Here is a 288,358-nt window from a genome sequence, read left to right on the forward strand (position 1 = left end):
AGCAAAATAAAACTATCAAATATACCGCAACAGTCACTGACGTGTACAGGCTGTCTGTGTTCAGTGCTGCAAAATTTGAAATATTTACAACGTATCCATGGCGTCATTCAACTGATAAGTTTTCCGGGGTTGTATCTGTTATATTAAATAGCGGAAACAAAGAAATATTTATTCTGGAAGCAGCTGATAAGAAATTAACCGCAACATCTTACTGGTGGTGTCTAGAATTTGTAGCTGAAACACCTCAATTGGTTACTGCATAAAATATAATGAGTACCTCAATCGACGTTCAAAATGATGTTGCATCGCAACATTATAGGTACAATCAAGCACATGAATGGCAGGCATCGTTGAAGGATCGAGTCGAACAATACACAGTAAAAGTAAAGAAATATCTACGACAACTAGTTATCGTCGACGTAATCGTTTATTTAGCATCCGCTGTTGTTCCTGGAACCGGTGTGATAACAATGACAATGATGGCACCAGTAGCTGTAACTATTTGTATTTCAGCCACAACAACGATTGCAGGTGTGCTCAATATCATTGCAAAAAAAATATGTTCTTGCATGAATGAAAAATTATCAGATTACATAAGATTACATACAGCGACGGTCGCATACTCGAAGTTATCTTCGTTGTTATCAGCGAGTCTCAATGATGGAATTATATCTGATTTTGAGTTTTCAGAAATGACTAAAATATATAACAGCACTGTTAAAGGTATGAGTATTAATAATGACATCACTGACAACGTCAGAAGAGCTACTCCAGCAGATTGTGACGAACACAACCCCGCTCAAGACCACGATGATCTCGGTAAGCTCGATTAATCCTGAATTTAGCATCAATTTTCCAACTGCAATTCCAGCAAAAGAAATTACACTAGTGCAATTACGAGTATACCATAGTTGGCCAAATATCAGATCGAGATCATTTAATGGTACACCAGCAAATAATACGCTTGTATTTGCTAATAAGAATAAACCCGATGGAACACCTGACTGGGTTGTTGTTGGAATACCAACTGGTAGTTATGAGATCGAACAAATCAATGATGAATTTGTGCATAGAATAAAATCAATAACCGGAAAAGAAGCAAAAATATGGATTAATGTTCATGAACCAACACTGTCTTCTGCAATCGAAATAAACTCCCCTGATTACGTCGTTGATATTTATCAGTCCACGATAAGATTTGTACTAGGATGGCCTGATATTGCGCCAGAATATCATGGACCACCAGAACCGAAGTTAAATGATTTTATCACAGATGAAACAAAGTTTATAATAACTCCAGAATATCAAAGCAAATACCCATGGGCTCTAACAAATTACTATATAGGTGGTGTTAGAGCTGTATTTACTGCACCTGATGGCACACAACTTCCTATGATGGTAGGAAGTAGTATGTACCATGTTAGTAATGAAAAAGCGTTTGTCAATGAAGGATTTATTGGCTTATTTTCCAGTACAATTAAGTCCGAGTATGAACGTGTATTCGGTAATTTACGAAATTTATTTTTTGATATAACACATCTTTATTCAGAAAATACAAGACAACAGATTATTGAAACAATACAACATTTAAACCATGTGTAATATCAGATGCTAATTATATTAATAAAATTATTACTCTATCACTTACTATCAATACTCCAAGACAGTCTGCGTTTACTGGTGGTAGTGTTATTTATAATGCTGAACCTCATATAACAGTTAAAAAATTATTTACTGATCATTATAAGATAACTGACGTGGATATACCAACGTTCATATTGCCAGGATTTTCCACAGGCGAATTAAAAAAATCTATCAACGATATTATCGCGAAAAACTTTCCTGAAATACTCGATGCGTGGAGAAAAATAGCCCCACCAGCAACTGTTCTTAGATATAATAATGATCTACACGGCAGCGGTAGACATGTATCTCCGGGAATTGTTAATATAACATCGACAATCGCAGTTAATCTTGTTTGTGACATAATCGATGGCAGCTATCAAATAGATCTCAGAAAATCAAATCAGGCTCAACAAGGATATATCTTATACACGTTCACACCACAAGTTCCCCCTGGGGATTTGATTGTGCAAGAACCAACTAATCCTGTTTATCTGCGGTGTCATAATACTATATTAACACGAATAAATTTTAAACTAACTGACCACCTTGGACACTTAATTGACCTGTGGGGAGAGGAGTTGATTGTGAATCTGTATGTGAAATCGTAGACTTTTATCTTAGATTTTTCAGAAATATTTTATTTTATCAGAAATATTGTATTTTATCGGAAATATTTTATTATTGATATGGTGGTTGGTATTCAAAATCGCGTAAATCGATCAGTTTGTTAATCCTGATATGTATTTAGGTAGTCAAAATCGTGTAAATCGATCAGTTTTGCAAAAAATGTCTTATTATTATTCTGAAATATTTTTTATTATTCTGAAATTGATATGGTGATTGGTACTCAAAAATTAACAAAATCAATCAGATTGTTTGTTTTAGTATGGTAATTGGTACTCAAAATTAACAAAATCAATCAGTTTTGCAAAAAATACTACAAAAAAATATCTTATTATTATTCTGAAATATTTTTATTTTATCAGAAATATCTTAAATTGATATGGTGGTTGGTACTCAAAATCATGCAAATCAATCAGTTTGTTAATTTTGACTAGTAAATGGGTACTCAAAATCGTGTAAATCAATTAATTTTGCAAGTAATCTGAAATAATTATTATAATCTGAAATAATTATTATAATCTAAAATATTTTGTTTATTCAGAAACTGACTAGTAAATTGGTACTCAAAATCAGGTAAATCAATCACTTTGTTAATTTTGACTAGTAAATGGGTACTCAAAATCGTGTAAATCGATCAGTTTGTTAATTTTGACTAGTAAATGGGTATTCAAAATCGTGTAAATCAATCAATTTTGCAAGTAATCTGAAATAATTATTATAATCTGAAATAATTATTATAATCTGAAATATTTTGTTTATTCAGAAACTGACTAGTAAATTGGTACTCAAAATCAGGTAAATCAATCAGTTTGTTAATTTGGCTAGTAAATGGGTACTCAGAATCGTGTAAATCGATCAGTTTGTTAATTCTGATATGTAGTTAGGTACTCAAAATTAACAAAATCGATCAGTTTTGCAAAAAATACTACAAAAAAAATTATTTTATTATTATTCAGAAATATTTTATTTTATCAGAAATATTTATTTTATTTTCATCAGAAATATTTTATTTTTTTCTGAAATATTTTATTTTTTCAGAAATATTCCAACATTTTTAGTCAAATTTGTTATTTTTTTCAGCTATTTTAGTCGATTTGTCAAGGAAAATTCGTCAAATTAGTTTTTCGTCAGGTCAAACCTCAAGCGGTTCTCGAATTGATTTATCGATAAATCGTTAAAAATCCTCATTTTTTCCGAAAATTACCAGAAAATTTAACAAAAATCGCATGAAAAATCTCCTTTTTTGAGCTAATTTTACTGATTTTTGGCAATTTATCGATAAATCAATTAGAGAACCGCTTGAGGTTTGACCCGAATCATATTGGAAAATTCATCAATTTTTCTTGACAAATCGACTAAAATAGCTGAAAAAAATGAAATAATTCAGAAAAAAAATAAAATGTTTCTGAAAAAATAAAATAAATATTTCTGATAAAATAAAATAAAAATGTTTCTGAATAAAATATTTCTGATAAAATAAAATAAATATTTCTGATAAAATATTACACGTGTTCGGTCGTTTCACCAACGAAGTTACTTTGGATCGTTTCATCGGTAACGAAGTTACTCGCTGACATAATTTTTCTTAATTGTCTTATACGAGTACTAATCGTTTTCTTTGCCTCGTATTCGTGGGATAACTCTGATCTAATTTTTTCTACTGCAGCTGAGAGAGGAACGAATTCCTTGACCTGATCATCTTTTACTGCAGCTAGTGACCGGAACATCGCCGCCTGAATTCGTTTTATGAACTTGTATTCAGACGACAGTGTAAAACCGCCATCATTTTTACGTTCTTCTAAGATTTCAAAATCAGAAATAATCTTTTCAGGATTCAGTTCATCAGATATATTAATACTGTCTTTTTCTAATATTTTAATAGCAACAATTACATCATTGATATTTTCATGGTTCATTATTTAGTATATATATATATATATATCCTCATGTAAACCCCTAGTCGAGTGTTCTAACGAGTTCAGGAGGATGTTTCAAGGACAGCACAACATATAGTATTTACATATTTACAAGGACAGTACAATCCAGAACTCGTAGCTTGCCACCGCATTCTACCAAGTTCAACGGGCACACATATACAATGAATGAATGACATGAAATGTATACAGTGAATGAAATCTTAATTAAGGACGGCACAAACATATATAGGGCCATTTTCTACGCTCAGCAGAACACTCCCACCCAATAATCAGCCCGTGGGTGATACAAAACATGTATCATTATAAAAATTACTAATAAGCGTAAATCACCGACAGTTGTCAGTCATGGGATTCGATCCTGGGACCTCAAGTATCACGCTTCGATACGTTATCAACTGAGCTATCGAATCATCTAACAATGTACGTTTCAGAAGTTATTATGTAGCTACGGTTTTTGAATAGATTGTAAATTATACATATTTCTGCATTAAAACAACGGTTTCTGAATATATTGTAAATATTTCTGTATTAAAACAGCGGTTTCTGAATATATTGTAAATATCTGCACTAACAGCGTGTTCTGCCTAGATTTCTCGTAACAGATTGTAAGTATCTGCACTAACAGCGTGTTCTGCCTTGATAAAATCGAGTCTTAAAAAATATATATACATCTCCTACCACTGCACCATCAAACGTTTTATCACCTACAGATCGGTTTAAATATTTATGCATTATAACAGCGGTTTCTAAACAGATTGTAAATATCTGCACTAACAGCGTGTTCTGCCTCGATTTCTCATAACAGATCTAAAAATAACTCCGCTATATTGTACGATGTAAAATACGTTTATTCTTCTATTTTGTAAGCTAAAAAACATAAATATCTTTCTTTAGTATAATTATTGATATTAATTACGACGTAGATGGTTAATTAACTAATTACGACCATAAAAATCAGAAATCTACGGAGAAATATATATTACAGAAGTAATCTCCCTTTCGCATAAGTCAAAAAATAAGTAGTATACGATCGTACAATACTGGGTCCCCCAAAAACTATATGGTTAATATATACAATTTAAGGTAATTACTTGATAGTGATGATAGTTTATCTCATTAACAATATTGGAAAATAATTTTCTGTTTATATTTACTGGAAAGAGTAGAGTTGGTTATATTTTCTGCGACGTATTTTACCACACGCGAGTTAATATCAAAGTATTTCGCAGCCGCGTTCATTGAGTGAAATATAATTTCTTCGCCCGTCTCTATGTTTGTAGATTTTACCGCCCTCTTTCCAGTTGTTTTACATCTCCCAGTATTACCCCGTGCAGAATTATCACTCTGCATAACAGCTTGAAGATTGGATAAACTATTGTCGGTTTTCACACCGTTAATGTGATCGATCACAAGACCATCTTTGATCAACCCCTTGTGACACTCGTATATGAAGCGATGACAGAGATAATTTTTCTTCCCAGCAGTAAACAATAGATAGCCAGTATTAGTAACAAAACCAACTGGTCTCTTCAACCTGCAATTTCTGATCATACCATCAATATTTGATTTGTAGTTTGTTATTATAGGATGTGGAATAAATTTATTTTGCTCCATTATATAATAATATTATTTGTTTAAATCATAATTTGTCTGAAAACTTAGCTAGATAATCCTCCACGGATTTTATAGCGTTGTTACTGTTATTATTTCTTTTATCATAGTATCTTTTAACCTCGCGAAATTTTTTACCACCACAACACGCACATAACTCTCTTTTACTTCGTACTCCAACACCATATCGCAGACATGATATTGGTCCTAAGCTTCCACGGTGAACGCACTGCATGTGTTGTCCGCAGAATTCCTTCCTGCAGGATTTATTGCATGGAGTTAATGATCCGATCATCAGCCATTTGCATCGAGACATTGTATATGTGATATTTTAATTTAAATATTTGTTTGAAATATAATATGAACGACTTTGATAGATTATCCCGAATAAAACCCCTGAGCACAGATAAATTTAATCTTGACAGAATATCTCCTGACCTACCGATGCAAGATCTGGTTGATCCGAAAAATAAAAGTTTGATTAATAAAATTCACGACGCCAAGAAAGAATTTTACGCAGATGGTGCATCTCATGTCTGGTCAACGTTCAAGATTATACGCAACAAAGATATCATCGACGCTACGATGAATGACAAACGAGCGACAACTATCATTAAATACCTTGATAATCGAAAGTATCTTTTCAGAATAAAATTTGTCATACTTGCAGAAACAGATGATTGGATTATCCGTGACAAATATGATCCTGTCCACGGTAATAAAAAAAAAACTGTCGTACTAAGTAAAGATTCCAAACCAGGTCTACTGACAGGTATTGACAAACCGTATTATGAACGAGCATATCCTGTAACAGCAGTTATTTATGGAATCTATGTGATAAATGAAAAACCCAATGTTGATAAACTGGCGCCGATGAAATTTTCAAAAATAAACTGTGTAGCTGAACGAGTAACAGAACATTTTAGCGTTTCGACTCGTGGAAACGGTCTAACGGATAAAAGACGTAAAATAATAAACACGTGGGTAAGAAATGGTTAAAGATGCCCTGCGTCTATCAAAGATGTCGCTGAGTTAGGAAGAAAATTAAAATTTCCAATAACCGTAGCGACGATAACAGGAGAGATTTTGTATGAATCAAAATATAAATCAAAAGGAGCTTCGATTGAAATTATTGATTATAACGCACACGCGTGGACTAACGCAGTAACAATATTTCCACGAGATCGAACTGTTAAATACTATCGCGGAGATATGTTTGATTTTATTAACGAAATAAGTAAAAACGATCCTGTGTCAGTATGGTTATTTCAGAGTTCTAACGACGAATCAGATATGGAAGAAAAAAAATAAATTTGATCAATTTGTAAGACCAAATGGCGTTATTTATCGAACAGATCTTCTTCACGAGAAAATGAAAAATCTTGCACTGCAATATACTGATGATACTGACGAACTATTGAGCAACTGTTTTACTGTTCCGTCAGTTGCGGCTCATTTTGCTAGAAACAAAAATTCGTGGAAACCAACTAGGTTTGATTTTCTTGATGACATTGTATCCAGTTGTGTCGAATATGGACACGGCGGATTGTGGAATACTAAATACGATCATAAAGATGTTATTTCAGTTGATATGGTCGCGTGTTATCCCAGAAGTTTTCTCGGGATGGGAGATTGTTCTGTATACTTTAAAAGATACGGTCATCCGACGCACGAAATGACGAGAGTATCGATAAATAGACCATTACCGGATTTTGACCTGACTGGATTCGCTTGTATCGAGTCATTTGAAATGTCTAATGGACTTCATCCAATTTGTTATGTTTGGTTTGGAAAACATTTTTCAGAAAAAATGTGGGCACCAATAGTACTATTACGGTATATGCTTGATTGTGCAATATTAATATCGCTGACGATCAGCGAAGCAATTATATCATATCGAAAACAAACCGAAGTTTGGTTACCACAACAAAAGGAGTATTCGGATGAAAACCCGGATAAAACTGATTATGAAAATAAGATCACAAAAGATCTTGGTAGAAAAATAATTGGCAAGTTCACCCAAGGGGGATCATATGATCATAAACGACATTATACAAGATTGATCATGGACGATGCTGAGTTAGATTTCATAATCGCTGATACAACGAATAAGAACACGTTTATAAGTCGAGAAATAGCTTTCTTGCCAAAGGAAATAAACTAGGTACAATTGTGAGCTACATGGACGGTAAGTCACCGCAGTTTACTCATTTAAGATCTTCAATGTTAGCGTACGTTTCGATAAATTTATTATCGATGATAAATAAGGTTTCTAAGTTTGCTGTCAGAGTTGCTACGGATTCGTTTTATATAAGTAAAAAATATTCACTACTGTTAGAAAAATTAAGCATAGACACTTGTGCATCGTGGGGTTCGTGGAGAATAAAAAAGGAAAATATACTTAATTATTCCGAATCCGCTGATGTTGTGGTTAAAGATATTTACTGTAAAAAATATCAAAAATCAAAACTATCGTCGACAACTTCGTTGTTACCATCGGTATACGATCCAATAACTAGATACAAAACAGTTTATCTAAACGGACCTGGCAGTTCTGGTAAAACCACTCGAGCTATCGAACTATTTCAGAATTCAGATATGATTGTGCTAACACCCACACACAGACTCGCGCGAGAAATGAAACAACGAGGAGTACAGTCATGTACTTATCACAGCTTCTTCAGATGGAAGGGTGAAACATGGACATCTTTAAGGATGGGAGAAAAATATATTCCAAGGATCATAATATGGGATGAAATATGCACTGTACCGCTAGAAACATTAAAAATGTTTCTTGATTGGTTATTAACAAGAAATACTGCTGTGATAATGTGCGGCGATCACGGTCAACCACCACCCGTAGTTGGACCATCTCCACATGATTGGCTGAAAAATTTCGTTGATTACTATGAAGAAATAACTGATGATCATAGAGCACTTGATGCAGAATTAAAGGAATTTAAAAAATTAATCAGACTACAACCGAATAAAATTCAGTGTGAGGTAATGCGCGAGATAATTTCAGAAACACCTCTGAAAGACTTTTTGCGCGCGTGGAGACCAAACGATTTGATAGTTGCAGGTAGAAAGATACTTCGTGATACACTTCAATGGGAGTTGTTTCAGTTACAACGAGAAAAGTTTCCAACGTTGCCAGTTCCGTTATGTTATCGACCAGCAGATACGCGACGGCAAAATATTGACTTTGATATACCAGGACACTTGACAGAGTCAAGGAAACAGAATCTTGTGTTGAATGATATTGTTGCAGTTGATGTTGATGTTGTTGAAGATGCTCTACGTGCTGATAAATCCCCGTGGACGCTTGGATACGCGATGACGATTCATTCATCTCAGGGATTAACTATTACTGATACAGTTGTTTGGATCGTTGATGATCGTATCGACGGTTCGAACTTAGTTTATCTTGCAGTGTCTCGAGTTAGAAAAATATCTCAATTGAGACGAATCGTCATGGACTCGTCAGTGATCAATGATGATATTGACAATGATATAATAAGAAAAAAATTATCTGGCTATAAACAAAGTGACAAAAAAAACAAACGCGATTTTGATCTTGATGTTGACTTTATTAATGCGCTGAAACAACAACAGAATAATCATTGTGCAAGTTGTAATTGTATAATGTTATGGTGGTATCTGAAAAATGATCCAAGACAATTTACCGTAGATAGAAAAAATAACAATCTTGGTCATACACGAGAAAATATGTTGACCTGTCTTGAATGTAACCGACGTCGCGGCGCTGGCACCAGTGCTAGTTAAGTGATTTGGGTGGTAATTGTGTGTCATCGGGAATTACTTGTAATTGTTCACGTACAAATCCACGTTGAGGAACAGTTGAATCCAGTCTGTAGATTGCTGGTCTACCTGAGGATCTTGTCACGGTGGATATCTTGTGTGTGGTAATACTCCAAATAGGATCAGTCGCTCTTTTTTTACCACCTTCGAGTTCACCGGGCTCATATAAATACCTTACAGTGACATTGCCTAATACTGGCTGTGCTGAAAGATCACGTTGTTGTGTAGGTATATTTTTTTTTTTTGTAATTGCATTAATCGGTTTCATGTTTGTCGTTCGAGTTGTTTCATTATTTAATGCAGTTATCACACTTGGTAATCTTGCAACCCATTCACGAGATCTCGTATCCTGAATAAATTCCTTCGCGTATTGATATCCAAATAACCGCTCAGCAGCTGTTCGATTAAATCGTTCAACAATTGCCTGATCACGATGAATTGCAGTATGTCCTCGTCGTATTTTGACATTATGTTGCTTCATCAACGATGATACTGGACCAAGAAATTCCTTGCCAGGATCAACCTGTAGCAGCTGTGGCCATCGTAGACCACCTCGTTAATAAATTCGTTCAAACGCATCGGCTACTTCAGATGCTGTTTTCGTTGATAGCGGTTCTGCATCTTTATATTTACTTGCAACATCAACAACAGTTAGCGCGTACTTGTATGTTATTTGACGTCGACCAATTTTAACAGTATCATGAGGTAAAAACAGAATATCAGTTTGATGAACTTCATTAGGAACACTGACACTGAAATGTGCAAAGTGAATTTGCTCAGGTGGCGGTAGGTAAATTTGCCATATTGCCTGTTTGGATAACCACGTTTTAGCAGTAGAATGTTTAACCGCTGCTGCATCAGCAAGTTTACTAATTGTTGCTTTACCTTTCCAGTATCCAGTTGGGGAATAATAAATCGATTCCATTTTATATATTACCAGCCCCTAACGCTAATTTACCTTTCATCGCGGATCTTACTAACCAATTAGCTAATTTTTTCTTTGATATTTTTTATTTTTTTATAGAATTTAGCGCATGAATTAATTTCACATCTGCAATATGCCTATGTTGTAGATCATTGCTTTTATACGCAACATCACGAGCATGACATGCTTTATCAATAGCGTTTATTGGTTCCTCGCCTGGTTTTGGTTGATCCTGATTATCAAGCCTGATATCGAGTCGAGTACCAGGACCGCAATAATTATATCCTGGTAGGTGTTTTTCTCCTGGGTATTTAGGCCACGGAGTCCCGGGTAATTTTGTTAATTTTGCTGCAATATCACCTCCTCGTTGCTTTTCTTTTTAACGCTGACTTTGTTCCTGATTTATCACCGGGAATAAATTTAAATTTCTTTGTACCACACCGCGTACACTTACCCGTAACCGCTGATCTGTTATTTTTTGTGGTAATAGTTGTTAGTGTATCCGTCGGGGTACGCGTCCTGCACTTCACACAATATAAATCCTTGGATATTTTATACAGCATGGATGTAATTGATTTTTCAGCGACAAGAAAACGAGAACCTGTCAAGCACCATCCTGCGTTACCAAATTCCATCAGAATGATAGTAATAGGATCATCTGGAAGTGGAAAGACACAGTTGTTACTTAATCTTATAATGAGATGATTAAAGTGGGATAAATTGTATTTGGTAGCCCCGTCAGTTGATGATCAACGATGTTATGATGTGCTCAAGGATTTTAATGAAAACGCGCAAATAGATAAAGATAACGATGTTATCAAGTTTATAACCGATATTGATGAAGTACCATCAGTAGATTCCATAGACGGATTTATTAATAATTTAGCTGTATACGATGATGTGATGCTGGACAAACAATCAAATCCAGCTAGGATTTTTTCTCGAGGTAGACATAAAAACACCGATGTCATTTATGTTACTCAACGATACACACAAATACCAAAAGTGATCAGAGATAACTGTAATATTTTAGTTGTGTTTAATGGAGTTGATACACACACAATGAGAAATATTCATCAAACTTGGTGCAGCGGTGACATTGATATAATTAAATTCAGAAATTTCTTTTCACGAGCGCAAGCTACTCCACATGGATTTATAACAATATATTTGCACGATCCTAGAACAAGACATCGAATCGGACTTGATAAAATATTTGGATAAATTAATAGCAGCAGAGGGGGCGGGACCTCAAGTTGGTTCGTTTTTTTTTTTGCAATATACTCGCCATTAACAAGTTTTTAGTTGGAGAAATAACGTGGACTAACCTGGGGACTCTAGGGACTCTTTGAGGATCTCGGAGAGAGTCCTCAGTTAGTTAATTTGATTTTTAAACTTATTAATCCCTTTTTTTAGGAAGTCTTCTTTCGGTTTTTGGACGCTTCCAAAAGTTGGTCTGTTCGCCCCCTCTGCTGCTGTCATAATGAGAATATGTTCACTGAGACATGTTTCATTTTTAGAATGGGGGTGGGGGGGGGCTGTGACTTTCTAACTGGAGAAGAAATGAAACTTTACATTGCGAAGTTATGATCCTTACCTTAAGATCAAGGTGACAGCAAGGTGGCAGCTATTGTCTTGTCCAGGCTATAGCATTTGAACTACACAAGATACTTTCATGAAATTTTCCCGAAACTATATATCAATATTAGAAAATATTTTGCATGCCAATCATAGTCCCCTCACTTCAGTTAGATCTGTGTCATGAAATAAAAAGTAAGACAGTGACCTGTTTTCTTGGCAGGGTTGTAAGTCTTGAAACAAAGAAGCTATTTTCACTTTATTAAAATATACGTCAGCGCTAGCGAGTGTTTCACATAACAGTCATGCCTCTTCACCTCAGTGGTCAAGGTGATAGCAGGTGAAATTGTAACTGTGACCTGTTTGCTCATCTTGTCTGTTACTCTTATATATCATGATAGATCTTTACAGAACTTTCCCGACCGCTCCGGTGGCCTAGTGGTTAGAGCATCCGCCTCGGATGCGGCAGGTCGTGGGTTCGCACCCCCCGCCGAGTCATACCAAAGACTTAGAAAAATCATACTAACAGCTGCCTCGCTTGGCGCTCAGCGTTAAGAGGTTAGTGTTAGGACTGGTTGGCCTGGTGTCAGGATAATGTGACTGAATCCATAAAAGAAAGTAATTTTTTGTTCTTCGGCAATCGTTGGAGTCATTACCGGCTTCCACAACGGAAGTTTTGTTAGTAATACTTTACCAGCATTAAAGCCAACACCTTCACGCCAAATAGCATCATCGTCAGTAGCCTTTCTTACAAGTACAACTCTATGCTTGGCCCCAAAAATAACCGTTTCTACAGAATCCAACGATGTGAGACAGTGGAATCGCGCATGAAAATCTTCTATTACCTCTTAACATCGATCGACGTGTTGTAAAACCTACGCAGAGGCGTGCATTAACGCTAATCATTATAGGTTGTGAATCAACATCACCGGTGTTGGCAGCGTTTCCTGGTTGTCCTATAACAGTGCTGTCCAACCCGTGCCTGATTTTAAATGGCCCGCCAGAGCTCGAGCAGCTATATAGTCGTTGCTTTTCAGTTTTATGCTGCGGCCCTCGGCTTCAAGATAAATATCTGTCAGTGGCCCATGGTGTCAAAAAGGTTGGACAGCACTGTCCTATAATATACTGTCTCTTGTCATGAAATTCAGAAGTGTCTTTAGCAAACATAATTGACGCGACAGCTGATCTTGTATAATCATCAGAATATCTTGCTAGACCTATTATTGTTGTAGCAACATCGACGTCTTTTTGAATATTTTCAATACTTTTCCACCAATAATGTAGGCCCTATCACCAATCATGTAGCACTGTCACTGATAATCTCGTATGGATTCAACATTGAGAATTGGTGCGTCCATATCGAACGCTGGATCATATATAGGTTTGAACATTTTATTATAATTGTTATCGTCTAACACGAAGACCACTTCCTGCTATTAAACTTGCCGTTATATGTTTTCTTTATCTGACGGGGGTATATCAGCCAACTCTGCTAGTTTTTCATTTGCAGCTTGATTTATTATTTTACTAATTTTGTAGACATAACTTCAGTACTGGATAATTTTACTGGTTATGGTTTTCCTTGTACTTATTAAGCTAATCTTTCTTTGATCAATGAAAATGTTCTGCCGGCAACATTACCAATAGCACTAATACCTTTATCACAAACAGCCTCCATAGCCTTCATCCCTAATTGCTTTGCAATCGGTATTGCTTTTGGAACCAGCCTTCTGAATAAACCCATAACAACATCACGAGTCCATCTCGTAAATCGCTTTTTAAGTTGGCAATCGTGAATTTACTACCCTAACTAGTACAGGCCCACGCTGAGCAGTGTGTATAATCATTTTTAAATTACATGCTGATTAATTAATTGTTTCAGTCGCTGTGATAATCATCAGTGATTTCATTAATAAGAGAGGGATACATGTTACGATCCATAACACCGCCTGTAAATAATCTTCGACAAATATCAAATATTTCATTCATAATTTCTGGAGAATTATTTCCTGCGCGTTTTCCTCCGATCAGAATTTATAATCTATCTACGTCAGAAAGAATATTGTTAGGATAAGCAATAAAACCACTTCATTGAGTAGAAAACCACTTCTGGTTGCTCCTTCTTCCTTTACATATTGTTTCATCCACTTTTTCTTCCATAATCTTAGTGGTGATCTTTCTACTTTTGCTTTTTTAAGTTGCTGCTTAATTTCCTTTTCCTTTTGTCTTCTATCTTGTTTTTTTTTCCTTGCTTTAATATACTCATCTTCTTTATTTTCTAAGAGCAACAAATTACAAAGATCTTCCTTAGATTGGATTCGCGGAGTATTAGTGGCGACACGATATACGTCTGTTCTCCAATCAGCAGCTGTTAGAGTATGAATATACTCGGGTTTTACATACTTATCTCTTTCATAATATCCAAACTCGACAATATCAAATAATTTGTCTGGGTTATTGATATCGGCAGTAGCTTCAGGTGTGAATTTATCCATAATTTTAGTTCAAACTCTTGGCAAAGGCTTAGGTTGAACTTCAAGTTGTGGTTGCTGAGGTGGTGGTTAAGCTGCTTGAAGATGGCCAGCAATGTCAACAGGCAATGTTTCAAGAGCCTTTTGCGTTGCCTCAGTTGCTGTAACAATTTTCCTGGTTGGTTCGACAATTGGTTTAAATAATTATTCTGTACCTTTTGTAAATTCAACTTGAGATTCTTAACGTTATTGAAGTTTTTGTCTAAGAGAATCACGAACAGGTAAAAACGTTTTGATAGCTTCTAATCTTTCTCTAGCTAATCCAGCAATATAAGACTCCATAGCTGGTGCCATTATTGATATAATAATGATTTATTATAGCAGTAGAGAGGGTGCGAACTCAGTGAAATGTCCCGTGGTAAACTAAAACACACATACACACTTAGAAACACAATAACGGCAGAAATAAAGTAACAAAAAAAAACTAACCCAATTAGAGAAACTCTCGTAAAGTTAGAGGCTTTCGTTTAGCGTTATTACGCTTATATTTTTTAAATATTTTTTTCGTATGAGGTTTTATTTTTCAAAATGACGTTTCAGCAAAAGGTCTGTTCACCTTCTTTGATGCTAGCATTGTTAATACACATATTTCACTGTATATTAAATACATTTCAAACTCGTTTTAATTTTTTTAATATTAAGTTCTTCATGTCTATCCAAATTTAAAGAGCAGTTGAGCTTTTCTCTGCTCTATTTTCATAGTTTACTACAAATTCATTATTCACAGAGTATTTTTGTTTATGCAGTCAGTGAATTAATAGAAATGGCAATAGGAAAGGAAAATAGAATTCTTAGTTAACACCAAACTCGGTGAAGATCAAGCAATAAAATTAATTTCTAGAGCCATTGAAAATTAACTGACAGGATCAGAGATTTCAGATTTCTTCATTGAGTTTTGTTCTCAGGACAAATTTATAGATAATTTCATATTGTGCAAAAATTGTCCACTACACTACTGACCTAATTGTTACATTTTATACGATATATTTTAGTGTAAAGCTTTTTCTTGGGAAAAGTTTATAGATAATTTCGTATTGTGCGAAAATTGTCCGCTACGCTGTTGACCGAATTGTTCAATTTTATCCGGATCACAGTTTAGTGTGAAGCTCTTCTTGGAAAAAGACCAAAGTTTCTCGACTAAAATAGTCGACCTCGACACCGTTCACAAGATGGCCAATTTACGACGAGTTTTCTGTGTCTTTCAGAGCGCATATCGTCAAGTTCACTTGACAAGGACTTTTGCCGCTCGAGGAAATATATGTACAAGCGTATTTTCAATAAGATCACAGACAATCACAAAACGAATCAGACTGTCATCAGTGCAGTGCGGTGATGCAACTAAGTTCCACAGTCCGAGAATAATAGGTGCTCAGTGTTTGGCGACGCATGTTTCGGTTTCCTTAACATTAAGTTTGCTTTCTTTTGTTCACATTCTAGGTGTTTGTGCCATTCCTAAAGACACCGTCAAACTTAAATATGCATTGCATAAAAATAAAAACGTCGAGATTATATTTCAATCGAACAGAAGGTATTGATATGTTTCGTTTCGAATCCTTGGTCGTTTTGTATCAGTATCAACTAGGTCGTTTCGTCTGGGGTATTTCGACCTTTTAGCATGCGTCCTTTAAGTAGGGATAACGGGCCAAATTTCAGATTTTATCTCAGGTTCATAAATACAGTATTTTTGTGCAGGTCAAAGCATCAGAAATCACATATTAGCACGGGCTTTGCTTAGTCCTACAACGTAAGACACACCACCCGCTATTTTTGTTGGTGTGTGTGTGTGATGGGTCTTACTGCCTAACGAACTGTGCTCCATAGCGTGTTTTCTTGTCTACTAACATCGTAATGTAAGTCAAACTTTCAGGAATATCACACACAACTGGCAGCCAATAACGACGCTTTCTACAAAGTAAAGTTATAATGTTTTTGCCAGACTTTACTTACCCTGATGTCTTTTCTCTAATAAATTAAAATTCTCACAGTATAAATGGGCCTGTTTTCAAGTTTTGTTGTCTACATTTTCAGTTGGCTGGAAAGCAATGGAGCCAGGAATGCCAAAATTGGGTTAAGTTGAAATATTAATCTTAAATGAAACAAATAAAAATATATTCTGTCTATTGGAAATGTAAGCAATGTTTCATTTCATTCAGGAAACATAACCCCAATGTGAACCTACTTAAACATACTGCGGCATACCTCGACTACTGTTGCATTGCAACAAATTGAAATGTATGTCAGTGGAACATGAAAATGAGTCCATTTTGCTAGTGTCATATTTTAATTCCGCCAGGATAAACACAGCACAGTAAGTATATTAATTAATATGCTGCATTTAGCACAATGAACATGAATTCCAGTGATGGTTGTATTCATTTTAACATTTAATTTGCTGCATTTAAGACAATGAACATGAATTCCAGTGATGGTATATTCATTGTCACATTTAATATGCTGCATTTAGCACAATGAACGCGAATTCCAATGATGGTGTATTCATTTTCACATTTAATATGCTGCATGTAAGACAATGAACATGAATTTCAGAAATGGTATTTTCATTGTCACATTTAATATGCTGCATTTAGCACAATGAACGTGAATTCCAGTGATGGTGTATTCATTTTCACATTTAATATGCTGCATTTAGCACAATGAACGTTAATTCCAGTGATGGTGTATTCATTGTCACATTTAATATGCTGCAGTTAGCACAATGAACGTGAATTCCAGTGATGGTATATTCATTTTCACATTTAATATGCTGCATTTAAGACAATGAACATGAATTCCAGTTGTGGTGTATTCATTGTCACATTTAATATGCTGCATTTAGCACAATGAACATGAATTCCAGTTGTGGTGTATTCATTGTCACATTTAATATGCTGCATTTAGCACAATGAACGTGAATAACAGCGATGGTGTATTCATTGTCACATTTAATATGCTGCATTTAAGACAATGAACATGAATTCCAGTGATGGTGTATTCATTGTCACATTTGATATGCTGCATTTAGCACAATGAACATGAATTCCAGTGATGGTGTATTCATTGTCACATTTAATATGCTGCATTTAGCACAAAACATTCTTGCCACCATAGCAGATCACCTTTACAGGACTGACAGAATGCATATTCATATCCACTAAACTTCCTGTTGCCATCAATCAGTGAATTTCTTCTGATATTTCAGATGCTTGGATTGTGGTGTTCTTGCATTATGTGATAATGTACACTTAGACATCTCAGTAAACTTTAAATACTGAAGCCTGTTGTATGCAGAATGAGCTTTTTAGTAATCCAGAATCAAAGGGGTGTTCATTGTTTTATCTTGCGCTGCTTTAAGTCATGTGATCACATTATTACCGTAAATGTACTACAATGGAAGCAAGGTGTGAGAAATAAATGGAAAATTTAATATTTTCTCAAATATGTTCCCAAATCACTTTAACGTTAGGAATATGAGCCCTAATACCTCCTGAATCCAGCCCTCCCAAAAGACATAAATTAGTCTGTCCTATCTTGAACTCTGAAAAGAACTCATGTCCATTGCCTCCCCTTTCTGTTGCCAGGTGGCACTGGTTTTATGCTTTCTTTGTGTTCTGACAATCTGTTGTTCACATCGCCTCCCAAAATCAATGGAAGTTCGTGCTAATTTCATCCATCAATTGAGGATTTTGTTTTTTGTCTCAGATATTTTAAGGATTATTCTTCATGTGGAATATATTATTTTTTTTTTTTATAACCATAAATGTGAATTTTTTCACTTACATGGACTTGGTTTCTGCTCTCTCTGATCACATGGTTCTATATGACAGCATTGTAATAAAATGTATTGCAGTTAATTTTATGTGCACAGTGCCTGTTTATTTTTCACTAATTCTGTAATGGGTTTCTGGCATTTCTTAATGCAGTCAAATATCTATTGATTCTTCCATTTTCTTTGTCATTTCAGAATAATTATGATGAAACTATGTGTTAAATGCAAGAAGTTTAAATCCAGTGAGAACTCTCATAACTTGTGTTTCTCTTTGGCAAAATATCTCAGCATATGCACTAGTTACTTGGAGAATACAGGGTCTACAGTACTGTGAAAAAGTATAAAAAAATCCATAGACCTGAAAAATCAAAGACACAAAATACTTCTGTTCAGAGTTTTTATCCTGATATGATATCTATAGCAGCTTGGTGGGCAATGCCATTGGACCCCCCCTGCCTTAGATTACCAAAAAAATTAACTACAAATACGCTTGGGGAAATGGAGCAAACTGTGACATCTCATCAGGTTTTAGATCCATACCGTTCAGTCACTACATAGTTTCTGTGGCATATTGTCCCATAAATAGTCAAATAGAATGTTAACATTGCCAGGATCCTAGTGATAGATCTGTCTGTCTGCCTGACATTAGCAGTACTCTGGCAGTACAGCCTTCTGTACTGCTATCCATACACCCGATACTCACACTGACTGATTTTGATAATCCATCTGTACAGATTTGATGACCACATCCTATGGATACTGCTAGCCATCTACTCATGGCTCCTGGGATGTAATGTGACAGTTTTAGGGATGATGGTCATGTCTTGTCTATGCCTATTATCTGGACATTAATTTTGATTGGATCAGGATGACCCACACACTGAGTGTGGGGATAAACCTGATTACACTGGACAACAAATTTTTACAAAAGTCATGTTACTGAAATAAAATTAGTCAATTCTTATAAATTTTTATGTGCTGAACACGAATATGACAGTCAAATTGCAAAATTGGCTCTAGTTTTTTTGTAATCTGCAAGAAATTAATGTTTACATAACGAAATGCATTCCAATAGTAAAAGGTCAACTGTAATAGCCTACCTATAAAAAATCAAGTCATTGACTACATCTTAGATTTCTTCGCCTGTCTCTTGTACAGCTGTTCGGGAGCATCTCTGAGGAGTGTCCAGCAGTAGTCAGCCAGCATTGTAGTGGACCATTTTCCCTGGTATCTTTGTTCCATTGTTGCGATATCTTGATGAAAACGTTCGCCGTGTTCATCACTAACAATACCACAGTTGCTAGGAAAGAAATCCAAATGGGAATGAAGGAAGTGAATCTTTAGAGACATATTGCAGCCAAGTTTCTTATACTTCATCAACATGTCTTCTACTAGTTCCTTATAGTTTTCTGCCCTAACATTTCCGAGGAAGTTTGTAGAAACTAGGCGAAAAGCATTCCATGCTTGTTTCACGTCACCTTCCAGCAAGTTGTTGAACCGGTCATCTTTGAAAAGCTCTCGAATCTGAGGACCCACAAAAACTCCCTCTTTAATCTTTGCTTCGCTGAGTCGAGGGAATTTTTCATGCAGGTATCGGAATGCTGGCAAAGTCCGGTCAATGGCTTTCACGAAGTTCTTCATCAAACCTAGTTTGATGTGAAGGGGTGGTAGCAAGATTTTCTGAGCCTCAACCAGAGCTGGGTGTTGGATATTCTTCTCTCCAATGGCTACATTCTGCCTGTGAGTCCATTCCTTCCTCATGTAGTGCATTTCCCTTGCTCGGCTATCCCACTCGCATAAGAAACACATGTATTTTGTATATCCTTGCTGCAGTCCCATTAAAAGGGCAACTACCTTCAAATCACCACAGAGGTGCCAGCTGTACTTGTTATACTCAATGGAATTCAGTAGCTGCCTTAAGTTATCGTATGTCTCTTTCATGTGGACAGCATACGCTACTGGAATAGATGGAAGAATGTTTCCATTGTGCAAAAGCACAGCCTTGAGACTCAGTTTCGAAGAGTCCACAAATAGTCTCCATTCTTGTGGGTCATGAGTGATTTTTAAAGCATTCATGAGGCCCTCAATATCGGAACAGAATATCAGATTACTTTCCTTTCTGAAGAAAGGCTCCAATTGCTGGTGGCGCTTTCGATATGCAGTAATTGTGACATCTTCTTCTAGAAGATTCCATTGTTGGAGTCTTGATCCTAGCAATTCTGCCTTGTTCTTTGATAAGTCCAAATCACGAATCAGGTCATTTAGTTCTTCCTGTGTTATTCTGTGTGGGGTTGATGATGCACCACAGTGAAAATCTGGATCACTGCATGCTGATGGACCAGGAGAAGAACAGGTCGACTCACCTTTGTCTTCGTCAGATGAATCAAGAGAATATTCTGCTGGAGGTTCTGGAATAGGAAGTCCCTCACCATGTGGAACTGGTCTCAATGCAGACGGAATGTTTGGGTAGACTATTCTCGACTTCTTTCGCTTCGTTATTCCGCCGGAAAGAGGAGGAACCAAGCAGAAGTAACAGTCATTTAGGTGGTTGCTTGGCTCTCTCCACACCACTGGGACTGCAAACGGCATTGATGACCTTTTGCAATTCAACCACTGTGAAAGCTGTGTTGTACATGTAGCACAGCATATATGCGGAGCCCAAGGCTTGTCTTGGTCACCAACCTTGCATCCGAAGTAAAGATGATATGCCTTCTTCACTTGAGAATTGATACTTTTCTTCTGGTTGGCAAATGTCACTTCCCCACAAATATAGCAAAAATTGTCCGCGGTATTAACACACTTTCGAGGCATTACTGTTCTTTATTGTACGTAAATGGATAAAATAATAAGTTTTATGTAACAGTAGCTTGAACTGTCTCGCAGAACGTCTAAAATATTTTAAATGCTGAACCTATCTGATTGGGCTTTATATAGTACACTGCTTACGTCAGCTTCAGCAGCCGCCTGGCATTAGTATAATAGGCCTACACATGTATAGTACACTGCTGACGTCAACTTACTTCAGCAGCCGCATGGCATTAGTATTGCATTGCATCAGAAAATGATGCAATCAACTGTGGATGATGTGAGCATGATGGTATTATGCAATGTTACATCATTATTCCGGATGTTGCTGCAGTCCTACTGGAGAAATTTACACAGTGAAACATAGAAAATGAGGTATATGAATATCTTCAAAACGAGAGCCAATACAAATTTTTCACGGTTATATTCGTGTTCGGCACACCAAAATACTACAGATTAGGGCCTTTTCAAGTCAGTAATGATTTCACTGTTGACCAGTGTTATGTTTCATACTCAGATCCCACAATAGAGAGGGCTGAATATAGCTATAAGGCTGCAGTTGAGGAAGTATATCTGGTGCTTCAAGCTCAGAATGTCCAACGGCTCCTTCTTCTATGCTAGCTTACAGAGTCAAGGCCTCGGTTAATCCTGACAATGTAGATGTTAGTCTTTCCTTCCATCTTTTCCCAGACTGGAAAAATCAAGGAAATTGCAAAGTGATGATCTGCCAAGATCAGTGACCCATCTCATTAAGTAGGTAACCGTGTACATTTATAAAGATCCGTAAGAATTATAAGTGTAGAAGGATGCCATTTACTTTATTGCTTTATTTGTTCCATTTCAGTTCGTTGCTATGGAAGCCATTATGACAAAAGGACGGACTTGTCATATGAGGATCTTGTAGCATTGATAAATGATGCTGATGTACAGCTGATAGACGTTCGAGATGAAAAGGACATCAAAGAGCAGGGAGCTTTTCCCAAGGCTGTTAATATATCATGTGAGTTCGTGTTTATTGATAGTTTCCCTGCTTTTAAGATTACCTAGATACCATAGTTACCTTTAAGTGGCTATGTTTTTACGATCATATATATTCAGTGTTGTTCATAATAAACATTCATTAAACTGCATCCTGTCTTAAGAGGCCACTCCTTTTTAAAAGATGGCTGTTTAAGACAGGTTTGAACATAGTTTTGAGTTTTCATCTACTACAGTGGGAATAGATTGGCAGTGAGATTATTATTGGTATCTTTTACTGTGGTAAAATAGAGAATTTATGCCTCACAGTATCAATGATAAGAAAGTGACAAACTACCTTCCAGTTGTATTTCAGTATGATGTAGCTCCAGGGATTTGATTAATATTTTTTTAAAACATGTAAGCTTCATTGACAGAAATGAAAAGTATAAACTTCATTGAAAGAATAAAAAGCTGCTTCATTGACAAAATGAAAAGTCTAAGCTTCATTGACAAAATGAAAAGTCTAAGCTTCATTGACAAAATGAAAAGTCTAAGCTTCATTGACAGGATGAAAAATTGTTTCATTGACAAATCGAAAGTCAAAGCTTCATTGATAAATTGAAGTGTAAGCTTCATTGATAAAATCAAAAGTCTAAGCTTCATTGAGGAAGAATACTATTATGAGAATACTATTACATTGAAGAAGAATACTATTAGTACTATTAGTTGAAATTTCATCAGCTACTTCCAAAAGAATTTGTCTACAATACTAGTATTTTGGACAAATTCATTAACCATGCTGATTGTTCAGTACAAACATTCATTTACCATATACTGGTACTTAGTGTCCTTTTGTTCGACATCCCAAAAGTAACTGTCTCTATCTTGGAACCTTCTGAATTTGCTAGTTTTACATCCAGCCACTTATAATAACATCTTGTTTAAAGTTTGAAAATATCACATTTTAAATGAAAATGTTTTTTTTGTCATACATTATCATTAAAGAATAGAGAACACTGATTTATCTCACAACTCCTTAATATGTTCCAGTGTACAGTGTATACTTGTTTATAAGTTAAGACCAGCTGTAAACTGCACAGACCCTGATCTGCTGTTGTGTGATGCACCACTAGATCTGGGTCTATGAAGTCTTCTGGGATAAATCAAAATAATAAACACCATAGACCCTGATTTGCTTGTGCACTACACAACAGCAGATCTGGGTTCATGCTGTTTGCATTTGGACTCTGCTTCAAAATAAGTTTATTTGGTATGTAATAATTTGCTTGCTATTTTCATGGTGAAAAAAGAGACCAATCCTAAAACTTCCAGCTTATTTCCTATTACAAAAAAATGTATATTTTGGTTTTACTTAAATAATACATTTTCATTCTTTCAGTGTGTGACCTGAAGGAAGCCTTGAAAATGGACAATGAAAAGTTCAGAGAGAAGTACCACATTCCAAAACCGCAGCCAACGGACACCAATATTGTGTTTGTTGGTTACAAGTCAGTGAAGAGCAGTGCTGCATTAGAAATTGCCCACAAACTGGGATACACAAAGTAAGTTATTACGGACATGTTGACAATATCGGGATTGTTATATGCTGCTGTATTTCTTTGCCATATTTTCCATAGCAATCCTTGAATTCCATGGCATCCTGGAGAACCTTGAAAAAGGCTTAAATTTTAATATAATACTGGAATTCTTTCAGAAACCCGTGAAAATGAAAACTAATGACAAAAAATGATAGCGTGATCTCAAATGAGACCTTTTTGATTTTTGAGAACCATTGGTTTTGCACCCAGATGCAATGATGGCGAGCAAGACAATTCTAAGCACCAAGGCTCAAAAATTGATAATATAAAAAATGGCTGCAGAAAGATGCAGATATTTATTTGGATCATTTGCAAATTAAGACATTTAATGTGATGTCTGTTGGTGAAAGTGCTTTGAAATTGCATGCAAAAGGTGCTAAACATCAAGTGGCAGTTAAAAGCACGTGACTGGAAGCAGTGGATTTTGCATCATTTTTTTCCTGTCTCATGTCCCAAAGCCAACTTGGATTCTCAAAAGCCTAACTATATAACAAGCTCAGAATTTTGACAAACGTATGAACAGACTTCCTGCCAGATAGTGTCATCGTTTGTATTTAAAGAAGACACTTTGCAGGCCAAAGTTATCTGGACTCTGCACACAGTTTTGAAGCATAACAGTTATTCATCTAACATGGGAATAAACAAAGTCTTTCTCATCTAGCAATGTTGCTAAAATGTTTCACGTACAGGTAGAATTTGTTGTATCTCACAAGTATCAGACGAGCACCATATTTCTTTTATTAAAGAAAAAATTGGAATATTGACAAAAGCATGAATAAGTGCTTACAAAACAAAGAAGTGGATTTGTCAGGTTTTGGGAGGGTCAAGAAGTCAAGTTACTTCCTGTCTGAATTTCTGGGTCATGTTTCTGCAATGATCTCTGGCAAGTGTTTGAATATTTTTTGTATAGTATCATGCTATTCAATATTTTAACCTTGAAAAGTCATGAAAATCCTTGAAAAAAGGCAAGAATTTGGTGAAATGATTCTGTTATGGACCCTGCTGCAAGGATAAATGTATTCTGTTTTTATATTCTGTGGAGAGGACATGTAGTAAAATTAACCCAAGTTTATCTGTCACTGTGTGTCTTGTTTTATGTTAAAAATTTGGGACCTAGATGAGTTTTGATTTTCGGCTGCTTCTGGCAGTATTTCATTAAGGCATAGTCTGTGTCTATCAGTATTAGTCTAAATTAAAGCCCAAATTTGACTTTCCACTTAAAATCAAACAAAACTTTCTTAAGTTGCGAGATATTGATTGGGGGCATCTAGTTTTGTCCTTAGGAGTTTCTAGAATTATACTTATTGATGCCTCCACCATACATATGGCATTAGGTTTGTCTTCTGTTGTGTAATGCCCCATGGGGTGTAAAATGTATATACTGTATTTGCAGCCTGTAAGTTGATGCAGAGTAATGTCGAATTAGCAAATTTGGCAAATATTCCATCGTTTATCTATATGTAAGTCAATGCTGAGTATAAAACAAGGCCAGATTAGTAATTCTGCTTCATCTTTTCACTTTATTCCACAGAGAATCACAAATTTTATCCTGCATGTAACTCAGTAACTTTTCAGGATCAATAAATGTAACTGAAAGTACCTAATTTGAATCACACGAAGTATTTAAAAAAAAAATGAATAAATAAATAAATGTATTATTTACTTTTAGCTACATATAGAGATGATGAAAATGTATTGAGTTAAAGATAGGATACAATTAGTGATGTTGTGTGGAATTAAACTGTAGTTGGTCCTAAATGAAAATGGTGCTGCTGTGAAAACTTTACAAATGAAAATAAATTCACAGTAATTCTCTACTATTTGGTACTTCTAAGAAGTTTTAACTAAAAGCTTTAATGCACTGAGGTGGACTCATTCCATCTTGTTTGGTGTTTTATTGTTTTAATACTTTTCTTTGTATAGTGAAAAGATTTTTATGAGGTAACATTTACCTTTCTTTTAGCATCATGACATGGCCCCCCCCCAAAAAAAAAAAATTCACACAGATGTAACACTTAGCAACATAGCAGTGGCATAGAGTACTGTAAAATCCTTAATGCCATATGATCAATCGAATATCAGAGCTGCAGGTGAGGAAATATATAGGCTGTTGCCAACTTCGGCATGCCCTTCATCTTGTACCACTACTTAAGAGTATAAAGTTAAAGCAAGGAGGAAGAGATGCCATCCTTTTGTCACCTTCCCCAATCAGCTATAATTAGGGAAATCAGCGACTGGCTGTTGGGTAGAATTATAGACCCAGCGAATTCTAAGGCTTCATTTCAGAAAACCAAGTATAGTTGATGTTCTGATCTCACTGGTACAAAACTCAGATGCCTTCAGTACTGATCTCCTGGCCCTTGTAAAAGTTCTAGCAGCAGTTAATATGTCCACTACACTGTTTTATAAAGTGGAAAAAAATGTGTTACAGCTACATCAAAGCTATTCTGGAACATGGTCGCTACATCTACTGTGTTAGATTTGGCCTCATTGGCAATTTTCTTTCTCCTGGAGAAGTCCGGCAATGACCACACTTGGAAGGTCACAGCCAGGATTGCTTGTCATTAACCGGGCGACTCACCATTCCATGGATAATGCAGTGATTGCTTTGACCAACTTAGACCTGATGCACCATAATGCATGTTTGATCAAGCCTGATCATATTGTGGCTTTACTGTTGACCAGTGTTACTCTTTGTAGGAAAAAATTGAAGTATGTGACAGGCCGCTCAGGAACTTCTCCAACTTGTCACTCAATCCACATAGGCATTTCAAAACAATCAGCCCCCACCACTGTGATGGGATGATAAGTGGACTTGGGACAGGAATCTTTTCAGTTAATGGATTAAATATAGATCTCAGCCCAATTCCAGGAGACAACAGTCTAATCAAGCTAGGAGGTAACCATATAGAGGTGGTGAGAAACAAAGTTTCTCTGACTTCTAGCTTCCTAACTCTAGACATTGACCTACCCTCCCCATCACAACCAGACAGTCTACTGTGGGCAGCTGCCACCTGCAATTTCAGGCTCAGTGGATTGACCTGTTCCTTCAAAATCATTGGGTGATCCAGGTCTTTTGGAAGGGCTTCAGATTTCATTTATCCAACAACCCTCCCCTTTTCTCCTCTCTACTCCTCATAGATGTTCAGTTGTCAGATTGGGGGAAAGGTGCCTTTCTACAATAGGAGATACAATCTTTCATAGAAAAACAGGCAATATTGTTTGTACAGTAACAACAATCTTGGGGTTTTTATTCCAGGGTGTTTCTTATTCAAAAAGGCGAATTGCAGGTTGAGGCCGATCATTGACTTGAGTCGACTCAACCAATACATTTTGCCACCAAAATTCAAGATGCAGATGGGGAAATCAATCCATCTCTCCATTCTGTGACCTCAGACCTGATCTGACATGTGCATTTTCACATTCCTATCCACCTCTCATCATGGGACTTTATCCATTTTGCTAACCTTGACACGGTTTATTAGTTTAAAGTCCTATCTTTTGGCATCAACATCAGCTATTGGGGTTTTACCAAGGTTATGGATAGTGTCGTCACCCTGTTCTGATCAACTTCATCTACAATGAAAGCAGCTTACCTGCATGACATCCTCCAGAAATATGATAAGTTCTATTCCACTCCAAGGCAGAAACGATCTTTGCTCCTTTTTAGATCACCTAGGCATTCTAGTGAACTGGGAAAAGTCCAACCTCTGTCCATCTGGGTATGGAGTTTTTCACCAGTCTGAATCTGGTACTGCTTCTTTGTGTTCACATAATCAAGATCATTGAACTCATCAAGTCCATTTACAACAGTGCTTGGATTTTAGCAAAAGAGTTCTTGCAACTCTTTGGATTGCTGTAGTGGCAAACTTGATCCCGCTCTGCTGTCTTTTTATGCGCCCCCTAGAAATGATGTTGCCAGTACAATGGCACCCCTTTTCAAGTCCCCTCATGCAGACAGTCATGATCACACCTGAAATTCAATAATTCCTGCAACTGACCATGAGGATCCTGCTAGATAAGCCCTATGTAGAAATAACGGTATGTACCGGCACTGTGTGATTGGGGAACCCACCTGTTGCTGGACTTCATTACCGTCAGTGGCACATGGGAGCCAGGGAGTGTCCTGTCCATATCATCTCGAAATGTAGGCTGTCATCAATGCCTTTCACTTATGGAATGATTGACTCTCAGGCAGCAGGGTCTTCATTATGTCCAACGACTCCATAGTGATGACCAAACTCCTAAAATCATCGGATGTGTGTTCTGGTTTGGCAATTTGTACATTGGTGTGACAACCTCCATATCAAAGGTACAAATCAAACACATTCCTAACAGACTCTTTGTCTTGGCAGACACTCTATCCAGTAATGGTCAAGTCATTCACATGAATGGTCTCACCATCAATTGCTCTTTATTTGGATCTGCTCATTTTGGGGGGCATCTGGTGATCAATCATTTTTGTTGCAAGGTGCAATCACATATTGTCCACCTCTCTCCAGATCCACGCCCAGAGGCTTGGGCCATAGATGCTCTGTTTGGAGAGGTTGTGGGCATTTGCCTACCCACCTACAGTCTTGGTACCAAATATAATCAAGAAGTTTCGGTGTCAGAAATGCAAGATAATTCTGATAGTGCCTCTCAGATGAGACAAGTCCTGGGTTATTGATCTACTCAGTCTAGCAATAGATCTGCCAAGGAAGATTATGGCCAACCTGAATCTTCTCTAGCAACAAGGGTCACATGTGTTCATTCCCTGCCTGGACTGTCTTCTTCATGCTTGGCTCACATCTTGACAGCCTTGCTATTGGAGTGATCTCTGCAAGTCTTACATTTGAATGTAACATTTAGATTAAGGATATAGTAGAAGCTGTTAGCTGGCATGCAGAGTCAACATTCTCTCAAGTTTTCATGTCAAAGATTTAGCTTAGCAGAGAAAACATTGAAGCTGGTAGGTCTGGTGGTGGCAGCCCAGATGACCACCAGACCCAATTATAAGCAACTCAAACAGCCTATTAGATTCGCTGGATTTCACCAGTGAAATTTTGTAGGTAAGAAGACTTTTCAATCAGTATCTTCTTAACCATGTATAGTGGTCACAGATTAAGTGACCCATTAGCTATGTTGTCTATGTAATTAGGAGAAGTGATTATTGTTGGCATGGGGAATTCAGCCATCATTCCCTAGAAGAATACCTGAATTAGATGTCAGATGCTCAGCACTTCCCCATCCTGTTACCTATTCTCCTAACGTTAATGTGATTGGGGATCATATTTGAAGGATACAGCAAGTTTCTGAGTAAATTATGTTTCCTTGAGAATACTTACCCAATTACATAATTAAAAACTTGACAAATCACATTACCTAAAAAACCTCCCAAATATCCTGCCATGCAAGCATCCTCGTTAGTATATCACTCAGCTTAAAAACTAGCAACAGCTGGTGGTGGCAGTGGGAGTTATTGCCCTTACAGTCAATTTCAGAATTCATGAGGTAGCAGGATTATGTTAATGTGATTAGGTAAGTATTCTTGGAGAAACACAATTTGTTTAAAAATGCCCTATCTTTCTGGTTCATCAGTTGGTTATATGGATAGCACATTACTTAAATCTTGATATTAAAGCTACCCCAATAAAGAAGTTGGTTTCTCAAGTACAGTTGATCACAGTCATCCTACATGGTATGTGAATACATCTTGATTCTTACAAATACACTTTACACAAAGTAGGTCAGTCTGACCTATATTTCATGCTTCATTGCCTCCTTTAATTTTTTCTTGAACACAGTTTCTTTAGTACTAGTGGTTAAGGAGTCCTGTAACATTTTGTGTGCATCTTGGGTAAGAAATTTTTTATTTTGTATTTTAAATGTTTTTTTTTTCATGTGATAAATTTCTTCATATGAGATATGTGAAATTCACTGTGGCTTGCAAAGAATAGAAATAATTCAGTTTGTGTTATAAATTTGTTATGACATGGGCTTTTATGTGAGATCCTTTATCTCATTTCAGATCTAGGCATTATCCAGGAGGATTCGAAGATTGGAAGACAAAGCAGAATCCATCATGATGATTTTGTATTAATTTTTCCTTCTCTTTACAAAAACCTTGACATTAATTTGTTCATCTTTATCCATCTTTTATCTAATTATGAACTTCTTACTGATTTTGTTACAATGAATCAAAAAAGAAAGAAAAAAGAACCAGAAATGTACCATTCAAATCAGGAAGGAAAGGGTCTGTTGTCTCACCCTTACAAGATTTATTTCACTACCTGATAAATGAATACAATGTATATCCCGGTAACCACATAGTTATAGGTTGTAGCCATATTGATGTATCATGTTACTGAAAATAAAATCATGTTTTTAAAACACATACACACACACATGGGTTGCTATGTAGTGTTACCCTTGCTTGTTCCATCCACTTGTCCATTTAACTAATTTTGTTTTGCAATTACATCACTTCTAGTTTTGGTGTTTGTGTTTCATAATCTCATATTAGTTACATAGGGCTTTGGAAACTGATTTTTTTTCTTTCTGAAAGGCTTTAATGTTTTGAAATCTTAGTTTAAATGCTTATAATATGTATACATGGAGATGACTAAATCATGATTGTTACAGAGAAAATTAATTGGCAGCTTTGCAAGTAAAATGTTTTGATTGTGAGACTGTTGGTTTCTGCATTTAGCCATATCTTTGCTTTTCACTAGTTTGGTTCCTGGGTTGTAAACGACCGGTCAAATACATGGCCTATACATTAACCCTCAGCAAATGGAACCAATCCAGATAAATACCGACTTGGAGATGAATATGGAAAATTAAGTCTGCCATAAAAATGATTGTAAAATGAAGGACAAAAAAGAATATAGATCAATTTTATTGATATAAATGAACGAAAATGAAGGTTAAGGCGCATGCAACGTAAATCCAAGTAATCAGTCATTGTATTTATGGCTGGGCAGTGTGTACAGAGATTGTTCAGATAGCCTCAGTAAATTCTTATGGATGATCTGTATTTGAAAACGTGTAATAAATGTTGACAGTTAGACGAGACAAATCTAGGTTTAGATTTTAAAATTACCTTGTACATTGGTTAACAATTCTTCTTTAATTTACTTGAACAAAATACCTTTTTTCATCTTCCATTTTATTCCCACTCATTTGATTTCTGCTGTGATGGTGAAGTGACCAAATTGTAAGAGCTTGGGAAACAAAAGTTTGAAATTGCCACTGCAGTTTTAAAGTAGATCGAATATGGGATGCTAAAGGATGGTAGTTATTGTACTTTAATGATGGATTTATTTTCTCACATGGAAACAGTTGGAGAGGAAGATGGTGTATCAACAGATTAGATACAACTTTAGAAATACTGTAACCAGATTAATGTCAGTACAAAGGACATAAAATGTTTCATTTATACCTACTTATTGGTTGTAAACAACGGTTACTCTTTTCAGTGTCAATTTGTGTACTCGTATGAAATGTCTGCTATCACGTGTGCCATTCTTACATGGATAGAGAGCGATGAAAAATTGTTCTTTTGTCTGAACTATTTTACAAATAGTTGGGCCTGAATATTTACCTGCATTGTCAGTGTGGTGGCAGCAACAGCTGCATTGTCATGTTTGTGTTATTTGTGATATAGTTTTAGATTATCCATTTAGTAAGATTAAAGATTAAGTGGCAGAATTTTGTAGCTTATTTTATGCAATCTTTCAAGAATCTGAATGGTCAGATTTATGATGGTCAGATTTAAGAATTTGCAAACATTTTTGGTCTTAAAGAAGAGGATAATGTACCAGGAATATTGAAGCCATTATTTCTGTTTAATGCTTATGGCTGTTCCTTTTATATGCCTCAGCAACATGTATTGTTTGTACATACTATAGTTTACTTCTCTTCAGTGCCACAGACACTAATTTGAGTACTAAGACTAATTGGAGTACCATAACACTAATTTTAAAACCCATGTTAAAATGTTAAATTTAAGTTGCGTCTTCCTTTGAGTGTTGTGTATGTGTGTATATGTATATTTCATTTTATTTCTTTGAGGTTCTGACTTTTTTCCAATCCAAACTGACTTGATCTGTTGTACATGTGATGAGGTTGGAGTGAAATTAATAAATGCTACTGTATCATATCTTTTTGTTGTCATCCAACAGCATTTGTTCATCATCAGTATCTGCCTTATGGAGGGTTAAAATGATTAATTTCTGAATATGTTGTAGACTTTTGAACTTCAAAAATTCACTTTCATGTGCATGTGAAACTATATGCATAAAGGAGTAAAAACTTATATGGAATACTTAGTTGTCTGCCCTTTTCTTAATTGTACATTGTTTAATTCAGATTGTGGTTTCTTCCTGCCATCATTTGTCCAGCTTCAGCAATGCAAGTTACATGTGATATTCATGTGTGTGTGTGTGTGAAATGATAAACCTCATCATGTTGATCTTCATGTAAATCATCTAGAATGCTGTGATGTTAATACAGATATTCCAGCTAAAGAGAATACAAAATTTTCCCCTCATCTGTAGTGCAGCTGAAGCATAATAAGTTTTTACAAGTATCATAGAAATTAAAATTTACATGATACTTTTCCCATCAAAATAACTACAGTTGCACCTCTCCATGTCACAGTTTACTTACCAAATGGCTTCCAATCAAAATTGAACCTGAGAAGATGAAACCTTCAAAAATGCACTTCACCATAGAGACAGCTTACCTACCAAATGGCATCCAATCATCAGCAAGAGTTGTAACTGACTAGAAGTGTGAATTTATGGACAGACAGAAACATTGACTACAAGAGAGCTGGAAAATCTTGATGCAGAGCCCAAATTGTTATTGGGGAAACAAGCAAATTTCAGAAAATGATGTCCCTTACTTTTCACTGGAATTTGGAAAATGTTTTTTTTTTTAGAGGAAAGGGATTGGTGATATAGAAAATGAGTTATGGTACATTTCTAAAGGACCCCTCCCACTTATGATTGAGAATACTTGTAATCCAACCAATATAAAGCCGAATTGAAAATATGGATCCATTATTCAGCATCTGTGCTACACAATTTGATATTAGAAGCTGATAGTCAGTTTCTGCTAAAATATATCTGTATAGAGCTGCAAATGACATTTTCTTTAAATCCAGTTATAATTAGGAGAACAAAAGAGATGGGTCTGAAAATCAAGGACCACAACTCTGCTAAATCTGAAATGCAGACAAATCAAACTAAGCCAAGATATCAGCATAAAGTTGCATACCAAAGAGTTACTGCACAGAAAGTTGGCAAGTCTGATCATCAGGGGCCATAACTCTGCTTAAAGATTTTTACATGGTAACCATATGCCAAAGTAACACAGACATTTAAGCTGACAAATGAATCGTTTTCAAAATTGTAAGAGAGATACTTGTGTGCAAAATAAAGGGATGGTACTGAAACTCTGTAACCTAGAATACTGACGATGATGACCAAGGTCTTATTAATATTGTGCAGCATACCAACTTTGGTATAAATCCCATTATAATCAAGGGAATTATTTTAGAGAAAAGAAAGTAGTCGACTCCAAGAATCAAGGGCTGTAACTCTGTTAAACAGTGATGTACAAGGGTGACAACTGAAGTTGGCCAATATCTCAGTAGCATGCAACATTCTGAATTTGGATGAGATATAATTATTAATAGAGTTATTGTGTGTAAGAAGACACTCAGAGGCTGTTACAATGCTCAACAATAACTTGGAATAATCACTTAGGAAGCTGACAATCGAGGCAGCAAAGGTTTCATGAAAATCTGGTTGCATACCAGATTGGGTTGAAATCCAATAGTTATTGTGTGTAATGAAAAGATAACTGGATGTATGGATGGACAGGCACCCAAATACCCCTACCCCCTTTTCTGTGAAAAGTAGAGAAAATAAGTAGTGTTTTGCTATGGTTTTAGTCTCAGCAAATTGTTAGATCAATTTTCTTGGCATTACAAGTTCTAATATGGAATTATTGCTGGGCCTTATTAAACCTCAACATTATCAACTTCAGAATTAAAATCTCTATCTGCATACAAAATGTCACATATTGGAGTCTAATTTCACTGGAGAGTTTCATAATAAATCTTCTGAAACTTTTTAATTTTGTCCTTTCATCTTTGTAGAGAAGCTTGTTTGCATAATTGCACACAGAAAACCAAAAGCAATGAAATTAACAGGTAGGTTGTACGAGGATGTAGATGAACTTTTAAGCCACTGCAGTAAATTTTCAGTTTTCATGCATTTGAAAACAAATTGACTTTTTATGATAGTTTCATCTCTGTTAATAAATTAACTTCCCAATGGAGTCAAATGAAATTTGGCAGATGTATTTGTATGCATTTTACGTGATACTATTATAGTGTTAAATGATCATGTTTGGGTATTTATCGATGTGTAAATTTTACCTAATCACTCGCAAAGTAAATAAAGTCTGAAGGACTTTATGTTAACTTTGTGAGTGATTAGGTAAAATTCACACATCGATAAATACCCAACCATGATCATTTAATCTTTTGAATTTCAATTTCGTCCTTTGTCAAATCAACTTATTTCATCAACAGTGCATTCCAATTTAAGATGCGCATACTTTCCTTTCATTCGTTGCTTCACATCGCCCCATAATACATAATCTGTACAGAATCACACAAACATATTGACTACTGTCACAGTTACGTTTATTCAGAAACTTAATACTTTACATCTTAGGCAATGGCTACCGATGGTTTCAACACATTTAGTTCATTTACAGTATTCTTGTTCAGTTTTAGTCAGTCCCATCTGTTACATCAGGTGACCATGACCTTGTATAATAACAGCTGATACGGAATGAACAAGTGTGTTAGATTAATTTTCCAATCAAACCTTAAGTCATAATGGATTTTATCATTGAACAACATGGAAATATGAACAAGATGAAGCTATCCCTTACTAACATATAGGTAACAATTAATTAAAATGTATACAGAAATAACAGCAGTGTTAATACTTGTGAAGACCCGTTCAGTAATCTAATGTCAAATGAATTGTAACTACTGTCACAGTTCCGTTCATTTGGTAACTTCATACTCTACTTCTTAGGCAATGGCTACCCGTGGTGTCAGCACATTTCTTTTCATATAAAAAAATAACATTCTTTTTATTATCATAGTATGTCCTATACAGGAATAACATTTTATATCTTTTTCATTAGCGTTAATACTTAACTAGACACTTTCAGTTATCTAATCTGAAATTAAATGTGCAGTTGTTAAACGTAGAGTTGCTCGCAAAATCGGCCATATATTTTGTTTCATTGCATAGTTGAGTGCTGGGAGGAATAAAGGATCAGACATCCAAATTAATTTAAATTAGCAAAACAATCACCTTTATGGATTATTATATACATTTTTCAATGGTGTTAAGTCACAGTGATGCAGATGGTAGTTTTACCTTGTAAAAACTCTATTCAGTCTTTGAATAATGGTCTCATAAATGTTTTTATTTTAGTGTCAAGTGGTCATATTCACCAAACCAACAACATCCACACACATTTCACGTTTTTTAAATAAGCAAACAAAATTAAAATAAAGTAAAAAAAATTACCAATGAAAATGTCAATACCCCATTTTTTTTTACGTTTAGTAGCCTCTGAGTATTGATTTATTTCAATAGCTTTTAAGTCCTCCTCAGATAATTTCTTGAATCTTGGTTTATATCCCTCATCAGCCTCAAAATTGACTGGCACAATTTCCATGCTATTATTGTTGTTATGTATGGCTAGAGTGACTGATGTCATGGGGTGCCGTATGAGGGAATTTATCAATCTCTGTTGTTCTGTTTCATTTTCAGCGTTTGTAACAACCAACACATTATAGTCAAATCCATATTCATCTGCTTCAATTGCTGCTATTATTTCTTTTAACTCCTTGTCATCTGATTGTTCAAAAAACTAGCAGTGAAAAATCACCGTAATCGGCCATTTTGTGCAACTATGTAGCAGACAAACGCCAAATTGTAAACTATGCATTTCAACAAAAGAATATTTGAAAAAGTATAAAAAGGGTGTAATTTATATTTATTTGCTGAATAAAAAATTTAAAAGATGAAACAGTTGTTTCACAGTGACGTGCCCCAATGTTTATTTATATTGCAAACAGTATAAAAAACGAAAGTAGTCCCAGAATTTATCGATGTGTACAGAATTCCAGATCAGTATCATGTGACTTGTTTACAGCCAATCGTATTGCGGAAGATCTGTTTCATTTATAAAAATTGGAATTATTATATTTTTCAGACAATTAAAAGTTTTTTTCACAATTTTTATATGAATGCATTTTAAATGATTGGGTTTTCAGGCCATTACAACAACTTGCAGTTTTTTTTTATGCTTTTGGATTTTATAATTGTTGGCTGAAAACCTTGTATAGTATACTTAAGTGTGTTAAAAAATATGTAGATCTGAGTATATTTTAATGCCATGTATAACATTTTCTCAGATTTGTACTGTCTTTACTCAGTTTTTTGTCTTAATTGGGGGCATATGTTATTCAGACAAAAAGAAATAATTGAGAAATGTCCCTCACCATTTGTAAAGAATGCCAGAAAAATGCAATAGTTGCTTCTTCAGTCTACCCTAAAAGGGATCTATTTCTTTCATAATATATCCAATAGGTTTGGATATGTAGTTGAAAATGCAAAAATTTTGAGCATGTGATATGTCAGTATCATTAATACAATACCTGTAACTACTGCCTTGCTTACATCTTTCAGAATGCAAGTTCCCTTTCCCAAGCTCACAATTCCTGCCTCCTGTTGGTAGGAAAGTTCTTAACACCTATAACCGAAAGAACACTGACCCAGTCTTAATTCCCAGGTTATAGGCCCATTCACACCTACAACAAAAAGAACACTGACCCAGTCTTCACAGGCCCATTCAGATTATGTTTCCACTTTTCCTTGGATGTTATTCATGGCAAATATACAAAAATTTGTTTATGGAGATTTGCATTAGTTTTGTGTTCTTAAGATGCATTCTGGCATTTTAATCTAAACATCCAAATTGATCAAATAATAATCCCCTCTTTACTAAATTTGAATGTTATTTTTGCTCTCTTAAGTTAATTACACCATGCTAAGTGGTGCTCAATAAAAATTGTCCTTCTCCTTGTCCGATGATAGGTAAGTATTGGCTTGTTTTAGTTCCAGAATTTTATTGTACAGGTCCTCTTTGCAGTGTAATTTGTTGCATAGGGTAAGCAATGCTGTCCTTTGTGTATTGCCATCAATTACAATAAAATATTCTATTAGTATCTGCATGGCGTTACAATTTATTGTTGTGTTGTAATATTATTTATAAGTGCTTGTTTCAGCAGTACTTATTCTAAATTGGAATATTTTCATAATATTTTTCATTTCAGTTTGTCTGTTTCTTCTAATGAGAGCCCTACCATCAGATCATTGTCACCTGGCAGCCTTTGACTGATAACCAGTCATCCAGCTATGGACACTGGTCAGTGGATTCCTGTCATTAGCCAGGGGTGTTGGATTGAAATTGCCCCTTTCCTATGTTCTGTTACAGTCCATATGGGTTGTGAGAAAGCAATTTATCCTTCCTCTTCTTGGTGCTATGGATGCTTATTCCTTGACCGCAAAGCAAATTGGATGTTGCAGGTCATTGACCTGATTGGTATGCTTAAGTGGAGGCAAGCAAATAAGGAGGGAGGGGGCCATTTCTCTCCCTCTAGAAATTCTGGGAAGCATGAGAGGTGTGTTTGTCATCCTGAAAGTTCTGATAGTAAAGGCCATCTCAGAACTTTCTTGGTGTGGTTGATGAAACTACCCTTATTCCAAGACTCATTTATCATACAGATGTCTAGATCGAAAGTCTTTTATCCCTTTAAGAGTGAGTGCAGGATGAAAATGTCCTTTCAGTTTTGGTGGAGTGATGAGAAACCAGTTGAAAAGAACCCTCCTCCTTTCAGGTCACCTGCCTCCTACTGCCTGTGAGCTGATGCATTGGAGGAAGAAAAAACCAGGCAATAAAACTGCCTTCTCTCAGCAGACTTTTATCTTTTTGGGCTAGAAAATCCTCTCCAGTTTGAGATTCTCTGGGTCAGTCAGCAGCATAAGAGGTGCTCTGTCCCCACCTCCATGCTGTGAGTTCACACTCATGCAGGGTCCCTTAAGGCGCCCCCGTTTTTTAGATGTGGGGGCATCGCAAGTGGACGTGGGATGTAAAGACAGTGGAGGCTCGGAAGTTGCATTCTTGTTACCATAACCTAGGATGTTTATCTTTTTCAGCATCTTTGACAATAGCATGGATAAACATTTGTATCCAGCATCACTTCTGCAGCCTGTAGCCAGAACAGAGAAGCCTGCCTTGTCTATGTCCATGACGATATCAGTGTTATTCCATCTCCACAGGGATGATGCACTGGGGACTTCAGAGGTATGCTGGATCACAGTAAGAACCTTCAAAAGGCTGTTTCTCTGAAGGCAACCTTTTAAGAGGCATAATTGTCTCAGTAGCATCTAAAGATTAGTGTGTACAGCAACATCAATCTCGTGTAGCTGCTCATGGTCCCTGGAAGCAAACAAGTGTGCTCATCCAGTCCTTCATTTGGATCCTCCCAATTTTTTCAAAAGAATGCAGCCCCAGAAGCAACACCTAAAAGTTTATCTCATCCTTCACTTGCTAGATAAGTTGCTAGAGAAGCAAAGGGAGAAAGTCTGCAGTCTCCTCCCACTTTCTTACAGGGGGAGGTACATGTCAGGAACTTGAGCCTTCTTGCCATTTAGTTCTCTTTCTGGCATCCCTTTTGGTGTCTGGCTAGCCCTCTTTTCTGAGATCTGGTTGGGAATTTACAGAAGACCTGTGGTTAATGGCTTATTCAAAACCATGATAAACATACATTGGGATGAACTTCCTCACCAGCCTGGGTGAGTTTTGTTTTACTGGATAGGATAGACATATGCCTGTCACTTTTTTTAGGCTCCAAGCCAAGGTATCATTGTCAGCTCGTCTATGCCTTTTACTACTAGGTACCTTGAACTCTGTGGTGGACTGGGTTCCCCAAAGAATATTTCACTTTCACTCTCCATATAATTGCTCCTTCTGGCAAACTGGAGACTGCACAAGGATCTCCTCCTATAAACCTGGAGGTCTGCTTTTCATCACCACCTGAGTTGATGTGGACCAATTTTTTCATGCCCCTCTCCTGTCTGTACATTGATGTGTTTGAATTGACTTATAGTGCTCACCTGGAACCATATAGGTAATCCTTCAGCGATTGTGATCTTGGTTAGAAACAAACCTCCACATACACGACTTGGAAATACATGTGGTAATTGTAGCCTTACAGGAGTGTGTCAGTCAATTACAGGGTCATTGTGTGAGGGATTCCAATGACAATATGGTCTGCTCTGGTGGATTAAATGGTTAGAGCATCTGCCTTGGATGCAGGAGGTCATGGGTCCAAATCCCGTTTCTCATGAGAAATAAAATCGATTAACTCAATAACCCCTGGCGCTTTGTTTAATCGTCGGTAGCCTACTTCCGAGCTCTGTAGCATCAAGGTTGTTTAAGATAAACTCAGGAGGGTGGTATTATAGAAAGGTAGACTGATGATATTTAATAATCTGGACTTTCAAGTTGAACTACAAAATACAGAGGGAAAAACTTGTTTTGGACCAGATTATTTTCTACCAAAGCTTCACCCATGGTTGGAATCTGATTTTGAGTCTGGATTTTAGTTTTTTTTTGCCTCAGTTTAGATACAACACAACTAGGCATTAGGTTAACCAGAAATATCTTGGAAGTAAATGTATTAGGATGTGTTCAGAAATAGCCCCCAAAATGTGTTTCCTTTTCAGGCAAAAATGACAAATTCCTCCAAAGTTATTGAGTTTAGTTAGGGCTATTGCCACTTACTGGGCATATTCTATTCATGTTAAATCTTTGCATGTTCTCATTAGGTCATGTAATGATAGCTCAGAAAGTGGCCCAGACCTGTGCCAGATCACATCAGTGTACACCAGTTTCCTTCCTCCCATCCAAAGTGTAGGCTCGATCTAAATCAATGAGGAAGAACAATCTGAATTAGCCAATGAAATAAGAGTCAGGCCAGGTGTGTTCTTTCTGTTCTAGGTGTTATAAAACTTCCCTCATAACAGAAGGAAGAAATTATGAATACAGATGAGGGGACTTCCATCCTACAAGAGGTCAGCAAGACATTGGTGACTGAAAAGTACTACATAATAAAAATGTACCCCCCCCACTAGTTTGACCTTACTTGTAGCATTATTCATTTAATTTCTTAAATAGGATCACTGTTCATTTCATAATCTATTCCAAATTCCCCACAATATAATCACTTCATTAGCAAATCCATTGCTCTAGAGACAACTGCTGCATATGTATCGGGGCAGTTAAAACCTGTTAATACTTTGTGTGAGGGCTACTTTTAAATGTAATTACTTTAATTTTTAGTAACAACGAATATGGAGCATCACTGTAAAACATACGACATTGACCCCAAGGACATAAGGTTGAGCACGCATACTGGAGAATGAATTTTTTAAGTTTAATATTTCATCCAAAGATTGAAATTCCACTAGAGTTTAGAAAATGTCAGCGAAAGAAGAAAAAATCGACCAATACTTTCTAACAAATTTACTATCACCATGACCTTGTGGAATTGTCTTTGCTTTATAATTATTTATGCCAAGTATAATGAGAATCTATTAATAGGTTTGTGAAATGTGTGCAAATGAACAACTTAACCAAAACTGTAGTCATCTCTTTGTCTTGCTTCCCACTGTCATGGCCTTGATAGATTTCCTACTTTTATTGTGTCTTGGAATATTTGGCAAACTAATCTACCAAGAACTGCAGCATACAAAAACAAAGAAAAAAGATATGTATAAGAGCAGCCATTTATTTATTGAAAAATTGTTATAATACTGATGAAGACCTTAAAGAACTACCATGGATACAAAACTAACAATTTGATTTTAATACATTTGTTGTTGTGGTCAGTTACATTTTAAATCGTGGTTAGAAATATAATAATGGCACTGACCCAGTTAGCAGTATTTAAACAAAAAGTAAAATAACAAACAATGTATTCACACCTGTAATGGCCATATGCTATGGCATTATGCAAGTCCACATGTTTAACATAAAGATGAGTATGTGTTCATTAGTGAACAGTTCTTGAATTTATTGTCATATACTTGATAGGGCATGTTTTTACCTAACACATCTGTCTACCAACTTGAGAAGGCAGCAGCTTGAAATTCCAAATTTAATACAACCTGTAATGTGAAGCCACTTATCTAAAGCAAATGTCATGAGCAATCAAATTATGTCAATCAATCTAATTTCTTGACATAGTTCCAGTCAAACTTGAAGAAACAATGTATACAGTAGGCATTGGTATAATGTTACTATTACACAGGATACCTATGGTTAAGCAACATGTGGGGGGGGGGCTTGTAACCATGGCAACTATTATCTCCATCCATGAAGGAAATAAATGGCCACTAGTCCATACATTATAAAGGCAATGGGATCAGATTCATGATGTTTGTGAATTAGGTCTGTGACACTTATGCCTACTCAGTACATGGGTAGATACAATTTTTGATTGTATTCTGTGAGCATTGAATTAATCGACTTGTGTGACCCTAGTCTTTTTTTTAGTATGAAATTGAAACATAAGCTGAAATTTTCAAAAATCTGACATTCTGTAAGTTATAACAATGGAATTTTCAGGATCTTGTTAAATTTCGTTACTCTTACATGGATTTTCTCTGAATATTGTATGCACAGTATCTTGTATTAGATTTTGTCATTGGAATTTAATACTGTGATCCATGTGTAGAAAAAAAATAAAAACAACCTGGCCCATTGTTTTGAAACTTCTTGAGCACAACAAAGGTACCATGCAATCTGGTGTCTCACCAGTCATTGCCAATATGACAAGGCAAATATTTGCTTCTCCAAGCTGAACAAAAGAAATATTGGCATACTGGGTACAAACTTTTGACAGTAATATTATACCAAAATGTTTAAGTTGAATGTAGCTGAATATAGCACATTAACATTTGTTAAATCTCCACCATCAGAAAATCAAGCCTGTCTTGCCAATTACTGTGGAGACAAAAATTTAACTTGTACTCAAATCTGAAATGGTTTGATTGCTTAAAACTTACCTCCCAACTAAAAAAAGGTCACCAAAATTTCGAAGTTTACTTTCCACAGTTAACACAAATTTATGCTCATCTAAAGACCATTTTAATTTGTATGCTCTGATAGTTTCATGACTATGGACCTGAAGATGTTAACTCCTGTACTGAATTACTTCGCAGATTGTTAGGCATAAAATAAAACTAGAGTTCATTAGCCACCGGAATGCTTGAAATTAAATATACAAGTGAAAGAATCCGGAAGTCCAGAATATCCCATAAATTCCAAGATCCTAATTTTAAGCAAATTTAAAAAAAAAATCTCAAATCTCAGATTGGGTCTTGAGAATTTTTAAACCCACTACAGGGCAATAATAGACAGGCCATCCCATTACCTTCCATTTGTACAATCATATTATGTATATAGTATATCATACTATATCAAGATTATGGTCTTGAATATACTTAATCTTAACGGTCTTTACGAAGACCACGCTTAGAGTAAACTTTTAAAAATAAACGTCTTCATTAGTCAATTAGTTATGGTACATAACAATTACAAGTAAGTTATCTTAATATACTATAATAAATCTGTACATCAGTCAACTGTTAATAAAATAAAAATCTTCTCTATTTCTACATGTTCATGCTGTACATGCAATCTCACACAACGCCATCATCACATGGCAAAAGTAAAACAGAACCACCCATACGAACATTAACGATAATAACAAATCAACTCATTAATGTTGAAATGACAGTTACTCAGTGCTTAGTTTTCATAACCAGTGACTAATGGACTTGGTAATGTCCACATGAAAATCTGCAACCATATGTGACACATCAGACAGGTTACAACTTTACTGTCTGTATGTTATTATTATTCAAACACCATCAATTCATAACAACATCATAGTTCTCTTCTCATTTGTTAAACAATGAATTTTGTATACACAAGACTTTGCACGTACTGGAGTTGATATTTTTACCTAAAATATCTGCATACTTAATAAAAGTATACCAAAACAAATTGCTGACAACAAAAAAAATTCCAAATTAGTACTCACTAGCTTGTGATGAAAGCTGCATTCTAGATGAAGTTTGTCATTTTTTTTTAAAAAACCTACATAATCTGAAGCTATAAAATTGAACTGGTTTATGCCAGTCCTTAAACTTTATAGATGACTTCCAGTAAAATATACATGGGACCCAGGGAAGGTATACTGAATGTGGAGTAATCACCCATATATGCAACTGAGACTTATATATAATTTTTATATGAACTTTTCAAGTAATCATAGTACCCTGGCATTCATTTATACAAAACTTGCCCTCCCTGGGTACCATGTATGTTCAAATGGAAAAGCCTTGAGGTGGAATGTTTGTAGTCACAAATATTCAAGCATTGGGTCCTCATAGTAAAATACTTCCTGTAGGAGGCACAGTATAAAATTATGAAATATAATTTTTGCATGCAAGTTGACAAGACTGATCTTGAGTTAGGTAAAGAATTAGTTCAAGAAAAATTCCAATGTGGTGGCCAACATTTCTTGCTGCAGAGTTTAATAGTTGTAAATCTTGTGACAAAACAAATGTAATCTGATGCCATTGAAAAAAAATGTACAGTTGATATAGATTACATGTAAAGATTATGGAAGGCGTACTCTAAATTTTAACTCCTTTCTACATTAGTTTCACACTTCAAACTGTTCTTTTTTTTCCCCTAATTTTACATCGTCTTTAAATGAAGTAATAATTAAGCACCACCTACCTGCCATAGATGTTAATAATAAATTATTCAAAAATCCAATGGACTGCTAACCAGTCCCAAGCTGAGGTATAACTGAATCATTATGTAATCAAACCTGGCCCCATATTCTTGAAGCATTCTGAGCATGAGGTTGGTTGACTGGTTTTAACAAGCACTTTTTACATATCACTGGCTATATCATGCTAAGGAAATGGGATCTAAATGCCTTTCTCAAGGACATACCATGGCAACTGTCCTTGGTGGGTATCCAACTTTTCTCCCTTGGACTAATATTTTAATGGTCTATCAATGCTCACTTACTGAGCATGAAACTCAAACTTATGCTCCAAGTCAGAAAACTTCTTTAAGTTTAATAACAAGGACAATAAATCACAAAATTTCCAATCCTTTTAATGAATGTTACTCTACTAATATGATTTAATGTATGATTTCAAATACAAAAACTTACACTCGTTATCATTTTTCATATGAAGGTTTTGAACCTGTGCTCAAATTTCATGCTCAAAAAGTTTAGAGAAAATTGATCCTGAAGTGCCAGGTTCGCACGACTTGAATATAGTGTATTTCAATGATCATTAAAAACCTGCATGACACCGACTTATCCGTTTTTTTTGACAACATAATTTTTTTGTGAAATTTTCATATTTCATTAATAAGTTTTTTCAACAAAGTTAGTAAAATGTCACAAATTAAAAAGGATTTTTTAAAATTTAAATAGAAAATGATGTGCTTAACTTGGCTCAGGTGACTTGTCAGTTATGCAATTGACTATCCCAAAACAAAATGGAAGCATCACATGATAGTATTAACAATCCATTCTACTTGAAAGGACAAAAATAAAAAACAACCTGATAACAAGGTTTTATCCAAAAGTCAATTGTTACGCATAATTATACAGAGTCATTTAAAATAGACAATGAAGACCAACTTAAGTGATGGAATGATTCAGGAATAATTTGAATGTATAACTATCCTTTCGGACTACACAGAAATAATGAGGTAACACTAAATGTACATCAAAAACTTTGTTCAGAAATTAGGTAAGATATAGATGCATAACACAAACACCCATATTCAAAAGATTATTTTAATTTCTGTCCCAAACTTGGTATTAAGAATGTACTTGGAGATGTCCTTTCCTGCTTGCCATATTGTTCATCTATTCCCCGCCAAGAGAATAATATCCCTGACTTCCCATTACATAAAGTGCCATTAGATCAGGGAATCTGCTGTTTGTAGTTGGATATTATACATTTGGTGGTGGGGGGGGAAATGTACACTGGACCAAATTTTATATTATTGTGGCCTTGGGAGATCACAGTGACCTATTTTATACCTTGTTTAGTAATTAGTCCATTCTGCAATGGAGTCAAAAGTTGAATGCAATTAAAAATAATACTACCCCTACCATTCACAATAATGATGATGTTAAAATAATAAAAGCATTACCTTGCCTATTCTAATCTTCATTTTTTGGGGTTCTGATCTCCCTGCTTAAATAATATTTGAAAAAGAAATGAGGACAGGATGGATCATACTAAGCTCAAGTACCTTCCAAAAACCCGTTCTAATCTGTGTAAAATTTATATCTAACTATATGTAGAATAAGCATCAACAGCAGTGTAGACTGCGATCACACACTGGGATAGGGTCTATCGATTAATTTTTCTGAAATTACAAAATCTGACTAAGCTTTTTTAACAAACATTTAGGAACAAAAGTTGTTCATAACACTAAAAAGGAACTGCTTATGTATTTATGCCCTGTTCTTCTGTACTTGAACAAGGTTTGAAAATAAGGGTTACAATATTTAATTTGTTACTCAAGAGTCAATATTATTTTATATCTGCAAATATTAGTATTGATCTTGATATTGTACATGATACACAAAGTTATGAAGCTTAAAAATAGATTACACACTTAAGAATCAATTATACACTGCCCTTTATTTTCACTAAAGCCTTTCATGAAGTTCAATTTTAAAATTCTTTCTACCAAAAAGAATAGATTCTGATGCATTATGGGTAATTTGGGTCTACACCATTTACACTTACCGTATGTACTTACTTTTAAGTTGAGTTCAATTAAAACTGCACCAACAATGTGTTAGTGTCTATGCAGCTTCTTTTGAGTGATTAACAGAATAAGCAAAAGACACTTATCTGCTGGGGTGTTATGCAATGGTAGATCAGAGTTTACACATGGACTCCACTTATAAGTGAGTATATATGATATATGTGTATAGTTCAACCAGACTTATAATTTAACCAGACTTGTACGATACATACGTATCATACACTTGATAAGGTAATATAGAGACTTGTCAGTAACATTCAATCACAGTTAATATAAGTTTAGATCAGGTATGCCTTTCATTTCCATCTAAATTACTAACAACGATTCAAACACTAGTGTATTACACTCTTATACAAAACCCAGTCACTCATAAAAATGAATCAACAGAAAAGGATCAACAATTCACAAAATATATTAAACTGAGCTTGTTTTCCTAAGTAACAAGCTAACTCATTCATTTGTTCTTCAAATACAATTTTCTGAGTATCAAAAAGGCAAACTATACAATTTTCGCCTGAAGCAGACAGGAAAATATTTTTTTGAAAAAAAGAAATTGCTATGCTAGATGCTGACTTTGAAAACATAGTTAGACCTTGTTGGTTCACTCAGCATGTATAGGAGCTGCATCCAATCCATAGATAAGAATAATGGTATGTCATCTGCATGTCTTGGTATGTCTTTGGGAAAAGCACTTGGCTCCAATTTTCTAGACATTACTTAGCCATTAATGTGTTTAAAGCACCGTTAAAACCAACAAAAGAAAGAAAGAAAGAAGAAAAAAAAGACCTCTATCCCCTTTCATTATACCAGATACATAGCATGTCTATACCCAATTGGAAAAACTCCTTTAACTATAGCAATGACCCAAATCCTTTAAAAAATGTTAGTGACAAAAAATTCAACATCCAATACTTTTGTTTACTTCACTACAAATATATAAATTTTATCCAAGTAAAAAGTCCAATTTAAAGTCCTGGAGTAGAGTTTCATGCTTAAAATAATCATGAATAAGCCATTAATATACTGCTGAAGTTTGCCATAGAATGCACTGGTTATGAAACCCTTTTGTGCGCATAATCTTAACAATACAAATTAAAAACTGTTGAAATTACATATCTTAATTCAAATTAAAATCTGAAGCATGGAAACTTGAGCAGTACTTTGTGTTTTTGGTTTACACACAAACTTTAAATGATGTTGCAAGACTATAACTGTTACTAGTAGTTTTTAATTTTGCATAGAACTAGTTTTGTAAAAGTAAAGACTGCCTTTTACAAGCATTATATTATTTACTCATAAAAGTAGCAAGCACACAACCACTGACTGCACAGAGCCAATTCTGTCATCAGGTAATCCAAGGATAATTCACAATCTACACCGTTTATTCTGATTACTATTTCAAGCAAACTGCATAGTCCCTGATCACACTTTCACAAAATTTCTCAACACAAGTATAAACACAGAATGTTGCCCCTCAGTAAATGTTTAGAAAGGCAAAGTTAAGTGTAGTATCTCAATAATATCTTAATTAGTAAATTTCACATTTAAGTGACTTTTTAAATCAATGTTGAGACATTTTATAAAAACAGGACCAGAGCTTTGTGTGCAATGGGTCTATGATTTTCCGTTAGATATTGATAATGCACATTTAGACAGAACACGTCTAGACAATGATAAGTCAACAATGAAATAACATTAAAAAAAGATCTAGTATGTTTGCACCAGTTAGATTTTCATATTATTTAGTATTTCAAATCAAAGCTGTATATGACTGTAAATGTGTGAATATATTGGTTACATATTCCAAGAAAACTGATCCAGGAACAAGGTTACCCATCTTATGAGGTTATGGGATGACATCTTGGAAGTGATGATTTATATGGATAAGTTATACAGTTTCTCCTGGAGATATGGAACTGAGTTCGAAGTTGCATTCATCACCATGGAAGATCAATGGCATATGCCATTTCACAGCAAATACATTCTTCATTCCTGGTTCTAGACTGGTATGCATAAGAAACAAATCATTCTATCAGAAAACAGACTCCCATAATGTACACAGTCACATTCTGGACTGGTGTATGTTTATGTAAAAAACCATGCACCCATCTATCAGAAAACAGATTTCCATCTTCTTCACAGTCTGGAATAGAGATGGCTGCTTCGTATCTAGTCCAGTATGAATATTTAAAGACCAAAAACATGTCACTCATGTATTTTTCTCCTGGGAATGTGAAGTGAAGTCCATAAGATATGAATTGCTTTAGTCATGAGAATTACTGAAATGGCAAACAATTTCCGTCTTCTCTGGTAGACTAACTAATGTTCATGGAAGGCCTGAAAGAGAGAGAAACCAAATATCAGGCAACATGATTTACATTTATGTAGCCATTACCAGATAAAGGCAAAAACAAAATTTCGTTAACATTAAATTTCCTTACAGATTATGAACATCAAAAGCCCCATGAAGTAACTGACAATGTACCAGTCAAAAAATAATTTATAGAATTCAAGTTAAGACCAACTCTTGATTAACTGCTTAGTGTAAAAACCATCTCTTTTATATGTTCTTCAGCGATACGATTTTCAAATTAGCTGCTGTGGTGGACATGTTCGATGTCAAACTGGCACCAGTTTTGTTAAGGGCAAAGTAGGCATCATTGGAAGTCTATTGGTAAAAAAATTATGTCATAATGATCAACTATCCAGACTGGCACCATTTTCATTTAGAACCAACCAGGCACTATAAAAATTCCTTTTGTGAAAACCCCATGATCATATGATCAGTTATGAAGGAGGAGTAGTAGTAATAACAAGAATTTCAAGATGGCCATATTGGATGTCAGATTGGCACCATTTTCACTTAAGGTTTTTGGGTCTTGTATGGTTTAAATTAATTTTTCATCACACAATATGCTATGCATAGTGACCAGTAGGACTCTGGGATGAACCCAAGGGAAGCAATGGGTAAGCTTAGGACCAACTAGACATCAAAGAAGTCTTTAATTGAAAACCTTATGTTGAGTTGACCATCCATATGGAGTTTTCAGTATGGCCACTATGGTGATATATTAGATGTAAGTTAGGCACCATTTTCATTTGGGATAATCTAGACATCATCATAAGTCTTTTAGTGAAAACCTCATGCTGATATGAACATCCAGTCAGTAGGTGAGCATCAAAAATATTTTCAAGATGTTGGGTGTTGGAGCAGCACAATTTTCATTTTGGACCAACTAGACCATGGGATGAATGTATGATATGTAAAGTTTCATGGCAATCTTCCAAGTTTTAAGAAGAGTAGCAATAACAAACCTGTGCTAATGAATGGACAACAGGCCAGGTATATTACAACTTGAACTCAAAATAGCCTTGTTTCCATTGGACCATAATTACTACCTGCTGACCATATAAAAAAGTTCCCAATAAGAAAAAACAAGAATGCAACAACAAACAAAGAAAACAAACTCTGGATTTTCTGAATGTTGCCACCTGTCTGGATTTCATTCATTTTGTAGACAGTATTAGACATCATCATGCTCAACAGTTTTAGTGACTACCAGACATAGACTGGAAACCCAATTCAATGACGACTACCTTTGTATGGTCCCTTTCAAATTTATAGCAAGTTATATCTGAATAAAACAAATTATTCAAGAAATTATATAACACACATGAAACTTGTATAAAATTGTGTTCTCGAGTAATGAGGCCATGCAAACTTGGTGCAATTTCGGTAAACAGAGGAAACAAAAACAGACAAAAAAAAGAGTAAAAAACATTTTATTCCAACTGTTAAACCCATTTTGTTGATTTTGTTTGTGTGTGCATGGAACCAAATCAATACATTACTTTAGGCCTAACCAATCAAATTTCCTCAAGTAAGGTAATTCATGAGGGCACGCTTGGTTCACCTGATACCTTGTCTAGAAAGCACAGTTGAACCCCACTATAATGTGATAATTGGGTCCACAAAATTGGATCGCGTTAATATCGGGGTCGCGTTTATGCGGGGTTTTAAAGTATTTTACTTTTTTCAGAGAACAACTCACTGTGTTCATGCCTAATGTATATGATGAATAGGGTATAAATACCGTTTACTATCGTGCCATCATGGCATTCATTTCATCTATAATGCATGTAATTCCATTGAAAAATGGCACACAGACGTACAATATTTAATACTTTTTCCCAGATCATTGTGTCTGAATTCAACGTTTAATATATAGCATGAACAGAGTATTAACACCATTTACTTGCCGTCTGATATTGTACCGTCGGGACTTGAAATTAATCCATAAAATATGTAATTCCATTGTAAAAACTGCATACATATGTAAACTATTCAATAAATTTTTCACACATCATTATGTGTCTGAATTCAATGGGAAAAATTAACAGCAAAATTTAGTTAAGAAAGACGAAGCACATGTACAGTTCCAGGGTCTATGAATGGTGTCAGTACAAATTTCATACTGCTAATGTTTTCTCAGATGCGTTTCCGTGTACATTTATCCATGCAAATTTCCAACAATTAACGCTTGTACGCCTATTCGTCTGAACAACTACAACAAGAATAATTACCAGACAACACATGCTTTCAGCGTGCATAAACTTTTACTTCAGATTTTGTGAATATAGAAAGAAATATGTGAAAACTACTATACTAATCATTGCGCAAAGTGCAGAGAACGACTTGTTTGTGAACTAGCTTTCCCATAATGGTAAAATATTTAAAAAAAACAATAAAAAAGGAAATTAATAATGAGTTCATAAACAAACACCATACCCATGTAAAACTCGAGAACTAAGTGCAGTAGGCCTGCAATGGCCACGAGTCACTTTTAAATTATTTTTTTTTAAAGCTGAATGCACGTATAATTTCATACCCTTTCAATTTCCAGCTATGGATCAATGGATCAGCAACAAGCAACATTTCTGATAATGTTTATTTTGGCATAACACTTCAAGAACCTGGTGAAATTGTTAAATTTCAGAAGCCAAGCCACGATCATATTCTATTTGAATTCATACTCGAACTCTTCTCAAAATGATAATAAACATGTAAAACACTATTTCTCATGCCTTAAAAAAAAGTATTTTCCCTGGTACGAGAAAAATACACGTACATTATTTAAAATTTCAGGAACCACACCACGATCGTATTCTATATCGTATTATACTCAAATTCATACACAATCTCTTCCCCGAAATGATAATAATTTGTTTGTTGCGCAAAGTGAGAAGAATGAATTGCATTTGTGAACTTGCACTTCCATAACGGTAAAATATTTTTTAAATAAAAAAATAGGAAATTAATAACGAGTTCATAAGTAAACCCCGTACACATATAAAACCCAATAACTAAGTGCAGTAGGCCTGCAATGACCACGAGTCACTTTTATAAAAAAAAATTTTTTAAAGCTGAATGCATGTACAATTTCATACCCTTTCAATTTCCAGCTAATAAAGCGGGCATTTTTTACAGGTCAACTGATTGCATCTGAAAAAAATCGCCAAGCCCAGCAAACATGTTGGCGGCTTTCATTTCTTTAATGTTTATTAAATTGTGAGAATCTTTTATCAACCACCGCATTATATATGATGCTTGGTTTTGTATGCAGTTAAAGAAGAAATACATGCTGGCTATTGTTTGAGCAACGATTGTATACAGAATTAATTCAAGACAATCACAAGAACAACTTACTGACTTTACTCATGGACCAATAATAAGTAACATGTACTTGTAAGAAAAGCAGCATTTCCGAAAATGTTTATTTTGGCAGAACACTTCAGGAACCTGGTGATATTGTTACAAATTTCAGAAGCTACGCCACAATTGTATTATAATAAAATTCATATGCGAACTCTATTCCCAGAATGATAATAAACGTTTTACACACTATTCCTCGTACTTAAAAAAAATAAAAAAATTCCCGGACGAGAAACATACACATGTATTTAAAAGTTCAGAAACCACGCCACAATCATAATAAATTAGAATTCATAAGTGATCTCTTCCTCATAATGATAATACATTTTTTAATACACTGTTTCATGTACTTAGGAAAAAAATGTTTTTTCATGTGCGAATGAATATAAGAAATTTCGGGAGACACGCCACGACCGTGTTATATCCGAATTCGCGTTTTAGCGGGGTTGCACTGTATCAATGTGTCACCAACACAATTATGAAATTTCATTTTAAATTAGTCACAGGACATTTTCCAATAAGTCAATGACAGATCTCAGAATATCAGAAAATGCATGCGACCAGTGTCATTATTTCAATCAAATGGTAAGGTGAAGAATGTCTTCGTGCAGCTTGAGGCATAAAAGCAAGGTGTGACCAGAGTATCCATAATATCATAAACTTCTTAGTTTCTGATACAAAACAACAAAAAACAAATTCAGTTTGCATCACTCATATTTGATGCAAATTAATTTATTCCATAAGCTCTCCCTATAAAAACAATGTTAACTGCATTTGTACAACTCTGGAAAATACTGACATAAATGTTCAAGCTGCAAGTTGGGTTAAAGAAAAAGATGTGTACTGGTAATTTCTGATACATATGCTGTACCTAAATAACTCTTGGAGGGGAAAAAGGGTATATCTAGCACAGATTTCTTTACTTGCCAAAAAGACTTCAACAACATATTATGTGTGAATGTCATCCCTCTCCCCCTTCTTACTTTCTTCTGAAATAGTTGGGTCTTAACTTAAAACATGGTTTTGCAAATCATATAACAATGTTTGCTGTCAGCTACATTACCTATTCATTTGGTACTGAGGGACTCTTCTAACCTAGGCAATATACCTCCCCCAATGCAAATAACATGTGCATGAATTATCATAACCTGGCTAATATTAAGTAATACTACAGAATTATTAAAAAGTGCTTCAAAAAACACGTTATCACCTGCATCCACATGTTAATGTATCACTTGTGCACTCCACTGCAGAAACTTTAACATCAGCACTAAATAAAACTTTCAAGATTGCTGATAAAAATGTTGATGCCACCAGAAATGTGACACCTGTGTCTTAACATGTTAATGCAAGTCCTACAAAAAATGTACAAGATAATGCTAACATTTTTATCCAGATTCTAAAATCTTAAAGGTTCATTTAAAATCTAGGTGGCATACCTTTTTAATTTATCAACTGCTTTCCATACATCCGATTCTTTCATGGAATAAGTGCCCAGCTTCCCAAGGACTCCAGTGACAAAATCATCTCCAATTCCCGGACATGACCTTTCTGCCAAATCAAAAGCATTTCGGAGCTCTTCAATTGCATCAGTTCTGCTGACAGGACGGCCATTTCTTTGATACTCATCTCTGTACTCATTTTTCAGCTACAAAAATGATAACATTAAAATGTGTATTTGTGGAGGTTTTGCCATGTAATATCTACCATATATACCTGTTTATAAGTAAAATCCAACTGCAAACTGCACAGGCCCAGATCTGCCATCATATAACGTATTAGTTATGAGTTTGTGCAGTTCGCAAGGTGTAACCAGTAGAACAAACAACACAGACCTTGATATGCCTGCACATTATGCTATGACAGATCAGGGACTAGGTCATTTGCAGCTGGACTCTTTTAACTGAGTATATACAGTTGTTGTATAAGATATAGATGCATGTATAATAAAATGATCAATGCAAAATTAGAGCGGTCTCTAAATTACTTGTAAAACTTGTAAAGAACCTGAATCATGCAAGATGCTGTATTTCTCAGAACACAGCACACACTGTCTTTTTTTTATTTAACACCTATTTGTATGTGTGTGTGATTTGGATTTTTAATGTAGCTTTGCAATATTTTAGTCGTATCGCTACCATTTATGCAGTGTGGCAGTTTACAGCGGCATCTAGCACTGGGGCATAATGCTGCAGACATGTAGCAACATGTACCACCTGATCATTTTTTTCCATTGTTTCTTTTACTAGGAAAAAGAATATGTCAGACGATAGTATGTCAACATTTTATTTCTAGATATATGTACTAGGTTTTGGAAACAATAATGATAACTTGTAGGTCTCAAGGATTAATTTAACCTATGTTAGCAACAGACAATAAGATGTGTAAATTAAAGGAATATTTTACAATTACAGACTTGTTACACGATACAATTATCAGAAATTTGTTTACCGTAATGGAGTTAATTGAACAAGTCAAAATCATAGCACTGAAAATATGGATTACTTGGATGGTTCAAGTGATATTAATTTAAGTGAAAGATTGTAAAAACAGAACAAACTATTAAGGGTCTTTTCTTCTACTGTACACATATGGGTCCAAGTAATCTAGTATTTTCTAAATTTCCTTCACTTTATATGACACCAGAGAATTTATTTTGACATCTGAAACATTACTGAAAGAATTAATGAGGTAGTTTCCTTTTTAAATGCATTTTCTGTTATTTAAATGTTCAATATTGGAGGAAGCAATATCTAAGGGAAGTAAATACTATGCGGTCTACTCACCTAAATTTTAGTTGCCTTTCATGAGAAATAAAACTGATATGAAAGGCTAGTTCATACATACTTTGTTATTACTTTTGAAAGACCATACAGTTTGTTATTACTATGAGAAATACAAACTATATTTCATAACAGAGAAAGCATAATATGCTGTAAGGCACAGAGAACTTGAAATTCCACCCTTCAAGCCAGAAGATAACAAGAGTATACCATAAATGGCACATAATATGCCTATCCCATGTCTGATAGTACTCCATGTAGAAAATTAAACATATCTTCAAAAAACATTTTTCTTCTTTCAGCCAGGAACCTTTACCTCTGATCATCTGACCCCAAAATTGATAAGGATTATGGCTTGTTTCAGAAATGTGGTGAAGAAATAAAGTTATTGTGCAGAAAACATTTCTTTTTTCAGTCACAGTGGCCTTGACTTTTCATTTTCTGAACACAAAAATCAATAGGCTTCTTCCTCCTTACCCCATGTGCTGTATTCTGTCAGATACAGTGACTTAGACTTTTGATCTACTGACTCCAAAATTAATATGGTTCTTCCCAGCACCAAGCAGAAGCCGTCTACAAACTTTGGTAAATACAGAGAACTTGAGTTATTGTGCTGAAACCATTTTCCTTCTTTCAGAGTGATCTTTACCTCTGACCTTCTGCAACTGATATCAATAAGGTTTTCCCTTACACCATATACAAGCTATTCACAAAGTTTGATAACTGTCAATGGTGTTGAAACCAAGTTATCGTACAGAAACCATTTGACTTCTTTTGCTCAGTGGCCTTGATCTTTGACCTTTTGACCCTGAAATCATTTCGATTTTTTCTTACACCAACAGCAAACTATTCACTAAGTCTAGTAAATAAATTGTGGAGAACATGAGATACTTTGCAGAAACATTTTGTTTTGTTACATCAACAATGGCCTTGACCTTTGAGTTCATAATCCAGAAAAAAAGAAAGAATGTTCCTTGTCCCAAATGCTGGTCTGTTGACTGTGTATGGTGGACAGTTCAAACTACTGTGCAGAAACCAAACTGGTTAACAGCTCCAGAGAAATATGAACACTATTCTAACACAAGCCACTCCTTCTTTATGGGAGGCATTTAAAAAAAGCCATAATAATCCACTCTGTCATACAGCAGGCATATAAAACAATGCCATCATAATCCACTTCATTTTATGGCAGGCATATGAAAATAGCTATCATGATTCAGGTTGATAAGACATGGTGTCAAAATAATAGTCTGAATACCTGAAAAAACAAAAATCCTTTGATGAGCAGCTTTAACAAGCAATTATGCATTTGAAGATGGCATCAATGACTATTTACATGTAATCTCACAGCTATATATTACAAACACTGGTATGGATTGCAAATGAATTTCTAGATACAACCATTGCTAGATATCATGTACAACTGTTGCATTCTGTAATTTCTCCAATCAAGCACTGCTTTAAAGCTGGCAACTTCCTGTTTAAATGCCCCCAGTGTGCCTGAAAAGCCACTGAAATGTGAAACTTTACCAAACACAGAGATAAAAATGGGTGTAACAGTGCATTATAATAATTATGGTGACACATACAAATCCATGCTGGTTTGGTCTGGAATCTAAACTATAACGTCTAGTTACTTGATTGTGAGTTAGACAATGCTTCAAAGCTTACACATGAAATTTCCAGTAAGAAACCACTTTAAATTAAAATCAAAACCCCAAAAGAAGTGCAATAATACAATGTTCTTGTAGAACTGCATATATACAGGCTGAAATATCATCTGTACCACAGGGCCGGCTTTAGCAAAATTGGGGCCCAATTTGGATCATTTTTGCAGAGACCCTGGATTTACTTATAATTTATTATGACATACATTTCAAAAAACTGTTAAAAAAGTATTATATGATACTGAACTTAAAATTTTGTTCTATCATTTTAAAATTACATTCTCTCATTAGATACATTTTTAAAAATTACAAATGCACATGGCCCCCATGAGCATGGGGCCAGATTTGGGCAAATCAGTTCAACTGTCCTAAGGCCGGCCGTGTTTAACCATATTTCTGAAATGATAAATGTGTGCTTGATGATAAAAGTTAATTCCTAATTTTATACAATTTATGTAAATCTGTAGCCAAGAAAGCTTTTGTAGTAAACCCATTCACACCATTCAATAAATCTGCATAATGAGAACAATAGATTTCTACTTATATGTAAACAATTTAAGCTAAATACAGTAATACTGACCTGCGTAAGAAGAGGAATTAGTGTATTGACAAGGCTTGGGGACAGATGTGGATCTTCCCCCATGGAAGTAGGGCGTGGTGGCTTGGGAGCAGTAGGTCTAGGAGGGTTCTGAAAGGACAAAAATGTCTGAATGTAAGTTAACTGCTAAGATTATTATAGAAAGAAACCCCAATATACCACTGTTAACATTACAGCTTTACGTTTCAATAAATTTAAGTATGAAAGAACATGTATTACTTCCACTGCAATTGATTAGTTTCTATTTTTATATTTCCATGAATGCATATTTTTTAAAACTTATTACATTCCCTTTTTTTTTAAATGCCAAAAACATGGCATTTTCCTTTGCAATGGTATGCTTAATTAAAGGAATCTGCATTCAAGGCTTTGATTTTTAAATTAGAGGTATATTCCTTAAAAATATCAGCTTAGCATAAGACATCCTTATGAAATTATTGACTTTGTACAATGTACAGTAACCCCTTACCATACAGCACCTCAGTATAAAGTGGCCCTTTTAACAGATATGTACAGTAATGGTCTTATGTCATTATTTAACAGCACCTCTTTATAAAGTGGTCTTTTAACAGACAGGTACAGTCATGGTCTGATGTCATTATTTAACATCACCTCAGTATAAAGTGGCCCTTTTAACTGACAGGGACAGTCATGGTCTGATGTCATTATTTAACAGCACCTCATTATAAAGTGGTCTTTTAACAGACAGGTGCAGTCATGGTCTGACGTCATTATTTAACGTCACCTCAGTATAAAGTGGCCCTTTTAATAGACATGTACAGTCATGGTCTGATGTCATTATTTAACATCACCTCAGTATCAAGTGGTCTTTTAACAGACAGGTACAGTCATGGTCTGATGTCATTATTTAACAGCACCTCATTATAGTCTTTAAACAAACAGGTTCAGTCATGGTCTGATGTCATTATTTAAAACCATCCCATATAAAGTAGTCTTTAAACAAACAGGTTCAGTCATGGTCTGATGTCATTATTTAAAATCATCCCAGTATAAAGTAGTCTTTAAACAAGCAGGTTCAGTCATGGTCTGATGTCATTATTTAAAACCATCCCAGTATAAAGTAGTCTTTAAACAGACGGGTACAGTCATGGTCTGATGTCATTATTTAACATCCCCTCAATATAAAGTGGCCCTTTTAACTGATAGGTACAGTCATTTTAACAGACAGGGACAGTCATGGTCCGATGTCATTATTTAACAGCACAGCAATATTATAGGAAGCATAACCTGTCTTGAAAAACCATTCCTTCTGACAAAAACATAATTGTCCCTCTAATCTTGAAAAACCATTCCTTCTGACAAAAACATAATTGTCCCTCCAATCTTGAAAAACCATCCCTTCTGAAAAAAACATAATTGTCCCTCCAATCTTGAAAAACCATCCCTTCTGACAAATACATAATTGTCCCTCCAATCTTGAAAAACCATTCCTTCTGACAAAAACATAATTGTCCCTCCAATCTTGAAAAACCATTCCTTCTGACAAAAAATAATGGTCCCTCCAATCTTGAAAAACCATTCCTTCTGACAAAAAATAATGGTCCCTCAAGACAGGTCATATCACTATTTAATCAATAAATCTATGCACTAAGAATTTGGTATCTCAAGACAGGTGGTCTCTCAAGACAGGTGGCAATGTATAAAGTACCTCAATCCTGATGATCCCTGTCAATTCCCTTGAGCAATCATAACTGAGCTTCAAATTTTCTATCTCACACATTAATTGTCCATTTGTCTGAAAAAACTCTACATTTTTGAAAATGTCTGCAGTATTCCTGCACTATATGGCACCTGACTGTAAGACACATCATCACAAGGCAGTGACTTTCATTAGGAGTGTATGGTAATGGCTCCAATTTTTTTTATTTAATAGTAATATTAAAAACAAAACACCTACATATATTCTGTGACCTACTAAGTCAGTTTTAACAAACATTATAACAGTGAGGAAGTACTAAAGCTTAAGAAACCTTTTTCCCAGACAGATGTTGTTTAACAAAATTAAGTAACAGTGTCAGTGATTTATTTGGAATATAGATGCATCACAATTTATCATTGAAAAATGTCTTGTTAGACAAGAGAATAAAATGTGCGAACAAGCATTTACTTTTATTTTTAAAAGCTGAAAAAAAGACTGACATTTGAAAACTAAAGTTACTTATGATAGATACAAATTTTATACGTCTGCGTTAGATAATTGAAAAGCATTACTGGACGACATTAGAGAAATGCATAATGTGTCTTTCACTGAAGCCACATGATTCCATCTGATCTGAAAGAAAAATGTGCGCTAGACTGAAACATGCACACACCACTCCCTCATTCTAGCATATGATATTAACTTGTGAACCTGTTTGTAACATACAGGATCCCATCTTTTTTTGGTACAGAAATGGCAAAAAATGGAATCAGATTTGCTAACATTTAACAATCATGAACAAAACTGGAAAAGGAAATCTTGATCTATTGGGTTTTTTATCACTCAGGCAACTAATGCAATTTGATATGGAATCCAAAGCATGAAGTTGTAATAACAAACCGTATATTCTGAAACAGTCTCTAACAAAAATACTTTCTTCATAAATAAAATATATCATGAAATATCAATCAATGAAAATGTTGGGAAATGCCTATTGGTAGCAACAATGAAAAACAGTTAAAGAAATTTTGTCACAGAATTTATTTTTTTTTTTTTGTATACATGTAATTCACTTTCAATCAGCTCGTTCAAAAGACATTCCAGAAACACATTAAAAATAATCTTTGAAGTTCAAACAAACATAATTTTGTCTTTCCTTTTCTTTTTGGCCAATTTTTTCTTGTTGATCCAGATGCAATGTCCCTGTAGCATGTATCTGCAATGTGCCAACTGTTTTTATTTTGTACAAAATATTGGACTATACTAGTTCACTGTCATGCACCATTAACAATGTGAAATTTAGAATCACTATCTTCAGGAATCAACCACAACAAATATATTGATGATTATGTTTACAAAAAATACACATGTCAAAATTTTAAAAGTGAAGAAACCAATTTTACCAATACATGAAAGTATAAGTACTACATGCCATTTTAATCTGTAATAAAAGTTACATTAACTTAATTTCAACTTAAATTTGTTTCTTCTGATATCCATAAATATTAAATCAATTGTGTGAATATTTTGTGCAGTATAAAGGAGATTGTAAATCTCTTGTATCAACAACAATTACTAGTCACCCCTCCCCACCTCCAATTACCCCAAGTTCAAAAAATATTAGTTACCGTGAAGCATCACCTATGCCCCAGTTGATGTTTACTGATACTCAGCTCAAAAGTAATGGAGGGAGAGGTGTATTAACTTTTCCCCATCAAATATAGGTAAAAAAATCCAAGAACATATACACTGTACCATTCATACTTGCTTAGAAGTCAAGTCTAACAGAAAATAAAATAAACCCTGATTTACCATCACATAATGTGCTGAACAATTAAGGTCTATTTGTCTGCTCTTGTGATTACTCAAACAAGCTAAACAGACCCAGATTTGCTGACGCATTATGCAATGGCAGATCTGGGCCTTTTGGTGTTTGCATCTGCATTTGGCTTTTAAGCAAGTATTGATAGCATATATTTTTTTACTTTCATTTTTTTATATATGCACCAGTTATGCACAAGAACAACTTTTGTTGCAAGAAAAATAAAGAAGAACCAACCTTGTTATACATGAAAGCCATGCACATGTACACATGTATAATGCATTTGATTATTACTGTATTAGCACACACACTACACAGTACAACTTTTCATATATATATATAACAGAGTACAGAAAGTCCACAATACAAACAGTGGATATCATAAGCAGGAGATATCATGCATAGTGCTCTCACCCCCAGAAATCATATGAACACGCATAAAACTTAAACAAGAATTATCATAAATACTTCCTTTTAAGTTAGATCCAATCTGAAACTACATGGACAGATCTGGGTCTATGCAGTTTGTAACAGCAGATCTAGGTCTATGATGTATGAAGCTGGTCTTGAAGTGTAAATGAGTTCTGGTAGAGACATTATTAATGTATATGAAACAAATAAATTCAAAGCCTCGCATTTTCTTGTGACATAACTAATTACAGCAAGTACTTTGAATCTGTACAATTTATGGAATTGTAATAATTTATGTTTTCATTAAGTGGGATGAATGCTGGATGAACTTGTTTAATTGGAAAAGAAACAAAATTTGAGGAGTTTGGTTAAGATATCTGAAATGTGGTCTGACTGCACTATACAAAATGGTAATATCTGGCTAAACTTACATTAATGCACGTTTAAAAGAGTCTCTTACAACGAACAAGGCTTCTAATATGAAATGCTTTCAAATGATTGATGTCATAACATTACATTATGCAACTGGCTCTTCACATTGTAACATAACACCAAACAATGCCAATCAACAACACCACTGATTACTGCAAAGTAGTCGTGGCTGTGTAATACATACAACCTCAAATGTGTTTACTCAACTTATTTAATATAATTCAAATAAAACCAATAACAACAGACCAGTTCATGGGCCAATTTAGCTGCTGGCTTGCTGGTCTGTGGCTTTTCAGGCAGGAGTTGTAATATCGACAGCCACAGCACACATCATCTAATACATTTGCTTAAGTTATAATCTATATATCACTGGGAGTGACAGTTTATTTTCAGCAGTGCCAGCTGATATCTACATTAGCTGGCCCTGCTGGCCAGTGGAAAAATCTGTGTTATATCAACCCCTGTGAGGTCCTATATGCTGTCAAATTCAACGGTGAAAAACAACTGACAAATATTCAGTGAAGTAACAATACACAATCTGTAAAAATCCTACCTGGCATCATTAGCTGCTTTATTTTTTTATTCGTTCTCATTCCACTCTTTCTCACAATACCATGAATTCACTTCTATTCAAGGGGTGCCAATATTCACACATTTCATGGTTGTGATATACCACTAACTTATTAATGACCAATTTGTAAAGACACAGGTTCTCTCTCCTCATTATATTTACAAATAAATACCAATAATAGACTTTTTTTGTGTGCAAAGTGACAAAATATGATGCCTATAAGGAAATATTAATTCACAGTAAATGGCTTAACAGATAATGTTTCCTATTTTGTTTTCTTGAACGACATCTGCCAAGGTTGTGTCTTCAATTCTGCTCAACACAATACTGTCATAAACCATCAGCAGTGATCAATTAACTCATATCTCATAGCATCTTCACAGTACATAAAGTTGGGGTACCTGAAAAGTTGCATGACTATTGCTCACATCATTACATTGGATATGCATCAAGAAAGATGAGCATGATTTTCATTATGCTGTTGGACTGAAGGCATGGACAATATACTATGGGCAAACAAAACTATGCTGACAACATTTAACAATGGTTGGGGTGGGGATGAGGTTAGTACAAAAATATGGGGGGGGTACTTCAATTAGATTTCAGAGGTTAAGTATTAATTAAGGTTTCGATTGCGGTGGGTACATTCAGAAAAATGGTCTTACTGACTATGGGACCGTAACCTTTCCAAACAATCTGTTCCATTTATTATCGATCAATAACTGATATTAATAACAATATTATGTAAAGACAGTATCTTGGCACCCTAGCAGATGTTTTCCCAGTTCAAAATTTTAGCAACACGACTTTCTGACTTAATGATTATTAAACTGAAAGAAAGATCCTTTCATAATTTAAGGATATGAATGCTTTATTGGACATTAATGTACAATGGATATAAATATTACAGTAGTCAATCTAGTGTTTCATTTTCTTAATTTATGAGAATTCATAGGATGCTACCTCCTTCAAGATCCCTTGGATACCATATATAGCCATGTATAAGACTGACACAATTTTAATCAGCATAGACCTGGATGTGCTGTCACTGGCCGACCTAGGTATGTGCAGTTTTAGACTAATCATTACACAGATATTGAGATGGCAAATCTGAATATATGAAATTTTTTAGAACTCATCAGTACAACAAACAACAAGTACTGTGCCAGCAGATCTGGGTTTACGTAGCTTGTGTGGACTAACATGTGGGACAAATAAAACATACACCATAATCTGCCAGCATATTATGCAACGAGATCTATATGGTCTGTAGTTGTGTCTGATTTATGTGTGGGTATATTTAACAAATATTGTTTCTAAAAGTACAGGTGGGCATCATCAGGCATAACTTATCAATGAACATATACAGTAACTGAAAACTTATGTTACATCTTAAATACGAGACTGAGAAATCCCAGGTGTTAAAACCAAAGGGATTTTAATGTTTATAATTTACATTTTCTTACCTACCTTCTCCACTTGTAAATTCGCTAAATTTATTCTTTAATGTGGTTTGAAATAGTAGTGTTAAGAGTGAAGGACAGCAGTACTTTTGAATAATGTTGTAAGGAAAATTGTTAGACAGGTCAAGTTGTGATCACAATGTATGGGAAAACAACACATTTTTTTGTAAGAAGCCTAAACCATGCAAGGGTTGGGTTATATATAATAAATAATACCATACAAAGAAAACATCATGCAGTGTTATGATACATGTACACAAGTTCAAAATTGGGATGCAACAATTTACTTACATACAGCCTGTATGGGGACTCAGCCCCTTGTCTAGGCTGGTTAGCCTGTGCAAAGTTGGCCTGATTGGGCAAATCGTACTGGGACTTAGGTCGAGAAAAGCCAGGCTACAGAAAACAAGGGGAGCTGATGAGCAAAAATTAAGAAAAAAAGAGAAGAAAAAAATATGCAAAAATACTCCACAATCAGACACATAAAGGAGACAATGGGTCTGTTATTTTACACAAATTAACATATTCTTTGTATGAAGTACCTCTGACACACTGGCACCTGCACTTCATATTGGCACCTGCTTATAGAGTGAAACATTGATGAATCTCACAATGTCATATTAAGAGTCTATATACAACAGCATATCTCCACAAAGAATGCATTTTTAAAATCTCCTTGACTGTGCTTTATGGACAAGTTTCAGTGTTGATAAAACCTGTCTGTAGCAAACTTCAATTCGGTCTTTGAATATCAAGTAAATCTGTTAAAAATAAACTCAATCTTACAGTCCCTATTGTATTATTATATAGTTATTTTTATTACAGTATGCTCTGTAGGGTTTTGAACAGAGAACTTTTGTTGGGAAACAAAGTTGGGAGAAGATGGGCATTCATGGGCCATAACCTCTCTAAGTGATGATTTGGAATGCTTAAAAAACCCAGCTCCTTCAAGGTCTCATCAATGCAAGCAAAATCCCATGCAAATGTTAACACAGAAAGTTGATCAATTAATACATCAACATAACTGATCAAATCATGTAGATGACATTGAAACAATGCTTGCATCATACTGCAAAATATGCTGAATGGTTTTTGAGTAATGATGATCACAAGCAGCAGCCAATGTAAAGATATGAAGTTCAACAACAAGGAGCACAACTCTGTGCAAAATGGTGTGGCAAGACAAAACCCATAAGATGCACATCAAGGTGTAAGAGACAATGTTCTTGCCAAACTATCTGAATTTGTGGAATAGTTCTCAATAGCTATGCTGACTGCAGGCAACATTCCAAGTTCCCAAATAAAGACAAGAATATGCCCAACAAGGGCATAACTCTGTCAAAAATTGATTAGACATTATTAAACCCACTAATGTAACATGCATGTGTATATGTGATTTGGATTTTTACATAGCCGTAACAATTTTCCAGTCATATTGATACGTCTGCAGTGTCACCGTTTATAGTGATGTCTAGCACTGGTGCATCACGCCATAGATGTGTAGCATGATGTCCCACCCAGTCACATTATCCTGACACCTGGCCAACCAGTCCTAATACTAAGCTATTAATGCTGAGCATCAAGCAAGGCAGCTGCCAGTACCTTTTTTGTAAATCTTAGGTATGATTCAGCGGGGGTGGGGGGGTGAACCCACATCCAAAGCAGACCAAATTTAATATGCAAGTCTAACCAAAGTTCATACCAAACTGCAAGAAAAATCTGCTGTTAAGTTCTTTAGCTATGCAGGAAACAATCAAATCCTATATGAAGACATCAAGTTAACTGTCAATTGTCAGAACTCTATCCATAATAAGGTAGATGAGACAAAAGATAATCTTGATACAGTAAAACCTGTCTTGAAAGACCACTGCTATGTGAGACCACCTGTCTTGAGAAACCACATTCTCAATGCACAAATTTATTGATTATATAGCATTGTGACCTGTTATGAGAGACCACCTGTCTTGAGAGACCAAAGTTGTTTGGTAAAAGAGGTGGTCTTTCAAGACAGGTTCTACTGTATATGAGACAATGTTAATGCCAAAATGTATCAGAATATCCTGAATGATTCTTGAGCTATGCCAGGTGCAAGGATAATGTATTCTAAATGAATTTTTCTTCTCCCTTGGCAGTAAAAAAAAGCTTTAAGCTTACTGTTAAGTAGCTCTTGATTTCAATTAGAACCAGACCTTGTCTGTTAGTGCATTATGAAATAGCAGGTCTTAGTCAAACTGTTCACAATTAGGCATATGTATATATGTTACACATGGAATTTATTGCAGCAGTAATATTATTGTGAGTCAAATGTTGCATGATTCTGAGACCCTTTTATCATACCATCACAACAATATCATGTTTATAATATGAGGGAGGGATCCAGGTGGATTAGTGATCACTTACATCTCACCTCTGTCCACATCGGTTCGAGACTCAGTTCAACTGATGTGGGTATGTGAGAAAGCTTGCCAGTTGTTTCATGTGGGTTGGTGGTTTTTCCAAGGGTTTTCCTGTGTTCCTCCTCCACCTGGCTGTCATATAAAGCCTATCGTGTGCTGAAAAAATGGTGTTAAAATCTACAACTATACTAAAAGTCATTCTCTATAAAGTGTTCTAAACACATGTGACAGGGTCATGTGTTAAGATCAAGATTACAGCTGATAACACTTTAAATCATGCTGAATCCCATAGTCAGTGCTTTGCTTCCAAACTTTAAAAATTATTTCACAATTTACAGAACTACCTTCATTCCCATTCACACAAGAACTATTTCTGAAAGTCCAACAAGATAGTTCACTTGCTCTAAAAACGAAGAATTTTACATCTGTAACATTATTAATGGCTTGTTGTAGTTCTACAAGGATTTCAAATGACCAAATAAGCATCTCCTGAGTTGCTATTATTCATCATGCACATGCATCTGCTAAGTAAAACAGTTCTCCTTCCCAAATGATCCTTCTAACATCTTGCAGATTCCAGTTTTTTTCTTGATATTGTAGTTTTGAGAATACATATCCAGAAATTTTCACTTCTGGAAGAAATTTAAATCATTCCATTCTGCAATTCAAAAGTAAAAAAATATGTTATTTCCTACATCTATAATTAGTGAAACTTCTCTAAGCCACTCAATTTTTAAACTAGTGGTCTTTCTAAACATGCCATGTAGTCTAGTTCCGTTAAAACCATTCTAATACTAGTCATACATTTTTCTACTGGTCACTGGTATAAATCATTGGAATTGTCTGGATTAGGGAAGTTTCACTGGACTTACAAACAGTCCAACATGTAATATATATGGTGATAGATTATTAGAATCCTTTGTTATTCATTGATGTAGGACAGGAAAATTCCACCCTAGGATCAGTATGTTGCTTAAGAAATAATAATAATAATAATGACCTTATTTAAAGAGGGTAACACAATTAGCCAAAAACTAATCTACTTTGAGGCACTGAACAAATCTACCTTGAGGACATGAGACTGTGTCCGATACAAATCCTGAATGTGAGGGTGGAATTTTTCCTCCTGAACATGGAATGAAAGAGGAGAGTTGCAGTCAAAATGGTGCTAAATACTGATAAAACTTTTGAAAATTTCTTCACTTGATGGTACAGCACATAAAATGTACACTCAGTTCAGTAAAAAAATTTAAATCACATTTAAACATCATTCAGCTTTAAAAACAAAACTGAAGTCAAGATGATCCTGGTAATAGTTGTACAGTTCTCCCTTGTTTTAACTCGGTAGTCAGTGTACACAATCGCTGATCACATTATGTTCCGAATTACATTATAGTGAGATTCGAGATATGTACAAAACTGCAAAATAACGAGAGTAGCATAATATACCAAATGGTGGTATAGTATACAGGTACAGTTTACATTATCAAATTTATTAAAATAATGGTGTTTTTAAACGAAATGAAGATGTGATTAAATCTAAGTTAAATTTCACCTTGTTTTCTTTCAACTCATTGCTATAAACTGGTGTGACTTTCATCATGGGGGCAATAGTAGTATTGTGTTAATCTGGAATCACATTACGCAATGCACTGTAATTGGGAGAGCTATACATATCAACAGCGTTGTATATTGAGGATATCTTGAGCAAGAGAAACAAATGTTCAGAAACAAAAATTAAAACCCATCTCTTATCCCTAAGATTAAAGAGATAAAGAAAAAAATAATGGTGTAGTCAAAGTCGACAACCAATTTTCTTTCATATTTATAAAATAAGATTAATATAAAAAAATATACAAGAATATCATCCATAGCATTTTTGGAAACCAACAAAAATGGACAAAGAATATATATAAATATTCACATTACTGTTTTACATTGGAAAACGTGTAGGACTAAGAAATAAGGCACCTCTTAAAGGCAAGCATCAAACATCTTATGAGAATAATGTAGATAAGCAGAGAGCATGAAATGGCAACATACAAACTCATGTAAATGTGCCATTACTTATCAAATACAGCCCCAAGGCATAAGAAATTTGTATAATGGTAATCCTAATCAAATACAGCCCAAACGCTGGAAATTTTTTACTATGGTAATCCTTATCAAATACAGCCCATGGCTGGACAATTCTATTATATTAACCTTTATCAAATACAGCCCCATGGCTGGGCAATTTTTATTATGGTAACCTTTATCAAAAATAGCACAATGGCTGGGCAATTTTTATTATGGTAACCTTTATCAAAAACAGCACCATGGCTGAACAATTTTTATTATGGTAATCTTTTACTATTACAGCCCCATGGCCGGACAGTTCTTATTATGGTAACCTTTATCAAATACAGCCCCATGGTTGGGCAATTTTTATTATGGTAACCTTTATCAAAAACAGCACCATGGCTGAATAATTTTTATTATGGTAATCTTAATCTATTACAGCCCCATGGCTGGACAGTTTTTATTATGGTAATCTTAATCTATTACAGCTGGACAGTTTTTATTGTGGTAATCTTAATCTATTACAGCTGGACAGTTTTTATTGCGGTAATCCTTGTCAAATACATCTCCATGGCTGGACAAATTTATTATGGTAATAATTATTGGATAGAATATTTTGTCCCAGAAATAGTAAAAATATTACAAGTCAAATAAGTCAGTTAAGAAAACATTTTAGAATATGAAGAACTAGCAATGATATTTGTTCACAAATGCCAGATCACAGTGACTGAAATAAAAATTGATTATATTTGTAAACAGATGCACTGAATGATGGACCAGTGCAACACTGCATGCTTTTGCCACATTTCCATGTATCAAATTTTAAGACTAAAACATGATTTTGCCTCCTCTCCTATCTCTACTGCTGAAAACAACTGTGATACTGTCTTAAGTACTATAAAGCATGATAATGTAAAATTTCATTTTGAGAAGAATCTTTTGCAATTTTATTGAAAACAGGGTCTGGCTCTGTGTTCTCAAAATTGAAAAGTACAAGAACTGCAATTCAGGCCAAGAACTCCTAAATCTGAAATAATACATGTAGTCCAAGTGACTCTAGGAAATCAGACAAGCTGTAACAGGAAACCAATTTGACAAAAATCACAGAAATTGTGACAGTCTTTGTTCCGAGTACAGAATCCCAACATTTCATTTCTTAACTTTGTTTGAGCTTGAAACTAACAGTACATATTTCAAAGAGAATACATGTTCATTATATGGATGTAGGTGGGTATAATATTCAACTCTGCCACCAATAAAGCAATTTTATTAATAAGTCATTCACATAAACATTGTCAGAATTGTGCAAAACTACAATGGAATACATGGAAGAAGGTATAAATGTATCCATAACCTTGCTACAGCGAGAAAAACTAAACTTATAAAGCCCAAGACCACTGTTAACAAGCAGATGCAAGTCTATTCAGCCTGGTACTAGATGTACCGTATTTCATGTATTTTTTGTATCCTTTAATTTTTCATACACAATCCTGTTATCAAACTAACAATTATTTAAATGATTGTATCACTCTGTATTTTTTAAAAAAATCCTTAAAGTTATTGGACATAACATTTCTACTAAGAAGATTTGCATTTGCCAAAGAGATCAAAGATACCGTATAGCCATTTTGTTTTTACAAAAATTGATAATGAATTGTTGCTGAGAAAATACAATGATTGATGCATAAGCTCTCTTATGGTCACTACAATATCCACTGGTGTTTATTAACAACTGGACAAAAGCCTTCACAGAACATAATCCGGGGCCCCGAGTGGTCTAAAGCGCTCTCTGTTACCGATCACTGCCATCATCTCACCTCTGTCTGCGTGGGTTCGAGTCTCAGGCTCGGCTAATGTGGGTATGTGAGAAAGCTTGCCAGTGGCTTCTCATAGGTCGGTGGTTCTTTCTAGGGTTTTCCCTGAGTTCTTCCTCCACCATTAATACCGGCCGCCATGTATAGCCTATCATGTGTTGAACAATGGCCTTAAACCCCATTACAACAACAGAACATAATCCTCAATTATCGTTAATTAGTTCTCCTTATTAAGTCTGTCACCGAAGCAAAACACCATGTGCATTTTAAAATGAGTCTGGAAGCTCTGTGGTGTTAACTTATCCAACAAAAATTATATGAGTACATGTTCAAATGAAGACCACAGACCAATAAAGAACTAGTGTTATTGTTTCAATGTAGTCATACAAAAATAAATTATTAAAAAAAATGTCATTTTCTACTGTCAATTTGAAGTTATGGACTCCATTAAATCGATTCATACATATACAATCTTAAGTGCTTGTACTCTTATGACTTGGATATAATTAACATTTTATAATGAATCTATTCTACGATATACCCCTCTATTGTTATCTGTTTTGGCGCATTCGAATAACAAGTAATGTGTATGATCTCTGGTCTTTACAACATCTGTTGTACGGACAATGGCCTCAATAGCACATTGACAGATTTTCATTTTCCTAAAGATAGCTTCATTTCCCAACTGGCAGCCTTGCTGATTTGACCTCTTCTGTCAAATCTTGCCCTCTTATCTGGTTTCAACTGGAATAACCAAAGCTCTAAACCTATTTAATTAGCATGTAAATAACAAGGCATAGCTATGTGGTTATTGTAACAATGTATATTATAATTAAAACAAGAACAAATTGTTGATTTAGAGGTGTTTGTTGATAATGGAATATAGTTGTGTCCTAATACATGAGGATTATGACAATTGTCAGGTAACTGGAAAATATCTTTTTTCTTCTTTGCAAAAGCTACAAAAAAAAACTGCCCTGAATAAATATAGTCTTGTACACTGACAAAATTTTGTTATCTCTCTCTCTCTCTTTCTCACAACACACACACACAGACATAATCACGTGCATTAACTAAAACGTGTTTTTAAGTTTTTTATATTTTTTATTGCAATTTGATAATGAGGTCATTGCTGCTGTAAGAATACAAGTTGCAAATTGTTTCTTGCCAACATAGACTCATATCATTGCGTACAATTTACCAATAAATAATACCCATACATGTTCAGGCCATCATAATCATTTTGCCAACATTACACAACTTAACAGCTATAAAGAAATACACTCCAAATGCAGATGAGCTTGCACACTAAGACATTATGCTCTCTCTATCTCTCTCTCACTAAAAACAAAACAAAAATCTTTTTGCGTACATTTAGTTTCATTGCAATTGGATTCTTGAGTTGAGCAGAATGAGACTGAAAATACATTTTGTATGTTTGTAGTGTTAAGTTGTTGAGTAGCATTTGTTCCATAGAACTTGTTCGGGTATGATGCCTTTATTTTTCGTATATGGTTAGTACCACAAAATGATAATTATTTATTTTGCATGTAATTTGTTGCACACTGAAATTAAAAAAAAAATTTGTGTACAAAAAATTACATGAAATACGGTAAGAAGGGGCGGTTCTGTGAATGTAGTCTGAGCCTGAAAAGAGAGTCTAATATTAACCCTTGCTCAGGAGCAGTTAATACATGTTAAAGATGCCCATACTTTCATTAGAATTACTTTAATGGAGGCGGTTGATTGTATTACAATTACGTAAAGCTCGTTGTATTAATGGCCATGCACTGCAGTATATGTTTACTGTTGACACATGAAAGACTTACAGCTCTATCTGATGGCAGCCTTGTGAGGCCGACATTATAGACTGGTGTAACTGGTTGTACAATGTCAGAACGACTACGAACATGAATTGGATTCTGAAATGTCACATCAAACAAACAACACTTGTAAGAAAAATGCAAAAACATTATTAAAGATCAAGAAAATCAAGATATAAACATCAGATATAATCATGAGAAGCAAGCCTCTCAAAGGGACGGAGGCCTACTGGAAAACTGAACTGATAATACCATTCCTTTCTTTAAACTAGACTACTGCAGGAAGATATGCAGTGAAAACCCCAAGCTGATATGATTTTACATTTAGGAGAAACTAAGTTGACAAGTGCAAGAATATGATCAAAACAATCAACATTTAGAAAAATGATCAAAACAATCAACACAGAAAAATGACAATCCTGAATGCAAAATGAGAAAATAGCCCCCACCCATCCCTGCTGTATTATTTATAGAACGATTACAAAGTAGCCTCAATGAAATAAATAGCCTCACACTTAAGTAGAACTAAGGGCTTAAGATCCCTCATATATCCATATTTCACAAAAACATGGCATTTTAATGTAAATGTATGCACTGTACTGTATGTATGTATTAATATTTAACAGCATGCCAGCATAATAAAAAGGCTATACATTGCCAATTAAAAGTAAAGTTCTAATAATATAAATAGCACTGTACTGTATGTATTAATATTTAACAGTATTCCAGCATAACAAAATGGATTTATATTGCCAATTAAAAGTTCTAACAAAATGTAAATAGCACCGTACTGTATGTATTAATTAATATTTAACAGTATTCCAGCATAATAATATGGCTTTATATTGCCAATTAAAAGTAAAGTTCTAAAAAATTAAATAGCACTGTATTGAGCTAATGATTGTACACCTTAACTGCATTCAACCAAGTCATAAGAAGCATTGATCTAATATGGTTCAGTGCATATCGTAACTGGCTGAATATCAAAAGAGCATACCATCATCGGCTGAATGTTACATAGCATATACCACCATCAGTGTGTGTTATTAGGAATTTTAACGTAGCTTTAGCAATTTTTTAGTCATATCGCTACGATGTCTGCAGTGTGGCAGTTTACAGTGATGTCTAGTACTGGGTCATCATGTTGCAGACATGTAGCATGATGTCCCACCCAGACACGTTATTCTGACACCAAGCAGACCAGTCCTAACACTAACATCTTAATGCTAAGCACCTAGCGAGGCAGCTGTTAGTACCATTTTTGTAAGTCTTTGGTATGACACGGCCGGGGTTCAAACCCATGACCTCCCGCTTCTGAGGCAGACGCTCTAACTGCTAGGCCACTGGAGCGGTTGCCCACCATCAGTTAATGTTATATAGCATATATCACCATCAGTTAATGTTATATAGCATGTACCATAGTCAGTTAATGTTATATAGCATGTACTACCAGAGTTAATGTTATATAGCATGAACCATCAGTTAATGTTATATAGCACGTATTACCAGTGTTAATGTTATATAGCATGTAACATAGTCAGTTAATGTTATATAGCATGTACCATAGTCAGTTAATGTTACATAGCATGTACTACCAGATGTTATTGTTATATATCATGTACTACCATCAGTCAATGTTATACAGCATGTGCCACCATCAGTTAATGGTCCAAGGTTGACATTGCCAGGGTGTGAGTGGGAGATAAGTGCCACACCCCTCCAGAAATGCCCCATATGGCTTGTGTCTCTGATCACCTCTGTCAACTAAAATCCAGCTCCTGGCCTTCGCGAGTGGCTTAGCTTCGAAGTCTGGAGGTCCATGTTTCCACTAACAGAAGAAGGGGTGAAGGCAGGCCCCTGGCACCATAAAACCAGTTGCTTCAGATAGATGGGATTCGTAAACTTTGTTTAGTAGTTCATCTACGAATAGGAAGACTTTGATTCCAAACCTCTGCTGCCTTGCAGCTATACCCACTCACGGGAAAGGCTAAGGGAGTAAACTCCGACAGAAAATCCCGAGACCCTAAGGCAGTGAGACATTTACTTCAACATCATTCCGGCAACTCCTGTGACACCGTTGGTGCCAAGCTGTATTGGCATTAGTTGTTCTCTTGGGTCTACCAGCTGCGTGGAAAGGGGGGATCTGCTGCATGGGCAACAGCTGATTCACCATACCACCCTGCCCAGGCTTCGTAGTTCAACTTGAGAGGACAACATGGGAAGTAGCAGATTACCAGTTCTAAGTCAAAGCTCAATTGGCGTAGAGATTGGGGCCAGGGGTTACTTCTGACGGTGGGAGAGATCATCATGTCTCACTGGACAGCTATCACCCGCCTCAAGCTGGGCAGCCCCCAGTCATTAAGGTGTTGCCTGCCATGGCCTGCCTGCTTCATTATGTGTGTGGAGCTTAGAGAACCATCTCGACAAGTGGGCTACATACTCCACACCAGGAAAGATTCAAAGAAGAAATAAGAAGACTCCAGCTCTTTGTCTTGCAAGCTAGAACATCAGTACCATGTGTCCTAGATTGACTGCTGACCTACAGCAGATCGACAATGCATGGAGGACTGATGTCATTTACAGAGAACTGCAACAGCAGCACCATCAGGGAAGCCAACTACACCTTCTTTTGGCAAGGGAAGCCCTCAGATGAACCTAGGCAGCACGGTGTAGGCTTTGCTGGAAAGAACAAGCTAGTCACCTTCATTGAACCTCCATCATCAGGTACTGAGAGAATCCTTGTCAACAGCCTCAGGCCCAGTCAACATCTTCAGCATGTACGCCCCAACCCTCTGCTCCACCCACGAGGAGAAAGACAAGTTCTGTAAGGCTCTGGATCAGGCAATATCCAGTATCACCAACAATGAAGGTCTCTACTTACTAGGAGACTTCAGTGTTAAAGTGGGAGCTGACCATGAGGCCTGGTCAACATGTCTCGGCTCTCACAGAAGGGGCAAGATCAATGAGAATGGTCAGCAGCTGCTGAAGATGTGCTGCTCCTACAGCCTATGTGTGACCAACACTTTCTTCAAATCCAAGGAGATCCACCAGGTGTCATGGAGACACCTATGTTCACGCCACTGGCACCAGCTAGACCTCATCATCACCAGGCATGCAGAACTAGCCAGTGTCCTCCTCACCAGCAGTACCACAGTGCCAACTTCAACATGGACCATTCCCTTGTGGCCAGCAAGGTGCGAATAATGCCCAAGAAGCTGCACCACGCCAAGAAGAAGGGTCGCATACGCATCAACACCTGCTGTGCAAAGCAACCCAGAGAAAACTGCAGAAAGTTCTCACCAAAGCGATACCTGATGACGCCATTGACTCCAAGTGGTTCTACCTCTGTGATTCTGTGTACAACTCAGCCATCACTACTTACGGGAAGAAGGAGTGCAAAAATGCTGACTGGTATGAGACCACCTGGGAGAAGATAGAGCCCATGACTGAGACAGAGAAAAGCCCTCCTGGCATACAAGATTGTACCTAGCCCCAGTACACTACAAGCCGTCAGGACTGCCAGGAACAATGCCCAGCAGACCACCCACCACTGTGCCAACACCTACTGGCTGAACCTCTGCACCAGTATACAGACAGCTGCCGACACCAGGAATGCAAGAGGAATGTATGAGGGTATCAAGAAGGTGACAGGCCTCCACACCTCCAAGACCACCCTCATCAAGTCCATGATGGGTGAAGTCATCACAGACCAGTGTAAACAACTGCAGCGATGGGTCGATCAGTATCTTGAGCTATATGCAACCCAAAACATCATCACTGATATTCGCCCTGGAAGCCATCCTAGACCTGCCAGTCAAGGAGGAACTAGACACACCGCCTACCCTGGAAGAGCTCAGAAAAGCCATTGATGGCCTTTCCTGTGGGAAGACTCCTGGAAGCAATAGCATTCCACCTAAGTCCTCACCTAAGTCCTCAAGAGCGGGAAATCAGCACTGCTCCAGCCCTCTGCTTCTGCTGGGAACAGGGACATATCCCCAGGACATGCGTGATGCCAACATCGCCACTTTGTACAAGAACAAAGGAGACCATAGTGACTGCAACAACTACTGGGGCATCTCCCTCCTCAGCATCATCGGAAACGCTTTCACCCGTGTTGCCTTGGTGCGCTTGCCTCCCACATCTATCCAGAGTCCCGGTGTGGCTTGAAGAAAAGTTTTTTGTTTTTACTGAAGATTGTAGTCAGCTTTCTTTGATGAAAGGTGCATGCAATATTGAAGTCACTGCTAAAGGCCAGCTTTGGAGAACCAAAGAAATGCTTGTTTATTATTGTGGCAACAACATCAAATAATTATACTGCATGACTGTGACTCTTTTTTCCCATTTGCTTAGTATATTTTCATAACAGTTCGTGCTTCAAAGGTAAGTTTTTCTCTGAAATTTCAGCAAATTATTTTATTTGGATACATTTCTATAAAAGGAATTGGCTGTCATTTGGTCAATTGTATATATAGTTCCTCCATGCCTACTGAATAGACCAACAAGTTTTTTTAATTATTTCACAACATACAGTACTCATGCTCAATGTCAACACAAGTGGATTATGATACAATGCACTGTTAAGAAGGCTTGTCAATATGGACAAAGAATTTGTTTATGTAACAATAGATAAATTTCAGTGCATTTTATATCAAGTCTAGAGCTTCCTTTCATGGGGCCTCTAAATTCCTCCACTTTAAACCAATGGTTTTATATACAAGGTCGGCAATAAAAAAATTGCCAGATGGTATATTTTGATGCCAAATAGGGAAAATAAAATCGCAGTTTGCAACATTGGCGAGGCCCTACGCGATGCAAGAATAAACTTTTCAAACTTTATTTTTTGTACTTTTAATTTTTGTGTATGAGAAAAATTAATATAAATTTTCAGGAGCCATGCCAAATCCTCTTGTATTATTCATGCGTGATCTCTTCCCCAAAATGATAGTAAACTTTTTATTTTTTTTGTGTGTGCGAGAAATATGCATGTATATAAAATTTCAGGAGCCACGCCTCGACCGTGTTATATCCGAATTTGTGTTATAATGGAACATGCTATAGCGGGTCACACTGTATCACCATCAGTTAATGTTAATATAGCATGTACCATAGTCAGTTAATATATACACTGTAGTATGTAACATGTTATACAGTATTTACTATAGTGAGTTAATGTTATGTGGTATACACTATAGTCAGTTGATGTTATATAATGTGTAACATAGTTAATGTTATATATCATTTATTATAGTCAGTTAATGTTACATAATATGACGTATGGTCAGTTAATGTGTTAAATTGCATGTGCCATTTGTAGTGAAACTGGTCTTGAGACAGCACACCCCATCTATCAAAATGGCCTTCCAAAACATTGGTATTTCAAATTAGTTCTTACTGTACCATATTGTTAAAAAGAAAAGATGCAAATTGGTATTTATTCTATGACATCATGGGCTTTATATCTCACATCATTTTTGATATGATCAGTATTAAAGCATTACCAAATGATAGATTCTTTACAACCTTGGGCAATTAATTTACATGGTGTGAAAAAGAATAAGAGTTATTACCGTATATACTCAATTATAATCAAGTTTAACTGCAAACACATAAAAATGATGATATATTAATTTATGTTACAAAATTCTTTAATCTCTAAATACAGAGGATCTACAATGGATGATGATTTAATAATGAATTGATGAAACTAGCTAAAACACTTTCCAGTTTCTGCACGTCTTGGTGAGCAAAAGCTTGAATAATCATTAATTTAATATTTAATCATGACACATTTAAGATTCTGTTTACGACATGGTTTTCATTTTAATATTAAAAGTTCGGATAAATAGAACATACAACTTATGTATGCATGTACGTATGTATGTACGTACGTACGTAACATAGTTAATATATGTATGTATGTATGTATGTGTGTGTGTATATATATATATATATATATATATATATATATATATATATATATATATATATATATATATATATATATATATATATAACTTCATTGTAACATTAAGAACATGCAGTAGGCTATTCAGTTACCAGTGTTACTACACTTTATAAAGAATGTTAGTAAATAATGTATTCACTAAGCTTTCCTTGATGCATAATTAAGTGGTTATCAAACACCCAGCAAACAACTGCAGGAAATGAATATGAAGCAAGCAGTTCCTAATGTGAAGCATATTTTGACAACAAAATTCATATAGTCTCGGTGCTCGACTAATGTGGGTAAGTGAGAAAGCTTGCCAATATCTTCTCGTAGGTTGTTGGTTCTTTCTGGGGATTTCCCCGGGTTCTTCCTCCACCATTTATACTGTCTGCCATGTATAGCCTATGTTGTGCTAAAAAAATGGTGTTAAACCCTACAACAACAACAACATGTGTGTGTGTGTGTGTGTGTGTGTGTGTGTGGCATGTTTCCACATTGGTTAATTTTGGAAATGTTATTAGTTTACAAAATCTTTCTCATTTTCACCGTACATTTTTTTTTTAGTTTTGTGGTCAGTTTGCAAAAATGTCTTCAATTTAACCGTATGCAATTTTCCCATATATCAAATACCATGTTCATGGTTTGGAAAAAAATAGCATGTTGATTTGTACATAAATTTCTGGAGAACAGAGAATTAACAGTAATATATATAAAACTGGAAATATTAAACAAAACAAAATTCTAGTTTTAAAGGAACAAGTACGCTAATAAATAGGTCCTACATCCTCCATTTTCCAAGAACTTCATCTTTCTGAGCAAAGCTAATCAGCCAGCACCCGAGTCAATGATGTAAATTGCATATCAAAAGAAACTGAACAAGCTCTGATTAATGAAATCTGTTGAAACAAGAGTGGAATGTGTTCTTAAAGTCTATAGGTACTTAGAGATAGCCCCATATTCTACTTAGAGATAGCCCCTTATACTACTTAGAGACAGCCCCATATACTACTTAGAGATAGCCCCAAATACTACTTAGAGATAGCCCCATATTCTACTTAGAGATAGCCCCTTATACTACTTAGAGACAGCCCCATATACTACTTAGAGGTAACCCCAAATACTACTTATAGACAGCCCCATATTCTACTTAGAGATAGCCCCTTATACTACTTAGAGACAGCCCCATATACTACTTAGAGATAACCCCAAATACTACTTAGAGATAGCCCTGTATTCTAGAAACTTAGAGATAGCCCCATATTCTATTTAGAGATTGCCCAATATACTACTTAAAGATAGCCCCGTATTCTACTTAGAGATAGCCCCATATTCTACTTAGTGATAGCCCCATATTCTCCTTGGCACTTGATCTCATTTAGAGTTGTTTTTCTTTTCAGATTGAAAAGATTGTATCAAGATAAATATTCATATAAATTTTAGTTAAAATCCCAAGATGAGTCCCTCGAAGGGATTGATGCTCTTCTCCAGGAATTAAAGATAAAACCATTTTTTCCTTTTAACTGCTGAGTGTCAGAAGTATTGTTAATATTCTATAGTAATAACAAGGTTTACAAAGTAACTACTGTGGCAGATATAATGGATATTAGATTGGCATGATTTTCATTTAGGACCAAGTACACATCATTAGGAGGCATCATTTTTGTTTAGGACCAATCAGACAGCACAAGACCTCTTATTATGAAAACCCTCATTTTCACTTAAGAGTAATGATAAGATTTGTCAGGATGGCCACCATGGTGAACATATTGGATATCAGATCAGTACCTGATTAATTCTGGACCAAGAAGACATCTTACCATTTCGATGTACATGTAACAATAACAAGATTTTCTAGCTGACTGCCATGGTGACCATATTGGATTTCAGATCAGTACCTGATTAATTTTGGACCAAGAAGACATCTTACCATTTCGAAGCAACAATAACAAGATTTTCTAGCTGACTGCCATGGTGACCATATTGGATATCTGATTGGCACCATTTCCATTTAGGACCAATAAGTCATCATAATAAGTCTTTTGGTGAAAACAGAATGTTGATACGACAGTGATCTAGGAGAAGTAGTGTAGCAAGATTTTCAAGATAGCCACTGCAGTGACCATATTAACAAGGATTTTGGAGAATTTTTTTTACAAATTTTCAAGGAATGGCTAAATTTGTAATTTATGTGCAATGTTGATGCACAAGTAATTAAATATGCAAGGAATATTCAAATTTGGTGACATCATCAAAATGCACCCATTAACTGCTGGAGGTTTTTGTCGTTTTTGCCTGAAATGCGAGTGGGAAACACATTTTGTCGGCTACTTCTGCATACATCCTAATACATTGACTTCCAAGTGATTTCCCATTTACCTAATGCCTAGTTGTGTTAGAAACTTCATTTTTCATTGGCCCATCATTTTTGTATTGAGACCACTCCTTATTCCAAATGCCCATCTTATCCTACTTTTTGCAATGGTTCATCTGTCTGTGTGCAGTTCAGACTGGTCTGAATTAGATCTGAGGCCAAAAAGTCTAAAATCCTGACACAAAATCAGATTCTGACCATGGGCGAATTTTGGGTTGAAAAAAAAAAAATCAGGTCCAAAATATTAAGTTTTTCTTTCTGTATTTTGTGGTGCAACTAGAACTTCCAGATTATTTGTTATCATTGTAGAGCTACATCTGTCTACCTTTCTATAATACCACCCACTTTAGTGTATCATACATGACCTTGACACTACAGAGCTTGGCAGTAGGCTACTACCTCCTGCCACGTAAACGCAGCGCCAGGGGTTAATGAGTTAAAGGTCAGACTGGCACCATTCTCAATTACAACCAACTAGACATTGCAAGAAGTCACATGTTCATATGACCATTCATTCAGCAGAAGTAATTACAAGATCTTTAAGATGGCCACTGTGGATGCCATAGTGGATGTCTAAGTGGCATCATTTCATATAGGATAAACTGGACAACATAGCCCCCCCCCTTTTTAATATACCCTTCCATTTAAGATAAGTAGTAATAACAAAATATTCAAGATTGCCAGTGTGAGTTTAAAAGGTGAACCTGCATTCAGCTGTCACCTATAGACACAGACAAAATCTGACCCTTTCCCAAGCTTAACTGTTACTAACAGATTGAAAGATTTGACAACTTACAATGGGCAATAGAACAGTCACAGAAAACAGCCTTTCACATGACTATATTTTTGTTATTAAAATCATCAACCTTTCACAAGAATGTATTTCGGTTGTTAACATGGACAATGTTTCATATAACTGAATTCTGATTGGTAAAATCATTAATTTTTCAATTGTTAAGCTTTCATTTGACTATTTCTCCTGTTAAAATTGTCAAGCTTTCACATGACTGTATTTTTTCTGCTAAAATTGTCAATCTTTCACAAGACTGATTTTCTATTGTTAAAATCAACCACCTTTTACATGATTATACTCCAACTGACAATTTTGTCAGTCTTCATATTTTACAATAGCTGATTGATTAAGAGTTTGTTCAACACCTGCATTAGCACACTACTGGCTCCTTTGAACAGTGTTACAGTGCGAGAAAATAAAATCTGATAAATGTTAAATGGATACATGAAACATGACTTAAATAAGGCCATGTTGTGCAGTAGAAACATATATATACTGCTGCCACAGTTTCTGCTGCTGCTGTTGTTAAAACTAAATTGCAGTTAACATATACAGAATAATTATGACTCTTGTTAATGAATAGAAAGGGATAATGAACTTACAAGGTCCTTTCTATAGTCACTAATGACCGGTGCTGAATCGTAACGGCTATGTATAGGCAGCTGGTGATACTGGTTAGGAAACAGAATAGAATTTTACAGACTAATCAATATACAGTTTATCACAGTAATTGTTACTGTCATTTCTAACAGTGAATTGTTTCAGTGTATAATAAGACTCCTGTAAAAAAAAGTATAATAACAATATACATAAATGAAATGGAAAATGCAAGGCAATAATAAAAATGTGCACAGTAAAATTCTTTGAATCATACTGCTTGTGATACTGACCTGAACAGGTGCACTCCAATAATGACATTATTTTCTATATTGACCAAATACAATAAACATCAAGTTTTCTTTACAAGACTAGCTTGTCTTCTCATTTAGAAATGTAAGTGAAGCAACAATAACTACAGTTTTCTGAAACTTGGGGGAAAATGTAAAACTCACATTTATCTGGAAAGGACAACCAAAGGCGGCATATTACATATATTTACATCACTGCATGTTTGTATTAGATTTGAAAAAAAAACGGACAGAAAAATGATATAAGATCGATGATGTGTGATACACACCAGGCACAGGGCCGTTTCTAAGTGAGCTCTGCATACAATAAGGCAGGTTCAACTGCAAACTACAAAGACCCAGATCAGCTGTGATATAATGAGCCAAAAGATCTGGGTCTTTGCAGTTTGTCCAGAGTAATCAGCAGAACAAACAACAGACCATGATCTGCCAGCACAATGGAAGTTAAAGGTCTATGTTATTGGCAGTTGGACCTGGATTAAACGTAAGCATATACAGTAATAAGTAACATACAAAGAATAAGAGACTGCTAGAAAATTATACAGCAGTACCATATATACTCACTTTAAAGTTGGGTCCAACTGGAAGCAAAACAAGCCCTGATCTGCCATTACAGAATACACCATCATATCAGGATATATGTTGTCAAAGACCCATATCTGCTAGTGCTTTACATAATAGCAGATCAGGGTCAATGCTGCTTCCAGATGGACCAGACTTGTAAGCAAGCATATACAGCACCCTTCTGCTGCAACTGTTCACAGTTTAAATCTTCTGTGTGTGAGTGTGATTTGGAAACTTAACGTAGCTTTAACAATTTTTCAGTCATATCACTACAATGTCTGCAGTGTGACATGTAGCATGATGTCCCACCCAGTCACATTATTCTGACACCAAGCCGACCAGTTCTAACACTAACCTCTTAATGCTGAGCACCAAGCGAGGCAGCTGTTAGTACCATTTTCCTAAGTCTTTGGTATGACTCGGCCAGGGATTGAACCCATGACCTCCTGCGTCCGAGGTGGACGCTATAACCACTAGGCCATCAGAGCAGTCTTAAATCTTCTCTTCATGTTATGTTTATGTTGTGATAAAATAGTAAACTATCAACTCTACCAATGCAAGCATTCTACCAACTAAAACATCTACTAAAAGTTAGAAGAAAGGAGTTCTGCACTTACTGGAGGCTGGACAGTTGGTCGTTCTTGCTGAGGTGGCCATTCAGGGGGTCTCATATCTTGTATGCTTTCAGCTTTAATAGCACCAGTCTGGGGATGCTGCAAGGGTTATGAAGATATCATGCAAAATGAACAGAAGAAGCTGCATAGTATGCCTGACTGAATGGGTGAGTACATTTTATTGCCCAATGCATAACTGACTGAATGGGTTAGTACATTTAATTGCCTAATGCATGCCTGACTGAATGGGTTAGTATGTTTTATTGCCAAATGCATGCCTGACTGAATGGGTTAGAACACTGTATTGCCCAATGCATGCCTGACTGAATGGGTTAGTACATTTTATTGCCAAATGCATGCCTGACTGAATGGGTTAGTACATTTTTATTGCCAAATGCATGTCTGAATGTGTTAGTACATTTTATTGCCAAATGCATGCCTGACTGAATGGGTTAGTACATTTAATTGCCAAATGCATGCCTGACTGAATGGGTTAGTACATTTATTTGCCAAATGCATGTCTGACTGAATGGGTTAGTACATTTTATTGCCAAATGCATGCGAATTCTCCCTGTATGCATGAACATGACTCTAGCATAATCCATTATCTTAACCATAACTTCTAATTGAGGACCCTGACATTTTATTTTTGGAGAGAATGCTAAAGCCTGAAGCTATTTTTTTTAAATAAAATACTCTAAAATCATTAGAGGCTTGAAAAAGGAATGTACATTTGTGACTAGAACCTGTATTCAGTCAATCTTAACCTAAATCTGTCTGTTGGCTTTGGAAGATAGCCACAAACATGCATGCATAAAATGCGTGTTCAAGTAACAAATGAGATTCAAATCAAATCATGATAAAAATTATTCACACAAAATTTCAAATCTGCCGAACTGGATGAATTTTGTAAACAAGACCTAAGTGTCCCCCGAGATCCCTCATCTGGAGGAAACTGCCCAATAAACAAATGCAAACACTCTTGGCCAAGAAATCCAAGTCAGTGGGATCCTTTCAGCTGAGATTTCTTCCAATGATGTTGAGTACATTTCTTATGAAAACAAATGTTTCTAGCTTTCTCTCAGTTTTGTATCTTTATTGATATCTGATGGCACATCTGCATCACTTTGTCTGATACTTAAAGTCCTTTAAGACAGGACTGAATTTTTGAAAGTCAGTCAAATTCCATACAGTGGGTTTTGATATTAAGTTGTATCAACATTTTTCATTTATTAGTAATTCTGTCAAATATTTTTGTGTGGCTTTTTTAAAAGAAGTTATTAAAGTTTTCCGGCAAAAGCAGCCATATTTAATGGCAGATTGGCATCATCTGTGAGATGTTAAAAGTGCTTCATATGTAGATGCTTTCTGTCAAGGTGGGTTAAATTCTGTTAGTACATTTGAGAAATGACTAAAAGGTTTTACTACTTTTAAGTTATAGCAGCCATATGTGATGATGGATTGGCATTTTTTTTATTGAAGTAATCTGTGCCATGCTATCAACTTGGTAAATTCTGCTGAGTGCTTTCTGATGTCTTCTAATGGTTTTTCAAGTTTTTGTAAGGGTGGTCATATCAGAGGGCTGATTGGTACAATTTGAACACATCTGAAAGACCTTTATGCCATGATGCTTTCTGTCAAATTTGGTCAGGATGTTTTCTGTCAAATATAGCCTAATTCTGTTCAGCAGTTTTTGTTTAAATGTTCCATTTTTGGTGGTGTTTTCCTGAAATAAAGACTAACAGACTCTTGATTTATTATTTTCTGATGTAATCATTTTTCTCCGGACAAGCATGTATACCATACACTCTGAAGGTCTCTAAATGTGTAGGAATATACTACTACATCCAAAATGTCATGTTGCAATCACTAAATTAATTCCCTTCGTCCTTTTTTGTGTGCATTTAACACACCGTAGCAGATTTACATTTTGCTTACTCTTCCAGTCAGTGTATCTGCTTACTCTTTAAGTCAATGTATACAATAATATAATTCTGGCACCAGCTAAACTAATTTGGAAATTAAGTGAAGAATTTAAATTTGATAAAATAAAGACATTTATGTACCAAGTTTACCATACAAAATGTTATGATGCTTAAATATAGCTTGCATGATATAATTAGTTTAATTGAATAATTAGGTATCTACAAAATATCTGGTTGATCAAAACATGAACATATACTAGCTAACCATCTGGTCCAATGACAAACAAAACAGACCCTGATATGCTGTTGCATAATATGCCAGCAGATTTGGGTCTATGAAGCTTGCAGTTCAACTCAACTGACAAGCGATTATATATGGTAGGAAAAATAAGTATCCTTAGGATCACTGCTGTTTTTTGCCCATTCACAATGAATATACACAAATGCCTTAAATGTACTGTATGTACTTACTTATCAGTCAGATCCACCTGCAAATTGCACAGCCTCAGATGTGCTGCTGCAAAATGTGCCAGCAGAACTGGGTCTAATTACTTTGTTAGGACTAATAACATAATAAATAACATAGACCCTGATGTATCAGTGCATTATGTGACAGCAGATCAAGGTCTATGCCATTTGCAGCTGGGCATTACTTACAAGAAAGCACACACAGTACTGTTGAATTTTTGCTATTTGCCATTCTAAATTTATATATTTTACTTGTCAGGTTCACAATTTAAGAAAATGGCAAAGAAGATTGCATGAAAATGTCAAGAGAGCATCATTTCACAATCTTATAAGACTATTAACTTACAATCCAGCATATCACTACCTAAGGACCCTAGCAAATAACAAGCCCTTTACCACTGAATTAATCTAGTTATAAATCACCAGCCTGCATTTATGCCAAAAAGCCAAACTATGGACAACTCAAACGCCTTTGTTAAAAAACAGAATTCCATCAACATGGGAGAGAAACTGTTTACATCTGAAACGCTTTTCCACTTACCATGTGTTACCTACTGTGACTGAAGCTGTACCTGAGACAATGTTTTCTTTAAAATCTTTATATATATATATATATATATATATATATATATATATATATATATATATATATATATATATATATATATATATATATATATATACTGGACCAAGAAAATGGGAACATGAAAGAATGTAACTAATAGAGTGCACTAAAAGGACTGATGCCCTACTGGCAGAAAATAATTTCTGGGAATCAACGCTAAGATGATTTCTTCGTTTTAACTGCTGAGTACTGAAACCATCTTTGATATTTATTGAAAGCCCAAAGCATCAAATTTGGCAACAAAAATATTTTATTACATGCCAAAGCTTACAGGTTCACAAGACAACTGATAAGGGCAGTACAAAATTCTTTGTCATGACTATTGACCATTGAACCAGTCATCATGGGTAGAAAATGTGTACGTGTGTGTGATTTGGATTTTTTATGCAGCTCGAAAAAGAATTCAGTCATATCGCTACGATGTCTGCATTGTGACAGTTAATAGTGATGTTTAGCACAGGGGCATCATGCCACAGACATGTAGCAACATGTCCCACCCCGTCACATTATCCTGACACCAGGCAGACCAGTCCTAACATTAACCTCTTAATGCTGAGTGCCATGTGAAGCAGCTGCTAGCACTATTTTTATAAGTCTTTGGTATGACTTGGTCGGGGTTCGAACCTACAACCTTCTGCATCTGAGGCGGACACTCTAACCACTAGGCCAATAGAGCGGTCGGGAAGAAAATCATCCAACTTTTCTCAATGTCAAAATATATCTATGTATCCAGTCGTGATAAATCTATTATTAAATAATTTTTTGGGGAAACAGAAGTTATTTAAGTGGCACAATTCAATGTATTCATTAGATATGTCCACAAACTGGATTTGATGAAATTCCATCCCAACTAGTTTTATTATGCACTCAAGCCAGAACAGCAAAAACCCATAGTCAAAACAAAGGATCTTAAAATTAATGTTAGTGTTAACATAGACTTGTTCACTGGAATGCACATAAAGTCTGCACTGTGCTCATAAGCTAGATCAAAGTATTTAAAAAATGCAAGCAATTACCTCCAACCTTACTCCAAGGTCAGTTAGGTCTGGTTTCAAAATTCTGTCATAAAAGTTTAAGTATGTTGGTGGTTGATAATTTTTATCCACAACCAATACCACAAATTAAAACCAGTGAATCTTTTGGTGAAACCCATGCTAATATTACCACTGATAAGTAAAATATTTAGAGATCTGATGAAGATGAGGTTTTTGGAGGAATACAACCAGAAAACCAGTAACACAACTATCCACTTAATCTATTCCTCTCACATCTGTAGAAATGGATAGGATAGTTTCCTATTTGTGAAAAAGAATTTCTGGAAGAAAAGCTGAATGTGAAAAAGATGCTCTGATGAATCAAAGTACTGAAAAAACTGAAGACTGAAGGGTTCAACTGACACTAATTTACCTAAGATCAGTTTTCATTTCATTTTTTGTTGCTGTAACAACATTTTTTTAAACCAAATTACAGCATGACCCAGCTATAGCATGGTAGTTAGGAGCCATATAGGCCGAACCATGTTATAAACAACCAAGTCAGTTAGCCTAAGAAAATGTTGCATGTACAGGTAATAAATGTGGGCGCATAAATATGTGCTTCATTGGCACAGTTACCATCTTATATTGATGCATATTAAATGAGAAATACACCTGAAGTGAAAACAGAGAAGGCATATATATTTGACTTTATTAAGATAACCATGCATTGGTGCATACACGTGTATTTCTATCTATCTATCTATCTATCTATCTATCTATCTATCTATCTATCTATATATATATATATATATATATATATATATATATATATATATATATATATATATATATATATATATATATATATATATATATATATATATATATATATATAGACATAGACATACATACATATATATACACACACACACACATACATGTCAAATGTATAGTATAAATAGAGTATCAACACCGTGTACTCACCTGCAAATCTCATCACATACATTAAATCAACAATACAAGTAATTCCATCAAAAAAAAGCACACATACAGATTTAAAATATTCAATAATTTTGTCACAGGTCATATGGGTCTGAATTCAGTGGGGAAAAAAATAGCACAGTCAGGTAACAAATGATGAAGCACATTTACAAATCAGTACGTTCCAAGTCGGCATGTTTTAAGCTGCTGTTGGTAGTTTATGGAAGTATAAACTTTTTTCCAGCAAAAAGGAAACTTTCATGGTACAGAAAATGTGTTCCAGTCATGTTGGAAAATGAAACATTTCATCAGATTCCATTGTTTTTATTTAAGTTTGGAACTGACTTCCTCTGAAGAAATGTTCTTTGTTTTTATTGAAGACTGGTGTTGGCTTTCTTTCATGAAGGGTGCATGTACTATTGAAGTCACCGCTAAAGAACAGCTTTGGAGAACCAAACAAATGCCCATTTCTTATTGTGGCAGCAACATCAGATAATTGTATTGTAAGAGTGAGACTGATTTTTTTTTTCATTTGCTTAGTATGTTTTCAAAACAATCGGTGCTTCAAAGGTAATTTGATTTCTTTGAAATTTCAGCAAACTATTTTATCTGGGTACATTTTTAAAAAAGGAATTGCCCATCGTTTGGTTGATTGTATTTACTGTTCCTCCCAGCCTACTGAATAGACCAACAAACAAGATCTAGTTTTCTTTTTATTTTATTTTTTTACATTTGTGGTAGCGGAGTGATGCTGCCTTCCACTCATGCATCAGGAATTTAAAAAAGGGTAAACGGATGATAGACGCAGATGTTCTGGTCTGAAGACAAGGATTACTATAAAAAATTTGAGTTCTGAAGGATTTAATTCTGAGTGAAAAGAAGAGGAATTTAACTTATCATCCACATACAAATGTCAGTCTATGTAAATATATTAATTACTAGCGAGCGACCAAAAATCCGATGAAAGATTGATTATGAGATAATGCCTCGTCCGGTTGATCTCCGCAAACCAGAAATGTCTAAAAAAAAAGGCGGATTATCTCACAACATTCAGTACTCGTGCTAGATGTCAAAATAAGCAGATTATGATGTAACAGTGCACTGTTAAGATGGTTTGTCAATATGGACAAAGAATTTGTTTATATAAAAATAGATAAATTTTAGTGCATTTTATATCAAGTTTGCAGCTTCCTTTCATGGGACCTCTGAATTTCTCAACTCCAAACCAATGGTTGTATATACAAGTTTAAACAGCCAACAATGTTGCCAATAAGAAAGAAAAAATCGCCAGATGGTAGATTTTGCTGCCAATTAGGACAAATAATCGCAATTTGTGATATTGGTGAAGCCCCGCGTGATCCCTGAATAAACTTTTTGCATGTTATTTTTCGCACTTTTAAGAAGAAAAAACTTTTTTTTCGTGTACGAGAAAAATACATAAACAATTTCAGGAGTCACGCCATGATCGTCTTGTGTTCTTCATACACAATCTCTTCCCCAAAATGATAATATCTTTTCACATTTTTTACTTACTTTTAAGAAAGATTTTTTTTTTGTGTACAAGAAAAATACAAATATATGAAATTTCGAGAGCAACACCAATAGTATGTTATATCCGAATTTGTGTTATAATGGAGCGCGCTATCGCAGGATCATACTGTATTTATTATATCCTTTAAAGGAAAAGTGGATTTATTACTGTTACTAATTTTTGTGTTATTAGTATCAGCAATATTAACTATAATTGGCAAAAGAGAATGAAAATTATGCCACTGCCATGAAGGCATTGAAATCCATCTAACTATATCATGCTTAAAGTATCACCAACAAATTATACATCATCCCCAAATTTGACAAACAGAATAAACAGGTAAGGATACAAGAATACGAGTAACCAACAGTATCATCTGAGTGACTTACTATGTTATTATTGACATTTGGAACAGGAACTGGTGGAGCTCGTGCTTTATTAGGAGGCAGTCTGACTGCTCTATTGATTTCTATATCCCCTCCTCCTCCGTCACCCTGCCTTGGAAGGGGATAACTGGATATCACATTTGTTTTCAGGTTCTAAAACATGCACAGAAAGGGAGAAAAGTAACACAAGCAAACAACAGCATGCAGGAAGACATGTGGATTAATTTTTTCTCAAGGGTTTTCTATGGTTTTATGAATTTGGCAAAACGGGGGAAGCCTGGCATATCAGGGTAATAACCTTTGGTACATACTGTTAGTCATCCAACTTTTCGGATATTAAGAGATAATTACTCTTCTTGCTATTCAGGTAACTGGTGTGCAAATGAAAATTCTAATTTATCCAGAATATCTTGTCTGAAAATTAAAATCTTTATTGTGTTCTCATAATCTAGTATGTTCAATCATCAAAGCAGAAGTGTGCTAGGTAAAACTAGGCTGCATTACATTCTCTTTTTAGCAAATAAAGAACTTATATGATAACATGTTTGGTGTTTTCTTTTACAAAAATAAAATACTGGTTGCAGTTCTGGTATTTTTCTTTCTGTTTGGATAAATATACTGACATTCGAAATAAGATATAGATGTTAGACACACCATGTTTCCAATCAAGTTACGTTTACTGGTAAGAGTGGTATACCCCTTTATATGCATCTGCCTATAGGGGTATACCCCTTTATATGCATCTGCCTATAGGGGCAAAACAAAAATGATGGTAAACAGCACTAATGGGGCTCATTCTTGAAATATTTTGGCCTCTATATAGCAAACGAAGAATAGTTTGATTCTTAATGAAGTATGACCTGAAAGTAACATTATTTTAGCCCATTCTGCATATTGGTTCATGATTAGAAACTGTTCAGATAAGGCAAGAATACCAAAAGTGTTTGGAAAAAAAAATCTCAGAAAAATATTTTTTAAAAAGCTAGATGGGTTAGAGAAACAAAGGCTGTTAAGTTTGGTAATCAAAGTCAGAGGCTAATGGTCATCTCCAAGGTCCAATGGTCATTTCTTATGATCACACTTTTATAAGCATGGGAAGAAACATACAATAGTTTCCATTCCAAATTAAATTTGTACTTTCCATTAAATGTAAAAAATGTACTAAGCATCTGGAAATTCTATTAACTGTTGAAAGTTATTTTAAAAAAATAGAAATATGGTGTGTGGAAAATTGGAGGGCCTGGACATTTGCACTTAAGACATTAGCAATACTGAACCAAAAACTAATGCGAATACAGCAACTGATGCAGATAAGATTCTATGTTGTTTGTTGTACCGATTACTCCTAACAAACTGCACAGACCCAGATCTGCTGGTGCGTTATACAATGGCAGAATGGATTCATCTTATAAGCAAGTATATATGGTACCAAAGATCAATGAAAATAGAGCAACTGATGAAGAAAATATGACTTTCAGAATCTTTTATGGAGAACTAAAACAATGAAAACATTAACGTAGCAAATGATGTCACCGCAGGTGCCATTACAAAGTGACAAGAAGAAAATCAACGTTTTTGTTGCAAATTAAATTCCTTTATGTGCATCTAATAATAACAGCATTTATGATACACCTGATGGTGAGTGTCACATTATTCATATATTACATTCCTTCAATGCTTCTTATAATAATGGCATTTATGATAGTGACACCTGGTGCAGAGTCTTACATAATTTGTTTATTATGTTCTTTGATATGCTTCTAAAATAATGGCATTTATGATACTGACAGTGAGATTTCATTGTTGCCACAAATCCTGTTCTACATCCAGGAAAATTGATAATGTCTGAAAGGCTCAAGTAAAATAACATCACCTTGTACTGAGATTTGAAATTTATTGTCTTGTCTGAAGCAAATGCTACTTTCCTTGCTGTGAGCTGTATCTCTGATCTTATGGCCTTGTAAGTGGATACAAGCATTAGTTAAAACAATGTCAACCTTTTGATGCCGCAGTCAAGTATTTAAAACCAAAATTGACCAATGGATCATTGCAGTGCTTTATAACTGACCTAACTGAAAAACTAACCATGGTGTGATGAAAGAATGGATGGCCAGACAGACAAGGGTAATACTATATTCCCTACTTGGCTGCTACCATAAACAAGGAGTATACAAATGTTATACAAACCTAGACAGATTACAGAACTTGTTCTAAAACATTTTACAAAAAATATCATAAACCTGAATCTGAATTAACTCAGAAAATATTTTTGAACTGCTTTTAGTTGGAAGTTTGCTTTAATTTCATTAAAAAAATGTCTTGTATAGTTATAGTGTTTCAAATCACAACATGTCAATTTAGCATAGACAGGTTATTCAGTAAGAACGGGATATTACAGAAACAAACCAGGAAATGGTATAGCAATACCCTAGTGGTATATCATGTGCTTGCCATGTAGCATATATATTATTTTTAGACATCTTTTATATAAAACCCTTTTTAACTGTTTGGACACTTGACGTTAAGTCCAAAATCCATGTGTACTTCTCATCTTAAATGCAAGCAATCCCACAAAAATAGTCAAGGTACAAGACACAAAATGCAAGTTATTATGCAGAAACTATTTTTCCTTTTTCTCTCTGTGACCTTAACCTTGGACCTTTTGACTATCTAATCAACAGGTGCCTTTCTTGTCTTAAATGCAAGCCATCCACCAAGTTTCACTATTGTCTGAAGCATGGAACTCAAGTTATTTTGTTGAAACCATTTACTTCTTGAATCCATCTGACCCTGGTTGTTAAGCTACTTATAAAGTTTGGTCATGGCAGATATAGAGAACTTGACTTACTGTGCAAAATTGAAGTAGGGAACAGACAGATGAAATGGATGAATGGACAGGTGCCCTGGGCTGGCAGAGTGGTCTAAAGTGCTCAACTTTACAAATCACTGCCATCTCACCTCTGTCCATGTGGGTTCAAGTCTTGGGCCAAGCCAATGTTGGTATGTGAGAAAGATGACAGTAGCTTCCTGTTGGTTGGTGGTTCTTACTGGGGGTTTCCCAGAGACATCCTCCACCAGTTATACTGACCGCCATATACAGCCTGTCTTGCGCTAAGAAATGATGCTCCAAAACAACGAGTGGACATGATACAATCTGCCTTGATGGCCAGCATTTAAAATTATACAGTTTTATATATCTAAGGGCCCTAGCAACCCAAAGTAAGTCAGAAATGTTCAGGTTGGTATGTATCTTCTTTTGCAATTCAGTGCAAATATCTATTCCCAAGTAACGAGCTGTTATATATAGAAGCATTGCGGATGTGTCCTGTTATTAATTACTTGTTAGCTAATTTTTACAGAAACAAACAGATATTAAGATCACATCAGTTTCCCCGTAACAGAAAGCCTACATGGTGGGCATATGGTGCATCAAATTTCACAAAAAATTTCTTGAGGTATCACATTTCTTATTTCATTGTTTTCTTTCACAAGCCATCCACAAAGTCTGGCAACTAAAGATGATAAAATCTCAAGGTACTGATAGGAAACAAAATGAGTAACAGACAGATGATGGACAACATAACATAATAATCTGTCTTATGATCAGTGTTTGATAAATCTGATGGCCTGAAAGAAGATAACCACCAATAGCACTCTACAATAAAAGTGTCTAAGAAACTGAGCAACATTCAATGGTTAACGCAGATCACTGGAGCATGTAATACAGGACAAAGTGATCTAGCTTTTACTGAATGACGTGATATTCTTTAATGATATGTCAATAAAATTACATGACTGTGGGAAATAGTGCTTGAGATGCAAAGTATAAAACTGTTTAACAATATTCGTTAGGGTAAGAGATAGATTACAGTGACCTTGTTTTTATTTTAGGGTTTAGTACTCTTCATGATACATCTACATAGCAAGTTAGATTACTATTCAAGCAATAGTGTATGAGAAACTAAGCTAAATTAAAAACTTTAACCTAGGTCATTCTGGTGGGACACATGTTACAGTGACCTAGTTCTGAATAATGGGTGTGGTACTCTTCATCATGGTTCTTCACATAAAGTTACATGATTCTCCAAACAAATCTCAGAGAATCTGTGCTAAATGTAAACCCTAACCAAGAGAACCTCTGCTTATCAAATCACTGAACCATGAAATATAGGTCAATGACCTAGTTTTTAATGATGCTTATGGTACTTTCATACAATCATTTACATACCAAGACATGTGGTTCTACAGACAAAAGTGTCTGAGAAAAAGACCAACATGCAAACCCTAACCTCAGTGCTGATGCCAGATGGATTAACACAGACTGACAGCATCAATTCATAAGCCAAAACTACTTAGCTAGCAAAAAGAGATCTGATCATCTTTAATCTTTTAACAGAAAACAAGATAAAGCAGACAAAAGTAAATGCATAAATTCCTGTAAAAATCAGCCATTTTTGCAAGTCCTTGCATGAAAATTTTCTGCATGGTATTAAGGGTATGACTGGTATTTAGTTTCCATTTGCACAAAATGTCATTAATATAGTGGGTGAACTGTTAACAGTATAACAATATGCCAGGTTTAGCCCCCCGATTTGCTATTACATAATATAACAAGTCATCAAGGGATAAGATTTTTGTTCTGCTTGAGAGAGACCAAATACTGCCCGCACATTGGCAGTATATTCATGAAATTCCTCAAATTAAATGCACACTCACACTGAAAATTTGTATACCTTAAAATACATAAATCAACTAAAATACCAAAAATTTCTAAGTGGTAATACATTTAAATACAGATATCTGTTAAATATGTATCATTTATTTTGTGCCAATTTAACAAAAATATGACATGGATAATTTAAAAATGGAGTATACACACGTTACAGAGATTTGAGAAAATGGTGCAAACAAGGAGATTCATTAATATTGGGCTTGGGTCCCACTTGTTGAAGTGGGCAAACAAGTAAAGGAGATTCATTAATATGGGGCTTGGGTCCCACTTGTTGGAGTGGGCAACCAAGTTGAGATTTACGAATATAGGACCTGGATCGCACTTGTTGGAGAGAGCAAACAAGTTCAGGAGATTCATGGTACTTGTTGAGGTGTGCACACACACACACAAGATGAAATTGCTAAATACAAAGCCTGGGTCTATATTTGTTCGAGTGCTCAAACAATTTGATGAAATCTGTGAATACCAAGCCCAAGTATACACTTGTTTGAGTGAGCACACAAGTTCAGGAGGTTCATAAATATGGGACCAAAGTCTAGAAGTATAAGAGATTTATCAATATGTAGCCCAAGTTTATACGTATTTAAGTGAGCATGCAAGTGGAGGTTTTTTGTAAATTCATGGTACTGGTTGACACTTGTTTAAATGAACATGCAATATGAGGAGATTCATTAAAATGTGGTTTCGGGCTACCTTTGTAGCTTCACGAGTATTATACAGCAATAAATCGGGCAATTTTGAGTAATTTTTGTGCATCTGTGTTACATAAAGGGAGTTAACTCAAGTAATTTCTTCAGTTACTTTACTGCAGAAATCAAACCTGTCTTGAAATCTGTATTTTATCAGGAAAAATATCATGCTTAAATATTCTCACAGATCACTTTTCACCTTGTGCTTCAGACAGGAAGTGCATAAGGCAGGTAAGCAAGCAGCATTGACAATACCTTTCCATCTAGCATGCAGAACGGTACATCAACAGGCCAAAAAACAATAATCATTCTGACTTTGGTACAAACTTACACCTGGTTCCTTATCAGGGCCACCGTTCATATGAAGGATGTCTTTAACTCTGACTGTCATAATCCAGTCATTCTCTAAACTTTCCACATCTGCATCATTATTATCACTGAAAGAATAAATGAAAACATAATAAACAGGAGTCCCTCAAATGAACTGATGCTCAAATGGCAGATAAGAATTTCAAGGAATTCAAGTCAAGACTATTTCTTCCATTTAATTTCAGAGTGTTGAAACCATCTTCAATATTCTTCAGCAATAACAACATTTTCTAATTAGCTGCTGCCGTGGCCATACTGGATGTCAATCATTTTCACTGATGATCAACAAGGCATCATAAGAAATCTTTTGTGGAAACCCATGTTGATATTACTTTCCATTTTGGAGAAGCAACAATAACACAAGTCTCAAGATGAATGTCATGGTGGCCATATTCAATATCACATTGGCAACATTTCTATTTAGTACCTACTAGACATCACAAGATGTCTTTTGGTGAATGCATAATGTCAATTTGACCAGCCATCTAGGAGAATTAGTTATAAGATTTTCAAGATGGCCACTGTGGAAGTCATATCAGAAGTCAGAATGACACCATTTTCCTTTATGATCAATTAGACATAATAAAAGTCTTAAAACTTTTAATAAAATTCCAGGCTGTTATGACTTTTCATTCAGGAGAAATAGTGCAAAGATCTGCAAGATAGCCACTGTGGCAGGCATACTGAAAGTCTAATAGGTACCAGTAGGACCAAGCAGACATAAACAGAAGTGTTTTAATATATAAAAACATGTTATGACTGTCCAGTCATGCGGAGTACTGCTAACAAGATTCCAAGATGGCTGGATATACGGTTGGCACCATTTTCATTCAGGACCAACTAGACAATATAAAAATATTTCTGGCGAAAACCCTGTGTTAATGTCCTTTGTTCAGAAGTAGTCATAAGATTTTCAAGACTGGATGTCTAAGCAGCATCAATAAGGACCAACTAGATCAAGGGATGAATGTGAGTGTAAAGTTTCATGGCAAACCTGCATGAAATTTAAGTAGCAAAACTACTAACAGACTGATGGACAATGGACAACAGACCATCCCATCAGTTCTTCTGGTCTATGACAAGTAGACCTAATGCACTTCAGAGATGAAAGCCATAACAAATATTTTGCATTTTATTTGTGCTCACCACTCTCAACCAATATTAAGTCAATATTACTTACTAAACATCACCTTTGACCCCTGCCCCTCCTTCCCTGGGTCACTGTCATCTACTCATTATCCTAAAACATCAAAACATGTATGTTCACTCTACCTCAGGTGATGGCATTCATGATATACAGCAGGGGGTCTCAAACTCAAGCCTCCCCGAGTGCAGCATGAGGGCATCTTCGATGGCCCAAAGGCTGCACCACCTTTGTTATCTCTCATGACACCTTGTGATGCCAATCATTTTGCGGGCCACAGGATATGGCTTGGCAGGCTGCATGCAGCCCTGGGCCATATGTTTCAGACCCCTGATATACAGTAACCAGTAACCGATGGATGACGGATAGATGAATGCATCAACCGACTGATGGACATAAAGAAAACCATTATAGTACATCCAAAAAAGTGTCAATATAATAAAGCAAACAAATCACTGAAAGAACACCTGATTTCTGTATGAAAGAAATCCACAAGTTTAGAATATTAATACAAGACTGAGGATAACATCCAAGTAAAATATATGCTTTCATCTGGAAGACACAGGGCATTACTTTTTTTGAAGTTATACATAAGCCGTTTTGTGTACCCTGTCATAAAAAAGGTTCTCTCCCTTGCCTTAAAAGTGGACATCTTTAAGGTAGTATGAGTGGTAATAGATATTGTAAAAATACAAATACCTAACTTGCTGTTCTGTTACAGATTTCAGAAATACAATGAACAACAGGCATGAGTTCTAATCTACTATAATTATTCTACAATAGGTATTGCTCTTCAGTTGAGTCTCTTCAATTTCAACTTGCAAACATTTTCTTTAAAATAGGTGCTCCAAAATTTGAACGTTTGCTTATAAACAAACCAGATCAGACTCCCATGTCCACTACATATCCAAAGCCTTTAATTTGATCATACCCATCATGACCCAAGAATCTGTGCTTTCAAGCAATTACACTTTATAGAGCTGGGTAATGAATAATCTAAAAAAATTTAAATGATTTTATCAGTTTTAATTTTCTACCATACTTAATTTTTGTTCAGATGCAACAAATTATTGACTTGGAAAACATGTGATTGAAAGTTTATCTCTGGTTTGATGTAGTAAATATAACATTATATTCAAGCAATGTTTTTAAACTACACTTCAATGTTGATGACCTCTGCAGTTACAGACCCCAAGGTCAATGACTAGATCTCAACTCTTCACATGGTGGAGGCAAAATAACACAAAAAAATGTAACTGTTACCATTCTTGACTTATCTCCAAGCAAGGCCAAGAATCTGCACAATATTTTTAAACTTATTAAGGAGACTATCTGTCAAACTGGGTCAACTTCTGCTGAGTGGTATTTGAAAAGAAAAAAAATCTAAGTATATTTCCGAGTTAGTAATGGTGGCCATATTTGACGGCAGATTGGCATTGTTTCTAAGTATATTTCAGAGTTGGTAATGGTGGCCATATCTGATGGCAGATTGGCATTGTTTCTAAGTATATTTCAGAGCTAGTAATGGTGGCCATATTTGACGGCAGATCGGCATTGTTTCTATGACCTGAAAGACCTTTATCTCAAGATGCTGTCAAGTTCTGTGGAGCAATTTTGAAGAATTGCTACAAAGGTTTCATTATATTCGGTAATGGTAATTAGGGCATAACCGATTAGCATTTTTCTACCGATTTCCGATTCCGGATTTTGGGCATGAAATTTTTCCGATTCCGGATACGATTCAATTAATCGGAAATGCTAAATTAAAAGGTTTTTCAAATTAACTTTTTAAACCGTGTTACACACGTTTTGCCGCCTAATCATTTATGTCGACCAGCTGCCAGTTCCGACCCATTCTTTGTTCAACAATTAGTTGATCTTGCCGCCAGGCTTTAATTTTCCCGCCTTAATCATTTATGTCGGCAAGTGGCCAGTTCCATCCTGTACTTTATTCAACAATTAGTTGATCTTGCCGCCATGCTTTAATGTCGCGGTCAAATAAAAATAAAACAGGCTTTTGTTTGGTCCTATAAAGTTGGCCTCTTGCGGCGACTTAAATAAAAGCAATGAAATCTGATCGATTCTTGCATTTTCCAAAGTGATTGGTGATTGAAACAAGTTTATTGTGCTGTGAAAGTTTCCTTATTAACTTTATTTATATTTACGATTGTAAGAATCATTTTCTTTTAATACCTCATTAGCATGTGTCAATGTATTCAATATTATGCCTTCATTATTGAGGATGTTGACAAACGGGTAGGACTGTATTATATATTTTAATAAATTTAAATCTTTCGGTCTAACTCAAGTATTATCGTTTCACCCCGTTGTGTTGACCATATTGGACTTTTCTGACTTCTTATTTAACTTTATTAACGCACTATCGAATGACACGCAGTGTTAGACACGGTGCTATAGAAATTCAACTTTATTATTTTTATTATCCGAATCGGTCGTTCCTGCCTTGTCCGACTCCGATTAATCGGAAGTTCATACTATCCGGTGGAATCCGATTTCCAGATCAAAAGTCAGTTATGCCCTAATGGTAATCATAGTGGATGAGATTGGCATCTACTGTACAAGTCTGAAAAGCCTTATGTCCAAATGCACACAAAAAACCAATCATAATTTTATACTAATCTAAGATCTTGACAATTGCTTCAGTCTACTTAACAAGTTTGTAGCCAGATGTGCCTAAAAAATTAACCAAAATGTGTTCAAGTTCTTGACAGTCATTGCCATATGAGAAGATGTAACCCTGAAGGCTGCAAGAGCTTTAGTGGATAAATGGGGAGTTTGAGATCATACCATAGTCCAAATTTACTGTGAATTGATCAAAAAATTAATTAAAACATAAGAGGCAGAATCAAAAATATAAGCAATAAGTGTTCTACATATTGACCCCAACAAGTGTGCTACATACTGATTGGCAAAATTGATAAGGATTAGGATTAATGCTCAGTATTTGGTGATGTTACAGAGTAAGCAGGAAATGAATTACGAAAATATATACACAAAATCTTGAACCAACTAGATCTGCCATTAAGGGTTTATGGCATACTGATACAAAGAGACAAATTGTAAATATTCATTTCAAATGGAGAAATAACCCTAAATGTAATTATCTTACAAAGTCAAATCTTATATATGACATAAATTAATCAAGGTATAAATGCCTACAAACGTTTATAAAAATATCTCAAATGATTCTAGAGATTTTAACTGGACAAGAGTGATTGATGGATAGCAGACTCAAACTTAAATAAAATTAGCAAACAAATCCTCTTCAAATGCCAGAAAAAAGAGCTCTAGCCAATATGTTACAATCATGGACTATACAGGTGCTCAAATACTTAAAGTGTCCATGAATATCTTCTCAAGTACGCTACATTCAAGTCTAATGAGAATTCTGTCACATGGTTTCAGAGATTTTTCTTGCATAAAACAAAATCTGGATGAGTTTGAAGTTTTTCAAGAGCCACAACTTGCAAAAATGAATTAATTAGCTTACTTTTTTGTTTATTTTATTAGTGCTTTGTTTTTTAACAAATGCATCTTTGCTAGTACAACTAAGCATAGAGAACTCATTCAATTCCCATGGACTGTAATGTCAATATTCAGCCAAATTGCTATAAATTGGGGTAAGACCAACAAATCAACTTTACATCTTAGGAATGAATTATCCAAGAGGACACTTTAAAAATGATGAAAATAACATGTGCAAACTTTTTTAAAACAAATTCCTTTGCAGGTGCCCACAATTTAAGTCCATCAAGGTAAGATCTTCCTATTTATAAGCAGCAGAACATTTGCAGGAACAGCAATACCATACAAATAGCCTACCAATACATGCAATTTACATTTCCAGAGGCTTTTTCTCAAGCATTAATCTTTACCAGTAATTATTCTCAGCTAATCAATAACCTTCATTCATTCAAATATGTAAATATGTTTTTTAATATGGTACAAATATGTTTTTTAATATGGTACCACATATCGGCTAGTTCTATAGCTCGCAAAAAAATTAGTTGCATTTGACCAATTATGATAGGAGATGAAACTCATTTGCACACTTCCTAAGATTATTTCTGCACACAAAGCAGACCTGAGCCACTGGAACAAGGCATTTATTTGAAGAAAAAATCAATTATCATTGTTGACTTAAAGATAAGCTCTCATCTTCTACAACTTACTCATCACTGTCATCACTGTCAGAGTCAGCATCGTTCCCTTTCTCCAGTTTCCACCTCCTATGGCGATCTATTAACTCCTGTAGGTAGGCTGTCCTCCTAGCTCTCTTTATGAATGGATTTCTCAAAAGGGTAGATGCTGTAGGCCTCTGTTCAGGAGAAACAATATATATCTTATGAAGACTTCCTCAGTTGAAAAAAAACGGGCCAAGGTGAGCTTGATATCACTTACATGGCTTATATAACTAAACACTGCAGTTATAAGATTTGTGCTGTTTGCACATCTGTATTTTTCCTTAGATCAGTCACTAGCTCCATTATTGATGGCACAGGCGGAACGATCCTGTGCAAAATCTTTATATTATGTTGACTGCATGTAACTTACTTTATTCTAAGAAAACAATTTTTTTTTTAAAGATGTTAGGCATAATAAATAATCAAAGTCTCTTGCTTATAATCAAACTCATTCAAGAAATTGTTCATATTCACCTACTAATTTTTACACATCTGGATAAGAATTATAATCTCTAGATCGCAGCCAATCAGACGCAAGGTCAACTCATTAATACGTGTGATCTCACTTAATATACAACCTATATAGGACAATGATAACACATAAGTTTATTTATATAAGATTACATAATAAACACATAAAACACCTTAATAGCATTAGACTATTTACAGTTTGTTCCACATATTATTGTGATTTTTATCCTCTCTGGTAGGTCAGTAAATTTTCAGGTCAGCATTATTAAATGAAGCTAAAAGTACCTAATTAATTTTAAATACTTCATCAGAAACAAATTAGGTACTTTTACATGTAGCTACATTTAATGACAATGAACTGAAAATTTACGGAGTAACATATACATAGGATACAAATTTGTGATGCTGTTTGGAATGAACTAGAACAAGTTTGTTCAAAATTTGATCAGGCACATGTCAGAGCGTTGATATGATCAGCTAAAAAAACACGGATGAATTTTCCATAGTTTTTGCTAGTATGCTGTAAGTCCGTATTTTAATGGGTACTTTTCGTAAAACTTGATGGGAAAATTGTAAGAGTTGGCAGGTCTGTAATGGTATAGGAATATGATAACCAAAGTATCAAGTTATATCAGTACAGGGCTACATATTATAAATTTTTGAAATCCAATAATAATAAAAAGAGAATTACTGTGTGGAATCAAAAGTGTATGGGTCCAAGAATCAGCGAACACAATGCTACTAAATGACTATGCTGAACAAACAATGAAAAATGAAATAAAGCCAATCTGAAGTGTAATCAAAATAAGGTTCCTTACAAAATGTGTCACTATGCAAAAAGAAAAGCTTATGAGTCTGACAATAGGAGGTCATAACTCTGTTAAAGGATTATGTTGCATCCTGAACACATACCAATGCAAAACCGGAAATCAAACACAGCCGGTGTCTCAAAAATATCAAGCTGTCAACTAAATTTATTTCAAATCCAATAAGTTGCAGAAACAAAAGTTGGTCAGTCTGGCAACCAGGAGCCTTAACTTTGCTAAATGATACAGAATTTACCTTGGCTAGGCTAAGGCCTAAGTAATACCAAACATCTGGGTGAAATCCAATCAAAGTGTATTGAGTTTACGGCACAAAATCTAGGGTGAATGGGTTATGTGACCAGGGCAGTAACTTCACTAAATAATGATGCAGAATGCTGATAATCAACCACAGCCAGGGTCCTATCAATATTAAGCTTTCTATCAAATTTGGCTGAAATCCAATCATAAACAAAGGATTTGTTATGCAAAAATGAAACTGGATCTATCAATCAGGGTCACAACTCCTCTATATCATGCAATGATGATACGGAATGCTGAGAAACTCGGCTGAGGCCTTATCAATATAGAGCTATCAATAAGAATTGGATGAAATCCAAAATTAACCGAGGGAGATACTGTGTAGAAACAAAAGTGGCTGGTGTTTAACAAGGGCTATAACTCTGCCAAAAACACTGATGATCAAACAGCCAAAGGCTCATGAATGTCCAAATGAATACTAAATTTGGCAGAAATCCATTAACTGAAGGGTGATATTTTGTGGAAGTGAAAGTGGGTGCTTCCAATATTAATGAAAGGATATACTGTGCAGAAAAGATGGTGGCTTAGTTTTACAATCAATGCTTTTAAGTCTGCTAAACAAAAACAAAGATGGCTTCAATCAAACTGCATACTAAATTTAGATTCGATCCCATAACAATTTAGGGATTATTGTGTGAAAACAAAAGTCAAGAAGTCTGATAATTATAGACAAAAAGAAGAGAAAAACTATATATATATGTCTTATTATCTCATCAGATCTGGTTTGAAAATGCATGCACATTGTATGAAAGATATTAAAAGTATGTAGCAATACTGCAGATGAATATTTGGAACTACATGAAAGGAACATTCAACAAAACTTTTGGTTGATGAAACATCTGGACTTATTTTAGTGTGGCTGTAGTAAAATATAATTTAACCGGTGATGGCGAGTCACACAAGTACGAAGTTACCTTGAGTATGGTTTACAGTTTGTTTGGTGTTTAAATGCACATCAAAACATGAAAGGCTATTAGCGTAAAATGCTGTACCAAGAAACAAACCACAGCAGCTGACCAAGACAGGATTTGAACTCCCAACCTATGGCTTATAAATCTGCTATAAAGTCAAGATTTGATCACATCACAACCTTTCTTACCTTCGTCTTGCAAGTCTAGCATGCTGATCAGTCCAATACAGCTTCCTTCTGTGCATGAAGATAATGAATAAGTTTGCTCATATAAAACACAAGCCCAATTAAGAACTACAGGGAACAAGATCTTCTGTCACATAATGTCGTCTACACCAATCAGTTCTTAATATACATTTCATATGGATAAATATAGCATAAAGGCAAAATAAATTAAAATCCTGTGTACTTACATTATTTGGATCTTTATTTAAACAGACCTCCACAAAATCCTTGAACAGTTTGCTGTAGTTTCCGGTCAGCTGAGGTGGGTTATTTTTTGGAATGAGAAAAAGTACCCGCATTGGGTGCAGTTCTGAGTTTGGAGGTTCCCCTTTTGCCAGTTCTATAGCTGTGATACCTAAACTCCAGATATCAGCCTGAAAAAAAAAAAAAAGAAGAAAAAAATGAAACTGAGGATTAAACTATACAGTTCAATAGATGTCTTTACATGCAATCAATAGTCACAATGGACTGTACCATTTACAAACAGTAAAGGTAACACTAGACAGTTCTATATTATGCATACATACTGTCTGATAAACAAACGTGCCAAATTCTCTACCTGCATACTGTCTGATACACAAACATGCCATAAAATTCTCTACCTGCATACTGTCTGATATACAAACATGCCATCAAATTCTCTACCTGCATACTGTCTGATACACAAACATGCTATCAAATTCTCTACATGCACACTGATACACAAACATGCCATCAAATTCTCTACCTGCATAATATCTGATACACAAACATGCCATCAAATTCTCTACCTGCATAACGTCTGATACACAAACATGCCATCAAATTCGTTACCTGCATACTGTCTGATACACAAACATGCCATCAAATTCTCTACTAGCATACTGTCTGATACACAAATATGTCATCAAATTCTCTACCTGCAAACCATCTGAGGCACAATCAAACATGCCAATATGGTCACCTGTATAACTATTAAGCAATTACTTGTCTTTAACAGCCACTTTCAAATGTTTGAAAATAAAAAATACATATATGTTGCAGCAACTATCATATACTTGCTTGTAAGATGAGTCCAACTTCAACAACTGTACAGACCCAGATCTGCTGTCATATAATGTGCTGGCAGATCTGGGTCTATGCAAACTGTTGGGAGTAATCAGAAGAACAAACAATTTAGACCCTGATCTGCCTGTGCTTGGCCATGTCAAGGCACAGATGAGATTTCACTGACTACCTTTGTTGTGGCAAAAATCATCTCTTCTATGAAGTCTGAACTTGTCTGAGATAATGGAACATAGTGATATGTACAAACTTCTGGTCTTCAAAGAGAAAGAGGAAGAATTCTGCCAGTGGGAAATGGGTGCTGAAAGTGGTACGACTACTTTTATGTGACACCAGTCATTAACAACAAATGATTTCCCCTTGTACATCCTCCAAGTGGAGAAGCTTCAGCTGTTGTAATCCTCTCCAGGACTGAAGCTCCAAACTTCTTTTCAACCCGGACAACCCTGAAGGGAGCCTGGAGTAAAGGAGGATTTTCTTTGGACATAGATGATTTCAACTGCTCAAATGGAGTAGAGGTCACTATGACTGATCTATTCTTTGTGACATATGATGATGATGTGTCATATGATGACTAGATTATCAAGTATACTTTGCATCAGATGATGACTGCTATCAACTATACTTTGTGTCATATGATGACAAAGTGTCATATGATGACTAGATTATCAAGTATATTTTGTGTCAGATGATGACTGCTATCAACTACACTTTGTGTCATATGATGACAATGTGTCATATGATGACTAGATTATCAAGTATATTTTGTGTGTGTGTGTGTGTGTTTGTGTGTGATTTGGATTTTTAACGTAGTGTTAACAATTTTTCAGTCCTAGAACTAAGATGTCTGCAGTGTGACTATTGTTGTTGATGTTGTTGTGGACTTTAATGCCATTTTTCAGCACACGATAAGCTATACATGACAGCCAGTATTAATGGTGGAGGAAGAACCCGGGAAAACCCTGGAAAGAACCACCGACCCACGAGAAGCTACTGGCAAGCTTTCTCACATACCCACATTGGCTGAATATGAGACTTGAACTGGCGCAGACAGAGGTGAGATGGCAGTGATCAGTAACGGAAAGCGCTTTAGACCACTCAGCCACTTGGAGCCTCGTGTGACAGTTTATAGTGATGTCTAGCACTGAGGCATCATGATACAGACATGTAACATCACGTCCCACCCTGTCACATTATCCTGACACCAGGCCGACCAGTCCTAATACTAATCTCTTGATGCTGAGCGCAAAGCGAGGCAGCTGTCAGTACCATTTTAAAAGTCTTTAATATGACATATGCGGATTGAACCCTTGACCTCCTGCAGCTAAGGTGGACACTCTAACCACTAGGCACCGGAGTGGTCCTGCACTTTTTGTCATATGATTGTGTTATCAAGTATACTTTCTGTCATATGATAACTGTATATAATCAGATACACTTTGTGTCATATGATAACTGTATGTTATCAGTACATTTTGTTATACGACTATGCTATCAAGTATACTTTGTGTCATATGATGACTATGTTATCAAGTGCACTTTGTGTCATATGATAACTGTACATAGTCAAATACAATTTGTGATATTTGATAACTGTATGTTATCAAGTATACTTTGTGTCATATGATGACTTATCAAGTACACTGTCATATTACTATGTCATCAAATATACTTTGTCAGATGATGACTACGTCATCAAGTATACTTCATGTCATATGTTGGCTTATCAAGTAAACTTCATACCATATAAAGACTTTATTATTTTCTAAACTGTGTACTTTTTATATTATAATTCAATAATTTTTTTGTAAGTACCTGTACTTATACTTGCCCGTGTCATATGCTAACTATTAAATCTTTATGTCTACTTACTTTTACATGATATATTGACTTTTGAATTATTTGTGTATACTTACTTTTGCATCATTTATTGACTACTGAAGTATTTGATTATACTTACCTTTGTACCATATAATGATGATTGAATTATTTGCAAGTATTTACTTTTGTAACATATAATGACAACTGACTTATTTGTGCATACTTACTTTTGTATTATATATTGACTATTGAGTTATTTGTGTACACTTACTTTTGTATCATATAATGGTGATTGAATTATTTGTGCATACATACTTTTGTAACATATACTGACATTTGATTTGCTTGTGTGTACTTACTTTTGTATCATATATTGACTATTGTGTTATTTGTGTGTACTTAATTTTGTATCTTTGTATGTATTTTGTATTTTAATGGTGATTGAATTATTTGTGCATACTTACTTTTGTAACATATTTTGACATTTGATTTGCTTGTGTGTACTTACTTTTGTATATCATAAACTAATTATTTGTGTGTACTTACTTTTGTATCATATGCTGACTAATTATATGTGTATACTTACTTTTGTATCATATGCTGACTAATTATTTGTGTGTACTTACTTTTGTATCATATACTAATTTGTGTATACTTACTTTTGTATCATATACTAATTATGTGTATACTTACTTTTGTATCATATGCTAATTATATGTGTATACTTACTTTTGTATCATATACTAATTATTTGTGTATACTTACTTTTGTATCATATGCTGACTAATTATATGTGTATACTTTTGTATCATATACTAATTATATGTGTATACTTACTTTTGTATCATATGCTATTTGTGTGTACTTAATTTTGTATCACATGCTAATTATGTGTACTTACTTTTGTATCATATGCTGACTAATTATTTGTGTATACTTACTTTTGTATCATATGCTAATTATTTGTGCATACTTACTTTTGTAACATATACTATTTGTGCATACTTACTTTTGTAACATATATTGACATTTGATTTACTTGTGTGTACTTACTTTTGTATCATATGCTGACTATTTATGTGTATACTTACTTTTGTATCATATGCTGACTAATTATTTTTGTGTACTTACTTTTGTATCATATACTGACTAATTATTTGTGTATACTTACTTTTGTATCATATACTAATTATTTGTGTATACTTACTTTTGTAACAAATATTGACATTTGATTTGCTTGTGTGTACTTACTTTTGTATCATATACTGACTAATTATTTGTGTATACAGTAGTCCCCCTCTTATAAGGCCACCCCTAATGCAGCAGGGAAGTGGCCTTATAATGAGGGTGGCCTTTCTAGAGGGGGATGACAAATGCGAATAGTAAATACAGATGAAGAAAATCACAAATACATTTAATTCTAAAACATTTAATATTTTCATTAAAAAATCACATGCATGTTGCGAAATAAATGTAAAACAAACTGTGTCATCATTTTCAAAAGAATGCTATGAATAACCATTGATATAGTTTTAAAACTGTCTTTATAATTATGTTACAGATCACACCATCTGTCATGGAACAGTCTAAAACACAAACCAGTCTCATCACAATTAAAAATATCCTTGCTGTCGCATCCCCTGCATATATTGTTTAGGTTTTTGTTCCAATCTTCGACAACTTCATTATTAACATCAGCTGATTCTCCACTAAGGACAGAACACTTAATGTTGTGTCGCACTTGAAATCTGTACAACCTTCCGTTACTTGCAGTAAAGTCATCATATCCCAATTCAACTGACAAAATTGTTGCTTTTTCTTGTCATTCAAATCAGGATACAAATGTCTCCTGGCTCAAACAATCTTCCTTTCTCCATCCATTTCACCTTCCCACTTCTGCAGAATTGTTTCATTATCTTTCACGATATTGTTCATCTGAGTCTTTCCGACATCAGTTTTCTGCAAGGATTCTCGACCCCCCCCCCCGCCTTTCAGTCAGGTGAATTAATTCCACTGTCTCTTCTAAACTGAGAATTTTTCTTTTCCTTGATGACATGTTGATCTTTGTGCAGTAAGTTATTCATGTTGCCAACTACAATACTGATAAAACAATTTTGTATGCATCTAAACAAATTGCCGTGTGTTTATAAAGGAAGTGATCTTGTCACGTGATTCGTTAGTCACAGTCTGGTACTCTATTGTTTTTATACATTTCTTTACACTAAGTGAGAGAAGCCAAAACGGCTTCAATATGTACCATTAACATCACGCAGATTTGATCTCACGGCTGTTAGGATTCGTAATTTTGACAATTACTGTCAGTAGTAATAGCCACTAATTATCAAAGCGAACAAGCTCAACATCTTACTAAGGGAAGCCATAAAGGCTATCAAACCATTTTCCTGCTGACTTGGGTATTGTACATTGATACTGCCACTTCTCAGCTGTTACTACTGTTCAATAATTGTAATCTTAACCGGACATCTTATGATAACAGTAAGCAGTAAGGCTAATTGGATTACATGTACTTACCTGTTTGTATGGATTAAAATTTGAGTCTTTCTCGGTTTTTATGGAATAAATTTGGCTTCTCCTGAGGCGTAATTGATATAATATTAACCTTAGTGGTACATGTACTTACTCAACACTTCTTTCAGTAACGAAAACCCTGACATCGGGAAACAGAATCGGATTACTTAACACAAGTTATGAATAAAATACTGGTTCTGGATACATATTCAAATAAAATGCGGCTGTTTATGAGGGGTACATTTTATATTATTGCACTAATATGCTGGCCGCTGGTCACGTTAGCTGGGTGGCCTTTCGTGAGGGGTACTTTTGAACACAAACTCGTCGGTGCCAGCGGATTCTAGCCATAAGGAGCGGGTGGCCGCTCGTCAGGGGGGCCGTTCAAGAGGGGGACCACTGTACTTACTTTTGTATCATATGCTGACTAATTATTGGTGTATACTTATATACTAATTATCTGTGTATAGTTACTTATCATATACTAATTATTTGTGTATACTTACTTTTGTATCATATACTAATTATTTGTGTATACTTACTTTTGTATCATATGCTGACTGTTTTATAACTTCAGGTGCCATCCAGAAGGGTGTCCCTACAAATGTGTTTCTTTTACTCATTGTATTCGTTAATTGACCTGCTACACCGAAGTCTGCTAACTTCACATCACCATTTTCCGATAATAAAACATTAGCAGCTGAAATGCAAAGGAAACTTCATTTGAAGTCACTCATAATACCACAACACAAGGAGTAATTAATACTATAATAACATCTATGAATGTGTTGTGTGTGTGTGTGTGTGTGTGTGTGTGTGTGTATTAGGGGTGAAACAATATGCATGTGCTGCATATCAATATGATTCATGATACGCAGCCTGTGATAAAATAAATATCAATACACATATGAACTTGATAGTCTTTCCATCTTTCGAAGGTAGGTGGTGCCCTTTCATGTTTGTTGACATTCTATTCCCATTTCCAGTATGCTCACTACAGGTAGACAATATAGTTATCATATATTTATATGCAATTCTCATTGATGAGAAGATATCAACAATACATGTACTTTCAAATAGACTACCTGTTGGTTGCAATGAGTTTTATCCAACATTTTAGGCCATTTAATGGTGGCTCCATTTAACCCCATCTGTTCTGGAGAACATGAATGATTTGAAAACATATTACCAATTTATTGTCTGAGTTACACTTGGAAAACATTACAATGTTATCTTCAAAACAAAAGAAATAATGCAATTTCCTTGTGCAAAGACAATCTCATGTAGAACAAATCCTGGCATAGGAATAAGGTTGAATACCAACAAAATCTATAACATTTTATTTCCTGCAGATGCAAAAGACTGCTGCAGCCACAGGTATTCTAATTTGTTAGTGAAGAAGGAAAACTCTTGACTACACCTAGTCCTATTCTACAATTTTCTTTTAACTTACACAAGGTGATAAACTTGAGCAGTATGAAATCTGCCACATCCCTCATTATATGCTTATTTCATTTATTCCAACAGCACCTTAATTCACTGGTTAAATATCACTGCATAAAAAAGAGAAATTCCAAATTTGTTTCCCATATACAATTTAAGGAGAGAGGATGACATGATTGTATCTTAAGGGAGTCCCCTCCTTTATCAAAGAATAAAAGAGGCGAGGAAGAAATGGTCATTGATAATTATTTATCTAAACTTCAATATCTGACTCTTTCTTCCTGTTCCACTTTCTTATAGCTCTAATGAAATCAACATCTTTGACAGATGTCAAATTCAGTTGTATAAGCATTAATCTGTTAATTAATTCTGAATATAATCTGCTTGTTTTCTTTGTGCCAATATTTTATCAGTTCCAAAATGCTGTATCAGGGTATTTAGTCCATCAATGCTTGTGCAGACAGAGGTATTAAAATAAATAGCTTTACTTCTTAATTGCATTTTTTAACCCTTATTTTATTCAATTTATCTTAACACTGAGATGGATACATATATATGGTTTTGTAGCATATGATCCGCAGGGCAAATCTGATTAATTAAAAAAAAGGAAAATTGCATTATACTTTTAAACTGTTGGTATTTTAATTAGGCTCTGTATTCTGCCCTTTGTACATTTAATTTCAAATTATCTCTGACAGGGTCATGATATATATTTTTTGTCCATCCAGCATGTACATCTGACTTGTATTTAACACAATTTCTCAGCTCCAATAATCTGATATACTTCATAACTTAAAAAATTATTGTCATCATCACTATCATCAGCATTTTCCAAACAAAATCATGATGAACCACGCAAGGAATCAGACATTTTGGGTTTTCTAGGTAGATCGTATTTTAAACACACATTTGTAAAACTTTCTTTATGAATGGTTCAAACTACACCATAATTTTTATTCCTGGGCACTTTGTTCTAATCAAATTTCGTTTCAAAACCATTCATGTCGTGATTGAAGAACCCAGATGTGGAGATGTGGAACATGTGGTTCCTGAAAAACAAATGTCTCGACAAGAACAGTTAAATAAAATTTTATACTTTGCAAAGCACATTTTCATATGTGGGATTTTCAATGAATTTGCTTGAATTTTCACATTTCACTGTTCTCCAAGCACATGAATTTGTACAAATTTTGTATGATTTGCGCAATGGCACATCCTGACAGCATCTCTGCTTAAGTACTTGATGTATCTAATGACTTTCCTGCTTAGTCTCTCTCTGCCAATACTTCCTGTTTGTCATGCAGAGAATAAACTACACTGATTTCTGATTGGTGGTTATTGTTTAACATGGAGTGAAACAAGCAATAACAACAAATGAGAACTCAATTTAACATATTTTAACATGCAACACACCCAAAGGAGTCAAAATACAATTTAAAGCAGAAACTTCACACGAAAGTGGTTATTAAATGATGAGTAAAGTACTTTATTAAACACGTGGAACACGTATGGAATGTATAGTATATGCTGAACCAATTTCTGGGTTAAGATAATTAGCATGAAATGGGGTGGTGTGCAGATTATGAACTATGTCACTTTGTGTTAACTATTAGCGAATGGGTATTCTCAAATTATCATTTTCATTTTTACTAATAAACATGAGTGCCTGTGACTGCATTAGCTATTTCAGATGGATTATAATTTTACAGAAGAACAAAGCAACTAATAATAATTATTCATGACTGCAGAACACTAAAATAACATGCATAGGGTAAATATCGTTTTGTATCGCTTCATCAATGAATCATTTCACCCGTAGGATATATATATATATATATATATATATATATATATATATATATATATATATATATATATATTCAATTAGTAAATAGATCTATTTATTACCTAATGGTACAACCATTTTGACATCTGCAAAGCCACGTCTGTTACATGAAACATTCAATTTAAAACTGCCAAAAATATACTGCTGTGATTGGGATGAGCGACACAAATTTCAAAATGTAAAGCCTTTACAAATGGAGAGGGTAGAGGGAAATCAAACACAATATCCGTATTTGAGAAAGTATCTGACGCTTATAAATGACTTCAACAAGGAATCAATTAATAGCAATTAACAGTCATTACATAACATATCCATTCAAATTTTCAGCATTTAAAATTTTTGTAAAATGACATGGCTACTAGAGCAAATACACAAAATGAAACCCCCTCCCATCACCCTGAACAACCCCAAATGTCTTAGAAACCCCCATCAATACTGTCTCCAGATGGTAGATATGCCTTTGAGGGAAAAAGAAAACTTGCTGTGAGAAAAACTTTGAAAGTTCAATTTCTCACAACATGTAAATTTATTTCAAATCATACAAATGCCATACTTTGCTTTGTCTGAATTTTATCATACACTTCTGATACCAGTTACATTTGAAAGCCACAAAAGCACTTACTAACATCCTGCCTAATACTGAAAAAAGATACATGGACCTGACATATATATCGATTTGCATAAAAGGACATCATTTATATTACCAGCGATATCTTCGGATCTCTCTCTGTTCATTCTGATACATTTTATTAAGTTTGAACATTTGGATTCAATCAGAAAAATATGGATTTAAAAAAAAATCATGGATGTTTTAGGGAGAAAACCCAATTTTTAAATTCAAAGAGTGTTAAGAAAACCTCTTCAAATTAAAAAGATTTTTCGAGGATGAAACCATGTGGAAGTTGTTCTTGGAATCCTTTTGTTTTCTGTAATTTATGATACCTTCAGTAAAAGTTCTGTTGATATTAGGCATGTAAAAATAGCAAAATAATGATATACTTATTGCCAATCTTTATTGGTCTGAAATGATACAAACAAAGCAAAAAGTCTTGCAACAGAACTTTAGGCTCATAATATCATTACTACTGTACAGCAAATCCAAGTTTTCAGCTATGTACTCTTCACATACAGTGTCTACGTGTGTTCCGACTACTGCATGAGCAAAGCTGTCTAACATTCACGACAACTACCGAATTACTGAAGGTGATGGCATGTGACACAATTTTTAAGTCACAATCTTTATGGGGCATTGGACTGACTGACTTTCAATACATATGCAGAGATTATACTTATAGAAGTGCAAACTTGCCCATGATGTTGCTATCAATCTGTTTCTCCAATTCAATCCATATTCAAAGTGTCTTCTGGACTGTGCACGAAAGAAAAACATAGACCTGTAAACATATATTCACCAACAAACAAAAATTACCATATATGCTTGCTTACAAACTGCAAACAACAAAAAATCCTCATCTCCTTTAGCACAATGCGCCTGCAAATCTGGGTCTATTTTGTTTGTTCTACCGATTAATCCTAACAAACTGCACAGATCACGTTCTGCTGGCACATTATGTGATGGCAGATTTGGGTTTTTGCAGTTGGACTCGTATGCAAGTACATACAGTATGTCTGGACTGGGGACCATACACTTTCTCAAAAGAGTATGGTGGAAACAAATAGCATTACCTGATATAGCGGTTAATTATTACCTTTTATATCCCTGTGGAGTTTCTTTTCTGAATGTAAATATTCTAAGCCTTTGAGGATTTCACGCAAAATAATTGCGATATCATTTTCTGAGAAAGGGCCAGCCTTCATGAGATCTAGAGCGGATCCACCTCCAAGATATTCCATAATAATCCATAATTTGGAACCCTAAAATGAAATAATTAGAATAGAGACATGTAGACAAGAGTTCTGCTGAATGCAGTGCTTGGCCTGCTAAGGATGGAATGTTGTACTACCAACTTGTCTGACTTGCGAAATGCTTTCAACCAGAGTAAAATGAATGCCACATCTTACAAATGCCCTTTGTTTAATAGACTTTTATTCAGGCACTTAACATATTTTCTTACCAGACTTACCATGACCTTTAAACCCAAGGATCTATAGCTTTCTTTAATACCCCAGGGATGAGCCATCTACAAAGCTTGTTCATGGAACTTTGTCCAGAACAGAAGTTGTTCTGTACAACCCATGTATCTTTAAGGGAACAATGGCCCTGCAGTTTACAAATCTTTTAGTCAGTGACCTTCACCTTTCACGTTTGACTTTAAAATCAATAGGCTTCTTTCTTGCCAAACAAGTAAGTCATCCACAAGCATTGTACGTGACAGAGAACTTAAATATTTGTGTAGAAACTATGTCTTCTTTTGATCATTCATCATGACGTTTGACCTTTTAGTCCCTAAATCACAGTGTTTCTTCCTTACTCAAACTACAAGCCATCCACAAAGTTTAGTCAAGGTCTGTGATGTAGAACCACTATTATTTTGTTTAAGCTACTTTAATTCTTGGTAGATGTAGAGAACTTGCTTTACTGTGCAGAAATGAAACTGACACAGATAGATACATGGACAACGGGACAATATCAAAATATGCTTTGCCTTATGGCAGGCATATAAAAATAGTGCACATAATGAAAACTGCATTTTTTGTCTGTAGACTGATACAACAGCAAGAAGGATGTATCATGTTTCAAGAGGTTTCAGTATTTTACCATATCTTTCATGTAGGAAATATCTTTTTGATGATTAGCATCAGTAAATTTCAGATTGTCAATTTTGTGAGAGAAAGAAACTGAATCAGTGAAAAAATAGACAATGGTAAGCGGATCCTTTCTTCCATGATTACCGCTTTAAGACAAACCTCCCCTCACCCACAAAATATGTGAAAACTCAAAACATCATTATTTTTAACCCTGCCTAGAACATGCATTGCTAGTGAAATCTGAGATAATTTATATATAAAGTGACAATTACGTCCCATGTATGACATACATGAATAGAAAAGTGGAATATGAACAGTCCAGTTTTCCTCAAATAAGCCTGATGTTGCTCACCTGCTTATATAACTTAACTGTGGACCATTTTATCCAGCTGGTTTTTACAGTATTGTAAGAACACAACCCTATTTATTTCCCAAATTGTATAGCATCTCACCCTATTAACATGCTGAGATTTAGCTCATAATAAAACCTGTTAAACCTATTTACCAAGTTTGATCAAAATCTGATCAGTGAGAGAGGTACTAAAGGATTAACATGTCCTGCCAATCTGATGCACAAAAATGAAATGGAGCTTGCTTATAATTTTGCTCGCCAGATGTCTTGAATGAAGTCAATATAGTACATTTGATTAACCTGGAACAGAAAAACAATCACAAAAGAGCTAACAAGCTCAGTCAGTCTGATGCAAGATCACCTCATTATTATGTGTAAATCTCTGTCATTAATAAACTCATTTGAAATGTTGACGTTACAAGCCTGGTTCCAAGTTTATCAAAACTCTGATAAGAAATATAGCCTCCAGTGTCTTGCCCATTATCAAGCTTGTCCAAGACTTTGATGAGACAAGTCCACATTCCCAGACTGATTAAAACTGGATCAGAAATATAGTACCCAGATTGGTAACTAGTCCAGCTGATCAGATGCAAGATCATTTCATTACTATGAAAGATTCTTGTTCATTATCAGACTCCTCCATGAGCTTGGTATTATAAGCCAATTTCATATCTGGTAAAAATCAGAAATACGACATCAGGGAGGTTACAAAGCTAACTGTTGATAGAAAGATGATAGACAACAGATGCAAGGCTGTATCATAAATCATTTATCCTTATGGGCAAAAGAGCTACCAGTGCGTAACAAGTCCCTCAAGGGAAATAATGTTTGACTGGGTGCAAAGAATTTCCAGGAATTTAAGGTGTGTCTGATTCTCCCTTTTAACTGATGAGTGTTGAAACCATCTCTGATATTATTCAGTAATAAAAAGAGTTTCAAAATAGCTTATGTGGTGGACATATTGGATATCTGATTTGCACCATTTTCATTTAGGACCAAAACACATTATCAGAAGCCTTGTGGTGAAAACACAATGTCAATATGACCATCCATTCTTGGGAGAGTAGCAACAGAAAGATTTTCAAGACAGCCTCCAAGGAAGCCATATTCAACAACTGATACAATTAAATTATGGATCAACTAGCTATCATAAGAAGTTTACTGGTGAAAACCCTATGTTCATATAGCCATCCATTTTAAGAGCCGAGATAATATTTTCAAGATGGCCAACATGGAGTACACATTGAGGGTCAATCTGAATCATTTTTATTCAGGACCAACTGGGCACCATAAGAACTCTTCTGATGAAAACCCATATCAAAATGACTGTCCACTTAAGAGTACTGATAACAAGATTCTCAAGATGGCCACCATTGTGACCTTACTGATGTCAGATCAGTATCATTTACGTTTGTGACCTATAAGTCTTCTGGTGAAAACACATGTTGACATGGTTTTCTGTTTTGAAGCAGTAAAAAGAACAAGATTTTCATGATGGATGCCAAAGTGGCCATGTCAGACACATCATTTCCATTTAGGACCAATTAGACATTATAAGTTTTCTGGTGAAAGCACCATGTAGATATGACCATCCAGCTAAAGAAGAAATAACAAGATTTACCAGACAGCCATTGTGGTGGCTATACTGGTTAGATTGGCACCCTTTGCATTTACAACCAACTAGACATTATAAAAAAGTCTTTCACCAAAAGACCTTTCGGCCAATGTGGGTATGTAAGAAAGCTTGCCAGTAGCTTCTCGTGGATTGGTGGTTCTTCCCGGGGTTTTCCCAGGTTCTTCCTCCACCATTAATACTGGCCGCCATGCATAGCCTATCGTGTGCTGAAAAATGGCGTTAAACCCCACAACAACAACAACAACAACAACCAAAAGTCCTTGTCTGATATGATCCTTCGTTCAGAAGAAGTAGTGATAGCACGATTTTCAAGACATTCACTGTGGTGGCCATAATGGATGTCTGAGCAGCACTAATTATATTTGGGACCAACAACATAAGAATTATTTTAGTAAACATCCCAGTTTGATATGACCATCTATTCAGGAGGAGTAGCAGTAATAAGAATCTCATGATGGCAGAAGCAGTAGCCATACTGGATGCATGAGTGGCACAATTTATAAATAAAAAAAGTCTTCTGGTGAAAACTGATGCTAATATGACTTGATCAGGAGGATTAGTGATTTTTATGATGGCTGTCATGTCAGCCATACTGGATATCAGATTGGCACCTTCTTCTTTTAGGGTCAAGTAAGAAAACCCCACGCTGATATGAACATCCATTCAGATGGAGTAGCACAAAGATTTTCAAGATTGCTGCTGTGGCAGTCATAATGGATATAAGATGTGGCAGTCATAATGGATATAAGATGTGGCAGTCATAATGGATATAAGATGTGGAAGTCATAATGGATATAAGATGTGGCAGTCATAATGGTTATAAGATGTGGCAGTCATAATGATTTAAGATGTGGCAGTCATAATGGATATAAGATGTGGAAGTCATAATGGCTATAAGGTCAGCACAATTTTCATTCAGAAATGAGTAAACACCATACGAAGCCTTCTGCTGAAAACTTCCATGTCAATAAGACATTCCGTTCTAAAGGAGTTCAAGATGGCTGACATGGTAGCCATAATGAATATCAGATTTGCACCAATTTAATTCAGAATTGACAAAATTAACAAGAAGCCTTCTGGTGAAAACTCAATGTCAACATGACCCTCTGTTTTGAAGCAGTACCAAAAACAATATTTTCAAGCTGCCTGCTACAGTGGCCATATAGTATACCAGATTCACACCATTTTCATTTAGGCCAACCTGATGTCACAAATAGTAGTAGTGATTTGCAAGATGGCTAAAATAGAAAATATCAAAAGTAAGTTGCCACTTACATTATTCAGGAGCAATTTTTGAAAGGTCTTTATCGATGAAAGGATCTGGGTGGCCAAGTGGTCGAAGGTGATTGCCTTTACAGATCATTGACATCTGACTTGTGTGTGGGTTCAGTCAATGTAAGTATGTGAGAAAGCTTGCCAGTAGCTTCCAATTGGTTGAGGGTTCTTCCTGGTGTTTGTCTGAGTTCTTCCTCCACCAAATATACTGGCTGCCATGTATAGCCTATCATGTGCTGAAAAATGGCATTAAACCCAAAAACCAAAACCAAACCTTTTTCAAGGATTACTAATTTCTGAGAAAGGCTCATTTTTTACTTAAGAAATATCAGACAAATGGTGAAAATTGTTTTTGGCATATATAGAATTTATTATTTACACGAACGTGAAAGAGTTTTTGGAAATTATATACTTTTTAAATTCAGTATCAATAAAGAAAAACGCAAAGTTCTTTCTTAAGTTATTCATGACTTTACAATCAGTCTTTAATGGATAGCTTAGAACTCTGTTTCGTTGATACAGATGCAAGTCTCTCCACATGTTGACATGCATATTAGCAAGATGTGCACAAAATATTTTTAAAAATTTAATTTTGCAGCTGGTTGATTTTAAAAAGCAAATTCTATAGGAACTGGAATATTTTTAAGGTAGACCCATTTTCATTTAAAAATTTTTGGGTATCTGCAACAGTAAAACCACCATTAGCACCTTCAAATCTTGCAAGAGCTAGAATTTTACCTCCATTTTAAAATATTTTTAAAAACTCTATTGCAAAATTATCACAAATGTAATTCTCTGAGCTCTATGTCACACTTACAAAAATGTGTGGTATTACTGGTATACCAGTTTACTGCTGTATATTTTCCAGTGGTATGTACCACAGTACTTTTTCACTGTACCAGTACAGCTGTAGTTTCTGTCAACAAGAAATGTATGAAAATTCCCAAAGAATCTAGATACCGCCTTAATAATATTAACATATTGTTTTCTTTAAGATAGAAAATTATCATGTTTTTTTTTACAAAACATTTGTATATGTCACAAATTAACGGTGAATATTACAAATATAGTTATATTTATGATCCTTTGATCATGTTTGATACAAGTCATATATGCAAACGCAGTACCCTAATGGAATATTGTTAAACAATTTTTTGCCAAATCCAACATTTGGAAATTTTTTGGATTTAAAATTAAAATAAGACATGTCATGTTTCAGTTGTTAATTAGATTATGTGAATGTGGTAAGCATATGTATTATTTCTTAAGACTGCAAATCGTCCAATTATTTTTAGAAGCATACTTGTTTTCTGTCTCAATTTGTAATTTCTCAAGTCCACTAAAGATTTCTCATTTGCAAAGTGTGTTTATGTTTACTGGCCCTCTCTGATAAATACTTTGCCTAGGTATTGGCACTCCACTTAAAGTTTCCCCGACTATTATATCAATAATGTAGCAAGAAATCTGCAGACCTGAGTATCAACACTTCTTATTTTTATCAACAGGTTCTCTAATATCAGCATGATGTCTTTCACAGTATCAGCTATAGTGTAAGCATAATCAGCCCACTTTAGATTTAGCTTTAGTTTTTAGATTGCAACTTGTACAAAAATTAATTTACACACAGTACATTCATCCAATATAAGTAACTGGCCATTTAATTGGGGTGGTGAGAAATATTATTTCCTTTGAGCTGAAATATTTTCGTTATTTTCTTTCTTTAACCTCAAGATACTTATTATTTTTCCCAATAATATCATGGATATAATATGGCATTACTTTGCTATAAATCAGAGCATATTTTTTCCAGCTGTTCGTAGGTGGAAATTATTAAACACAAAATGTCAAGCCCCTACCCCAAAACATTAAATTGTTCATCCCCGCTATAATTCTGGTATCCTGTGGTACAAATCGCAGTACAATAAAAAATATCATGGTACAAAATGTTGTAGTACTCTACTCACAATAACTAAAATAGTAATGTTACAACACAATTTTCATTGTTTAACAATGGGTTTTACTTCCTAAAATTTTGAATTTCACTATATATATATATATATATATATATATATATATATATATATATATATATATTAAAAATAAAACTACATATGTGCATTTTGTTCCAAGGTGGCAAAATGAATCTGTCGGATATGGCATAGGTTAAATCAGAGCCATCAGAGTGAGATGTATTCATAAGCTGTATCAAACAAACTCTTTCTCTGACTCTGATCAATACAAGAATGCACTTTGGTATCATTACTTCTTTCATGCTTTCTAAATATTTTAAGGTTTATGACAGAAATTAAATTCAAAACCAATCTTGGTGTATTGTATGAAAATAGGATTGAAATATTTGTATTGAATACCAGACCACCCATGTATGATGAAATGCATATGTAATAAGACCAATGTATGATTAAATGGGAATGTAATAAGCACCCCTGTATGATTAAATGGGAATGTAATAAGCACCCCTGTATTATTAAATGGGAATGTAATAAGTACCCATGCATGATTAAATGGGAGTGTAATAAGCACCCATGTATGATTAAATGGGTAGGTATCAAGCACCCATTTATAATTAAATGGGAATTTAATAAGCACCCATGCATAATTAAATGGGAATGTAATAAGCACCGATGTATAATTAAATGGGAATGTAATAAGCACCCATGTATAATTAAATGGGAATGTAATAAGCACCCATGCATGATTAAATGGGAATGTAATAAGCACCCATGCATAACTAAATGGAAATGTAATAAGCACCCCTGTATGATTAAATGGGTAGGTATCAAGCACCCATGTATAATTAAATGGGAATGTAATAAGCACCCATGCATAATTAAATGGGAATGTAATAAGCACCCCTGTATGATTTAATGGGTAGGTATCAAGCACCCATGTATAATTAAATGGGAATGTAATAAGCACTCATATATGATTAAATGGGTAGGTATCATGCACCCATGTATAATTAAATGGGAATGTAATAAGCACACATGTATAATTAAATGGGAATGTAATAAGCCCCCATGTATGATTAAATGGGTAGGTATCAAGCACCCATGTATGATTAAATGGGAATGTAATAAGCACCCGTGTATGATTAAATGGGACTGTAATAAGCACCCCTGTATGATTTAATGGGTAGGTATCAAGCACCCATGTATAATTAAATGGGAATGTAATAAGCACCCATGTATAATTAAATGGGAATGTAATAAGCACCCATATATGATTAAATGGGTAGGTATCAAGCACCCATGTATAATTAAATGGGAATGTAATAAGCACCCATGCATAATTAAATGGGAATGTAACAAGCCCCCATGTATGATTAAATGGGTAGGTATCAAGCACCCATGTATGATTAAATGGGAATGTAATAAGCACCCGTGTATGATTAAATGGGAATGTAATAAGCACCCATGTATGATTAAATGGGAAGTAATAAGCATGTAATTCCATCAACAGCTTCACAAATATCATCAAACTGCAGTCAAAATTACCTTAAGGTATGAACCATAGTATCTGGTAACATAGGGACTATCACACTGTGACAGGACCATAATTTCTTGTTGAATGTCTTCAATCTCATCTTCAGCCTCCTCTAAGTCTATGATTTTAATTGCTACTACTTGCTTGCTGTCATTGTCAATGCCTTTGAACACTTCACCAAATGATCCTTTGCCAATTTTTTCTAGCTTGGTGAACTTTAGCTCAGGATCCACTGTTAATGTTCTCTGTAAAAGATAAAAAATCATTTATAAAGATTCCTGATGGTAATAATATACCTGCACGCTAGTAATGAAAATTGAAAACAACCTTCTGTAATGTGTGGCTTCATATACACTTTTGCTCAAAATATTAAAAATAAAACATGTGCAAGCATCACACACAAACACACACCTTCAAATGAATTCCCTTGGAAGAGAGCCAAAATTTACATACCGGTACATACTCTTTGCACCCAGCTGAAGGAAGTGAATTTAATTCAACCCATGCTCATTTTGTGCCGAGATCGAGTTTCCAAGGTAGCCCAATATCCTGAACACATGGCTAGATGGACAGGGTGACAAAAGGTGTCAAAATGTCACTAACACATGGACAGATTAATTAATGGAGGGTAACAAGACAGGGTATCACAATATCCCCAACACATGGACAGATGGAAAGAGGGTGACAGAGGGTATCTTAATATCCACATGACATGGACTGATGGAGACAGGGTGACAAAGGGTATCTTGAATATCCACATGACATCGACATATGGAGAGAGGTGACAGTGTGTATCATACTATCTCCAACACAAGGACTGATGGACAGAGTATGATAGGGTGTCACAAAAAACACAACACATGAACTGATGGACATAAGGTTAAAGGGCAATACAATATGCCTAACACATGGACAGATGGAGGGAATGTGACAGGGGTACCACAATATCCCCAACACGAAGACTGATGTAGAGTGGGTGACAGGGTATCACAATACCTCGAAACATGGGCTGATAGACAGAGGGTAACATGTATTGCAATATGCCAAACACATGGACAGATGGTATCACAATGTCCTCAATTCTCAAAGCAGTGTTAAAGATACCTATGGGCTGAAATTAGAAAACTGTCTGTTAAGCTTTCTACATTTGCAGCAGAAAACATTTCACAAATGGCAATAAATATAAACATCAACTTGAAATCCATTGTTGTAGCTAATTTACCTCTAAGCATTTTTTTAATAAAATTACCATGCCAGATGGATAGAGAAGATGAGAAATAAATGTATGTTGGGAGAATCTGAGGAAAGCAGATCCTGGTAAAGGGGTTTATTATCTGAATTACCACTGTCAGGATCAACCATTCACATTAAAATCTTGTTGTCAGTGTTAGACACAAAACTATTACAGTAGAACCTGTCTTGAAAGACCACCCCTTCTGCCAAAAATACATGGACTCTCAAGACAAGTGGTCACTCATAACACTATATAATCAATAAATCTGTGCATTGAGAATATGGTCTCTCAAGACAGGTTGTCTCACATAGCAGTGGTCTTTCAAGATGGGTTTTCCTGTATTTACAATTCTGAGTATGGTAGCATATAAAAATCTCAGCCCCCATTGTAATGACACACTAGGATGAAGTAAGTAGTACCGTTCTCCAGTAAATGTAACTTGCAGAAGGATAATGAGGCCTAAAATGTTTGCTATCCGGAGCTGTCATTTATACACACTTCGGATCAGTAAGTGTCGAGTACAATGTAAATAGATTTCCCTTATGATGACATTACAAGCTTACCTGTGGCTCATGTATTTTTTCCCTATATACAGCAAGTTTCTTTCTTCTGAACAAAGCCATCATGCTTGTTCATGTAAAATATCCAGTCTAGATTAGGTTATTTAGTTGTCATGCTTGTACTGATATCAACTGACCACAAATTACTGTGGCCACCCTGTCATATCACTTCCCCACTGATATGTTTGCCTTATAAAAGGGGTGGCTTCATTTGATAGTGGCAAAATGGTAGTCTGGCAAGATGAACTTTGATCAGAGTAGAGTGGCCTCTGTTGAGAGGGGCCTTATAATTGGGTGGGTGCATAGTTTTTGCCACACCCATTGTAATTATGGCTAGTAAAACTATATATGTGAAGTACGGATCCTATTATAATTAAAACAAATATATTGATATTTATATATTGATTGTATTTAACTTCAGCTAAGCTCAAATCATATTTGTACAAACATACATTAACTTTACATGTATAACCCCAAGCTTCACCCACCTGAAGAAGGATTGGGCTTAACTTTGACAGAACTCAACAAAAAATTACCAATTGTCACTTGATAAGTGGTCTATGAAATAAGGAACAAGCTACAGACAATTTTTGATAGATTCTGCTTTATCCATCAAATGAATCTAACATAGCTAAATCTGACACTAAGCAGTATCTTTCATTTGTAAAGTGTAGAGTTCATGTCTGCTACAAATCATAAAATTAACGATGCAAAAACGATCCTTCTGCTGAGACAATACAAACATGCCCTTCCCCAATTCAATTTTATTCAGGTTTACATGTAATAATAATAATGTCATAAAAAAACACACTAAAGACTTGATGGTGTTATATATAATTTCTGTAAATTTTATGCACAACTGTAAATTGGAGATTATCTTTAGTTCAAATTTCATATATGCATAGGCTCTATTTTAAGATATTAAGAATGTAAAATTGCATAGGATCTATAAACAGATGCTTACATACATGTTTGAAGTAACATGCTTACATATATGTTTACAACAACTTGTAATAAAATTATGAGTAAATATGTTGATAAGTTTCTTGTTGTTTCCCATCGTATACGTCGGACAGGTGGGTTCTTAGAAGAAACAAGTTATTTCCCATTAGATGTGCAAGATCATGTGAGTTGTTTTACAATGTTGCAGATTTGCCATTTGCCATGTGACAAGTAGATTAAAATGTGTTTTTTGCCTTTTACACCTGTATATAAGGACCTGTTGTTTGATAATTTTCTCATTCAAATTTCTTGTGTTGCTGTTGTAATGTCAAGTCTGCAGACCTATTTTAATGTTGTATTAGATATTACTTGAAAGGAAAGTTTTGGATTATCCAATAGAAATTGAAAGTGCTTATTGAACTATAATATCATTCTGGGTCTGTTGTGAATTATTCAAAGGAGTTGTGGACAAAAATGCCATTTTTACATGTCAGGTCTGCTGGTGGGCTAGTATATATGTGGATTTGAAATTTATAAAGAACATATCATTCTTTTGGATTTTAACTGACTATTTCATCAATTCATAATACTGTAAATTCCTCTAAAAGTTTCAACTTTTTTAAGTTTGATTATTATTAAATTGCTTGGTAAATTTTACAAAACTTGTTGGTTTTGTTTCTTTCTGTTACCAAGTTTATGACCATACAGTCATAATAACAGTAATACAGAGAAACTGTGTCCAATGGAAAAAAATTGGACTCAACTGACAAGATGTTCACCTCTCATACCGTGACATATATGAAGCGACTCATTTGATAGCACAGGTCTATGTACAGATTTATAATGATAAGTGTCTCTTTTGATATCACAGGTCTATGTACAGATTTATAACGATTAGTGTCTCTCTGTTACCACCAGTCTATGTTCATATTTATACAGATGCTGAACATTAAAATAGGAAGGCTTGAAATCCAAGGGTTGAGCTTGATACCCATCCAGGCCAACTCAGGTTTGGCTGCCTGTGTGTGAGCTTGGGAGAGGGGTGTGTATGTGTGTGAAAGAGTGTGATTTAGATTTACAATGTAGCTTTAAAAAATTTGTCATATTGTAAATGTCTTCAGTGTGGCAGTTTATACTGATGTCTAGCACCGAGGCATCATGTCGCAGATATGTAACACGTGTCCCACCCAGTCACATTATCCTGAAACCAGACTGACCAGTCCTAACAAGGGCCCCGAGTGGCTGAGTGGTCTAAAGCACCCTCCGTTATGGATCACTGCCATTTCACCTCTGTCTGCGTGGGTTCGAGTCTCGGATTCAGCCAATGCGGCTATGTGAGAAAGCTTGCTAGTAGCTTCTTGTGGGTCAGTGGTTCTTTCTGGGTTCTCCCTCCACCATTAATACTGGCCACCATGTATAGCCTATCGTGTGCTGAAAAATGGCATTAAACCCTACAACAACATCAACAACCAGTCCCAACACTAACATATTAATGATGAGCACCTAGCAAGGCAGCTGCCAGTGCTATTTTTATAAGTCTTTGGTATGAGTCAGACATTCTAACCATTTAGGCCACTGGAGCAGTCACTTGGGAAAGCATGATATAGACAATAACATGTTGAAAGTGCCATTAAATCAAACAGTCATCCCCCTCTTGAATGCCCACCCCCCCTTCTAAACTCAACACAGTTTTTGTTCCAACAAGCCAAATGAGTGACTACAAGTTAACACTAACTCCAAATCCATTCAAAGTGGTAAGATGATTAGAATCCTTAGTTCTGTGTGTTCCTTAGATGTCTAGTATTGTCTTTTTGATAAGAACTGGTTGTTATTACAGACATGAATTATCCAGATAACAAAAGTGAACAACTGGCAAGCACAGTTTTGTTCTACTCCAGTCAGTCACATCATAAAGTAAAAATGGTAGATTAAACATTGTGTTTTTTCTCCTAGTTTATAAAAAGTACAAATGGTAGATTAAACATTGTGTTTTCTCTCCTAGATTATAAAACGTACAAATGGTAGATTAAACATTGTGTTTTCTCTCCTAGATTATAAAACGTACAAATGGTAGATTAAACATTGTGTTTTCTCTCCTAGTTTATAAAAAGTACAAATGGTAGATTAAACATTGTGTTTTCTCTCCTAGTTTATAAAAAGTACAAATGGTAGATTAAACATTGTGTTTTCTCTCCTAGTTTATAAAAAGTACAAATGGTAGATTAAACATTGTGTTTTCTCTCCTAGTTTATAAAAAGTACAAATGGTAGATTAAACATTGTGTTTTCTCTCCTAGTTTATAAAAAGTACAAATGGTAGATTAAACATTGTGTTTTCTCTCCTAGTTTATAAAAAGTACAAATGGTAGATTAAACATTGTGATTTCTCTCCTAGATTATAAAACATACAAATGGTAGATTAAACACTGTGATTTCTCTCCTAGATTATAAAACATACAAATGGTAGATTAAACACTGTGATTTCTCTCCTAGATTATAAAACATACAAATGGTAGATTAAACATTGTGTTTTCTCTCCTAGTTTATAAAAAGTACAAATGGTAGATTAAACATTGTGTTTTCTCTCCTAGTTTATAAAAAGTACAAATGGTAGATTAAACATTGTGTTTTCTCTCCTAGATTATAAAACGTACAAATGGTAGATTAAACACTGTGATTTCTCTCCTAGATTATAAAACATACAAATGGTAGATTAAACATTGTGTTTTCTCTCCTAGATTATAAAAAGTACAAATGGTAGATTAAACATTGTGTTTTCTCTCCTAGATTATAAAACGTACAAATGGTAGATTAAACACTGTGATTTCTCTCCTAGTTTATAAAAAGTACAAATGGTAGATTAAACACTGTGATTTCTCTCCTAGATTATAAAACATACAAATGGTAGATTAAACATTGTGTTTTCTCTCCTAGATTATAAAACATACAAATGGTAGATTAAACATTGTGATTTCTGTTCTAGATTATAAAATGTAAAAATGAAAGTGAACTGTACCATAGTATTCACATACACATCAATTTGCATTCCCCTACTAATTTTAAAAACAAAGCATAAAGGATATAAAAAAAATACACAAAACTTAGTCATTTCATTCACTGATTTACAATTTCTAACCTGACTGTTGCCAAGGGGTTCCGAACACTGCCAACATACTGGCATTTCAACACAAATGGAGCTCTCGATGTAAACAAGCAGACAGACTGGCTTCTAGAATTGTCTATTTCAGTAAAAACTGTCATCTGCATCATATCTTTGCAATATTTGGTTATATTATTTTTAAAACAAACTTAACAAGTAAAAATGAGGAACTTTTGTATATATGTGTTCAAAGAGATGCAAATCCACCATTGATGGAATTATTATGATTTTTCAAAGATGGTGAACTACATCACATCTGTTGCTTGAAAACATAGACTGGCCCAAGCAAATATAGTAACAGTGTTGCTATATAAATTCCTGTTTGATTCAGATCACAACAAGCTGACAGTGCTTAGGACCCCATGGTGACAATCATGTTAGAAACTATAAATCAATGAATGAACTAAAATTTGTGCAATTTTTACATCATGATGCCTTCTGTTTTTAAATTGGGGGGGGGTTACAAACAAACGGGATGGTGTGAGAATACTATAAAACTAATCAATCACATAACTGGCTCACTTCCGTCATAAACACAAAATGTAAATGAAAGTGTACCATACTAAAACCAGTTATCACATAAAATGTAAATGAAAGTGTACCATACTAAAACCAACTGATCACATAAAATGTAAATGAAAGTGTACCATACTAAAACCAGTTGATCACATAAGATGTAAATGAAAGTGTACCATACTAAAACCAGTTGATCACATAAAATGTAAATGAAAGTGTACCATACTAAAACCAGTTAATCACACAAAATGTAAATGAAAGTGTACCATACTAAAAACCAGTTGATCACATAAAATGTAAATGAAAGTGTACCATACTAAAAACCAGTTGATCACATAAAATGTAAATGAAAGTGTACCATACTAAAACCAGTTGATCACATAAGAAGTTCACTTCCTTGGTAAATACTGTGCATTTTCATGGATTTTGTGGTTACATTGAACCATAAATTTAATGACCCTTCCAAAAAATCAACCATATGTTGTTGTTACATGGAGTCACAAATTTAATGACCTATCCAATAAACGAGCCATAGGTGAAGCAGAAAGTCCTTCTCCCTGAATTTTCTTAACGATTCATTCCTAATAATATCAATTTAATTTCTTTACAGTAACAAAATAAAAATGTCCTTATTTTATCTCAGCTCATTTGGAAAAATTATAAAGTATCTGTCAGCTGTTTTTCTAGTCATTGCCTTAAATCAATTTGTTTCAAATCATTAGGGAAAAAGGAAAAAAGATAAAATGTGTGAAGTACTTTAGTACTACAAAACTAACACAAATGAAACAAAGAAAAATAAAATGATGTATAAATATTAGATTCAGTACTTATTTACAACGATCCTTCATTCAAATGAAAGTGCAATCAAAAATACATTATTCACTACAATTCTCCATGATGTAAGATTAGAACGCATGTGTGATCTGAATGCATAATCCACATAAAGCATAGGCATATGGACCATGCATACTTCTAATTTTACAGATAGCAAACATTCATGTTAAAATTTAAATCCTCCTAAAAGCATGGTTCACTTTAGCCGCATTTTTAATCCAATGGAACAAGACTAAGATACCAAAGCTGCTCCTTGAAACCCAAGTGCCAATCAAATACTATGTACATGTACATACATACATACACTAATTACGCAGAGTACTAATGTTCACAGTCTACCCATTTTTAGAAGAAAAAAACACACCAAATAAACATATTGTCAATCAAGTCTTCTGGTATATACAAAGGTCTGCCACACTGATAATCCCAATACTGCAAATTTACACAAATGCAGCTTTCTCAAAATCAACAGATCAATAAGACTGATTTAAATGTGTGACAAAAGGTAATGTATTTGTTCACCTCATTCAAGGACAAACACCTTTTCAATCCTGGCAGTCACTTAAATTGCTAATTTAAGAATGTAATAACATTCCACAAAAACACATTAAACTTCTCACAAGAATCTTCCAAGTCTGTTCTAAGCATTCAATAACACTCACACTTTCTTCACATCTGAAATTTGCAAAGGCTGCAAAAGTTGGATCACTCCATTAATTCCTGCCAGTTTATGGCCTTTCAAATGTGTTGTGCCAATGTGCTGTGGACCTTGTCATTATCATCAACTGATTCTAAAACTGTTCTTGAGTGTGTGTGTGTGTGTGTGTTGGATTTTTAATGTCACTTTAACATATTTCTGCAGCCATATCGCTAGGATGTCTGGAGTGTGACAGTTTATAGAGATGTCTAGCACTGGGGCATCATGCCACAGACATTGTAGCATCATATCCCACCCAGTCACATTATCCTGACACCAGGCTGCCCAGTCCCAACACTAACCTCTCAATGCTGAGCGCCAAGCGAGGCAGCTATTAGTACCATTTTTATGAATCTTTGGTATGACTCCATTGGGGTTCAAACCTGTGACCTCCAACATCCGAGTTAGATGCTTTCACCACTAGGTCACCGGAGTGGTTCTCGAGTAACAGCAAAGCGAAACTCATGAAAACTGGGCTCATTTCTAGTAGGGAACAAATTTTTTCCAATAAATTCTTTATTGTAAAAATCTCTAAAATCTGGAACTTTCAAATTCCAGACATTCTTGGAACCATTCATCCAAATTTAAAGGAGGCATTATACCTTCAAAAACTAGAAGTGCTTACATTACCTTGAGAAGTGTCAACCTTATTCCAAAAACTGACCAGTGATGCACAATGAACAGCATTACGTTTGTGTGTAACAACTAAGTACATTGTATTTGTGTTTGATATTTCAAATGAAGCCATTGGATACAGGTGTGAAATAGATTAACTCAATCAGTAAATTAACTGACATGTAATATGCAATGATGTGTAATATGCACTAAAAACCAATTTTTTCCAACTGCTTTTGTGATTCTAGCCATGCCACATTCGATGTGAAAACCATGGAAACATGCATTAAGAAAAGAAGTAACAGACAAGTCCTAATAAACAGCTATCTTAGGTTCAGCTATGGAAATGTATAATTGGAATCCGTAGTTCCTACACCAATAATATCAACATGCATGTTTGTTTACATTTACCAATTTTGTTGATGTTGCTTAGCAGATGTTTCCCTCCTTGATAAAACTGAATGTCAGGACCAATGCACAGTCATTCACTGTGCTTGTGCTCCATGTTACTGGGATATCTGTAAACTTTCTATCCTCAGATGCCCATGATTAGTCATTTGGAAATTTCCTGATTACACGCTGACCTAAATTCTGTCATGGATTTCAAGTTCTTGTTGTTTCCTTAAGCTGAATCATAAAAATGAATTCTTCTTACACTGTGTAATACGAAAAAGTATTTACCTTTAACTTCAACAGTCCATAAACAGCACATTAATATACACTGGTAGAGCAATGAATTGCTTCACAGAATTCATTTGGTTGATATACAAGGTAAATCTCATCTGGACTTTTGAAAAAGTACATTCAAATACACCATTGCATGCTTTCTCGAAAGACAAAACCCAATAAATATTCTGTTTGTGTACATAAGGTAATACTAGGTGACAGCATGCTAAAACCAGTAGACTTCACTATGGAGAAAATAGTGGGTCCTCAAATTTATAAGTTGGTTCCAGGTTTTGGGCTCAAGGAATTTTCAGTTTCTGGCACTGCTTTCAACTAACAAACTAACACTATAGCCAACATTATCCAAACTAGTCAGTGATTGTAAAACTTAACCAATGGTTGCAAAACTCTGATTTTTTACTTGCTTTGGGCAGCTTGGTCATGGATTTTTCTACTCATGCACCTATTATTTTCTCTTCCGGATGGCTACATAATACAATATGTGAACGATAATCACAAACTTCTGAAGCAGCAAAACAAAAAAAATGTTTATCAACCCGGAACTGTCCTTTTATGTGGCACATCAGACAGCAGTAACAAGAGATCAAGTAGGGTGTCTCTCATGTTTCGGTGATTATTCAGTAATTTATCACTCTGGGGCCTGACCTATCAAACATACCCTATCCACTTGTAAGATACCCACAGCAAGTGGTACAGTAGAACCTATCTTGAACGACCACCCTTTCTGTGGAAATTTGTTTACTGTCTCCCAAGATAGGTGGTCTTTTATAAAAGTTAATGACACTAAGCGATCAATAAATCCATGCCATGAGAACACAGTCTCTCTCTCTCAGGACAGGTCGTCTCTCACAGTGGCAGTCTTTCAAGAGATTTTACTGTAGTCACTTCATTGGAATTGTAATTAACATAGCAATGAAAGAATGTGATCTGCCTGTAATATACACTATGATGCCTGAAGAGACACTCCCCTACCCCAAAGCTCTACATCAACAATGACTTTCGTCATTATAAATCCTTAAGTGCACCACTCAGAATGGTATATTCACAGTTTTGCTCTGTGATACATACATACATTCTAAATAAGGTACATGTAGATAAAGTAACAGTTGATTTTTTTACTATGGTACCAAAAGTGGCTATTGTGGCCAACCATCCCTGCCACCCAACCCTTTGTAATCAACCTATTATATTTTGTATTCCCATGATTTTCAAAAATAATCAAGAGTATAACAGGAAAATTCACAGAAAGTCACAGGGCAAAAAATCATTGACAAAATGTCACAAATACAGGTGGGACTGAAAGTCACATTACGAAAAGTCACAGATTTAATTGGCATAGTAATGGTGGGCATGTATGGCAAAAGACATAAATTTACAATGAAGAATTTTTTTAAAAATTATTATATAAAAAAAAGATGTCTTCAAATCATTATTCAAATCATTGTATTCTATCATTCTTAATCATTCCTATTAATGATCTCAATGAATTGTTGGTTTCACAGGAGAAGGCCTACAAATACATTCTAAATATTTATAAAGAATCATACAGCTGATAGTTATATCTCAATGAAAGTTCTATACCCAATAGTGCTAAAACAATCTGCAGAACAAAAAAATGTCTTCATACAAACTATTAAAATAATGCCATAATAAGCAATTTTTTTCATCACAGTGCCTTATACGACAATCTGCTTCTATCACTGACAGTAATGAGACACACCCACATTATAAACAGCTGATAGTGTTTGATGGGTATAAATAATACATAAAAATAACTACCTACCATGCAGACTGATAGTGTTCAAAGGGTATCAAAAATACATGTAAGTAACTACCTACCATACAGACTGATAGTGTTCAAAGGGTATCAAAAATACATGTAAGTAACTACCTACCATACAGACTGATAGTGTTCAAAGGGTATCAATAATACATGTAAATAACTACCTACCATACAGACTGATAGTGTTTGATGGGTATCAATAACATATAAAAATAACTACCTACCATACAGACTGATAGTGTTCGACAGGTATCAATAATACATGAAAATAACTACCTACCATACAGCTGAAAGTGTTTGATGGGTATCAATAATACATGAGTGTGTGATGTGTGAGTGAATTGGATTTTTAACGTTGCTTTAAAAAAAAGTCAGTCATATCGCTTCGATGTCTACAGTGTGGCAGTGTCTAGCACTGGGGCATCATGCCGCAGACATGCAGCATGATGTCACACCCAGTCACATTATCCTGACACCAGGCAGACCAGTCCTAACACTAACCTCTTAATGCTGAGCGCCAAGCGAGGCAGCTGTTAGTACCATTTTTAAAAGTCTTTGGTATATGGCTCGGCTGGGGATCAAACCCACGACCTCCCACATCAGAGGTGACGCTTAACCACTAGGTCATGGAAGCAGTAATACGGATATCAATAATACATGAAAATAACTACCTACCATACAGACTGATGTATAATGTTCAGATCCAAGGCTAAACTTGTTTGAAAGTTTGCTAACTAGTTAGTCAATGATCTGATATTAATCTACAGTATCAGATATCAGTACAATGATAAGAGTACGAAAAATGTCGCAATCAGCAACCTCACATGATGTAATCTGAGATCTGTGTCCATGCTGTCTGCAAAAATTGGATTAATGCTAAACACAGACAATTAACACATTAACCCTTGGTGACAAGTTTAAGTGGCAGGATGTAGTAGCCTACTGCCGAGCTCTGTAGCATCAATGTCATGTATGATACACCAAAGTGGGTGGTATTATAGAAAGGTAGACAGATGCAGTTCTACAATGGTACCAAACAATCTGGAATTTCTAGTTGCACTACAAAATACAGAGGGAAAAACCTCATTTTTTGGACCCGATTTTTTCTACCCAAAATGTGCCCATGGTCAGAATCCGATTTTGTGTCCGGATTTTAGACTTTTTGCTCTCAGATCCAAGGCAAACCGGTAGGAACTGCAAACAGACAGATGAACCTTTGCAAAAAGTAGGATAAGATGTGCATTTGGAATAAAGAGTAGTCTCAATACAAAAATAATAAATCCGTTTAGAAAATAAATAGAAAAGAACTTTTACCCTTCTGCTCATGCACGAGCCAAACAGCCAATGAAAAACAATGTTTCTAACATAACTAGGCAGTATGTTATTGATATAACCAAGATGGCCACTATCGCTTAACCGGCTTGAAGCAGCTGTTATGTTTTTTAGTGCCGTTTTCATGATATCTTTGCTTGTTACCTGTTTTGTTATTGTGTTCATTATGTATTGGCTGTTAAATTTGTATGTGTTTCTTCATCTCCTTGTTTTGAAAATGAGAATAATTAGACTTTTTCTCAGCTGTTTTGCTCCACTGTTTTTGAACAAACCGCCATCACGTGATACTTGCCAGTCAACCCGTTTATGCTATGATGGACCCTCATTAATTGCTTTAAATGATCACTCCTTGGATCTCCACAATACATTGTGCTCTAGACTAAATGAAATGGGACTACATTCATCATTACCTAAATGTAAACAGAAGCGAAAAAAAAAAAAAAACGTTTCAAAGCTGGCCAGCGTAGAACAGGAAGAATCCCAGTTATCTACCTTATTTTGGCACAACCATTAAAAAAAATTTTGACTGTTACTTTACATAACCTAATTCAAATCCCTATTAATTCATCAACCTTCGTGTCAACTATCCAAGAAATACCTCTGCGCATTGCATTATTCAATGCCCAGTCAGTAGGACCACCAGAAAAGCGCACAGAAATAGTTAATTTCATCAACAACCAGAATGTTGAAATTTTTTTCTCAACAGAAACATGGCTAAAAACATCAGGCGATGAGCCCAAGTGTGCGGATGGATCTAACACCAACTGGTTACTCCATCAAGTCGTTCCCCCATAATTCTCGTGGAGGTGGAATTGCTGTCATCACAAAGAACTCCATGATAAAATGTCTTAACCACACCACAACATTCAATTTTGACCACACATTGTTTGAACTAGTCCAAACCATACTCACAATGGAGCAAAGGTCAGTCCATTTTTTCTGCCTTCACCGCCCTCCTCCTAGTAGAAAAAACAAGCTGGCTGACTCTCTCTTTTTGGAGCAGTTTCTGAATCTCCTGGACTATGGAAATTCGATATGTGGCAACCTGATTATTCTTGGAGATTTCAACTTTCACTTTGACTGTCCCAGAAACTCAAATACATCAAAACTCATCGATTCCATTAATCTTTTCAACATCAAACAGTCAGTTAACCAACCAACCCATAAACATGGTCACATTTTAGACTGGATTCTTCATAGACCTGATGATAACATTCTACGGTCCTCCCTGGTATCCCATGACCTTGCATCAGATCACCTCTGCATTATATGCCATCTTGACGTATCAGTCCCTAACCCTCCACCTTTATCTGCTACTAAGAGAAACCTCCGTATGATAAATAGAACCAAACTAATGCATGACATCCAAGCTAACCTAACAACCTGCTTACCTCCCACCACAGAACAACTTGATAACTGTCTGTGTTCATTACTTGACAAACATGCCCCAGCTACCAAGTGCAGAGTATCAATTTAAAAGTGTTCTCCATGGTATAGCAGTGTTAGGGACCAGCTTCGCACTGCTAAAAGAGACCGCCATGAAGCTGAGAGGCTCTGGCTTTCCACCAGACTCACTATTAATAAGCAAATCTATGAAGTTGCTAAGAAGAATGTCACAAATATAGTCCATGCAGCGAAATCAGCCCACTACACTACTAAGATCATGGAAAGTTCCAGCTGCAAAGAGCTCTTCGAGATTACTAACAAGCTAATGTCAAGGAACAAATCAACACCACTTCCAACTGCCTTCTCTTCAGTCGACCTTCCGGACATGTTTGCAAATTTCTTCCATGACAAAGTACAAACCATTAGAGATAAGCTTGACACCACAATTTCAGTTGACTCGTCGTCACCATACAGTTGGGATACAGAATTTGAGCGGCAACCATTAGCAGCTTTTGAACCTGACTCTATGGATTTCGTACGTACAATCATGATGAAGAGTTCACCAAAGTCATGTGGAACTTGATGCAATTCCAACATCACTGCTGCTTGAGTGCTTAGATCCAGTATTGCCTTCACTAACTGATGTTATTAATAACTCTCTCTCATCCGAGGATGTCCCATCATTTTTCAAAACTGCCATTGTAAAGCCTCTGCTGAAGAAACCAACACTAGACCATAATGATTTAAAGAACTACCGCCAGTTTCTAATCTCCCATTCATATCAAAAATCTTAGAAAAGGTTGTTATATCACAGCTTGTATCTCACCTAAATTCAAGCAGTCTTTTTAGCAATGTACAATCTGCATATCACCCTTGCCACAGTACTGAAACTACTCTTCTAAAAGTAGTTAATGACATTCTTTCTGCGATGGATAGTGGAAAGATTGCAGTCCTCACCCTCCTTGATTTGTCTGCAGCATTTGACACAATAGACCATAATATATTACTTCATTGTCTCCAGCATGTATTTGGCATTCATGATACAGCCTTACTATGGTTCAAGTCCTACTTGGTCAACAGGACACAAATTGTATCTGCAAATGGAATACACTCCAGCCCAGTTGATCTATGTTGTGGTGTTCCACAGGAGTTTGTTCTTGGACCTGTTCTCTTCATTCTGTACACTCAGTCGCTCTCAAGTGTCATAGATCATCATCCAGTGTCTCACCAATTGTACGCTGATGACACCCAAATATACAAATCTAGCCACCCAACTGAAGTTGATGCTACCATCCAAGGTGTAAAGAGGTGCATTTCTGATGTCAAATCATGGATGACATGTAACAAGCTGCAGATGAATGATGATAAAACTGAGGTCATTCTGATCACAACAAGGACTTTCTCATTCACATCCTTTACCTCAAACAATAAATATCAGCAACGCCAACATTAAATTCACACAATCATTATGAAACCTAGGTGTTACTCTGGACAGTACTCTCACATTGCACCAACATGTCATGAACATGTGCTAGGCTGCAAATATCTTTCAGTTGATGCCACTAAAACACTTGTGTGTTCATTAGTACTTTCAAGACTGGACTATTGTAACTCAATTCTGTCTGGTTCATCTCAATATCTACTCCAGAAACTTCAAAACACAGCTGCTCGGATCATACTTAGAGTACCACGATCAGAGCACACCTCCCCGCTGCTCTGTACCCTACACTGACTATCCATTCGATACAGAATCAAACACAAAATTTGTTCTCTGTGCTATGTTTCACTGTCGGACTCTAGTCCAACATACCTATCTGACCTCACCCATGTGTACACACCAGCAAGATACTTACACTCCTCTTCTGACAATCGTATACTCATTATTCCCACTATGAAAACAAAGTCATATGGACAGCGTTCTTTTGCATACCAGGACCCAGCAACGTGGAATGAATTGCTCACTGAACTTAGACACAAAGACAGTGATCACATTCAAGAGGGCTCTCAAAACTCACTTATTTCGACTGAAAGAACAAACTTAAAGACCTAATAATGTTTCCTACCTGAAATATTCTCAGCATGTTTTTTATTTTTTAATGTTTTTCTTATTTCATGGTGTTTGTTTTTGTAATAATATTATTATGTTTTTTTATCTTATTGGTGTTGTCTAATGTTGTAAAGCACTTAGAGCTTCTAAAGATTAGGCGCTATACAAAGTCCTCATTATTATTATTGGAAAATCACCTGGAAGTTGGTGTTTGCGGATGTATTCAGAAATAGCTTTCAAAACGTGTTTCCTACTCAAATTTCAGACAAAAATGACAAAAACCTCCAGGGTTGATGTGTTAATCTTTGCCTTTCCATGTTTTTAGAAACTGGTGGATCTATAATAAAAAAAACTGATTTTTTCCATCATATACTATATGTAATTTGCTGTAAATTTACTTCTTAAATGCACGTCACTATTGAGTTTCCTCTCAATGCACATGCAGCATGAAGCATGTAAAATATTATGATCAGCCAAGTATTATCAAAAACAATTTTACCACAAAAATTGGTTTGTTCTCCAAAATACACTACCCAATCATAATACCTTAAGAGAATAGACTTATTCGGTATCAGATGGAAGGAGTTACATCCCTTGACCTCAGAGAGAGGTCATCTTCTGACCCTTAAGGTTATGTGAGGGAGCTCCTAAATCTTTGGTATATGTGTTTTGGGATATCAACTCCATATATCAAGCCATTGCTTTTGGAAGATAGGAAAATATTTTCTCATCCAAATCAAGCGAAGTTGTACTGACACATGACATCAGCGCAAAGATGCCAAACAACTTGGGAAAGTAGCATGCTGTTGTTGCTGCTAGAGACCCCACCAGTTATAAGTGATATGGGACGGAAGATCTCACATATAACTAGAGAAAGTTGACTATGACCGCCAGCTTGTATAATATTCATTAGGGAAATTTTATGGATGTAGGCTAAAACATGTTTAAAGGTGAGATTGGGGGAGGCGAGTATTGCCCCACCCCCTTGACCCAATGTGCGAGCGCCCATGGGACACGCCATTTTTCCATGCGACACACCTTACTTTCCCCAAGGACAAGCCCCTCCCCCTTTTCATAGTCTGGTCAGATGTAGCTAAACTAGCTAAAGGATAGACTTAAGTACAAAGTACTTATGTACATAAGCATAAGGCTGGTTTGGCTAATTAACAGTAAATCCATACCACTGCATTTATCTTGTGAAAAGGACTGCCTTTCGGACATACTTTAAAGAAACTATGTTCTACAGTGTGTTTATAAGCACCATCAATTGATTGGCAAATAAACGATGCCCTATTTTGTTGTAACTTAAGATGCCAAGGACTTCATTTTAACAGTTCAAATCTAGTCACAGGTTACTGTACATGTGGCAACTGCTTTTCCCACAATTTATATACCACCTGATTATCTTAGGTTTAACTCTAAAGGCATGCAACACTGTTTACTAAACAAAATATTTACTCTGAATTAGTTCTTTTGGGCCACAAATACTGCGCGGTATATTTTGTTTTATTCCATCTTTTAATTTAATCATGATAATTAAAGTATACATATACGGTACTGGAATGTCAGGTGTTTACTGGCTGAGTTTCTTTGATGGAAATGGAGATGCCATTTTGTTGCTGTAGGGTTTAACGCCACTTTTCAGCACAAGATAGGCTATACATGGCAGCCAGTGTAAATGGTGAAGGAAGAACCTTGGAAAAGCCTGTAAAGAACCACTGACTTATGAGAAACTATTGGCAAGCTTTCTCACATACCACATTGGCCAAGCCCGCCACTCAAACCCAGACAGACGATGTCATTATGTTTGCTGAGAAAATTACACAGCATTCACAGTGATCATTCATTAGATTGAAACTAATTGGTGACAATTTAAAAAAATAAATTTCTCTTACTATAGTACTGTTTTAGGGATTTTTAAAAATCTTAAATTTACATGAATAATGTTTAATCTTAACATTCTATTTATTGAATAAAAATAAAAATTATAGTGTGATATTATTTCCTCACAACAGGATACACAAGTGTTGAAATAGAATATAGCATCTGTGGATTGCAATACGATATATCTATTTATGTATGGGTTTTTTTCTTCTGAGAAATGAAAATTGACACACATAATGTAATAATCGAAAATTCTCTGTGAAAAATATATGTGATATATTGTGAGACTGGGAAGTAGTTGTGGAAATAGCCCCAAAATCTGGAGGTTTTTCTTCTGGCTTGAGAGTTTACAGGTATGATCTGTCTGGGCTTGGGGAATTTCAGTCAGGGCTTGTGAGTTTATTAAAGTCACCAGTATATATGGCCTGTGCCTAAAAAAAATTCTTTGAGCAGTGCACCCCTACAAAAACAAATGAAAACCTGTCTTGGGAAATAACCCATCTTGAAAGGCTGTTATTTTGGATGACAACCTGCCATGAAAGATCATGTTTTTCATGAAGGGGTGAACAGTGTTGTGTGTAATTAATTTGCACTGTTTATGTGTTTTTTTTTTCTCCATTTATTATATGCTGTGGGGTATGTATTATTATATCTTGTACCTGACCTTGTCTAAAATAAGTTCAGTGTCCACATGACCAGAATCAGTGACTTTTTAAATTCTGTAAACAAATAAAGCATAGTCTACATTTCCCTGTGAGTATAGGAATTAATATTACAACTATCTTAGTATGAGTCAGTACCTAATGTTTATCATGTTTTTAGTAACAGAACTTCTAGTTATAACTTTGATCATTCTAGAAATGAACTTTTAGCCCTCATCTTGTATATTCTTTTGTGCCTTTGTCTTTTATACAATATTGATTGCTGGAAAAATTATGTATTCATGCTGTAAGATCTTGAAGAGAATCAGTCTTACTGTTGTGTTCAGTATTTGATTTGGGCTAGAACTATTTATTTCAAATTATTAATTCTCTGGAATTACAAAGTGTTCAATAATATTCTGGACAGTGACATTAGCTTGGAATTATACTGAACTCAATTAAGGACTTCTTAGTTTATATTGTGATTCATCAAAAGACTTGGCATATTATTACACTTCAAGCCGTCAGTACAATTGAGACAACCGGTCACTACAGGCATGTCAACACTTCAGCACTGGATTTTATTTGAAATACCACCCAAGTTTATTCAGAACTTTATTTATTAGGCATAGTGATATAAGTTTTGAACTATTTTGGATTTAATTCATAGTAGTGCAAGTTCTTTTCAAATTTTCACTTTGAACATCAAGAGAAATAAACTATTTGTTGAATTTTACAAAACTTTGCTGATCTTTTCTATTACATTAAGACCATAGATTCATAATAACAGTGTTACGTAAGATTACAACTTATAATGAGAGCACATTTGATAAAGACTTATTTTTGTAGGAATGACCATGTTATAGTTTTACAACCTTAAACAAGAAATGCAACACTATTCTGGAAAGGTTGTATTTTTATGGCAAATTGGATTTGTCTTTCAATTCAGATTTTAACTGTTCCGTGAATTTTTTTATGGGACGTACAAATTCAGTTCTCATATTACGTTGACAAAAGTAATCCTTATGAAAACTCTGATTTATAGCAGCTATACATACACAATGACATGCACACATCCAAAGAGATGGACAGAATCAAACTGCCACAGTTTAGGGTCAGTTCAAAATGGGTCAATTTTAATACACACTTCATGTCTCCATATTACTGAACTGCTCTGGTGACACAATGGTTAGAGTGTCTACCTTGGATATGGGAGGTTGCAGGTTCAAACCCCAGCCAAGTCATACTAAAGAAGACTTATAAAAATGGTACTAACAGCTGCATCACTAGGTACTCAGCATTAACACATTAACCCCTAGCGACGACTTTATGGGGCAGGAGGTAGTAGCCTACTGCCGAGCTCTGTAGCATCATGGTCATGCATGATACACTAAAGTGGCTGGTATTATAGAAAGGTAGACACGTGTAGCTCTACAACAATACCAAATAATCTGGAATATCGAGTTGCACTACAAAATACAGATATAAAAACCTCATTTTTTGGACCCGACTTTGTTTTAACCCGGATTTTAGACTTTTTGGTCTCATATCTAAGGCAAACCGGTATGAACTGCAAACAGACAGATGAGCCTTTGCAAAAAGTAGGATAAGATGGGCATTTGGAATAAAGAGTGGTCTCCATACAAAAATAATGGCTCCATTTAGCAAGAATTTTTTTTAAAAAAATCCAACTTTTACCCTTCTGCTCATGTGTGAGTCAAATAGCCAACGAAAATCGATGTTTCTAATACCACTAGGCAGTATGTTATTGAAAGATGACTGGGGATTTGTTGTTTTCGAGTCTATTCAGAAATGGCTTTCAAAATGTGTTTCCTACTCGATTTTCAGGCAAAAATGACAAAAATATCTAGGGGTTAATGTGTTAAGAGGTTAGTGTTAGGACTGGTCGGCCTGGTGTCAGGATAATGTGACTGGGAGGGACATGATGCTACATGTCTGTGACATGATGCCTCTGTCCTAGAGACATCACTATAAACTGCCACACTGTGGATATGACTGATAAATTGTTAAAGCTACATTAAAAATCCAAATCAGACACACACCCATAATTGTTGAAGTTGTGCTTAATGTACATATGGTAGGTCTGTTATTCAGCTCTGTACAATACAACTGATACACCCTCCAATACCTGTATAAAGGTTGGAGCAAAACAAATACTAATTTACCATATATACTCACTTATAAGTCCAGTCTAACTGCAAACAACATTGATCATGATTTGCTGTAGCATAATGTACCTGCATATATCTTGCTTGTTCTACTGATTACTCCTTACAAACTACAGACTCAGACCTGCCTGTGCATTATGGGATGGCAGATCTTGGTCTGTACAGTTTATAGCTGTCTTATAAGTGAGAATATACAGTAGAAACCATAACTCACCACTTCCTCATTCCTACCAGCAGTATGCAGTTCTATTCATTGGAAAGAAATAAATGAAGTCAGGAAACCAAAGTTTGAATCATTAACCCTGAAGTGGTGGTGCTTTTTTAAAGACAACCACAGAGCGAGCAAATATTTCATAACCCCCTACCAAGAACAGGATTTACCATAAAATACCAGGATGAAATGATAAAAATTGACACTTCACAAAGAGTAGAATGAGATAGTACAAGGCAAGACAAATTAGAGAAGTTAACCCAAAATGTGATTATATCCACTTTTTTTCCAACTAGCTGACTCTGAATACTGACATGGCCTTTTGTCAAAGAAATAAAACTGGTTCATACAAATGTGGCTCACTTTTGTAAAATACAGGATAAACGAGCGTAGTCAAAATAATTTTTTGTGCATAAAACCAGAACCTCAAAAAAAAAATTCAACTTAATATAGACCAGTGATAGCAAGTAAAACCCAATACCATATACACATTTACTTGTGTAAAAGTCATTCCAAACTGCAAACAACACAGACCCTGATCTGGAATCACATAATGTGACAAAAGAGCAGGGTCTATGTTGTCTGTTACATTAATTAGTCGTAACAAATGTCAAATTGAGATTTACCAAAGAATTATACCAGAACACGTGTTTATGCAGTCTGCAGTTGGATCTCATACAAGTAGTAGTAATAATAATAATAATACTTTATTCTGTAATTAAGGCCACTGGCCCATATTACAAAATTCACAAGTAAATACAGTGTGTGTCATGGTGTACAGTAATAAAATGTGGTGTAAAACATAAGTATATATAATTAACTACCATATTTACTGTATGTTTTCGGACTGCAACAAATAATTACTTTTTCTGTTGTCCGAATACATATTAAATTCTTTAATTAGGTGTCTGAAAACATACATTTGAAGAAAGATTTATCCCCCCCCATGTCTGTAATGAAGTTACCGTTAGCTCACATGACGACGTGCTGCCATGAAGTAAAACAAGTATTTTGTCAAGCACCACGGAAAGGATAATGAATGAAAAACAGGCATTACTTGCCTATTTTGTCTATGTGATACATGTCCATCCACCAGAAAACACAGCCATACATGTATTAGAGCCACGATTGTGTGCGTATTTTCCAAAAGAACCGCCATATTATTATATAATCTTGCAATCCAGTTTAACCCTCTGCTAATCGGTGATCATTAAAATCTACATTACCAATGCGCGCAAGCTTAATTTCTGTGTAATTAAGATATTAATGCAAACTAAATAAAAAGATTTTGGAATTATAATTATTAAGATATTTATGACAGAAACATTAGTATCGAGAGTAGAAATACCGGTACATGTATGATGGCTAATCTTAGAGCACCAAAGGTGAGAGGCTCCATATGGGGTGAGTGTTGTATGCATGCATAGGAAGTGTAAAAATAAAAAGCAAGTTGCAATATACGAGTCGGCGTGTTTAATATGTTGGTATTTTTAAAAAAAAATAAAGGTGGTCTATTTGTTGTGGTTCTCTCTTTTTTTCTCCACACCTAGCTGAGGGTAGCTTCAAAATGAGCAGAGCTTGCTGACTCGAAACAATCGACTGCTCAAAGACTGTTTTGATGTACCGGTATGTCGGAGATTTCAAGGTGTCTAGGTGATAATTGTTAATAATAAAACTTGTGGGATTTCTTTGACGTGTGTTTGGAAATAAATTGCAGCCATCTGGATTTCATTAAAAAAGCACACGATGTACCGAACATTTAGCACTCACAAACAATATTTATCATCTACAAAGAGGTTTACTACCAACTGAACAGTAACTATGTTTAAACCTTGGTATATAATGCCTCAGGGAAAAGGGGTTTATTTTGTTGCACAATGCCAATGAATTTTACTATCCATACCGACTCTCCAATGTATTGTTTAATGATATAAAGCAGGGGTCATGGTTTCTAATCAAAGCCATAACTGTCACACCTGTTTGAAGTGGTTTCGTGTGTAATAATGTCTACACTGACAACCAATCATATTTTTGTTAGCCAATCAAGCTATTAAAATATAAAGTATAAATAAAATACCCACCACTATCAAAAGTTTATATACTGGATAGCTGTCGTTGTGAAACATAATATTGTTAGTACTGTAATAATTTTGATGGAAAAGTTTATCATTCGTTATGCAACAAGCAAGGAGGCACTGCCTAGTTCGTGGAGGGACTCTCCCTTGCCAAAATCGTCTCCAAAGAGGCCAGTAGGCCGTCCACAGAAGCAACCTCGAATTAATGATTCTGAGGACGCATCACAAAAAGAACCGCCTACGAAGAAAGCTGCTGTAGATGACGAGTCTGATTATCTTGAACCTGAGAGTGCTCCACCCGGTTCTGTACGTGGTCACTATAAACATTATACATTAGAGCAAAAGCAGGATATCGTTAACAATGCAAAATGTCTGGGAATTAGACCTACAGCAGACAAATTCAAGATTCCGAAATCCACGGTGAGTACCTGGATGAAAATCAACTTTTCTGCTGATCTGAACTTGAAATGACATTTGCCTAAGTGTGGAAGACCCATTTCATATGGACAAGCTATGGATGATAAGATAGCTCAATGAGTGCTCACTCAACGTGACTTACAAATTCCAGTCAGTGTTGAGGGAATATATATAGGAGCTTGTCTCAAACAGAATTTCCGGAGAGCAAATTCGATGCCGGTCGTTCATGGGGAGAGAGTTTCATGAAAAGACATGACTTTGTGCTCAGAAGCAGGACCTCTCTTGCCCAACGTTTACCAAAGGATTTGGAAGAAAAGATTGCTTCATTCCACAAGTTTGTGATGGATAGACGTGAGGAGGACGAGTTTGACAATAAGTTTATTATTAACATGGACGAGACACCAATGTACTTTGATCTTGTGCCAGGGAAAACGGTGGACAAAGAAAGAACAAAAAGCGTACTGATTCGTACAACTGGCGCGGAGAAGAGACACATTACTGTCATTTTAGCCTTTGCAGGTTCTGGTGACGTATTACCTCCAATGATTATTTTCAATGGAAAGAGACAGCTAGATCTGAAGGCTCCAAAAGGGTGGATTATCGCAGTTCAAGAGAAAGCATGGATGGATGAAACGCTAATGCTGCGATGGATTGAAGAAATTTATGTGCCATTCACCAGAAGAGAGCGATCACTATTAGTTATGGACTTGTTCCGGGCTCACATCACTGATGACGTGAAGAAACAGTTGTGGTGTGGAAATGTTGTGCCAGCAATAATACCTGGAGGCTGCACATCCAAATTGCATCCTCTTGATGTGAGCATCAATAAAGCTGTTAAGAGCTACCTCCGCCGCAGCTGGATGGAATACATCAGGGATGCTACGAATGCATTAATATCATCTAATGAAAGCAGCAACGGACGGATCAAGACAGCCAGCAAACAGACTGTATTGGACTGGGTTGTAAATGCCATGGACACATTGAAGGAAAAGCGCACAATGATTATTAAATCTTTCAAGGTGTGCGGCATCAGTGTCAATCTGAGCGGAAGTGAAAACACGCTATCAGAAATGACAAACAATTAAACAATATGGATGATGATAGTGATACAGAATTTGAGGGCTTTTCGCCCAAGGACCTACAAAAGGCTATGGACAAGCTACTTGATATTGAATAATATATTTAAATATATTACAGCATTAAATCATATTTCTTTTCATTCTTTGATATTGCTATTTATTGTGTATGGCTTAATATAACAATGTTTATCTATCTATCTGCATACATACATACATAAATATATACATACGATTAAAAAATTTAAATTATATTAGTTCGTGGAAGTTCATGATCACAATAAATAATTATCTACCATATGAAGCGAATTTTGTATCAGTTAAATTAACGGTAAACACGCTGTGAATTTTACAACAAAACGAAGCAGCAGATCTTCCTAGATTGTGTCCGAAAACATAAATTGTAGAAAAAATTATAGCAGAGCAATGTCCGAAAACTTACAAGGCATTTAAATATTATATTTTCCAAAAACAAACGGTGTCCAAAAACATACGGTAAATACGGTATGAATAATCAATGCATAAAATTAAAAAGGTTTTACTACCACGTCACCATTCATACGAGGTGTTATAGATTGCCTGAGATGAAAAGTCAAATTGATACGGTAAGAAAGATTTCTTATAAGTAATACATTACAGTGAAAACTGTTATGACCGACCTCTGCTATCAGCGTCTGTCATTTCTAACCACAATCACAATGCACGGATTGATTTTATTATATAAACGCTCTGTCATGAACAACCACCAGCTGAACATGACCAGCGACCACAATGTCTTAGCAAAATTTGCATTTTTACATTGCCATGAATGATTGCATTGCAAAAATGGGGATAACCTCCACTGACCTTTATTTAATCCAATGACCGCTTATATGTTCTAAAAAAAGAAAAGAAAAAGAGGCTGGCTACTGGTATATGAAATTTCTATGTATGCTACTAGTATTTCATATTCAAGCACTTCAACTGGTTCCCAGCCATATCACAGCAGGATGATCATAGCTACTGCCGATATGCAGGCTACGAGTAGGAATGTGTCCAGCAATAAGAACCACCATATCACAAGAATAGAGACAGACACCACTGGTCGTTACACAATCATTTGTAAAAGTGATCGTTTGAATAGTAAATATTGCTCTGATCAAAAACATGCATAGAAAAAAAAAAAGGATTCTGGTAACCGGTTTGTATGTAGTGACAGATGGTACAGTCCATAAGCCAGGCTAATGTAGCAATTGTAGTACTGAAATTAACGTAGTGGTTGCATATGTTTGTCTTTAAAATTTACCTGTATTGCCTGGGGGTGAATAGGGTCTTTGTCTATTAGAATCATTTGAAGGATTTGATTGAAGGTGTTCAAGGCTTGTGATGTTTGTTGTCTCTGGGTTTTTTCCCCCCAATGTTACAGGGATTACATCCCAGTCACTAAGCTGTTGTCTATTCAGGTTGGTGCAACCAGTCTGTACACTTTGTTTATAGAGTTAATCCCTGCATGTCTTCACTGAATGAAGCTGTTTTGTTTTGTCTCTGAGTCAATTATTCTATTTCTGGATGAGTTAACTGTTTCTTTTATTTCATTAATTGTCAGATACGCAATGCATATGTATAGATCTGTCATATTTTCCCAAAGCCATCTCAAAACCGTCCTTACAGTAGATATTACAATTGAGCACTCATATTGTTAACACCTAGTACCTTAATAACAATGGAAAAACCTCCAACTGAAATGAGACAAATTTTAATGATCGAAAAAATAATTATTGTAACGGAAAGAAGTGAAAAAAGCACACCACAAGTAAAATAGTTTAAACATCGTTCAAACAAATTTAGGGTATTATGAAGAAAAAGGAGTAAATCAGAAACAATTTCAAATGTTAATATGATTTCATGTTTAATGATAGAAGTATGTCTTTACTGCTATATAATTTTGTTTTCTGATGAATGCATACAATATTTTAGCAATAACTATTAATAAAGAATAGAATATATGTACAGTGATTGTGTTTTTTTCTTCCTTTAAATTTTTCTGGACCTTGGAAACTGGTCTTTTTGTACAAACCTGTCTTGAGAGACCATTTTTTGTTGGCAAAAGGGGTAGTCTCTCAGAACATGTTTTACTGTACTAAGACTGATTAGGGATACAAAGTTTTGTACAGATGTTAGGAGATAATAAACTCCATTAAAACATTTATTTCTTTAAATGTCATCAGCTGGACAAATACAAACAAAATGGAATTTATCTTCTACCGAATAAAACTTATTTTACGGCATAATTCACAGTACATATTATTTCTCTCAATATCACTATGCCTACCTGTTTATATTTGGCATAGGCGCTGAGCACCCAAATTCAGCAAAAAAAACTTTTTTTAAAAAAAAAATGATAATCCACATCATAGGTATTTTTCCTGTTCTAAACTAGTTTTGTGCATTATTTTATACAACACACATTTACATGAATTGTTAATTTCACTTTGCCAGTGTGGCAGTGCCATATACTTAATTCGTTGCAAAAAGTTTGAGAAAAATTGTTTTTCATCCCCAACATCTCGGTTTGACCCAAAATAGCCAAAGCCAATAACATTTAACTTTGGTAGCCCAAATGACGTGGTTAGTTTCATCTAACCTTTCCGACATTAATTACCATTGGGGTGGGTAGCGAGTTAAAAACATTCTTACAACCTCCAGTCTGTATGTAATACATGTGGTACAAAGTAGTTATCTTCCACACTCCCCTTGCGAAATCGCATTATTGGTAGTTTTAGGAACACCTAAATACAATTTGCAAAGTTCTATTGCATAATTTCATTAACATCTGCTAAATTGACATCCCCATATTTCTAAACCATGGCAAACTTACAAGGGAGATAAAAGTGACAATTCTGCCCCACAAACAGAGATTTTGCTCACAATGTGGTCTTTTCAACACCTGTTCTATTGTTAGTGTGCTCATAGACCACAACCTAACCCAATTTGCCCTGGGCTATAAACTGACATACCTGTAAACGGTGACCGTGAACTATTAATGTCAAAGTCACCAGTATTCCCTGCTTTTAAATGAGTCAACTCCAAGCTAGTGGCATACTAGATGCAAATGATGCAATGCTAGGTTTAAATTGTAAGTGGTCACAGTGTCTCCCTACTTAATTTTAAAGGGACACTGTAAACTTCAGAACACTTAATTACTCACAATACCCCTCCCACCATAATAATAGCCTGGTTTTCTTGGTTTAATTTTAGGGTATGTCTGACAGGCAGAACAAGTAGAAGCATCCCAATAATACCCTGAAACAAAGGAAAGGCAATAACCAACAAGGAACTGGGTTGGTCTGTTCTACCCACAAATGAAAGGAGCACCAGGATTTTACAGCTGGGCAAAATATACCACATTTTTACACATTTACAAAAGAAGAGACCCAACAGGATTTTTTGTTTGTTTCAGTAATGACATCAACATCTGTGCAGCTTGAAGAAAGGCATTCATGACAGGATGCTTTCAATAAATGTTGGTCAATTTTTTCCCAGTGGTTTTGAACAAGTCATTTTTAGGTTCTTCTATTTTTGGTAAAGGCATCCATAATTGCTACTGTTGACACCTCTTAGCCTTGTCCCAACACATATAGTTGGTTAAAACTTAAGTGTTATGTGATATGGGTTTCCTTGTCCACCCACTATTGTGTTATAAGTGTTATGTGTCTCCAAAAATAACAAATATAGAATTTAGTCAGGGGTTTTGGTAATGGCATCCATAGTTGCAGGTGGATTGGCACTATATGTAACATATTAAATAATTACTTGTGGACTGGCAATATTTGTAACAAATATTAAATTATTCCTGGTGGATTGGCATTATTTGCATAAAATATTAAAGTCCTTCAAGGCAAAAGGCTTTTTGCTAAATCTAGTAGAATTCTGTTCAGCAATTTCATTGAAGGCAGTTACAAGTCTTTGAAAATTTTAATAACAGCAGGTAAATGTAAAATGATGAAACCAAATCATCTGCACAAATTCGAATGCATTCATGGCCAGAAAGTCTAGCTGAAGCTAAATATACCAACTGTTGATGAATGATGAATGATGCATGCCAGATTTAGGACCTTACCATAAGCTGATATGGCCTTTGAGGCATGTGGGCCACAAACTGTGGTATTCTACAATCCCAATGTTTAAGGCACAATGCTGCTAATGTATTATTAACAGAAATACATATAGCAATGACTTTGTATTCCAGTTTTCTGGATATGATTTAAAGCATACAGACATGTAACACAATAAGCTGCATACAAGTTAAGCCCACTGTAATTAACATACTGGTACATCACTCAAATACAGGTAAACCCTCTATCATGCTTTTCTTTAACAATTTCAAATATGATACAATCGTGCCATGACATGACCTGTAATTTATTTCTCTTTCTGTCCCTTATTCCATTCCCTAACACAACTCAAAATATCAACCAAAGTGGGACACACATAAAAGTAATTCAGTTAAATCTCAGAAATATATAGCACACAGACATAACTTGTGTTCTGACACAGCAATGATACAATTTTCATCAATCATGTGGCTATCTTAAATCGTGGCTGCTATACAAATTAGCTGGTGATTATTCCTATATATGTGTTGATCACCCTCTCCCCTGCCCATACACACATTCATCAAATTTTCAGCCACTCTAATTATTCCGAGGTCAGTTATGGACCCAACCTATGTCATATTGGTGCCCCCTGTAATCTGCCAAACTGTCAATGGAAATTAAGAGACGAAACAATTCCATAATTCTTATCTGTTGCTGTTACTTATCTTCTTTACTTTAGTAACTGAGGACTTTGCAAATTACACCTAGATATATGGCCTGTTATGGATCAATCATTCATTATTCATAATTTCAAAGGACTAATGCCCACTGTAAAGCTGTGGAGTTGAATGATGATCTGACACTTTGGCTACTTTCATTAAAGAGAAACTTCGCTATCTTTCACTTAATGCTCATACGACTTTTAAAATAAATGAATGATTATTCTCAAAATATTTTCAAACGAGAAATCTTTGATTGTGCAGAACATGTTATGCTACATGTTGCAACTGATAGCCATTGTTATATCTGATTTGAGGACTGGCCAGTTTCATAGAGGTACTAATAAGGACAAACAAGTGAACTTTTTAATGTGGTCAGTACACAGGGCAGCCTTATGACAGAGGGGTCTGTATCCACTTGACTGAAAACACGGGTCCAGCAAAACGAATTTAAGTATTCAGGAAGAGAAAAAATCATGCAATTGCAATGAGTTCAATACAAAGATAAAATGGATTCGGCTAATGATGGTATGTGAGAAAGCTTGCCAGTAGCTTCTCGTGGGTCGGTTATTATTTCCAGGGTTTTCCCAGGTTCTCCCTCCACCATTAATACTGGCGGCCATGTATAGCCTATTGTGTGCTGAAAAATGGCGTTAAACCCCACAACAACAAAGATAAAAAACCACATTCTAGTCAAATTAAAAGTTGTTGACAACAATAATAACTGCTTTTCAGCTTCCTTTTTCAGCTGAATCGTCAAGCAAGTTTCTAGACCAATCAAAACGTGTATGCCTACTTTATTGAATTCCCTGTTCTACCAAGTAATGTTTTATTTCTAATTACCCATCTTGAAAAATGTGCATTCAGTAATCTGCAGTGCAAACAGAATACAAGAAATCCAACACTGGCGTTTGCTGGTAATGTGGTATACAGAATGCACAACTTTAAGGAAAATAGAACTGGGAGTAGAGAATTTGTTTTCAGGTGTACAGAATATAGAGTGATGAAAGTTATGATTGAATTTATATTTTGGAAGTTAACCATCAAGCTATAATAAAAAAGTTCTTACTTTCTCAGATGCCTCCTTTTCAAAACTTTTGTCAGAAAAAATATGTAATTTGATATCACCACCATTGTCAAAAAACCTATGTAACTTGACACCACCGACCTTTCTTTCCTTTATAGCTTTCAAATTTACACATGTATTCTTTCAAACCCTTGCATAATATCATTCAAACTCTTCACTGATCGAGTTGGTACTGCACCAACATGTAAGCAATGACATTACCTGATACAATAAAATATACAAACCTAGTCTTTTCAATGACACCCCACTACAGGATATGAATTTATTTATAAACATTGCTATGAATATCAAATGAGCATGTAAACATCACACATTTTTAATTGTAAGCCCTACCTTTATTTCTTCATTAAAAGTAAAATTTTCTCCTTTGTTCACAGTGCCAACAACACGGTAAACTGCAAATGTGTCACTAAACCACCTGACTTCATAGTACTCGGGTAAATTAACCATAACCAAGTAAACAAACATTACATTGTCATAGAAAACAAATAAAGAAAATATCCCAAACCTATTAAAATAAATGGTTGATTGGTTATTTTATCCATCAATCATTGCTCTTTAAATTTTAATATATTCTAAACTCTAATATTACAACACGTAATTGCAGAATTTATGCTAATATGTCAAAAACTACAACAAAAATATGCCCCCACGTGAGAAAACCCACCGTAATATTTGAAAGTCCTCTCTTCATTTCCTTCATTAAATATCATCTACATTTAGAAAGAATGCCCTATTTCAGATGAAATTAGGAGTATTTCAGATGAAATTAGGATATATCACCTTCAAGAACAAACCCATATAACCAAAAAGGTAAAATTGCTATAGTATCAGCTGAAACAGACATCCAAAGCTGACAACTTTTCATCCATGTCTAATATTTTGTTTTGGAAATCTGATACATTTCATGATCATTCATTCATTTGTAATAAGTGGCAAATGAACAGGGGCCACGAGTGGCCTAAAGCTCTCTCTGTTACAGATCACTGCCATCTCACCTCTGTCTGAATAGGTTAGAGTCTCAGATTTGGCCAATGTGGGTATGTGAGAAAGCTTGCCAGTAGCTTCTTGAGGGTCGGTGGTTCTTTCCTAGGATTTTCCGGGTTCTTCCTCCACCATTAATACTGGTGGCCATGTATAGCCTATCAAGTGCTGAAAAATGGCATTAAACCCTACAATAACAGCAACGACAAAGACTAAATAATACTGCCTAATTTGTTCATCTCATGTCTTGCCAAAACAGGGGCCATTTTTCCAAAAAATTATGTCCTACCCCGTCACATTTCCTGACACCAGGCCTACCAGTTTTAACACTAACTTCATAATGCTGAGCATCAAGCGAGGCAGCTGTTAGTACCATTTTTGTAAGTCTTTGGTATGACTTGGCCAGGGATCGAACCCACTATCTCCCGCAACCGAGGCGGATGCTTTGACCACTAGGCCACTGGAGTGGTTGACATGTGCATCAGTATAAGAAAAGTATTAATGCATCAATAGACTCGTCATCACCATACAGTTTGGATACAGAATTTGATCAGCAACCATTAGCAGCATTTGAACCTGTCTCTATGAATTTTGTATGTACAATCCTGATGAAGAGTGCACCAAAGTCATGTGAACTTGATCCAATTCCAACATCACTGCTGCCTGAGTGCTAGTAATCCCTTCACTAACTGATGTTATTAATACCTGTCTCTCATCCGGGGAATTCCCATCATTTTTCAAAACTGCCATTGTAAAGCCTCTCCTGAAGAAACCAACACTAGACCATAATGATTTAAAGAACTACCGCCCAGTTTCTAATCTCCCATTCATACAAAAAATCTTAGAAAAGGTTGTTATATCACAGCTTGTATCTCATCTAAATTCAAACAGTCTTTCTAGCAATGTACAATCTGCATATCGCCCTTGCCACAGTACTGAAACTACTCTTCTAAAAGTAGTTAATGACATTCTCTCTGCATTGGATAGCGGAAATGTTACAGTCCTCACCCTCCTTGATTTGTCTGCAGCATTTGACACAATAGACCATGATATATTACTTCACTGTCTCCAGCATGTATTTGGCATTCATGATACTGCTTTACTGTGGTTCAAGTCCTACTTGGTCAACAGGACACAAATTGTATCTACAAATGGAATACACTCCAGCCCAGTTGATCTATGTTGTGGTGTTTCACAGGAGTCTGTTCTTGGACCTGTTCTCTTCATTCTGTACACTCCATCGCTCTCAAGTATCATAGATCATCATCCAGTGTCTCACCAATTGTACGCTGATGACACCCAAATATATAAATCTAGCCACCCAACTGAAGTTGATGCTACCATCCAAGGTGTAGAGAGGTGCATTTCTGATGTCAAATCATGGATGACATGTAACAAGCTGCAGATGAATGAGGATAAAACTGAGGCCATTCTTATCACAGCACAAAGACTTTCTTATTCACATCCTTTACCTCAAACAATAAATATCAGCAATACCAACATTAAATTCACAAAATCATTATGAAACCTAGGTGTTACTCTGGACAGTAGTTTCACATTGCACCAACATGTCATGAACATATGTAAGGCTGCATATCTTGAGCTGAGACACATCAGCTCAATTCGCAAATATCTTTCAGTTGATGCCACTAAAACACTTGTGTGTTCATTAGTACTTTCAAGACTGGACTATTGTAACTCAATTCTGTTTGGTTCATCTCAGTATCTACTCCAGAAACTTCAAAAAGTTCAAAACACAGCTGCTCGGATCATACTTAGAGTACCATGATCAGAGCACACCTCCCCGCTGCTCTGTACCCTACACTGGCTATCCATTCGATCCAAAATCAAACACAAAATTTGTTCTCTGTGCTATGTTTCACTGTCGGACTCTAGTCCAACATACCTATCCGATCTCACCCATGTGTACACACCAGCAAGATACTTGCGCTCCTCTTCTGACAATCGTATACTCATTATTCCCACTATGAAAACAAAGTCATATGGACAGCGTTCTTTTGCATACCAGGGCCCAGCAACGTGGAATGAATTGCCCACTGAACTTAGACACAAAGACACAGTGATCACATTCAAGAGGGCTCTCAAAACTCACTTATTTCGACTGCAAGAACAAACTACCTGAAATATTCTCAGCATGTTTTTTTAATTTTTAATGTTTTTCTAATTTCATGGTGTTTGTTTCTGTAATAATATTATTATATGTTTTTTTTATCTTATAGGTGTTGTCTAATGTTGTAAAACGCTTAGAGCTTCTATAGATTAGGCGCTATACGAAGTCCTCATTATTATTATTATCACAGAAACTTATTCTAATGCTGTTGGATCACACACGAGGTGAAAACAACTGTTATATAGTTTTATGAGTGTGCCAAATGTTGTGAAAATAGTTTTCGATCTTCATCCATATTTTATGGCATATCAGCTTCATTTGTCCAATAATGAAAGCCCCTGATACCAAGATATATTTCAAAGTTGGTCTAATTCTACTGAGTTAACTTTCTGAGATAATGTTGTTTAAACATTCTTTTGTTCTTAGTGTGTGTGTGTGTGATTTTGAATTTTAATGTAGCTTTGAAAATTTTTCAGTCATATCGCAATCAAATTTGCAGTGTGGCAGTTTATAATGATGTCAAGCACTGGGGCATCATGTCACAAATATGTAATACTGTGTCCAACCTGTCACATTATCCTCATACCAGGATGATCAGTCCTAACACTAACAGTTTAATGTTGAGTGCCAAGCAAGGCAGCTGCTAGTATCATTTTTATAAGTCTTTGGTATGACTCAGCCAGGGTTCAAACCTACAACCTCCCACATACAAGGTGGATACTCTAACTACATAGGCATCTGGAGCAGTCTATTTTTTTTTAGTAATGCTGGCTATTTCTGATGATTGAAAGGCATCACAGGTATACATTCCAATGCTCTTTATGTATGGCTACCTTGTTCCAAAACTGGTCAAAATGTTTGTTTTGTTTTTGTCTAAAGTTGTTTTATGTTTTGTTATCTTTTAGGTTCTTCTTGTTGTGGGTTTAATGCTATTTTTCAGCAATGGTTGAGGAAGAACCCAGGAAAACCCTGGTAAGCTCCAATGCTCCTCATGTCAGTAATTATTTTTTGTCAAAGTTGGTCCAATTTTTCTCTGCAGCCTCTTAAAGCTGTACTAATTTTAGTAAGCCCTTAAAAGCCAGAATGCTTCAATTCAAATTTTTTCAAATTATGAACAGCACATTTCAGAAATCCTTAAAAGGTTTCTGAATTCTTAGTAACAATGATCATATACGAATGCAAATTGGCATAATTCTTGCATATTTTGAAAGCCCGTCATGTAAGAATAAATTCTATCAAATTCCAATACTTGATTTTTCAGTGATAGTTGTTTAAAGGTTTTCTAATATTAGTGGTGGCTGCCATATATTCATAATAGATTTGCATAAGCCAATACGGGTAAAGATTAGGCACTAAACAAAGTCATTTTTATTATCAATATATCAAACATCATTTCACCCACAGTAAAGGACACTGATTTCATTAGAAGTTCTGGCTGGAACTTTTTACGCACAAACTGAGAATAATGACAGTTTCTGGCACTGGGAATATGGCATAATATCAACACCAAAAAGTCCCCATTAGTATTTTTATCAAGCTATATTGAACATTATATACTTTGAACTTTTCATTAGGGGTGAAATGATTAATCACTATTTCATAACACTGATGCTTTCTCCATATCAATAAGAGAGGTCTTAGACTTATTCGTTTGGTTGAAAATTCATTGAAGACTGCTATCAGAGGCATATGCACTAATTTTGGTCAGATTAACAAAAGAGCTACATGCATTGACAGCACCTACTTGCCTTCTTCAAATTAACAAAAGGTGGTATGAATCTCCCCCCTTCTGCCATTTCCATGCTAAATATTACATTCCATCAGCATGTTCAACCACTGGCAACATATCAAAGGAGACATTCCAGACTTGTTCTTCATGTGTGCTTTAAATACCTTACTGATCATTTAGGCATAGTTTCTGTGTTACTGCATATCATCAACCGACTACCTGTTGAGTGTCAATGATTTGTATTCAACCTTTTAGGTTCATTCAGGCTGCTCCAAAAGATCATGTGCACTGCTCGTCCTGGTCACCATGCCCTTCATTTTGCACTGCATAAATGCTTGAGACTTTATCACCGATTTCAAGTACTCACTTAAATTTGGAATTTTGTCTTCAACACAGAAGAAACAGTGCAATTTCTTCATTCAAAGGAAAATCGTTCAACAACCTATCATTTAGAATGCAATTTCTGCAGATGCAAAACAACTGACACTGACACAAATACTTACTTCTACGAGTGAAAACAACAGATTAAAAAACACAAAAAACAACCACTCCCTTTCTACAAATGAACAGAGCGACTGTAACTCATGTGATCTGCCATCTTGCTAATGTTTTTTTTAACCCGATTGGCATGTTTAATCAGCATAAAAGGAAACATTCCAAATTTGTTCCCATGTAGGATTTAGGATTGCTACAGCTCATTTCATAGCCAATTTTGCATGAAGTTTTTCTGTTACTTTGAATCTATTCAGACCGAGTTTGGATGACAATTCTTCTGGTGTGTCATGCAGTGAATAAGTTAATTAGTTCTTATTGTTATTACCCTGGACTTGAAACAATGATAGCCACCAATAAGAACTTAATATTACACATTTCACTGAGTGACAACCTTGAGGCGCAGCCCTCATTTTCGATCAAGTAGACAAGATGTGAAGCAACAGCAAACCATTCACATAAAAGTGGTTACTAAATGATTAGTGAAATACTTAAACATGGGGAACAAATCTGGAATGTCTTCTTTACGTTGATATGTTATCAGTGGCTTATAGGGTAAAATAATCGACATGGAATAGGGATTTCCTTATCAGCTGGGAGCCAGGTCATTTACCTACTTTTTAGAGAGAAAAAAAACGTATCTTCAATGTGGGAGTCCCCCCTCCCAGCCTACTTTGGCAACTCACCCTTCAACTTTAAATCTAAAGGAAGGCCCTGATGGAATTGGCAAGTGGGGGAGAAGATTTCAAGCCACATGAGGGAGTCACCTCATCTTATCTTTGCTAAGCTGCAGAAAGTGAGTGGGTGTTGTCAATAATTTTTGGTGTTAGTGACATAAATATATGCACATGATTTACTTTGAGATATCTCTTCTTTCAAGCAATGGTATAAGGGTCATGACCCCTACAAAAAGCATACAACATGGTATATGAAAAGACTGGTTGAAATAATACACAAAATATTATTTTCCAAATGATTCTGCAAGAAAAAAACTTGCTTTGAATTATAATTTCAACTGTTTTTAGAATGGGTATCATTATTTGTATACGAAATGCCCAATGGTTGCATTCACTAAAAAGCAGACCAGAAATGTAGTATTAAAAAGCATATGCATATTAGGCAATGACAAGACACAAAGCAACAAATAAACTTTGCACAAAAGTGGCAATTAAAAGTCAGTAAGGTACTTAAATGGTATATGGGGAAGAGGAGGTTAATGTCTTTTTTTCTTCTTACAGATCCGCAAGTTACTAGTGACTAAATGTGCTGATAGTATAGCAGTGTATGCCCTAGGGAGACAAGATTGAGAGTCAAAAATCACCTTGGTGTCAGAACTGGGGTGGGTGTGGGTGGGTCAGACTGAGTAAAAAAACATCTTGGTGTCAAAACTGGGGATCAAATTAACAACTTGGGATCTGAAGCACACATGAGGGTAAACAGAAACACCAAGTTTAGAAAAAAGTATAATGGAGTAATGGAGGATTCTGAACTGTAAGATTTAGTTACCTGTGTGCTAATTAATAGTAGGAGAGGGTGTTATCATTCGTTCCCCTTTCGACTGATAGAATCAACTGCCTGTGGAAGGGAGGGGGATGATAGAATCAAATGCCTGTGGGAGGGAGTGGGATGAAAGAATCAAATGTCTGTGGGAGGTAGGGGGATGATAGAATCAAATGCCTGTGGGTGTGTCTGTGATAGAATCAACTGCCTGTGGGAGGGAGGGGGATGAGAGAATCAAATGCATGTGGGAGGTAGGAGGAAATTGAGCATGTGTAATTTTCCAACACAACATCACACTCTCCTACCACAGAAATTGATCAAAGCATCCATAAATCGCACATATATATGAAAAATAATTATTTGGAGGCACGGTAAGAGATAAATATGCCATCATACTTGTCCAAGCAACCCTAAGGCACAGGTCTCTGGTAGATCTACATTATACATGTAGTATGACTATACCAACCTGTTTGTCTGTACACCCCCCACACAGATTTCAATAATGGAAACCTTTAATGTGATAAAAAGTACAAGGAACTTAGTCAATTCATTCATTGATATATAATTTCTAACCTGATTGTGAGTAGAGTTGCCCTAATACCATCATCATCTGCGCGTTTCATGCTTAACGTAAGCTTTCAATATTAAATGGACGTCCTTGAGGTCCATTTTCAGTTCCTGGACATGTCCATTTTCAGTAAAGGGGTTTGTGCATGACTACATATGTACATGCATATGTCATCTGCTTCTAAAGCAGTACCGATGTCACTTTTTGCTGATGATACCGTGTATAGCCAATTATTAAAATTGCCAAATCCAATTATTTCAAGAAACCGCCTGTTCTACAGCTAGTGAAAGCACTAGCATTTGATTGACAAGTAAACCATGCCCTAATTTTGTTATAACCAACAATGCCTAAAATGGGTGCGGATTTAGGTTAACAGTGGTAATGTGGTCTCAAGCTACCATACATGTGATAACTATTTTCAATGGCCACATGAAGCCTCATTGGGTGGTTGGCTGCTGTGACTGGGATGAGTGCATGCATGGTATTGATAATTTGTTGTGAGCAGACAATCAGCGGTAGTTTACACCAAGCGTGTTAAAAAGTATTCACTTTTATGAATATACTGTCTTTCAATTAACCCCCAAATCAAATATTTATTCCTTAATTTCCACTATTTAAATCTGATTTAAAATTCAAGCCATGTCAAGATGAATGTTATGACTGAATTTATATTTTGGAAATTTGTTTCCATCGGCACCAATTATTTCTGCCAATATCGATTATACAGATTGTTCCAATAACCAGTCCGATTATGAGTATGGCCGATTAATCAGTACTTTATCTGCTTCACAGGGGTTTGTTACCAAATAATTAGGAGTATCTGTCCATGAATCAAGGGATGGGGGTTCTAACCTGTAACAATATAACACAAGGGAAGACACAAGTCTGTAGTTCCAGCCCTACTAGTTTATTCTAATTGGGTCTTTTAATTTCCAACTTAAGCCAGTTGTAATCAAGAATAGTTCAATTTTCAAAACAGCTCGACACACTTCATTCAGTCTGTGATATATACTGGATAAAATGCAATAATTGTTTGCCGATTTTGTCTTCTGGACAAGTAATGTCTTGCAGTGCCATCTGTATAAGGATAGTCTTGGATTTCACCATTAACCAAAAGGTAAGATCTGAACAATTTTGAGTCTGTAGTTCAACAATAAGTATGTTTCAGGGGTTAACAATGCACTGTGCAACAATGTAACCAGCAGTCAGCATCAAATATAGCAAAATCATATTTGTTTTTGCCACCAAAATTAAAATGCATCACAATGTACATTAATGATATTTACTGCATTATATTGTTACAGGTTAGAAGCCGCATTCCTTGATTCCTTCTAATTTTCTATGTAACGAAACCCTTTTGTCTGCTTCCGATATTTACAATCAAAGCAAAATAATGACAACAAATTTGATTTTTACATGGATTTAACAAGCAATTTAACTTCTAAGTTCATGTGTGAAATGGGATGTAATTCCAAACTCTTAACATTATAGTAAGTTACCGAATTATCCGGCAGTTACCGAAAAGGATGAACTACATAATTATGTCGTCTGATGGAAATAAACTAGCCCATAGTGTACGCAATATGGCGCCGTGTTAGTATGCAAGTCCGTTAAGGATGAAAGGTGCTGGGGATGCCAGTATTAGTGTCATTCTTGTCACAGTCAGGTTAGAAATTATAAATCAATGATTCAGTTTACTTAGTTCTGTGTTTTTTTTTTATCACATTAAACCTTTTCATCATTGAAATCGGTAGGGGGTACAAACAAACGGGGATGTATAGTCAGACTACAGTGTCATTACTGTTGATAACAAACAAAAACTACTGCTATAGCCACAGTGACACAGTTTGACTGTTTAGTATGGAATACGCATACATTAAATATGCTTCATAGAAAATGAACAAAACTGATACATGTACAACTAGCTTGACTACTCTACCTGATAACCTGCCATTTCTGTCACCCTGTCAAAACTTGGTTTCTCTTCAAACAAGGTGCGACAACTCAGCTCAAGTTATATCTAGTCACTGCGTAGAATCTTGCACGGACAAATAATCACTAATTAGCGGTAAAAACAAACATTAAATGATCCGTGTACTGAATAGAGCTTGATCGGTGTAAAGTTTGTTTGAATTATCTACTTGATCCATTTTAGAGAAGTACACAAGAATTTCATAGATCTATCCGCCATTATGAACCAAGGGTGTGCCCTCGTTTTGGATCACAAAACCGGCAGTCAAGGCAAATAGTTCCTTAATCATTTGTGATTAATTATTATGTTTTGGGAATTATATGACTTTTAGTCATCTGCAAATTTGATATTCTTATTTTAATTTTTTATATCACACAAATTTATATTATGATAGGTATATATACGTATTGTTTACATTCGGATATATAGATGCTAATGCGTATGAATATTAGTGTCATTGGAGTAATACTCCGCTCTATGTAACCCTTGACCCCATAGGTGAAACCATCACCTGTATTAGTAATCTAGTTTTAAAATATCTTCCACAAACCCGGGCTACGCCCACAATCTATTTACCTGTACAACAAAATAAATATATTAAGGCTATCGCCAACACCATCACCACTAGTACGTACAATCACCATTTGCACCACACCTGTGCCAACAAAAAAAAAAAAAACAAAAAAAAAAAATCAACATGAAATTCACTTAAATACTTTTATTTACTCAATAAAGGTAATTCAAATCCTGGACAATCATATGTCTTCATGTACAAAATCACACTAGTGTACGAGAACAGCATCTCATTCTAAAAACCAATGAGGTGAGCGGTCGAGTTTTCTGGTGATATACCCACAGCAACTCAGCCATTACAAGACGTGTGTCCAAATCTCTTTTGCAACTTAATAGCACATTCGAGTCTATTTTGGAAAATTTACTAAAACGTTCGAAAAATGCCCAAATTAAAACTCTTAGGTGTGTACGCCGATGCAAGAGTCCAACACAAAGGGTTATGACAAGCAAACGGCTCTGAGATAATTATGTATTAGGTATTTAAAAAAATATAAAAAAAAATATCTTATTGGTCTGCGCCCCATGCCATCTAATTGATCCACTTAGCTCAACCATTAACATTATTGTCTGAAGATGATACCATGAACAATGGGTATTCATTATGGTGCGTGTGCACTAGTGTGTGTATGTTTGGAGGTAGGGTGGGGAATCAAACTACTCATCAGTAGGTACAAGTATCTGAAAATGGCAAGACTGGGAATATAAGTTTGTTTTCATTAAAGCATTCTAAACTTTAAACACAAAGTCTACATTCAAATCTAGCAAATTTGACACGCACAGTTCCTAGCATAACGAAATCTTTGGAAAACGACAATCGAACTCGAGCTAAGAAAGTTTCAACAAACATGATACACCTATAAGAAATTTTGAGAAAAATAAATATGCCGTGTATAAATAATAACGCAAATTTTAAAACATTTGGTAATACAAAATATATTCGGCGGAAAGTTGTTTAATATAAAATGTTAGCGTGAATACACATTTAGATCCACGGCTGTCAGAGTCATTTTGAGTGAGTTGAATAGAGATTCTAAAGACGACTCCCTTTGCCTGCACCTATACGCTATGGTACAACGTCTACAAAACATAGACGGGTTTGCACTCGGGAAGACAGGCATATGGATGCCTCTGCGGGGGAAAATTATACAACAAATTTGTATGCAAATCTGACCCTTCAACGACGCTTCAATGTGGAAGATCCCACGTTGTTACACCTCTGGGCTAGCGAATGTTGCTCCAAGTCGATAGCCTGGGCATTTGCAAGACGTCTCGACATTGTTTCGAGTAGCTTCAGCGCCTTTTGTATGCGATACCTGGCCGTCAGAAAAAAAATTCCACATGTACAGGTCGTCGACAAGTTTGTCGGACACCAGCTACAGTTCGGTTCGAAGACTGTTGGGGCGATTCGCTGTTGACGTTTTTTAAAAATAATTTCCAACGCAAGATTGCGATGGTAGATATTTTGTAGCAGCAGTTCATGCACATAGGTGTACTCTCGAGACACAGACCGGATACCTATTTCACGTGCGGTCACACTTTCGTTGGAGTATGTGTTGTCGTTTCACTCAAGTAGCGCGATAGTTGAAACATATTTGTGTCTTGAATACATATCTGGGTGATGTCGTTTCTCCAAATGGAAAACATTTTGACTGCTCGGATTGTACAGTCCAAAGTTTCGGTGTCATGAGGCCATTGTCATGTGTGATAGAAGACCGTGACCACGGTCAGTAAACATATGAAACTGCTACTATTACACTGCTGTACAATACTTCAGACATATGGTACGATAGGAAGTGTGAGCGAAAAGAAACTGAGATATCTTTGTCAGATTTTCGGGCAGGAAAATGTTAAATGAAAGAGAGAACTATAAATACGAAGAAAAGAAAAATGGAACATTAATAAAATTGTCTCAGTTGTCATCACCGTCATAGCAAATACAATTGGCATGTTTCTCGTAATCTGTTCTTTTGACAATCAAGATAACAACAATGATGTTGATCGGTCAATTTATTCCATTTCAAGGTCTTCGTCCTACTTTTCCTTGTATCAACAAAATTCGTCAGAATCGTCTCCCCCCCACCTTTTTTCTTCAAATGACATTATTATTATTATCATTAGCAGTAGTAGTAGCAGTAGTTGTAATAGTAGTAGTAGTACCACTATATCATCGCTATCATCATTATCGTCGTCAGTCACAGAAACGACCTAATAGTCTTCTTTCATAATTCTCTTTTAGTATTTTCCCACTTGATCCAGCACCATTATGTTTGTTCATGACAACCATGTCATCATCATCATCTTCGCTAATTGCGGTCATTTCGTTGTAGTATATATACATCTTCCCCCTTTTGTTCTGTTGCATCATTATTTTTGCATAATGCCAACCAGGTCATCATCAGTAGTGAAAGGGGGCACCCTACGTACAATGGGAATTAGCATTACAGAACCCCTTGGGACAATCTACGTACAATGGAAATTTAACATGGCGAAAAATCGTGGGTCAATCTACGTACAAGGGGAATTTAACATGGGAATAAATCGTGGGACAATCTACGTACAAGGGGAATTTAACATGGGATTTTTTTTAAATTTAAAAAAAAAAAAAAAATTTTTTTTAAAAGGGGTAGGCAATGGAAAGGCTATCTCTTTTCGAGATATATGGCTGGCCCTGAAAAGGGCCTTTGGTTTATGTTAATATGCCCTTAACATAAAGGGCATTTGCGACATCTTCTTTTCCTCAAACTTCGTCTTACAGCAGGGCCATACATCAGAGTCCTCTTGAGGCAACCTTGTCTCTCTATATAGACTCTTCTTATCCACAGGCTGCTGTTGGTCCTGTGGACAACGGTCCACTTGGATCGGACATACATGAGCATGTCCGTCCTGAACATCATTGTTGACACAAGGGTTGAAGATTCAACGTCGGTCCACATGTTGAGGCTCCGAGAATAGGTGAATCAATGCAGTGAACTGCGCTTATTTATAGGGACAGAAAGGATTGAAACGGATTGAGTTCATTCACCAATCCGAACACGCGTTACAGAATTCAGTCAGCCCGCATCCAATCCGAAGAGAGCAGTCTGTGACGTCACGTAGTCAATATAGATTCGCTAGCGCTTGTGTGCAGTCAATCTATGCGATAGTGATTCAACATGACGGAAACTCAGAAAACGATCCAGTGGGGTGCACCAGCAGGGGAGACCGCCCAAGGGAACCCGGACTTACTTTCAGAAGAGGTGAATTGGGATTTTGTGGATTTTCTCTCCTCGCAAGAATTTGTTCCGGAACCTTCGTTACCTTCTTCATTACCGCAAGTGGAGAATTTTAGACAGAGACAGAAAGAAGAATTGGAGAAATTTATACAACGACAAAAGGAAGCGGAACAGGCTTTTCTCCTACAGCAACAGCAACAAGAAGAAGAGGTAAGAAAAAAACAACAGCAAGAAGAAGTAGCAGCAAAGAAACAAGAGGGTGAAAATCAAACGGTCACGGTACTGTTGGACATTTTAGCGGAGTTAAGAAGTCTGAAACAAATGTATCAGACTTCTTTATCACGACCGAAGAGAATACGACCTTCCCGAGCCAAACATGTCAACCCTGTGACTAAGCCTACCGTACCACCCTTAGTGATTTCAACCCAATCATTATCATCATTACGCAGTCCAGAAGTAGGCCTTGGCCGTGGCAAAGGCTTAAGGCAGTTAAAGTTGATTGCTTAAACTCACCCCTGCACCATAAAGAAAAAAAGGCCCTTTTCAGGGCCACCCACATTTCTCGAAAAGAAATACAATTTCAATTTGCCAATAACTCAAAAAAAACTCACCCATTTTACCCTTATAGTACGTGTCTGTGTATGAGTGCGTGAGTGTAGCTTCTTATTTTAAAATCAAAACTCAAAGACTCTTACCTTATATCATTCATTTATTCTTTTCTCCATTTTTTACAATCCAATTCACAATTCACAACACAACACTTTAATAAAAAGTTCATTGATTTCTTCTTTTCTCCTTGTTTAGTCTCTCTGTTTTTTGAATTTCTTCACCGTCACACTCTTTTCCTCTTCTTCTTCCTCCTCGCTTTCTTCCCTTCTTCTTTTTTTCTCCTGTTTCTTTTTCTTCACCTGTCTTCTTTCTTCCTCAGAAGAATCCCTCTCTTCCTCTGAAGAATCCCTCTCTTCTTCTGAAGAATTCCTCTTTTCTTCTGACTCCTCTTGTTTCTTTTTTGGGCAATCTGGAGACCAATGTCCTTTTTCTTTACAATAATAACAGGTATCTTGACTTTTGTCTTTTTTATCCCCTGTTTTTTTTCTTTTTTGACGGTCTGGACACTCTGAAGACCAATGCCCTTTCTTCTGACAGATATAGCAAGTATCTTGACTTTTATCTCGAAAGGAAGGAGAGTAGTCCGTAGGCTGGTCTGAAGAGAATTTTCTAATGACCCCTCGCAAAGCTCTGACGAAACGTTCCATCTGATCAGTCTCTTCCATCGTTGTGCTCGGCTTGAGAGTGAAATGAATAGTGAAAGGACAAGACACACACCCTTTTATATACGCTGGTCTGCTATGACTATAAAGTAGTTTATGGTGTTTGAACTTGAGTCATTTGACTTTTTGCTTTCAAGATGAAACGATCCCATTCATTCGAGAAGAAAGAAGAAGAAGAAGAAAGTAAGAGGCAGAAACGTGATCTATCGCCTCGTACCAGGGCTGAAATCTTGGCACAAATTCATGCCAGTGATTTTGAAGAGGACATGAGTGAACCAGAATCCGAACCCTCTAAACCAAGTTCATCACCCTTAGTTAACCCTGAAAATTACTATTCCATTCGAGAGACGGAAAAGCGCTCCTCTAGAAAATTTAGAACCACGGCTTACAAATACACGGTGAAGTTTAAAGATTTCAAGGCTGAAGTGCCGTTAGAGAAAGCAGAAGTGTTCATCACTGAGGTGTGGGATTCTTTGCTCACTGCACTCAAGCGACAATGTCAACCCAAAGAAGACGATCGCTTGAGACTTTCCATACAACACGACGGTTTGAAATCCCCTGTTTGGATCGAGTTTAGCACCCCTGCAGAATTGACTGCTTCCAAAGTCATGGACAAGATTCAACACGTACAACAATCTAATGATCAGTTTGACATCACCGATGGTAAAGCCACACTGGACATGACCCACGTCTCTCCTCCTCAAGGGACAGGACGCAAAAAGATATTATTGGTGGACGACCTTCGCAACACCAAAACGAGTCTCGTCCGAATTAACAACCCTCATGACCAGATGTGTTTAGCCCGCGCCATCGTGGTGGGACGAACCTATGCCAACAAGAACGACACGGTAGAATGGAAAAGAACCTGGAACACTATTCAACGTTCGAACCGAGCCAAACAACGAAACGAAGCAGAACTCCTGTTACAACAAGCCGGACTGTCCAAAGACACACCCTGTGGCATTCCCGAGATGCAAAAATTGCAAGATGTCCTAGCTCCACGATACACCTTGAAAGTGCACCCTCAAGAAATGCGCGGGCCTCTATTGTTTCGAGGCCAAGATTTTAAGGACGGAAAATACATTCACCTTTATCATCACGATGACCATTTCGATACCATTACCAGTATCACTGGATTCCTGGGATATGCTTATTATTGTGAGAAATGTGACTATGGTTATAATAATCGAGAGCAACACAAACATTGTGGATGGAAATGCTCAGGATGTTTGGCCTCTCCACCCTGTCTGAGCGAAGAACCAGTGCCTTGTTCCACTTGTCTGCGCACGTTTGTCAGCCCTACCTGTTACCAACAACATTTGAAGACGCAAGGTTCACAGAAGAAATGCGCTTGTCAACTCCTGAGATTGTGCCCTACGTGTGGACAAGGCATACGTACCAATAATACCAAGGCACACGTATGTTCAGGAAAGAAAAAATGTCACATTTGTCACCACATCGTGGACTTGGAACACGAATGTTACGTGCAAAAATACCAACCCCCACCAGAGAAAGAGGACGGTCACAAGAAGAAAGGCAATTTCATCTTTTTCGATTTCGAATGCATGCAAGAGACCGGCATTCACATTCCTAATTTTTGCGTGGCTCATCGAGCGTGCGAGAAGTGCATTCAAGAACCTATCTTCAGTCATTGCCCTCACTGTAGCAAGATTCCCGGAGGGCGTGAAAAAATCTTTCGGGGACCAAACACGTTAGCCGATTTTGCCCAATGGGTCTTAGACCCCGTCGACAAGACGTGGAGCCAAGAGGACATCGAACGTTACGGAGATTGTCATCGTCATGCCACGGTGATGGCTCACAATTTCTCCGGATACGATGGACAGTTTCTTCTCAGATACTATACGGAACAAGGCACCGAGCGTCCTAAAGTGACTTTGAACGGAGCCAAAATCATTTTCATGCAAGTGGGACAAGTACAGTTTAAAGATTCGATGAGCTATTTGGCCATGCCTTTGAGTCGAATGCCTAAAACGTTTGGAATGACAGAAATGGCTAAAGGGTACTTTCCACACTTTTTCAATACGGAAGCCAATCAACAAGCCGTTCTACCCCACTTACCTAAGGCTCACTATTACGACCCCGACAACATGCGTACCGAACAACGAGAAGCTTTCTACGCTTGGTACCAGATTCACGCCTCGGACCCTTTCGACTTTCAGGAAGAAATGCTAAAGTATTGTCGTTCCGACGTGGACATTTTACGGCGTTGCTGTGGAAAATTTCGAGAACTGTTCATGGAACACGGAGGGGTCGATCCTTTGAAAGAAGCTTGCACCATTGCCAAAGCGTGTTCCTTAGTGTATCGACAACGATTCATGCCTGAAAACACCGTGGCTGTCATCAGTCCTCAAACGACCCACTTTGTCAAACGTCAATACTCGGTCAAAGCCCTACGTTGGTTACATTACTTGTGCGACAAGGAAGACAAGTGGATTCAGCATGCCCGCAACGGAGGGGGCGAAAAGACCATCGGAACGTATTCGGTCGATGGCTGGGACTTAGAAAACCCCAAGATCGTGTACGAGTTTAACGGTTGCTTATTTCACGGATGTCCCGTCTGTTACCCTGACCGTGGCACTAAAAATCAGTTTTTGCAACGAACCATGGAAGACTTGTACCAGGACACTTGTCAGCGTCGCCTAAAGTTAGAACAGCAAGGATACCAAGTGGTGGAAATGTGGGAACACCAGTACGATCACCGTATGAAAACCGATCCCGAGTTTAAACGTCTCCTGGAAAGTTACCAGTTCATGGACCCGCTGAACCCGAGGGATAGTTTGTACGGAGGAAGGACCAATGCCACCTGTTTGCTGTACCAAGCCGACGAAGAGAAAGGAGAAGAAATCAAATACTTGGACGTGTGTTCGCTGTATCCCTACGTGTGCAAATATTGTCGCTTTCCCGTAGGGCACCCGCAATTGTTAACGGAACACATCGACCTGAAAAACATTCGACAATACGAAGGCTTGATCAAGTGTAAAGTTTTGCCTCCCACGAACCTATACCATCCCGTCTTACCTCACCATTGTCAAGGCAAACTGATGTTTCCCTTGTGCCGTACTTGTGCCGAAACGTGCAACCAAGACCAGCCTTGTCAGCACACCCAGGAAGAACGGGCCTTGACGGGAACCTCGGTCAGCGTAGAATTGTTCAAAGCTCTGGACATGGGATACCAACTGTTAGAAGTGTACGAAATTTGCCACTTTCCCAAGACACAACAGTACCGCAAGGGTAATCCCAGTCAGAAAGGCATTTTCGCAGACTACGTGGATGCCTTTTTGAAACTGAAGCAAGAAGCCAGCGGCTATCCTTCCTGGTGTCACACTCCCGAAGACCAAATACAATTCAAAGAGAAATACTACGAACAAGAAGGCATCACTTTAGACCACATCGAGAAAAACGAAGGCAGGAGATCGTTTGCCAAAGTGATGTTAAATTGCTTGTGGGGTAAAATGGCACAACGACCGTGTTTACCGAAGACGTAATATTTGACAGAACCTTCCCGCTACTTCCAGATGATTCACGACAAAACCAAATACATGAAACACGTGGACGTCGTTCGAGAGAATTTGATCTTGGTCAATTACGAAGAAGATCTGGACTTTGTACAAGACGACCCTTTTGGAAATGTCATCATTGCGGCTTACGTGACAGCCCATGCTCGCTTAAAATTGTACGAAGCTTTAGAACTGTTAGAAGAACGCGTCCTGTACTTTGACACGGACAGTTGCATTTACATCCATCACCCGATTCAACATCACCCTAACATCGAAGGAGACCGTTTAGGAGCCTGGACAGACGAGCATCCCGACGACAAGATTCTAAGTTTCGTCAGTGGCGGTCCCAAAAATTACGGCTACGAATACCGTGACAAACAAGGAGAAGTGCACACGACGTGCAAAGTGAAAGGACTGACTCTGAATTATCGTACCAGTCGAGTGGTCAACTTTGGGGTATTGAAAGAAGCCTTGCAATCGGGAGAGGATGGAAACTTTAAAGTGACCACTCACCAACCGAACAAGATTGTACGTTTACCCACTCACCACATCGTCAGTCGACCTTTGGAAAAAGTTTATCAAATCGTGTACCAGAAGCGAGTTCGACTTCCCAATCATTTCACCTTACCGTATGGACACGTTGGTATAAAACATTGGTTGTAAGAGGATAGCCACCCACCAGAAAGATGACTTCGCCACAGCAAGAATCGAGTGAGAAACCCGATGAGAACTTCAAGTTCAAACCCTACCATTTTCCAGTCTTCTTACCTGACTATTGTGATTGTGCCCGTCGATTGGACACGTTTCAGAAATGGCCTACGGATAGGGAAGGATTACCTTCTTCTCATGTTTTAGCTAGAACAGGATTTGTCTACTTGGGACCTGAGTCAGGATTGGGATACGAGGTACAGTGTTTTGCTTGCGGACTGAAGTTACGAATGGATCTATGTATCTATAAAGATTCAGCTATTCTGGAACATACTCGATGGTCTCCGCACTGCCCTTACCTTTCTATGACCTTTCCACCCATCACACTACGGTACAATGTTGACGGTACCTTAGAGACGGTACCTTCCAGAACAAGACATAAAAAACGTAAAAAAGGAAAGATGTACAAGCTGGAGACTGCATTGCGACTAGTATAAAAAGGGAGCTATGGTCAAGATCGATAGTTCATTGTGACTACCAAGACCGAGCGAACAAGATGAATACTTTGAAAAAGACATCGTTTCAGTTTGGGGATTGTAAAAAAGTTGTATCTTCCTCTAGTGTGACTAATATTGGATGGATAAGACCCAGGCATTGCGACGGAAAATGTCCGGAAGGAAACTGCGATTGTCCATGTGGTTACCATTGTAATTGCGTAACGGAGTTTGCAGACGAGTGCGATTGTGAGCCTTGCGATGGGACCGATGCTGTACCTTGTGACCTGAGCGATGCCGTAAAGCATCATGGGAACTTTGTTCTCACTGCCCCTATCATGGAAAGTGATGCTGTGCGTGTCAAACCTGAGGGATGCGAAAGCGATGCCGCTCGTCCTCTTAGACATTTTACCGGGTTTAAAGGGGAATGTCGACCTTCACGTTTACCTCCCTACGGATGTCATCCAGCCCTGAGCAAACTCCTGTTCCTGTCACCCAACCCTCATCGAAACGAACCTGTGAAAGACGAATATTCGTTCCCTGTGCGTTTGTCGGAATACTGCGACTTTGAAAATCGTCTTCAATCGTTCAAAGGAAAATGGCCAAAGTATCTGGGAGGACCGACCCCTGAAGAATTAGCCAGAGCCGGATTTTTCTACTTGGGCGAAGGAGATAAAGTCAAGTGCTTCAGTTGCGGTGTGTCACTTCACCACTGGGAACCGCAAGATTCGGCCTACGTTGAACATGCTCGATGGTCACCAAATTGTCATTACTTACCTTTAGTGGGACCGAGACATTGAAGTAACTTCTTACCATAATAATCTGTTCATGGATACTTTACAAGAGAACATTCGTGCTTTGCCTGTGGAGTTGAGAGAACGCATTTACCGAGAGCTGGTCAAAATACAAGTCAAACGTAAAGAACAATTGCATCCGATACGTCACCAGATCTTTAACCACTGGTACCTTCAGGCTATACAAGGACTGATTCAATTGAAAGTGTTCCATTGTACAGACATTGATCAACGACCTCCTGGTTATAAAAAGGAATGGTTTGGTATGGACGATTCTATCTACTACATTGTAAACGTACTGCATCGAATTCCAGAGGAAGAGTTAACGAATTACCAACATCTTGAACACAATGTCAACTTGGTGAAAGAGGAAACTTCTGAACGAATTGTAATGTGTAGATTAGTGACTCAACGATTTAAATTCGACACTGAAGTAAAACCATGTTTGTGCAAAGAGTACATTTCTTGTGTCAGACCAAAGAGGATTTAGTATAACCTATTCATGGATACTTTACAAGAGAACATTCGTGCTTTGCCTGTGGAGTTGAGAGAAAGGATTTACCGAGAGCTGGTGAAAATACAAGTGAAACGTAAAGAACAATTGCATCCGTTACGTCACCAGATCTTTAACCACTGGTACCTGAATGGTATAAGAGAACTGATTCGTCAGAAATTCTTTCAATGGTCAGACATTGTTCAAAACTTTGAGGTCGCTAATGATCGACATGTTCATAATTATGGTTACTTCGAGATTCACCTACAGCAATACATTGAGGAAGACAAGGTAAAGGATTACCAACATTTGTTACGTGGAATCTACTTAGCGGAAGAGGAAACTTCTAAACGAACTCTGACGTTTCGGTTACAGTATGCAAGTTTTAGATTCCCTACTGGAGAACGAAGATCTCTGGCTAGAAAGTACGTGTATTGCATCCAAAAAAAAGAGAATATAAAAACAGGCTGCCATGCCACGGTTTATGTCACATGTCATCCAACAGATTCCGTGGAAGGAACTCAATGACCATATTCAAACCGTGGATCATTACCATCAATTATTACAAGAACTGTATCCATTCAATTTTGGACGACAAGTGGTGTGTGTTTTAGTGACTTGTTTTCTGGGATTTCGTTTACCAGCCGATTCTTTGTGGACTCTTTACGATCAGTATTTACCACCTCCATGGCCTTAAATGGTCACGAAAAACTTCTTTTGCTCAAAGCCTTGCGTTTTCATCTGGATACTTCTCGACCTCAACAGGAAAAAAAGATTCGTCAACTTTTAGCTACCCAAGACGTGTATGACGATGTGTGTGTAGCTTGTGACTTACATCCCCATTGGACAGATGTCCGTGCCTGGAAAGAATGGGATTTTGAGGCTTGGACCCAAGAAGTGGCCCAGTATGCACGAGAGTTGTTCAAGGAAAAAAGTTACTTTTCAACCCGTGTTAGTGACGGTGCCAGAAGAACCCGTCACCCAAGACAGGACTGTCGTGGACAGACCTGAAAGACCTTTTCGGGAGGACACTTGTGTGACTTTACCCCCTGTTGAACTGGTTAGAACATTACCCAAAACATGTGGTTGTTGTACAGACACTTGTGTTTATTCCACGTTCATCGTTATCATGTGCCTTTTATTCTTGTACTTAAGCCTTTGGCTTTTATGTATTTTTGTCTTTCGTATTCATGTTTGAAACATTCAATAAACGTGTTCTGAAAAAGTATATAAACTCTTGTCTTGTTTGTTTTTTCGTGTCACAAGTGACATTTCTCACACCATGGCTACCTCTGCTGTCTCTGCTCCCTCTTCCTCTACTGTCAAAGTCATCGACGAACACTTAGATCGTGCCAGTTGGGAGGCTTTGTATCTTCGCCATCCCTTTAACATGCTCATTGCTGGACCTAGCGGTTCAGGCAAAACCGAATTCGTCAAACGTTTGATCGAACATAAACATCATTTGATCGATCGGTCCCCTCAACGGATCGTGTGGTGTTACAAAGAGTGGCAATCGGCGTACAGCCTCTTGCGAGAAAGTCAAGGCGATTCCATCGTGTTTGTGGAAGGCATTCCTAAAGAAGACGATGGCATCGTCTCTGACTCCCGTCTAACCCATTTGGTCATTTTCGACGACATGTTAGGAGAAGACGAAGAAGAAATTAAATTGTGGTTCACGCGCAAAGGGCATCACCGTAATGCCAGTGTCGTTTACATCACCCAAAATTTGTTTCAACAAAGTAAAGCCCATCGCACCATCAGTCTCAATGCGCATTACGTGGTCTTGTTTAAAAGCCCTCGAGATAAATCGCAAGTGCAAGTCTTAGCCAAACAGTTAGGAACGCCTTGGCTGACTCAGGCGTACGACGATGCCACTCAAACGCCACACGCCTATTTACTCGTCGATTTGAAACCTACGACTCCCGAGGATTTGCGATTTCGTACCCACTTGTTTCACCACTGGTGCCAAGACGGAGGGCCTGTCCTGTACACGTCTCCGTCCTCGACTTCATTTCACTCCCCATGAAAAAAATCTATTAAAACCTCAGACCCTTTTTCGTCTGTCTCACACAGTGTGAACATGACGTCCCTTCAGTCGCATCTTCCCGTCAAATTGATTCGTGCCTTGTATGGCATCAGTCGAGAAAAAGATCCACAAACACGAGCTCGTGTCTTAGAAGCTAGTCTCAAAGAAGTCTTACGATGGTTCACGGTGACGGCACGTCAATTACTCCAAGGAATCATTCAGATTCCTCATCAAACCCAACGCTTTTTCGATCGAAACAAAGTTGCTTTGGTCCAACTGGCCGATCCCCGCATCGACACTCAAACCAAAAAACAAATCATTTTGAAACCTGGAGGGAGCGGTACTCTAGGAGGGGTCATCATTCGCTCACTCTTAAGATGGGATCCTAATGCCCCCAAAGTTATCCCCAAGACAAAAGTTCAACGAAGCCCCAAGAAGAAAAAAGAAAAAGACCAAGTCCCCAAGAAGAATAACTTCTCCAGTGGCAGGACCCTCCTCTTACCAGACACCACCCCGGAAAAAGAAAAGAAGCCCCCAGAAAAAAGAAACAGAGAAAAAGTCCTCAGAAAAAGAAAAGTCCACAGAAGAAGAAAACTAGTCGCAAGAGAGGCACTTCGGCCAGGACGCAACCTTACACTCGCAAACCACGACCTGCCACAGCGTCTCCGGCAGCCTCACGTTTGTCCACTTCTCCGTTGATGTCACCAGGAACTGAAGAGTACTTGGAGACGTTGATCACACCAAGAACTTCTCCGTTGATGACCCCCAAAAGAACTTCCCCAGTGGCAGGACCTTCCAATTTAGCGGCAGTGGCTGCTGCTCACAAAGTACCTTCTCCCAAAATCAAAGTCCATGAAAGATCGGGCATGTTACAAAGTTTACTGGATTTGTCCAAGCAAGAACTGGCTCGATTTAGTCCGTTACGTACCCCTGCACGACGTGTCATGCCTGTCCTCAAACTGATAAAACGTAAAGACAATCAGTGGCGACGCGTTCCAGTATAAAAAGACCTGTGACCAAGTCGGGGGTATCAGTGAACTTGTAAAAAGATGTCACCTCCAAGAAGCCACAAAAGAAAGAGACAAAGGCAGACGCGTCATCCGACAAAGCGCTTAGCCAAGCATCGACGTTACCCTAAAAAAAGACACAGTCGTTCCAAGAAAAAGAGGCGTCAACAAAGGGGAGGATTCCTTGGCGATTTTGGGAAAAACATTGTCACCTTTATGACAAAGCGATAGTCCCAAAAAAAGATAAAAGGGTGTGTGTTAAGTCATCGACGTTAGTGTCTGTTTGGTGAATGTCCCGGAACCCACAAGCAAAGATGTCACCCTCCAGAAAACCCCAAGGAAAGAAAAGGAAAGGACTGCCACCACGTTTAGCCAAACATGGGGACTTGTTATCTGTCCTGTCCAAAGCTTCTCCACCCCTACGAAAAAAACTCATTCAAACGGCCTCCAAAGAGGTCATCGATACCGTGTGCGAATGTTGTTTGAACGTTTTGAAAGGCACGATCCCTTTGTCCAAACACCAGAAACAATGCTTAGGCAAACATCGTCACGTTCTTCGGAAAATGGTTCAAAAGAAAGTTCCCATTCGTCAAAAAAAGAAGATGTTGGTCCAACGTGGAGGCATTTTACCTCTCTTGTTAGGCCCCATACTGAAAGGAGTCTTGGGAACCATGTTGGGAGGACTGGTGGGAGCAAGATAAAAAGGCCTTCGGAAGTCCCAAGATCTCAGAATTCACCCCTGACAACCCCATGGAAGGACGAAAACTAGCTTTAGTGCCTTACAAACGATGGATGGAATACCATCGGTGGCAAGAACAACGCACCCCGCATTTACCTCCCAATCCCAATTTGAGCGAGATGTCCCAGTTACAACACGAATTGCAGTCCTTGATGGATCGCCAAGATTTGTCCGAAACAGAAAAATCGCAAAAGTACGGTCAACTCTTGCAACGACTACAACTCTTTCACCAGAAAGCTTTAGACGAAACAGCTCTACCCACTCTGAAAGATTTTAAGACCTTGATGAAAAGTCCAGCACCATCACCAGTACCAGTACCAGTACCACCAGTACCCGTGACCAAGACAGAAAAAGGAAAAGAAGAAGAAGAAGAAGGGTTTCAAACTCCACCAGAAAAAGTACGCAAGTTAACAACACCACCTACCTCCAGAATTGGATGGATTAAAAAGATGATGGCCACCCCTTCTTCCTCACAAGAGAAAAAGAAAGTGAAGACAGAAGTGAAGACAGAAGTGAAACAAGAACCGATATCCCCCGCTCAGACATCCTCCTCCTCTTCGACACCTATTGCTGGCCGCACACGCAAAGCCTTGCAATCCAAGAAAATACCCCAAGAGAAAAAGAGTAGCCTCTTCCAAGAGTGGGTACCTTATTAAGACACCAATCAACACACAAAAAATGGAAAAAGTCTTAGCTAGCATTTACTACGATCCCTCGCATCCTGCAGGTTACGCAGGAGTTCAAAAATTGTATCGTGCTGCCAAAACGCGACTGAAAAGTCTCCGTTTACCTCAAGTGCAACGATGGTTACAAGAACAAGCTACCTACACTTTACACAAACCCATTCGACGCAAGTTTGCCAGAAGTCGCACCCGAGTGGAAGGCATCGATCATCAATGGCAAGCCGATTTAGCCGATGTCTCTCATTTGGCCAGCTACAATCGTGGTTACAAATATTTGTTTTGTGTCATCGACGTCTTTTCCAAATTTGCCTGGGTCGTGCCTTTGACTTCCAAATCGAGCAGCGAGTTAGTGCGAGCCCTGCAACGGGTGTTGAAACAAAGCGGTCGTCGCCCTCTTCGATGGCAAACGGACAAAGGCACCGAATTTCTGAACCAAGCTTTCCAAAAAGAATTAAAGAAACGTGACATTCATTGTTTTACCACCGAGAATCCCGAAACCAAAGCCAGCATCGTGGAACGTTTTCAACGCACTTTGAAAGAACGCATGTGGAAATATTTTACGCATCACCACACTCTGAAGTACATCGACATCTTACCGCACCTGGTGCAAGCGTACAACCAATCTTACCATCGAAGCATCGGACGTGCCCCGCAAGACGTGACTCCCGACAACGAAGTGCTGGTGTTCGAGCGCCTGTTCGGTACGTCACCGACGAGGGCTGTCCCCAAGAAAAGTGGAGAGTTGACCGTAGGAGATTGGGTGCGCATTGGCAAAACGAAACGCACTTTCGACAAAGGTTACTTACCTAACTGGACGACCGAACTGTTTCGCGTCACTGGACGAGTGCATGGCCGTCATCCTACCGTCTATAAATTGGAAGACATGAACGGAGAAGTACTCAAAGGAACGTTTTATTTGCCCGAGTTACAACGTGTCACCAAAAAAGAAGACGACGTGTACGACATCGAAAGCATTCTCGAACGCAGAACCCGTAAAGTGGGCAAACGACGTGTCAAAGAAGTCAAAGTACGTTGGAAAGGATATCCACCCAGTTTTGATTCTTGGATCGACGCTTCGCAAGTCATCGACTATAAAAAGAAGAAGTGACCATCATGCCCTTTCACACAGCAGCAGACGCAGCTACGTCGACCACTCCTTCTTCCCCTAGTTCTTCTGTGCAAGATTTACAAAAACAACCCTTGTGGGTGTGGTGTGGAGAACGTGTGCCTAAAACGCAAATCGTCTTTTTCTGCCAAATCTTCGTGGTGTATTGTGTGATCGGGGCAGCCATCGCCAATTTGAGTTTGCAACAAGGAGACAAACAATTGTGGACCATTTTATTGAGCAGTTGCATCGGTTACCTGCTTCCCAATCCCTCCCTGAAATTCTCCTTTCACTGCAACAACCACAACCAGAACCCCATTTTGGGCGGAGACACGCCTCTGACGTCCAGTAATATCCCCTCGGACAGCCACAGAACTCTGGAATTATGAGTCACCAAAACCAATTTTACTTAACCTTACCCAGTGACAGTTCCATGGAGGTGTTTCCCAATAACACGTTGTGCTGTTACACAGCCAAATTACCTCAGGCCATCCCCTTAGATCACGAAGCCCATTGGGAAGTGGCTTTGGTAGAAATGATTCACCCGACCCAAGTCCTCAATGTCATTGACGATCAAAGTAAATTTACGGTGGAAGTTTATGACGAACCATTGCAAAAGTGGATGAATGACAATAACAAATATCCCCATAAAACAAAAAACAAAGTCAATCCAAATTGGATCGACTATGAGTTGTTCATTCCCTCAGGCTATTATTTTAGTGGTCAACATTTGGTCAGCGCCATAGCCTCCAAGTTTAATGGCGTGTTCGGGGAAGCTTTTAAGACTTTCAAGTCCAAAGCTGTCACCCTGGAATACCACAAAACAGCTCGTCGCTTCCTGATGAAATTTCCTGAGGAAAAAATCATGGGTTTCTATTTCTGTGATGAATTGTTTGACATGTTGGGTGGTAACGTAAAGATGAGGAAGAAAGTAGAACAAACACTAAAACAAAAAACCGTCATTTACAGCAACGAGTCTTTTGGCCAGTATTTTCATACCCCGGTAGAACTGAACCAAGGACTGAATTTGATCTTTGTGTATTCCGATGTGGTGGAATACAACGTGGTGGGACACACCTCCGTGCCGTTACTGCGTGTCATTCCTTTCAAAGTGGACTCTGCCACAATCGCTGACGAGGAAGGTGGAAAGACTTACCACGTCCACCGCGAATTTGTCCATCCTCACTATTTGCCGGTCAGCAAGTCGTATTTGGACACGGTCAACATTACTATAAAAGGAGATTTGGGACAAAATATTCCATTCACCAAAGGAAAAGTCACGGTGAAACTCCATTTTCGAAAACGGTTCTCTCACGACTCGTAAGTAAGTAAGTCATGTATCCAGTGTACCGAGGGGTTGCTCGACAGCGAGGACACGGTTTAGGAGACATGTTAAAATCGGCCTTTCGTTCGGTGGCTCCAGTCTTGAAACCGATCGTGACACGAGGATTGCACGCCTTGAAAGATGCGGCACTGACACAAGGCAAAGAATTTCTCCAAAATGTCATCATCGACAAACAAAACCCTAAAGAAGCCTTCATGAGGGCAGGCAAAAATGTCTTGCTGCAAACGGGCAAAGACATTTTAGGCCGACGAGACACACCTATAAATGCCCTGCACGCTACCGAGTCAAGCATTCAGCAAGGACAAGGCAGAAAGAGACGACGAAGAAGAAAACACCCTTTCACCAGACTTCAAGCGAGAAAGGCCAAGAAAAGAAGAACCGTTCGAGACTTAGACGTTTTCGATTATTGAGACACAGCAACAACAAAAAATGATGCACCGAGAGTCTTGCGCCTGTTCCAAGACGGAACTGGATCTGTTTGCCATGCCCCCCACCATGATGACAATGCAAGAATCCCAATGGGTGGAATTTCATCCCGTCTCCTCATTGACAGCCTCAGCTCCCATCGAGTTTGAAATCAAAGGACAGCCCGAAGATTACATCGATCTGAATAGCAGTTACTTGTACTTGAAAGTCCAAGTTCTAGATAAGGATGATGGTGCAGTAGATGACACTGAGATTATAGCTCCCGTCAACAATTTCATGCATTCCTTGTTCAGCTCAGTGGACTTGTACTTGAACAACAAACTGGTTAGCAGCAGCATGGATACTTACCCTTACCGTGCCTACCTGGAAAATCTCTTGACGTACGGAACAGATGCCAAAAACACCCATCTCAATGCCTGTGTGCTGTGGGTAGATGACGAAGCGGGCAAGTTTAAGATAACTGACGCAGGTGACAATGACGGCTTTGTGGCAAGACGAAGCAGAATCACAGGTAAAAAGAGTTTAGAACTGATGGATCGTTTGCATTTGGACATGTGGTTGCAAGAGAAATATTTGCTGAACGGCGTCAATGTGCGCCTGAGACTGAATCGCAGCAGTGCCACTTTCCATTTGTTGGCTGATAATGATGCTACTAAGACTGGCAATCCTAAAAGCCAAATCATGGATGCCAGACTCTACGTACGACGCGTGGAAGTGTTACCTAAAGTGGGAAATGACATCAGTCAGACGTTGAGCAGAACGACCGCCAAGTATCCCATACGACGTGTGGAAGTGAAAACGTTCACCATTTCTGCTGGACTGCATTCCATGATCGAAGATCATCTGTTCCAAGGACAGTTACCCAAACGTTTGATCCTTGGTATGGTCTCGAATGCAGCCTTCAACGGAGCCTTCGCTGAAAATCCTTTCAACTTTCATCACTTCGACGTGAAGAAAATCGAAATCAGTCGCGATGGCAAGACCTTGTGTACCCGACCTTTCGAACCTGACTTTGCCAACAAAAATTACTTGAGATCGTACTTGTCCCTGTACGAAGCCACCGGCCAGTTAGGAACCAACACCAGTCACGGCATTGATTACGACGAATATGCAGGAGGCTATGCTTTGTGGGCTTTCGATTTCACTCCAGACCAAGGCAGCGACGAGGGACATTTCCACCCTATAAAATCTGGCCAGATTCGTGTGGAACTTCAGTTTGCAGCAGAACTGAAACAGACAGTGAACGTCATCCTGTATGCAGAATTCGATAATACCATAGAAATCAACAGTTTGAGAGAAGTTATTCTAGATTATTAGAAAGCCATGGAAGACTGTTATCCCTCTTTACCTAGTGGAGAAACTTTGGAGATGGAATGTAAGGAGACCGTGGAAGGAGAAGAATCTCAAGACAAAGACGAAGAAGTTGTCATGATGAAGTCGAGATGGCCAGAACAAGAAGCCCATTTAGTCTGCTGTTTTGCCAAACACTTGGTCGACAAAATGACTGAATTGATCAAGAAAAATTGTTATGGATGTCAAAACGATCATCCCAGTCAAATTCAACACGATAAATGCCTGATGTTAAGTCAAGAAGAAAAATTGGACGAGTATCTGGACGAAGCTTGGAGTCTCATCTCGAACAAAGACGTGTTGCACCAGTGGTATAAAGACTTGCGTGAACATTCTTGTCCACCATTAACCACTCAAGAGATCCATCGTATCGAAGCTCTCCTGAATCAGAGTGAGGAAACAGAACGAATAACCGTTTATTCGTCAGACATTTTCAAGCAAAAAGTCAGGATCGAATTGACGACTTATTATTACCTGTGAAGAAGAAAACAAACACAAATGGATACCTGGGAACTTTATTACCTTTTGAACCACAGTTCGTATACGTCTTCTTGGAATCCCGTCGTCTGTGCTAAAGATGAACTCCCTCATCGCAAACCTAAAGACCATCAAGCTTACGTGATCAACACGGACGACAGTCATCTCCCAGGAACCCACTGGGTAGCCGTCTACTTTCCTCAAGAAGGCTGTGTGGAATATTTCGATTCGTATGGATTGCCCCCTTTGGAAGACGATATCATCGACTTTATGAGAAGAAATGCTCAAACCACCCGATTCAATAATGTGAAATTACAAGGCACAGATTCCTTGGTGTGTGGACAGTACTGTGTGTATTTTCTGCATCATCGCAACCTGGGCTATTCCTTAGAACATTTAGTGACTCATTTCGATCCTCGTTCTTCTGCTAGAAACGATGTAAAAGTAGATCGATGGTTTTGTGACCATTATGCTTATCTTTTGTCTCAAGCTAGGAAACGTAGTGTCCATCAATGGCCTAATGATTTCCAACAGTGGAAATCACAATTTCATTCACAACGTTGTCAGCCCTGTTTAAAGTAGATTGTCCATTGAGAAGAAAATGTTAGTGATTTGAAAAAAATTGTTTGATGTTATAGTGTTGGATTATTGTTAAAAATGTTGTTGTTTAGTGTTAAGTGATTTTTGAATAAAAAATGTTGTGTTTAGAAAAAAATGCCTTTGTCTTTTGTTTAGCTAGAAGAATGTTGGATTGATGCTCTTTGACTTCTTACTATCCCTCTCATGACACTCATTGAACGTTGCGGCTCGAAAACCGTGTGGGGGATGTTTTCCTTCACGTCCGCGCTTTAACTTTAAGAACCGGGTTGTTCCCAGTCTAGCCATCCATTGTCGACTCATCCTCCTAAGAAGATGTGCTCCAAACTAGCTAAGCTCAACGAAGCCTACGTGAATTTGCATAGGGTCAGACACAGTCTGATACCGAAGCCAGAAGAAATAGAGAATGTGAGAATGTTAAAAATCACTGAAGACCTGATAGAAGAGCTCTTCAGAGAAGAAATGAACAGGGAGAAAGAAGAATGGACAGAGAAGTACAGACTTCAGAGACAGCAGCAACAGCAGCAACAACAGCAACAGCAGCAGCAGCAACCTGAAGCTGACAGAGGCTTTGTCGATTGTCGTATCGACACCAAAGAATTCTTCTTCTCTTTCCGAAGAAGCAGACCTATCGCCAGAAAGTCTATCCTCAGAGGACATCGCATTCTTAGAAACTAAAAAAAGAATGCCATGGCAAAACAAAAAAACAGCCCTTTTCAGGGCTACCCAATACTCTAGAAAAGAAATAACGATCCATTTGCCAATGTGTGTAGGTAGAGTAGTGTGAAAATAAACACTAACTCTTTATTAAGATATTGTGAGGGTATGTGTTTGTGTGTTTGTGTTTGTGTTTGTAAGTGATAAAGTAGGATGGTGTGGATAGTAGATTAAAATGATGTTTGTTTTTTTGGGCTGTTTGAGGTGTAAATTTGGGGTTAGATTGGATTGCTTTGCATATGTAAATAGTCTATTGAAGTGATTCATAAAAAATTTTATAATAGTGATGGGTAGCATAAAAAAGTGAGTGAGTGTTTCTTTTAGGTCCTCGCGTTGTTGTTTTTTGGTCATGATCTAGGTAAGATGAATTTTATGTTTTTAGGGGATGTTTTCCTTCACGTCCGCGCTTTCAGTATAAATTGAAACTCGTTCGGCAGTCCAGCTACCCTTGTTGATTGATCAACACCAAAAATGAACACGAGACTGGAGAAACTGTTGGAACTTCATGTGCATCTGGAATATGCCAGGCGCATATTAAATGAACTGGCCGCTGAAGCCATTGTCGAGGAGGGAAGGATAAGAGAGGAGGAAAGAAGAAAAAAAGAAGAGGAGGAGAGAAGATATAAAGAAGAGGAGGAGGAAAAGGAGAGAAGAAAAAAATTTCAGAATCCCAGAGAGTGAAAATTGGGATTCTGAAGCGACATATCCTGCCTCTGCTCTCTCCCCCCAAAAGGTAAAAAGTAACTGGGGGATAAGATGTGTATGTGGCGCCAGGCCTGGAAGGTGCCACCATTAACCAGGTGTCCATGAAGTTCCAAACAAAATAGCCCTTTTCAGGGCTACCCAATACTCTAGAAAAGAAATAACGATCCATTTGTCAATGTGTAGGTAGATTAGTGTGAATATAAACACTAACTCTTTATTAATAGTGGAAGTGTATGTGTTTGTGAGTTTGTGTTTGTAAATGCTGAAGTAAGTTTGTGTGAATAGTAGATTTTGGATTTATTTATTGATTCTTAGCGTATGTAGAGAGTATAGTTAGGGTTATATTATATGAAATGAGAAAGTAGGGGATGTTTTCCTTCACGTCCGCGCGTTGTTTGGTCATGATCTAGGTAAGATCCATTTTATGTAAATGCAACATACCTTTTAGAACTAAATTATCACAAAACATACCAGCAGGGAAATTAGTCCATCAATTAGTTGAACAACTTCCTATAGACAAACTCCAAGCAGAAATTGCAAATCACTATGACAAAGAACCATGGATAAATATCAACCCCACAGTTAACACCCTCATTACGAAATATGGCAATAAAAACGAACAGGAACTCAAACTAAACACAATCTGTACAGAAGAAATCAACTCAAAATATTGCAACTACATTAAGATTTACACTGATGGATCCAAAATTACAGAACCACCCAGAACAGCAGCAGCTTACGTAATCCCCGAACTTAACATTAAAGTAGGACGAAGACTACCTAACCTCTGCTCTATATACACAGCTGAATTCTGGGCCATACTTGAAGCACTCAAATGGATCAAAGAGAACAAAATACCCCAAGCGGTAATAATAAGTGACTCGCTAAGCGTCATAAACTCAATACTTAATAACAACACCAAATCAAGAGAAAACTATCTTAGGCAAACCAATTTATTGTTAAAAATACTGAACAATAATAACTTACAAGTAGAATTTATGTGGATACCATCCCATATTAACATACCAGGTAACGATATGGCAGATATAACAGCTAAACAAAAACTAAACGAAACCACTCACATCAACCTAGATTATAGCATATGCGAACTCAATAGCATATCTAAAACCCTCATTGATAATAAATGGCAGGAATTATGGAACACAAGCACTCAAGGCAGGAAACTAAAAACCATCATTAAAGAAGTATGTAGAAATAGGAAACCACCCAAAACAAAAGGCAGTGAACAAAAATTCATAAATAGAATACTCACGGGCAAAACCAAGCTGGCTAACAGCTTCGGACAGTACATAGGACCACAACCACATAACCCTAACTGCTACCACTGCAGGGTCCCAGAAGACATAGAGCATATTTTTAACAACTGCCATACACTTGAAAAAGAAAGGGCTAAGTTTAAAGTTAAACAGCATAAAATTGGATCCCCTACAACATACCCAGAATTCTTGATGAACACAAACCCCAATATTAATCTAACATTCAAAAATATCATAAGTTTTATACACGAATCCAATCTACTCAAAAAAATCTAAGAAAGTAAATCAAAGACCAGTTAAAAATATAACAAATCACTGTTTGGGAATTATGACGGCCGGCTCGGTCTCGTGGGTTCACAGACTGACACAGCCGTTCATAGCCCGAATAATAAAAACCAGTTAAGGACGAATATTACAAAATCACTGTTTGGGAATTATGACGGCCTGCTAGGTCTCGTAGGTTCACAAACTGACACAGCCGTTCATACCCCGAATAATAAAAACCAATTAAGGCCACAAAAAATTGAAATAGGAAAATAGGAATTAATTAAAACAGGACTCCATAATAACATACAAACAACCATAAAACAAGTTTTCATTCCAAACCAATAAGATAGGGAATCAAAATAAATAAGGAATTCATGAATAAAAAAAAAAGAAAACGAAAAAAAAAAAAAAAAATAAAATAAAAAAAAAAAAATACTCCTAACCGTCTCCTTGTCTCTTAAAGAACATCTGGCTGAACTTTTAAATCAAGCTTCCACAGCTATTTCTACTAACATACTCAGCCAAATCCAGGCAATGTTGGCAGACGACACTGAAGAATTTGAAACTTCCACGCTGGCAGCGGCCCTGGAAGTATCATCATCCAGCGGCGATGAAGCTGATGAACCTGCACCACCTAAACAGAGTGGAAAAAAGGAAGGCTCTGTCTACCGGAATATCGGACTGGGAAAGGCAATTGATGATATCAAAAAAGCGGGCCACTTCGTCAATGCCACAAGACCGGGTGTCCTAATGTGACGTCATCGCTGCCGACCAATCGTGGCGGGAGTCACATACTGCTTGGTTTGACACCTGGGGCATTTCAATCCAACTAAGAAACACGAGTGTGTGGTGTGACTATTCCCACTCATGTCTATTAGCCTTTCAGTCAGGTTGTTAAGGACTAGTTAGTCCTACACCTGAGTGGCTAAATTAAAAAGTACTCTTTGAGTACATAAAAGCCTGGAGGATGAGGCTCGTTTTCCTTCCCCCAGGAGTAATTAAAAATCACGCAGTGCGTGAATAAAAAAGTGGTACATGTTCAAAAGAACGAAAACCACTATAATCCAACTAACTAACTAACTAACCATTTTATGTTTTAGGGGGATGTTTTCCTTCACGTCCGCGCTTTTCGTATAAGAACCCACAGTATTAGTTGTTCAAACCATTCTGCAAAGAATAAAAAGAAGATGGCGTCAAACCAAATGGACAAAATACAAACCTTGCAAGACGTTTTAGACAACTTAGGAATAATGGAACAGATGCTAATAAGACTGGTTGAAGACCATTATTCCTATAGTCCCCATCGTGTAAAGATGGAAATTAACAACTTAAGAAAAGCAAAGGACAAGATTAGTGGTGTGATGAAGGAAATAAAGGAGGAGAAGGAGGATGAAGAGGAAAAGATAAGAATAAGAACATGGAACGAAAAAATTGAAAAAGAAGAAGAAAATGAGAAGAGGAAGAAAGAAGAAGAGGAGGAAGAGAAGGAGAAAAAAAAAGAAGAGAAAGAGTGTTGGAGATAAAATAAGAAGTTGGTGGAGGAAAAGAAGAAATTAGAAGCAGAAGAAAACCCAAAGGCCCTTTTCAGGGCCAGCCATATATCTCGAAAAGAGATAGCCTTTGAATTGCCTACCCCTTTTTTAAAAAATTTTTTTTAAAAAAATTTAAAAAAATCCCATGTTAAATTCCCCTTGTACGTAGATTGACCCACGATTTTTCGCCATGTTAAATTTCCATTGTACGTAGATTGTCCCAAGGGGTTCTGTAATGCTAATTCCCATTGTACGTAGGGTGCCCCCTTTCACTACTATCATCGTCTTCATCATCACCATCCACTACCACCAATATGAACATCATCATCATGATAACACCACTATTATCACATTGTCTTATCTTTATGGACAGGAAGTAATTGTTCGCATTCTATATTTCATAACTGGCTTTGATTGGGGTTTTGTTGGGGGACGGGAAGGGTTCACATCTACATTTGTTTGGGCTTCAGTTTACGCGTAGTTCCAGGTAAAGATGTTTTTAATTAATCGGTGTCCTTCACCATCGGATGAAAAGTAGATTAAATGGATGACTAGATGTTCATAATGTACTAAGTACAAAATAGCTCTATAGTCACATACATATCTATCTATCTATCTATCCCGAAGATATCGAGGTCAATCCATTCTCCCTCCACTCTTTGTGAGTCTCTCTCTCTCTCTCTCTCTCTCTCTCTCTCTCTCTCTCTCTCTTCTGCGAAAGAATATAATAAATTTAAACGATACTTTTTATTCTGACTGCAACTTCAACGTAGTCATTTATTTCACTGTATTCTTAATGCTGTTCTCCGTGATTTTTATTAAATGACTGAACATTCAGCCCCACCTCTCTCTCTCTCACACACACACAGTGATATAATGCTAATGAGTCTACCAGAGTTGATTATTCTTTACAAATGATGTACTAACGATATTAAATTGGAAGGACCACTTCTGAAATACTTGGAAATCTCTCTCTCTCTCTCTCTCTCTCTCTCTCTCTCTCTCTCTTATACACAGAGTTAACCTAAGCGCGAAGGGTACAACGTGCCTACATGTTTGCATCAAACATACATACATACATACATACATGCCATGCATGCATGCATCCATCCATCCATCCATACCTGAGGCCCCGATAGGTCGAGTTATTTCAAGCGCTCACCGATCGCTGGAATCTCACCTCAATGCGATTGAGTTAGAGTCTCATGCTAGGCCATTGTGAGTATGTGATAAAGCTACCAGTAGCTTCCCGTGGGTTGATGATTCTTACTGGGGTTTTCCCATTTACTTCCTCCACCATGACTAGACATCATTTATAGCACATCTAGCACTGAAAGTGGCGTTAAAACGAATACAACAACAATAATATTAAATTGGATATTATGAATGGTTAACTTAGAACGAAGGTGGACCTAGTTAAACTATTCATACTCTTAGGGACACTGAATTGATATCGAAAACAGAAATGTAAAATTTCAATTGTTTTGGAGATGATTTTAGTATTTTTAAATGATTGAATTAATGCGTTATTTTTTTTAATGGATTGATTAGTAATGATTCCGAGATAAATAACTCCTTAAGAATTTAGATTTACTGATTTGTTTTTAAAATGTTGTTTATTTGTTTTTAATTGCTATTTGTTTTTCTTTGAAATTTCTGTTATATCTCTTAAGCCTTCTTTTGTCGTTTGTGTACATGTGTGCAAGAGAGAACGAGAAAATCTACGTCGGATAAAATCAATAATCTGTTCGTGCGAAAGGTAACGTTAACACGTGGACCGGTGAAAAGACAAAAGCAAATGCGATTGCATGTCATCACTGTTATCCAGTAAATTGTCTTTAAGTTGTAAATAAAAATGTATGACGAAAAGAAATAATGAACGAGATATTGTCACCTATGTTAAGGGCGTTGTGTGATGATAGCGATATTGCAATTAAAGGGAAGAAACTATTCACAAATACAAACTTTTTATGACATCTCCTCAGAAGAGTTCATGTTCCTGATAGCACCTTTCTCAACTCAAGACAAAGCAATAAAGAAATGACAACCATACTCTATATGTTGTTAACATTCTGTTACAAATTAGTATTTTAATGTGTTTGGACTTTATTGAATCTTAGTCAAAGGCAATTTCAAAACAGTGACAAACAAAACAAACAACAAACCATAGGCACAAACCGACTCTTAATTTCATTGCGCAACAGATAAGGTCAGAAAATAAACAGTATATACGTTATGGTGAATAAAGTTGATATTTTTTAACACTTAATATGACGAAGTTACTTATAATTTTGTTTAGCAAGAAATGATTGCATCATCACGCATAAATTGCTTTTGCGATTTAATGCTAAATAAAGTTTGTGCTTTTTTTCTTTTGTTTTCTTTTGAATTTGCAAAACTTTACACGATTATGAATCTAATAAAAGTAACACAGATACATTTTTTTCGCATTTCATAGTAGACACAAAACCAGCAAATCGATTTTTGTTAACTATGGAAAAGTTGTTTAAATACGAAGAAAATATTTTACATCCAATTATTGTCGTCCATACAATCCAGTTTAACTGATTTTGCCAGAATTTCATGACACGTTTTGTTCTGCATTTGTTAATTGAATAACAGTGTTTAGGGTAGTTCTAAAAATGTCACGTCTGTGTACAATTTAGTTTCGGTGTGATCGATTTTTATCGCGCAAAATATGACCAATACCTCTGTTCAAGAGAGGGTTCAATTAAATTGTAGGACAAATATAACTAGCATTGCTTGCTAATTTCTTAAATCTGAAGTTCATATTTATTTGGCACTAAATTTAGGCATCGATTAAATCGCACATTTTACATTTTGATTCTTTTCATCTAATTTTTTTAAAGTGTTACAAAGTTCCTATTTGTCGGGTGTCAGTCGTGGAGAAAGAAACACTGGTGTCTGGTATTGATTTATTTTTGATCCGCTTGCAATTTTCGATGGCTAATATTGTGATGGTAAAATAAATACTAATTTTGTCGTTTTATTTTAATAGATTTTATAATTTTTATAGTTGATGTTTTTCAAAACTTAGTAGATAGATGGTGACAGTGGCTTAGAAAAACGTGTTAAATTAATGTATTGAAAATAATAATAATAATAATAAAAACAAAAATAAAAAACCCTCAGAATTTAGAGCGCTTCAAAGTCCAATTAGGTCGTTCGCCATGCTTATATGCATACTAAATTTATGCTGTTTTTATTTATAAACAATATTCAGTGGCGTCGCTAGGGGGATGCGGGGGGTGCGGACCGCACCGGGTGACACCATCTCAGAGGAGTGACACCAAAATGAAAAATTGCAAATTTTACAGAGCACACACTGCTCGGTCTAGTCGGATTTCATAAGCGGATAACCGATCATAGTTAAATACATGACTAGCAGGCACAGCAGTGGCGTCGCTAGGGGGATGCGGGGGGTGCGGACTGCACCGGGTGAGACCATCAGAGGGGGTGACACCAAAATGACATTACTAAGGATTCTGTATGGTCTGTTACGGAAGGAGGACCATGGGGGTGACACCATGAGCTACCGCACTGGGTGACACCAATCCGAGTGACGCCACTGACAATATTTAAAAAAAATTATGATTCTTTATGGATTACAAAGACTATATATTTCTTACATAACGCATCGAAAATAAATGCTTCACAAGATGACTTCCTATTTGTGTAAATAAGCTGCTGACTTAGAATGAACATTATAGATTAATTAAATCAATGTACGGTGACTGTAGAGAAGTGTACTGCTTTCCTTCTTATCAAAACAAAATTCACGGCAGGTTAAAACTAAAATAAAATGTTCTCCCTGCGGGTTCAGTGATGTAGAATTGGCTTGAAACGCCCCCTTGCGTATCGTCGTATGAGGTCTAATGGCGACATAATAGAGACAGCAGTATGCTGCCGTATGGTAAAACTCCACATATGTATGTATGTATGTACGCACGCACGCACACACACACAAACACACACACATATACATACATACGCACACACACACACACACACACACACACACGAACACCGAATTTTGAATTTTCTATATTAATTCCAGATGGAGAGAGAGAGAGAGAGAGAGAGAGAGTTACGAAATACCAGATATGGCTTGGCTACACCACCATAGATTCCAGCATTATTAAGGTGACGTGTTTTGCGCACCATAATATTTTTGCGTGACGCTTACATTGCTCGTGCGGCACGTGCGTAATACATGTTACCGTGCTCGACTATATATATATTACTTAGGGATCTTGACAGGGACAGCCATTAGAGGAAAGCTCTTTATATGTTTAGGGGGCAGGGGCCAGTTTTTATAAACAACTGTAATACCGCAATCAGCGACCAAGCATAAAAAATCATACAAATTAAATACACAAGTGAGGTAAAAAAGATCCATATTTTTGGGTACATATATTAAAACAAAGCACAAAAATATTATCCACTTGACCAAGGAAGTCAATGGCAGTTCATAGAACGTTTAAATATCTATGTTTGCTCTTAGCAAATCAGAATCATAAAATTTTCTGGAATTTCTCTCCTTGTGTGATTTTTTTCATCGATATAGATACATAGTTTCGTATGTGATTTTGATATTAAAGCTGAGTTTTCTCTTGAAGAACGTTGGAAGTACATGGCAATGTCCCGGTCACACGGATAGCAATAGAAAATGTATTGCTTTCTGATCAAATGTTGATAGCAATGTTTTCATTCAAATGTGTTGTTCTGATAAATCAACGCTAGTATATATACGATGCTGTGTATGTAGCGGGCTACTGCAGAGTGCTAAACATCGGCGCTGTCAAAGTGGGGTTGTTTTCTCAAACTGACAGATAAGTGAGGTTTAAATAACGATAGAGCTTTGCTGAATGTATACTGGATACACCTATTTGTTTATACAGTATATGGCTTTTACAGAATTATAACATCTTTACATTTTGAAGGTTCAAATTTTTACATTTATGTTGGATGGGTTTTCTTCTTACATTTTGTAGCAATATTTTATCATGCTATTTTAAGAAATCATCACGTTATAACTAGTATTGTGCTGACGTGCCCGTAAACCCTTACATATACATGAATACTGTTAATGGTATTTTTTTTTCCTTTTATGGTTGATTCTCTGACGTCCCCTAAATTAACAGTACTGTGAAGGATTTTAAGGAGGCAATTCGTACACACGTTTTACCTTCACATAAGGCATACAAGTTAAAGAGACACGAAAAACTTTATTTTACAATGGTAGTCATGACAACCTAAAAAATTCTCTATCGCTTTATGTATGTAAGAGACATTTTACAATCATAATGTAAAACACGTATGATAGAGTTTAGACAAGAATGCATTCGCAGCATATTTAAACGCAAACGAGAACATGAACATGCTAATAATATTACCATGACAACCGACAAAAAAATGCATTATATACATGTTACAAATGATAGAGGAGTCAATATATTTTCCCCCCAAAAGTAAACATTTATACACAAGATAAGCAAAACACGGTATTGAAGCAGAATACAAATACTATCTGGACCTATGACTGACAAAACAGTTTATTAATTGTTCAGCTCAAAAATATAAACATCAAAGTGCAAAGACATTAAAAGTATAAAAAACCTGGATATAACGTGTACAGGTGATTAAAACATGATTCATGCAGAAAGATAATTTTCTGTATCAGCTTGGAATTTATATCTGTTTACAAAATAGCTTTCAACTTTTTCATTCGAGTTTACAATTCCTCCATTTAATAAATTTAAAAACAGCACCTTGGTATTTCACTGCGTATGACCGATCGATAGTCACTGCATATATGGTACAGGATAGGATATGTTTAAACATCAGCGTGCGGAACCATAACCAAGTGGCTACATAGATTACACACACACACACACACACACACACACACACACACGATTAATGCTATCTTTACGGCTAATAGTCGTCGAATGATTGATATAAAATGAAAGAAAACAAATTTGGTCTCAAAACTTTTGTTTTGAGGGATTTCACTGTATTATGTATAATCCGAACACCTGACTTGGTATGTTAAATTCATATATTCATATGAAACATGCAAATCCAGGTACATGTTTATATAGTTTTCACTCCATGCTTAAAGTGTGTGTGTGTGTGTGTGTGTGTGTGTGTGTGTGTGTGAGAGAGATAGAGAGGGACCCTAGTCCCTATATTGTCAGGCTTTAGTTCTATCACACACTGTATGAAATGTTTACCTGTTGCTATATCTTGCTGCCAGACACCTGGTGGATCAGTGGTAATTTAGATAGAACAGGGACAACAAAGATAATAAACCAAATAGTCGTTCGTATTTGAATGCATAAGGGTGTAAATGCACCCAAAAATTGACATCAAACCGGAGTAATTCCAGCCCACACGTGTTCATTTTGAAAATTGTGTATACCTGCCTTTAATGAAATTCACCTTTATTATTTCTTTTAACTTATATGTTAAACAGTTATGCAAAAATGTATTGTGAATATGTTGCTTTTAAACGCTATCAAAACTTTCATAAGTTAACAAAGGACATTCTGGAAAAAGCTTTCCATGATACAGGAAATGCAGTTTGGAAAACAGTGGTATAACTAAACACCACACATTACTATATCAGCAACACACTGATTTTAATTTTCAATGTTAAGTATACTTTTACATCAACAACAAAAAACTCTAGCTTAAAAATTACTTTCCATCTACCCTATTAATATGATGTTTTAATCGTCTTCAGTTTTTAATAAAACGTAAGTTTTACATTCAGTTATTTTGAATGTAGAAGGATTGGTTGTGTTTTACATACAGGCAGTGAATGGGGGAAAGGGAAAACCACAAATAAAAACATGCACATTACAGTTAATTCTTCTTCTTTATTATTATTATTATTATTATTATTATTATTAGTATTAGTATTGTTATTATTATTATTATTATTATTATTATTATTATTATTATTTCCAGTTTTATAACTCGAAAAAAAACTTTTAATGTTTGAAACTGTCTGCAGTGATTTCATGGTACTTGCGCTAGTCTACAAAAAGTTGGCAAAAACGAAAATTCGATTTCTTCTTCAGATGATAATTTTAAGATATAAAGAAGAGGGACATGAGCAGTGGGGATAACCAGAGCACCCAGAGGGTCTTGAGCACTGGGGCTACCCAGAGCACCCAAAGACAACCAACGTTAATTAACGTTAGCGTTAAGTGCACTGTTGCTGATGGAACATCAGCTTAAAGTACCGAAAGTACTGTCCTCAGGGAATATCGTGCGTGATATTTGGCGAAAGATCTTCTCTGGTAACCTTTCCTTTTTACTTTTTCGTAATATGTGTGGCTCTTTATTACTCGACTCACCAACAGAAAAGCAGATTTATATTTGACATGCTCTTCCCTATCACGGCAATCGTTCAGAATCCACCCCCAACAAATAGACAGATGGTCTGGTAAATGTGATTCTTTTGAGTGGGCGACTGTACATCGAAGATCAACACAATCAGAGACCATACATCTAAAGCGCTATGCGACAACACAATCTCCTAAGATGAAACATAAAGTTAATTAATTTAATCTGGAAAACTCGTGAATCAGGACATATTCACTAGGAACATGATGTTGGGATATAAGAGGTTCCATTGCATATAGAGAAAGAAAATAAAGTCGATCGATCGAGAGAGAGAGAATTCAAAAAAGCTTTAATAACACACACTAGAAGGTAACTTTCTGAAGGAAATGGAAAAGACTACGACCGTTCGCACCAAAATGTATCGTACAAAATATTATAATTTCACCAGAAGCTTGAAAATGCATATCGGAATTAAAGAAAATCATATAAATATATTATGTAGTTAATATTTATTTATTTATTTATTTATTTATTTATTTATTTATTTATTCATATACTTTCAAGAAATCCATGTATTGATCATATTTGCTGTTCTCTCTCTGGCCTCCTTGAGTTGAGGTGGATCATTCTGTGACGATGGATAAAGGTCTGCACAGTGCGCCGTCCCTGTTGAAATAATAATAATAATAATAATAATAATAATAATAATAATAATGATCATAATAATAAATAACCGCAACAACAATCAAACGAGTGAAAGTAAACTAATCTGTGATAATCAATGTCAAACTGAAACTGAATTCGGTTGAAATCCATAATCGCTGGTAAAGATTATTCAGCAAAAACGAATTTTAGGAGGAGGAGCAATGAAGGACTATAATTCCACTAAACGATGACACAATATACTGGGCATTGACTTTTTCTCTGATCTTATAAGCTGCGCGTCAAAGTTCGTTGAAATCCAACAAGCCGTAGCTAAGTTAAGCTGCAGAAGCCAAAGTTTAGAGAGGCGGTAAATCAGGGGCCATAACTTTTATAAGCGATCATGCGGATTGCAGAAGATTAAACTCATCGTAGGTCTTATTAATCTAAAGATGTGTAACAAAATTTGGTTGAAATTGGAATAGAAACCAAAGATAGGAGAATGGGCAATTAGGGGACATTACTCTTCCAAACCATACCGTGAAACCATTCCATTTGATCCCCTTCAAGGTAAATTCATATATAGATATAACATTATCGATCAATATCTAACCACGCAATTCACTCCTTTTAGTTTTCTTCTTCCTTTTCTATTTTTTTTCGTGTCATTTTGTATCTTAGAAACGGGTGTGGTGTATACGAAGCCTAGGCGAAATCCAGCTGTCCGTATTAAGGATGTTCAGTAGAAATGATTGTTAGGAAGATGGGTACCCAGGGGCCATAACTCTTTTTTTATTATGAACAGAACGATGAAAAATAAATCTGTCGTGGTCTCATCTCCATCAAGCCATACATCTTATCTGACATAAAAATGCAAAAATTCCCGCCAAAATTATCTTGCGGAAACTAAATTGTTGTTGTTGTTCTTGTAATTGATGATGATGATAAAGGCAGCAGTGGTAGTAGTAGTAGTAGTAGTAGTAGTAGTACCAACAGTACAGTCAAACCTTCTCTAACAGAGGCCTCTGAAAGACAGTCATCTTTGTAAGAACGCACATTTGTCAAAATCCAACAAAACATAACCCATGTAAAACAAACCTCGATATAATAGTCTCTCTATAATGAGACAGGTTGAGTCGGACTCAAAGGCCACTCTTCCATGCATGTTTCACTGTAGTAGTAGAATTAGCAGTTGTTTATTTGTTCTTGTTATCGGTGGTTGTGGCTGTGCATGGTGAGTCGGAAAGATTGTTTTTATCTTATTCTCTTCCATCAACAGCCATATGATGTAAAGAAAGTAGCAGAGAAAAGGAAACACCTTTCAAAGTAGCACGTATTTTGTCTGTCTGTCCCAGTTTTTATTACTGTAAGTAGTAAATAAAAACATTATATTCAAATGTAACTTACTATAGAGATATCAAATTATCTGGGTTAAATTAAATATTACCGGGTATTTCTGAGTTGCGCAAGGTAAGCTATCATATTTAAAACTGACTTGACCAGACGTACCATGGATAACTACAGGCTCTGCGTGATTGGGGAGCGAGCCATTGAACATCAAAGGATACCAGGGATCGTTAGTCCCGGAAGGGAACACAGCATTGCTCAGCTGCATTCTGTAGCCTCCATAATACCGGTTGATATCATCCGTTTCATATTCTAGGGAGCAGAAGTATTCTTGTCCAAACAGAGATGCACACTGGTCACATGAGTAACTACAAAACAAATGCGTTATATTATTGTTAGTTGGCTATATCCAATTTCTTGGCATGAAACTAGAATCATTAACCAAAAAGAACACAGTTATGCACTAATAAATTTTGCATGAATTTGAATAAACTTCATTTTGTGACTATGCTAAATACACTGTAATTAAATAATTATCAAGGTTGTTAGATAATGAAAAATAATTAAAAATAATGTCAAAGAGTTTAAAGATCATGTGCGCCCTTTCTTCTCACGTACTTGCTGGTGTGTGCTGTGAACGGCGTCAAAACAAAAGCAATCTGATAGGAACAAATACATATTGAAGAAAGAGAAAACAAAGCGTGCAAATTTTCTTAATGATTAATACATACATACTTACATACATACACACACACACACACACACACACACACACACACACACACACACACACTCACACACACACAGAGTCTTGTATTGTTTTTGTAGTGTTTGATAATTATTGCCGAGTCTGGGTTCTTACTTGAAGGGTAGGGCGAAGTATGGACCGAACGGCACCTGGCCTCTGTCAGATCCGGCAAACCAGCCAAATTCTGTGCACGATTGATATATCCACTGTCGAGCTAAAGAAACAATAATCCCATTAAAAACAACTCACATATTTGAAATCATAATTCAGACTTTTGTAAATCATGTCGAACTTTACTAGACCGGGGTCCATGGTCACAAAACTAAACTATCAAAAAAATACCAAAGTTCGCACAATGTTTCTATTACTGCGCTGATGATGTGAAATTTGTTTATAAACACCAAAAAAACCGAAAGGACCATGTTTTCACAACTTACAAAACGTAACTTTTCTCAATGACAACTAAGAACCATTGTGCATTGCGTTAGTAAATATTTCATCTGATGCTCATATGGTGGCGCTCTACAGTTTAGTAGTTTGTAGAATTTTAAAGAAAGGAAATTCCTCGGGTTTCCTCACTGGTTATACTGTCTGTTTAAAAAGACCTTGTATATCATAAGTACTATTCAAATAAACCTTAATTTCTCTTTAATTTGGTGTATGGTTGATGAGTGTAATATAGGTTATAGGGTATACAGCTTGGCCTTACTTCAGATGTACATCTCTCTAAAAACTGGTAGCTTCGCTTGGTCATTTTCACTTCCTGGACTTCAGAGGTAATTGTAAAACAAGGAGAGCCGATAACGTTTCTTTTTAATGTTTTTTTTTTACATTTGAAATATTTCGCAATTCATTCATTGCACTTTCAGAAGCTGGTATTGTCTAGTCTGACTAAATTCACTTTCCCTATTTTAATGACGGCTAACGATAGTATTCTTTGGACAAATTTAGGCTGATTTGTTTAGAACAAGGGAGCAGTAATTTTAGTTAGCTGTGTGCTTAGATCATGTACAATTCCCACAAGTACTATATCCAAAGAAATTTCAGCCATAATACATGAAAGTAACACAGAGGTATACCAACATTGTCTCCACTGTGCATGTTACAAATGTAAATAACTTCACCTTGCACCCACCACTCTCAGAAGTGCATAATATTTGTAGAGCGTCCCGTACGATTTACCTCCCTCCGCCACGCTGCTGTCGAGAGATTCTTGCTTCATTTCAGAGATAAGTTTCTGGTATTTGTAATCCAGACACTTCTTTCCAAACTTTTCGAGGATTAGATTGCTAACGTCAGCATATCTCTGGATAGATGGTCCCCGCGAGCTGTCCGTCATGATGCCACATAGTGTGTTGATTGTAGTTTCTGTTGTGTTCAGAGTTGTACCCTTTTCAAAGTGGAAGCAATCAATCAATAAATTTACAGAATTAGCGCCAGTAGGCTTTAAGGACTCAATGAATAAGACGTAACCTAACATCGATATGCGTCAACATATTCACAGGGACCTAAAAATCTCGTGTCCAGTTCCTATGGGGTCTCATTCGTTGAATTCAAGGGGAACAATTGTCTTCTACTTAGAATGACCTTTTTTTTTACACATATTTCCCGTAAACATATCCATTATTTCAGCAAGGAGTACTGTTCATAAAACAACCAGTCTAACTTCTAAATTTGAAACGTGTTGGACCCTGACAGTTACTGTTACTTTAAAACTAACGTGACGTTATAGATAATCTATATGTGATACATCCAGGATCTCAAATAGGTAATGATTTAATATTGAATTTATGAAATGATTTGAATAATGTCCAGATTTTGCTGGCAAAAGCTGGACACAATTCAACGATCTTCATCGTTTTAATATTAAAATCATTTTCCATTTGAGAATCATTTTATTATATAGTTTTTATTTCAGTGGAAATTGTTTGGATAGAAAGAAGAACGAATAGTTTCATTCATTCTGAAAGACGTTGCACATTTCTATTGTACTGCGTACAGAAAGTTCCAAACAAGGTTGAAATAGTTTTAACGTTTAAAAGAAGATTATACTTTTCTTACAAACTGTAATTCAAAGACCAATCGTCAGTCCGAATAAACAGAACATTTTACACAGTCAAAAACATTTTTCAACACAGAATGTCCAATGAGCTTGATGTAGCATTGTTTGATACAGTACCCGCTATAGTGAAGTAGACGATCCATGTTTACGTAACCTAACATGTCACTTTCACAACAAAACGTTACATTGTTGCAGTATTCATTTGAAAGAATGTACTGTAAGAAAACTATGTCAACTACTTGATAAAACATGGTATGTGGGACGCTACGCAAAAGAGTCTATACTGAATTTTACAGTTGGTATTTCAAATGGAAGCCATTGGGTGATGAGCTAAAAAGATCAAAATCCTCAACTTTTCCGCCTTCTACCACATCGTCATCAACTACAACTGGATGCCTTAATAAGAGCTAAGGGGAATTTAAAATCCTCATTTTTAATGTTTGGTTCCAGAAACTGAACACTTAAAATTTTCCTTCTGATATCTCATTAATAAGTGTGATATATTTTACACACAAATCCAGACACGAGTGATGAATGAGGATATATATCTGATTTGTTAATTGCACATACAAGAGTTCTTTAAATCAGCCAAAACTACTGCGGAATTTTCCTCATTTGAGTCACTTACCGTAAATGTTCTGTTAACTCCATTGTACTGTGCCACCAGTTGCCAGTTGTCTGCGAGAGCGCTGTACAATGCTGAAGGTTCTATGAGATTGCTGTGATCTATTTTATCACATAATCTGCAAGCAAGGTAGCCCTAATATATATATATATATATATAACTGGATACATGTTAGTTTTTCGTAAACGTAGTTATCAACATTATTTAACTGACCTTTTTCATTTTGTGACGGGCTTCATATTTGGCGAAGCATCATTATCTTTTGTTAAAGAATCGTAAAACTTCATGTCAAAGTTCTTTCTGTACTATTTTGGCTAAATTATGTCCTTTGTTTTTTGAGAAAAAAAATCTTTTAAGTTTTTTCTGTCTTGGGTATAAAAGTAATGAAAACAATAAACTCCTTTTGATATACTGCCATTTCAAGCCCGCACGTTTTCCAACAGAGAGTGATAATCGGTACCATTTTCAACTTCATTACAGACGAATACCATACAAAATAGTAGAAATGAGGGTAGTGCAGACAAGACACATGTATTTAAAAATAAATCAAACGGAAGATGGACCATTTCATTTGACAGCAAAAGTACTTTCTTTGAGAACTGCCAATCAGTTGTCAAATGGGAGCTGGTTCACGATGTTTCACGCTAGACAACCATCCACTACCACAACAATCGTGATCTTGAAATATCCCACATTTTTGTACGCAAAAATGATGTTCCACATGGACTGCCATAGGCAGATATACATTCATGACCGATCTGATAATGGTGACGAAGATAGTGTGAGATAATGTAGGATTAAATACTTATCACCACGGCAAATCATACGAAACAATCAAGTACTACATGTGCCATACATTATGACACGCGGTAATTGTTGCTACGGGTCGCAAGTTAATATGTGGCGTTACTGCACAACTACTATACGCAGATACGCTTTCGTGACGTAATAAGACAATATTGTTTGTCTCCCTTACAAGGAAAATCCCATTAAGGATGAGTAGTAGCAAAGTGTATGTTTTAACTTTTCTGGCTCCTTGTGATCCTTCACACCCATTGTAGCATGTACCCCCAAGACGTTTGTCTAGCCCATAATCGGCCCATGCATGTTTAGCAATTTAATTATCTCCGAGCGCGAACAGTCATGGTGGTAGAGTCTATACCAGCTATCAGTGCCCAAGGAGACCCTCCCAACAGTAGTTTACTGCTACTCAAATTTTGCATCCACGTATGTTGAGGCTGCATAAGGTTTCAATCGATATTGCCCAGACAACGTGGCTTATTCAGCTGATGATTTGATCGAAAAATCAGACTTCTGTTGTTTATTCGTCTTTAACTTGTTCTTTCTTATTTATAGTTTTCTGTGATTTTCCTTTTCTACCAGAATGATCTCAAACCCGGTCTCAATGAATATTTTATCTTCGATAGAATCCGGATGTAATTTACTGATCGTAAAGAGACTGCCATGAGCTGCAGCAAGCAATTCTGAATAGACACGTAGTCGTGAATGCAATCGTATCGAAAATAATTTGCTAGCACCACCAGAGACACTGGTTACTATCGACATAACTTGAATAATAATTAAAGTTGGTACACCTACAATGGTTGTTGCTGCCCTGATTCCATTCACACCAAGACCAACAGACATTGCCGTGGCAAGATCGCAAATGGCATCTGCGACCAAACACGTGCGTTTTTATTTCATGATCAGTGAGGTTCTCTTAGCAGTTTCATCTCGCAGCTGTTTTTCCGCATCGATTCCTTTCTCATGTCGGTAAAACTGAAGGTCCATCGTAGTTCTTTTATTAATGATACAACCAAATAGTTCAATGGTACGATACGCAGACCTTGTCTGATTTCATCTCTCCCAGGCGCAATACGCACGCGTACATCTAGGCAATACCTCTTTCTTACTTGTACAATTGTCATACAATTATAAAAGAAACCCTCCGCTACGGGATTACTTAAATTTCCGTTGATTGTGCGTTCTGGTGCTTCAGAGCCCTTTAAAAAAATAAAAAAACAGACCGATTACGCCTGCTCATTTGCCTCTAACTATCGTATGTGCTAAATAACTGTTATCCAAACAAATACATCCTTGCTGAATACCATTAGGGATAGTTTTTATTTCAGTTGAGTCATTGTTGGTGTAAATTATTCATTTGTGAACGTGACCGCCGTTGTAGAAACAATCCCGAAGTGTTTTCGCAATTGATGCTGATTTCAATGCTTGAGTGCGTGTTAGTGCGATGATTCCAAGGTGGTTTCGAATTGACATTGATACATCATGGTCATTTCAACGAGCAATTTCTACTTTACCCTTAGCATAATTATATGACAATTCATAATAGGGCTTGGTAACACCTCTTTGAAGCAGATATTCAACGACAAGTGGAGTGAAACCGTTTCCAATGTTAGGATGTCAGCTGATCTAACTCCCTGAAGTTAGACCCATTACGTATATATAATGATACAATTTATCTTAAACACAAACGACAAAAACTAATGACCATCGTCAGGATAAATGTTGACAGCTTTAAACTGAATTTCATCTCCGGTGACTACAGTTGCATATATGTTCATATGTTTTTGAAGGTGGTGTTCTACAGTTTAGAGTTTTGCATAGGGTTAGAATTTTAAAGGAAAATAATTTTCCCGGGTTTTCTCACTGGTTATACTTTCTATTTAAAAATATTTCGTATATCTTAGGTATTGTTCAAAGAACATTTATTTCCTTTTATTTTTGTGTATGTGTAATATGGGTTATAGAGTAAACAGCTTGGCCTTACTCCATATGTGCACCTTTGAAAAAACTGCTAGCTCCACTGGATTATTTTTACTTCCAGAACTTCAGAGGTCAAATGTAAAAAAGAGCCGATACTTTTTAAAAAAATACATTTTATGTATTTGGTAATTCATTCATTAGTAGTAATAGGGGATACATTAGCGACAATGGGACTTCAATGTTAAACTGAGGGGGGTGTACCCTGGCGACAAGGGGACTTGAACATGGGGGAATTTTAACATCGATGGGACTATAGAGTGACAAAAAGTATTGGGACAGTATAGAGACAAGGGTATGTGATTGTTTAGCGACACTTGGAATTGACGTAATGGTACTGAACATTGGTAACAATGTGGCAAAGGGCTGACCTCAATTGAGCTAAACAATGGGAATAAAGCTAAATGGCGGGACGGGACTTATAACTGGATATACATAGACACAGACAAAGAAATCTCTCTCTCTCTCTCTCTCTCTCTCTCTCTCTCTCTCTCTCTCTATATATATATATATATATATATATATATATATATATATGGCAAAGATAACAAATATATATTTTCGAGGCACTGGAGTGGCCTGAAAAGGACATTTGGGTTATTATATTTTCACCGTTTCTTCCACCATCTAGTCTCTTTCTCTATTATCGCCTTCTTCTTTTCCTTCTCTAGCATCCAGTCAGGATGTATCTTTGATCTAAACTTCTCCTGCACCTTTATCCAGTTTTGATTCAGTTTTCAAAGTGCACTTTTTCTGTTTTCTTTGTTCCATCTCACCTTTGCCCAGTTATTTTTCATCTTCTTCACCTCCTGTTGCAGTACCTTTCTAACAATTTCTTCAGCTTTCTTTAATTAATCCCCACTTCATAAAATACCACTCTGTCAAATTCTCTATTTGTTCTAAAAGGCACCTGACTTTGATTACACCATCAAGAGCCTCCTTCAATGTTCCAACTCGAACATACTAACGTTGAATAAAGCCTCTTAATTTCTCCACTTTCTCCTCTATCATGCGTTTAATCAGATCTCTCGCTGCATTTAGAACGGTCACAAATTCTAGGCTACCTTGATACTTCCATTCATCTGCAAGCCTTTCAACTACATAGGCTGCATCCACCATCCAGTACCTACTGTCTTTTAAATCGCTCAATAAATTCATCTTCTTATGTGTTGACTAGATAACACTGGGTAGCCAGACTGGTCGGTCGGTCGTTTCAATTAAAGTCGTGTTCGCCCTTATGGGCACGTACGACTAGTTATTTTCCGTTTGGGAATAATTTATGTTTTCGAGGGGGAAGGAATGGTGCCACTTCCCCCAAGGCATCAATGCACGTAGGAAGTGCTATTTGATTAGTCTGATTTCGAGACATTGATGTCTCACGGGACTCGTGGTGAGTGGGAATGGCCCACGCGTACTTATTTATGTGGTACATGTCTGGCAGTGGCAAAGGTATGTTGGACCGAGTGGGAGGGATGCGCCCTACATCCGGAATCGATTTTTCACCCCAGTTTCCGAATAGTAATTTACGTCGTTTCGCCCTATTTATAATTTGGAAAATCATTTGTGCTGTTTGTAGGATAAGGTAGTTATGACATGATGAGTCTCCTAGTCTATTTAAAGGAAAGGTTATTTAATCAAATTATATTTTGGGGTTTATATTCTAATACTTAGTGTTTCCGCCTTGTGCGCAGTGCCTGATGACTGGGATTAGTCACCTTATTGTTTGTATGTTTTATGGACATATTTCATAATTATGTAATTTGGTGTCACATTTTGTAGCTGGTCCTGATGACTTTGGGTTATTAGCCACCTTATATGTCTAATTTTGGGTTCTTACTTTAATTTCTAACCAGTTTATAAATCAATTCGTTAACGCATTGTGCAGCTGTCCCTGATGGCTGACATTTAAGCCACTTTATAATATCTAGGTTTATTGGCTAGTTTTTATTCGTGTAATGTAAGACGATTCATAATGCCTCAAGGTATAGGATAGATGTTGTTAGTACGATTATGATGGTTACTTAATCACCGATCATCTATTGCATTACTTAACTGATTATACATTTGGACGACTCAGGTTGCTGAAGTGGGCGATAGGTGCAGTATCAAACCGCCTCACGCAGAACACTCCTCTACTTGGACTGTAAACCGTATGATGTCTTCGCACCTAACTTTCCACCCAGTCGCTCCAAGAAGGATATCCGGTGATGTAGTAATCAGATATTATATAGATGGGTATTGGCTATGTCCTGCTTCTGAATCTGTCACTAAACTGCATTGCTTGTATAACCACCAAGGGTGCTGTAGTGTGTGATGGGTGCAGGTACAGCATCAGCCCACCTCAGGCGATACACGCCCCAACTCGGGCGGTAAACGCTATACTACCTCCGCACCCACGTCCCCACCTGTTTCAACACATGAAACTAGTAGATGGGTGATTAGGTTGAGTAAGTGGCTAACTTTAATTATATATAGGATTTGTGAGATATCAAGCCGGTCTGAATATAATAGGATGGGTTATATTTTGCTGATTTGGTCAATCTCGTTGAGGAAGATTAACATGCATCATTTGTTTGATTGGGGTTGGGATTAGTTTGATAAAGTATTCTGGGTAGGTATAGGTAGGTGACGAATCAATTTTCTTTAAGGTGGTGGTTAATGTTTTCCTTTGTTCGTCATATCTCGGGCATATGTTGAAAATATACCAGAGGTCTTTGTCATCAACGCAGTTGTGGCATTTAGCCACGCTGACAAACTGCTCTGATTTATATAATCTAGCACGGACCTGAATGAAAACATCCCTTACACTCACTTCACATATTATCTACTATGCACACACGGGAGGAAAAACAAACGTTAAATCTGCTATCCACACAGGAGAAAGGTTAAAACACTAACCCAAAATATACTATCCAAACACAGGTATGCGAACGCATACAAACATAATATTTACTATCTACACAAACGTACGCGAACCCAAACAAACCCCAATATACTATCCGCACAAACATACGCGAACGTATACAAACACAATATCTACTATCTGCACAAACGTACGCGCACACATACAAACACATGTGTACACACAACGTAATCGCACGTACTCAAACACACACAATCGCATCAGCAAAGGAGTGAGTGTTTATAATCATACTACTCCACATTTCGACCAATTGGCATCTTGAATAGTCTCTTTCCTAGAGATTTGGTTAGCCCTGAGAAGTGCTGTCTTTTGAACTCTAAATACACCTGGTTAACGGTATCATCTCCCAGGTCTGGCACCACAGACACAACGACGGCTCCAGTCATTTTCCCAATTGTCTCCAGATTTGACTAAACGAGAAGGAAGTCGTCTCCTTTTCTTTTCTTTGGGGAATGAAGAAGGATCTTTTCTGTGGGTGACCTCTTTGTTTGTTGGTTCCGGGGCACACACCCAAAAAAGACTGACGTCGATGACTTGGCACACACGCTTTTAATGTTTTCCAAAATCGCCGGAAAATCCTCCCCTTTGGTTGCTCCTTTTTTCTTTGGGACGACTGTGTCAGGTTTGACTTCGATGCTTGACTCAGTGTTTTCTCAGATGACGAGACTGACCTTTTCTTTTTACTTTCCGGACAGGAGAACGACGATGGTGATGGTGTTCACTTATTTGAAGAGGCATCCTTGGGTGTTCAAGAGCACAAAAATACTGATTCCCATCGTTTGCCTCGGGTCTTTATTATACTGGAATGCGTTGCCTCTGATTGTCTTTACTCCGTATCAACTTGATGAGTGACATCACGCGTCGTGAAAGGGTTCGCAAAGGACGAAATAGCGACAGTTCTTTCTTGGATATATCCAGGAAACTCTGTAAAATACCCTATCTTTCTTGGACTTTGATTTTAAGAACAGGTACTTTGTGAGTAGCTGCCACTGCAGGAAGTTGGTGTTGGTGGAGACGCGGGTTTCCATTGCTTCAGGTCGTTGTTTGCGATAGTAAGGTTGAATCTTGGCCGAAGTGCTTCTCTTGCGGGTAGAAGCTATTTTCCGGGGTCTTTTCTTTTTCGTGGGTTGTGACCTGGTCTTGACACCGTTGCTCTTTTTCTTCTTCTGTGTCCGTTTAGCTTTTTAGGGAGTGGCTTTTGTTCTTGGGGAGGACTTTGTTGGCACTGGGATCCCATTTTAAAAGGGATCCGAATGATGACACCTCCTATAGAACCGTTACCTCCAGGTTTCAAAATGATTTGCTTTTTGGTTTGAGTGTCGATTCGGGGATCGGCAAGTTGCGGCAAGGCCACTTTGTTTCTGTCAGAAAAGTGTTTGTTGTGATGTGGAATGTGAATGATGTCTTGTAATAATTGACGTGCTGTCACCGTAAACAACCGTAAGACTGTTTTTAGTCTGGCTTCTAAAACACGAGCACGTATTTGTGGTATCTTTTCGCGACCGATGCTGTTCAAGGCACGAATCAGTTTGACGGAAAGATGAGACTGAATGGATTTTATGTTGACGCTGTATATGACGGACCCAAAGTGTCCGAGGTTTTTATAGATTTTTTGGTTAAGTCCATGACGGAGACTTCTACACGACAGGTACTCCTGTTTTGGCTCGATTGGTGAAACAGATGGGTACGAAATCTCAAATAATCAGGGGTGGTGGGTTTTAAATCCACGAGTAAATATGCGTGTGAGGTTTGAGTGGCATCGTTGTATACATGACTGTTTGACTAAGACTTGCACTTGCAATTATTCTATAGGGCTTTTAAACAAGACCACGTAATGAACATTGAGACAAATGGTGCGATGTGCTTTACTTTGTTGAAACACAGTTTGGGTAATGTAATTGACACTGGCATTACGATGATGCCCTTTTGTGCGTAAACCACAGTTTAATGTCTTCTTCGTCTTCTCATAACATGACTTGACTTGGGGTCAGACACGATCCGTCAGTCTTCGTCCGGAATACCTTCCACAAACACGATGGAATAGCCTTGACGTTCTCACAAGAGACTGTACTCATATTGCCACTCATTGTAGCACCACTCGATCCATTGAGGTCGACGCTAGATCAAATGATGTTTATGTTCAATCAAACGTTTGACGAATTCGGTTTCGCCTGAACCGCTAGGTCCGGCAATTAACATCTGAATGGGATGGTGAAGATACAAGGCCTCCAAGCTGGGACGAAATAAGTGTTCGTCGATGACATTAAAAGTAGAGGAAGAGAGAGAGAGAGAGAGAGAGAGAGAGAGAGAGAGAGAGAGAGCAATAGTGCAGATATCATCAGCGTTGACACGAAGACAGACAAAACAAGAGTTTCTATAATTGTTTCAGGACACGTTTATTGATTTAAAAAAAAAATTGGAAGAACACGAAAGACAAAAAGTACATAAAAGCCAAAGGGTTAAGTACATCATTAAAATACACATTAAAACGATGAAAATAGAATATAAACATGTCACTGTTCAATATGTTTTTGGTAACAAAGGTGTCCTAGGAACAGTGTTTAATGTTCTTAGAGTCTCTACATTGCGTACAGTCAAATAGGTGTCCTCCCGGAATGGCCTTTCGGGAATGTCAATGACAGTCCTGTCCTGAGGAGAGTGGTTTTCCTCAGTCTCGGCCTCTTCTTTTGGCACTGTCCCTAACACATTTTTGAAAGTTACTTTTTTAATGGATGTTTGAATCTAGGGTCACAACTCTTGAGCATAATTGGTCTCTTCTTCTGTCTTTTGTCCAAGCCTCGAAACCCCAGCTTTTCCTGTCACGTACATCTGTCCAGTGAGGGTGTAAGTCACAAGCTACACACATCATCGTACACATATACAGTACCAAAATGTTGACAGATAATTTTTTTCCCATAGGGGTCGAGAAGTATCCAGATGAAAGCGCAAGGCTTTTAACAGAATGAGTCCTCTCGTGGACATTTAAAGGAACCACTTTTATGTTGTTCTCGCGGTACCTCACTGTACAAATCGTACAGGACCCACAAGGAATCGGCTGGTAAACGAAATCCCAGAAAACAAGTCATTAAGACAGATACAACACGACGACCCAAATTGAATAGGCAACGTTCATGTAATATTTGTTGGTAATCCTCCACCGTCTGAATACTGTCATTGATTTCCTTCCACGGAATTTGTTGCATCACCAGTGATAAAGGTCGTAGCATGGTAGTCCGTTTTTATACACTCTTTGGTTTCACGTAATGATTGTAGTTTTCAACAGCGTCAGTTTTATGTTAGTAGTGTTGAATCATTAACTCACACACTACACGTTGTACATAGGTTTCCTCTTGATTTGCTCGTGTAAAAGATTTTGGTAATCCTTTAACTCGTCCGTTGGAGTTCGTTGTATTATGATCATCTTGTAAGTAGAATGAGTGGCATCCAAAACTATATGAACCTCACGCGATTCGTCAGTGTCTTACCAATGGAACGCTTTCAAATGAATCAGGCCTTGAAGTTGCAATTGTTCTTTGCGTTGGACTTGTATTATGACCAACTCTTGGTAAATACGTTTCCCAGGTCCAGAGGTAGATTGCGAATGTCCTCTTCTCAACTAGACATGCATATCAATGTCTTTCTGTTGTCGGAGGCAATAAGTGTATTTTCTGCACAGAGAGATGATCGTACTCCAGTGGTGATTCTAAATTGTTAAGTCAGAAGTTTCCTCTTGAACTAAGTTTACATTCTGTAAAAGATTTTGGTAACCATCTAACTCTTTTTCTGGAGTTCGTTGTAGCAAGTCTACCTAGTAATAAACAGTAGCAGTAACAAAGCAATTATTCTCACCCACGTCTACTTTATCAATGTCTGACTATTTGAACACTTTCATCAGAATAAGTCCTCTTACACCATTCAGATATCAACGGTTTAAACATGGGTGACGTAACGGATGCAACTGTTCTTTGTGTTTCACTTTAATTTTGACGAACTCTTGTTAAATGCGTTGTCTCAGCTCCAGAGGAAAACCACGAATGTTCTATTGCAAAGTATCCATAGAGAGATTACTTAGGTCGTCAGGAGACCATCGATCATGTTCCAGGTAAGCAGAATCTTTTTATCTTTTATAAATCCGACTCTGGCTAATTCGTCGGCGGTCGGTCCTCCCACATATATAGGCCATTTTCGACTGAATGTTTGAAATCGACTTTCAAAGTCGCAGTATTCAGACAAACGCACGGGCTACGAATATTTGTCTTTCACAGGCTCATTTCTATAAGGGTACGGTGTAATTCGCAGCAGTTTGCTCATTTTTGGATGACATTGTAGAGTGGTAACTGCATGGCTTCACGTGGAGGATGACATTCACAATGAAAACCAGCAAAGAGACGACGATAACGAGTGGCATAGCTTTCGCAACCGTCAGGTTTGACAGGCACATCATCACTTTCCATGGTAGGCTTGGTAGTAGTGGTAGTAGTCATTGCAAATTTTCAATGATGTGATACTGAATCGCCGAGGTCACCGAGTACGGCATCCATACAATCGCAAGGCAGAACATCGCACTCGAGTTTTCTTTCGCTTGATACTTGCTGTTTAAAAAGATTAATCTTTCTCGCTTGGCAAAGGTAGTCACAACAAACTATCGGTCACGGACGTGGTCCCTTTTTATATTAGACGTAATGAAGTCTCGAGCTTACACATCGTTCATTTTTTATGCCTAGCTTTTGGAAGTCTTCCTTTCTTCTTCCTGGACAACGGTATTACCTTCCGTAAGGTACTATCATGCCTGTACCGTAGTGTGATGGATGGAAAGACCATAGAAATGTAAGGACAGTGCGGAGACTACTGAGTATGTTTCACAATAACTTAATCGTTATAGATACATCGATCCGTTCGCAACTTCGGACCAAACCAAAAACATTGTACTTCGTATCCCAATCCAGTCTCAGGTCTCAAGTAGACAAGTAGACAAAACTTGTTCAAGCTAAAACATTTGCACTAGGTAATCCTTCCCTATATGTGGGCCATTTTTCAAAAGTTTCCAATCGCTTGTCACAATCACAATGCTAAGGCAAGAAGACAGGAAAATCGTATGGTTTAAACGTCTCAGTGGGTCTCTCGCTCGATTCGTGCTTTGTCAAAGTCATCCTTCTTGCTGGTGGCTATCCTCTTGGAACCATTTATTTTGCAGGCATGTCCGTAAGGTAAAGTGAAATTATTGAGAAGCCGCACTCGCTTATGATACACGATTTGATACACTTTTTTTAAAGGTCCAATGACAATCTGGTGTGTGAGTAAGCGTACAATCTTGTGCGGTTGGTAAATGGTCACTCTAAAATTTCGATCCTCTCCAGACTGCAAGGCTTTATTTCTAGACCCCAAAATTCACCACTCGACTGGTGCAATAACTGAGACTCAATCCTTTCATTTTACACTTCGTGTGCACTTCTTCTTGTGGGTCTTGGTATTCGTAGCCATAATGTTTAGGGCCACCACTAGCAAAACTTAGAATCTTGTCTACGGGTGCTTGTCCGTCCAGGCTCCTAAACGGTCTCCTTCGATGTCAGGGTGACGTTGACCAGGGCGATCAATGTAGGTGCAACTGTTTGTATCAAAATACAGCACAGGATCTCCAAACAGTTCTAAAACTTGCATACTTTTTTAAGCGAGCATTGGCTGTCACGTAAGTGGCAATGATGACATTTCCAAATTTGTCTTCCAAGTCCAGTTCTTCTTCGTAAATGACTAAGATCAAGTCCTCGCAAAGGAGGTCCACGTGTTTATTTTTCTTGCCGTGAATTATCTGAAAGTAGCGGGAAGGTTCGGTCAAATATTCAGTCTTGGGTAAAAACGTCGTTGTGTCATTTAAATCCACAAGCAATTTAACATCACTTTGGCAAACGATCACCTTCGTCCGTTTTTCTCCACGTGGTCTAAAGAGATGCCTTCCTCCTACACATATTTCTCTTTGCATTTCTTTTGGTCTTTGATAGTGTGGTCCTAGGAAGGATAGCCACTGGCTTCTTGTTTCAGTTTCAAAAAGGCATCAACGAAGTCTTCGAAAATGCTAGAGTCTCGTTGCACTTGCAAATTTCGTACACTTCTAACAGTTGGTATCCAAGGATCAGAGCTTTAAACGATTCTACGCTGACCCACGTTTCTATTAAGACGCGTTCTTCCTTGAGTTGCTGACAAGGTCAGTCTAAGTTGCATGTTTCGTCACAAGTACCGCACAAAGGAAACATCTGTTTTCCTTGGCAATGGTGAGGTAAAAAGGAATTGTAAAGGTCCATGGGAGGAAAGAGTTTGCACCTGATCAATCCTTTGTCTTGTTGAATGTTGTCCAGGTCGATGTTTTTCGTCAGGAATTGCGGGTGCCCAGCGGAAAACGGACAATATTTGCACACGTAAGGATACAGCGAACACACGTCCAAGTATTTGATTTCTTCTCCTTGGTACAACAAGCTGGTGGCATTTTTCCGTCCTCCGTACAAACTATACGGCGGGCTCAGTGGGTACACCAACTGGTAACTTTCCACGATGCGTTTAAACTCGGGATCGGTTTTCAAACGGTGATCGTACTCGTGTTCACACATTTCCACCACTTGGTTTAATAGCTGTATTAACTTCAGGCGCCGCTGACAAGTACCTTATACAAATTTTCCATGGTCCATTGTAAAAACTAATGTTTGGTGTGACGTTGATGGTAACAGATGGGACATCCGTAAAATAAGCATACGTTAAACTCGTACACGATCTGAGGGTTTTCTAAGTCACAGCCATCGACCGAATACGTTCCGATGGTCTTTTGGCCTCCTCAGTTGCGGGCGTGTTGGATCCATTTGTCTTCCTTGTCGCACAAGCAATGTGGCGAGAGCAAGCGTAGGACTTTGACCGAGTATTGACGGTTGACAAAGTTTGTCGTTTGATTCTTTTGACAGCCATGGTGTTTTCGGGCATGAATAGTTGGCGTTTCACTAAGGAGTACGCTTTGGCGATGGTGCAGGCTTCTTTCAAAGGATCGATCCCTCCGTGTTCCATGAACAGTTCTCGAAATTTTCAACAGCAACGCCATAAAATGTCCACGTCGGAAAGACCATAACTTAATATTTCTTTCTGAAAGTATAAGGGGTATGAGGAGTGAGTGTGTTACCAAGCGTAGAATGCTTCTCGTTGTTCGGTGCTTGTGATGTCGGGGTCGTAGGAGTGATCCTCACGCAAATAGGGTAGAACTTCATTTTGTTTGGCTTTGGCATTGAGAAAGTGCGGAAAATAACTTTTGAACATATCTGTCATTCCAAACGTTTTAAGGATTTGACTAAAAGGCATGATCAAGTAACCCATCGAATCTTTAAACGGCACTTGTCCCACTTGCATGGAAATGAGTTTGGCTCCGTTCAAATTCACTTTAGGACGTTCGGTATTTTGTTCCGTATATTACCTCAAAAGAAATTGCCCATTGTATCCCGAGATATTGTGAGCCATCACCATGGCATGGTGATGACAACCTCTGTAACGTTCGATGTCCTCTTGGCTCAACGTATCATCGATGTGGTCTAAGGTCCATTGGGCGAAATCTGCAAACGTTTTCGGTTTCCGTAAGAATATTTCACGACCTCCAGGAATCTTTTTGAAGTGAAGGAAATTACTAAAGATAGGCTCTAGGATGCACATCTTGCTCGCTCGCTGAGCCACGCAAAAATTAAGAATATGAATGCCGACCTCTTGCATGCACTCGAAATAGAAAAATATGATATTTCCTTTCTTCTGGTCATATTCTTCCTCTTGGCTGGAATGATATTTTTGAATGTAGCATTCGTGTTCCAAGTCCACGATTTGGCGAAAAATGTATCATCATTTCTTTCCTCGACAAACGTTTATCTTGGCACTATTGGTACGTATACCTTGTCAACAAGTAGGACACAATCTCAGAAGTTGGGAAGCACTTTTCCGTTGTGAACCTTGCGTCTTCAAACGTTGTTGGTAACAGACAGGGGTGACTAAGGTGTGCTGACAAGAAGGGTAATGCACCCGTTCTTTTTCTTTCGTCCGGACAGGGTTTAGAGGCCAAGCATTCCTCAGATTTCGATCCGCAATGTTTGTGTTGCTCTCGATATGTTATAGCCATAGTCATATGGTAATGACATGGAAATGTTCATCGTGATGATAGCGTGAATCTATTTTCCGTCTTTGAAATCTTTGTCTCGAAACAACAGAGGTCAGCGCACTTCTTGAGAGTGCACTTTCAAGTTGTAGCGTTGAGCTACGACGTCTTGCAGTTTTTGCATTTTAGGAATGCCACAGGATTTCTACTTCTCTTTGTTGTTTGGCTTGGTCCGATCGTTGAATAGTTTTCCAGGTTCTTTTCCATTCTACCGTGTCGTTCTTGTCGGTATACATTCATCCCACCACGATGGCACGGGGTAAAAACATCTGTAATTGAGGGTTGTTAGTGTGGATGAGGCTCTTTTTGGCGCTGTGAAGATCGTCAAGCAAAATCACCTTTTAGAGTCCTGTTTCTTGGGGATGGAGACACGTGGGTCATAAACCGTGTAGTATTTCCATCAGTGCTGTAAAACTTGTCGTTGAATTGTTGCACGTGTTGAATCTTGTTGACGACTGTGGAAGGTATCAGTTCTGCTCGGTTGCTAAACTCAGTGAAAACAGGAAACTTCAAACTGTCGTGATGAATGGAAAGTCTCAAGCGATCGTCTTCTTTGGCATCACATTGCCGTTTCAGTGTGGTTATCAAATTATCTCACACCTTGGTGATAAACCCCACTGCTTTCTCAAACAGTACTTCGGACTTGAAATTTTTAAACTTCACCGTCTACGAAGAAGTCGTAGTTCTAAATTTTCTAGAGGAGCGCTTTTGCGTCATTCGAACGTAGTAGTAATTTTGCTGAGTTAATGGTGGACTTTGGTTGGGTGTAGACTATCTGCATCTGGATTATGGCCCACACACATCATCTTCAAAATCATTGATTGAATTTGAACAAGGATTCAGATACTGTGCGATGCAATAAATCACGTTTCTGCCTCTTACTTTCTTCTACTTTCTCCACGAAATGATGCGATCATTTCGTCTTGACTGCAAAACGTCATATGACGATATTTTAAACGCCATGGTGCCCTACATCCATGTCAGACCAATATATATCCTCCCAGTATTCATTTCATTCTCAAACCGACCAAAATGATGGAAGTATCCACACAGATGGATCTTCTGATCAAAGCTTTGCGAGGTGTCATACGAAAAATTATTTTTAGACAAGCAGACAGACAAATACCCATCCTTTTGAGATAAATGTCAAGATACTTGCTATATCTGTAAGATGAAAGGGCACTGGACTACAGAGTATCCAGACCGTCAAAAAGCAAGACAGGTGACAGAAGAGACAAAACTGAAGATACATGTTATCTTTGTCACGAGAAAAGACATTGATCTTCATAATGCCATTATAAACAATAGGAGCAAGAGGAAGAGAGGGGTTCCGAACAGGAAGAAGAATAGGTACTCTCCAGAAATGACGAACCTGGACATGTACAGAAAGAACAAAAAGAGAAGAAAAGAAGACGAGGAGAAAGTGAGGAAGAAGAGGAGAAAATGCAGAATGAACAAAGACACAGATGAAGTCTATGAACTTTCTAAAGTGTTGTGTTGTGAATTGGATTGTAAAATTTGTAACAAAAAAAAAAAAGGACCAAACAGAAAACTTAAGTATCTGTTGGTTTTGATTTTTTATAATAAGGACCATCAATCATACACCAAAATAAAGGGCATTAAAGGTTCTTTGAATAATGTCCAAGATATACAAGGTCTTACTTAAATAGCCAGTATAACCAGTGAAGAAACCCTTGGGAAATTCCTTTTCTTTAAAATTCTAACCCAATGCAAAATACAAATCTGTAGAGGCCACCATATAAATAAATCAACATCCTCTCCACTGTGCACGTTTGAAATGCAACAAGATCACCTTAAATACGTCACTCTGTCAAACGTACATAATAACTGTTGAGCACCCCCTTAACAAGTGTTATTAATGATATAAAATTAACACTTAAATGCCGCTTATAGTATATCAGCATTTTCGTTCGACCCACATGCCATTAGTTCCGGTTATGATACATTAGTATGATCCGGACTCTTTAATAGGTGAGGTTCGTGTTTATAAAAATTATTTCCACCAGAATAGATAAGTCAACCATTTGTTAAGGTTGTTAAGTTAGTGTGTTTTTCACCTTCTTTGATTAATATTCCTTTAACTGAAACTGGTAAAACTACCACACATGGTAGTGCGAGAATGTGAGTACTTTCTTGTTACACTTATTGTCTGACTGTGCTATTAGATTTTCAACGTACTATTTGATAATCGTAATAAGCACACTGCTGTCTCTTATTCCACCATTCCACCGTTTACATTGATCTCGCTCAAATTTTTAAACCAAAATTTCGCCCTTCAACTGCAAATGTCAATATCAGACGTTTGCAGTTTGAAAGTTTGATCTTCAAAAATCACAAGTTCACCTGGATCAACACCAACAACACGACTACTAAACTCAGACAATTCCACTTTGGTTGCAAATCGGCTCATATAACTACATCAGCACCCTGACGCCTAGCTGAGTAACGTCCATAAATGTTAATAAACATATTGTATAATATTAAATGTACTTTAATGTGAAATCAATACGTGTTTGCGGTGTTGGTAAACGACAGATGACCGCATATGGAGCCATCGAACCGAGTTTGTATTGGCATGGTCTAAAAAAAACATTGATTCTTTACCGTGCCTGGTTAAGTCATTAAAAACTTTCGCGGGTGGTGCAAGTCCATACGAGTCAAAATGCAGTTGTTGTTACGGAGTTACCACGTATGCGGATCAATGAGTGCTAGGTCATATTGTCGAAACCAGGTTGAAAATATCGATTCGGCCACCAGCACCCTCCAACAAAAGAGTCTTGTCAAAAATTATAACAGCTCAGCATCTGTAATTAGCATCGCCAGATGGGGCTTCACGTGCATAAAAAACACATGTAAACAGCAGATTGCCTAAACAACGCATGGTGTTCCAATGAAAAGTAATAAATCGGGAACAAAGTACAATATTGTTGCGAAATTTGCAGACCCGTGTCGATGTTTTGTTGCCGGTCCATATACGACGGCAGATTATGATTAGCACGTGCAATATAATCAAGCAGAACCTCTTCCAAAGGTTCTGATGGCCGTTTAACCACGAAGAAACTAGATGTGCAATATCATATTACTGTGGCATACCTGCCAATCCGGACAAGACCGTCTCAGTAAGGCAGCTGATTTTTTCGGTAAGTTTGACCAGTTTTCAGCAAAGCGTAACAAAATACCATAAACTGCTACTGCAGAGTTGGAAAACGTATTTGACAATTTGGTATTCGAAACATGCAGCGACGGTAAATATTATGTTCAACTGAAAAGTTTGTAAAGATAGCATATACCATATTTATCACAACTATAGTTCCACAAACTTCAGTTCCAACCCCTATGCAGCTCAACGGCTTATTGCTATCTCTCAAACTGACATAATTCTTTTAATTTTTTTCCCGTTTCACATGACTGCAATCATATCTCTGGCTACAAGACATCCTCAAACTGACACGTGACGTCCGATACACGTAATGGTGTCCCTTCCTGTTTTTATTCAGAAGCATCTGAATATTTCTTTTTATCCTTCTCTGCTGCTTATTAACACTTTTTAAGAGGCCTAATTTCCGTTTCTTCTTCAACATGCATCGCTTTTTGGACGCCATTTAAAAAGAATAATTCTGTCATCAACAGTTTGTCAACGCAGACACTTTGCATGCAAACACATGTGCAGTGTAAAATGTCTGAGGTAATGCTGTAAAGTTAGTATAGTTCCCTGACTAATTCCACTAATTCTAATATGGGACCCAAAACAGTTACGGATGAATCAGTTATCCGGAATTTGCGGCAAAAATCAATTATTCGTAGTTTTTGCTTTCATTCAGCAAGTCCGTATTTTAAAGGTAAGTTTCGTAAATCTTACAGAAAAATCGTAAGGGTTAGCAGGTCTGAGTATGCTCTTGAGTAATATCTTGATTTATATTTGGAAACGCCAAGAACACAATTTTTTAATTCCGTAAGACCATTATTTGGAAACGTAAGTTTTAAATTTGGGTTGGGGCATCTCAACACGGCGGTGTGAACAACAGCGCGAGGCTCAGAATAATAATGGTAAACAACAAGGGTTGTGTATAATCTATGATCTGCATTGTTTGTTGCATCCTTGACAAACATCATTGTTGGGCCAATTGTTCTTGTGAAAATCAGCGTGCGCTGGTTTGGCAAGTTCAATAATCATTGTGGCTACGTCAACGTTGTCAGGAATTGATTCGATTTCTTTTCCATCGATGTAATAACTTGCACTATTAAACGACGCCATAATACAGTTGTTAACAAATCCCACTGGGCATTGGCTGGGTAATCAGCTTTATCATTTTACACAAGTTTTCCCTCAACTTCCAAGAATGCTTCACGTGGAAGGAAGAACCTAATCGTGTCCTGCACTTGCAGTTCTATTTTTTAACTGATTAGTGTCCCTGGCCAGATCTATGTAATCTGAAAATTTTCTTTACTTCGATCCACCAGCACAGTTGCACCTATGTAAAACGCTGGATCAGCGATACCATTAGACCGCTCAGGTGGCCTAGTGGTTAGAGCGTCCGCCTCGGACGCGGCAGGTCGTGGGTTCCATCCTCGGCCGAGTCATACCAAAGACTTACAAAAATGGTACTAACAGCTCCCTCGCTTGGCGTTCAGAATTAAGAGGTTAGTGTTAGGACTGGTCGGTCTGGTGTCAGGATAATGTGACTGGGTGGGACATCATGCTACATGTCTGCGGCATGATGCCCCAGTGCTAGACATCATTAAAAACTGTCATACTGCATACATCGTAGCGACACACACACACCACACGCGATATATTTAAAGTTATCCAATGCTAAACATTACTGATTTTTATTTAATACCCTTTTTTATAGAAAGGTCTGCTTTCCAAATCCACCCCACCCCCACCCAGCCGTAACAAGTTTTGTAATCACTGAGCGGGTTTATTATTGAGTTTTTAATAACAGCAAGCGGCATTGCTTCTGTCGATGGCAGCTTAACAGGGTTTGTTGGTGCTCGTGTCATTAATTGCTATCGGCGATCTCCTATGCAAGACCTTCCTCTGCCATGCCTTGCAGATTTTCCTCTGTCTTATAGTCAAGGTCAGGGTCTGGGTCTGCTGCATGTCAGTACCAAGTAATGGTAGCTTCGGCAAATGATACGAAAGGAGATTGCTTCGTCCAAGCTGTGCTAGTTTTGAAATATCACAGTTGTTTTGGCATGCAAATAATTCAGAGCATGTGTGCAGTAGATATTAGTTTTACCAAGTATCGGCAAATGATACAAAAGGAGATTGCTTCATCCAAGCTGTGCTAGTTTTGAAATATCACAGTTGTTTTGTCATGCAAATAATTCAGAGCATGTGTGCAGTAAATATTAATTTTACCAAGTAATGGTAGCTTCGGCAAATGATACAAAAGGAGATTGCTTCGTCCAAGCTGTGCTAGTTTTGAAATATCACAGTTGTTTTGGCATGCAAATAATTCAGATCATGTGTGCAGTAAATATTAGGTATAGATACGATTCAAAGACAATGCTTGCCACGTATCCATCACTGATATAAACCTTACAATCATCAAATTGACCTTCACTTCACAAGGACTTCATTTGTTTTGCACTCCGAAAGTTCGCGCAATTTTCTGTCTCATAATTTAACGCATTATTGCTACGACTGTTAAGAGTTTTTGATAGAATGAATACAAATTTCCCTAATTTAACGTTACAAAATATCTTAAAAAATACCTGATAGCCTCTACAACAACGAGGCCAATATCGGAAAATGTGCTATTTTAAATTGCTATTTAGCAGCATTAAGCATGTTATTCATACAGTATATTGTGTAATGGTTAAGTATAGAAAGCCAACCCCAACCCCTCAAAAAATAACCTACAAGCAAACAACAGCAATACAAAGAACAAACACCCTCACACAAAAACAAACAGAAAAAAAGACGAAAAAAAAAACAACCAAAAAAAAAAAGAACAAACAAACAAACAATAAAAAAGTATTAAACAAATAAGCACTCACACTCACACAAAACCTCCAGTAAATTTGGATCGTCTGTCTATTTTTTATTCTGGACAATATCGATCGGTACCGTGTTCAACCGTGCGCGAATGAATGCATAGGCTTTACGCATCCATAACAAATAATCATCAAGGATTCGACCTCTATGACTTCGCTTACTGAGATTTTCAAATTGCAAAACATATATGGACCGCGTGTTGGCTAAAAAGTTACGAAGGTGAGGCTATGGCGGACCAAAACAGACAGTTTGCTATTGCTGGCTTGATGTTTTCTTGCAGGCACAACACAGCTTTAAAGTAAAATTCAAGTCCTTATACTTAAATAATCGAAATCAGCGTTTTAACCTTTTTGTTTTAGAGAGAAACCGTTCAATATTACCTTAGGGAGATTAGTTGAGGACATTTAACGTAAGTACTTCAAAATAAGGTAAATAACTTTCACTGTCTGCCGAGTGAAAGATGACACCGTAACACGCGATCTAAGCTATCATTCGTCTCAAGGTATGAAATGCTGTTGAAATCCGAAACAGTAATCTTACATGTTAATCTAACAGATTCATTTTAACTTCGATATAAGCAAGGATATATGTACCGAAACATTTGGAACATCTTCTCCAGCTTATCTGGTTGTCCCCACCACTCAAAAATGGCGTTAGTTGCCTTGAAAGTTTCTTTGACACACGCTGGATGTGATGTGTTCCCCATGACATCCATAATAGTAGCAAGGTAACCTAGCATGCAAGATAAATGGTACATGTACTGTTATCGTGCATGGTATGCATATTAGTGCCATTAACTAAAATCAAACAATCCAAGAAGCTGATCTTTGTGAACATGATCAAGATGATTGCGATTATGTAAAATCTTGAACAATGCCAGTGGTAAGGTCTATAGGACTCACGGTACTAATTCAGTTCCCATAGTAAACCTATGCAAACACCATGATATTAAGAACTACATAACTTAAAAGTTTTTGAGTGCTCATGATCAGACCAATATTTATCAGTATAGATGAAACCTGGATGTCAGCTTCTGTGTAGAGGAAAGGAAATGAGCCGCGGGATTTTCTGGACCTGCATGTGTTTGAAACATGTGCTTTCAATTCCTCACCAAAAAGACAGGTGCTAATTTTAGTAATGAGTGTTCCAAACTCAAGACTGTTAAAGGACTGAAATTCCATCAATAAAACAATGTCTCTATTTTTTTTCCACCTACAACTAGGATAAGCTCTCAAAAGATTCTTTTTCCTGCAACATAACTTACATCATTAACCAATCTTAGTCAGCCTAACACACATATACCCTATTACAGGTTCACCCAATTCCAGGCTGGTTCCAATGTTTCCATACTGTTAGTACCGTGTGTCCTATAGGCGATTTCACGGTTGCAAAATAGTTGTTGATTGTAACTCTTAAAATGGCCTCCCTTAGCTTCAATGCGCATGCCCCCCCTCCCATGGATCAGTTCCCCTTTAGCTTCAATGCGCATGCCCCCCCCCCCACCCCATTGACCAGTTCCGGATAGTGCGAGCTGTCACTTGATTACTGAAGGTTTGAACATAAAATTATATTCAACTTATTAGGGTCAGTTATGGTAATCAGCGTATCAAGGTCAATCATTATAATCAGAATATCAGGGATTCTGTACAGTCCTGCACAATTTGACTAAATTATTTTACTTATTGAAGATAGCCAGCAGGCCAGGCCCTTGGGCAAGGCGAACGAGGCAACCACATTGGGCCCAGCGCTTTAAGTGGCTCCGCGCTGCTAACGGATGTCAACTCCGCAATGCATTTTTTGTTGTTGGTTGGGGTCCCCCTCATCGCTTGCTGCCTTAGGCCCCGCACATCATAGGGCCGTTTCTGATAGCCAGACCGACAGAGTATAGTCAGTTCATAATTTGTTAATGTCAGCGTGATCACAAAGTTGATATTCATATCAACTATTATTGCATGAAGGGAAACATATTTTGTCCTCAGTTAAAACTAGTAAAAGTACACCTAATTTGCTCTGCTTTGCTCGTATCTAGCAAAAATGTCTAAAACTTAGAAGAAAACATGAACATAAGACTTCAATAAGGATACAGCGGCGTATTTACTGATCTATATAATATACAGTTTATCAGTGACCCTTTTTGCGATTCTACAAAAGTAGACTGTGAACATAACTTCTTCACTGTCCAAAGAACGTGATATAAAACTGAACCTTTTCGTCAATTCATATTTACTTAATATTTCACTGCGAACACCTTCATATTTCACATTAAGGAAAACATTTACTTATGTAACGTCCCGAGCTTTGACTTGATGTAAACTTGGGACTTTAATCACAAGGCAGGAGAGCTATTTAAGTTTTGACGATTTAAGAAACGCTAGTAATGATAAATATTAACTGTACAATATGTATGAATGAATAAAAAATAAAATTGTAACCTTCAAGTCCAAACTATTGTTATGAAATTGATCCAAATGAATTGATATTTTATATGTTCTTTCCTTTATAAAACACACATAAAACATTTTGTTTACATAAATGTAGATGGCATGTGTGGCTCAGTGTAAAATTAAGATACATTAACAAAATAATCACTAAAAAATGATTGATGTATTTCTCAGGAAAAAGTACATCCAGAAACAAACTGAATTACAAAATACACGAAAAATGATACCACTCAGACGTGTTTCCCAATGAATATAGTATTGTTATAGTCCAGAATGCGTTAAAACCTTGAAATGTAAATTTAGAAATGTTTTTCTTCTTTATAGCCAACTAAAGGTAACACAATGAAATATGCAGATAATGAATAATCCCTGTAGCAATAATACAATGGATGCTCCCTATCTTACATGTTTTACTATTTACCGCAGTAACATTACTGACACCTTAATACATTTCTCTATTGAAACTTCCTTATGCAGTAATACATTGCAGTAAAATAGATTCTTGTGTTGTCACTCGAGTCAATATAGATGTATGCAAACGGTTAAATAGCGCTACTGTAGTATTAGCAAGGTTAATTCTACGGAAGCATCAATCTTTAACAAGGACGAATATATTGAAGGTTTATTGTATATCACTTGGAATATTGTATAGTCTGGAATGCTTTATTTCGTTATTACTATATTGTGATCTCTATTAATGCCGGTCAGAATGTTAGAACTCGGCACGCGACTGGCGTTTAAACCCTTGAGACCCGTTGGTCATACGCAGAGATTGATGGGAAAAGCCTTGGTCGTAAGCGCGTGAGGGAAACATACCAGTAGTTGAATGATACTTAACAACACCTTAGTAACGCTCCAAAGCATGATGGCTGGCGAATTGCGATTCGCACACACACACACACAAGTAATTTGTCAGTAAAATTACTCAATATTTGGAGACTTCATAGGAAAATATTATCATCTGAACTTAACTCTGTATCTCAGAAAATAGATGTACAACGCTAGATAGTGTAAGATGATTTAAAAGAGACCAAAACACAACAACTAAAAAGACCAATTTGAACCAACATTGACAACGGAAGACAAACCCGTACAAAGTAAGTGCCAAACACAAAAACACTCAGATAACTGTATAGTGATCATCTATAGTCACTAAACGTGATAATGAAATATTTGGACAGTTATTTATTGTGCCAAGCAACGCTACAAGTCCTTTATATCCCATATTGTCTATCATTATATAATAATAATAATAATGAGGACTTTGTATAGCGCCTAATCTGTAGAAGCTCTAAGCGCTTTACAACATTAGACAACACCTATAACATAAAAATCATACATAAGATAAAAAACATAATGATATGATTACAAAAACAATCACAATGAAATTAGAAAACATCAAAAACCATGCTGAGAATATTTAAGGTGGGAAACATTGTTAGGTCTTTAAGTTTGTTCTTGCAGTCAAAATAAGTGAGTTTTGAGAGCACTCTTGAATGGGATCACTGTGTCTTTGTGTCTAAGTTCAGTGGGCAATTCATTCCACGTTGCTGGTCCCTGGTATGCAAATGAACGCTGTCTATATGACTTTGTTTTCATAGTGGGAATAATGAGTATACGATTGTCAGAAGAGGAGCGTAAGTATCTTGCTGGTGTATACACATGGGTGAGGTCGGATAGGTATGTTGGACTAGAGTCCGACAGTGAAACGTAGCACAGAGAACACATTTTGTGTTTGATTCTGGATCGAATGGATAGCCAGTGTAGGGTAAAGAGCAGCAGGGAGGTGTGCTCTGATCGTGGTACTCTAAGTATGATCCTAGCAGCTGTGTTTTGAACTTTTTGAAGTTTCTGGAGCAGATATTTAGATGAACCAGACAAAACTGAGTTACACTAGTTCAGTCTTGAAAGTACTAATGAATACACAAGTGTTTTAGTGGCATCAGCTGAAAGATATTTGCGAATGGAGCTGATGCGTCTCAGCTCAAGACATGCAGCCTTGCATATATTCATGACATGTTGGTGCAATGTGAGACTTCTGTCCAGAGTAACACCTAGGTTTCGTACAGACTGTGTGAATTTAATGTTGGTGTTGCTAATATTTATTGTTTGAGGTAAAGGACGTCAATGAGGAAGTCTTTGTGTTGTGATCAGAATGGCCTCAGTTTTAGATATATCAAACACTGAAAGTTAATATTTGATGCTGGAACTTGTGAGAGTTTATTTTATATGACCCACACACTATTTATGTTTTATAACACCATAATTTTAACCAACTTACAATGACATTCCACAAGGTAGTAAACTTTTATTGCGACCAAAAACAACAGCCAGTGGAAATAAACAGCAATGGGACAGTGGCCATTATAAACAATATTCTTTCTAATTTATAGCAGAGCCTTAGCATGAGTCTAAGATAAACTGTGGTAAATTAAAACCTCAGATTTGGTTTGTAAGAACTAGACGCTTAAACTACACCTTACTTCCAACATCTAAGTCCATGTATATTGGGGCACTAGATGCTACAGCACCATCTACCATATGCGGATACTTGTTTCTAAACCATGCCGAGAGAGATCCTGCAATAAGAACAGATCACAGTATTGCTCACTCAATACACCTCTTTTTGCAGAAGTGATACATTTTACTGCATTTCCGATAGAAGATATAAACATAATTTTTCCTGCACTTGTTGTAACAGGATGGCATGAATAAAAAGATACGAAAGTTAAACTTATTTGATTTAGAAACTGAAATATAATTTATGAGGTTTTACTCTAAACTTTGGTTATGAAGATAGTTTATGTTTGTTTCGTATACTATATCCATGAGAGATCAAACGAAGTGATTCTGTATATAATGTGAATTGCAATACAAGTTATATTTATTCATCTTTTGATACAATTTAATCTTTTTTACGAGAACAAATTCAAGTAGTACATATTTCAAAACATGACCATTAAAGATTTTACAGGATAAAACCAATTTTGTTATCACATTCTTCCATATGTCATTATTACCCGAGTAGCCGCCTCCAAAAGTGATGAGTTTGTTATTGGTCAGGTTGAATTTGATCCTAAGCTCATCGTCAATGAAGGCAGCGATATCCGCCAGAGCTTGTTTGCTACTGAGAAACGTTAAGCTCTCCAAACTCAGATCTCTGCCAACAAAAGAAATGTGACTCATATTATTTGCGTTCGCATTTAATGTGAAGACAGACTCTTGATGATATATGTTTGACTGTTTGCATTGTCCATACTACATGCCAGACTTTACAACCTTTATATAGATTTTATGTAATCACATTAGGGGAATCACATTATGGGAATCACATGATCACGCGAAATCATATTATACAACACATGGAACCTTTAAATTAGCTGTTTGACTTCACAATATAACACACACAAGAAATGAGGGATCGTAGCCAGTTATCTTTCCAACAGGAGGAGCCACAGAAAAACCCGGTCCCGATATTTGGTCATCCTCGGAGTTTATCGTTAGCCAGAGCAATATATAGTTGATCAATCGAGCGATAAATAATTGTCAAAACTGCAATAATACGTGTATCATTGAAAACCAATATTGTCTAATTTCATTTTTAGGTGTATCAAAATTTATACTATATTAGCACTACAAGACACTAAAATCGCAATTTGTCTTCAGTTAAGTTTAAATAAAATAGTATATCTTACTACATTTGTTCTCCTTATGTTGAAACCATTAGTGCCAACCTATTATATATAAAATCTTAATGCTTCTAATTTTCTTATCCGCTGCTTAGTGTGGTTTAAACAAAACCACGTGATTAGTATTGCCTAAAGAAAATATCTTAAACAATAGTTACAAATGGAACGCTTCATTTTCTAGTAAAGTACACTGATGAATGAACTTAATAAGTAAATACAAAATATGCAACTTATTGTCTAATTATTGTATTCACTCATTATAAGACAATTAAATTATGAAAAACAGCCGTGAGAACAGTTTTGTATTTAAACCTTAAGCGAAAATAAAATAGTGGCCTCTTCTTGTTCAACAAAAGTGAAATATATGGTCACAGTGAGACGGATATACTTGGTTTGAATTTATAATAATCACCTCTATGAAAAGGTCCAGGACTCGTTTTAATAAAAGTGTGTGTGTATGGTAATCAGAAACAATGCCCTTTTAAAATATTACACCATATGTAATGTTCTAAATCTTATTGCAAACTTTCATTGCAAAACTGACTTTAACACACCCAGAACAATACTACTTGAACACACCCAGAACAATACTACTTTAACACACCCAGAACAATACTACTTTAACACACCCAGAACAATACTACTTTAACACACCCAGAACAATACTACTTTAACACACCCAGAACAATACTACTTTAACACACCCAGAACAATACTACTTGAACACACCCAGAACAATACTACTTTAACACACCCAGAACAATACTACTTTAACACACCCAGAACAATACTACTTTAACACACCCAGAACAATACTACTTGAACACACCCAGAACAATACTACTTTAACACACCCAGAACAATACTACTTTAACACACCCAGAACAATACTACTTTAACACACCCAGAACAATACTACTTGAACACACCCAGAACAATACTACTTTAACACACCCAGAACAATACTACTTTAACACACCCAGAACAATACTACTTGAAGACACCCAGAACAATACTACTTTAACACACCCAGAACAATACTACTTGAACACACCCAGAACAATACTACTTGAACACACCCAGAACAATACTACTTTAACACACCCAGAACAATACTACTTTAACACACCCAGAACAATACTACTTGAACACACCGAGAACAATACTACTTTGTTTCAGACCACGATAATGCTCTCCTTCTAAATAATATTCTATGTATAGGTTATCAGAATAAAATGAAAATATATTATTTGATTTCTAACACTTCTGACATATATCATTACACACACACGCACACAAAACACACCCACACACACGCACCTGTCCTCTCTCTCTGTGTCTCTCACCAATCTTTGACTTAATAGCAGATTAAATCTAATTTAAATAAGAAGTATAGTCGTCATAACAAAGATAATAATACTCTGTCTCTTTTAACCGAACATTATTTTCTGGAGGAGAGCAGCAGTAACACAGCAAACTTTTTTCTCTCACTTATATGACATAAAAATACTGGTCTAGGACGATATCTTTGATAAATTTATTGTCGTAGACCTCCAAACTGAGAAGGAAAAGAACATTTATAGTTGCATATAATGTAGATATGATATTACCAGAATAAAATATCAACTATATGTTTAATGTTAAAAAATATTCGACGAGAATCTTGTATATTTCCAAACTAAACAGCTAAAATCGTTCCTAAGGAAGTCGATAAGTTTTTCTAAACTACTCCACCAAGTAACTATCTAAAGAATGATTCAAAATAAATTGCTGAATCGTACATAATTTATACGATTCGATTCTTTAAGGATATGAATCTGTTGGAAAAATAATTTCAAAAAAGAATCCCAGTGTTAATTGTATGAAAAGAAGTATTTTATTGGTATGCAGATCCGAGGACTTGTGATTTTCCATTTGCGACTACAGTATCACCGATTATGCCTAGTATTTTCTTTCTTACCGATTAACTTTTCTTGCCCAGATAATTTAGCTCCTCGTCGTTTTGAAATCCTCTCTGACCAACGATAACGCCCATAATCCATCCGATTGAGACATTTTGTACAGCAATATGGATCATGGATCCATCATGGATCATTGAATCCTTTATTAAAAAGTCACTAACTATATTTACGCTTCTTAGTACTAGGTCATATACAATAAACATATGGTAATTGCATAGATCATTTTTTATTTATATTGCCTTGAAATAAAGACTCTGAACAACAGCTACCTTCCAGTTTCTTCCATGGCGGCCAGTATATTCTGTGGAGGAAGAATCCAGAAAACCCCAGGTGAGAACCACTTACCCACGGGAAGCTACTGCCAAGCTTTTTCACATACCCACGCTGGCAGAACGGAGAATAAAACCGACATAGGTGGGATGTCAGTGATCTGTAAATGCGAACACCGCAGACCACTGGGCCACATGAGCCCCACCACCACATATGTAAAACACACCAGGCTATAGTGGCGGAATATTCAGCCATGGAAAAGGAATATAAAACAATGCCTGGTGCTTCATATGGAACGTAACCTTCAATCTTAGATATTCATGTTTTTCATGCAGAAAATGTTTTGGTATAGAATGAGTAGGGGAAAGCACTTAAAAATAAAAGGAATTTCCAGGATACATATTTAAGTCATCTGTCATAACTTGTAGATACAAGAGGGTAGCTTAAAAGTATTGCGTAAAGGTTTAATAGGAAAGCATGAGGCAAAAGTAAGCAAGTAGGCAATACAGCAGTATGTTGGAATAATCAATATAATCATTAACCTGTTAAATCGATAACTTCTTTGATGATGAGAATTGGATTACAGTCGGTAGAATACTGAAATCCATCTGGATCAGAAAAGAGACGTTCATCTAGTATATAGAAAACGAAAATAGAAATTGAATCGTCTTTCAGATTTTATGTTTGTTATCGTGTCATCTATCATTATGACCCTCCATATGGTGATGGTAACTGGATATTATTGACGAATCTGTCCACAAATTGGAATAAGAGAAGAGAAGAAGAAGAAGATATAGAAAGTCAGTTTCAATATACACAGTATACCGTAGATGACATACGTGGTAGGCTGACTCTTCCCATAGAATCTGTGCTCCAGGAGCACGCAAAAGGCATTAAAAGTCTTAGCGTATTCGACCATGGCTCCATCTAGTAGCCATAGTGGGTCAGCTGATGCCTCTCCACCAATCAGAAGAAAAATCGGGCCCCCTGGTTTAAAGAAGGCATCGTTTACAAAGTATCGCTGAAAAAAACAAATCGTACGCAGGGTATATAAGCCGTATGCAAAACAAAAACACTGCATTCAAAATAGAAACCAAGAATTCAAACACACATGTTTCATTTCTTTTAAACTGTGAGCATAGTTCTTCGAATTTGTTTCTTCTAATATGTTTTCTCCATAACTGATGGTGATGGTAAAGTTTACAAACGTAGAGTGGAGATGAATTCAAAATGAAAATATATGTTTGTTCGAAAATATTTTGAGCTGCATATATGTTTTTGATAGACGGATAGAAAATGGTGCAATAGTTCTGAAAATGACTTGACTCTTTAGATTCTTTTTTAACTTGTCTTGAGTTGACTGCAGAAATGAACGAAGAAGGATAAATATAAACCCAAATTTAATTTTGTGTCATTGTTTCCTATATTAATAAAATCACAAAATTTGAATTCAAAATAATACCAATTGGATTGAGTCGTATCATTGGCATGCCATAAATACTGGGTTTTTTAAAAACCTGTATGGTGTTTTTTTGGACCAATTATAGTGACTTTAATCATTAAACTGGATAAAAAAGTTCACCTTCTTATTCTGACCTTTGGAAAACGTCCCATTTTGGCGCGATTCCAGTCTAAAGATTCCATTTCATTGTCGCTGAGGCTTAAAAAGCAAGGAGATCATTACTGATATGTCTTCCTGTGTTTTTTAATATTATTTTAAAATACGCAGATTTAAAGGTGGAATAATTATGGCAAATAAAAGGGAACCAGTATAATTTGAACCTAATTATCAACGTGGCGTTTATCTTTACCTCTTGTCTAAACAAGAACAAAAAGTTTTTGTATTATTACTTACCTGGTTCCAATAGTAAACCCTTGAACCTGAAAAATGATCACGCCTCTGTAGATTAAATATCATCGGTTCGGGTAGGACTTCACCAGGTCTCTTCTCACGCGGCGGACCCAACATGCCTCCTTTGGGTCTTCCACGAAGAATTATGGGAACCCAGCCACTAGCCAAGCATATTCCTTCAGCAACGACGAGCAGAGTTGGGAGAAGGTATTTCATGGCCGTCATGTTACTGTATCATGTGATAAACGTTGCTCTTGATATATAACTTGTATACAGTGTTTCGATATGATAACGGAAGTTTGTTTGCATAACCCTCGCTCTTGATATCCATTACAAATATACTGTCCATATAGCATAAGCAAAGGGCATTTGCGTTGTTCGTCCTCGGAGTTCAAATTTCCGGCAAAAAAAGCGCATTATAAAGTTAAAGTAACCGAATAATACTCGCGTATAAATCAGCTTGAACATCAAATCGCATAGACCCAGATCTGCGTGTGTGCAATTTGTTAGAATTAATCAGTACAACAAACATAATAGACTCTGCTCAGCTGGCGCATTATGCGAAGGTGGATCAGTATCAGTATTGTTGCAAATGGACATAACTTTGATGTGATTACAAACGGTTTGCAAAATATTCCGAGATGTCATCATAAAAAGGTATCGTAGAATGGGCTTCAAAAAGGAAAAGATTCACCACCTCCACTTCTGATTTTTTTTTTACATCCATGTGGTCTGATTTAGAAACTTATAGGTGAACCAATCACTGAAGATAGCAATGGAAAAATAGGATTGGATAATACGCCGTGACCTAGACGTCGTTGTATGCTGTAGGGAGAAACTTAGCCAACATGGATACGCTAGGAACTGAATTATTCTGTTCATTATGAACGTGTATAATTACTGCATGCATTGTTATACATGATGGTATACTCCAACACTATATTATCGCGGCAAACGGGATTTACCGAGGAATTTAGAACACGCGACGCTGTTCACCCATGTAAAGCTGCAGACAAGAAGGACGCAAATCTGTAGTAGCACAATTTTATATAAATGTCACAGTTATTTGTAAGTCTAAATTGACAAACCTGGAACTTCAGTTTTTAGTCAAGTGCATGAAATTTCATCGACCACCATATACAAAACTACTTTCGAACTTCTTATATCCACGTGGTCTTGATTACGAAATATACTCAGTATTTTACTGCTTATCAGTCATATACCGGTGGTGATGTGAAAGCTCTAATTATGAATTGTATGGTAGCCAATAAGGACGAAACATGACAAAACGTAGCCATTGATCCTGCGCACCATACATAAATATGAAATTATTAATCGTTACGTTTTCAAAATGGTTTCTATTTCAATATAATTATTAATGATAATATATTCTTTAGTATTCTCATATATATATATATATATATATATATATATATATATATATATATATATATATATATATATATATATATATATATATATATATATATATATATACTAATAATAATAATAATGAAAAGAATAATTTTACAATAATAATAAAAATAAAGTGAGAATAATGAAAAGAATGTTTTTTGAAAACAATAACAATAACAATACTACTACTACTATTGATAATATCTCAAATCAGCCAAATGGGACTATTTACCGAGTGAATTCAACGCTGGCGTGAATCCCACTAGAAGTCACTTGGTTTCCCCTGATTTCCAATGAGTTTTGTACAACTTGCTTTGGAAACTGTCAAGTTCAACGCGTCCAGACTATCACTAGTTTTCTCCATATTAATGCATGACCGCAAATATCATAACTACACATTCACAGCACAGCTTCACAACTGCATGATTACTGCCTATTACATTTCCATAATTTTGCGCCAATATTTCAAGCCGTCAAAATATACAACTGACTCCAGATTTTTTGGAATAATAATAATTTATTCGTAATATTTGCGTGGCCTGGGCCTGACGTCCCGCTTGCCAAAGGAAAGTGAAGCGTCTCTCATAGCCTCTCCTTCCCAGGTGTAGTGATCGCCGCAGGACCACTGTCTCGCTCTGCGGGGCAGGAGGTTACTTGCATATGGCCTCTCCTACACTATTGTGTCCACAGCAGCACCTTCACGCGGTGCCCCCTGTTTTTAACAGAGCCTGCTGTGTGGCGCGACCGAGTACCCGGCGGTATAACTGGGTGGGCAGACTGGGCTCATTAGCCTTGGCAGGCAACCAGTCTAAGAGAAGGGAAACTCTGACCCCAAACCCGGGCAGATGAAGCTCGTTAGCCTTGTCAGGCAGTTCGTCTAGGAGAAGGAAACTCTGATTCAAAACCAACCAAGTCCCATCCATTGGATTATGGCTCCACTGCCTTGTGGATATCTTCGGGAGAAGGAAAGGCTATGGGAGTAAACCCAGACAGAAAATCAGGAGTGGAGCCCCTAAGGCGGCTGGGGGTCGACTACGACCTCCTTCCGGCAGCTCCTGCATCCAAACTGGTGCCAAATGTCATGCTCAGCATTCCTTTGGACCCCACCAGCAAGGACGAGAGGGGGATCCTGACGTCTGGGCAGCCCAGGATCTCCATACTCCACGCCCAGGCTTGCGCCCTGGAGAGGACACTCCAGTCTCGCTACTGAGTGAGGAAACAACACGGAAGCTGACAGTTTACGGGTTATAAGTCCCACCCGATTGGCGTAGGGAAGGGGCGCCACGGGTCAGCTTTGACGGTGGGAGGGATCATCGTGTCCCACTGGCCAACTATCGCCCGCCTCAAGCCGGGCAGCCCCCGGTCAATAAGGTGTTGACCCGCCATCGTCTGCCTGCTCCAGTGGGTGTCTGGAGCTCAGTGTGTTGTTCAGCATGACAAGCAGACGATAATTCCACACCAGACAAAAGAAACAAGAAACCAATAAAGAAGACTCCAGCTCTTCGATTTGCAAGCTGGAATGTGCGCACCATGTGTACAGGCATCTCCGACGACCTCAGAGAAGTGGACGACACCAGAAAGACGGCCATCATCGATAGAGAACTCACCAGACTAAATATCAGCATAGCTGCCCTCCAGGAAACCAGGCTCGCCTCTAGTGGCTCCCTCAGAGAGGAAAACTACACCTTCTTCTGGAAGGGTCGAGAACCTGAGGAGCCCCGTCAGCACGGAGTGGGCTTTGCCATCAAAAACAATCTCCTGGCCTCGGTTGAACCTCCCACAGGGGGCACTGAGCGTCTCTTGTCCATCCGCCTCACCACTACTTCAGGTCCTGTCAACATCATCAGTGTCTACGCCCCAACCCTCACGTCATCAGAAGATGTGAAGGATCAGTTCTATGGGCAGCTGGACGAACAGATCAAAGGATGCCCCAAAAATGAACCACTATTCCTCCTCGGCGACTTTAATGCCAGAGTAGGTGCGGACCAGGAGTCCTGGCCTACCTGCCTCGGATATCATGGCACTGGAAAGACCAACGAAAACGGCCAGAGACTGCTGGAGCTATGCACCTACCATGGCCTGTGCATCACAAACACCTTCTTCAAGTGTAAGCCACAACACAAAGTGTCATGGAAACACCCCAGATCTCATCACTGGCACCAACTCGACTTGGTCATCACCAGGCGCTCTGCCCTTAACAGCGTCCTCTCCACCAGAACCTACCACAGTGCAGACTGTGACTCCGACCATGCCCTTGTGAGCAGCAGAGTGCGACTACAGCCACACGCGCTACACCGCTCAAAACCAAAAGGACGTCCTCGCATAAACACTGCACAGATGTCAGTCCCTGCCAAGGTGGAGGAGTATGTGTCTGCCCTGAACAAGGCTCTCCAGGACCTGCCTGAGTATGACGCTACAGCCAAGTGGAACGCCATGAAGGGTGCCATCTACAGTACAGCTATGTCAACGTTTGGCAAGAAGGAACGACCCAGCCAGGACTGGTTCAATGCACACCTATCAAGGATGGAACCACAAATCGAGGAGAAACGAAAAGCCTTCATAGCTTACAAAAAATGCCCTAATGAACGGACGCTTGCTGCTCTCAGAAGTGCCCGAAGTAACACCCAACGCATTGCTAGACAGTGTGCGAACGAGTACTGGCAACAACTGTGTGAAGGAATCCAGCGCAGTGCCGAGTCCGGACACATCCAAGGCATGTACAGTGGCATCAAGAAGGCTCTAGGCCCTACAGTGAAAGGGGTCGCTCCCCTGAAATCCCTGACGGGAGAGAAGATCACAGACCGTGGGCAACAGATGGCCAGATGGGTGGAGCACTACTCAGAACTATACTCCCGAGAAACGTCAGTCACTGATGCAGGCCTCACCAGCATAAAGAATCTGCCCACCATGGAAGAGCTCGACAAAGTGCCAACCTTAGAGGAGCTCAGCAAAGCAATCGACTGCCTTCCAAACGACAAAGCACCAGGTAGTGACAGCATCCCGCCCGAAGCTATCAAACGTGGAAAACCAGCATTGATTAAACCACTGCACGACCTACTTTGCCGCTGCTGGGAGGAAGGAGTAGTCCCTCATGACATGCGTGATGCCACAATTGTGACCCTTTACAAAAACAAGGGCGACCGCAGTGACTGTAATAATTACAGAGGGATCTCGCTCTTGAGTATTGTTGGTAAAGTGTATGCCCGCATCATACTTAAACAGGCTGCAGTTGCTGGCAGACCGTGTGTACCCGGAATCACAGTGCGGCTTCAGAGCAGGCAGGTCGACGACAGACATGATCTTCTCCGTACGACAACTCCAAGAGAAGAGCAGAGAGCAAGGTCAACCACTCTACATGATGTTCATCGACCTCACCAAGGCCTTTGACTTGGTCAGCAGGAAGGGCCTTTTTGAACTTCTGAGTAAGATCGGTTGCCCCCCAAAACTCCTCAGCATGATAATCTCTTTCCATGCAGATATGAAGGGAACAGTCCTGTATGATGGATCATCCTCAACTTCCTTCCCAATTAACAGTGGTGTGAAGCAGGGCTGTGTGCTGGCACCAACACTTTTTGGGATCTTCTTCTCCCTGCTCCTGTCCTACGCCTTCGACACGTCCACGGATGGCATATATCTACACACCAGGTCTGATGGGAGGCTGTTCAACCTGGCACGACTGCGCTCAAAGACCAAAGTGAGAGCTGTGCTCATCAGGGAGATGCTTTTTGCAGATGACGCAGCTCTTGTGGCCCACACCGAGGAAGCCCTCCAGAGACTGGGAGACCGTTTTGCTGTTGCCTGCACGCAGTTTGGTCTCACAATCAGCTTGGAAAAAACAAATGTCAGCGTGCAAGATACCACCATTGCCCCTTCAATCAAAATCAGCGGTGTCACCCTGGAAGCAGTCAACAACTTTACCTACCTAGGGTCAACCATCAGCAACACTCTCTCGATTGACATGGAGCTGGACAGAAGGCTTGGAAAGGCAAACACCATCATGGCTCGATTAACAAAGAGGGTTTGGGAAAACAACGCGCTGACAGAGCACACCAAGGTCCGAGTCTACCAGGCCTGCGTTCTCAGCACCCTTCTATATGGAAGTGAGACGTGGAGTACCTACATGAGGCAAGAACGCCGGCTCAACTCCTTCCATATACGGTGCCTAAAACGCATCCTGAAAATCAGCTGGCAAGACCGTGTTCCACACAGCGAGATCCTGCAGCGTACAAGTACCCCCAGCATGTACTCCCTGCTAATTAAACGCCGCCTTCGATGGCTGGGTCATGTCCGACGCATGGAGGATGGAAGGCTGCCAAAGGACATCTTATATGGACAGCTGGCCCCTGGCATGAGAAGAGTCGGACGCCCCTCACTCCGTTTCAAAGATGTGTGCAAGAGGGACATGAAGGCATGCAACATTTCACCCGATGGCTGGGAAGAGCTGGCTGAGGACCGAGGCACCTGGAGACTGATGGTAAACAATGGCATATCAGTCGCTGATGCGAGGAGAGGCCAGTTGGCGGCAGAGAAACGTAAGAGAAAGAAGAACGCAACAACAACCACAGTAACGCAGACTTCCCAGTATGTCTGCACCAACTGCAGTAGGGACTGTCACTCACGTATAGGCCTGCACAGCCACAGCAGACGTTGCCAACAGAGACAGACAACACCCCAAGGGCGCTATTCGCATGGTCTTTCGAGACCGAGTCGTCAATGATGTATTATTATTATTATTATTATTATTATCGTTAGTCTTCTTCTTCTTATGATTATTATTTTAACAACAGTATTTGCATATCAAATTATCTTTCTGTAGCACATTTAGTCATACTATTTTAATTGACTGATTGGATTTACGTCGCGTGCACAAAGAAGGGCACGTGCGACGGGTTTATACCCGCACAGCGGGATGCTAAATGTTCCTGGGATAAGGAATTAGTGCCACATCCCTCAGGCGTTTATGTGCTCAAGGAACACTGATAATTTAGACGTCAGATCGTAGGACTATATGTCTCTAACGACCTGAATGAAGGGCTTTCATGAGTGGGAATGGGCCCAACACACACGCATGTTAACAATGAGTTGATTTCAGTCCGTATTTTCTATACTAGGTGTCGACCCAAGCAGTATGTAACGCCCGTTGCGATTGGTCGCAACGATGACGTCACATAGGGACACTAGCTTTAGGCGGGTGAAAATTGTTCCACATCTCCGCCGTTTTACGATGTCCGAGAAAGGCAAGAGAGCAAGGAACTCGGCAAGCCAGCCATGGATGTCGTGCACTCCCAAGAACGTCAGTCCGTACTTAGTCAAATTTAGTCTAGTTGCACTAATGGACAATAAAAATGCCAATAATGTGTTAGCCACCTATGCAATTGGGTCAAATCAAAACAACTTGTAAAATTTTCCTGCGTCCTAACAATCATAAAAATTCTATTACATAGTGCATGTTGTAGATGCCCTACAAATTATTAATAACTAATATGTCTGAGCGACATATAAAAAGTTTGGTTTCTGTTAGGTCATAAAAGGCTGTAATTTTGAACCGGTGGATTAACAGATCAATTTAGTGTATATAATAGTTTTATCGAAACGGGATACCAGGCCAAAATAGTTCCCTGGATAAGAGGCAGTATTGGTATTCCTTAGAAGGGCTTTTTAAAGCAGAAGTACACCGTTTTTCTTCTGCTTCTTTACATTTCTCCACAGTCCTTTTTCCTCTCAGGTAATTTCGGGGAAATGGTAGCTGTGTAGCGTAAAATTGTAGTTAGCTGCTGGACTGGGTTCACACACACAATTAGAAGATTGCAGCAATTAGTGAGTAAGGTAATTGCACTATATCTTTGATGTCTACATCGCAAGGAAATACATCGATGTGGCTTGAACGTGCACTGCTACTATTTCCTATTAAATACGTTGCACGTGTGTGTGTGTGTGTGTGTGTGTGTGTGCGTGTGTGTGTGTGATTTGGATTTTTAGACGTATACACTCACTGGTTCATTTATTTCGTGTAGCTATTGTTGACACCCGTGACCTCTACAGATCTGAATTTTCATGAAAGACAATGATGTATATTTGATTTCTTGACATTATTTAATGTGAAGATTAATTCTGAAACAAGCGACGTTATCGATGAAGATGATAATTTCAAACAACAAGGTGCAACTGGAACCGTTTTAACCAAAGAAGTCCGATATGTGTCAGCATTGTGGAACCGTTTTAACCAAAGAAGTCCGGTATGTGTCAGCATTGTGGGACCGTTTAAACCAAAGAAGTCCGGTATGTGTCAGCATTGTGGGACCGTTTAAACCAAAGAAGTCCGGTATGTGTCAGCACTGTGGGACCGTTTTAACCAAAGAAGTCTGGTATGTGTCAGCATTGTGGGACCGTTTTAACCAAAGAAGTCCGGTATGTGTTAGCATTGTGGAAATTGATGCAGAGATTCAGCAGATGACCCCACTAACTAGCGTAGATGCTGTAGAAAAGGGTATCTGAACAATGCTGTTGACAGAATCTGCTGATCCTACAGATAAACCGCCAAAGACTTCAGACGGTAACCTTGACCGCCTGAGCATCGAATACATGCATGCATACATACGTACGTACGTACATACGTACATACATACATACATACATACATATATACATACTGGAAGCTGAGGACTGAACACTGATATGGAGACAAACCCTTCAAATGCAACTACATCTTGGTTATGAAAGGATATAAGTGTGCGTCAGTGCTTCATGCATGATGTTTATTGATATGTATGAGAACGTATTAAAAATAAGTTTGCCTTATAGCCCTTGTTTATGTACAAACAGAGCTTAACTGAGAAAGATATTTGGAACAATATTGGTGACTAGCAATCATTACAAGTACCAATAATACCTAACTCAGATATTTGTCTATATACTTACAATATCTTTGTTTCAGAATTTCAAAGAAAAATAGACGAAGAGTGAATTTTGTATATATATGCAAACGTTTATTTGAATTGTACTTATTGCAAGAAAAGACGTTTTTTTTCTTTCTTTTATAACTAAATAAACCAGTCACCATGATAAAAGTAAGGTGGGTCCTTATATCGTATTTATTTAAATAATTTTTCAAGGCAGTGTTTGCAGAAATTTCCTATTGTTAATTAATATGTATTGTCACACTATGTGAGCCAAACTGTCGTAATAATGGCATCACAGCAACGTCATTGGTTGTTTGTATGCCGAAAAACACATGTCTGTCGAGAATGAAACCAGTCTATGATAACTCAATTAAAGCAATAAACGATTCTAAAAAAATGTCACGCGTGGTGACATGCAAGAAATAGATTTCGTCCGAGTTCACATAACTCAGCGTTATACTAACTTTCAGTGATAAAGTTGTTTTTCAATATATTTGGTTTTTTTATTTCCTATCCTCGTGCTATATTAACCATATATATTAATATAGCATGGCTTTAAAAGTATTGCACGAAAGAAAATTTGATATACTATATGTAGATTCTGTTATATCAAATTGTGATCCGCCCGTGGCGCATTAATACTAATATATAAATATTATTATATTGTTACTACATTATGTTATGTTCTATATTCTCCAACATCTGTGATAAAGTAACGCTGATGTAATAAAATAACGATGAAAATAATAATCACTGTCTTCTAACTCATTTAAACATGGGACACAATTTAATGGAAATCCTCTCTGCGTCCCCACCCCATCTCTTTCTCTCTCTCTCTCTCTCTTGACCACTCCTGTGGCCTAGTGGTTAGAGCGTCCGCCTCAGAAGCGGGAGGTCGTGGGTTCGATTCCCGGCCGAGTCATATCAAAGACTTACAAAAATGGTACTAGCAGCTGCCTCGCTTGGCGCTCAGCATCAAGAAGTTAGCGTTATGACTGGTCTGCCTGGTGTCAGGATATTTTGACTGGGTGGGTCATCATGCGACATGTCTGCTGAATGATGCCCCAGTGCTAGACATCACTATAAACTGCAGGCATCATAGCGATATGACTGAACAATTGTTAAAAATTACGTTAAAAATCCGAATCACACACACACACACGCACGCACTCTCTCTCTCTCCCTCTGGAGATCGTCGTAGAAAATCCGTGAAAAAAACTAGATTGGCGGATTTTCGCCTGTGTCATGCGATGATGTCTCTGGACCTGATTGTAGGCGAAATATAACAACAAACCAACGGAATGGGAAAGATAGAAATTGAGGAAAGAAACAGTGGTGTCTTTGGTATCAATGTTAATCACCTCATAATAATGACTTAGATCAGCTGTAATACATTAACATGTTTGAATTACCTGCTGCTGGTTCCTCATTTTGCTTAGTTTATATTTTCCACTCGTTTCAACATGCTGCGCGCTCACTATTCAAGGACTTACGTATGCTGTGTTTGTACATCTCTTCTGTCTGCATTTAAACCATCTTTCTTGTTTCAATCAGAAGTTTGTCTTATAATTTTTAATCAATATGAAAGAAAATAGATATTCAGAATATAAAAGATGCAAATTATTATGTGCAAAGTAGATTGCGATTACTCGCAAACGGAGTTTGTAGTGGACATGTTATGAAAAAGAGTTTTCTATCATAATCTTCTTCTCATTTCTTGCTATGAGAAGGAATTAATCATCAGTTAAGAAAGGTCTTTGTCCATGGAGAGAGAGAGAGAGAGAGAGAGAGAGAGAGAGAGAGAGAGAGAGAGAGAGAGAAGGACGAGTTTCGGGGCTGTCTTGAAAGAGGGTACCACTAATAATGGTGTAAATACGGCTACATCTTGGGGACTGGCAAGAGGAGGTACAGGATGCTCTAACGACACAAGCCTCTTTGAGTTTCTGACGAGTGAACTCTTTAATGAAATACTCAACATATAAAATTACATTCCAATATCAGTCTACATAAACTTAAATTACAGATATAAGAGATACATATTAATTCACTGACTAACATCATACATTAAATATCGAATAAATTCAATTTCAGAGTATTACCGTGATTAAAATATATTTTACTGAATTTAGTCTAAAATGTCAACATATTAAACTCTATTATTTAAAGAGTATTTTATTTCTAAATTAACTATTATTGAGTATGAAGTTGATAGCGAATGTTGCTTTTTACTATAATCATTAATATAATTACAAATTATTCAAATAATTAAACTTTCCAATACATTATATTAAAGCATAGTAAAGAAATATTAAAATAATCTAATGTTGCAACGTACTGATCCTTTCACTATATGAAAAATTGTACATAGACGATAATCCTACCTGTAACGACACAAGTCTCTTTGAGTTTCTGACGGGTGAACTGGCGTGCCCGTGGATTGACGCTTTTTATATCAGTTTCTTAGGACATGGCCAAATATGGAGATAGGTCTAGTTCTCTTGAGTTTTCCAGCATCTCAAAGTGAGGCTTCATAGTTTCTTACAGACTATCTTCTGGGTCTATGTACGTCATCAGACAGACAATTATACCACGGCAGCGCGTGGAGCTTATAGCTTAGTCAGGAATTTTAGGCTTCCGCAATGCGGTAGCTTACACAACCTGGTGAGTGTCGTTTTTGCTGACTTATGATACAAGGGAAATGTATAGAGAGTTTTGTCTTTGCTCACAATATTTATTAAATAGTATATAAATGTAATACTGAATAAATGGATTTAATCTTAATATGCTTTAATAGAAAATTACTTTCAATATAATTTAATAAAAAAATTACTTTTAATACAATTTAGAGAAAATTTCAAACTTATTACGTTAACTAACAAATTCTGTCCTAATATGTACACTGGAAAAAGTTGTGCAGAGTTCATTCATTCCATTTATTCCAGTAATACATAGTTGCTTGCAGTCAATCTTAACTGCGTTTTAAATACGGCTATGTGTATTTGTAAGTGATATAAATAAAATAGATGCATATTATGTTCGCTGTATCTTTGACATACAACAACCCTCGTTTCCTTTTAATGAAATGTTTATAGATCTGGTGGTATATCAATGAAGCAGCGTGCATACTGTACACCCCCCATATATATATATATATATATATATATATATATATATATATATATATATATATATATATATATATATATATATATATATATATATATATATATATATATATATATATATATATATATATATTGTTGTTACGACTTTTAGATGAATACATATATACTAGTTTCGCGTCCAGATTTGTATTTTGAAGGTATTTTAAGTAAGATGTTTTGCCAAATAATTTTCTGCATGATTTATATTATGTACAACAATCAATGTATTTTACGTGTCAGCCATATTTGTGTTGGAGACAATTTATGTTATGGATTTTCACATTATTTGTGTACATTGTTTAAATGCTGTAAATCACACATACAATAGTTTCTGTACAGATTTATATTTTAAGATTATGTTAAGTTCGATGTATTGCAAAACAAATGTTCTGTTTGATGGATATTATGTACTACTTTCAATGTATTTTACGATGTACTAATTTGGCGGAGTGTTATTCTGTGTATTGCAACTGAAGGTTATGAATACGGGTGTCATGCACACTGCTCAGTTTCCCTTTAAGCGGCATCGGGTTCATATGCGAATGCAATACATAATGTAAATTCGGCTTCCAAAAGGATAGGGAATGTTATCATTATGTAAATAGAAATTAACTGAAAATAATCATATTAGAAAATAAACATTCATTTCTGCAATATAAATATTTAGTAAATTTCGATACTAAAGGAAAAAAATTGCCAAAGATATAGTGTAGAGTACTTGTACGTCAGGATATTGGGTCTCTCTAACTCTTTTTCAGTACATTTGCATGACTGTTATTTAATGCAAATTGTTGAGACTGTTGGTTGTAATTTTATGTAGATTCTGTTATATTAATTCACGTTTTGACTAGGTGTGAAAATTCTATTATATTAATTTATTATTGACATTTGAAGACAAAAATAAATCCTCTGTTTTTCTCATTCAGATGTTATGTTGTCTATAGTCTTAGATAGATAAATAGTTTCTCACATATAATAAGTAGCTAGTGTAAATGTTAATACATCGGAAAACTTGAATCGACTGGTGTAGTGGACCTTACATCGGCCTCCTCAACACAAGGGTCTAAGGATTTAGAAGCTGTTAAGTTTGACTCACTGCTAGATAGATTATACACTAAAAGAGAAATATATGGAGTTGAAGTAAACTGCTTAAAAGATACTGAATCTACCATTACAGATGTCCATCTAAATAAATAAATAAAACACAATTCCAAAGCACAACAGACCAAAAAGTTATACAACATAAAGCAAAAATACGCATGCCAGATGGATAACTTATTACTCCTTATGGATACGTACAAACTACTATAAAGGTTAAAGACAAAGTTGTAGAATATATGGTCATTGTTGCTGAAGTGGATTTGATTGTATACATGCGTATGACTGTCAAAGACATAAGACTGGGTACATTCATCTTTTATAGAGAAAAAGTGTTGTGCCAAAAGGAGAGTGAGCTGATTCTAATTTTCGGATTACACTTTTCGAAACATTGATAATACCTGCAGCTAGCGAAAAGATAATCTTGACCGATGTAAAAGGAATGTCTGAAAAGTTCAGAGTGCTCTTGTAGACAAAATATTGCTCTAGATCAGCAATGGAATGAATTTTTATAGCAAGAACTGTCATTGATCCTCGAGGGGAAATATTCCACTACGAGTAACGAATGTTACCAATGAAACAAGGAAATTGTATAGAGGTACTTGTTCAGCGGTCTGTGGAAAAGTTGAAGTACCAGGAAATGACATTAATGTCCGAAAAGACCGTTTTGGTTCCGTTAAGTTTCAAGGTGGTTGCCCAGAGCATTGGTAAAATATTTTGGTGTACTGTCAAGACCAATTATCATTAAAAAAGAAGATTTCAAAACGCTCCTTCTGTCATATCAGGATATTTTTGCTAGGAATAGAGAAGACCTTGGGAGGACAAATGTCGTTCACCCTAGGATTAATTCTGAGGATGCGCTTCCAATAAGACAAGTCACAGTACGACTGACTCTTAGTAAGCGAGAGGAAGCCAGATAAAAGATACAACGGATGTTGGATTCAGAAATCATCGAACCCTCAAAGGGTCCCTGGGATGCTCCAGTGCTTCTCATTACAAGAAAGACGGTTCACTTTGGTTATGTGTTGATTACCGGTTTCTCAATCATGTCACACGGAAAGAGTCATATAAATTTCCTCGGTTAAACCATTCAATAGATACACTGAGAGAGTCAAGTTGGTTCTCAACCCTTGATCTTGCAAGTGGATACTGGCAAGTTGAAATGGATTCCCGAGACAAAGAGAAAACAGTGTGTGACCAAATGTGGCCTTTATCAGTTCGGTGCGATGCCATTTGGGCTGTGCAATGCCCCAGCGACTTTCGAGCGTTTGATGGAATTTGTCCTGGCTGTTCTTTACTGGGAGACATGTCTCAATTATTTGGATGACATCATTGTGTTTTCCACAGACTTAGACTCTCATATAAAAAGGCTTGCTGAAGTTTTCTCACCTATCCGCCATGCAGGGTTAAAGGTATCACCAAAACAGTGCGAGCTATTCAACAGGATGGCCACTTTCCTTGCTCATATTGCTTCCAGTGAGGGCATATAGACTGATCCAGTCAAGACTGAAGCCGTTAAAGCAAGGTCTCAACCTCAGAATTTACATGACTTGCGAAGTTTTCTTGGAACCTTTTCCTATTACCGTAGATTCATCAAATATTTTACCGAAGTGATAAAACCATTACACAAACATATTGAGAAACAGGTAGAGTTTCCGTGGACATCGCAGTTCCAACAATATTTTGAGCAATTAAAAGATCACCTCATCTCATCCCCAATACGTACATATCCAGATGTAGAAAATGTATTCATTGTGGACACTGATGCAAGTGGATATGCTGTTGGAGCCGTCTTATCTCGGGTACAGTATGTTAGGGAAAAAGTAACCATAAAGAAAGACCATAATAGGAGGCAATATCTTTTCAAAATGTGGACAGCAAAGAATATTGGTCTCAGTGGAATAGACTACAAGTCATACAAGGTGTACTTTACAGAATCTGGCATGGTTCCACACAAGTGCCAAGCATCGGTTAGTATTGCAATCGTCACTGCAGGATGAAGTTTTCCAGATGCTTCACGACAACCCTGGTCCTGGACATTTGGGTATATTTAGAACATGTGAAAGAGTAAAAAGAACGATTATATCGGCTAAGATACAAAGACAGTATATCCGAATGGTGCGGAACATGTAAACAATGCCAAATTAGAAAAAACACATGATGTCAAAACCGAGCAAAAATTTAGCAGTACATTGTTGGTGCTCCACTGGAACGAGTGGCATGGGACAACTTGGGTCCTCTTCCAGAAACTGTTTTCGGAAACAGATACATATTAGTAGTATCGTATCAATTCACTAGATGAATTCAGTGTTATGCTATAACAAATCAAGAAGCTGCAACCTTTGATAGGTTATTTGTCAATCTGTTCATTTACCGGAACTGGTGTCCCACGTCAGTTGAAACAAACCATAATCATCATTTTGAGTCACAGCTTTTTCAGAGTTTATGTGAAATTCGACGTTCTGACAAGACAAGAACTACACCTTTCCACCCTCAAAGTGATGGCATGTTTGAAAGATTTAACAAAACGGTGAAGGATATTTTAGCAAGTACATCTCCGCGGAATTAACGTGATTGGGATGCCCATTTACCCTTAGCAACATTGGCATATTTGACATCAGTGTACGAGAGCACTGGATACTCCCCAAGCATAGTTATGATGGGAAGAGAAATATAATTACTAGTTCATTTACTCTATGCTCGGAAGGCGCTAAGTACCATTCTAATTATACTGTCGCTCCAAGAGATGATGTGGAATAAACGGTAAAAGCAAGAGGAAACCTAATTAAAGCAAGTAATATATATCTAAAAGAAGATATGACCAAAGAGCAAATCAGATCAAGTACAAAGTAGACGAAGCCGATTGCATTCTAGTCACAGCCAAAACAATATGAAAATCTCCCAAGCTGCAGGGGAAGTGGGAAGGACCGTCATTGGTTAGAATTCAGATCTGATGTATCAAGTCAAGAAGAGCCCAAATCCCAAAGAGAAAGTTGTACATCAGGGCACTTTGAAGCCACTTTACGGGGAATATCAGAACTTGGTCAAGCAACAGAATGACACGCATGAGGGAGGGGTAAACAAAGACAAGAAACATAACGAAGTATGAAATGGTCAAAGGCAGTCTGATCTAAAAAGGAAAAGGAGCAAGTTAATGGCGTATTGGAAAACAGAATGGCCCGCAGCAGAATATTATTTAATTGGGTGTCAGAGTGAACCATTTAATCGAATCAGATGATCTAGAATCTGTTAGGAGTTTGGCAGATGAAGGAAGTTACATTTTACGTGAAATATCTATGTATTCCTATGCTCATGATATTGGTAATATCGGAGAGCATGCGTTTGTAAATGTAACTGGGCATGCTTTCATCATGTATTATAATTGGCTATTATGCACTATGGATAAATAAAGTAAATGCATGAAAGATGATACAAAATATTGTTCTTCTTTATCTTGTTCTTAAATTACCACTTTTGGCGTCAATATAAGCAATGACCTCACTGATAGGGTAAAGGGGTAACAATAAAGTCAGTGTTCTCCTCGCAAAGAAGTATAGCATTACCGACGTTCTTTGTTGTGTATGTCATTACTGGTAGAATAAAATACAAAACAATGACGCCTTTCAAGTGCAGTCAGCGCTGTGCTACATACACCAGCAATAAAAGTCTCAGGCAGCATTGCAGAGACAAGCACGGGGACCGAATAAATTTCCTCTCTGATGGTTGCATATACACATGTGCGAAGAGCAAATAGCAACATCTGACTTCACACATGAACAATGTGCATACTTTCCTTGGTAGGGATTATACAGTCTACTCTCTAGTTAGCAGTTGGAGGCTGGACAGGCCAGAGAAACAGAAATCATCGGGAGAATGCGGGAAGAGGAGCAGCCTGAGCAAGGCACCAGTCAAGATAAGACGGGGACCATGTGGGAAGAACTAACCAGGTGGACGAGATGGATCATTCAGACAGTGATTCAGAACGGTTTCCGTTCTCGCCAACATAATTAACATGGACTAAGGTATGAATGATCTATCTTCTCCCAAATTCATTGAGCTTGTGGAACCCTTGTTTTCGTCTCCGCGAAGAGTGACCCGCGAGCCATCAGAGGAGGCCACACAGCCGCGTTATGCTATGGATGAAGATGATACTATAGCAAAAGTACCAAGTAAAGCAGCTGTTTCTGCTAGGTTGAATTACTTGCAATCAAATGTCTCCCATATCTCATTACCCTCTTGTCCTGCAACAGCCAGCCACCCAGGGGAACAGAAACCTCTCCATGTGTAGAATGTTCCCAGGGTAGCAAAGGATGAAGCTTTGTTGTTCATCACTTTTGGCGGCATGTCTATATACCCTTCAGTATTGAAGAATTGGAGTTGAAGAGGAGTCCGTTATGCTCGGAAGGATGCTTAGATTGCCCCCACAGAAGTGGTCAACAATGATGGCAGATGCCAAGCTAATGTTATGGAAGATGGCTGCCATAACCTTAGAGAAATACCTGAATCTATACAGGCAACCATATAGAAATACCCTGTTAGAGAAATATAATTTACTTGTTCTACCAGAGACCACTCAGTCCAAGATTGTCGATGGGCAGAGGATCTATTTCATGCGGTTCCAAAATTTTTGCGTCCTGCGAGACTTAGTGATATCAGCTGAAGATGAAAATGGTCTCCTAGAGTCATTCCGAAAGGCAGCCGATGTCAGGTACCAATCCAATGACAATATAATTCAAGGGCTACAAAGCATCCCAGTTTGGATATAATAAAAAGAGGTAAACTTAAAAAATATTAGGGCCTGCGGTAGGTATTTAAATGCATTTGCAATAGGAAGTAAAAAAGTTTGTCTTTCCGCGGTAGATAGTAACATGTCCTTTGTTTTGTATTGTTTTTCTACTATTCCATTTACTATTCTATAATAAGGAATATTTGTTTAAACATTTTGTTTAAAGGAAACATTTCTTGTTTTTGTAAAGGTTCTCAGAAAGAATGGAAATTTTTAAACCTAGAAATCTTATACTGTTATTTTTTATGTGTAAACTTCATAATCAGTGATGAATATGTTGCCGAGGACGACAACTTTGAAAAACTGGGTGTAGTATTACAAACTTTACATCAATACAAGTAAGCTAGTTTCACGTCCAGATGGGGTATTGTGAGATTATGTTAAGTAAGATGTTTTGCCAAAGAATGTTCTGGATGATTTATATTATTGTATGTACAACCATCCATGGATTTTACGATGTCCAACATCTTGTTTTGGAGAAAATTTATGTTATGGAGGCACCTCTAGTGTCACATCATTTATTTATATTTTTTCAATGCCGTAAATCACACATATTATAGTTTCTGTGCAGATGGATATTGATATTCTGAGACCATGTTAAAGTTCGATGTTTTGCGAAACATATGTCGTGTATGACTGATAGTATGTACATTTTAATGTATTTTACTATGTTCGCCATTTTTGTCTTGGAGTCAATTTATGTATTGGAGGCACCTCAGATTTTCACAATACGGAGTATACAAGCATTATTGAACACCAATAAACCGTTGATATTACTGGTTTTTACGTATAATGAATTATGTTTAATAATAAAATAATGCATTTACCATCTCCTGCAAAAATAACGCATCTGGATAGAGCAGGTTCTTATTTCCCACAGAATGTTTACTGTTTATTCGTCCGACAATGATAATAGGGTTTGGTCATACATTTGTAATTAAGAGGGTAATAATATAATTAGCATTCAATATTTGTCTTGAATCTCAATATTTTAACGATATTTAATATTTATCTTAAATACCTATTAGCAATATGTACCATTTTGGTACAGTGTTACACTGTTTAGTGTATGTGTATGAATGTGGATCACAAAAGTGACAATAAGTGAGAAAGCCTCGCCATGGTAAACTACTATACAACTTGATTTCTGTCAAAAATGTTACTCGGAATGATGATTTAATTTCATTTAATTTATTTTTCATGACGATTTGCACACCGTTACAGGGCAGTAAAGAAGAAAAGTACTCGTCCTTTAATTTTGCATGTTCATATTAGCGATTCTTTGGAATGAATTTCATGTTAATAACTGCATTTGTATCGATTGAGAAATTTAGGGAAGATTTTCCATTGGTCCGAACATAATCATCTAGTCAGGCCCAGTTGCTTTCTTTTCGGTATAAACTTTACTGAGAACTACCATATACCAACTTCTATAGAGTCATGTACAAAGTACTTAATGTAAGCACTGAATCGGAAGACATACACACTGCATACAAAACTATAAGATAATCGATTTAGGGATTGAGAGGAGGGGTTTCAAAGTGTGACATTATATTGATGGCCACAGATTCATGCAATGTAAGACGCCTACCCTGATAGTTAAGAGGTGGGATTGGTAGGGTATGGATCCTGCTACTCCCCCATCGTTAGTATCAGGGTCGATGTCTGTACTGTTTGTCTATTGGACTCCCGTCACTATAACGATTTACCACTAGTCGTAATGCTAGTTTTAAGTAGTCCATGTAGGTGGTATAAACTTTATAATGAACACGAAAATAGAGATAAAGAAACGGAAATTGGTTACTCACGTGTCTAGACCATACCGATTCGGCCAAGTCACTATGAACTCATGATAATATCAAATACAAGAGTCAATTGCTTCTCAAGCAAAACAATACATCCTTTGCTTTGAATATTGAACTTCTACTCAGAAAACCTATGCCAAATTAGATCAAAGATTAAAACAATTCTGTGGAATGTTTAAAACCTTAGATTGTCTACCATTGGTGGAATTGATTTGTTTGATGCTTACGTAGCTATTCGTTACAGGTGGAGAATCACATGTTCCAAAAATAGCTACCTAGCAGACTCCCTCAAAAGAATTCGTACGCTTAATAATGGATTAAAAAGTGATAGGAAAGATCCTGAGAAAAAAACCCGAATAAAACGATAAGAATTAATACAATTATAAATGCAATTATAAGAGTCTAATGTGATCTTTTTCTGAGTTTAATCTGTCAGCTACCGACTCACAAACCGTAGCAATATGATTCAAATTGTTAAAGCTACGCTAAAAATTCTCTCTCTGACACACACACACACACACACACACACACACACACACTGTAGCGTATACTATACTATGCATCTAGATTTATTTAAAAGTTAATATAGAAGAGTAAACAGTTTCATCAAAATCACCGCGCTATTAAAAAATCATTCTCGTCGATCTGGCTTGTTTTTGAAATCCACAATATAATTCAAAGAAACACTGATCGGAGAATTCTAGGAAATCCATCGACCAATAAGAGAGTTGATTTTTTCTCTTGCGCTCTTCAGTTCAGGCGGGTCTTGAGGTGTTGGGGAATACATGTCAGCACAGTGCGCAGTTCCTGTAAAAATATTTATTTATTTATTCACTGTAGATCCTGTATATATTTAGCACATACCGAGTTTCCCAAGTAGGAAAACATATCTTACATGCAATTTGCGTGTGGATTAAAATTAAATATAACTGTATATTTCTAATATAATAAAATTAGATTTCATCATAATGGTATTTCAACATATTACCACATAGTCTGTACAATTTACATATAGTGTGTGGAGTTCAATATTTTTGATATTACAACACTTTAGCATAATATTTTATGTGATTACGATTTGTTCAATTAAGACTACGAAGTTCTAGTACGATATTTTCTTTACTGATTGGCTGAGATCGTGGGTAAATATTATTTCTCCCGCCTACTGGAACTTCTTGTGTTTACTAGTAACATCAACATTTTGGAGGCCATTTTTCGAATCGACTGCTCAAAGAAATTGGGGAACAAAGGTCACATCTTTCTGAATATGGTGAATTTACCCCCACAGTAGCTCGTTACGCCATCTATTCCTATCATGCGCTGAAAAATGGCGTTAAGCCCCAAATAAGAAGAACAACAAATAAAATTAAAGGTATTAGTCAATTGACAGAGTGCGTAAGGGGAGGGGAGGGGTGGCCGGTAATCCCGCAACACGTGATCTGCCCCGTATATAAGAGTGGTATAAAAGTTAACTTTTAGAAGCAAATAAACTAATCTCTGTCCAAAGAAGAATGTAGAAACAAAACGGTCCCACAACTGACAGAATTTCATGCCTATCACACCACATTATTTCTACGAGGCGAAAATAGCTACAACGATCTCATGTTTCTTATGTGATGCAATTCCGACGGTCTCCTGTTCCAAATCATCTAGGGCCTAATACAAATATACGGTCACAAATACATTACAGTAAATATGGAAGTTATTTATGCAATAATAATCATTTCACATGAATATCGAACCAAGTAGTGAAGTGACCTACCTTAGGTTTCAGCATTGTTTATCCTAATTTAATCAAACTATGTGACATCACACGGAACCTCCATACACAGTCTGGTTTGAACGTTGTTCCCTGAATATATTGTTCCATTTATTCTGAAGGACACTTACTCCCGTAATTCTAATTTGTACAAAAAATCTTTTAAATTGTATTGGTTATAAAACTGGCACAACAAATCGACAATAGTGTTCGTATAAATCCCAGGTCTCGAATACGCTGATGTAGCAATATCCTTGACTATGCAGAAGTGCCAACAGACTTGATATAACACAATGTCATTAACCAAAACTCGTTTAAATGAAATCACGATATCCAGAAATTTTTATTTAATCCAGACCATCGTATGAGCACTTTGTAATTCATATAAATAATTTAAATGAAAGACTCCTTTCAACTAAATCTAAGCGCAACATTAAACACATCTGCAGACCGATATTAAAAAATAATAATACTAGGAGATATGAACGAGGAATCAGAATACTTGTTCAACTCTGTCCTTATGTACATCTCCAAGACTCTATTGCGACTCTAAGTCGGAATTCATCCCTACGTGACTTATGTCGCAACACAACCAACCTTACATAATCAACATATGGAAAGTTTCCCAACAATATTATTGTATGCCCATGTGCACATACGCAAATATATGAGGTCTCCTTACCTTGGATGAATATTGGTACAACATCATCTAATTTGCTGTTGTTAAAGGCAAGCGCATGCCAGGGATCATTTAGACCACTAGGAAACACAGCTTTGGTTAACTGCATATTAAATCCACCATAATACAAATTTGTCTCTTGTGCACCTGTTTCAGCTATACAGAAGTAATCACGACCAAACACGCTGGCACACTGGTCACAAGAATAACTGAAAATTGAGCGAATTTTATTGAAAGTATGTGTACATGAATGCATCCATTTAATCAATGCTAATGTAATTCATAGAAGTACGGAACGCCAGAGCGTGGCGTAAGATGAAAACTTAAATTATATGTTGTACAAACCTATTTTTATGATGTGCTTTTGTCCATAGATTATGTGCAAACGTCTTTATAAGATGTACTGTTGTCCTTATATGATATACACATGTATATGTATGTGATCCTATTATCCTTGCATCCTGTAGTAAAACGCAAAACTTTACATTCGGTCGAAACTTTCTTACAGTGGGTGCCAACTTCTTTATGACAATGAGCAATGGCGGAATGTTTGCATTCTAGTAAATGAATAGGTGTATAACTCCAAAATTACAGTGGGATGTGACTGGGTACCTTTAAGAAATCCCAGTTGGCTTATCTTTGATAGAAGTGTAAAGCTGGTAGGGTATTTGAAAGGGATACGTACATTTTAGGCAGGATCATTTGAACGCTCATAATATACAATATGAACTGATTGGGAAAAAATTCCTGCTTGCATTGTTACGACCCGGTGGTCACAGTCTTTAGTAATGAAAAAAGAGGAAAAACTAATACGTTTTATAAAACTTTACAAACAATTTAATTATCAAAGTTATAAATGAAGAAGTGAGAGGACCTTACAGTATTAAAAAAGTCTATGAAAGTCCTAAATGAATGAAAAGTCCCTTATAAATTCAATGCTGGAAATGTACTGGTCCTCTAAGAAACATACAGTTGTCAAGATGGCGTTGTCTTATATTTCATCGAATAATTGATAACAGTTCCAAAATAATAGTATAGTCCAAATATAGAGCACTTCTGTTCCCACTGAACAGTCCAAATAAATGTTGCTCCTCTCGAATAATATCAAAGTACAACATAAACACATCTGCAGACTTACAACAGAAAAACAATAAGTGTGAACGAATAAAAAACTCGGAATGAATCTGATTACTTAATTTTCTCCTTATTTACACCATATATTGCGACGGTATTTCGCAATAGATGACACATGACAGCATCCTCTGATCATTTTTTCTCTAGTCATTTTATTATATATCTAATTATAACTAACGAAAGGTTTACAGAACATGTCTTTTACGAGTAAAATGTTTTGATACTGTTGACAATTTTTATCTTGCTGTAGACAGCACTACGATCTGTAATATCACGTTATTATATATATCTGTAATGTGCCTCAGGTATATACAATAATTGTCCTCTTCAAGATAATATGTCTGTAATTAGTTTACTCGTACGTATTAAATTCTTTTTGCGAATTAGATCGGTATATAAATAGTGTATCGCTTACTTAATTCGTAGTAAATGAAATGTTTAGATTCATGAAGTTAGTTCACTAAAGAAAGACTGTTGGCACATCATTATCATTCAGAGCATAGATACATTAGAATATTAGCGACTACCGGCCACCACAGGTATATCAACAATTTAAGCATTATAATTTATTTGGAATACCACGAACGTTTATTGAGAACTTTATTCATTAGGGCTTGTGTTAGTAATTTTATAACTGTTCGTGATTTAATTCGCAATAACGTAATTTCTTTTTACATTTTGACTTTGTGTTCTAGGAAAATAAATTAAATTGTTGAATTAGACAAAACTTGCTGGTATTCGCTCTTTTCTATTACTTATTTAAAGACCATAGAGTCGTACTAATGGACTCAGCAAGCGTAATAAGAATAATTATATCTATAAGTTACACCTAATTTTGGAGTCGATGTTCCAGACTTAAAATTACTCCAACAGACTCCATTGTTTCTGGATTTTTATAAAACAAGTGTGAAACTTAGATATCCTTATTTCTTTGTAAAGAGTGAATTTTTTAATAAAGATTTTCTGTAACGCCTTGCGGATTCTCCACAATCGGCATAATGCAAAAATTGTAATGCAATTAGTATTAAGGCGTTAATTTGTTGGTTATTTTTCTTTTTTAAATTCTTTTTTGTTTTTGATCGATTTCTTCGTGTAACTCTTCCATTTTTACCACCAATGCAGTACCCTAGGTGTCTATTTTTGAGTTTAGTTCACTTTTAAATGTCTCATTGCTTTAGTTTTCTTTGGTTTTAACTGTATCAATGTTAACACTTAATCCGAGAGTCCATCTAAGCACTTTAATATTGAAAATGCTTCCCAAATCATTACAATCTTTTCTTGTTCCTTTCATTCTTTTTTCTGCCCGTATTGCAGCAATACTTCATTGTACCATACCTATGAGTTTGACCGTTTTTATATCAGACTTCTCTCTGTGTCTGTTTAGATTGTTCAAACTCAGAAACTGGTTCTGCTATATTGATAATACTGGAGTCTTTTTTGCTCTAAATTATTTCTACAGAATAGCAATGAACTAGAGCAGCAAATTGAAACTGAAATATATGAATCGTTTGATATAATAGATGGAATTGTAATTAGTACTCGAAGAAAATCAACACATGATTAGAAGAGTACCCACTGTACAAAAAATATATAAATTGTCTGAATCACAGTAATAGAAACAGTGCTGGAACATAATCATCAAAAATGCTTGAAGAAGAATTTAAAAAAGAAACAAGTACAGTTAAAATAATGAGGTCCGAATTCATTGGCAATAATGATATCAATCTGAAAATGTTAGCAAATTCAGCATATACAAAACTACAGAAACGTAAAGAAGGAAACTTCCCAACAAGAGAGACTGAAACTGTTATTCACAGAAATGGGTTTAACAATAGCTGATACATCTATAGCGATAGTAATGATAATATCAAGCATCGCCGTTATTTATATCGCATTTGGTCAAGAGTGCTCCATCTAGTGGCGGTGCAGGTTTTGCGCCTGTCTCAGCCTCTCACTACTGGAACATTTTGTATGGTATTGTTAACAAAACCAACAATATATCGCAAATATTTATATTAGATTTTGTTTGGGTCTAGCTAGAAAATAATCATCAGCATTACCTTGAATTATTGGTGGCGTGATAGGTTCGTTATAAAACAGTACTGGGAAAATTGTTTCTCTCGTTACAGAGCAGATTATTTTACTACTTTCCGCATTAGAGGGTTTCCATTTGAGTTTATGCCCAAAGATGTGAACAAATCATCTGGAACAGTAGTCAAATATGGATTACCAATAAAAATCAAAGTTGCCTTGAACACTTGCACATTTCAGACACCTATCTACAATAGACAGACATCTGTGTGTAATCGGCAAATTCTTCCGGAACGTAGAACTACGCTTTCGATCTACTCCAGTCGAACTATTTTTTTAAATGGACCGTCACTGCAGCGCTTGTTTCTAAAATGTCATTGTTTCGTTTATTTTGGTGATATTTCATTGCAACAATTTTATCAGTTTGTACTTACAATTTAAGGTTTCAGTGGCACGATAGTATGTGATCCGTTGATGGTAGCACATTAGTATGGGTGGTGAATAATGCCATAATGTAGGGACTCGAGGGTGGGTTTTATTTTCATGCAGAAATACGGAAAGTGGTCCAGCTTTTAAATATCACTATGGTTCAGAAATATAAGGTTAGAGAGCAGGTAAGTAATGAGAGAACTGGCATTTTAACTAAATATTCAATCACTTTTTTCTCTTTTTTATCAAATATACAGGAGACGAACACTGCATAAATAGTGAAGCTATTGTTTATCGAGTCTTTACATATATCTATTTATGCATTAACAAACATCGCCTAAAAGACAATCCACTTACTTGAACCCCATGGTAAAAATATCACCAAACGGCTGATGATCATACCAGTCGGATGAAGGATACCAGCCAAACTCAGTACACGACTGGAACAGCCACTGGCGAACTATGTCAAATGAAAACAACACAAGTAATATCTGAGATGCATATTGTATAAAAAAATTAAAATTATATATATATATATATATATATATATATATATATATATATATATATATATATATATATATATATATATATATATATATTTTGAAAGCTCAATGACTAATAATACGCCTCGTTTGGTGCTCAGCATTAAGAGGATAGTATTAGGACTGCTCCACCTGGTGCCAGGATAGTATGACTGGGTGGGACATGATGATACACGTCTGCGGCATAATGCCCCAGTGATAGACATCACTATAAACTGATAACTGATCCAAGTCACACACACATTTCTGACTTCAGGTCATACGGGTGAATTCGGATATGCATTCCTTTATTCCTGACTTCAGATCATAGGGATGAATTCGTTTATGCATTCCTTGTTGCTGACTTCAAATCACAGAGATGAATTTGGATTTGCATTCCTTATTCCTGACTTCAGATCATAGGGATTAATTCGAATACGCATTATCATTTTTGACTTCAGGCGACAATGATGCATTCGGATGCGCATTCCTTATTCTTGACTTCAGATCATGGGGATGCATACTGATACGCATTCCTTATTCTTGTGTGATGTGATTTGGATTTTTAACGTAGTTTTAACAATTTTTCAGTCATATCGCTACGATGTCTGCAATGTGGCAGTTTATAGTGATGTCTAGCACTGGGGCATCATGCCGCAGACATGTAGCATGATGTCCCACCCAGTAACATTATCCTGACACCAGGTCGACCAGTCCTAACACTAACCTCTTAATGCTGAACGCCCAGCGAGGCAGCTGTTAGTACCATTTTTGTAAGTCTTTGGTATGACTCAGCCGGGGATCGAACCCACGACCTCACGCATCTGAGGCGGACGCTCTAACCATACGCCACTGGAGCGGTCCTTATTCTTGACTTCAGATCATAGGGATGCATTCGGATACGCATTCCTTATTCATGATTCCTTAATCCTCACTTAAGTTCATTGGGATAAATTCGGGTATGCATTCCCTTATTCCTGGATTCAGAATCTCGAGCATTTAAAGTGCCATCTCTTAAAATTAGAAATGACAGAAAGCATGCAAACAACTGCACTATATTGCATGGCGTTGTTTTGGTAAATGCATCTAGTCGTATAGATTGGTTCTTTTCTTATTCTTTTGTGTCATCACCAACAGAAAATGGTGAACAAAGAGTTCGATATCTTTTGATCGACACGTTATTCGGGATATGTTAGGATGGGAAGAGCAGTATAATAAGTTCAACGTTTTTATTTTTTGTTTTAGACCAGGATTTATAAACATAAACCATCTGCATCCACGACGCCTTTTAAAATATCTGGAATGTGATAGACTGGGTTAGAAAACTCGTATTTTCAACTTTTCGATTTTAAAAAAATAGTTTTTCTTCTTGTTTTCATTTTCTTTTCTCGTCCGATGTCGTGTACAACTTGATAGACTAAATCAAACCAGACAAATAGTTGCAGGGAGAAAGAGCTGCATTAAGAAACAGTCCGTCTCTTCCTCTGAAAATGAAATTATATTTTCTTAGGTAAGTTCATCCACGAATAAAGACTTAAATTGGCAATATAAAGTGATACATGGCCCGGTAAAATCAGCACAAATTTTTAATTCAAGATCAAATTTTAAAACCTGTGATCTTCTATAACATCACTCACTTAGAAGATACAATCAGAAAAATTTCAAACTTATTCAATTATTTGTATTTCTATACACATTCAAAAGTTGAGCTACCTCGCTTGGCGCTCAGCATTAAGAGGTTAGTGTTAGGACTTGTGGGCCTGGTGTCAGGATAATGTGACTGAGTGGGACATGATGCTAGATGTCTGCGGCATGATGCCCAGATCTAGACATCACAAGAAACTGCCACACTGCAGACATATTTGTGTATAACTGAACATTTTTTAAAAACTTTACGCTAAAATTCTAAGTCACACTCAAATTTTCAACAGGAATGAACAGCTCTATTTTTAAGTGTGCGGGTTTGAGTCCAAGTTCATTACTTATTCTCGTGGCTTCATGGTCTATATTCGTATGTCGAAGTCCAGACCCGGTAAGCATTTTTTGATAGAAAGAAATACTGAACTATTTTTACAATTTGGTAACGTTGTCATATTGTTAGAAGATCAGCATCATTTATATCAATTTTAAGTGCTTTCAGAATGGTGCCAAAGTCTCATTTATATCAACTTTATATGCTTTAAAAATGGTATCAATGTTGATAAAATTCTGTTCTGCGGTTTTGAGAGTAAATTGTTTAAGGCTATTCATGATTTGGTAATAGTATACTGAAAGATGGACTGGTAACATATTTTACGATGGATCAGCATCATTGGTGTAAAACTGAAAGATAGTTAATCGAGAACGCTCTCTGTCAAATTGGACTGAAAGTGGATTAGTATTGTTTGAAAAGATCTTTAAATCAGGCAGATGTTGGCAAACTTCGCACGAGTAATAGCTCTAAACGGAACGTCGCAGTACTGACGGCATGAATCGGACTCAAGGCCACAAACGAGTCAGGTCGGCTAAAATCAAGGATTTTCTTTACAACGAGAGCATATTTCCATTGGTAGTGAACAATTTTTCAACACGGGGGGGGGGGGGGGGGGGAGAGAGAGTAGAGAGAGAGAGAGAGAGAATTTATAAGAAATAGAAATTGCGTGTGTTTGCTAAGTTGTGAAAAGTACGCAGGTATATAACTGTCCGTCAACAACGCTGCCTCAGAGTTAAGCGAGTTAAAATCTCCATGTCTTAGGATTACAAATAATTTAACACTCAGAATCAGTATCCCTTCAAAATTCGGACGCTTAATTGACCATGATTTGATGCCTTATTACGTAAAGACTCATACCTAGCCCGGCCTGATTTTGGTTAGCGGTGCACTTAAATTTCGAAAATGTTAGCATTTAATTGACAGCTAATAAGTGATAAAAACAAATATAAATACAAAATATTTTTAAACAAATTCAATAAAGATATGAAAATCATAGCGATTAGTCAATAACTGCCACATGGTCCAGTTTACTGTTGGACACAGTGATTATAGTCGGTCTCCGCATGGGATGTCAGTTTCGATTTTATAATTCATTTCCCCGGAAATAATTGTTTTACTAGTGTAAGCAATGGCGTCAAAATGAAATTTTACGTTGTATTTCTGGCTTTGCAATTGATGCTGTAAAGCTGTGAGTCTTATAATGAAAGGAAAGTGCATTTTTAAGATATAAAATATACATACGTTTAGTAAGTTACACCATGGCAACAAAATGGCTAGTTGGCTTGTGAGCCCATAAAAACGGTTAACAGATGGCACATTTTCATATATATACCTCCTTCTGCAACAGCATCGGTCCATTTCGTACATTTCAAATCGGCTATCAGTTTTTCGTACTTGTAGTCATGGCATTTCTTGGAGAACATCTCCAGCACGAGTGCGTTGACGTCCGCATAGCGTTGTATCGGAGGTCCTCTACTTTCATCACTCATTATGTTACAAAGGGTATCTACTGTGACATTATTATCATTTTCTTTCATACCCTGAAATAATGACGGTTCCTAATGGAACTAATGCAACAGCAACAATAAAACAATCTTCACTTAAATACTATGTCGCCAATGTGAACCTCTTCAAACGCAGAGGCGAATATATTATATTAGATTTTAAGTATAGAAAATAGCAAGAATGAAACAGAAAAAAATTGGAAGAATATTCTTTGAAGCTATTGGAGCTAATTCTAATCCTTAATTGTTTACAAACTAGAAGTATCATCCTTGCAAACTAAGAAAAGAGATATGTAAATTAATAAATACGGTTTATGAATGGAGAAATGAGCAATGAAATGAAGCTGTGACTGGGTGAAAAAGATGTAGCTTTTGTTTCGAGCCTGTTTTTATATTTTGCGTGGCAAGCATTTATTCCATAGATAATATATCACAATTGTGAGCATCGTATATAGTTCTGAGACAGACAGACTTGATTGATTACAAACCTCAAGAACCCTGTTTACGTTGCTATATTGTCCGATGATTTCAAAGTTGTAGGCTAAAGAATTATAAAAGGCAAACGGTTCGATAATGCTATCGTGATTTATATGATCGCATAATCTGAAAAAAAAGAAATAGGAACATTCGTAAGATAGCTTGCTTTAATCAATATGGCTCGATAATGTTATCGTGGTTTATAATTACCGTATAATCTGAAAAAATACATAGGTCTATAAATTAGACAGCTTGCTTCAGTCAATAGTGTTGTTTGTTGACAATTATTTGCATATGCAACAATGGCATTTCAAGTTGTGAAAGCAGTGTTAGGCCTGGTCTAGCTTCTTTAATTCTGCTTCGGCAGCTTCAGCAATATTTACCATTATTTGCTTTTTAGTAGCAACGCCTACAGTAGGGGACGTGGTCACAAAAACGGAGGTAACATTTCGAGAAGAAACAGAAACAAGAGCAACAACGAATATCTTTAGTAGTAGCAGTACTATTAGCAGCAGTAGTAGTAAGAGTAGGATTAGTAGTAGTAGGGTGAGGAGGAATAGTACCGGTCGTAGTGGATGCGGTGGTGATTGATTTATGTTAGAGTTATTCAGTTTACTGTCTGTAAATCAACGATCAGTCAAAAGTCATAACAACATAGACTGATATTATTATTATTATTGATCATTCTTACTGGAACATAGAGAACATTTTCGTTCGTTTGTCTGGCTGTCCCCACCATTGAAAAATCGTCTGAATGGCCTCGGCAGTTCTGTTATTGCATGTAGGACTGGAGCGTCCCATCACGTCAGATACTACTCCCAGGTATTCTATAGTTAAAGTAAGAGGGTTTACGCTGTATAACAGGTAATTATGCAGAAATGGTGCTCGATGTTACATTTGTCTTAGTATTTTTAAACAGGTTTGTTATTATATGCTTGGAAGACACAATACATTTCCGCTTCAGTGGTGGTTGTAATAGAAAGTTAAGCCCACATCAACCCCACGAAATTGACAGTTTGGCGGATTTTACATTTGTTTTTTCTTCAGTCGTGAAGTTACGAAGCAAACGTACTCATACTCACATCTATTGAGTACTTATTCCTGAAGGTTAGATTAAAATAGAATCGATGCCATAATTCCTGCTTGGGTACATTAAATAAACTCCATGCACGTGAAAAGAAGTAAATTTCCACTTATGAGCTTTGTTGGAGATTTATAATCAGTCAATACAAGAAGCAGATATAGACTAAAACATAAACATGTCAACAAATCATGTATAAAATAAAGACCTTTAATGAATTAAGCAATGTATCGTAGATTCTCATCATTTGTTCAGGTGGCAGGGTCCAGTTTCGTAAATTGGCCCCAGGCACATTTCTTAACTTAAGGCTAAGGTGTGACGTTTTCAGCTATTATTGTTTACTATTTATAGATATGGATATATTTGTGAACTAGGTGTTTCGGGCTTGTGTTGTTCTTGAAATTGATGTCAGGCATGTACACCTTCCATAGCTGCTCTGCAGTAAGTTGATAGTGAGATACCAATAGTTGGTTAGGAAGAAGAGCTAGCCTCCCATAGCAGTAGACACGTGGGTTCAAGGCAAGTAGAGTATCTCAAAAAAGGCTTGGATGACAACTATTCTGAATTGCATCAATCTATTTAGTAGACAGTGTTTTTCAAAATTTGCATCCAGGGAAATGGCTTGTGTTTGCACTGTGAGCACCACATGCTGTCAAAAATGGCCTTAAGGTGTGAAAAATGCAAGTATAAAATAAGGGTTGGGGTGCATACACTTCTTCTGGTATGAACTGTCGTTAACTTCTCTGGTCAAGTGAATATTATTTCTTATGCTTTGTTTTAATATAGGTATCTAAAAATATGGACCTTTTTGACCTCACCTGCGTATTTGATTTTTATGATTTTTTATACTAGGTCGCTGATTGCGGCATTAACCCTGCCCCCTCAGTCAAATCACCTCGATAGGGGAGATCACCCTTTCGTACCCACATTACTGCTGGTAAGGGAGATCACCCTTGCATAGACTAAGAGCGACATTTAAAGCATATTTATCTGATAGCTGATTAAACTGTTTTCTTTTCTTTCAAGTATCAAATATAAATATAAATTGATGTCGAAGGTTTTATAAATAAACAAGGCATGGGATGATGATGATGATGATGATGATGATGATGATGATGATAACAAGGATTATACCAAAAACAAGAGAAAAACAATTACGGAAATAAGCACGATGATACCTCAATAAAATACTGACCTTTAAAGTCTAATTTTGCAAATATAGGAGCACTAGATGCTACCACACCGTCTACAAATTGAGGATACTTGGATCTAAACCAGGCAGCCAGCGATCCTTTAACAAGAAAGCAAAAAGTTCAGACATCTTTACCGTGAATTGCTCCTCGCCTTTGAGAAAACACAATTGAAGGAAAATCAAAAGATTTTGTTTACAGAGGCTTAAGAATTCTTGATGAATCAATTAGTCTTCACAATCGAACTTGAAGGAAAGACAGCAACGAAATTAAACGTTGATTTAAATCAAGGAAAGCATTTATATCTAGCATCTTTGAGGTATATTTTGGCAGTGGAGATCGCTTTACGGCATGGAAACTATATATTTATAGTATCTTTGTAGTATATATTGGTCCTATAGATCGCTTTAAGTTATGCATTGCTATATAAAATATTTGAAATATTAAAATATTTGAAAATTAAGACTTTGATATCAAGTTCACCTCAGTTGGGATCTGTTTGATTTGTATCTACCTCTAAATAAAGACAGTAAGTAAGAAAGTCTGCATCCATGCATGTTGGTCGAAAGGTAGGTAAGTTGGTAGGGAGGAAGAGATTAATTAATGAAGCAATGAGGAACGGACGGATAGAAGAACCAACGGACGAATGGACGGCAGCCAGAGATCCTGTAACGCTAAAGCACAATTTCAGACAACATCTTCACAAAGAATTGCACAAAACCCGCCCCTCAACCCCCCGAAAACAAATTTAAAGAAAAACAAGACTTCGTTTCACGAGTCTTCAAAAGCCTTGCTGATATAGTATAAAGAATTACTTTTCACAATCTACGATTAACTTGAAGGAAAGCCAGCAGGGAAATAAAACGTTCAAAGCATCTTTGGGTTATATTTTGGCCATGGAAGTCGCTTTACGGATTGGAAAGTATATATTTATAGAATCTTTGGGGGTATATTTTGGCCATGGAAGTCGCTTTACGTCAAGGAAAGTATATATTTATAGCATCTGTGTGGTATAATTTGGCCATCCCATACTTAAGGCATGGAAAGTATATATTCCTATCATCGGTGTGGTATATTTTGGCCATGGAAGTCGCTTTACGTCATGGAAAGTATATATTTATAGCATCTGTGTGGTATAATTTGGCCATCCCATACTTAAGGCATGGAAAGTATATATTCATATCATCGGTGTGGTATACTTTGGCCATGGAAGTCGCTTTACGTCATGGAAAGTATATATTTATAGCATTTTGGGGTATATTATGGCCATTTAAGTCGCTTTACGGCATGTAATGTATATATTTATAGCATCTGTAGGTTATATTTTGGTCATGGAAATCGCTTTACGGCACTGAAAGAATATATTTATAGCATTTTGGGATATATTGACCATGGAATTCAGGCTGATTTTTTAATACAAGGGAACAGTCATTTTAGTTAGCAGTGTGTGTAAAATTTCCGAAAGTACAATATCCCAAGAAATATCATCCACATTACATTAATGTAGCATAGAGGTATGCCAACATTCTCTCCAATGTGCATGTTTTAAATGCGAACTACTTCACCTTACATATGTCACTCTCTCAAAAGTACATATTAACTGGTGAGCGCCCCATATCATCTACGGGTTATATTTTGGCCATGGAAGTCGCTTTACGGCATTGAAAGAATATATTTATAGTATTTTGGGATATATTTTGACCATGGAAGACCCTTTACGGCATATAAAGTATATCTGTATAGCATCTATGGGTTATATTTTGGCCATGGAAATCGCTTTACGGCATGATAAGGACATATTTATAGTATCTGTGTGATATATTTAGGTCCTAAATACCGGTATAAGATAAGCATCACTATAAAAAAATATTTGAAATATACAAATATCTCAAAATTAAGGATTCGGTATCAAGTTCACCTCTGTTTGGGATCTTTTCGATTTGTATCGACCTCTAAAAATAGTCAGCAAGTAAGCAAGTCTGCATCAATGCATGTTGGTCCAAAGGTAGGTAAGTAGGTAGGGAGGGAGAGAGATTAATCAACGGATCAATGAGAAACGTACGGATAGAAGAACCAACGGATAAATATACAGCAAGCAAGCAAGTCTGCATCCATGCATGTTGGTCGAAAGGTAGGTAAGTAGGTAGGGAGGGAGAGAGAAAGAGAGAGAGAGAGATTAATCAACGGATCAATGAGAAACGTGCGGATAGAAGAACCAACGGATAAATGGATGGATATGGAAAATACGTCATTAAATTACTAATCAAGAGTCTCTGATGTTAAGATCAGGATTTTATTTAATGATATCAATGTGTTCATAATAACTGTTATTCAAAGACGTGGAAAAGAACTATAGGTGTCTGTGTGATTTTTCTTAAATCAATCAATAAATCGATCGATCGATCGATCGATCGATCGAGAGAGAGAGACAGACAGAGGGGATGGTGGTGGTGCGTGTGTATGTGTGTGACTACGTGTGTGTGTGTGTTAATCAAAAACTGTGCAGACATTGGTGTGCTTTTAAGAGAGAGAGAGAGAGAGAGAGAGAGAGAGAGAGAGAGAGAAATAGAGATGACCAACCCGCATATCCACCTCCAAAGACAATAACTTTGTTGTCTTTTAAATTAAACTTGTTCCTTATGCTGAAAATTCCACTGATAAACCCAGCAGTATCAGCCAGAGCTTGTCTGCTATTAAGGAACTGCAAACTATCCAAACTTAGGTCCCTATGGCGGAAAACAAGCTGATTTAAAAAAAAAAACATACAAAACCCAAGACAAAACAAACAACAAACAAACAAACAGTGATGTTATTAAAAACTGACATATTACAAATAAAATAGCACACACACGCAAGAGTTAAATCTGGTTCTTCGTTTTTATTCCACTTTTTATCACGTGGCCACTAAAGTACTAATTGGAAGTAATCTTAACTAGTTTTTGAATTACACTTAGGTCTTGTAGTCATGAAATTACCTTACTACAAATGATAACATCAAAGTTTTACTATCATTCCAATTTTTATCAGTTTAACCTGACTACGTCTGACCTTGGAATACTCAGCGACTTATACCACTAGGTACATTTGACTAAATAAAAAAAGAATGCTGCTAAATTTTGTATGAAATCCTGTGAAATATTTTGGCTTATTTTTTAAAACAAGCCTCCTATATGTCAATGAGAACTTTATCGTATTGGTTTCCATTTCACGCCAATGGCCTTGCTAACCACATTTCCGCATCATGAATTTGGAACCCAAAACACCTTTTGGTGAACGAGACTATCATCATTCAAATGCATGCTGAAATGCTGGATGAACTTGTTTTTAAAATGGTGAACACGATATGAATGACCACAATTTGCGAAACGGTCGCCCAGGAACATATATAAAACAGACTGAACTGTATGAAACAGGTTACCGATTCGTACACAAATTAATTCAGTCGCCGTAAAACTAAAAGCGCAAGAGAGATCACGATAATAAAGAAAAGTCCAACTCTCCAGGACTGAGTTCGCTGGATTAACATTAGACAAGCAGGTCACTTGGAATGGAAATGGATAAGACTGCGTTTGCACTGAAACATGAAAAGTTTTAAAATTCAAGATACTTGAAAGTATTGAATCATCATCTTGCAAATGTGAGCGATATTGTGACTTTAGTCAGATGTAGACAAGTTTACAAGCTGCAGGGAATCATGAAGACAAAAAAAAAAAAAGAAAAAAAAATAGAACAGCGATGATATTAAAGAAAAAAATAGTAGATGAGCGACAATATAGAAGCTCATGCTTTAAGTTTGAAAACAAGTCCAGTTTCTATTCTCAATTTCCGGACTATGGAACCTTTAAGGACAGAGAAGGCAAGAAACGTAAATTCAGGTTTATTTCCATCGCCTTCATACTTCGGATATTAAAAGAGAAATAATTAGTTAGCACTCGTCACCTTTGCGAATCCATGTTCTGTCTTTCTGTTATGACACTCTGTCTGCTTGCATTAGATATCAGAGGGCCCAAATAATATATCATCTCAAAGAGCAATCAATGAATTTTAAAATATGTGCTGCAGAAAATTATACCGCCCGACCACCTTCAGTTTTCATATTCGCTAGAGCGTGCTTAAGTTAAGTTTTGTTGCTTGCTTCGCTGTGACATTTTTGCTTCCCAGCTTTGAGTTTTTCCTTCATTCATTATCACAATTTCGTTTTGTTTAGCTTAAGATAACATTAGCGTAATTTCGGTCATTCTCTCTCTCCCTCTCCCCCCTCTCCCTCCCCCCCCTCTCTCTCATACCCACCCCAAAGGTCGACTCTTCCCATAAAATCGATGCTCCAAAAGTATAAGGAATGCGTGGTAGGTTTTAGCGTACTCTATCCAGGCGCCATACTGTAGCCATGCTGGATCCGCTTCTTCCTCTCCGCTCAGCATCAAGAAGATTGGTCCACCGGGCTGGTACAAGTCCCCGTTTACAAAGTACCTCTGATAAAAGTAGTTTGAATCCAATTTCGTTTTGCCAGATATGTTATTTTGTGATAATAGCTTCTAATGTTGTTTGCACAGTCTGAATTGCGGGATATCCCACAATACAATCTTAAATCGGAGGCAAAACATATGTTCAAAGACGATTTATATACTAAATGTATAATTTCGACATATATGGTAAAATATGAATGAGCGGAAATGTGCACAGAGACAGAAATCACTCAAGTGAAATGATATGTTTTAACATAAAACAAGAACGAGGTTTCTTGTAAATTAATTTTTGTGTTCACAGTTTTCAAAGCTACCAGACAGACGGGTAGAATGACTGGCTGTGGATAGTTGGCTGAGAAGTACCAGGTTTAAACATAAAAACCGTACCACGGGACTGTACTGGAAGCATGCTTCCAAAGTTCCAAGCCGACAAAAGGATGGACGGGTTGACACTTACATTTGGTCGAGGTACTTGAAAGCTAGCTCAGATCATTGTAACACATCATGTGTCTAAAAGAATCTTACTACAGAGCGAATCAAACAAAACCTGTGCAAGACTGGTTTGAGGTCGTGGTTTCATCTATTTCCATGGACCTTTGACACACTAGTCGTTGTCAACTGAATCGTTCTAAAATCGTTAATGCCAAAGATAATTTTTCTCTAATAAGCTAGCGACCACATATTCAAGAGTCTGATTTCACACTTGAATGATTTTTCTTGCTTCACATTCGTGTAACGTATCCGTACTCGTTTCCAAGCCGCAGGTTACTACACAAAATAAACCAAACACCTAATAAACTTATCTATTCCTATCTCAAATGTCCAAATAATGGTACATGAGAACATACCTAGAATACCTTATGTTAGTTTTTTTTTATTAAAACTAACCCGTGTTAACACAAGTCTCGTGAATACTGTACATTATGACATCTGCTCAGTGAACTGGATAATTCCTCTGTTTAGTATATACGTTCGTAATACCGACTCCCCATAATCAAACAAATAATCATTAAAATCTAACGAAGCCACAAACGGAGACGTAAATACAAATAGAATATACCTTATGGGTGTTACACTATCATACCTGACTCCACCTCCTTTGATCGATGGCATTAAAGTGATCTAATAACTGGAAGTCAAACCAAAGCTCCACTGGAACACTTGAATTTCCAGGACCATTTGGTTGTGGTGGTCCCACCATGCCACCTGTAGGTCTTCCGCGGAAAATTATAGGAATCCAGCATTGTATTGCTGGTGGAGATAATACAACTAAGAAAACGGAAATTACGAAAGAGTGTAAGGCCGCCATTGTGGATATGAAATTGTAACACGTACTATGTTTACTGTGATTAGATAAAAGCTTGCTTTATGTAGATAAAGAGTAAACATGGAAGATATACATATAATAGCTGAAATGAATATTGCCCCAATCATAACACTTGTCGTTCCTTTTGATAATCAAACATATTATATGTCCTTTAGTTAAAGAAAAATGAAAAAAAATCGGCTTCTATTGACTGTATTTTTCCTTAAATTAAGTAAAATATATTGTTTTCGCTGTCTTAAATTTATACGTTCTGAAGTTAAGTTTAGTAAACCAATTTTTGGGCCTGTCATGACTTTATATGTTTCTAAGTTACAGTAGGTGAACATATTTACGACATGTGTTGACTGCATATATCACAAGGGTAAGTGAACCTTTTATCAGCCTTGACATGTCTGTATATGTATGTATGTTACAGGTGAACATTTATTAGATATGTGTTGACTATATATATCCTTAAGGTAAGTGAACCCTTTTTCGGCCTGAGTAGTGATAAGGGGAAATATAGGGTCTATAGAAATCGCAGTCAAAAAGGTGTCGCGGCACTATGGGGTCTATGGGACTTTAACACGGGTGGTTCTGTATACGGTCGTAGGGAATAGATTGGGTCTGTATAGGGTTAATATTAATGGGATAGGGGTGACGTCACGGTACTGAACACTGGCAACAATGTTGCAACAATATTGCAAGTGGCTGACCTCAATCGGGACCGAAGAACGGGATAAGACTTAGAACTGGACTGGTGGGAAATATACATATATAACACATACAAAATACAGACATAGATTGATGAACATCAATATTTCACACTAGCAACAATACAATCGACAAAAAAGAAAAAACACGCAGGCAAGAAAATAGATCTTTCAGAGGCACGTGAGTGGCCTTGAAAAGGGCCTTTGGGTATTTTAGTTAACACCATTCCGTTAACATAGATAGCATCTCATACATCGTCTTCTCTTCCTCAAACTTCTTCTGACTTCTGGACCGTAAATGAGGACTCTCTCCAAATAGCCATGTCTCTCCACATATATCCTTCTTTTTTAAACGCTCGTATCGGTGATCCGGATGATTGTCCATGACGATTTGACTTGCATGGGTAAGTCCGTACGGAACATCACTGACGATACGAGGGTAGTTGATTCTACGTTAGTCCACATCTTGTGACGAGAAGAGGTGAAGAGAATGAAATGAACTTCGGTAATTTGTAGTGGAAGCGTTGATCGAAACGGATTGAGTTTTTTCTCACCAATCCTAACATGTGTTACAAAATTCAGTCACAGCGTGGAGTCTGTCTTCCAACCCAATGAGAGCTGCATGTGACGTCACATTATCTATATAGGTGTGTTAGCGTCTGTGCGCAGTGAATCAAAGCGACAGAGTTTTCAAACATAACGGAAACTAAGAAGACGCTGAATTTGGGTACACTGGCCATGGTGTCGAGAAGCGAGGTGAACATAGTTCTACTTCCAGAAGAGGTCAGAAAAAAGAAAATAAAAGAAGACGAGGAGAAAGTGGGGAACAAAAGAAAAAAACATGTGAAAGTGAAGAAATTCAAAGAGAGAGAGAGAGAGAGAGAGAGAGAGAACAAAGAAACAAGAAGTATATGAACTTTTTAAAATGTTGTGCTTTGAATTGGATTGTAAGATTTGATCCAGAATAGACCAGACAGAAAATGTAAGTGTCTCTTGGTTTTGATTTTTTAGAATATGGACCTACACTCACGCAGTCACACACGTACATCATAGGGCGAAAAGGGAATTTTGAGTTTTAATTGATTTTGACAAACCGAATGCTATCTCTTTTGAAGAGAGGTGGATATCCCTGAAAATTGCCTTTGGGTGTATGTTTCTTTAAAAACAAACTCAAGAACGAGACGAAATCAGCTTTAACTGCCTTAAGCTTTTGCCACGGCCACGGCAAAGGCCTACTTCTGGACATGACGATGATGATTCGTTAGAAATCACTAAGGGTGGAATCTCAGGCGTAGTAACAGGGTTGGGTTGTTGGGTCGTATTAAAGAAGTCTGATACATTTATTTCAGGCTCCTTAACTCTGCCAAAATGTCTAAGAGTACCGTCAACGTTTGACTTTCACTGTCCTCCTTCTCTCTTAGACTTTCTTCCATTTCTTCTCTACTGCTGCCTCTTTTCCTGTTGTTTCCTTCTTCTTTCCTCTTCTCGCTGTTGCTTTTGGAGGAGAAAAGCTTGTTCTGCTTCTTTCAGCTGCTGTAAAAAGTTCTCCAATTCTTCTTTCTGTCTCTGTTTAAAATCCTCGACGTGTGGTAAAGAAAGAGAAGGTGGCAAAGGTACTGGTACCATAACAAAATCTTGCGAAGAAGAAAGAAAATACACAGGAGGGAGAGTGGTCCGTTGGCTTGTCTGAAGAATACTGTCGCAAAGCTCTGATCAGTTCGATCTGTTTTGGCTTTTCCGTCGTTCTGGTCGGTCTGAGAATGAAATGAACACTGGAAGGGAAGACACTGACCCTTTATATAGGGAAGACACTGGTCTGACATGGATATAGGGACCCATGGCGTTTTGTTGTTGTTGTTGTTGTTGTTGTGGGGTTTAACGCCATTTCAGAACACGATAGGCTATACATGGCGGCCAGTATTAATGATGGAGGAAGAACCCGAGAAAACCGCAGAAAGAACCAACGACTCAGGAGAAGCTACTGGCAAGCTTTCTCACATACCCACATTGGCTGAATCCGAGGTGAGATGGCAGTGATCCATAACGGAGAGCGCTTTAGACCACTCGGCCACTCGGGAAAAACTTTTAATTACTGAAGATGTGTACGATGATGTGTGTGTAGTTTGTGACTTACACCCTCAATGGACAGATGTACATGATTAGAAAAATTGGAGGTTCGAGTCTTGGAGCAAAGAAGTGGTCAGTCATGCGCAAGAGTTGTGATCCTAAATTCAAACTTCCAGTGAAGAAAGTAACTTTTAAACATGTGCTAGTGACAATGACAGAAGAAGAACTTGACACCGAGGACAACCACGCCATCCAGGAGAAGACTGTCATGGACATAACTATAAGAACATTACACACTGTCCATGTTACCAAAAACATGCTGTACAGAGACATGTTTATATTCCACTTTGATCGTTTTTTGATGTGCATTTTATCGTTGTACTTAACCTTTTGGCCTTTATACATGTTTGCCTTTTGTGTTGTGCCATTGAATTTATTTTTATATAAAAACGTGTCCTGAAAAAGTATAAAAACTCATGTTTTGTTTGTCTTCGTGTCAAAAGTGACATTCCTTGCACTATGGCTACCTCTGCTGTATCTGCTCCCTCTTCTTCCTTTTTCAAAGTCATCGACAAACACTTAGATCGTGCCAGTTGGGAGGCGTTGTGTCTTCTCCATCCCTTTGACATGTTAATTGCCGGATCTAATTGCCGGTTCAGGGAAACCGAATTTGTCAACGTTTGATTGAACATAAACATCATTTGATTGATCGTCCGTCCACCTCATTGGATCGTGTAGTGTTACAGAGAGTGGCAGCCTCTTTAGGAGATAGTCAAGGCGATTCCATTTCGACGACATGTTAGGAGAAGACGAAGAAGAAATTAAGCTGTGGTTTATGCACAAAGGGCATCATCGTAATGCCAGCGCCATTTAATCACCCACAATTTGTTTCAGCAAAGTAAAGCAAATCGCACCATCAGTCTCAGGTGTCATCATTGGCTCCCTCTTAAAATGAGATCCCAAAGCCCTCAATGTCCTTCCCAAGAGTAAGGAACTCCCAAAAAGCCTCGATGTCAAGGCCAGGTCACAGCCCAAGAGAAGCGAAAGCACACAGAAAAGAAAAGAAGACCAACTACATCCCATTACCACCCCACCACCACCACTACCCTCTACTTCTACTCCCGTTGCACATCGGATACGTAAAGCCGTTTCCAAACCACTTTTTCTCCCCATGCAAAGTAGTATCAGCGACGGGTCGGTGATTTATTAAAAAATGGAGAAGGTGTTAGTCAACATTTAGTACGATCCAGCCCATCATGCAGGTGACGGAGGAGTTCAGAAATTGTATCGTGCTGCCAAAACTCGACTGAAAAGTCTCCATTTACCTCAAGTGCAACGATGGTTACCAGATGAAGCCACGTACACTTTACACAAACCCATTCGACGACAATTTTCAAGAAGTCGCACCTATGTGGAGGTCATCTGTCACCAAAGGCAAGTCGATTTAGTCGATGCCTCTCATTTGGCCACCAACAGTCGTGGCTACAAATATTTGTTTTGTGTCATCGATATATTTTATAAATTTGCCTGGGTCGTGTCATTGACTTGGTTAGTACTTGACAAGTCATGTCGATTGGAACATGATCATTCTTTGTATTTTGTACAATGCTATTAGCAAATTCACTTATGAACCAGAGGACAACATTTGTATAGTACCTATTTGATTTGGTGGCTTGATTATTCCTTTCGTCTGGTGTGCTAGTGGATTAGGGTAATTGGTTTGTTTGATATATGGGTGCCTGATTATTATAATGCATATTAGACTTTACTGTAGGGGTGCATTTAATTTCTTTCATCTTGCACCGCCCCTTTATGCGTGCCCCAACAGTGGTCGCAGTTTGAATTGTTTTTGCAAGAGCTATTGAAGTGGTCCCATCCTTTGCAGTTTCCGCAAAAGCCTGGTTTGTTTTTGTTGTTTTCCAGTTTGTATAGTTTTCCGTAGGGACCTAATCTAACCATCGGTTTTGGGTGGGTATTGACTTCGAGTATAGCAATTGGTTGTTCTTGTTTTCGGGCATTCTTGAGTTTGTATACCCTGTTTATATTAAACCCGTAATATGCAAGGTCTTCTTCGAGGTGTTTGTTTTTGAGTTGTTCTCTGGCAGCCTAAGGACATTTTTTATACTGTATTATGGTTTGTTTTGTATTGTATATTTATAAAAACCAAGCGTTCTCATGTGAGAATGTTTATTTCCTATGTACATTAACTACTATACGAGTGCATGAATAAAGCTCCAGTTCAGTATGAATAGATGCTAGAAAAATGTTTTCCCCCTGGCTCACATTTGTGATAAAAGTTCGATATAATTATCATCGGATTATGCCAGGTGGAAAATATTTCTGGTCCCATACGTCCATTCGAATCCAGAGATTATGTTCAGTTTGTACTTGTATCAACTCGAGTTAGTGTTCTTAGATGTAATAATCAACGGATTCAAGGTTCTCCTCTTTGACTTTTCGTTTATCTTTTATCCTGTTAAACTCAAATATAAAGTTTGATATATGACTGCATGCAGCGATAAACAGTTTGTTTGCTTGTTAGATAGCTGATATAGAAATACTTTCGTTTTGGCACATACTAATGATGATTATTCAATTCAATCAGCACCAGAATGTGCCATATGGAGTATATTTCTCTTCCAGAGAGTGGAGCAGGAAAGAGAGTATCTTTTCCTCCTCTTCCCGTTTGTCCATTCGAATTCAGGAGTTCGGTTATGGTATGCTTATATCAGCCTGAAGGCAAGTTATTATATGTACTTTCAACGGACGAAAGTCGTATACAAGGTTTTCCACGGCGATTAATCCTTTGTTCTTAATTATGTCATGCTCAAATGTAAAGTTTGATATATGACTGCATGCAGCGATAAACAGTTTGTTTGCTAGTTAGATAGCTGATATAGAAATTCTCTCCTTTTGGCACATACTAATGATGATTATTCAATTCAATCAGCATCAGAAAGTGCCATATGGAGTATATTTCTCTTCCAGAGAGTGGAGCGGGAAAGTGGGCATTTGTTCTTATTTTTGTTTTCCTTTTCCTATTTGTCCATTCGAATCTAGGAGATCTGTTAAGGTCTAGTTGTATCAACATGAAGGCAAGTTCTTGGATGTAATGATCAACAGACGAAAGTCGTATAAAATGTTCTCCTCGGTAACTGTTCGTGTGTCCTCTTTTCTGCCATGCTAGTCACGAAGCTATACTAGTACAAGGTGGATCTCTGCTGATGAGTATTGAAATGCATTGATCTCTTATTTGGTTGTAATTTGATAGCAGGCAACCGTTTGCAAATTCGTATGTGTAGCTCAGATTTAAACTTATACGACTACATGCAGTGATAATGATCGTTTTCTCATGAGCTAGCTGATATAGATACCGTCCTTCCGGCACATACTAGTACTAGTGATTCAATCAAATTAGCACCATAATGTTCAAGATCTACAATTTTGTCTTCCAGAGAGTGAAATAGAGTTAGTACGGATTTATGATTCCATGTCTCTCTCATTTGTTTCCATCTGCAAGATGGAGAATATTAGCATAGCGTTTATATTACAGTGCACACAAACGATATCAATTGTTTGAAGCTATAGAGATCAACGATAATTCCATTTAGTCAGTGCGTGAATGTTCCGTTTGAGAGATAGGTGGCTTTGTCGTGTTTCCCTTTCCCTTCCTATTTTTTGCTGCAGCTGGCGAATGTCCTTCGAACACAGTCGTGTTCTTATTTCTAGCTTGTTAAGACTCAAAGCCGTGTGGGAGGTCTTCTGCTGAGGAGCATTGATTTCTTATTGTTTAAAGATTGATATCAAGCAAACGCTCTATTATGTATGTGCTTGTCTCAATGTAGATGTTAGATCTACGACTTCACACGATGTTACAGCTCCTTTTCTTTTATCTCCTTTGCTGCTATAAAAATGATTTCATCCTGGCTCATACCTGTGATAATAATTCCGTCTAATCAGCAACAGGATGTGCCAGGTGGACAACATTTCTATGCCAGTGATGGGGTAATTCTTCGTGTTTCTTCCTCTCTTCCATTTTGTATGTATGTAAGATGTAGATTGTCCTTAAACTTGCAACACAATGATTCGCTAAATTCCAGTTTGTTCAGCATTAAAACTGTGCTGGATGATACAGGCTGTGATATAAATGCATTCATCCTGGCTCATACCTATGATAATAAATCCATCTAATTAGCATCGGGATGTGCCAGGTGGACAGCATTTCTATTCCAGGGAAAGGGTGATTCTTCGTCGTGTTTATTGTTCTCTTCCATTGTGTACATGTGTCTGTAGATTGTCCTTAAACGTGCGACACTTTGATTCGCTAAATTCCAGTTTCTTTAGCAACAAATCTGTCCTGGATGATTAAGGACATGGTCAGTTTAGTGGATATCATTTGGAATTAATAACGCTAATTTGAAATTAATGCAAGAGTCCTATCTCAGAAATGACTTTGATAAAAGGTAATGCTTATATTTCATACTAGGGAGATTACTTCCATCGAATTAACACTACAGAGTGCCCGTGGTAGGACTCTTTCATTTAAAACATGACGAATGAATTTGCTTCCTTAAAATCAAATTTGGTATTGATAACTTTGAAATCATGTTTACCTTCCAACACTGCCCGAGGTAGTACTGTTTCGTTTAAGGTTGGCATTATCAACTTCGAAATTGTGTTTACCTTCCAACACCGAAGCGTGCATTCATTTAGATTTATTTTTACATACTGGAAAGATTAAATATCGCCTAAATTGACATAGGATGAATATAGAAAGCACATGGTGAAACATTTTGATGCCTTAAAAACACAAAGAACACGGAAAGCACTGTTTGATTTTTTCAATACATCGACATATTCACTAAATGCTAGATTCAGATTAGTGATATTATCTATTATAATAACGAAGAGAATTATCTTTTTGTAGCCAGTAGACATTAAACCTACGGACGTTTTTAGAAATTAGAGAAATGATTCTTTTATATTTCCAAACAAATATTGGCATCAGATATAACCAGATGAGCATTCTACACATTAATAAGTAAATGCTGATACGGACTTACGAAATTGCAATGTTCAGTTGAACTGAAGAAATTATTATAAGTGTTATTATCCAACTAGTTGCCTTTCAAAGAAATCTCGATTGCTGGATAATTATGTAGAAAGTACGTTTTAAAATTCTGGTGATTAAAATTTAATATTTATAATATGATTTAGAAAAGAGAAACAAGAAAACGGAATTACAATCCAGTTTGTATAATTATAAGTTGGTTTTCTTCAAGGGGACAATTGTTCTCCTTATTTGATTGTATCAGTAGTAATTTTTGGAATCATGGTTCGAAAAAAATTAAGGATCTTAATGACTAGACGTGGACACCACGAGAAGATGTATGCATCAGTAGCTCGAAACTTATGATGGTATTCGACATTTTAATTAGGGATAATACATTTACCTTGAAGATATACTGAGCTATACCACATTCCGTACAAAATGGAATAGTTATTTATTTACATATATCAATACTTTTCTCCTAGTACATACTAGTGAAGAGAAATTGTGAAAATGGGTTTGTAAAAGTATGGTTTTGTTATTGGATAGAAGTTGATATTAATCAACATTTCCCATGTGCTTATGCTTGTTTCTAATACATATTTAGCATGAATTAATGAAACACTAGTTGCACAGCTGATATAGAAATGCATTCCTTTCGGCACAAACTAGTGATGATAATTCCATCCAATCAGCACCAGGATGTGCCAGATGGACAACATTTCTTTTTCCACAAAGAATGAAAGTATAGTCGTGTTTCTTGTGTGTTTTGTCTTCCAAAGATGTCTATGCGAATCCAGGGCTAAATTGTATTTGTGTCAACATGTATGCAAGCACTTGATAGGAGTTAAAACTGATAAAAATTGCGTGTTCCTAGGCCCCCGGTTTTTCTTTGTCATTTTCAGACAGGTTTGTCAAAACCAGGTAGCTGGTAAGAGATATTAACAAGGTCTTGCGTGTTACTGATTACAATATTGATATCAATCAATCGTTGTCACGTGATTATGAGTATCTAAAATATAGATTTGGAGATGTGACTGCATGCTACTTATACTATAGATGCCAATCCCATCCAACCATTACCAGACGGACAATATTTTAGTTCCACATAGAGAAAGCGATTTCATGTACATGACTTAGAATTATTAACAGCTGAAAATATGAAACAATTACTGTATTGTCTGATTAAAGTTTTAGCTATCTTAAAGGCTCGATCTGGGTATGACAAGATAGTATGTGCAGCAGTACTTCTTCATAGCGTGAAATGTATCATAGTATACCACACTGAAATTAGGGATAATACAATTTCCTCGAAAATATATTGAGCTATATCACTTTTCCCAATCAAATGGAATAGTTTATATATGCATCCTTTCGTTCTATTGCATACTAGTGATGATATCATACATTACGCTAAATAATTTGTAAAACTATGGTGTTTTTATTGGATATAAGTTGATATAATTCAACATTTCTCAGGCGCCTATGCTTATATCCCAAAAATATTTAGCAAGAATTGATGAAACATTATTTTAGGTTGAATAGATGATATAGAAGTGCATTCCTTTTGGCACAAACTAGTGATGATCCTTCCATCCAATCAGCACCGGGATGTGCCAGATGGACAACATTTCTTTTTTCAAAGAGCGTTTAAGTTTGTCGTGTTTGTTGTTTGTTTCCCGATGTTGTCTGCGCGAATCCAAGCCTCTAAGTTGTATTTGTGTCAACATGAATGCATGCCATTGAAAGAGTATTTAAAACTGATGAAAATCTAAAAGTGCTTGTTCCTTGCCCACTGATTCTTCGTCATTTTCAGACAGGTGTGTCACAACCTGGTGGCTGATAAGAAATATTAACATTTTCTTGTTATTGATTATAATATTGATATCAGTCAATCGTTCTCAATCGTTCGCATGTGCTTATGGGTATCGATTTGGCGATATGACTATGCTTATATCCAAAAAACATTTAGCATGAATTGATGAAACATTATTTCAGGTTGAATAGATGATATAGAAATGCATTCCTTTTGGCACAAACTAGTGATGACAATTCCATCCAGTCAGCACCAGGATGTCCCAGATCGAGAACATTTCTTTTTTTCACAAAGAAAGAGCGTATAGGTTTGTCGTGTTTGTTGTTTGTTACCAGTTGTTGTCTGCGCGAATCCAAGCATTATTTGTATTTGTGTCAACACGAATGAATGCACTTAAAAGAGGATTTAAAACTGATGAAAATCTAAAAGTGCTTGTTCCTAGGCCACCGATCCTTCATCATCTTCAGACATGTATGTCAAAAGCAGATATGGATATGACCAAAATAAAAACTATTAGTCAGCAGATCTTTATTTTAGATGGCCAAGAAAACTGATAAATATGGCATGGTGGAAATAGATTTCCATCGGCGTCAGAAATAGCAGCATAAAAAGAGGGAAACTAACCGGGGCATTCCAAAACTTACATTACAAGAATGTGTATCAATTTCGGATTTGCCAGGACTTCTAAATTCTCTTAGTTAAAAATTGCTTTATCTGTGAATGTGTGATATTGTGGAATGTTTGAAAACATTTAAAAAAAATAAAGACAGCTTTTATTCATAATGAGGAAATAGAATTAAAAAAATAATAATATATGAATGTATGAATTAAACCAAAATCTATCATAATGTAATATTAAATAAATGTACTTTTAATAACGGTCAAATAAAATAGGTAGACCAATAAGGGAATAAAACATGCATTGTCCAAATCTACAAGTGGAATATTTTTTTAAAAATGTCATAACAAATATTTGATGTGATATTGAACATTCTCCAACAAAATGATTTGCAAATATAACAGATTCCAAAACGTTTGTAGCTACTAAATAGAATCGTGCGCAAAATACAGCATTAACGATGATAACGGATTAGTATGTAGTGCTAGAGATGTAATGATGGTTTCTGCGGCGATTCATTACCATTGTTCACTTGCAATCGTCGACACCCACTTCTGCTAATGTATGATCTCATTTTAGAATTATGATTTCGGGAGACGATTAAACGAGTTTCTAATAAAGCAACCGATGGAATTTTTTTCGTTCTATTCTTTTCATTAATAAGATGCGGAACATCTTTGTTCCTTCAAAATGGTTTTACTAATTACTTGTCCTCAAAACATGAATTAGTTTATGTCAGATATTTAAAATAGAAACATGTGGAATAAATCAAATATTGCACGATCCATGACTAATAAAATTAAAGAAAACAGTAATTAAGCAGCTAAGTAATAATTCAAGAATTAAATGACAATTAAATAAATATATATGCAATCTATTTGACTGCTCCCATCATACCCATAAATAAAACTATTTAATTTTCACCTGCAAAGGTAAAATTAATAATAAGATTTAAGAACTTGTATGTTCCTACCTTTCTACTGGATTTATTCTTCTGTTCTTGAAAAAAGTAACGTGTTCCATAAGTTCAACAAAATTATCCAGAAAATAGAATTCACACTGGCATCGTAGATAAAAAAAATCCCTGAGAACTTTGAAACACGGGTTATACACACCCATAATTTGTCTCTCTGAGAAACAGGGTTTATAAACAACCAGGATAGTGTGCTATTCTTTTGACACGACTCAACAAGTGTCACCTCATTAGTAATTACATCTAATTATCTCATGTCTAGAGCATTTTGTTCATGCCATTAGTTGAGTTGGCAGGATACGGTTAAATCCGATTAACAGACACTTCCTGTCGATCGCTTTGGTGTAGCAGGGTTCAAAGCTAACTCGGCTTCTATTCATTAACAGTGTATAAGTGAAACAAGTGTTAGCCCAAGCTCGTTAATATCGTACAGGTAAATCTATTATGAAAGTTTATTCTTTAGGAAACTTGGAATGTTGGGTATGTAAAAGCGTAGAATTAATTAGAGGAAATATTGCCATTGTGTTGCTTTTATAACAGGTAATTAAAAAAAACAATAAGGGGGTGAACTATTTATTTCAATTAATAATTTTCTTTAAAATTTAAAATACTACCTTGGAATGGAAGAGTAATATTAATCATGAAAATGTGTAAACATTGACACTAAGTTATGTTATAACTCCTGGTATAAACAATATTAATTTGTAAGTCATCTTGGAAAGAACATAAAATCGAAAAATAGATAAAGCGATTGAACAACAGACGTGACCTAATATAAATATCTCTTCATTGACATAAATAGATTCATTTACATTTTAATGTTGGTGGTATGACTAATATTGACCTATTTTGTTGCAAATAGTAATCAATTTTAATCGCTTATTAAATGGAAATTATAGATGAAATATTGTATTGTTGTCCGATGATAAGTTATAAGCTTTTTCAGCAGAAACATGTTATTGTATACTTGCAAATCTACAAATGAAATACAATAATTAAAAAGATCTCTTCGGTGGCCTAAGTGGTTAGAGCGTTCACTTCGGTGCAAGACGTCGCGGGTTCGAAACCCAAATGAATCATAAAAAGTCTTTTAAAATGGTACATAAGGATATTATGACTGGGTGGATATGATGACACACGTCTGCAGCATCGTGCCTCAGTCCTAGGCATCACTGTAAATTGCTACACTGTAGACATTGTAGCGATATGTCTCAAACTTAAGGCTACGTTAAACATACACACACAAGCACAGACACACACACACATGAAAGAAAAATGATGAAGATGTAGGCATTGATGTCGTGGTGTGGTGTTGGTAGTAATTGAGTCATGGTATATATATATATAAACAAACTACGTACCGGAGATATACCAGCTTAGATTGAAAACATAAAAAGAGATCGCGAAAATCTCTCTTAATTTTTTTTATACTTATAGAGCCTCATTGCTGACCTCAATCGATTCCAAAAGGTGACTCATTAATAACGAAATTCAATCTGTAATATGTGGCAAAGTTCTTTTTATTCACTTTCTTAGGATACTTCTACTATTACTACTACTACTACTACTGCTATTATCATTATTATTATTATTATTATTATTATTATTGCTTACACAGGTCATGATCATGTACATTATTTACTTCAAGGAAAACATCTTTACTTCTGGCCTAATGTATATATTTCATTATAGCTAAGACAACTTGTAAATAATGCAGGTTCAATTAGTGAATATTTACGTGCATTTGTCTTTCTCCATTTTTTTCTTACGCATTCCTATCTCAGGAAAGTAGCATTTTTGCACATCATCATATTTGTAATCCCATCATTTGCAGAACACCAATCACTTAATCAGGGCCGGCGCCAGACCCGGCCAGACTATCTGGCGTCCTAGGCAAGGTTAGATTCTGGCGCCCCCCCCCCCCCGAAAATATCAATTTCAAAATTTATAAAAAATACATTTTTAAAAAAAAAGATGCGCAACCTTGAAATCAGCGCTCTAGGCGGCTGCCTCGTTTGCCTATATGGTAGCGCCGGCCCTGCACTTAATGCGGACATACGTATTTTTATTTCTAAAATAAAAACAAAATATGGAGATTTTAATGGAGAGAGTCTCGCTTCGGTTTACAGGATGTTAAAATACGGTTAGCCAGGCATCGTATCACCGATGCTTTATAGTCTATACGCCTTCTGCTTCCTTGTTAAGCAGATAGTCTTTTCCTTATTATGTTACCAATTTTGATCCACAAAGAGTTAGAGTCTTATACAATGTAGTTTTGGGAGTTTAATGGTCACATGTACTGCAGTTGAAGGAAATAACAAATTGGTTTCACACAGTAGTTTGAAGGAAGAAAAATGAAATATGCAGTTTTAGACCATATACCTTCAAAAAAGACTATGGAGGAGGAACCCGGGATGCCCAGGAAAGAACCACCGACCCACGACAAGCTACTGGCAAGCTTTCTCACATACCCACATTGGACGAATCAGAGACTCGAACCCACGCAGTCAGGTGAGATGGTAGTGATCCGTAACGGTGATCGCTTTAGATCACTCGGGGCATCTCGCACGCATACTGAAACACACGTATGTATGTATGTATGTATGTATGTATGTATGTATGTATGTATGTATGTATTTATGTATGTACATCACGAAATGTCGTGGCCCCAGTCAGCACAGCTGACACCCTAATTACATATAATAACTCAAGATTCAATAAATAAGATTTGTATAAAGAAATATAAAGAGTCCAATTAATAAATATATTCGACATCCAGTCTTCAATTACTGCTCAATACAATAGACATAGCAATTGACCTGGTTAATCAAATTCTCATTTAACAAGTTAATTCATGATTCGGAATTTTCGGATCAACATTTGAGGATCACTATTTGTTTACTGTCCCTTTTTTTTATCTGCTTCACTCAATTTCCTCCTTCCTTCCTTCTTTCTTTCTTACTTTTCCAGGTCTTCCTCCTTTTTCCGTCAGTCTACTTCTTCATACTACCTCCTGTTCATCCTCCTTCCTTGTTTCTTCCTTCTACTTCTACCTACTTCCTCTTTTCCTTTCTACTTCCTTCTCTCTTTGCTTTGTTGCCATCTCTTCTTTCATTTGCCATCTATCCCCATTCCTTCTACTTCATAATTGCTGCTTTCCTTTCTTCATTCTTCTACATCTTCATATTTCCTCCTTGCAGGAGCGTGCCAAAAGAATTTAGCACCCGGGGCAGATCCTTCCTTTGGCACACAATAACTAAATTAAACACAGAGAAAAATACATTATGCCTGAAAAGAAGATTTTTTTTAACAGTACAGTATTGTCACAAGAAACTTGGAAATAAGACAAATGCAGGATAGTAAAAAGTTAAGTTAACGGGTAATAGCCCAATTTAATTTAATACAAGAAAAACAGGATATCGTGTACCGATTACATCCTCCTCCTGGCTCTCACCCGAGGTGGACTGGCCCTTCGCTTCCTTCCTTTCCTCGCTCCTGCCTTCGTTCCTTCTTTCCTTCCTTCCGTCTTTCCTTTCCACCTCTTCCCCCTTTATCCTTCCTTCCATCTTTATTATAATCCTTCCTTCCTTTGCACATCCATCTCCTTAATTCGTAATTCTTTATGCTTAATCCTGCTTCTTCATTTCCTTCCTTGATTCCTTCAACTTCTTTTTCACTTCCTCATTTAATCCCTCATTCCATTCTTCTTCTTTCCTTTGTTTCCAACTCTTCCTTCTTTCTCTTTCCTTCTTCCTTCCTTCTAATTTTTCATCCTTTCTCCTTTATTTCATCTTCCTTCTAGTTTTTCCTACTCTCTCCTTTCTTTTCTACATTCTTCCTCTATTGACTTCTTCCTCCTTCTGCTATTGTTCCGTGTCGTCTGTATGTACTTGAAGCTTTTGACGGAATACAACAAAGGTACATAGGCATCCCTATCTAATCTTTCTGGAATCAATCACTCTCTCACAGACCTTTCGTCGGATTAATGGGCGACTAACCTTACACGTTCTTGTGTACAACCACAAATCTCAGCTTGCATAACTCATACATGTATCGCCCTGTTGGGTGCGAATAATATTACTTCAATGAATATGGTAAGACACAAGCGCCATCTAAATATTTATATGTTCCTACATGGTAGGCTACAAAATTGTTAATGTTTGATTGTAAAATATGTGCAGATAAGAAATACTATTTTAACAATACACAATCACAATTTCTCTAAGGCGACTAAAATATTTATTAGTATTCTGCAGGGTTAATGTATGTGAGAGGTGTGTTGATGTGAGATCGAACACTCTTTATGTTGCTTTGGTTATCGTTATGTAGGAGATTGATCTACAACGGCGTTACTGCTCGAATGGAATAATTAATAAAGTAAATTATTATATGCTCATTTTTTCTTCGTTAACTTTATATTGTCAGAATCGTTCAGTATTACCCAATATTGAACTCGCGCGCTAATACACACATAGCATTCACGTGCATATAGGAACTACTTTCCATTGTAAACAATGGACGCAGACGCCATCACTTTTGATTTTTAAACAAATCATTACACTCGCGTAAGAGGCGCCTTACGTTGTGGTTTTTAAAATTTGTTTCTGAATGAACTAAAACAGATGTTTCGTGGACTGCCACATACCAGCTGCTTTGGCATATTCCGCGTTAAATTTGTTGATACAATGTTTCGGATTTAGGCTAGCTACAGTATACAACAGACGCAAGAAAGGGTCCTTACAAATAGCATATAAGTGACAAAAAAATGGTACTAACAGCAGCCTAGCTAGGCGCTCAGCATTAAGGGGTTAGTGTTAGAACTGGTCGGCCTGGTGTCAGGATAATGTGATAGGATGGACATGATGCTACATACATGTGGCATGATGCCCCAGTAGCAATGTGACTGAAAACTTGTTTAAAGTCCTAGTCACACACACACACACACACTCACACTCTCATTCTCTGTCTGTCTGTCTCTCTCCTAGGTTCGGGTCATGAACCGTCTTGGTTGTAGCTTACGCCTTTTTCCACTCCGCAATACAGGTATGGAATTAAGTTCCTTCACAAAGATATCATGGAAAGCAACCTAATCAGTCGTCAGAGCTTTTTCTTCTTCCCCTGGGATCAAACACTATTCCCCCCACTTTTCAAATCAGATATTGTCTTCACGCAAATCAACTGAACTAAGCTATGGTCAGCTCTCAAACTGAAGCTGATACACAGACAACCAATTAACGTTAATTTATATCGTTTCTAGCTGGAACCATGCCATAAGTACCACTCTTAGATAAACCATCACACCCCGTAGTGGGCTATACATTGTTAGAACTTTGGTTGTCGATACGTTTTTAATGCTAACATCATCGGTTTCCGGTTGAAAACAATTCACAGCTTAATTATACAAATGAATTATTAGATTTCACTACTTGTCTTAACTACGTTACTTTGCTAATTAGCGATTCATTGGCATACATTTCCGAACATAAATAAAATAATTCCCAGCATATTTGATACAAATTATTTAAAACAGATAATTTACTTCTCACAATTGGTATCAGAATAAACGCATGGCATCTTAAGGATGCACGATTGCTATGGCATTTAAGACTAATACATTCATTCGTAATGATGGGCATCAGAGTAATGCATGTAATTTCTACACTATCTAACGACTATTGCATTCAAAACAAATGACTGTACAATGAATTTCTGATTTCAAGGAAAAGTGAAGTATGAATATAAAACCATAAAAGTCAACAAATAATTACAAAGTTATATCAGTGCTCATATTCTGTGGAATTGAAACCATCCTTGTACTTTTCTAGCTCTTGCTCGCTTAACACTTGAGAATTTTCTTTTCCCCCTCTCTAGTTCCGGGTCTTTAACATTTTCTGACCAACCGAACCTTGGACAATTTATATAACGAGAGAAGTTCCTTCTTAAGTTCCCAGGAGTCCCTCAGACTTATCCCTTTTGCAGAAAAAAACCTGATCAAATACTATGTTGTATGATCCTTAAACCATTAAACTAGTAGTAGTAGTAATAGTAGCAGTAGTATTAATAGTAGCAGTAGTAGTGGTAGTAGGAGTAGCAGTAGTAGTGTGTGTGTGTGATTTGGATTTGTAACGTAGCTTTAACAATGTTTCAGTCATATCGCTACGATATCTGCAGTGTAGTAGTTTAGTGATGTCTAGCACTGGGTCATCAGGCAGCAGACATGTAGAATGATACCCCATCCTATTCACATTACCTTGACGCCAGTCCTAACACTAACCTCTTAATGCTGAGCTCCAAGCGAGGCAGATGTCAGTACCATTTTTTAAAGTCTTTATTATGACTCGGCCGGGGATCGAACCCACGACCTTCCGAATAAAAGTAGTAGTACTATTAGTAGTGGTTAGTAGTAGTTTCAGTTGTTGTTGTAGAAGTTGTAGTAGTAAAGTAGTGGTAGTAGCAGTAGCAGTAGCTGTAGTAGTAGTAATAGTGGTGGTGATAGTTGGTTTGCAGTAGTATTAACTGTATTAGTAGTGATAACAGCATTAGTAGTAGCAGCAGTAGTAGTTGAATCAGTGGTTGTAGTAGTACTAGCTCTTGTAGCAGTAGTAGTAGTAGTACCAACAATAGTAGTATTATTGTAGTAGAAATAGTAGTAATACTATTAGCTGTAGTGATAATTGTTTTTATTGTAGTATTATTAGTTGTAGTAGTAGTGATATCAGCCGTTGTAGTAATAGCAGTAGTAGTCGTAGCAGTGGATGTAGTAGTAGTAGTAACAGTAGTATTGGTGGTAGCAGCAGTAGTAGAAGCATTATTATCAGTAGCAGCAGTAGGAGTTGCAGTTGGAGTAGTAGTTGTGGTAATTGTTTGTAATAGTTGTAGTTGTTGTTGTTGTAGGGTTTAACGCCATTTTTCAGCACACGATAGGCTATAGATGGCGGCCAGTATTAATGGTGGAAGAAGAACCCGGGAAAACACCGGAAAGAACCACCGACCCACGAGAAGCTACTGTCAAGCTTTCTCACATACCCACATTGGCTGAATCGTTACTAGGACTTCTTAAATTTAATTCGTGGATTATTCTTGGATTATTTCTTGATTTATTTTCTTAAAACCGTAAGTTCCTTTTTTTCATTTGTACATTGTTGTTGCAATTATTTAAATTTGTCAAAGCTTGTTGTTTTCATTCTTTCTTTTTTTTTACAGTTTATTAGAACCTAAACACGTAACATAAGAATTCAGTAAATATTGTACACATATTTACTACTGCCTAATTGTCTTGATTAGTTTTAGTTTCTCCAATCAATATGCAATAATTGGCAATTGATTTGGATTAAAGCAATTTGACAATACAAAGCCATCGCACTCAAGAAGAGTTCAAGTCGGAAAGAGTAAAACCTTTAATCCAATCCACTCACTTTGGGCACATCTTTTGATGACTACAATTATTTCCAGACCATTTTGTTATCGAGACACGAAGAATGTATTTCACGTTGAGAAGATAATCACTTCACTGATATCTACTCACTGGCATGTCAAAAGATGGAGACATTGTCGTCCACAGTTGTAAAAAGAAAGTCCTTCACCACTAGTATTATATAAGGGTTTTGAAAGCGAGCAAAGGACAAGGACACTTTATAAAAATATAGTCTGAAGAGTGCAGATAATGGTAAATAAAAGATGAAGAAATGGAGATGGAACTAATCAAATGCAAATTAAGTATGACGGAATCGGACAAAGAAACGGACATGGAAACCGAACAGGAAAATTAAACTGACCTTACAGAAAACAAAGCGACATATATATCGGAAGCCGATGTGGGGGCCAGTGCCCCCAACTAACTAAACATTTTATCTTTAAACAACCACTAATAACAAAATAAACAAATAACTCATATACATAGTGCAATAATTAAAAGAAAGCGACCACCTGGAGGAAACAAAAATGGAAGGAACAAACTTCCGAATTGCTTCAATCAACACTAACGGATTAGATAAACATAAATAAAATAAATTAATAAGCTCAACTGAGTATGATGTAATCCTTTTACAGGAGACTCATAATAATTTTACCAATAACTCGTGTAATTTTCTCTTCTATTTATTTCCTTCAACTGTACAGCTCCCGTACTGTACAGTTAATCCCCTTTGTGTGGGCAAATTAAACCCTCTTGTAACTTTGGCAATAATCCAATAAATAATTAGAGGCGGCCTAATTCGAGTTGAGAGAAATACAAATGAATAAAGAAAGAATGTGTGGACCCCAACTCGAGCACAGCCGACCTCAATCAATAAATCAATTATGCGAAGAACGACACAGATTAACACAGTTTAACACTCACATGAAACAATATGGAATATTTTTTCTTTCTTCCCTCAAACCAGTATTACACTGTTACTTCGCCGAAATTCAAAATGAATTGACATAAAAGTAAAGTTTTGATCCAATTATCATCTAGATCGCAAGACAACTGGGGACGATTTGACAATAACTGGGTATCCTTACACGAAAACTATATACATATCACACATACAATATAGCATATACTCATATAGCACATACGTGATATAGGCGACCTTTAGCCATGGTCTATTTGGAATCTAGGGAAGGGATTTCGAGTTAGGTGATAGAAACCCACTCGAAGGAACAACCCTATAGATAACACTAGGGATTAAAAAAACACCCCGTCAAAAATTTAATCTAAATAAATTTTTGATCTATATTCTATCTTAAAATAAAACTAACAACATATCTGTTGGGGTAACACTTACACATAAAATACCTTTAATATTTTTTATAAAGGGGGGGGGGGGGCATTTGTCTGGTGCCCCCCAATAAAATAAATAAATAAAAGAGTCTTGCCATAAACAGAACTAATCGTTCAGTGAGACAAGGGTGCCAATGTTAATGCTACTTGATGTGATGACCATAAAAATAGTATGTGCAAAAATAACCAAAATTAATAACATCAAAGGCATAAATGTACCAAACAGTTGAAAAGAAATCAATATGCTGCCACGTGCAGATTAGTGTTCAAGTTTTATTACGGATAAATACCAAAAATAAAAACAATTTCGCAAGGCTACAGGACTGAGGATCAACCATTGAAAGACAAATTGTATTACTGGGAATCTGATTTGGCAGGTGATCAAAAGAGAACTGCCCCATCATTATATCAAAGATAGTGTAAAAGCATTATGAAACAAATGCATAGCGCAACTGATGAAATGAAGGACACTGTTCATATATGTATCTCACTGAAAATACATTTCATTAGTAAAACACAAATACCGAAAACGTTTTTATAAATAAATTCATGATTTGTAATAGATTTTTATTTTCTCAAAGTTTTTTTTGACTTGAAGATTGACAAGACATGCATATAATACATATATATATCTGGGCCGGATCAGGTAAATGTGTTGGAAGCGGGGGTTTCAAAATTTCCAAGGGTCCATGGCGTTCCGGGAAATGACACCAACGCAAAGGTTATATGTTTATTTACTCAGTGTTTGTGCATCATACCCATTAAACGTACCCAACAATACAATGATGGTCAAATTTCAGGTGACAAGTGACTGCGTTTGTGCGTAAGTACCTATCTTGGTACAATATGCCAGCCATAAGAAAAGCATGTTTATAGATATAAACAATTAATTACCCTCACTGTAAGATGCGAGGAGAAGATGAAATGAAGGAAGAGATGATCTGCAGAAAGAAACAGAAATAGGTTACACTCATTATTTCGAGACGGGTGTTAATATACATATTATCGCAAAATTATAAATGTAAACTTTATCTCTCTATCTGAAAATAGTTGGCATTTCTACAAAATGTGAGATCATTTATATACAGGTTACTCATGTAAACAAAAATCATTCTACACATGGGATAGTGAGAGAGAAAGAGTAATTTATTTAGTGATAATAATAATAATAATAATAATAATAATAATGATAATAATAATGAGGACTTTTTATAGCGCCTAATCTTTAGAAGCTATAAGCGCTTTACAACATCAGACAATACCTATAAGATAAAAAACATATAATGATATGATTACAAAAACAAACATCATGAAATTAGAAAACATTAAAATACAAGCTGAGAATATTTGAGGTAGGAAACATTATTAGGTCTTTAAGTTGGTTCTTGCAGTCGAAATAAGTGAGTTTTGAGAGCCATCTTGAATGTGATCACTGTGTCTTTGTGTCTAAGTTCAGTGGGCAATTCATTCGACGTTGCTAAGCCCTGGTATGCAAAAGAACGCTGTCCATATCACTTTGTTTTTTCATACTTGGAATAATGAGCATACAATTGTCAGAAGAGGAGCGTAAGTATCTTGCTGGTGTGCATACATGGGTGAGGTCGGATAGGGTATGTTGGACTAGAGTCCCACAGTGAAACGTAGCACAGAGAACACAGTTTGTGTTTGATTCTGGATCGAATGGATAGCCAGTGTAGGGTACAGAGCAGCGGGCAGGTGTGCTCTGATCGTGGTACTCTAAGTATGATCCGAGCAGCTGTGTTTTGAAAA

The 288,358-nt window shown here is 36.7% G+C and overlaps 4 protein-coding genes across 12 annotated transcripts; 1 reads left to right on the forward strand and 3 right to left on the reverse strand.

Moving 5' to 3' along the window:
- Positions 1-15,781: 15,781 nt before the first annotated feature.
- Positions 15,782-31,926, forward strand: LOC149799416 (thiosulfate sulfurtransferase/rhodanese-like domain-containing protein 3). The gene is made up of 4 exons (XM_089958768.1): positions 15,782-16,019; positions 22,070-22,225; positions 23,585-23,747; positions 29,794-31,926. The coding sequence occupies exons 1-4, from the start codon at positions 15,824-15,826 to the stop codon at positions 29,849-29,851; spliced, it is 573 nt and encodes a 190-aa protein (XP_089814894.1). The 5' UTR covers positions 15,782-15,823; the 3' UTR covers positions 29,852-31,926.
- An 8,783-nt stretch (positions 31,927-40,709) lies between these two features.
- LOC149799417 (serine/threonine-protein kinase 24-like) lies at positions 40,710-160,932 on the reverse strand. Of its 8 annotated transcripts, none has more exons than XM_089958760.1 (15): positions 160,667-160,932; positions 121,168-121,401; positions 113,390-113,555; positions 108,934-109,091; positions 103,186-103,371; positions 100,256-100,401; positions 94,881-94,986; positions 89,132-89,281; positions 82,239-82,334; positions 80,752-80,820; positions 71,045-71,137; positions 63,236-63,340; positions 56,568-56,675; positions 52,977-53,185; positions 40,710-48,161 (listed from the first exon to the last, which is right to left on the reverse strand). In XM_089958760.1, exons 1-15 carry the CDS (start codon positions 160,679-160,681, stop codon positions 48,140-48,142), a joined length of 1,863 nt encoding a protein of 620 aa, XP_089814886.1. In that variant the 5' UTR covers positions 160,682-160,932; the 3' UTR covers positions 40,710-48,139. The 8 variants fall into 8 exon arrangements, with proteins under 8 accessions (XP_089814886.1, XP_089814885.1, XP_089814888.1 ...); XM_089958759.1 differs by lacking the exon at positions 160,667-160,932 and adding an exon at positions 122,954-123,086; XM_089958762.1 differs by lacking the exons at positions 63,236-63,340; positions 160,667-160,932 and adding an exon at positions 122,954-123,087.
- A 32,959-nt stretch (positions 160,933-193,891) lies between these two features.
- On the reverse strand, positions 193,892-229,119 carry LOC149799418 (putative serine protease K12H4.7). The gene is made up of 10 exons (XM_089957071.1): positions 228,869-229,119; positions 227,853-228,034; positions 224,114-224,253; positions 223,577-223,672; positions 219,246-219,384; positions 198,760-198,874; positions 197,252-197,459; positions 196,184-196,283; positions 195,484-195,689; positions 193,892-193,998 (listed from the first exon to the last, which is right to left on the reverse strand). Exons 1-10 carry the CDS (start codon positions 229,088-229,090, stop codon positions 193,892-193,894), a joined length of 1,515 nt encoding a protein of 504 aa, XP_089813197.1. The 5' UTR covers positions 229,091-229,119.
- Positions 229,120-248,526: 19,407 nt separating this feature from the next.
- Positions 248,527-266,595, reverse strand: LOC149799419 (putative serine protease K12H4.7). 2 transcript variants are annotated; one of them, XM_089957072.1, is made up of 10 exons: positions 266,365-266,595; positions 265,105-265,286; positions 263,395-263,540; positions 260,820-260,915; positions 259,235-259,370; positions 258,555-258,669; positions 257,895-258,102; positions 254,423-254,525; positions 250,475-250,680; positions 248,527-248,840 (listed from the first exon to the last, which is right to left on the reverse strand). In XM_089957072.1, the coding sequence occupies exons 1-10, from the start codon at positions 266,587-266,589 to the stop codon at positions 248,734-248,736; spliced, it is 1,524 nt and encodes a 507-aa protein (XP_089813198.1). In that variant the 5' UTR covers positions 266,590-266,595; the 3' UTR covers positions 248,527-248,733. The 2 variants fall into 2 exon arrangements, with proteins under 2 accessions (XP_089813198.1, XP_089813199.1); XM_089957073.1 differs by lacking the exon at positions 265,105-265,286 and having other exon boundaries at positions 263,395-263,557.
- Between the last annotated feature and the right edge of the window lie 21,763 nt (positions 266,596-288,358).

Source organism: Sinohyriopsis cumingii, chromosome 5 (genome assembly GCF_028554795.1).
Source record: "Sinohyriopsis cumingii isolate HCF-2022 chromosome 5, ASM2855479v2, whole genome shotgun sequence".
Taxonomy (NCBI): domain Eukaryota; kingdom Metazoa; phylum Mollusca; class Bivalvia; order Unionida; family Unionidae; genus Sinohyriopsis; species Sinohyriopsis cumingii.

Coding starts and splice junctions, on each gene's coding strand:
- LOC149799416 (XM_089958768.1), top strand. CDS start 15,824: ATGGCCAATTTACGACGAGTTTTCTGTGTCTTTCAGAGCGCATATCGT. Junction 16,020..22,069: donor CCACAGTCCGAGAATAATAG/GTGCTCAGTGTT, acceptor GTTCCATTTCAG/TTCGTTGCTATGGAAGCCAT. Junction 23,748..29,793: donor CACAAACTGGGATACACAAA/GTAAGTTATTAC, acceptor ATCTCATTTCAG/ATCTAGGCATTATCCAGGAG.
- LOC149799417 (XM_089958759.1), bottom strand. CDS start 123,016: ATGATGGCTTTGTTCAGAAGAAAGAAACTTGCTGTATATAGGGAAAAA. Junction 100,402..103,185: donor TAAATAAAGATCCAAATAAT/GTAAGTACACAG, acceptor TCTCCTGAACAG/AGGCCTACAGCATCTACCCT. Junction 80,821..82,238: donor GACCAACTGTCCAGCCTCCA/GTAAGTGCAGAA, acceptor TTTCCTAACCAG/TATCACCAGCTGCCTATACA.
- LOC149799418 (XM_089957071.1), bottom strand. CDS start 229,090: ATGACGGCCATGAAATACCTTCTCCCAACTCTGCTCGTCGTTGCTGAA. Junction 197,460..198,759: donor GAGTTAACAGAACATTTACG/GTAAGTGACTCA, acceptor CACTTTGAAAAG/GGTACAACTCTGAACACAAC. Junction 196,284..197,251: donor CAGCAGCGTGGCGGAGGGAG/GTAAATCGTACG, acceptor TTGTTTCTTTAG/CTCGACAGTGGATATATCAA.
- LOC149799419 (XM_089957072.1), bottom strand. CDS start 266,589: ATGGCGGCCTTACACTCTTTCGTAATTTCCGTTTTCTTAGTTGTATTA. Junction 263,541..265,104: donor GGGAAGAGTCGACCTTTGGG/GTGGGTATGAGA, acceptor TTTCCGCCATAG/GGACCTAAGTTTGGATAGTT. Junction 258,103..258,554: donor ACGTAAACAGGGTTCTTGAG/GTTTGTAATCAA, acceptor TCATTATTTCAG/GGTATGAAAGAAAATGATAA.